Source organism: Archocentrus centrarchus, chromosome 10 (genome assembly GCF_007364275.1).
Source record: "Archocentrus centrarchus isolate MPI-CPG fArcCen1 chromosome 10, fArcCen1, whole genome shotgun sequence".
Taxonomy (NCBI): Eukaryota; Metazoa; Chordata; class Actinopteri; order Cichliformes; family Cichlidae; genus Archocentrus; species Archocentrus centrarchus.
Genome location: NC_044355.1, coordinates 5183673 through 5458430, shown reverse-complemented (window position 1 = coordinate 5458430; position 274758 = coordinate 5183673). Strand labels below are relative to the sequence as shown.

At 39.5% G+C, this 274758-nt stretch overlaps 9 protein-coding genes across 10 annotated transcripts; 2 read left to right on the top strand and 7 right to left on the bottom strand.

Moving 5' to 3' along the window:
- The first annotated feature begins 3503 nt into the window (after window positions 1-3503).
- On the top strand, window positions 3504-25409 carry elovl6 (ELOVL fatty acid elongase 6). The gene is made up of 4 exons (XM_030740184.1): window positions 3504-3647; window positions 21508-21639; window positions 22332-22483; window positions 24582-25409. The coding sequence occupies exons 1-4, from the start codon at window positions 3565-3567 to the stop codon at window positions 25022-25024; spliced, it is 810 nt and encodes a 269-aa protein (XP_030596044.1). The 5' UTR covers window positions 3504-3564; the 3' UTR covers window positions 25025-25409.
- A 7642-nt stretch (window positions 25410-33051) lies between these two features.
- On the bottom strand, window positions 33052-53789 carry egf (epidermal growth factor). Its single transcript, XM_030739676.1, is given in 22 exon segments — window positions 33052-34391; window positions 34485-34581; window positions 36634-36736; window positions 39586-39750; window positions 41260-41425; window positions 41625-41747; window positions 42295-42411; window positions 42509-42661; window positions 42743-42889; window positions 43075-43242; window positions 43627-43850; window positions 46319-46423; window positions 46609-46757; window positions 47069-47205; window positions 47387-47512; window positions 48362-48484; window positions 50312-50434; window positions 51034-51147; window positions 51257-51459; window positions 51617-51844; window positions 52351-52532; window positions 53577-53789. Coding segments are annotated over 22 exon segments (3474 nt in total). The 3' UTR covers window positions 33052-34083.
- Window positions 53790-61202: 7413 nt separating this feature from the next.
- On the bottom strand, window positions 61203-67550 carry lrit3a (info leucine-rich repeat, immunoglobulin-like and transmembrane domains 3a). Its single transcript, XM_030738767.1, has 4 exons — window positions 67236-67550; window positions 65209-65675; window positions 63405-63710; window positions 61203-63224 (listed from the first exon to the last, which is right to left on the bottom strand). Exons 1-4 carry the CDS (start codon window positions 67349-67351, stop codon window positions 62203-62205), a joined length of 1911 nt encoding a protein of 636 aa, XP_030594627.1. The 5' UTR covers window positions 67352-67550; the 3' UTR covers window positions 61203-62202.
- Window positions 67551-69788: 2238 nt separating this feature from the next.
- Window positions 69789-88771, bottom strand: gpm6aa (glycoprotein M6Aa). The gene is made up of 7 exons (XM_030738773.1): window positions 88448-88771; window positions 76160-76352; window positions 75672-75828; window positions 74110-74263; window positions 73434-73510; window positions 73118-73183; window positions 69789-71860 (listed from the first exon to the last, which is right to left on the bottom strand). Exons 1-7 carry the CDS (start codon window positions 88482-88484, stop codon window positions 71708-71710), a joined length of 837 nt encoding a protein of 278 aa, XP_030594633.1. The 5' UTR covers window positions 88485-88771; the 3' UTR covers window positions 69789-71707.
- A 6644-nt stretch (window positions 88772-95415) lies between these two features.
- Window positions 95416-99580, bottom strand: spata4 (spermatogenesis associated 4). Its single transcript, XM_030738774.1, is given in 7 exon segments — window positions 95416-96292; window positions 96643-96688; window positions 96690-96751; window positions 97028-97248; window positions 97491-97609; window positions 98058-98187; window positions 99335-99580. Coding segments are annotated over 7 exon segments (789 nt in total). The 5' UTR covers window positions 99451-99580; the 3' UTR covers window positions 95416-96197.
- Window positions 99581-100261: 681 nt separating this feature from the next.
- Window positions 100262-108044, bottom strand: asb5a (ankyrin repeat and SOCS box containing 5a). Its single transcript, XM_030738772.1, has 8 exons — window positions 107906-108044; window positions 106987-107196; window positions 105492-105571; window positions 102713-102820; window positions 102320-102470; window positions 101685-101819; window positions 100933-101124; window positions 100262-100844 (listed from the first exon to the last, which is right to left on the bottom strand). Exons 2-8 carry the CDS (start codon window positions 107189-107191, stop codon window positions 100717-100719), a joined length of 999 nt encoding a protein of 332 aa, XP_030594632.1. The 5' UTR covers window positions 107192-107196; window positions 107906-108044; the 3' UTR covers window positions 100262-100716.
- On the top strand, window positions 107789-117984 carry ctso (cathepsin O). Its single transcript, XM_030738771.1, has 8 exons — window positions 107789-108084; window positions 108989-109094; window positions 109273-109397; window positions 112074-112241; window positions 113519-113640; window positions 116480-116643; window positions 117529-117621; window positions 117745-117984. The coding sequence occupies exons 1-8, from the start codon at window positions 107881-107883 to the stop codon at window positions 117777-117779; spliced, it is 1017 nt and encodes a 338-aa protein (XP_030594631.1). The 5' UTR covers window positions 107789-107880; the 3' UTR covers window positions 117780-117984.
- Window positions 117968-124082, bottom strand: tdo2a (tryptophan 2,3-dioxygenase a). 2 transcript variants are annotated; one of them, XM_030738769.1, is made up of 12 exons: window positions 123996-124082; window positions 122976-123081; window positions 122800-122890; window positions 122308-122378; window positions 121697-121824; window positions 121397-121583; window positions 120947-121054; window positions 120730-120841; window positions 120503-120560; window positions 119883-119962; window positions 119513-119603; window positions 117968-119235 (listed from the first exon to the last, which is right to left on the bottom strand). In XM_030738769.1, the coding sequence occupies exons 1-12, from the start codon at window positions 123998-124000 to the stop codon at window positions 119082-119084; spliced, it is 1191 nt and encodes a 396-aa protein (XP_030594629.1). In that variant the 5' UTR covers window positions 124001-124082; the 3' UTR covers window positions 117968-119081. The 2 variants fall into 2 exon arrangements, with proteins under 2 accessions (XP_030594629.1, XP_030594628.1); XM_030738768.1 differs by lacking the exon at window positions 123996-124082 and adding an exon at window positions 123245-123778.
- Window positions 124083-134949: 10867 nt separating this feature from the next.
- si:dkey-237h12.3 (teneurin-3) lies at window positions 134950-257671 on the bottom strand. Its single transcript, XM_030738766.1, has 30 exons — window positions 257343-257671; window positions 255343-255618; window positions 210172-210397; window positions 201810-202048; window positions 193929-194054; window positions 191478-191692; window positions 186481-186688; window positions 185288-185389; window positions 184460-184654; window positions 183146-183346; window positions 176875-177060; window positions 174206-174226; window positions 173669-173692; window positions 172375-172521; window positions 171601-171817; window positions 166999-167118; window positions 164907-165168; window positions 163729-163996; window positions 162653-162796; window positions 155356-155605; window positions 153601-153621; window positions 150891-151123; window positions 149014-149168; window positions 143330-144207; window positions 142171-142346; window positions 141555-141790; window positions 140556-140852; window positions 137455-139066; window positions 136431-136561; window positions 134950-135873 (listed from the first exon to the last, which is right to left on the bottom strand). Exons 1-30 carry the CDS (start codon window positions 257611-257613, stop codon window positions 135121-135123), a joined length of 8190 nt encoding a protein of 2729 aa, XP_030594626.1. The 5' UTR covers window positions 257614-257671; the 3' UTR covers window positions 134950-135120.
- Between the last annotated feature and the right edge of the window lie 17087 nt (window positions 257672-274758).

The window sequence follows — 274758 nt, the reverse complement described above, 5'->3', positions numbered from 1 at the left end:
AAGGAAACTCAGCTGCAGTCCAATGCAGTTTGGCACAAAAAAGATGATGAATTGTCTTTCCATTATTTTGTCCACCAGAGCAGGACATAGATTAATAGTTAGCACTTAGTAATATATAAGCGGTAAGCAGGAACATTATCAACCTAATAGCTTAGTGACACACAAAAACAGCCGCAGCGGACCTCACTGGAGTCAGGTGACACCAGATGAAACAGCTGACAGACATGAAGAACACCTTGCCACATGGCCACAAGGTGTACCTAACAGGTGAAGCTATGGCTCAGAGAACAGAGAAGGCCGTGGTTTGATTCCTCAGCTCCTCCAGTCTGTATGTGTAAGTATCCTTGCCGCGGTGCATCGGTGAGAGAGTGTGTGTGTATGATAGGTTAAAAAGCATACAAAAAAAGTGTTTGTATGTGTAATATGTGTGTAAGAAACTGCTATATAAGTACCTTATCATTTATAACTTAGGCTGTTCTCCACATACATGAGTTCAAGGTTGGGCAGGGGTGACCATTATTTGGCAGACCCCAAACCAGCTGTTGCCTAGCTGTTTGGGCCCCTTAGTACCAAACAAAATGATCCAAGTTCTGACCCTATCACCTGAAAGTCACAGCAGTCTTATCAGAATAGGCAATGTTTTTCCAGTCTCCTGTTGTCCACTTTTTTTTGATGAGCCTGTGTGAATTGTAGTGTCAGGTTCCTGTTTTAGCTGAGAATAGTGGCACCTACTCGGCATTTAAGCGCAGTCTTCTGTTGCTGTAGCCCATCTGCTTCAAGGTTAAATGTGTTGTGTGTTCAGAGATGCTCTTCTGCATACCTTGGTTGCAACAATATTTTTTTCATCTATCTGGTTCATGTTTTAGTGTGTCTATAGAGACTTTAGTTATCTTTAAGTTAGCATGTGAGCCCACATGCCAAAGCTCCAACCTGCAGCAGTTTACAGATCAGTGCAGTGGTCGGGTCTTTGCCAGTTTAAATGGCTTTGCTGCAAAAAGGTGCTTTAATGACCTATAACCTGCATTGTATCAGCACGTCAGAAAATGGCCATCACTAGGATGGTTTGTTTAATTTAAAGGAAATGTGCTTTACATTCATCATTCCAGCAAATAATTAGCTAAATGTTGAAAAAGGAGGAACACAACCAACAAAACATACACAAACAAAACAAACAGGAAACTTTACAGAGTAGCTGCTGCAAAAGTGAGTCACTCATGTCGTGATTCAGGCACATTCAGTGTTTTGTCATGTTGTTTTCCTGATTGCTTTATTGTTTGTTGTGCAGCACTTTAGTCGACATCTGCTGTGCTTAAATGTGCAGACTTGTTGCTATACACGGGGTATGCTTTTGCAAGGATACAGACAATCTCTCTGACTCCCTACACTCTTTTTTAAAATGATTTGACAAAAAAAGAGACAAAACACATATAGATATAGAAAAAGATGAACTTGTGTCATTAAAAAACATTCTGTCCGTATTGCTGTAATATTATCATAAATCCTTATGGTACGATGATCTGGTGATAATTTGACATCAATTCCATATTCACTTACACAATGAACTTTTGCTGAAATGGCACAACCTTTCTCAACATGTTTGTGCAAGTGTCTGAAAAAGCTCCAACCACCTCCTAGATCAGGTTTTTTAGGTTTAATGGGGCAGCTTGTCTGCAAAAGTAGGACAATGACCTGTAGTTCGGTCTAAGCACTGCATACATTTATTTGAACACATACATTTGAAAAGTATAAGTCAGGCTTTTATATTAAGACTTTGATCAATTATATTTAAATAAACTTTTTATCACTATGTCTTTAAAAAATTACAGAAAGTAATTAAATGGCCATGTTCATCTTTACTACATGTGACTTAAATGGCAGCATACATATTTTACTAACAGGCCATACTCTTTGCCTTTCCCTGCTGTTATATCACCATATACAAACAACATGTTGCTAAGCTGCCGCATTATATATGTGTCAGTCTTTCCACCACTCCGACTGATTTTCTCTTTTAGCAGTCAGCACTAAGAGCAGGCACCTGTGAAGCACCTTTAGATCCATCCATTTTCTTCCACTTACCCTTTTCAGGGCTGGAGCCGATCCCAGCTGTCACAGGGCAAGAGGCAGGGTACACCCTGTACAGGTCACCAGCCTGGCACAGGGCTAACAGAGAGAGAGAGACAGACAACCATTCCCATCTATGGGCAATTTAGAATCACCAATTAGCCTAACCCCATTAACTGCATGTCTTTGGACTGTGGGAGAAAATCAGAAAAAAAACACACACACAAACACAGGGAGAACATGCAAACTCCACACAGAAAGGCCCAGGTGGGTTTGAACACAGACCTTCTCCTTTCTTTCTGTGAGGCAACAGTGCTAACCCCTGGGCCACCTGCACCTTTAGAGTAAAAGGTGAGGTGATACTTTGCTTTTAGAAGTTAATGAATCACACTGAAAATGACTCACAGAGTTGTCTGCAGAAAACCTTTAGTGCTATTATTCTTCCATCCTCACCAAATTTATAAATTCAGCAATTCCTTTATAATTGTCTGTGGTTATAAAGGAACAAATGGCAAACTGTTCTTATGAACTTTCAACCAGATGATCAGAGTGAATGATCCTGTGTTTGAAAGATGAGCTTTTCAATAGTTCATTGGTTAAATGCCATAACTTTTTAAAATGTTTCATCAGTACTGGGGAGTTTTCCAGCTTCTGTATGAGACCATTGGTGAAGGTGCTGAAAGTCCAAACTGCCATATCATCAGCCCACAATCCAAAGTCTGTGAAAGACCTCCGTCTGTATGAAATGGCACTTGGATGTGAAAGTATCAGCTTTGTTGTTTCTATGTGAGAGTTCAGCCACTTAGATAATAGCTCGCCTCGCCTATTTGCTTTTTGCCAGATATAGAAATTGCTCCTACCTAAGCTGATAAGGCCTTTCAAAATATTGGGAAACAGCCAGAGGTGTAGTGACCACAGAATAAAGTGACATGCCATTTAAGCCTTAAGTAATACAAAACTGATTGAATATGAAATAATGTTTATGTGTTGTTCATTTCTGAAAGAAAATGTAACAGACAAAATATGACAAAAAAAGAAGCATGAAACATAAAATGTCCTATCAACCCTAGTGAAAATTAATTTGAGCAACCGTCTTTAGTTCCTGCTTGAAACTAAAACAGACTTCCAAACCACTGGGCAACAATATTACCAATATTAACTATTTTTTTTTCTTTTTATTTAAATTAAGGAGAAAACTTACTGTAGTAAAAACTAGAACAGCATCCAATGATGAATATATCAAATTGAACATTCAAAGAGGCAAACTGACGGCTTTAGGACCCTGACGTCACTCTCCTTCAGGAAGAGGGCGTCGGCCGGCGGAGGAGGAAGGTGCTGAGCCTGGTGAGCCGCTCGCGCAGTGACGCGTACAACCGCGAGGTCCAGACATCGGCGCGAGCGATGCGAGTCAAGGGTTGCGAGGAAACAGACTAGACAGAAACGCTTCTGCCGGGTATCGTCTTGTTTCAGCGGTGTGAAGAGAAACACGGTGCAGTGAGCATGTCGGTGCTGGCTCTGCAAGAGTATGAATTCGAGAGACAGTTCAACGAGGACGAAGCTATCCGATGGATGCAGGAGAACTGGTGAGGCTACACTGTAACGTTAGCGCCCTGTTTTTAATCCCATACAGCGGTGAACGGTTTGTCTACTGCACATTCAATGCGCGGCGCTCGTGCTAAATGTGAATATAGCTTATAACATACATCCGCCTCGTTTACCGGGATTAAACCTGACCGTATCCTCTTACATCAGGCTCCGTGTCATCATCCGCAAATTACTGATGGTACTTCGTAAAATGAACAAATTCACGCAGGCCTTCAGCCGCGTGCGAATACGCTGCTCTGCCACATTTCAGTCTGTCTGCTATCGTTGGATACTACAAGCTGCATCTTTCATGAGCAGGATTTGTCCTTGAATTCCTGTGATTTATTCTCCCGGCATTACTGCCGCGATAGTGTTGTAAAGGTCATCCATTCCTCCAGCTGCCATTCCGCTATTCACTCAGTGGGCCAGTATTTTTTTTATTCAGTGATTGATTAGGTTTTTTTTTTTTTTTTTTTTTTTTTTTTGGCCACGGCTGGACACCAGTTATGATTTAATTTTGTCCTTTTGAAATAAATTGCCAGTTCAGTAAAGTAGACTACTGCACATTGTTGTAAGGGCATCTGGTCTGTTAAAAATAAATAAATAAATAAATAAATAAGTAAATATATATATATATATATATATATATATATATATATATATATATATATATATAATGTCCATCACAAGCCTCCAACGTGACAAATGACTTACTTTGTCCAATAAATTTCCTATGTAAACAAAAACAAGGCTTTGCTTTAAATAAAATGCTTGAACTATTAATCGCCTATCAAAATTGTTGATGTTTCATTTTCGATTTATTGCGTGATTGTATAATAACCCAATTCTGTCAGCTCTAAACAGCAAGTTTTGGCAAAGGAAAGAAGATACAATCCTGATTGACCAAAAACATAGCCACTACGTAAGAGCTAAGAGAGCAATTGTAGCAAAAGCCTTTTTATACAAACCTAATTGCAATGACTGATAAAGAATCAGAAAAAGGGACAGTTTCCCTATAAATCAAATGTGTTTTCTGCCTCTGGCTGTACCTCTACAGATATTTTACTTTCCAAGCACCTTGTGAGGGTAAAAAATGAGCAGTGTAACCAGCTGCTCTCTAGTGAGTCTCTCCTCCTCCAACATTAACTTTGGTTCCTCTTGGACAGTCCTTGCTCTGCTTTGTGAGCTTGGCTTTGCATCACAGGACACAGTTCCCCACTTGTTGCAAGTACTGTTAGAGTGACCCTCCAGCTTGCAGCTGATCTGCAGAGCAGAATGACTGTTGTAGCCAACAGCAGGACGAGCTCCTCTCTGGGGAAGCAGCTGAATACTTTTTTAAGGTTGCTACATCAGCAGCCTGACCACCAAATCTAGAGGATAGGGAAAACATGAGGCAGGAAGCAGTGACTGAATTTTCAAAATAAGAGTGAGGAGGTTTGTCCTTAAACTACCCTGTACTGGTAGAGGATGCTGCAAATTATGGGTACATAACTTGAAATCACCCTCTGGCATTGTTGGACATTGGTAAGAAGCATCAATATTTAAAATGTGTCATGGTTTACCCAGGGTGGTGTCTGCCAGGCTTTGCACAAACTGCAACATTATTCTAGACTGAAATTTCTCTGTTGCTGCTAACGGATGAGTAAATATTGCTTTGTGGCTGTGTGCACTCATGTATTTCATTTGTAGGCCATGTGCAGGTCCACCCACCCATCTTTTGCATGAGTTCATTGAGGGTCATTATTGTTCAGGACCACGCCAGGTTGAGCAAGAAATGGTTCCAAGCAAAACAAAATGACTCATGCGTAAAGTTACTATGAGCTTGATTCAATGGCACTGGGTTTTTAGAAAGCAGCGCACAGTTTCCATCTGTTTGAACCGCCTGTAGAAAGGCCACATTTAGCAAATTACTTTTCAAGCAAATTTTCCCTGAGTTGTTGGAATGAGTCTTAGAACAGTTTCATTCTTATTCAGTGAAATTAAACCACCGTTTGTGCATGTGTATGTGTGTGTGAGAGAGTGAGAGACAGCATGGGAGCAGTGTGTAGGAGCTGTCCATACCCTGGTACTGACAACGGACCAATAACATTCATCTTCTGATGTCTGCTGACAGAGCATTAGCCAATCACATTGCAGCTGATCTGTGATGACCCCTCTCTGCTATTCCTGTAGTGGAAGATGTCAAACAGGGCCAGTGCACACGGCTAAGGGAGAAATAGGGACTTTATAAGTTGTTTATAGCATTTATAGCATCAACTGATAAAGGGTGATGTGTTTTTATGGCTTAAGGGTGAGATAGAAGAAACTCTTTTGAAAGCATGTGACTTGGGAAAAATGTTTATGTTTAATGGTTAACTTAGTGCAACACTTGAAGGGAAATATTTTCTGTCACACAATGACTTTACTCTAATTTGCAGTGTTTGCTTTTGTGTATTTATTCTGTCAAATGTGCAAATGTAAACTAAAATCAGTCTGGGGTACATAATAATCAAAATCATGGGTCACTTAGCATTAAGGTTAGATATTAACATGTAGTTTTATAAATGTAGAAAGAAAAGGTAAATATACTGAAGGCTATTGCATGTCACTTTTTAGCAGATAGTAAGATGCTAAATAGTCTTGTAATATGTGGTGGCATCATGTTAGATGTTGATATGATTGTGGGGGCATTACAATCACCACAAACAAAACAAAACAAAAACGAACAAACATCCATCCGTCTGAGGGCTGGAGCCTATCGCATGATGCAGGGTACAACATGGACAGGGCCACAATAGGGTCAACACTGAAAATCAGACACATTCACACCTATGGCTAATTTAGAATCACTAATTAATCTAAGATGCATGCCTTTGGACTATGAGAGGAAGCCAGACTTTAAAAAAATATATCTTTTTAAAAAACTAACTGCTAATAGTCTTTGTTTGTTTTGAACCAAAATTTTAGCACTTGTTCATATCTGTCAAGTGCTGTAGACAGCGTTTGATGTATGCTACCTAAAAACGGCACTTGAGCAGTGTATCCTCAGCCAAGGCCAATGCTTTAGTTAGCAATTTGTAAGTCAGTTATTCAGATTCACAGTGAAGCTGAATGGGTCCTTTCTTTGCTCCATCTCTCTGTACCAAGCTTCAACAAATACAGCTTGGTAGTTTTTAGTTCATCTTGTTGACAGACAAGCAAATGGCAAGAATCACATATGAATTCTTGCTTGGCTCTCATCAGTCGTGTTTGACTACAAGACAAGGAGGATCCCTATTGATGGATGTGAATTGGGAATTCAGACACTAAAGGTAAGGCAAATGTACCATATATTTAAAATTGGAAATCACAATAAATGTTAATTCTGCATAGAATTCAATAGGCTAAAGAGTAGACACATGTGTTTTATAAATGCATGTGTGCATGACAGAGGACTCATTAATAAAGCATGTAATTGGCCTTGAAGTTGATAACATCCTTAGGGTGTGACTGTTGCACATAGTTATGTCATAGTGTTGATGATAAGATGTAAAAACTAGGGGTGGGACTCGATTAAAAAAATTAATCGAATTAATTAGAAGCTTTGTAATTAATTAATCAAAATTAATTGCATTTTAATCACATTTCAGTATTTAACATGACAAATATTAATTTAAGTTTGGTTGATGAATGAATCAATACACATAAGCTTAAACTTCAAAATCTTGTTTATTTTCCCACCGGTCTACTACACAGACCAGCGAAGGGCGGAAGTGCTCCTGCGATAAGCAAACTCCTGAAATTAAAGTTAAGCATCATACCCGAATAGACCCTGAATTTGGACATTGTGCGTCGATATAATCTGTATGCCTGGAATTCGTGCACTGAGAAACGTTCCACAGTGCAAAATTGCTCCGTAATTAATTAATCCAAATTAACGCGTTAAAGTCCCACCCCTAGTAAAAACATGTCTAAAACAATTTTGGTGTAAGACAGAACCAAAGATATCTTAGAACAGAATTCATTATACATAATATACACCGCTAAAAAAAAATTAAAGGAACACTTTGAAAACACATCAGAACTAAATGTGGAAAAAAATCATGCTGGATATCTACACCAGTATGGACTAGGTAATATGTTAGGAATGAAAGGATGCCACATCACCTGATGGAAATGAAAATGATCAACCTACAGTCAATAGTATCAATTCCTTCATCCTCCAGGAACTGCCTGCATACTCTCAATGCATATTGATATTGTTCCACCCAGGACCCACTGCACCAGCACAGGGTTGGACAATGGGTCCAAGAATTTCATTCCAGTTCCTGGTGGTCAGGATGCTGTTGCCTAGTCTGCAGAGGTCTGTGCCCCTCCATGGATATCCCTCACCAGATCATCACTTACCCACCACCAAACCAATCATGTCAAATGATGTTACACATCAAATGGCTTCTCCAGACCATTTCAGGTCTCCTCTTTGAAAAGCACAGGGCACCAGTGGTGGACCTGCCAATTCTGTTATTCTATAGCAAATGCCAGCTGGGCTCCACTGTGCCAGGTAGTGAGCACAGGGCCCACTACTATCGCCTCATACTACCAGTAGTGACACTGACCCTAGCCAAATGCAAAACTAGTTAAAAAACAGTCAGAAAAGATCAGAAGGGAAAATGTGAGTGGCCTCCACTTGTAAACCCATTCCTGTTTTGGAGGTTGTCTCATTGTTTTCCCTTCAGTGTACCTGGTGTTAATTTCATTAACACAAAGCACCTGAAACTGATTAACAACCGCCTCTGCTAGTTAACTGAACAGATCAATATCCCAGACGTTTAACTGATTTTTATGCTATAGTCTGATGAAAAGGTGTTCCTTTAATTTTTTTGAGGAGTGTAAGTTACACTGTATTGTTTCCTAATATTTCCCTATACTGTATTCTCACTGTCAAATGTGGAAAATCATCAGGTCTTGACAGTCAGTATGTTTTAAGCAGAATGTATGCTAACTTAATCATGAATCACATTCTTTGGCTATTTTATATTATTATGTCGATGAAGTAACTTAACATATTATTTTTAATGTAGCCACTGTAGCCTCTTTTAATTTGTATAATTGAATGTGTGACACATGAAAAAAAAATTTTTTTTTGTTTCATGTCTAGCCAAGTCCGAGCTAAAGTAACCCCTCTGTTTAAAACATCAAGACATAAGCGTACGTTGTTATATACTGTGTGTGCGCGTCATTGTTTTGCAGGGATGAGTGGAGACTGGTGCACTGATCTGATGTCTTCGCTGGACACTCAGGAGACAGCTCAGCATTGTAAAAGCATTGTAAATAAGGAAGTGGGTTCTAGAACTAGGAAGAGGAGGAAGAACTGAACACAGACCTAAGTACTGTGTGGTAACATCAGCATCATTTCTTTTCTAGGCCAAAATGTATTCAGTACCATATAAACTTAAATATCACAGGGGCAGGGTGTGTTCATTCTGCTTTTTAACAGATGGCAACGTTTGTCTGATTTGACTGTGTTGATGAAATTATGGCGCACAACCCAAATTTATCAGTGATCAAATAACACTAGGCTCTCTACAAAATTGGAAGACTGGGAAATAAACTCCTTTCTTTACTTCAGATAATGACTCCCACTTTTTTCAGGAGTGTCAGCATCATGTTGCATCTGGGATCTGGAGTCAGATACATTCCTCAGCTTGATCATATTAATACAAGCAAATCTTCTCTTCCTCTCAGTTCCTTGCCCCCTAACACTCAAGTTCAACACACCTCACTTAACATAGAGAGAGCCTCGTGCGGTGCCTGACTTTATATGCAGTGCTTTTATTAACATGACTTTGCAAACTGCATTTTCTTTGACATACAATTGTTTAACATGTCCACCATCACATTGTTTTTAATAAAGGCTTTTTTAAAAACACATGCATGTTTTTCTGTATTTGTTGTTTCAGCTAGTGCTCTAGTTTTGATAGATGACAGTGCATCCAGTCTAATAATGTGGTAATATTTGGACTGCAGTCTTGGGCTATTGTACCTGGAGTGTTGCTGCACAGAACTGCTAGGTTATCACTTCAGATGAACACACGCTCTTCCAACGTATATTAAAATCCCAGTTGTGATCCAGTGTGACGGATAAAATCTGCTGCATCTCAAAATTGCCTGATTATATGTTAAGATTGCTTACTATCCAAAAACGGCATGTTGTTATTATTAGTCAGTGTTATACACACACCTTCAACCTGCTGACTCACTCTGCACTCTCACAAACGTCATCATTCTTCATTACCATGCAGGTTGTTTGGAACATTATGCTCTGTTTTTGAAAAGTCTCTTGTGTAGATAGCAATCTCATGAGTTTCTGCACTTTTGAAGGATCTCTGCTGGTTTTGCTCTGAACTGATAACATGGATTGCATGATCCTAAAAAACTGCAGGGAGAATGAATAATGAGATCTTTGTTTGTGGTCTGACTGTTAATGTTTCTTCCCAGTATTTATATGATTCATTTGCTGTTGCATTGTAAATATATTTCTATAGTAAAATAATAATTTTTAGCCTTTGCCTTTATGAAGCGTTCATGAACTTTTCTTTGTTCTATCAGTAGCATTGTCTTTTCTTTTTAGCTAACCATTTGGTCAGTGAGCTGTCTTAGCTCACTGACTAATCTTGAATATCACGTTTCTGGAACTTGATAAGTTTGGGGAGATAACTGTCTTCCCTCTTAAGTTTCATGTTACCTATTTAGTCCAAGTGCAGCCCTGCCCATTGTTTCACAGTTCTCAAGCCCTATTATGGTATGGATGAGACTAGTAGACTTAAAAATGACATGACATTGTGCTTACAGGACTGTGCAAAGGTCTCGAGCCACCCCTCATGATTTTGTATCGTAAATGGAAAATTACTGAAGCCACTAGCCTAAGTAAAATCTGTGCTTGTTTCTATTTTTTTCTTGAAATAATATATGCATTTGTGTATATTCAGTTAGGCAACTTCAAAAAGATTGATTATTCAAGGCAATGCAGAAGATGTGAATATGGTTATGGCAGAGCATCTTATTTTTGTTTTAGATTATTTCCTGCTGTAAGTAAATGCATGCTGCTGCCTTTATAACAAGAGCAGCACATGGTGATGCTGATCATTCCTGACCATGTTAACCCAGAATCTGCCCCAGGCTTGATGTTTGCTAGGCCTATTTTCTTCTCACCACTGGTGAGGCGAGGTGGAGATATGGGCTGACTCCTCAGAAACTGATGTCTGCCTGGGGTGTTGCTGCGCTCTTGTTTCACTTTCAGTTTTCATTAGGCTGACAATGAAAAGCTTAAATGCAAGCAAAAAGAGCAATTCATTTTACAGCCATTTTATATACACTGAGTTACTCTGCAAGCCACTGAAAATAAATTACAAATTACTGTGTGATGTAAAGACTGAACATTGGCATAGGTGAAACACACCCAGTTGGCTGTCTTGTCATTTTGTTAGCAGACCCTCAGATGGACATTAGTCAATAGTTGGTGTTTGGTATCTTCTCTGGTGCATTGCAGCTTTTCTTGAGTGGTTACCTCAAATGTGAATATAGGCTGATTGGACTGATCTTCTCTCTCTCTGCAGTTAAAGGAATATGCGTCTTGTCACCTTGTACTTGGTGGCGTCTGTGTGTTCCAATGGAAACAGATTTAGGACCCCTTGAGAACATGGCCAAACTGGTGATGCAATCCACAAACTAACGTTTGGATGCCATCTTGTCCTTAAAAAAAAAAAAAAACTCCTACAACTGTTTTGTCTGTTATGTAATAAGCATCATAGCTTCAGCATAATTGTTGTGTGATAATGTGACTGTTAATTCTTGTAGTTAAAAACAAAAATACTTGAAAATGTCATAATTACTCAAATATCAGCCAATGTTGATACTGGCCTGTTGGCACTAATTTTGCATTTATCAATGGGAGTGGCTGATGTTTCTCTGTTTTTTGCTCTGGCTAGTCCTCAATGATATTGGAAAGTTGAAAGACAGATATAGTTAGCGCTGCTGCTTCACAGCAAGAAGGTCCTGGGTTCGAATCCATCATCTCCCCGTGTCTGCGTGGGTTCTCTCCAGGTACTCCAGCTTCCCACAGGCCAAAGACATGCAGTTAGTGGGGTTAGGTTTGGTTAATTAGTGAGTCTAAGTTACCCCTAAGTGTGAATGTGAGTGTGAATGGTTGTGTGTTTCTCTGTGTTAGCCCTGAAACAGGGTGTACCCTGCCTCTCGCCCTGTGGCGGCTGGGATGGGCTCCAGCCCTTCTGCGACCCTGAAAAGGATACGTGGAAAAAATTGGATGGATGGATGCAAACAAAAGAACAAAAAAAAGAAACTGTTGGCCAGATTTTAAATATTGCTATCATATCAGCCCAGAATTTCACAGTTGTTGCATCTCCATTCAAAATTAAAGCCAAAGCTTCCCATAACAAAGATGCTGTATTTCACTTCAGAAAATACTTCAGACTGTAATTCTTAAAACCCATTTTATGACTGGGACATCCATTTGAGGATAAAAATATGTTGCTAATCAGAGAGAATAGAGGAGTAAAAATCACCCCTCAGGACCAGGTTTCAAGTGAGGTTATTAGTCCTCAGAATGCAGCATGAGAGTCAACTTCATATTGATTTATTTTACAACCCTTCATCCTGCATCTTGTTCCCAGGTTGAGAGCAGTGGGTCTACAGTATAGGGACATGATCATACACATTGATATGCCAGTTAGTGCAGTGCTGTACTATGCAAAACTTCCCTGAAACAATTTGTTTTGCCTCTTAGATTGGGCATGACTAATTATGTTCTTCAGCACTGAAAATAATTTCCACAGACTGGCTTTAAACTGATACATTTTCTGGAGATCCAAAATAGCAGTTTTACAAAAATGATAAAAACTCCATGAAGTAACTGTGACTGTTGGACATGCTGCTAACTGAACTGTACATGCATGTGGGTGATTTCTGGATGATGACAGGTTATTATATAATAGCTAGGTTGTATTTACAGCACCTCATGGTCTTGTTTATTCGTCTTTCTGCTCATGTGCTCTTTGGCACAGTTACTCTTATTGCCTTTCCTATAAGATACAGAAAGTGCTGCCAAGGAGTAGAGTTAACTGTCCTAAACTGAAATGAAAGATTGGAAGTGTGTGCACGCATACACACTTTTGCTGCATATGTAGCTGCATATTGTCTTTGTGACATAGTGCACACACAGTTAGACACCAGCTCACTGTCACAGGCATGCAGACTCATCCTCAGACTGCAAACACAGGATTACATAAGAGGTGAAATCTCTTGGACCAGCTAATACAGATCCAAGTTTCACAGCAGGTTATCCAGCAGCTTTATACAACACTGTCCGTGGGGGAGGGGATGGCCAATGGGATCAACATTCTTGTTATAATGTGTGCTGTACTAAAGAAGCTAGTACACAGGTCACCAAAAACTACATAGATAAGGTTCACCCCCCACTTGTTGCAGTATGCTGTCATACTTCAAGTTGATGTCTAGACCTAGTAGTTGACTATAAAACTTTGTGTTGGGTTGGATGGCTTTTCTGTCTTTCCTGTTAGTCTCGTTTGAAGTTAGGCTATTCAACTTTTACAGGATAATGAACAACATTTTTATTTGAACATAGTGCCAGTGGACACCTCCAGAGTTTTGGTTTGTTGGATGTTGGATCTTGAGTATTCTATCAGAAATAGGTTTAAACTAATGTATTCGGCATTTGGCAGCAATTAGAGAGCCAACACCCAGCATCTGACTCTAATAACAGTTACCAGAGGAAGAGATGCAGCGATGCCTTATTGACCTAAAGGAGCAGCTCTTGCAGACTGAATATACACGTCTTTTAAGTCGCTGGATTTCTTGTATATTAATATACTACTATAGGTACATGTAGTAGGGGCTCTGCAGTCATAGATTTCAGTTAATTTCAATGTTTTTTACCACTAAGCTAGTGCTTCTTACTCTCATTTAGATGAAAGCCAACCTTGGAGCAAGAAAGAAATCGCTGCTGATTCTGTTACTGCTCTGTGCTGATCCTTCGCAAAAGAGCTCTGACTTTGTACTTTTTCATTTGTGCTGCCTCGGCCCACTTTGACAAACGGCAGAGTCAGGCCTATTGCCACATCCTCTAAATATATCGTCCTGTGTACACAGTCAAAGTGAAAAATGGTAATTCTAATCTTTTTTAAATTATCATTTGTATTTTATAGGGCTTCCCCAGACCAGAGATTTCTCTTGCAAACAAGTGGTTGTTATTTTGTACAGTTTACTATCTTAATTCATTTATTAAATTATAATTTGGAGGTGGTAATAGAACATGCCTCCAGAACTGAGGAAAAATACAAAACTGCAATAATGAGTCTTTGACATATAAACTTTAAACGCACACACACAAAATGAGCCAGCTCTTAAAGACACTGGCAAAAGCAGCAACAAATCACCAAAGACACTTTCTTATGCGAGTAGCTGTGCTACGTTGCTAACATTAGGCTACTTGGATGTTTTAATTTTTTTGTCTTCCTGCAACCGACTAAGTAATCAGTTTTGGGCAACTTAAGATTTTTCTTATTCAACTTGCAAGATGACAGTGTTCACCCCCACAGAGCAGGGCTTATCAGAGACTACCTCCAGAATTTGGGAGTGGAGAGGATGGAATGACCTGCCTGCAGTCCTGACCTCAAACCCATTGAACACTTGTGGAATCAGCTTGTGCATGTTATCCGTGCCAGAGTGACTGACACAACCACATTGGCTAACTTGTGACAAATGCTGGTTGAAGAATGGGATGCCATCCCACAGCTGTGTGTGACTTTATATTTAAAAAAAATTATATAAAAGGTAAAACTCTTTTGCTGATAGTGACAGAATTTGTTGATGCTGTTGATCAAGTATAGTGAGTCATTTTAGTTCTTAAAAATAGTAATAGTTGGTCCTTTTAGCTCTGAAATTATTTGAAATTATAACACTTGTATGTTGGCTTTAATTTATTGATACAAAGTTTACCTTGTTTCATGTAAGTCACACTTGGAAATTTGAATTATTTAGTATTTAAATCCACACATTTAGGTGGAACATACATAACACTGCGAGCTTTGCCAAGCCTGCCTCATGTCTTCATTCAAAAATGGCAGCACATTTACGGAAAAAGCTGCATGCTAGTGCAATATTTGTCACCTGCTGGTTGTGAGAGAGCTCAGAACAGAAAGTGCAGCTTTGATTAGAATGATGCAAACCTTTCTGTCTAACACTTCCTTCTCACCCATTTCAAAATATTATTTATTTTTACATGTCACGGTTCATTTAATGATATTGGACTGAAAAATCTGCCCCTTGTTTGTGAAATTTGTGTGCACAGTGAATTACAAGATGTCCAGTTTAATATTGGTTTGCTTGTATGATGTTTGTAAAGGATTTTTCAGTGTTCATTTATTTAGCCACACAGTTGACGTGAATCATCATCGAGTTCATGGAGAGGAGAGACTTTTGGTTAAATGATGCACTGCAAGGATGTGGTGAAAATGATCTCTTTGGTGCTTAAAAATAATATAATAAACTGATTTTATACCTAAGAGTTGAGATTTGGGATATTACATTTTAATGTGTTTTTCTGTTCTCCTTTCACTACTGCAGCATTCAGACTTTTTCCTGAGCTGATATAGTATGATTGCTTTTATGGCTTCTATGGAAATGCAACAAGGGTGCAGACATAAGACTGTCAGATTAATGTAAAGAGTTAAATGTCTGAGAGAGGCTACAGATTTTGTGAGTGCAGACAGCAGCTGGTGCTTAGGGCCTTTTCAAAGACAACAGCAGGATTTCCGCCTCTTCTCACCATCTCAACCAACTTGTCAGCTTCTACCATGCCCTTAGGACTCTTTCCCTTTAATTTTTTTATGACAGCAATGCTCTTCCAAATATATCACAATATGCTATACACATCTTAAACTTTGACTTAGTGTTCTTGGGGGGTGGGGGGTGAAGCCGATGCAGGAGTGCCTTAAACCTGCATTCTTTCAAATGGCCAGCAGGGGATGGCTCCACTGGTTGTGAACATACATGTGATATGTGCACATCTGCATGTGCCCTAAAAGGAGGAGCACAAGCTTTCTTAAGTGAATTATCAAAATAATTATGGAGCATCTCCTCCCTCTGCAGTGAGTCTTTCAGTCTGTGGACGAACTTCAGCTTCAGTGTCTCGGACTGTAGCTGGTACTCCTTGTTCTGCTCTGCAGCCTCTGGGAGCTCAGTGCAGCAGCATATGAAGCAATGGTCCACCTGCTGCAGTTTATGGTTAGAATACACTTCAGCTTAGAGTAGCTATTGAGAGCATAAAGAGGTCTACTGCTGCAGTCCGAGATGATGATAGTGAAGTCTGACCAGGGGACGGAAATGACGACCTGTCAACCAATCCTGCCAGTAGGGCTGGTGCTAGCTGGTTATCAGCAACGAAGCTTTCCAAATAAGAGAGAGGGGTTTTTCTGTTAGTAAACTAAACATTGATGGCATTGAAAATATGAAAAAATAAATAAATAAAAATGCCCAAATCAGACACCAGATTTACCTGGCATTTAAGTGTGTGGCAGCAGTGTGGGAAACACTTCGTTGCAAGTGTCCCCTGTTCACACAACAAATCAGTCAATTATTAGTTGGGTTAATACAAATAAAATGCCACATGATGACAAGTGCTTGGTGCTTTAATGCTTTTAAATTATTATTATTTTAATTTCATTTTTGCTTAATAGATTTCATAAAAGACTATTTAAAATCAAGCCTCTGTAACTTACCAAACTGTGACCACTGGTGACAGACATGGCAATTACAGAAAAAGGGCTGGGGAACAGGTCCTGATTGTTGTTTGTGCTCATGCAATCCAGCCTTCTTTGAGTCGCTGGGTGAGGTGCTTGGGATGCTCCATCTGGTGACTCCATCGTCCTACTGGGTGACTTTAACACTCATGTGGGCAACAACAGTGAAGGGGCATGACCGGCTGTTCTGAATTCAAGTGGTGTTCTGTTATTTGACTTCTGTGTAAACAGCAATGGCAAAACGACACAGTTTTCACTAAAAACGCTCTTGGGGCCTAAGTCTGAGGCCATGGTCCTTAGCTGGAAAAGGGTGGAGTGCTCTCTCCAGGTCAGGGACGAGTTGCTGCCCCAAGTAGAAGAGTTTAAATATCTTGGGGTCACTGGTGAGGGGAGTGGGAGATTGACAGATGGATCGGGGCTGCGGCTGGAGTGATGTGGACAGTTTGTCATGGTAAAGAGAGGGCTGAGTGTAAAAGTGAAGTTGTCAATTTACTGATCAATCTACGTTCCCGCAATCACCTATAGTCACAAGCTTTGGATAGTGACTGAAAGAACGAGATGATAGATACAAGCAGCGGAAATGAGCTTCCTCAGACGGGTGGGTGACCTCGCCCTTAGAGATATGGTGAAGAGTGCAGTCATTTGAGATGGGCTCGAAGAGTAGGGCCACTACTCCTCCACATCGAAAGGAGCCAGTTGAGGTAGTTAGGGCGTCTGACTAGGATTCCTCCTGGGTTCATCTTGGTTGAGGTGTTCCGGGCATGTCCTACTCAGAGGTGGCCTCGGGTCAGACTCAGGACATGCTGGAGAGATTATATCTCTCGGCTGGCTTGTGAATGCCTCGGTGTTCCCCCAGAGAAGGGGAGAGGGAGGTCTGCATTTCTCTGCTCCGGCCCCGGAGAAGTGGAAATGGATGCATGGATGGATGGATTAATGGGTCAGGGCCAAGGACTGAAAATGAGTGGAAAAACCTGTCAGTGTCCAAGAAAAAAAACTTCAGGAAGCCTGGAGAGCTGTCGCTCAAGATCTTTTTAAAAAAATTACAAGAAAATCTGACTCCTTGGAAGCAAAATATATCGAAATGAGGGGTGGCTCAGTACTTTTACACATTAATGTAACACAGTAATATAATTTAAAACGTGAAATATAGTTTGACAACATTAACCTTGATGGACTAATGGCCATATACTAGAACAAGCAAGGCTGTGGTAGCAAAACCCCTGAATGTATTAAAGTTAAGTGTGTTTGATGGCTTTAAGCATTCATTTCTTTGACCTTTAACCTTTAACCTTGGATGGCAGTACACTGAAGGGGAATGCTGAGATTGTTTCTCCTCTGCAATCCCCTCCAGCCACTCCACAGTATGTAGGCCACTGTATTGTGTGTTGCTCTGTTTCCCCCACCTTCCTGTGTAGTTGAGAAACAGTGATGTCATTCTGCAGTCCAACCCTGTTGTCATTCTCTGAATGCAGCTGAATTTGACTTTGACATGTTCATCCTTTGTGGTCTCAATCATTTTCTGGGTTTTCTGGAAGAACAGTTTGGCAACATACTTTATTGCTGAACCCCAACAATCATTGATGTCCGCGTCCTTTTGTTTTTATCTTTACCATCTTGCCTTTTTTTTTTTCTTATTTTTTTTTATACAATTATGATGGGAAAACTTAATTGTTAATGGAAAACGGAATTCCACACACCAGAACGCTCCTTGAAAAATATTTAATCTAAACAGACCTTACAAAGAAGTGCCGTTTCGGGCCAACATGCCCTTCTTCAGAATTAATGAGTCAGTGCAAAGCACATGTTTGTATATCCGCCCACTCTTAAGGTGGTAATACAATTGTGATTGCTCAATGACCTAATATGGAAAAAGAAGGGGGAGGGAATCACACAAACAATCATAGTTAGTTGCGGTGAATTAATAAAGCTAAAAACTTTAACTGTTCATATACAATCCTAACATGTGCTATACAAACTGGAAAGGTCTTGAAAGATTAATAAATATTAAGGGCTAATCACAAGGACATAAGGATACATATATAACAATAGATAAATAAGAGTCAAAAAATTGAAAGACAGTGTACATCAAAAATGGAATTAAGGCACAAATATTCTATGATATGACAATGAACAAATGAAACGACAATGAACAAATGAAACGATGATGCAACACCATAAACTGAAATACTAAAATACTAAAATAGGAGTGGCAAAGAATGATGACCAAACATGAAAATTTACAGAAAGGGTCTCAAATCGAATTCTTCATATAGACCATAAGGAGATAAAGTGTTAAGGGTATATATCCAATATGCTTCTTTCTTAAGTAAGAGAGAATTAGTATTGCCGCCACGTTGCAATGGTTTTATGGCTTCTATGCCACACTAATGTAAAGAGGATACATTGTGTGAGGCCTGAGTAAAATGAATTGCAACCGAGCTTTTATTATCATGATTACGGATATTAGAGCGATATTCTGATATTCTAGTTTTCAACTGTCGTGCGGTCTTACCAATATAGGCCAAACCACACGGGCATTTAAGCATGTATATGACGTTAGTGGTTTGACATGTAATGATGCCCTTAATTCTATAGGGTTTGCCTGATCGTGGGTGATGAAAAATACTGGTTTTGTGAGTAAAGTTACATTGAGTACAGATGGTATATCACTGAGGAAATGACTGGGTTTTTGGAGGCAGGATCTAACTAAAACGTTTCTCAGATTAGGGGGTCTCTTATAAACAAAACTGGGTGGTGCATGTAAAGATTGGGTGGGCGGATATATAATCATGTGCTTTGCATTGACTCATTAAGTCTGAAGAAGGGCGTGTTGGCCCGAAACGTTGTAAGGTCTGTTTAGATTAAGTATTTTTCCAGGAGAATTCTGGTGTGCGGAATTCTGTTTTCCATTGGTTCTTCGTTTTTTCCTGCACCCTTTACTTTGGATGTGCGTGTTCTATTAAAACTTAATTGTTGCATTTTTTTTTCCAGTGTGGAGAGATGGAGAATAAAGAGTTGATACACTGTGTGATAGTTAAAGTATTTATTTGAAATAGAATTGATTAAATTTGAAAAGAAAATGATAATCTGCAACATTGGGGTCACTGATCTCACAAGTTTTTAATAATTTAGCATTGGTTGAGACATAACCGCTAACCTACATGCACCTAACCTGACTGACTCTCTTACACAGTTCTGCTGTAACAACATTACAAAGTAGGACCCTGAAATTAGCAGCAAGTTAATTCACTATTTTTTGTGACACAGATGTGACAGAATCAAAGCCCTATAAATATTATCTACTCAGTGTCACAGTTATATAGTGACTAAGGATGCTTTTTCCTGTTTGTCTAGCTGCGCTCCTGATCAGCAAAATTAAGTGTTGTTGTCATTGTGTTCAGCTGAGGCAGAAGAACAGGTTTGTTAACATGCCATGGTTCTGTGAGAGATGTTTGACAGTGTCAGCACTATAAGTTAAACCAAATATTTGACTATCCTGCTGCTTGTTATACCATATATCACAATTTAATTGGTGGTCCTGTTTAGAGGCTTAATTTGACTTTTATATAATAAAGCACTGAACACCTGGGGCTTTAAAAAAGTCAGCATTATGTTGTTGTCTTTGTATAACCTCTAAATAAAAGCACAAACATCACTGAACTGAAATATCAATCCTTGGGCTACTTTTGCTCAGCTAATTAATCCCAGACCTATTGGTCAAACTCCAAGAGTGCTTATTTCCTGGTCAGTGTGCACCGTCCTCTGACAGCAAACCCGATGCTTTTATTTTTTTTAATGTTTCCAAGGTTGGTCATATTTCTTTTTTCCAGCATCATCCTGCAGTTACATGCACGTCTCTACTTCTGGGCATTTAGTATCCTACTCTCAGTGAAATGCCTGACTCATTGAAAATTGCTATCTTACCATCATAAGGTTTATTTTCCCCAAGGTTTCCATAAGGGTTGTTTTAGTGGCTATGCTGTTCCAAACGGTAACTCTGCTGTCTGTCCAATAGAGCAGATAGTTTTTCGACAAAGCTGGTTTAGTCTTTTCTTTTTTTCTTTTTCGGCAGCATGACTCAGTCTTCTTTTGGCCCTATTCAGCATCTGTCAAGTCAGACTGCCTGCACCTTGTAACTGTGCTGAGTGCTGAGAAATGCTTTTCTTTAGATTCAGTTGAGCCAGGTGGTGTTTCAGCATGCCCCCCACCTCATGTTTCACAACAGTGATCACTGACAAGTCAATTAATGCAAACAGCGATTGCAGTTGGAACTGGACTCAGATCATTAAATCATGAGCCACTGCATGTGAAGTCAGTGTGTTCATGTGTTAAATGGCATACTTTAGCCTTTTTTTCCCTTTCATGAGAATACCTTCTTGACAGCCACTCTTCCAATGAGACCATTTCTGATGAGTCATCAGCAAATAGTAGATGGATCAACTGAAAGGCCAGATGCTCGCAGGTCCTGTGTCAGGTCTTTGCTGGTGCTTTCCCTTTTTTTGTAAGGACATGACTTTCAGATACTATTCATCTTCTGAGGATACTTCTTTAGGCTGGCCACTTCTTTTGTCCTCCAGTTGTCCAGTTTCCTCAAATCTTTTAAGGATACACTGTGCACCATGCAGAGATATGCCAAGTTTTTGGCTAGGAGCTCTTTGGGAATCACCTTGTTGGCGCAAGGTCAAACTGTATTATCTTTGTAATTTTTTTGTCACTTCAACTAAAGAAATGGGAAAAAATGAAGTGTTTTGATAGTAATAAAGTGCCAATAATAAAGATGCAATTTTAAATTGCTTCTTGCCAAGACAAAAAAATGCCCCAAAACAGCCAGTGTCCAAAGAAAAACTTTGAAATGTCTTCAGAAAGCAGATTAGTCTGGCTCCCTGGGAGCAAAACATAAAGAATTGGGGAGACTTTCGCACAGTACTGTATTTTCCCACTATTTTGGTCACATTTGTGGTACTTTATCCCCTTCATTCCTTCCCTATTTGTTGTATTGAACAGTAGCAGAGTCTGTGTAAAGTCACTAAACAGGTCATGTTTTCTCTCTTTTTTGTGCTCACAGGAAGAAGTCCTTTCTCTTCTCTGCGCTCTATGCTGCCTGTATTCTTGGGGGCCGCCATGTCATGAAACAAAGGGAGAAATTTGAGTTGAGGAAACCATTGGTGCTGTGGTCACTCACCCTTGCTGTATTCAGGTAAGAGGGTTAATAAATAATCTTTTTTTAAATAATTTGATATAAATTGACTTTTGTTTGTTCACTCAATAATCCAGTTGATGGCATTATGTGATTCCACATACAAACATTTATCTTGCTTTATTTTCCAAGTGGTTCAGTAGATAGACAGCTGAAACCGTACCATACCGCGCTCGTAGCGGCAGTTACACCCGTTTGCTCCCTTCAGACTTTAGTTCTGTGTTTGTCTTACTTTAAACATGTGGTCAGGGCACAGAATAATTTAGACCTTACTGCTCATTTCTGTTTGTTTTCATTTCTGTAGAGTATGCAGATTTCTCACAGCAGGTGATGTGTTTTTTATGGATCAGTGGAATTCCTTTTCACATTAATGTTGAATGTTGAATTTAATGTTACACAATGTGTAAATGTTGAATTTAAATTCAATATTTGAGAGCTTATAGTCTATTTTAAACCAAATAAGAATGCAGGTTAGCAGCATTATGTTTGGGGGAAGAAAAAGTCTTGATTTCTATATTTAATCATTAAAGCTACAATTGCTACAACTAGTATGGAACTTTGTATGGACGTTGTACTTTAAATACTAATGTATGTAAACATATGGAACCCTGATGCAATGAATGATGCAAGGAGTACCTCCACACTTTACACACTCCAATGATTCCTTATATCTGTGTGTTCTGTCCATGTAGTATATTTGGTGCCATCCGTACTGGGAGTTACATGATGTACATCCTCATGACAAAAGGGCTAAAACAATCCGTTTGTGACCAGAGTTTCTACAACGGGCCTGTCAGCAAGTTCTGGGCATATGCTTTTGTACTCAGTAAAGCGCCAGAACTGGGTAAGTCAAGAACTTTTGATTGCATATCTGATTTTTGTCTACAGTACTGCAGGTACTGCAATACTGTAGTAGTTGCAGACAGCAAATACCTCATATTGCTAGATATGCAAAAGCACATTGGATTGGGATTGCAAAATTAATTCATTAAATCCTGTTGTCAGTTGTAGGATGTGTTCACAGGCTTTGCATTGCTGATTTTAGTGCCTCAGAAAATATCAGGGATCAGCTGGTTTTCCTTTGTAAAATCTTGACAGCTCAACGATAATATTTTATTTCACTGGCTATCCTGTTTGAATATCACTGAACAGCCCAATATTTGTTCATCTTCACTGTTAAAATGTACGCTAAAGCAGCCCCACTTTTTTTTTTTTTCACCATTCTTTTTACAAAGGTTGTATAAATATTTTTATTTTTGCTCATCTTTGTCTTCTTGGTGGCAGAACTCCAGGCCTAAACCTAGAGCAGTTGTTGCTCTCAGCAGGAATGAAGAGTGGCAGACGCTCATTGCCCCCGTTTTCTCTATCTGGCTGATGTCCAAACTAGCATGTTGTGAAAGCTGGAAACTGGAGACTTTAATGACTTTCTCTGTACCTACAATGTACAGAGAGTCATTGTAGAGATTTATAGCCATTTTAACTAAATACCTACATTTAAAGCCAGATTTACTAAGCTAGGGAAATTGGCATGAGTTTGCAATCGCAAAAATGTGCCAGTGAGAGTGGAGAGCCCTGTGGGTGATTTACTATTACACAAAGACACAGCCAGTGCATTTTAGTAATGACTAACACAATCAGCCAAGGACATTGCAAATTAGCTATTTAAAAATGAGCAGACCTGATAAGGTAGCAAGTAATCTACTAACCAATAAATAACTCTTAAGCTTAAGTTTTATGCATGTCTCTCTGAAAAAACAGCAATTTAGATTAATGAGAGGCAGATGAAGGAGACGTAAGCTCTCTGGATAAATCTGACAGCTTAGGTGGACAATGTGAAATGTAACAACGTGGAACACTACAAACCCACTAATACAATATGCATATTAGCAAAGTTCAGTGAACTTCTGCTCTTGTTTCATCAAAATACCACTATTACTGAGGACCAGAAATAAGTGTGGTCCGGCTTTAAAGATTCAGTGTGAGAACTCAGCCAAAGTTTTGCGGCCAGCCATCCACATTCGCCAGTGTGCACTCATTTGGACATCGTCTTCCCCTGTGATTCCAGATAAATTAACACTTACAACTGCAACTATCACAATAAATCGGGTAGAAAATAAGACTTTTTTTTTATAGCATTAATTTCTAAACAACTTGCAGTAAATTGTCTGCTGCAAACCCTCATAAATCATTTTTGCATGATTCATTTGACTGCTCCAAAAGTTTGCATTCTAATAGAGAAATTCTCACAAATGCAATATCGCCAGTTGCCTTTGTCAGTTGCACAATTGACAGTGTCCCACTTTAGTAAATCCCAGCAGTAGCTTTTTAACACTAAAAGAGGGTTTTGACCTGGCACTGACTGTTTGGAAATCTGGCCATTTGGTTTTTTCCTGCTCAGACTGGAGTGTTTGGGGGGGGGGGGGGGGGTTATATGACAGTGAGTATGATTGATCCAGTTAAAGGCAATGACTCAGCATGACCTTGATAAATATGTGACCAGTGTGGCCTTAGTAAATCTCTGATATTGATATTATAGCATGCTGTATTTGTAGCAACTAAGAAGAAAAGTACTTTTAAATAATGATTCTAAAGTCAAATGTTAGGTAAGTCTACTTTGTTCTAATATGACATCTGTTTTTCAGCTTGTTTATTGTAGAGTACTTATCAGCCTTAGCTTTGTTGTGGGTGATAAGTGGTGTAATAAATATTCCTTTTTCTGCCACTTTTGTTTCTGTTTATCATTTTATTGCACGCTAAGTTGTCAAACATAGCAGTGCTTTTCTTTGTGTTCCTACAGCTTTGTGTTTTTACACAGCTCTGCATATTTGAGAGTGATTTGTTTCACAGCCAGTTACTTTTTGTTGGACAAATAACCATGTTCCCTTTTCTACATGCTCTGGTCCTATCTTATCAACTCCCAACTTCCACTATCCTATCTGCAGGTGACACTCTGTTTATCGTCTTGAGGAAACAGAAGCTCATCTTTCTCCATTGGTACCATCACATTACCGTGCTGCTCTACTCCTGGTATTCCTATAAGGACATGGTGGCTGGCGGCGGGTGGTTCATGACTATGAACTACTTGGTCCACGCTGTCATGTACTCTTATTACGCGCTGCGGGCAGCTGGTTTCAAGCTGTCACGCAAGTTTGCCATGTTCATCACACTGACCCAAATCACACAGATGCTGATGGGCTGTGTGGTCAACTACCTGGTGTACTCGTGGATGCAGCAGGGCCAGGAGTGTCCATCCCACATGCAGAACATTGTTTGGTCCTCCCTCATGTACCTCAGCTACTTTGTGCTCTTTGTCCAGTTCTTCTTTGAAGCCTACATCGGCAAGTCCAAATCATCGGCTATGGCTGTCACCAAGAAAAGCGAGTAAAAGATAAATGCCATAAGTACGGGAAGAAGGGAGATAATGAAAAAAGGGAGTTTGAAATTGAGAGTGGGGACCAGTGTCTTGAGAGATGGATGGGCTTAAGTGAGAGAGAGGTGGCATGTAGCCCAGGGATGTGAGAGTCTAGTCGGGGTGGGAGGGTCATGAAATGGTTGGTGTTTGTGTTTGAGCATTACTACTAATGTGCAGGTCTTTAAAAAAAAAAAATAAAGGTCATGTTTCCCCTGAGGGATGCTTAGGAAGCAGCGCCACCATGATCAAAAGCCATCACGAGTTGTGCACATGAAGTTTAAAATCCCCCTTTTTGAATTGATATGTAAAAATTTTTAAAGTCTAAAAGATAACAAAAAGGATAAAATGAACCAAATTTTAAAAAAAATAACATCTGCTACAAGCATAAGTTTACACTATATATATATATATATATATATATATATATATATATATATATATATATATATATATATATATATATATATATAAAATGATCGGTACATATGAAGATGGAGTTAACATGAACATTGGCCATCTGAGTATGTTTTTGTTTGTCTGTCTATCGTCAGTATTGTCTTGGTTGGATCGGTCAAAGCAAAAGTGCGGCGCGCTGGCGAGTGTGTGGAGCGGAAGTGTTGGTGGTTGATGTGAACAGATGGGGTGAACGGCACTGTGTCGTCTGTCTTACATTGCAAAATGCGATATTTTTCTCAGGTCTTAGGTTATCTTTTTCTTAATATAATATGCATATCAAGACAAAGTAGACGTGTTTAACATCTGCACCACTTCAGTATGGCTGAATTTCATCTAGAGTGTCTGCATAATTGAAAAAAAAATGTATGAATGGAGCTGATTGGACTGACTGTTGATCACACTGCTCCTGGCCATGATGGGAAACAGATGCTGACAGTGCCCTGCTTCACCACTTGTTATGACCTTGCAGAAGTTGTCGACCACACTTGGAAAATTACTTGCCATTGACTTCCAAGCACTTTGCCGTATTAAAGGATCTCGACCAGTGATGAAACCAGTCTGATGGACAATGAATGCTTAAATGGAGGAAGCGTATATTTCTGTTAAGCAAAAGAAGAAAAAAAAATCATGCAAATTGTCAAAATCTGCTGTATTGAAAAAAATTAGTATGTATCCTTAACAATGTCTGTTGTGCTATTGTGCATTTGCACTGTATCAATGTAAAAAAAAAAAACAAAAAAAACTGTTGCTGAAAAACTTACTGTATGAACAAAGTACAAAAATGTGACATGCTTGTGGTGTTTGTTTTTCTCTGCATTTCACACCATTCTTACTATTTTTAGTGCTGGACCTGAAACGCCATCCAGTATCTGTATTTAAATGAGCTGAAAGACAAAGTTTAGCAGTAGGTGTGTCTGACCTCTCCACGTGAGGGATTCCACTTTCGGTTTCAACTGAGTCACTCAAGTCAGTGTGTATTATTGGTGGATGCTCTTGGCTGGTGGCATGTATAAATAACATACATGACTTGAGTAATTAAGCTAAGCGGCTTCAAAGATTAAAAAAAGATCCTCTATTACTGTTGGCCTAGTATTGAAAAGTGTGCTGACCTCCCCCTAGAGGTTCCGTTGTGCAGTGTTAAATCTAACCACATTTATGCAAATAATAATAAAAAAAGACATGCTCACACACATTACAGGTCATTTGAGGTTCTGTGATGTCGATTGACTAAATATAGTTCGAGTGAGGCATAAGCACATCATAAATCAAAATTAGTTTTTCTTTTACTAAATTATAACTTACTAAATTAACATTGAATTTACTTGCTAAAGTTCCTTATATAATACACCTAAATTATTAATCATTTGTTGCATGTAGGAAAGACCTGGAAATGTTATTCAACAGAGAAATCCTGTGTTTCAGTGTTTGCATTTATTATGCAAAATAATAAAATTAAATGGTAAAATTATGTTCTATAGGAAAAAGCCACATAATATTTTTATTTTTAAATAATTTAAAAAGACAGCAGGAAGTGACCTTCTATCTTTTGTTACTTCCGGCTGCCATCTTTCTTTGGTACCTAAAAGGTCAGCGAACAATGGTGCGGCTGAATAAAAAGAAAAAGAAAGTTTTTGGAGAAACTGTAGAGAGCTTCGAAATGGTGGTAAGTTGCCAAACAGCTGCCAGATACACAAAACCGCCTGAGTGGTTCATGCGCGCTTTTATAAACTATATCTTTAGGTACTTTATTACTAGCAGCAGCCTGGCTGTCAAGAAGACTTCACTTTTCCATTTTAGATCTGCCTTTCCTTTAAGTTGACCCCAAAATGTGTTGTATCTTTAAAGAAAGTATTGCCAAGAGAAAGAATGAGCTGCCTAGTTAGTTAGAAATATACTGTAGTATAATATTATATAATAAGCTCAAGTTATTCGTGTCTAGTTATTTAAAAATTAATACTCTTCATCGATTACCTACTCCTACATAATGTTTGTGCAATCACAGTAAACATTTGTCATGCTACCCTTGCTATCTGATTTTCACTGCACTACAAACTGCTTAAGTTAAAGTGTATTTAAAAATACAATTCCGTAAAAGTAAATACCGCCTGCTGCTTTGAGCCGCTTTGGTGGAACTTCATGCGCTCGTAGTGCTTCATGTTTAATATTTATTTTTCTGTCGACCTTCAGTACATATGCAGCTTCACCAAGGTGTTCGTTACTTTGTGGTCTTTACCGGAATTGAACGCAGGTTTAAATTGACTGATCAAATATAGCTATTTTTATTAGTCAGAGATCACAGCAGCACTTTATTTATTTTTTCGAGAGCTAAGTGTTTAAATTTAGTATTTACTCGGTATGAAAATGAATAACATAAGAGTTGCTGAATAACCAATTATTTTTTGATTGAGCAGCTGGATCCTTATAGTAGTTTCTCAAAAGGTGACCCCAAATCATGATTTATTTATTTATTTTTTTTTTTGTAACGCTGCTGCCATCTAGTGGACAAAAGAAAGCCAGCCTGTCTGCATGTCTTTCCTTGAATATTGATGTCTAGGCCATTAATGATAGTACTGTTGATCAAAGATCAAACATTTGTCATGATGTTGCTGTATTGTTATTTAGTTGTGACACAGATTTATCCTGATACATCATCACTTTATGAAAGTTAGGTAATGGAACAGTCATCAATTTAAATTAAGTCGGGATCTACTGACACTTAAGGGAATGCAGCTATGTGCTTTGATTTATTGTACTCGGTCCTGTTACTCACTTTCCCCCTGGAGACAAAATTACCAGGACAGCTTGCCAGATTTGGGACTTCCCCTCCTGCCTATGGCGCAACCATATATTCTGGTTTATGTATCTGTTTCCAACACGTGCATTAGACCTTCCCTCCCCTTTTGATTTTAAGTCTGCACAAATCCTCAAAAACTAGTGCTGCTCTGTCCTGCTCAAGAGCTGAAGGGACCAAATACTGACCTGAAGGATCAGAGCAAAGCCTTTGAGTGGGTAGCTAATTCCCTTTTTAGCTCTCATCAGCTGTCCTCTGGGCAGGGATGGGGCTGTGAGCGATAAGACAAAGCTAGACCCATCTGCCAGAAAATATAACCCCAGTTCCAAAAAGTTATGATGCTATGTAAAATCTAAAATCTGAGACACAAAAATTTAATATTGAAAAAATAAATAAATAAAAAGCACATTTTGTAATATAGCAACATTGCTGTGTATTATCACTATGTAAGTAGACTTCCTACAGACCCAACCTGTTATCAGTTTTAAAAATTTGACATACTATCGAATAAAAAATTTGACAAAGAGGCCTTAAACTGAGCAGCTGGAATCCCACATCAAGCAAGAACAGGAAAACATTTACAAAGCTGATGATTTGGTATCTTTGGTATCTTGGTATGCTTTCAGGGATTTGTTAAAAGAAGAGATGAGGTAACACAGTGGAAAAAGTGCCCCTGTACTGCTATGATCTCTGTTTTAATTAATGAATGGGGTTTTAAATAACAGACAGATCCTTGTTTTTTTTTTAACTATATTTAAGACTGCATTTTTTTTAATGAGGTAGTAAGTATTTGTACTTTTGTAATTTTTTTTCTCATATCTTTTAAAAGTAAAAATCTGATATATATATATATATATATATATATATATATATATATATATATATATATATATATATATATATATATATATATAACAGGTAAAACCCTGCTTCTCTGAAGGCACATGTAACTTTTGGAGAGGGGTGTCTATTTTCGTACTTGTACAGATTGGTGATATAACATCAGCAGGGCTGTGTCACTATTACCAGTCTAAATTAAGGAGCTGATCCTGCTTGGATGAATGAAGACACTCACTTGAGGTGCAGGTCGGCATGACATTGTGGTTGAAATTTGGAAATTTCACATATTGGCTCCTTCTTGAGCCTTGAGGCCCTTCTCTGCATAGGTCTCTGCACCATTATTGTGTTTTTAGGGATACATAATTTTGGTCTTATTTTGTGTTAAGTTACTTTGTTTCATGTTGTTGAAGTTAAGACATAAGGTTTATTCCTTCATACTGTACAATGATTGTGGTCAGTAGAAAGTTTGTAGTGCAACTGTTTTGTTAGATTTTTTTTTACTGAATAAATGGCTACAGAGATTATTTTCCTGGCTTCCTTAAGCAATGTTAACCATAATCAGTAAAATGCAAAGGTTTTATACTCAGTATAAAAGCATGGATGTAGCTTCCGGGTCTGGAAAGTAAAGTCAGCAATGTGTCCACCGGGGGCCGACCCATGTGGTTGGAAAAAGACTTCTGCTGCTGTAGAGGTCGATGGGAAAATGGCCCTCGGCTCCAATCCTCTTTGACCTCAGTAAACACTTTCCTGATGAGTTTATTGACAGTTGCTAGTTTTGGGGTGTATGAATAGAACGTTAAGTCCATTTTTAAAATCCTTCTCAGTCTCATAGTCTCAGGGGATTTATATTTATGTGTTAAATCTATGACATATGTACGCATGTGTTAGAAATGTAACTACACATCGCTGTAGATGCAGCCCGCACGATTATAAATGCTGGCCATGGCATTGGCCACTTGTTTAGGTTGCGTTGTAGGCTCTACAAAGCATGCATGCCGTTCCCTTTATGAGGTGGTGTAAGGCAGATGTGGTGTAGCCTGAGTCCATGGAGGTAGTTACTATTGATCCAGAACAGTCCCTGTCACATTGTGGCCTTCTTTTTCGTAGTTAGAGAAAACTAAGCTACTCTTACCTTGAAGTACAAACCTGTGGAACATACTCCAAGTAACTCACAATCCTTTATTTTCAGACAGGAAAATACAGAGCTGTGAAGAAAAATCACTAATTCATTTAAATATTTAAAACACTTTATTCCAACAGTGATACAAAACTCAGGCCCTTGAGGCTGCTGTTACTTACAGTGCCAGTGACTCGATTGCCCCCAGTTGCCCCAATTCAGAGGTAATACAAGATAAATTGACACTCGGCCCAATTTCATCTTTACTTGAAGACTGATCTGCTGCTGTTTAGAGTGGTGCCCTAACCTATCTGTCAGCCCTAATGGAGCCCAATATATAGATAAGTGTGTCTTGCCACGAAAATCAATATCGATGTGGCCCCTGATGGTTTTTGAGTTAAAGTGCTTTGTTTTCTGCCATTGCCTCGAAACAAAGAGGCTGTGGGTCCTTCTATTAACAATTCCCAGTCAACCTTGAGACATTCTTGCAGGCTGATATAGAAGTAGAAATAGAAATAGACAGATGGAGTGGTGGTGGAGGGTGGCAGCATTCGTACCGATATCACTAGAGCGTTAGATTTGGTGGAGGATAAAAAAGCATCATCAATGGAGCACAGAAGACCTTCAAAGAAGAGTGTGATGGGGTGTAACAAGACAGAATGGCCAAAATAATCTTTCAGTTGAAAGAAAATTATGTCACATGTGTTTTCAGGGCTAAAGGAAGTTATTAACACAGCAAATTTATTTTTTATTTTTTTGTAAATATACCTTTATTGATCAAATAAAAGTAAGTTTCATCTTACATATTTCTAATTCCAGTTATAGCCCATATCTGCTGATAACAATATGTAATCTAAGGTACAGTTTTAATGAAAATGCTGAATGTTGCTTGTTCTCTTAAGATAGATTGCTGCTGTTTTGTAGTTTGTTTTTTTTGTTTTTTAGATTTAAGTCTTATTAGAATATAAAAAAGATGAACACCAAACTACAGTCTATATCAGTCATTGCTCAGTTTTTAGTTACACACACTCCTACTGCAAAGAAACTAAGACATCGTCTCTTTACAGACCGCACTCCACTCCAATTTATAAACCATTCAGCCCAATGCAGTTCAGTTTTTGTCATCTTATTTCTCAGAACATAAATTTAAATATAATTTAGGTGAAAATAAACAAAGGTCAATGTAAAAAAAAAAAAAAAAAAAAAAAAAAAAAAAAAATATATATATATATATATATATATATATATATATATATATATATATATATATATATATATATATATATATATAACTTTTAAAATGATAACAGTTGATGAAATGTTTAGTGATGCAGTGACACAGCAGTTGTTAGATTTTTGTTAAATCTTTCTGTGCTATATGCTGTTTTTTTTTTCTTTCTGTCACACATCAGTTATATTCAGTTGATTAGCTTTTTATTCATCTCATAACGGAAACTTAATGTTAGTTTTTTGCTTAAATCCTAAAATTATGTGATCACCAAGCCTGGCAGACTGAACCTGAGAAAGCTGGATGTCAAAGTACAACACACGGAAGGGAAAAAGATCCTAACACTTTATAAAATATATATTTTTTTTAAAATGGAAGGTGATTTTCAGCAAGCAGTTACTATTCATTTCTCCTACGACGACCTTAAGCCAAGGAAATTGTTGTGTTCAGATATTTGATAAAACTGCAATAGTAACCTAAACCTACTCCTACATGAAACACTTAATATTTTGATGAAAAGGGTACACAAATGCATCTTCACCAGTTGATATGGAAGATAAAATACATGGAAACATTACAGGGGAAAACCCAGCTTTTCTATGTAGCAGCGATTACATGAACAAAGCTAATTATAAACATTAAAAAAAACACAAAAATATAGAAGTAAAAATGTATAAAAGTTACTTAATAAAGCTAACACAATAATATAAATGTAGTCTAGAAGTTTGTGGGAGTGCAATAGAATTTGACTGATTTTGGTCAGCTCACACTGGTTAGTTGATGCTGGCCTATCAGATATTGGCCTATATACTGTATATACATACATATCCAAAAAGCAACAGTGTTTTTTTTTTATATATATATATATTTTAGTTTGAAGGTAATGCAGAAAAGCTGTTTGGGGTGATTTAAACATATTGCCATCACATAGTTTCTCCAGCAGACTGGCTCCTGATCCCATTGGTTACGTTACTCTCAGCAGTTCACAGATTCTTTCCAAACTAGTTTGTGAAGTTTATTGCTAAAAAGGTTAATAAAAAATAAATCTATGCTCTCTTTGTACTGTACATATGAATATTGCATAGACACCAGTGTGTTGTTGTTTGATCTGTTTACTGATTAGCAGTGATGCAACCCTTTGTGTTTTTGTGTGCAATCAGAACACGCACACATTGCTGTCTGTTAGCTGTAGCGTGCTAGCTGGTGTAGCCTTACGAATTGAGCAAACACTGTGTGGATTTCATTTAATGTTTATGATGTGTAGCCCACACGTTCGATCGGACCTCCCTGCACTGCCTGAAGTTACACAATCCCAGCTCACACTGCACACGACAATCGGCATATAACACAGCCATTTTCTGATATTCACTCAATATGGCTGTCATCAGTGGTGATGACTCCCCCAGTTCTAAACCTGAAGTACTGCTTTATTACTTCACATATTTTATATCAGAAATGGCTCAATGAATTGTCATTTTAGTACTTGATAGAAAGATGAAGTCTTTTTCACTGCTGCAGCCTTCTCTGTTGTTACACCATCATGCCACTTCCAAAATATCATCATCTTTAAACAGATAGTTAACAAATTAAAGGAAAAATATGATGAAATAAATACAGCAAAGGCACTGCATGGTATAATTATGCAATTAATATCCCACTGTGCTCTGTGGAATGCATAAAAATGCTAAGCAGACCCAGTTGAATGTGATTTTGTATCAAGATGGCTGTTGGAAAAGAGGTAACTTTGAAAGAGTCATTAAGACTCCTAAACTGGCTTCTGTTTGAACAGGACCAGGAACCAAAGTGACAACTACATTTAGATCCATGGGAAAGGCGTCTGTACAGAGGGTCTGAAATAGTGATCCACAGTTACAGATTTGATGACCTTGATGCTCGTGCGTTGGTGCAATATTTAAGGAAAAGCAGAAGAGCAATTGTGAAATTTATGTCAGTGCATGATACGATAAGACTGTGAGCATCAACAGTCTATCAGCATTTACGTAAGGTTTTTTAGTACGGTTATAGCTACATTGCAAAGATGAATGCAAGTTGCAGACTTCAGTGGGGCAACAAAAGAGAAACTAGGTGCTGGTCTTGCGGTCAGACCACAGACCGTGGCATACATCACGAGAAGGGCACAGGGCTGAACGTTTTACCCTTACAGTGAGAGGATCCAGTGGCTCGTGTTTTACTGTGGAATATATTTTAACAGCTTGGTTTGGGTCAGCTTATCCCTTTAGAGGAAAGAATCACAGGCTGATGTGAGTGGGCTTTTTTTTTTCCAGGATTAAAATGCCCTTATCCATGGGGCATAAGAGGTCACTGAATAGCTTGATGACTGTAAAAAATTATGTGCTTTGGCTTTTATAGACATTAGGTCCAGTTGTTAGACAGCACTCACTAACGACACCATCACGTTTGGAATAATATCCCTACAGTAGAGTTTCAGAGACTCGATGCCACGGCACATTGAAGCTCTACACTGTTTTTTCTATTAATGTTAAACTACCTCCATCATACTCATCTGGGGAGGGATACTTGGTTTGATGAGCTGTCATTTTTTATGTTTTTACACAATGCACTTAATAATTTTTGTCTTTTCAACTAAATATAAAACTTTCCAAAAGTTTTTGGGTTTTTTTGTATGTTGTATTTTTGGTATGTAATTTCCAAACAGCTGACTGTATGCTGTTTCCAGTGAGCTAGGAAGGAGTTGACTCTGGGCTGGAGGTCCGTGGTAACGTCACTGGTTTAAACGATGCACAGCCATATGAGCTTGACAGTGATGGACGTGAGAGATCCACAGTGGGTTGCATTGTCTCAGTGGCAACAGCTGACACCATGAAACACTCGTATCCTCTGCTGTGCTGGGACAGGTTTCCAGACTCATCAGTTTCAGGGTTGGTACCTGGAAAAAATGCATCATTTAGCAAATTGAAAGTTAGTTAGAAATTTCCTAAAGTGTGCATATAATAAGAATAATAAGGTAAGTCTCAGGCACCTGTTTCTGAAGAGCAGGATGCACACACAGCTGTTCTTGGACAGCCCATGGCAGGAAGAACTTTTCCTTCAACACCATTTTCCACCATCATGTAGAACTGGAGATTCATACATTAATACATTTGAGTTTTCATAAACATAAAGTTTTACACATTTTTACTTAAATCTTATCATGGCGTCTACAAACAAACAGATTCTGAGTCTGCATACTGGAGGATTTTTCTGTTTCAGGTGTTTAGGAGTTGTTTTATGAGTCTAGCTATATTTAACTTAATCAGAATTTGTATTTCTTAAAGTTATACTTTATCTAGTATGTTACAGCTATTCTGTATCCTGCGAGGGCCAGCCTACCTGCTTCTAGAGGCAGAGACAAATTTCTCTTATAAGGAGAAGTATATTACATTTATGCATTTCAAATTCAAATATGGGATTCCTCTATCATGACTGATTAAGTTTGATTCCAGATTAAGTTTGATGGCATTCGAAACACTGGGTTACTGTTTCTCCCAGCACAGGCTCAAGCACATGGAGGCAGTTACTCTAGGAGACCTGGACAGGGCTGTAGAAGGTCCTTAACCTATCAGCAGGACTGGTATATGTTCCATTGTGAAAGGAGGAATAGGATGAGCACTGCCGGAGCCTCTAGTGGGCCCTGTGGCCACTGCTCAACACTGGCAGTACACGACTGGCATCCTGTGCTTTTCACAGATGAGAGCAGGTTGGCCACATGACAGATGTGAAAGGGTCTGGAGGAGCCGTGGAGACTGATATGCTGCCTATAACATTGTTCAGCATGACCAGTTTGGTGGTGGGTCAGTGATGATCTGGTGAGGGATATCCATAGAGGTCTGCAGAGACCTCTGCAGGCTAGACAACAGCACCCTGACTGCCGTTAGGTGTCGGGATGAAATCCTTGGACTCATTGTGAGATCCTACACTGGTGCAGTAGGTCCTGGGTTCCTCCTGGTGCACAACAATGCCCGGCCTCATGTGGTGAGAGTATGGAGGCAGGTTCCTGGAGAATGAAGGACTTGATACCATTGACTGGTCCCCACGCTTGCCAACCTAACGCCTCCGGGACATTGTTTTGTTCCATCCAACGTCTCTAGGTTGTACCTCAGACTGTCCAGGAGCTCAGTGATGCCCTGGTCCAGATTTGGGAGGAGATCCCCCAGGATGCCATCCGTCGTCTCATTAGGAGCATGCCCCAACATTGTCAGGCATGCATACAAGCACGTGGGGGCCATACAAACTACTGAGTACCATTTTAAGTAGCTGCAATGAAATTTCTGCAAAATGCACTAGCCTGCTGCATCATTTTTTCACTTTGATTTTTGGGGTGTGTTTGAATTCAGCCCTCTGCTGGTTGATAATTGTTATTTCCATCAAACAGTTTGGCCCCCTTTCATTCCTGACGCATTACCCAGTATAGAGCATATCTTCATAGATATCCAGCATGTTCCTTTAATTTTTGAGCAGTGTATTCTGTATATGGTTTCTGTGTACAATAACTTTGTAATTTTGTAAACTTATTTATTACATTTCATTCACTTTTCAAAGTTAACAAGCATATTATGACTGCTAGACACTGCAGCCAGCTTCAAAACTATGAGTATATAGAAGTAATTCAGAGCAATTTGTGTGGTTCACTGGATAACTCCCTTTTTAAAATGTGTTTTAATTATATCACAATGTTAATTATTACGCATTACGTTTCCTTATGGTAATCATTACATAATTATTCCCTGTTAAATGCCATTTGTTATACTACTCATTACATTATTTTTGCATTAGTCTGAGATAAATTGTCACATAATTACCATTATAACAGTATAAACCTTAGACTAAGTCCCATACACTGATAGAAATCCCTACCCTAATGAGGACACACACACACACACACACACACACACACACACACACACACACACACACACACACACACACACACACACACAGTCTTTCTTTTAGTGTTTCAGTATGAACACAGCAAGAAAAATGGGGGATGCATTCAGTTATTTTCTTTCTGTCGGCCCATCTGGCAGATAACAGACTAACTGTCCTGAATTTATTACAGTAATGCATTACATTACCCCATCACATAAAAATCTGTGTGTGTTAATGACCAAGCTTGGTAATAATGGTCCTACCCGAGGAACAGTGGTAGTGGTCGTCTCTGACATGCTCTCATCCGTCACGCTGGTCTCACTCACATTATCCACTGATGGCTGTTTGTGGAAGCGTTTTCTAGTTCTGCAAAGTAAATATAAACCACATAGGTTTATATATATATATATATATATATATATATATATATATATATATATATATATATATATATAATAATATGGAGAGTTTCTTTCATAGAAATCTATATTTAGAAGGTCAGTTACCCACAGGATTTATATAGGGTATAAGAGAAGTTCTGTATTCAAAGTCATGGTAAGCAGTGATGAAATGTGTCTGTGCTGTGTGCTGCCGTTCACAGTGACATTTATCACTCCACTATAAATGAATGATTTAATATATGTATTAGTTTAATGCATATCTGTCCCCCTTTAACCTGAATGTTGACCAAAGATAATACAGTATCTGAGTATTGTGTTAGACCAGTCCCGAGGCTGTATGTGCACTAGGGTTTAATCCCGGGATCCGGGATTCCCGGGAAATGCGATCAGAACCATTTCCCGTTTCCCGGGAAACGTTAGACGGGAAACCGGGAAAAAAGTCGCGCGCGTCGATTTGACTTTCAGAAAGAAAAGAAAGCTTCAGAATGTTAAATTTAAGGAAATATTGAGAGAAGGGTTCGTTTAATGCGAAAAGCATTACTCTTCATTTCAGGCACGTTCAGCCTCCGTTTAAGGCTTCAGCCTTCATCTCAAGCGTTTTAATAGAGGTATTACACAGTTGTGGTTTTTTCCTCTTTAATTTGTTGAAATCGTAGGCAATGTGTTTACCCTAAGGTATTTTGTATTATATAATTTTATATTATTATATATTGTTATATTGCATTATATAGCCTATAAAATACGCCTGCCCTGAACAATAAAGAAATATCTGTTTAACTTCGAGTGTTTCTTTTCCTCGTTTGCAGCCGCTTACTAACAATCATGAATTAGGATGTGGGCCTAATGTGTGAAGAAATTATCATGAAATAGATTGCTTTAACATATTTCGCTTTTAAAATGGAGTTGAGTAAAATGTATATTTTTTAGGCTATAAGGATTGGCCAGTTTTTCAAAAGACGATTCACAGCGAACCTACTTTAACCCTCAGACACGGTGTTATAAATTTGCTGTTGCCAGAATGGCAATGACCAAGTCGTAGTGCATTACTCAAGGCCCTGTGTTATGCCATATTATAGTGTAGTACGGTAGTTAACTTTTCAATGACTATTACAGCGTTCCACTGGTGGAGATATAGTGCAACAGATGTCGCCACGACAGCGTGGCTGAGCCATTATCAATGCTGTGGAGATGAACCGTATTGTTTTGCACCAGCAGTTGTAAAATAGCTTGGTATAATTCCATGTACAATGGAGGAATATTCGAATTATATTTGTTAAGGGAGTGTTGAGGAACGACACAACACCGCATAGCTCGAGCACTCGAATCTCGAGATGTAGGTTTTATTGCGTTAATCAAGCCAACGTTGCCCCCTACTGGGCATAACAGGACATAGCTGGAAAGCTACCTCTACAATATCACAATAGGTTAAGGCCGACACAGGCTACAGAAGGCCTAATTAAAATAAAAAAATAAATAAACTTTTTCCCGGGATTCCCGGGAAATGGCTCGTCATTTCCCGGGATTTGATTCATGTCATTTTCGGGAAAAATATTAAACCCTAATGTGCACGCGTACATTTAGTTAATGTGCTCATATGTTTGTGTTGCTTCTTTAGATACCATCTCTGTCTACAGTGTGATTCTTTACTCGGTGTGTATTTGTTGCGAGGGAAACTAAACTACCAAACTCAGAAACTGCAGAAGTACACTTGCAGTCAAGTGCAGAAGGCAATTTGAAGCAGAGCTATTGGCAGCCATGTAGCGTTTCCTCTGGGGTCATACCTCACCAGCTCCATTTTGTAGCTGAGAAATGACCTATTTTTATGTGTAATTGCTGTAGAACAAGCTAAACGAACCATGTAATTGAAAGCGTGCCACTTCCACAGGGGAACCAAGAGTGCAAACATTAGGATGTAGCAGGTAGTGGGCTAAGGGGAGGGGTGTGCTTTGTGTGTCAGAAGAGTGTAGAATGCCAAACAGCCTTGTCCATAAGCCAGCGAAACAACCATAAAACAAATCAGCTACTTAGCACTACCTCAGGTGGAAATAAAAGGGGGAGGGGCCACAGTGTGTAGTTTATGTATGCTCTTCACTCAGCTGACCACTGTTGCATGCTGTTATTTGTTCCACATGTGATTCGCTCTCCGACCCCCCTGCTGTCATACTGAGAAACCGGCATTACACGGCTCATGCCACCGTGGGTTTGATAGACATCTCTGAATGCTGTCAGCTCATTCATTACAGCAGCAGGCCGTCCCTGGTTTCCAGAGGGCTAAACACAATACTGTTGTGTATCATTGCTGTTCCACATACATCAGCACGCACAGTTTAATATGTAGTTATACAGCTCTGCCCTCAGATTTATTTTTTGACCATTAGTTTGGAAAAGCATATGATACCTCCTTAAGACAAAAACACAATTCTCACTTTCACCAATTTAATAAACTCCATCCAAGTTGAATTTATTTTTGTGTTATTTTTGTTATTATTTTCTCAGTATATTCAGTGGAAAAATAGTTGGAATGATCAGGAAGTTTTTTTTTTTTTATCTTTAAGTCTTGGTGAAGAGATTTCGTACTTGATCCTTTCACAACAAATAGCACATCTTGATCATTTTGATTTCCCTACTTTCTTCCTTCTTCCCTATTATACTTGTTTTTTGTTTTTTTTTGGGTCAATTTTTCTTCCTTCCAGCTCTTTTCTCCCCTTTTTACCTTTTGCTTCTTCTCTCATTCCCCAGTTTTCTCCTATTTTTTTCCCTCTGATTTTATTTATCTGTTTACCACTCTTTCTCTTCCTCCTCTCCCTCTCTTACCCATAGCAGTAGGTGACACAGGCAGTGATTGAGAGCAAGGAAACGAGGACCGCCATGCAGGCTGCAATGACCACATTCCTCTTCTTTTCCTTTTCAGCCCGCTGAAGCTCCAACCATTCCAGGTCACTGAACTGACATCTCTCGCCCATGTAGCCCGATACACAACTGCAACACAAAACATCAAAAAAAAAAAAAACATGTCCAGGATTTATTTTTGGTTTGCTGCCAACTCTTAATATTTAAAGATAAACTTGTGTTTTGTGTGTAAAGGTTTGGGCTCCCTGGACAAATTAAAGTTAGTGGAAATGGAAACATTTCATAGAAAAGACACTCAAGTTTCCCATCAGCAGCTGTGTAAGTTCTGGATTAATGACAAAAGGTCAGTGGGGAAAAAATGGAACTGACAAGAGGCTGGTTTCAGTAACAGTTCAGTTACTTTTTTTTTTTTTCTTTTCCAAATGACTCCCACAGTCCTGAACATCACTGGAAAACACTGGACAAAAACCAAAAAAAAAAGAGCTGCTGCCATGGGTGCTTCCTGGGAACTCCAGAGCATTGAAAAGGTCAGCCATGCTGGTCCTAAAATGTGCAGAGCCGTCAGCATCTTGGGGCAAATTTTATCCATACCTAGTGCCAGGTTGACGTGTTTGCCCACAGTCTCAGACTTCGACCAGATGCCACTTGATGCTTTTTTCAACTCTTCAACCTGTGTTGGTTGGTTGGTTGGTTGAGTTCAGTCATTTGGAGGCAGCACTTCTCTTTTGCTGCTAAATATAATTTTTATTTGCCATAAAAATAAACAAAATGCATTATTTTCCCAGAAGTGCCAGAATTAGAATATGTTAAGTATATAGCCTCAAAAAGTAAAATCAAAAAGTCTGAAACACTGTATGTGGTGTTGTTGTATGCATTGTGTGGAACTATATATCCTCAAATTATGAATCAGTTTAATTTTACAGCATGCATTAAAACTCATCATTCACATTTTTGTTAATCTGATATGAAGTCCATATTATTGGGACAAAAATGGATTCCCCCCCTGCTGTAGACACTTCCATGAGGTATAGACTTTAATCGTGGAACAATAGTGACACCTCCTGCTCGTCAGCTGTCAGAGATCCCAGGAGGGACTTAGTTGGATGTCATTCCACAGTTTTGTGTGATGGTGTTTGAAAATCAAATGTATTTTTGGAGCTCACCTAAGTGTTCTTGTCTCAATAAGCAGTCAGACTGCATATTGCTTTATATTTTAGACTATATAAACTAGGGGTGGATGATACAAACTCAAACTTATTTCATGATATTTCAAGAAAATTTGCCACAACATTTCTGAATATATAAGAAAAAATACTCTGTTGCTGTTTTATGGATGCTTGCTGGCAGCCACATTTATAAGTGTAAGTAAATGAATGAGATGCTGTCACTGATGACACATTACCTAATTTGAAGTGTGAATCTAGTAAAACAAGGTGCCAGCAGCAGCAGTGCAATAGTATTGACACAGCAAAAGTCAAATGTAATTACAAAAATAACCTAGGTAGTGTTTTCCTTGGAAATTATACCATGACTTAACCTTAACGTGCAACTCTTCAGGAGCTGCGCAATATTGTCACATAATAAAAGTGGAAAATATGTGCTCCTATGGGTCAAGTGGAAGGACGAGGGTTTATTTACTTGCAGGCATACGAGTCCAATTCACGAAAGTAGAAGCAAACACCGTGGTACAGACAGTAGGTCTCATGGCTGGCAGGACAACTCTCTACTGCATTAATGCTGTGGTGCTTGGTGGTAGCGTCAGCAGAGCTACTAGGTGTCACCCATGGGGATGTGGGCTCCAACTCTTGAGAGAATTAGACATAAGTTCATTAAATTAGACTCATTGTCTGCTGCTTGAAAGCCTAAAAGCTTCTTTGAGAAAACACAAATAAACACTGTATTCCACAGATGATAAAATTCATTATCTGACATCATAGATAAGATAATGTACTGAGGATGTGTTGATATGGGCCAGGATAGCTTTAAAAAAAGGAAATCATCACCTTGACATGTCTGCCCATTGCCGTAGTATCCAGGTTGGCACTTGCAGTAATATTTCCCTACAGTGTTTTGACATTCGGCATTTTTGTCACAGTTGTATATTCCCAGTTTACACTCATCAATATCTAGGACAAAAAAAACAAGTTGGTTATAAACTACGTTTACAAAAAAAAAAAAGAAAGAAACAAGATAATCATAGGTTAAGAAGTAACATTAATGCTTTATTTAGCTGCTCAATAAAATAGATTTGCTGTCTTTTATAATTTCTCTAAAACCTGGCCTGGTACAGTGAAAAAATTATGCCTTTATGAATCCAATAAAGTTGCCACCTATGACCTTCTGACGCTTCCTACTGTGCTAGCAAACTCAGCTGACAAACTGAAAACAGTTAAACTGGTCTGCAAGGAAATGACAGCAGGAATTGTTGGTTGATTTTTAGACTTTTTTTAAACATTTCGACATTTTTTCATTAATGCTTATCTTTACTTTCATGGCAAGCCTGCCTCTGAATTTTATTTCAAAAATCCAAAACTCACTTCTGCTAAACTGTAGGTGAGAATAAATAAACAAATACAGCTCGGCTGTATCAAATGTAATCCTATAAGCTTATTTCAGGGTGCGTTACCTCAAGTCTCTAATGTACATTCCTTGTATAGATGAAGGTATACTCACCCACACATAGCCGTCCATCACCTGTGAAGCCCTCTTGACAGAAACAATTTGGGTGGCCAGCATTTAGCAGGCACTGTGCATTCATATCACAGCGGAGTGAGCAGCACTCATTCTGGTCTGACAGAGAGGGGGCGTACGCAAACATAACATTTAGGCTGGCTAAGACACTGAGTGGTTAGAACTTTGTCATTTGCTTGTCAATGTGCACTGTTACCTGAAATCATTTTGTCTGTGAAGAACGTTGGCTCACTGCTGACATCCGAGTGGAAATCAGGCTCCCCTTTATCAGCTGTCAGTGGTGAGCACTCATCATTAAAGGTTTTGTTTTTCAGAAGTGTTAAATCAGTGGATTCACTGTCTCCATGTTCTATATAATCAAAATATAAAGAAAACATTATAATTTAGCATCGCATTACATTATGTTAAAACATAACACAGGATACATCACCTGCTGTTCCATTCGAAGCATCAGACAGGCAGGTTTTTCCATCAGCTGATAGGATATGGTGTGAGAAACAAGAGCAGTGGACAAAAGCCCCCTTGCTTTCACACACCTGGGAGCAACCTCCATTCAGGTGAAGGCACATATCTGCCCCTGAAGAAAAGGGTGCAAAAGTATAAGCCCAGCAATTCTTTAGAACCGATGGCTACTGTTTGCCACTTGGTTTTGTTACTGGCCCACATATACAGCAATCTGCATGTCTTTTTAGAAATTCTTCTAAAAACCTTCCCCAAACTATACTCATCTATGAGAATATAATCATTGTTGCTCCTCTGTACCTGGCTTAGCAAGGGGATGAACTACCACGATGGATGCTGGTTGCACCATTCTTCCGTGGATCCATTGCAGTTTTTTCCCAGTCCGCTTGTGCACACTGCTCAGCCGCTGGTGCGCCTGATCAGAGATCCAGAGCCCATCTTCAAACACTGCAAGATCAAAAGGTCGGCCTGGAACAAATTAGGGAAGATAACAAGATCAGCTCAGTGGTTCCAGGTGAGAGGTGCTTGTGTTCAGCTGTAAAGGCAGTGATACTGGTTAAATTGGATTTGCTTGAATTTTAAGTCTGGTTGATTCGACGAATGACAAAGTTAACTTAAAAAGCCACTCCAGTGTCTATTTTTGACATTTACCAACATGTGCTTTTTTCTTCTTGGGTCAAGATCACTGAGACAGTTGAACTTTATCAGTTTCATCTATACTTAGTATTAATTATCTTTCATCTATGCTAAGATAAAGTAAGATATTAAGTATTACAACAGTGGAATTCTATTTTTTTTTTCTAGTGCATTCAACTCTCCTTTTTTGGATTGTAAATTTCCCACAAACCTCACCTACTTGGTTCTCTGACACGACCCTTCGGTCTGAACCATCCAGGGCTGCAGTCTCTATTGTGCCCTTCCTCTGATCGCACCAGAACACGCGGTCCTCTGTGAAGTCAATGGTCAGGCCAGTGGGCGACACAAGGTTGGTGCTAGCAATGACTGCACGGTCTCTCCCTTCCAGGGAGGCACGTTCCACCACAGGGTGGGCCCCTATGTCAGTCCAGAATAACTTCCTCAAAAAGTTAAAAGAAAAAAATATATATAGTGGTAAACACATTTATTAGACCACCTGTCATAAAAACAAGGAAACACATATTTTAGAAATCTGTCAACAGCTTGTTTGAAAAATGACTGAATTCACTGAACTGAATTCGTGTTTATAGCCAAATATGAGTCAGCACAGAAGTCAGAAATTAATCACGCATAATAATAATGCAAGTAAATAACTGTAATTTGGCATCTGAATAAAAATAATAATTTTTTTTCTGCTTTTTTTGTTAAACATTAAGAGAAAAAAAACCTTGATAACAATAATTATAGTTTGACATTATATATATAATTTGGAGCTTGCACATACTGGTGATTTTGATCATCAATACTGTTAATTTAGGGCAGCTATGACATAAACCTTACATTGGGTGGTGGTCTAATAAATTTGTTAGGCACTGTATATACATATAAATCATCAATAGCTTCTTATTTGGCCTCAGTCACAGTTTATTTATTGTTACACAATATTTTGTTTAAAGTTTTATTGAAACATGATGTGGACATTGATCTTTTCAGTGAGAATATTCTCTCACTGTCCACTTTATTAGGTAGACCTCTTCAACAATTTTATTTTTCTTTTTTTGTTTAGAGCCTCAGAAAAATATTAAGTTACCCTGTTTATGTAGCTGGAGCTGTTTTTTTGGTGTGTGTTTGTGTGCGTGTGTGCCTATGTGCCTGTATCCATGCTGATATGAGGACATGCATGTAATCTTTCCCAAATCAAAAGTGGTGAATTGATTCATTATGAGAAAGGAAAATTTTTTTTTTTTTAGAAAAAGTCACCAGCAAAATGCACCTCAGTGAAAGACAACATCCAGACACCTAAACAAGGATAAAGAGACCAGCAGAAACCAAAATGTGGTGTGGTGATTTTGATGGCACCTCCACTCTCAACAAAGTCACCAGAGTCCAAACATCACCACACAGGATGGTGATGAGAACCAAAGTGGCTACAACCTACAAGGCCAAGAAGTAGTGGACACCTTTGTGCCAAGGCAGAAACATGCAGGAAGCTCTCCACCAGTGCCTGGGGCCCTCGCCAAGGCCCGACAGAGGCCAGAGAGCACAACCCGGTCCCACCCAGGCAGCACAGGCACCCAGAAAGAGGAGCCCACAGAACCGCACGAGCCGTGGGACAGCGAACAGACCCAGCCAGCACAACCAGGGTGTCCGGGCACAGCCCTAGCGGCACAGGATAACCAGACCCACAGGATGCCCACCTGAGCCCCCCCACACCCACTGCCCCCACCACCATCCCGACAGAGCAAAAGGTGCCCGTCCCGCCCCAGAGAGCCGGTGGCAGGGCACGGGGCCTGGTGAAGTTCAAACTGAGCATCAGAATGGGGAAGAAAGGTGATTTAAGTGACATCGTTGTTGCTGCCAGACTGGCTGATTTGAGTATTTACATCTACTGGGATTTTCCCACACAGCCATCTCCAGGGTTTATAGAGAATGGTCTGAAGAACAGAAAATATACAGGAAGTGTCAGTTATCTGGGCAAAAACACCTTGTTGATGCCAGTGGAGAATGGCCAGACTGCTTAAAGCTGATAGGAAGGCAACAGTAACTCAAATAACCACTGACTGCAACCAAGGCAGGCAGAAGAACATCTCTAAACAGACATGACGTTGAACTTTGAACCACACGGACTACAGAAAGCAGAAGACCACGCTGGGTGTTACTCCTGTTGGCCAATAACAAAGAGCGAAGGGGGCAGTTTGCTCACCAATAGATAACAAATGATTGGAAAAACGCTGCCTGGTCTGATGAGTCCCAATTTCCACTGCGACATTAAGATGATTGGTTAGAATTTGGTGTAAACAGCATAAAAGCTAAAATGAATCCTGCCTTGTATCAAAGTTGCAGGCTGGTAATGCTGTAATGGTGTGGGGGATATTTTTTTGGCACACTTTGGGCCCCTTAGTACCAACTGAGTATTGTATAAATACAGCAGTGTATTATTGCTGACCACATCCATCCCTTTATGACCGCAACATACCCATCTTCTTATGCCTCCATCTCAAACTGGTTTCCTGAACACAACAATGAGTTCACTGTACTCAAATGGCCTCCGTAGTCATTCCAAGACAGCACCTTTGGGATGTGGTGGGATGGGAGATTCTCATCGTGGATGTGCAGCTAATAAATCTGCAGCAGCTGTGTGATAGTTATTCATGTCAACCAAAATCCCTGAGGAGTGTTTCCAGCACCTTGTTGAATCTGTGCCACAAAGAATTCAGGCAGTTCTGAAGACGAAAGGGGGTCCAACCCAGTATTAGCAAGGTGTACCTAATAAAGTGGCTTGTGAGTGTAAGTTCAAGAATCAAAGTTGATCAAACTGCTTGGTAACTATGAATGTGCTGTGTGCTGTTTATTGATTAGTCTTTAGTAATTTGTAGAGGGGGAGGGGTATAGAAATGACCATACTCACTTTGCCAGAGGATGAACTGCGATCCCTCTTGGCTTTTCCAAACCTTTTCTCACGACAGTTTCCTTGTGAAGTCCATCTAAGGTGCTGCAGTCAACAGTTGACTGACTGAGGGTCAAAAATATTTGTATGTTGAAGTTTAATTTCCAAAATGTCAGCTATGTCCTGATGAATTTCATTCAAGTTAAAAGAGATTAACCAAACTGAATGTGACCAAAGTCTACAAACAGCAAACGTCTAGCACTTAATGAACTAACGATTTTCAGTTTTTAATTATTGCAAACGCCACACACCCTCTATCCGTCCAGTACATTTTGTGGTGAACCCAGTCAACTGCCAGCCCCTCTGGAGAGTCCAAACCATCAGAGATGAGAATATTTCTTGAGCCACCATTTAAATCAATTTGCTCAATTGTCTTCTGGCTTGTACTTGCAAAGTACACCTTCAAATGCAATATACATATAAATATTAATACTTGCATTTATAATATAAAATAAACGTGAAGTAAAACTTGCAGATCATTGTCTAAACAAGAAAAACCAGAAACTACCAACAATAACGTGATGATGTTACTGGTGAGTTAGGTCATCACATTATAGTGTTTGTCCACTAGGTGTCGCTGCACATCTGCAGCAAAACCTTTTCCTGTTCTAACTAAATTCTGTTACATTATGAGTCATTTGACCTTAGATTAGTGCAGTACATCACAGCATATGCTCGTGCTCTTACAAATGGAAAGGCTTTTCATCTTACATTGTTCTGGATGGGGTCATAGTCTAAAGCTAAGATTATTCCTCTGGGCTCTTCCACCACGATTTGATCCATAGTGCCATCAGGGTTAATTCTTCGGACATCTACTAGATTAGCAACTAGCAGATAGGGCGGAGGTCCTGAAGAAAGATATAATAAAATATAGTGTCCCATAATCAAATGCACTGCAGCTTGTGCCTTGTATTTTTTTTTAACTGTCTTATTGGAAGCAGAATAGGCAGTGAGATTTTGATAGGTAGGTGTTTCTGTCATTGCGGGCTCTTCTAGCTCAGCCGTCTGCTCTCCCGTTGAGTGACTCACCAGTTGCAGTGCAGTATTTGCCATCTTGGTGGAGCTGGTAGCCAGGCAGACAGCCACACTCCCAGCTACTGGGGGTGACAGGGCTGCAGAGCTGACTGCACCCTCCTCTGTCAGTGGATGAACAGCCTGGAACGGCAAAACACAGTGTGGGCGCAGCTAAGCTTTTGATGGTTGCAAATAGGCTTCATTTTTTACCGCAACTTTGCCCTAATGTGTTCCTATGATAGACTTATTAAATAATGTTTGATGAGAACAAACCCTTGACATAGACTTTTTTTTTAACTGAGTACTTTGTCTCCTCTAGTCTTCAATTCAAAGGCCCTTTTCTTATTTGCAGTATTTACGCGTAGCAACATGTCATTGACAGACATTGAGAGACGTCATTGGGTTCTGGCAGTTTATAATCCAATTTCTTCATCAGGAAAAAACCCAAAACAAAACCTCAATCATTTAAATATTGTACTCTAAATTGATGCAGGGTATAATGCAGACTGAAAGTATTACAACAGTTGCTGCACTGTTGCACGTCCAGCTCTTTGATCCGTCTGTCCTCAGTTTGACCACATCAGCTCAGCTCTTACTTATGAAATATTTATACAGCCTGTGCTACAAATCACAAAGTGGCTACTCGATCTGTTGCTCAGTTTGTTTGTTTTTTTAAATGAACATCAATTTTGTTCCAGTAAATCATGTTTTACTAGGCTGCCATTCAGTGCATGGAGTCATTCTGTTGTTTCTTTTTCTTTTACTATTACACTATAATTATAAAATGTTACTATTATAGGAAAATTATCCAGTATCATAAGGGTATGTATATGCTCTTTAAATTAGCCATATAAAAGTAAATATTAAAAGGTTAATGTTGTAAATGAGGATAATCTGAACTCACTATTCTTTTGCTCAGTGTGTTTATAACATTTTAATAGGTAGATTAGTTTCAGAACATTGGGCTAAGCACTGTAGTATTGACCGTACCAGTACATGCTTGTCCATCCTGCTGTAGTATAGATCCCTCGGGGCAAACACAGACAGCACCATTTCCTGTTGACAGGCACCCGTTGCCACACTTTGTCATGTTGCTTTCACACGGTATGATTTCTGTAACACACACACACACACACACACACACACACACACACACACACACACACACACACACACAGATCTACTGTATGTTTGAAAAGAAAAAAAAAAAAAGATTTTTGCATATATATATATATATATATATATATATATATATATATATATATATTACAATAATAGAAAAAAATCATATGAATTTAATCTATATGGATTAAAATCTTTAGGAAACATTAAAGATTACATGAACCGCAAAACAAGCTGATGTGAGTTAATGCATGCCACGCTTTACAGTTATTGATAGTGCTGAAAAAGCCAAGTGATGCTACATGTAAATAAAATAGACTTTGAGTCTATTTTGGGGCCCAGCAGACTGCGGATGAGCCGGATGGACAACAAGCTTCTTAGACCCTGTTCTGGTAAAATCCTTTGATGTAGTCAGCTCTAATCCCATCAAAATAGTGGAAAGTGTGATAAGAATGCAGTCAAAGCTCTCACACTAAGGGTGATGTAATGCCAGCCAACGGGCATGTGGGGTCTCCTGTACCAGTCTATCTGAACATATATGACAGTACTAAAAGTAGAGGTAGGCCATACGGGTTTAACCTTCTCATAATGGGTAAATTTATTTCAGATATCTTTTTTGCAGTCTTTTGTTAAACCTTTCCATTAGGCCAAAAATGCTGCTTGTGCAATATGGAACCAAGTAGCTGTGGTTTAAATGTTAACTGAAAAGTGCATCATGACTGAATCTGCAGAAAGAACTGTAAATTATAACACACCGTGGCAAAGAACAATATCCTGTTTTTTGTGGTAAAACTGCTGCTTTTTTTAAAATCCTTTTGTCTTTTACATACGCAAAGTCTTAAAATTGAACTGAAAATTCCTGAGTAGCTGCAGGTACTGCATCTTCTGTGTAACCATATAACCCCTATTGTAGTATCCATTGTCTAGCCTGCTGCTTGGCTGCATGTTTGTTTCATACTGGACCTTGGCAAAGGTTGTCTGCTAAGCCGCTTAGAAAGACAAAGCTGCTGACCAGATATGTTCCCTACTGCAAATGTCACCTCATCATCTAATCTCATTGTGAACCTTTCCTGTTGTCTTGGATGCATTGCTGTGAGATTAGAAGAGAAGAGATTGTGATCTACCTATATAGTTTTTAAATTATTATTATTCTTTAATTTAACCATGGCTACGCATTAATCGCGGTATAGACAGATGATGGCAAAAACAGCAACTATAAATGTTTTAAAACAAGTCACAAATCATCAAATCGAGACAAAATGTATCAGCTTTACAAGTGTATTTAACTGTACATGCACATATGACTGTATTTTTTATGTTTGTGCCAAAATATTCGATTTCATAGGTGTCTGTTCATTAAAAAAATGAGCATCTATTTTGCTCCCTGACAACAGAAAAATTAATGCCAAAAATTACTTGTACTTTATTGTGATATCGTTTTGTTCTACCTGACAGTCTCAGCACTCTTAGCTGTTTAGGAGAGGGACAAAGTGTCACTGTTTTGTTTGGACCCAAGTAACACACAACTGGCAGCTCACACATATTTAGTCTGTCTTGGGGCCCGTGACCCAGCCTCTTTATAGGCCTCTGGGGTCAAAGTAGTATCTGGTAGACAAAGGCCACCAATCACAGCAACACAAAGACGATATGCAACTTGAGCTTTGGTCGTGTTCACATTTTGAATATAACTTAAATTTTACTCAATATTTTCTATTTTCACTGTATAACCACGATGTGCAGCGAGGACCGGAATGTTTACACACTTGAAATTTAAAACAGCAAAGTTATATTGGTTTTATGTACATGGTTATATTGTACCTTGGCATGTCTTCCTGTCTGGTAAGAGGGCGTATCCTTTAGGACAGGTACAGAAATAAGAGCCGGGAATGTTCTCACAACCGAGGGAGCAGCCATGGTTCCAGTGGGCACATTCATTCACATCTATGGTACACACACACACACAAAGATGGTGAAATAGCCTTATTCTGTTTTTGTAAGTAGATGCTAATGTTTACATTTACGGTTCTGCTTTATTCATATGTTCTTACAGCTGTGGCTGTGCTCCAATGAGAGCACGCTCACCGGACTTCTATTAGGTATACCATGCTAGTACCAGGTTGGACCCCCTTTTTTGCCCAGAGATCGGCTGCTCACTAGATATTTTCTCTTTTTTGGACCTTTCTCTCTAAGCCTACAGATGGTTGTGTGGGCAAATCCTGTTAGAGCTCCTCTAGTTTCTGAAATACTCAGACCAGCCCGTATAGCACCAACAACCATGCTGCATTCAAATGCAAAGTCTACATGCCTAAATGCAATGTGATTGGCTAATATTTGTGTTAACGAGCATTTGAACAGGTATCTCTAACAAAGTGGTCGTTGACTGTATATTACATACAAGCTGTTTCCTTTCTTGTATGGTTTCTACTTCTAGAGAATTAATCAAATCTTTTTTTCCTGTAAGTTCCTAAATTCTGCCTAACTGAAGTAAAGATCATTTTTTGTGGTTATATTTTTATTTGCTTCTTGTTTTTGATACCGACCTTTACAGTAAGTGCCTTCCTTACTGAGAACAAAACCTTCACTGCACTGGCAAACCCCTTGCTCTGCCAGACTGGAACACACGTTCACACAATTTCCACCTTGGTCATCACAACCTGTTGGCAATGATTACCATTAGTGGTAGGCATATTGTTGTTTGATACATTATGTAAAATATAAGTACACGTAAACTGTCACAGCACTATATAGGACTTTAAATGTAACCTGGAAATGGTGATAGTGGGTCTGCTGTTGGCTGATTGAGGGGATGCACCACCTTGATATCAACAGGAGGTTTAGCCATTTGTTTTATGTTAACAACCCGTGGCTCTCCACCAGTGTACTTGTTTACTTGTTTTACAACCCGAGACTCAGCATCAGTGTAGTATATGTGCTCCAGAAAAACTGCTATTCCAACTGAATGAGACCTGACAAAAAAGATAGACACAGAAATAAAGACAGCGTGTCTATACTGGCATATTTGATACTTTACATCAACACTCTGAAATGCTGTTAAATCTGCAGTTTCTTCAGTAACAAAAATTAAAGGATGGGTAACAACTTGTGATACAAGAAAATGCTTACCGAAGTGGAAGATTCATGATGTGCAGGACGTTCCCGTTGTAATCACAAGAGGCAATGGCACTTTCTCCCTGTAGCCCAAACTGAACCCAGAACAGTCTGTTGTCTGCTCGGTCAATCGACAGTGCCCTCAGTTGTTCAGTTATCTTAATTAATGTAATTTTCATCTGTCCTGTGACATCAGACCTTTGGATACTTGGGGATATCCCCCCAGATACCCAAAACAAAAACCTGCAACAGACATGTTTTGAATTTGAATTAAAAAAAAAAAAAGTTTTTGCAATGAGCCTTTTTTTTTTCTGAAGTCAGCTTTGCATCTGTTATGAAATATGAAATATTTAACTTAATTGCTTCCAGTAGGGGCACTGCTTACTCATTTCCTCCTATGTACAGCTCACCAAATCAGGCGTCTCATAATTCTTTTGCCTCAAAGTCATATTTTGGTAGAGCTTAATAAACTGTAGCCCAATTGAATTAAAGCCTGAGAGAAGTGCACTATAATAAGTTATGTAAAAAGTAATTTAAATGTGCTTTTGGCCTTTTTTTAATCATGAAAAATGTTCTAAAATGAAATTATTCACTGTTGCTTATCCATCGGGCCAAACTGCAGGAAAGTAAATGACAGCTGCTGTCCTTGATCAGAGAAACTCTGGTATGTGAGAGTCAGTCAGTAATTTTTCATATCATTTGATCCATCCATGTAATATATTTGTAAAAAAAAAAAAAAAATAGATTACCTGTTCAAGGGGTCAACAGTTATAGAACTGGGCTGGGTCAAATGTCGTAAAACAGTCCTCTGTTTTTTCCCATTTATATCCATTCTCTTTATTTCCCCCTTTTCTCCACTTGTCCAGTATACACTGTTCCAAATCCAGTCCACTGCCAGGCCTGAGATGTTTTTGTCAAATGAATATAGTTTCTGTAATAGCAGCATTTATAATTAATCATTTTAAATCGGATGCTCTGAAAGTATCCAGAACAATTCATAACATCGTTCCAAAATGTAATTCTAGTAATCTTTAATCTTTGTAAAGCCTCCAAGTTAATTTTTTTACTGTACCTTTACTGCTATACTAATTAGGTTATGAAAACTTCTTAAATCATTAAAAGTTATCCTAAGCTTCTAAGTGCTATGTCTTATTAGCTGTGTATTCCATACTTTGAAATGGCACACTATAGACCACCCTGAGTGGGCAGGTTTACTTGTTGTATGAGGACAATCGATTCAGTAAAGCTCATATGCAGCAGATGCAGTTACCTCCATTATACTTGCAAGAATGAAGGAAAATAGGTCTGCTTTTCCTTGTTTTATTGATCTCAAGAAGGTGTTTGATGGGATTAAAAAAGGAGCTTAATTCTGGTGTGTTATGAAGTCCCCATAAAGTTCCTGGAGCTTATCTTTAGGTTTATGAATATAGAGCTGGATGAATTTACCAACAGTTTTCAGTTTATGTTGTTGTTTTGGCTGTTCAAATGAATTTTTAAAACTTGGATTAAATGTTAAATGTCAGATTGTTTATTATTATAAACAGATTGTAGTTTTATTTGCTGGACATAAAAAAGTGCATTTTTAACATTGTTTTGGAATCTTTCTGGAAATGAAGACTGGTCATAAATCAAAACAAAACATAAATATTACATTTAAACAAAAGTGATTGGAGATCATTTCTTTTTCTTTTTCTCTAGAACTGCTCAAAGCAGGAAATCCAATCCATGATCTGATTCCAAGTCGGTCAGATAGGAACTTTTTTCAGATTTGACTGATTTTATGCCAAAGGATGGCCAAAGATCGATAAAATAGCCTGTAATTGTGTAATGAAGTGATATGTAATAAAATGTTGCACACTTCTTTTTGTGTAGCATGGAAATCAGAGTCCTTCAATGATGAGCCCCACGCATGCACGCACAAGAACAAAAACATGCAAGTAACTGAAATCCACTTGCAGCTTTGCAGCATAATCACCTGTCTGCGTGCTCCTTTCGCAGCTGCTTTGTAGATGACCCCGGTGTGCTTGTCGGTCCAGTAAACTCTCTGCTCTTTGAAATGAAAGTCGAGCAGGATTGAGCTTCCCACCCCAGGCACAAGCCTTCTGTGGTTCTTGCCATTAAGGCCCATCCGATGAATGGCTTTACCGTGGCCGAATATCAGGAAAGGCTGCGAAGCTTGAAAAATCATTACACATATTGTTCAAGTTTCATCTTTTAAAATTTACAGTGAAGATCATTTGAAAGCCCTACACCTATAACAGCAATAACTTAGTGTTCACGCTCAATCTTATAATGACTCAACAATATTTAGATTTAGGGATTTAGTGAAGTTTATAAAATGTCAAACATCACACGACTTTTAATTCAACAATCGGAAATTGTCATAAAACATACCAGATTTTTAAAAATCTTGATATCTTTTGTAGTGAATGAGCATATGCAGTTTCGTATGCTCATTCGCTTAACTAAGTAAATCCGCAGGATATGGAGGTAACTATGGCAGCATTTGACATTTCAATAGGTCTCGCCTCCCTCTTTGTGTCACTGCTGTTGTCGTTCAATTTGGCACATTATTTGATTGAAAAAAAAACCTATTCTTCCCTGTAATGGGGTGAAGTTCAAGGCAGCCACAGGTGCCTCTGTATACAACCTCATCCCCTAGCAACAAATAGCTTTTGCTTTATCCTTTTGACTCTGACTATACTCTGAAGGGAAAGGCAGTTAGTGTCCTCTAAGTGGTTTCTGCTTCAGGTCACAGCATCACGCTGGGATTCTGCTGAACAGTTACATTACAACAGTATTTCTGCTTTTGTATGTTGGATGAGTGCTGTGTGTTTGCTGCGAGATAAATGTACTTGGTTGGGATCCCATTAAACTCGGCTTTGAGGTGGAAAACACTTGTCTTCACTCTCAGAGTTAACACTGACAGAAGGTAATGACACTGTCATATGCAACCATAGACACTGCTCTTAACTGTGTGGAATGGAGAAAGCAATGAGCAAAACCAGACAAACAGCATAATGAAATGTTTCCCACTGCTGCTGAGTTGCTAGGATGCATCCTGATGAATCACTGATGGACAAGTTCACAGAGGGGTCAGTATGATCCTTGACTCAGCTCAGTTACTTGGACTTTACTGTGAACCCTGACAGAAACTACTATAATTATTGAGTAGGCAGTCAATATGAACACTGTTAGTATTTTGCATTTAATTTAAAGTTGTATCAATCACATTTCAGTTGAGGAGCCAGTTTGCTCGGTTAGCCATTACAGACTAGTTACCTATTAAGAATGAAGAATGCTTGATACTTTCAAAAAAAGAATTATTAACTCTGGAATAAACAACACTACACAGGAAGTGAACGGATTGGGCAATATAAGAGTATACACTCTGACTTACTTTTTATGTCATGGAAATGCACATATGCATTTAAACCTTGTGATTATATATTGGTTATAGCTGAGGTGGTAATACTGGATATACAATCCTGAAAAATGATTAAATAGTCAATTAATTATATTAATTAAACAGTAGTGAATAAAATATTGGCTTTTACTATACAGAATAACTTAAAGTTACCATTTAGAAGATTTCAGCCATACCATCCACCTCTATTCCAAAGCACATGAAGAAAAGTGATGATATTTGAAGAAAATGTGGTGTAGCAGACCATAGCTGGTTTCTAATTTCATGCACAGTGTTTGGGCAACAAATGTATGTCGCTCAAGTGAAAATGTCCTGTTGAGATGTGGTTTACAATTTTGGACATCGCCATTTGTAATTTTGAAGTGACGTCTCTGTGGTACTCCACAAAAACTTGGGCTCAACCTGCGATACACCCACACAAACACAGTCTGGTTTGGTACAGTGCATTGTGTTGCCTTGCCAAGTTCACTTTGCTGCACTGTGTGCCGTAGTATGATTGATGTAAACAGTGTGTTTTGTTTTACTTAATTGCATTGTTTCGTTTTTAAACTGCACATGAGTCCAGCACTGAATAGCAGCTGTTGGAAAAATTGTTTATATCCATGTGGAGAAGAGGACAAATTGTGTGACTGAGTTTTCATAAACTGCCATACACTACTTAAGATGTGGGGATTACAGTGTTATACAGTGAACAACCACACTTTTTAATATTAAGTCAGGAATTATTTGTAAATCAAAACTAGTTTCTTTTCAATCTTGATACACGTATGTGTACCAGAGATTTTATGGACTTTCGTTTTAAAGTGAGAAGAACACACAGATTGCAGTATACTTGAACATCACTTCTTCCAGTACTGTTATTTGAGACTGTGGGTTAGGATTGGAGACGTTTCAGACTCACCCGTACAGCTGCTGTTGCTCCCTGCTTGCAATAGATGCTCACCCCAACATGCTGTATTGAGCGGCAAGGCTCCAGCGGTTTGCATCATCAAATAGGTCAGTATTATTGTGATCATTGCCGTCGGCATAATCCTGCACTTTGTGCCCACTGCTCTTCTTCACTCTTTCTCAGGCATTCCCACTATTAGCACTGGCACATAAGAATTCCCCAAAATTAAGCAGTGTTCGTTTGTGGAATCTTTGCATCCTTTGTTTGAGGCCTAAATGTAGCGAGCGGAGCTTAACACACTAAATGGAAAACCCTACTGAGGTCGAGGACTGTTAAATAAGGGATAATGTTGTCGGTCCAGGGTTGAACTCAGAGAAAAAAAAAAAAAAAAAGAAGAAGAAGAAATACTTGGATCCTGCTCAGTCCCGACTTTGGGCCCCTGGGCTGCCAGTCTGTTTTGGAAGCAAAGATTGAAATTCCTGACACCCCCGTGGTAAATTTTGCACATGCTAGTCCTGCAATGGTGCAAGATCTTCTAGAAGTTGCAGTTCAGTTCTCCAGCAGAATGTGGGATATGCAAGAAATGAGGCAGGGACAAAAAAAGGTCCCACATGATAACAACATATTAGCCTTACTCCCCACCCCCCTGACATATGTGCTTTGTGAATGTAGATAGATGTCTGTCTGAGCGAGACAAGGAGACAGACTTTGCATGGAAAGTTGTCAGACAGAATCCTACAACATTTATTTATTTTTATTCATTCAGGAACAAAATGAACCTTTGGTATTTTTGAGTCAGTTAAACCATTCATAAATGACCTATGTACAGTACAAGTGTAATTAACACATGCCACATACACAGTAGATCCCCTATTTTGTGTCCTGTGTGTGTGAATGAGAAGTCAGTGTGTTAGACTGTCTCCTGTTGAAGTTCTTCTGGCTCCCAGACGGAATGAGCAGAATGAGTAATTTATAGAGAACGATAGAGGAGCAGAGCAGATTATCCTTAAATTGTTTGTCCTCCTTTTGCCCAGCAGAACAATTAACAGAGGCCAGGAACTACAACCTCTATTCATACCCAGCATGAGTAGGACATTGTCAGGAACAACGTCCCCACTAAAGAGCAGTAGATAATTTATAATGCTGAGAAAGGTGCCTTGTCTCCAGACAAAGACTGAAGGGCACTGACCTTTTCCCACAGTGTCACCCTGGGAGATAAGAATAAAAGTCTAATGTCCATAATCACTCTTCAGGTGACAGTGTGTTGGATGACAGTGACACATGGCTGTGAATCATCAGGTAGAAACAGTATCTGGAACACGGTGAGAGTGTGAATAAGCTACCTCCTGCTTCTGTAAGATAAATGCTCCCAGTTCTGAGGATGAGAACAGTAAGATTTATAACCCCCACAGGGAGATTGTTTTGTAATTTGTAAAATTACAAGATAAAAAAACAAAAACCATGCAGTTATAGAAATTAAAAACAATATTCATAATGCAGTTAAACAGAAGGAGTGAATAAATAACTGCGTGGCCACAGTGAGGGCTGTGGCATTCAGTAGAGGGCTTAATCATTCTTAATCTCTGGCTAAACATGCTCATTGAGTAGCCAGAACACTGTGTAGATGGTGGGGGGGCATTGTTTGTGGTGGAGAGAAGATTTGCAACATCCTCTTCTGAGTCACAGCATGTAGATGACCCAGCACCACCCCCAGTGAGCTGCCCTGAATAACTTTATTTGTCTCACATACACTGACAGAGTGGAGCTTCCACAAGAAGAAAGATCCCGTCCTGTAGAGGGCTGCAGATATTTTGTCCCAGTCTAGTTTCCTTCTCTATTTGTACTCCTGTACATTGTTTATGATGGAGAGAAGATCTGCAACATTCTCTTCTGAGTATTTTCACTCCTGTAAATATAAGGAAGCAATTTCAGCATTTTCCTCCCGATGGAAAGAGGAGTCGCAGGAGTCCTGGATCTCAGAAACATTCCTTCACCATAATGGTGCCCCTGTGGTACCCTTATTGTTGCCTCTTTCCTTTCCACTGTCAATTATTCCTGTCCACCTGAGCCATCTGAAAAGCTCTTCAGGTCTCTGAGTGAAAACAAAGTGTGGACCATGAGGTGGTTGTTCATGCCCCACTTGGAAGCTTTGCTTTTGCAGCTTGTTTCTCTTTATTTTGACATTTTCTTCACTTTTGTTTCGCTTGCTGTTTGGCCAGAATGACTTAGTAAAGTTGTTGACATTTATTCCAGTTGCTGAAAATCTGGTTAAATACAGTATACTCAGTATACAGTATCCTTTTGATCTTGTAATTGCTGAAAAATACAGTACCAGCGAAAGGTTTGGACTCACTCACTCACTGTTGCTGTATACCAGGTATATTTGCAGTTTTAAAATTGTGGATGGTATTGACTAATATCTTATTTTTTCACTTTATATTATAAATTAAAATTATATGGAAAAACAAGGGCGGCACGGTGGCATGATGGTTAGCACTGCTAGAATAACATCTAGAAGGTCTGGGTTCGATTCCACCTTGGCCCGGACCTCTCACTGTGTGGAATTTGCATGTTCTCCCCGTGTCTGTGTGGGTTTCCTCCCACAGTTCAACATGGATGGAAAAAATGTGTAGTGTGCAATACATATACTATAATATTTGCTGTAATTATATTGGCTTCACTTCTTTAGAGATTAAAGTCAGCGCTACATTAATCTGACTAGACTTCATTTCATGTTATAAAACAGTCCAACAAGCACAGTCAAGAGGGTGAATTTTTTTTTCTGATCTCAATATTTTATGTACTGCCTGTATTTAAATGTGGCCAGTGCTCCTATAATGGCACCAGTCATGGTTGTCAGGGGATTTGTGATGCTGCGATAAAGCCTCTGTCATGTCCAGTTGCTCTGTCTCAGTTCTGTTGTTGTTTTAAGCACCTCAGACTAATAGCAGCTATATCAAAACTTAAGACCTCTCTATGATTTTTTTTATGGATCTGTGGAGTTCCTTCTGTGTGCTCCCAGCCCTCTTGACTTGCTCTGACAACTGTCATTAAAACCATAGCCTTGCCTAGTCTACCTTGCATTCACTTTTTGTGAAAAGTCCTAACTGCTTCAATGGCAGAGCTGGCATCAGAGATTATTCACGGTACATGCATAACAGCAGTGCTCCAGAAATAAGGTGGCACTATGTAAAAAATATAAATCGCCCCTTATTTAAACTAACTGTGATTGACACCCAGGCCTGATTACTGCCAAACTGTTGAATCAAGAAACCACTTAAATAGAAGCTGTCTGACAAAGTGAAGTAGGCTGAAAGATTTCAAAAAGCAACACATCATACCACAATCTAAAGAAACCAAAGAACAGATGAGAAACAAATTAACTGAAATGTACCAGTCTGGAAAGGGTTACACAGCCATTTCTTTTGAAGGCCTTGGGACTCCAGTGAGCCACAGTGAGAGCCATTATCTTGGAACAGTGGGGAACCTTCCCAGAATTGGCCAGCCAACCAAAATTACTCCAAGAGCGCATCAACAACTCATGCAGGAGGTCACAAAAGAACCCAGAACCACATCTAAAAAACTGCAGCCCACACTCAGTAAAGGTCCACTTTCATGATTCAACAATAAGAAAGACACTCGGCAAAAATTTTCCATGGCATTGTATGTATATTGCATCCAATAGTATCCACTTCATAAGGACAGTTTTATTACATAAGTAAAGAAAAGGTCATTTAAAAAAGTGCTCTTCCTGCCCGAAAAACAAGTGGAAGTGACTGAAAGTTTTATACCTGACAAAAAGTTACAAAAATACTGCAGGGAAGCCTCTTGGGGTACATGATTATGCTAGTATGGAGCCAAACTGAGCTTGTGTTTGGCTCCATAGTCGCATAATCATGTTAGTAATGTCAGAACTGGCAAACAAAAATCTCCTGTACCCAACAGAAGAAAAAAAAAAACAAAAAAAAGGATCACAGTCCTCGTGCTCTCTCTCTTGTCCTTACTGTAGAGAAAGATGAAATGTGATCATTGTCAGTGCTGAGAAAAACCTCAAAAATAAATAAATAAATAAAAACTCTAGAATTGGGTATTTGTTACCATTAAATTATTAGCCACATTTTATCAAAAGATATTGCTCCTTTGAGACCCCATTCTAACATTTAGAGCTAGTGGGAGAAGACAGTTTTTGTGTCTATAAAACAGTACAAATTACTGTGAGAACATCAGAGCCATGCTGCAAGAGTCTTTTAAATTATTCTAGAATTTAATCCTCTTTAAAGAAATGAGATTTTTTTATGTTGTCCTCCCACTTCACTCTACCCTCAGTCAAGACCCAGAGATACTTGAGCTCCTTGACTTGGCAGCAACTTCAAAATGACTGGGTACGCCAACCTTTTGCTCTTCATTGCTGCTTCATACTGAGCTGCAAACCACCCCAGCACAAGTTGGAGCTTACTGCTTGATGAATCCATCAGGACCGCGTCCGCTGCAACAAAGCAAAGAGGTGATCCTGAAGCCACGCACTGGAAACCCTCCACCATGCTTAGAAATCCTGTCCATAAAAATTATGAACAGAATCTATGGCAAATGGCCCAGAGTCCACTTCCCACTAGGAACAGTTTTGACTTATTGCTGGCAAAGCAAATCATTCTCTCAATATAGTTGTACAAGGACTGAGTAGCTAAATACCCCACCACAGGACTCCCCAGTCATTTTCCCTCTTCAAGTCCATGAAGCACATGTAGACTGGTTGGGCAAACTTCCATGCACCTTCACACATCCCTGAGAGGGTAAAGAAGTCCAGTGTTCAAGGACCAGGGTTGTTTCTCACATATCTGAAGTTCGACTAACAGATGGACTCTTCTTCAGTACGCTGGCATAAACCTTCCCAGTGAGGCTAAGATGTGTAAATCCGTTGAGGTTGGAGCATATCCTATGGTCCCCATTTTTGAGAAAGAGAAACCAATTGCTTTACCAGTCCAGAGACACTGTTCTTTCCATCCATCCATCCATCCATTCATCCATCCATCCTCAGCTTATCCTGTTCAGGGTCGCAGGGGGGCTGGAGCCTATCCCAGCTGTCTTAGGGCAAGAGACAGGGTACGGAATTCCAAATAATATTGAAGAGGTGTGTCAGAGAGTACAATAGGTGACAGCAGTACATCTACAATAAACAGAGACTACAGCGAAGACTTTTTTTAAGAAATCAGAAATTAAGCATACACATGAACAGCCATCAAAACTTTTTAGTATCTACTTAGATCATATAATGCAGTCACAACATATAATTCCACAGTTATGTTTATTAAAACAAATGTACAATCCATTTATAGACACAATGACACAATGACAGTACTTTTCTAGAAAGGCAACATTTGGCTTAATGCTTAAAGCCAACATGGTCATGTAAATGTGATGGAGAAATTCGTGGTTTTCTGTGACATTATCACAATATTCATACCTGACACTTTGCAACTTTGGCATCAAAAAAGACAGCTAATTTCTTGTCTCGTACCATTTATAATCATATATTGTACTGTAGTGAGAACCATTTGAATTATTAAATATAAGGCTTTAAAAGTATAAGGAAATGAATAAATATGTCATTTGGGGAAGTTTTTTCTTAAGCCTTTCAAAATAGATGTATAAATAGAACTGTTACAAAGGAGAGACAAACCACTTAAAGAATCCTGAATAGAAAAAAAATCAGTAATGGCAAAAAAAAAAAATAGGTATTTGGCACATTCCTGCCCAAAAAATCCAATCATCTGCTTTATAAGAGCTGAGCCGATTAACATCAAGCCAATTTGTGCAAGTGCACAATTGAGAGTCAGGAAAGTTTGCTTAAAGGTTAACCTTTGGAGAAAAAATGAATAAATGTGGTTATAGGGCAGTTACCAAAGTTTTTAATTGTTAAAAATTGACTGTATATATGCAATGATTCTATACATGCAATTTTTAAGTCCCACTGTCAGTGTCTTCACTGTCCCTTTGAAGTTGCTGTTATGGCCGTCTCCCCATCAGTTTAATTTGGGGGCTGGTCTTGTTTACAGAAAATAACTGCTGGGGGAGGTTACTTGGCTACCAAGTAGTAACACTTGCCTATATGGAATTACACCACACAGTGCGGTGGTTCAATTCTCTGGTCCTGAGCAAATGTAACAAAATGAATATATAATTATGAGTAGTTTCATAGTCATTTTTATCAGTGTCATGAAAGGCATATAAAGAGTATCTTATATAATGTGGTATATAGTGTTTGAATGTTAACAATGGCTTCCTGCTTTAGCAGAGATATTCAGACCGGGAACTGTCACTCTTATAAGTCATTTGGGAGTCTATACTGGACCTGGAACACAGGAGCATTCGCTCTGACTCGTTAGTTGGTCTCCTTGCCCAAAGCTCAGTTGGGTGAGAGTTCAGATTTCTTTGTTTCATTGAAATTGTCTCAAACTTGACATAGCTCTCCTTTTCAAGCTCCTCTTCCTCCAATCCAGTGTTGCGTCCCTTGCAGTAAAGAGCGAGAATCTTGTAGAGCAGCAGGATAATAAGAGGCAAAACTAAAGCGCAGGCAATGCAGCTTATGATGATGAAAAATTGGTTTTGGCCACCATCCTCTGCATTGTCCAGTGTGTAGAAGTCAATGCAAGGATCTTTTCCAGCAGCAGTACCTTTTGCTACAAGGCAAACTGAGTACCTCATCCCAGATGACAGTCCATCAAGGAGTATTTTTCCACTGCCAGCATTAGTCTCCACTGTCCTTTTAGTGTCATCCTCACCATAGGGTGAATATACAACTGTAAGCGGGGTATCATTCGGTAAACCATCTGCAGTCCAGAGCAACACCGCACTGTCAGCTGTTTCCTCAACAATCTTTAAATCCTTGACAGATTTGGATGCATCACTTTTCTTGCTTTTTTCATCTGCTGCGAGTTTTCTCCCAGTACCTCCTTGCTTATTTTTTGTTTGCTTAACTGTGTCTTTTTGTAGACTATTGCTAGGGGTCGTTTTTAGCTTTCTAGAGACAGCAGTTGTTGATGCTCTTGGGAGGACCGTCGACATTAGTGAGTCAGGAATACCCGTTGGTGGAATTATTGTTGTGCCCAAGCTGGTTGGTCCAGTGCCGATGCCAGGTCTTAGTGGGATGATCGTGGTGCCAATGGTACCAGCAATTGTGAGAGAAATAGTGGCTTCTGCACTGCCGGCAACATTCTTAGCTTTGCAACTGTAGTTGCCCGCATCTTTGTACAATATTCCATGCAAGCTCATGATGGACCACCTTATGCCATCTCCAGGTGACTCCTGGACTGTAGAGTGGAACAAAAACAGAATTTTCCATAACATTTTTAATATTTTAGTTCTGCCACTGCACTCTATAAAGCTTGGAATAGAAGTTCTCGAACAGGTATAAATACCTCAAACCTTAAAAAATCGGATTAATTATGCTTTCTTAGATGCTAGAACTGTATAAAGCTTTAATATTATACCTGTATTGTTGACTGGTGAGCCATCTGATTTAGCCCAGTAAAGTGTAGGTGTTGGAAGACCTGTAGCATCACATCGCAGGAGAACATTACTGCCCAAAGGAGATGTGATCTTGGTTGCAGATGTCATCACTGATGGTTTTACACAGTTTTCAAGTTCAGCATGCTGAAAAAGAACACCTGCGAGATTCTCTGGTCCAACGCAGCTCAAGAATAGATCCATCAAAACCACTGGTGTCTCAGCCATTTTGGAAATCTCAATCAGCTTGGAGATTTTACAGTCACAGAACCATGGATTATCCTGGAGGCCTTAAGATAACAAGAGAAAAGGAAAAAAAAAATGAAATAAAGATGATTTTTGTCAGTCATAATAGTTATACTGAGATGGCATTCTGGTAGTGAAAGGGCAAAACACAATGAAGTCACATTGATGAGAAGGCATCCACATTCAGCTCTCGCAGTACTTTGCTGGTTTTGAGAGCTGCGGTGAATATGATGGTATAGAGATATGTAAGGAAAAGGTTTAAGTAGGATGCACAGTAATATCTAAATCCAAATATATGACTAATGAAATCAGATCAACAAAATTGCCTAATGATATACTTTAAATTAAGCTAATCCCACTACAATTAGAGGCATTGACCCTATTCTTCAACCTATTCTGAGCTTATACTTTTCGTTCCCCTTTTTGGCTTTAAAATTGATAATTTAGGCATAATAATTTAGCTCAAGGGCTGCAGAAGGAAGTTTTTCATGAGTAAGTAATGAGGTTTACATTACAACTCACTGTAAACACCTGGTGCACACAAGTAAGCACATGTACCAGTGCATACTAAGCCAATTAAATGGATTAGTTTGTTTTAACAGTGACAAAGTACCTAAGCTGTGCCTGGCCTTCCTCCATTTTTTGGCAGCGCACTTTTTCCATTCGCTGTGCGCTTGTGCGTTAGCACAAATATCAAGCGATCGCTAAAAGCACTGTTTATAAGTCAGGTTTAAAGGAATTGTAACAAACGTTTGTGTGAGTTTTTGCAAATTTAGCGCAAACTGAAAATCAAGTTGTCGATTAAAAATTTGTTATTAGCCCACTGAAATTCTGAAAGTCTGCATTAGTTGGCATTTAATTCAAAATAATAAAGTGCTGTTCTACACTGAACTTTGTATTCAGCATGAACCTTAAACTTCAGTTAAGCCTTGTCTGAACTGTGTCTTAACCTGAACATCCACATTAAAGCTAAGGCTCAGTCTCGGGGGGGGGGGGGGTTCAAGAGGACACATGGTTGTGTCTTAATCACAGTTAAAACAAGGGCACAGCAGTGGGGTGTACTTATGACTTATGACCCAGACAACACAGGTCTAAACTCGTTCCTGAATAGTGAGCTGCAGCTCTGCTAATGGCAGGGAAATAGCCCATAAACACATTAAGTGGTTTGGCTTTGGTCCATCGTTAACAATGTGAAATCGCAGTATCACAGGTTATACCACAAGTAAGGCTGTTTTTTTTTCCCCCATATATACCATTATAGGTATAGTTTTCTTTCGTTTTTCTTTCTTCCTTTCTTTCTTGACACATTTATTTGTATTATGTTAACTATTCTCTAGTTATTCAGGGCAATAAATGATGCATATTAAGTGTAAGCTCTGCCACTGCTTAGAATAAGCTCATTTGACTTTTTCCTGGCAGACACTACTAGTCAGTAAGAACAAAACTAGCTAGATTAACAGGTGATAGAATGAAGGTCCTGGGGTAAACACAAATGACCCCAAAAGTGTCCTTTAAGATCAAAACAGAACAGTTTATCCTTACCTAATACTACTTTCTGGGAGGCATCAGAAGATACAGGAAGACCATTAAAGGGTGGCCATATATCCATGAGTTCAGAGGGCAGGGTAGTTAATTTGTTGCTAGATAGATCCAAGTAGCTAATGTTGCGCAGATAGGGGATCGCATCAGCGGGAACATTATTAATTCTGTTGTTGTGAAGATCCAGTGTCTTCAGCATTGGCATCTCTTTGAGGGATTCCCACGGAAACATGGAGATCATATTCCCATCCAGTCTCAGCTCATGGAGCACTTTTAGGTTGTAGAAACTTCCAGTATCCACTGAGGTTATGGAATTATAGGTAATCCAGAGGTACCGTAGATCCACCAAGTAGTAAAAAGCTTCTGTCGGGACTTTACGTACTGCAGTTTTCTCAATACGAAGTTTAATCGTGTCCACAGGGACATTGACAGGAATATCAGACATGTCTGGGTCATTGCAGAGCACAGATCTGAAAATCAAACATAAAGTCATCGTGAACTTATTGTTTTTCCTGCTAATACCTGTTTAACCAAGATTAATACAGTTACCCAGTTTAATTGAGAAAGCAGATATTTTCATCAGCATTTTAAGGAAATACTGATCAAATAGTAACATTGGTATCCATCCCTTCATTTGTTCATCCACACATCAGTTCCACCAATCCACACTCATAATCATAATGTATGATGCTTTTTCAGACATAACTGTATTCTACCTAAAGAAGACTTCACAAATCACTACGTCAAATCTAATCATCGTCATAAGTAGTGAGAGGAAATCTTGAAGTCAATTACAGTCGTGGATGAACAGACTGTGACATATTAAAGGAAAAACCTTAACTCTTGATCTCTACAGTGAAGGGATCGTGTGGCTGTGCTGTCTTGCGCAAGTCATTTTGCTTGCATGGGTTGGGGCCACTTGTCCCCTTAGAGGGAAGGGTCATGGCAAATCAGTACATGGTTGTCTCTGAGTACAGCCTTCATCCTACGATCTGTCCTATGAGCTTGTCCTCTCTGTTAGATGACAATGCTCCCGTCTGTAACACTTGGGGAAAAAAACGTGTGAATCGTACACCGTTTGGCCTTTCCACTCATCAATTCTTGACCCAACTGAACAAATTGTCAACACGTACATGAGAAAATGTCTTCTACAGGAGTTTGCAGGACTTATATAATCAGTGGCAAGGTGCGTTTAAATTGTGTGGGCAGTATGTGGAGGCCTAACATCAAGTTTTTCCTTTAATTTCTCTCTTCAGTTTGTCAGTCATCTGTATACACAAGAAGATTGTTTCATAATTAGCAATGAAATTATCAAAAGGAAAAAAAAGTATAGCATTACTAAAGCACTACTGTTACATGGTCATTTTTTTTAAAACTAACAACTATTATCACACATTCAAGCTCTCTCTGCTGGTTGTAGCTGCATCCTTGAAAATGGGTTCAGTACTAATGGGACTAATTATCCTGGGAGTAATTAGGTCTTTCTCAGGTAGCCCTTTAAATAGCTTGGTACTGTGCCAGGTAACATACATTATACAATTACCTGCACATATTGCACTGTGGTGAAGTTAGATCATCTATATACTGCAGTTAAACAATAGGCAATTAAATGCTTGAAAAACAGTTGCTTTTCTTAAATTCCTATATTTACCATGCTCCGGCTCTGTGTTTTAATTGCTACACATCTAATTAGGGTTGTTTTCTTTGGTTTTCACATACACCATAGATAAGCATGTAGATGATCTCCCATAAATTAATAACTTTCTGTTAATAAGGCTGTTTGAATGCTACTCATTTACACATTCAAATTGATCATGATTATTTCTGATTGTTTTTTTTTTTTTTTATTGTTTTTTTTCTTTGCACTGAGGTGCACGGAGGCCTGCACACGGCTGAATGAAGTTTTTACAAGTAAAAAGTACTATCCATTCATGTGATGACCTAATTAGGCACGCTCATAGCCTACATAACTCTATAAATTGAAAAATTGTGCCGAGTACAGTTTGCATGATCACAATAATACAGCTTACCTGGTTCCTGTTCCATCGGTGCGTCCATGAAAGACACAGGTACACTGGGATGGACAGAAGGGATGAGCCATAGTGATGCAGCACAGGAATGCATGCAGACACAGAAGTCGTCGCATGATGTCACTGAATGCACCCAAAATGCTCACATCGAGGAGATATCAGGAAAAAAGACATTCGGATGCCTTGAGAGACAGAAGAATTATTCTTCCCGGTCCACAAAAACAAACAGAGACAAATTAAAAGAGCTTTAAAAGTTCATAAGAGGCAGCAGTGCATAAGCTGAGGATCCAATACAGGTGACCTGTCAGATTGACTGGGGGGATGGGAAGGGAGGTGAAGGATTAGTGAAGGATTTCTTAGGCTTCACAGGGTCACGCAAACTAACCAGTTCTGGAAAGGTGTCTCCTCACGTGAATCAGCCTCCCTTTGTTAATCTATTTATTTAGTTTTTTTTTTCTTCTTTCTGTCTCTCATTTTCTTGTTGTTAATAACACTGTGTATATAGCTTTGAGCAGATCCGCTGAGTCATATTCTCACCTTAGGCAGTTTGGTTTGGCCCTTTAATGTCAGCCTGCATCTAAGATAAGACTGTGGATATGTTTATAAAAGCTGATGCAAACCCATCTTACTGAGGAGATTCCTCAAATATTAATGTATCGTTTAGCTTGAGGCCATATTTTAGAGTGAGGGAATTCTGTCTGGCACCAGGGTGTAAAATGTAATCTTGGATATGATTTATTACCTGACTGGGAGGATCAGTGGCTTTAGGTAGGGGCCAAATTCAACCTGTCTGCTGATGATGGGTCCAAAGTAGTGCCAACCTTCATATTTTCTGACAGTATTTCCTAGTTGTCTGTTATCCAAGGGTTGCTTTTAATGTTAATGCATGTCCTTGTAATAGATGCAGTTTTCTGCCAGTCATTATGCTGATACAGTACTGTGCATTTCTTTATATTTTACTAAGAAAATGGGAAATATTTAGCAGTTTATTGAAATGTGCAAACATACATGGAAATGCAGTATATAAGGCAAAAACTGAGTTTGCAAAGTTCTAATAAGCTTGAAAGTCAATATTTGGAATGACTACTTTTATTCTTGAGCACAGTCTGGACTCTCTGAGGCAGCTTTCCTGTAATTTCTTTAAGCAGGCTTCAGGAATAGTTCTCCTGGCTTCTTGAAGGACATCCAAAGCTCTACTTTGGATGTTGCCTGACTTTTGTTCATTTCTCTGGCACGATGATCCCACACTGCTTCGGTAAAGCTGGAGAGACCAATCCAGTGGCTGATAGGATTCCACTGTGTGTGTCTGTGTGTGTTGTTTGTGTCCAAGTATGCTTTTACTCCATTGGCAGTGGGTTTGGGATGATTGTCACACTGATAAATGAAAGCCTCGTCAATCAGACACTTTCCACGTGGTATTGCACGGTGGGTTAAAATCTGACAGTATTTTTCTGCATTCATAATTCCATAAATTTTTACTATTCTACCTCTCTCCTAATCTCCGTACATACTGACAATGATTCAAGTTTTGATTCATCACTTCATAAGAGCTATCTCTTATTGATTTTCAGTCCAGTTCTTGTGTAATTTGGCATACCCTGGCCTTTTCTCCCTGTTTCCCTTCATTTAAAATAGCTTCTTGACAGCCACTATTCCACTGAGAGCTTTTCTCGTGAGGCTTCAGTGAATAGTAGCTGGATCGACTGAAGAGCCAGATATGTCTCTCAGATCTTGTGTCAGGTCTCTGCTGGATTTCTTCCAGTTTCTTAAGGACATGACTTTCACATGCTGTTCATCTTCTGTAGTTTTTTTTGTCACATTTTCCCAGATTTCTTTTTTTTTTTTTTAAGGACACGCTGCACACCATGCAACGATGTGCCAAGTTTTTGGCTAAAAGCTGTTCAGGAATCACTTTGATGGTTCAAAAATAATTTCAAACTCTGACAATGGTCAGGTACAAGGTCTGGGCTAAAAATGTTGCTCCTTGGTAGCAAAATATAAAGAAATGAGGGGTGACTCAAGGCACTTGCACAGTACTGTATAGATAACAGGGTGCAGTTTCCCGCAGGTGTAACACTTTAAATCTAAAACGGCCTTTAAATGACAAGAGATTCTGTGAATGTGAACTTCCTCAGGTTTTGAACAGTCCACAATCTTGATGTCATAACCTAAGACAGTCCCTCAGTTATGTGACAGATGCAAAAGAAAGTAGTAATAATGATTAAAATAAATAGGTTTTATTATTATTGTCATCTTAATAGTTAATCTAAGTTGTCCTTCAGTTTTTATTTGGGTTGATGAAGAAAAGGCGACATCTAGTGGTATGATCTGGTCGTTGAGCTTATTTTTTTCTTGCCTTCGTTATTTTCCTTTCCTCTTTGATAATATTAGTCCATCTTTTTATAATATAATCCTCCCGGCCATATTTTCAGACACACTGAAAAGTTAATAGAGTTAAAATTTTTAGCTCATATTGTAATTCTTTCAAATCCCGCACTACTACCAGCAGGACTGTTCACATTAAAACAAACTGCACACAAGAAACGGCCGGTATTTATTAACAAGTACACAAGTGAATTTTAATTATGCAAGCAAATTTGATCATACAGGTCAAATAAGCCACTTCAAGCTGTTGGCACATGAATGTACAAAACAGAGTAGTTTTAAAGCCTGCTACTAAGCATCCGTAGTGAAAGTACAAAAGACTACTACGAGGAGAAAGCTGAAAGCATTTTTTTTTTTTTTTCAGATCATTACAGAGTATGCAATGTTGGTACAAGTATTAGCTTTAAGACATGGTTTTAAACCTCATCACAAACTAAATAGACACAACTCAAAGACTACAGTCTCTAATATCAGGAGCATAACGCAGTAAGCGTGGGAGGTTTAGTACTGCACATGTAAACAAAAGGTTTATCCAGCAAGACAGTCATTAGTGTAAAAAATAAAGAGGTGAAATAAAGTAACGTATGAGTCAATAAGACTATACTGATGCATTGTCCATGCCACGAAAAACATCTAAATTCACAGTCTTTACTAACAGTACAGTTATCCAACTTTGAGTTGAACATCAATGCGCTTACATCTAGAGAGAGAGCACAGAAATGGTCAAAGAAGTGCATGAAACTAGCTTTGAGAAATACTGACAGAAAACAAAAAAAAAAAATCGCCAGGCAATGAACTGACAGGCCACCTCTGTAGTCGTATGGCATCGGGATGTATAGGCAACACAGCTACTGTCATGAACAAAATTACTGTGACACACACTTTTCTCACATCTGATAATTCCACCGAGGAGTGCCGCTACACAGACAACTTTTTGGCCTTCTTTTCAGTTTGGAGCTGATAGATGCAGATAGGACTGATTTCTTCTTACTCTCACAGGACATGTCTTTAAATGTCAGTGCTTAACATATAGGTATACTTTGATATATCAGTATATACAGTGCAGAGTACTGCGAAACAGGAGATTAGTATTTATAAAGTTCAACTTTAGAAATTAAAAAAGGGAATATGAAAACATGTTTGCGTGTGCATTTGTGCGAGTCCGAAAATATATCTAAATGGCAAATATTATCATAAAATAACCCACAATTTATCTTCAATTCACTAATCCTATCTATCAAAGTCAGCGTTTCCTGTTTAACAGGCTTGGCACATCTAGCGAATATTGTTTTACTCTGATTTGGTATTTTATTTTTGCGTTGTCGTGCTATATTTTTTTTTTTTTAAAACTATGCTTCACATAGAAAAACAGATTAAATTGCTTTCATGTGAAAGTGGATTTAATCCCTGGGAATACTGGTGTGGCAAAGGCTTACGATGCTTCATAGTTGTATTGTGAGATTTAAAATATTTTTCAAAACTAACCACCCACTCACATACAGTACATAGTTCTGAACATGAAATCTCCAGACACACACGACATGAGAAATGTGCTTGAAAACCTTTTTTGAAGCCCCCGTTGACCACCCTCAGGAAATCAGCATAAAATAAATTATCCATGAGAGCAAAATGACACTTTGTATCAAATAAAGTTTAAGACAAATAAAGCACTTATACGCTACTTAATTAAAAATAAGAGAAACTTAAAAAAAAAAAAAGCAGAAATACTACTGCTACTTCTGATTCTAGATACTACACTAAAAACTACTGTCAGCACTAAACAACTCGTATTCAACTTTTTCAATAATATAACTGCCATAATGATAACACCATCCATGAGAGAGGTAAAGGGGCTTTTTTTTTTTTTTCATCTGAAATGCTGTGTGACTGGGGAGTTTTGTGTGACGTTCCCTCCCCCCCCAGACCACATTTGTCATATGACGCACCAGTGACATCAGCAGTGCCAAGGGCCCTAGGCGCCATCCGCCCCCCCTCGGGAGGGGATGGTAGAGAGAGACAGATAGAAAGCAAGAAGAGAGAGAGAGTGAGAGAGGCCGGAGTGGCAGGGCCAGGCCTCATGCTGGTTTTTATGTGTAAGCGTTTAGGCGCTCCTTGGAGCGAGTGGAGTGGATGTCGTGAAGCTCCTGCTCCTCCTTTGACTTGATGTCCTCATACTTCTGCATCCGGCAGGCATCCTTCACGTAGGCCCAGTTGGCAGACAGCACCATCAAGTAGTGGATCTGTAAGGAAATGTGAAACCGCTGCCATTTAATGAGTGCAGCACGCTGCGAGTCGCACAAGGTTATTTCATAATGTAGTCCTTATTATTGATTCCTTAGCTTTATTCATTTTTAATGCTGTGTAGCTGGGATACGCTCCACACCCCCTGCGGCCCTGCATCGGCCAAGCAAACCTTTAAATTAAGGACTACATTTGTCCAGCAGGTGGCAGCATAATTCTAACTGTAGTATTGGACTAGTGTCACCATAGCAGCAGTGGTTATAATGACTGTATTGTGCTTCAGTGACTGAGGTTATAACACAGCTATTCTTTTCACAGGGACTGGCAATTTCATCGCTGCATCTGCTCTGCAGATATGCAGGATGACTTTGATTCAAATACATAAATTATTATTATTAATTATTATAGGTCTCGCCCTATAATAAGCGGAAGAAAATGGATGGATGGATTGTTATTGTTATTTATTATTATAGGTCTCGTGCTTTGACAGCTGGGATAGGCTCAAGCCCACCTGTGACCCTGACAAGGATAAGTGGAAGAGAATGATGTATGTATTATTATTATTATAATTATTATTACTGCTGTTATTCTGTTTCTTTCTTCGGCTCACTCGTTAAGTCCGTATAGTTTTTTTTAGATTAATTGTTTGCTTCAATATCAGGAAGCTCCTGCGCTTCTGTTCTGTGATTAATCTCTCCACCGTCAGCTGGGAAAAAAACATCAATTGTGATGCGAGGAAAACGAGTCATGCCACAATTTGCACCATCATCTCAACTCGCAAACACTTTCTGTTTCTCAGAAAATGGCTCCTTGCAAATTGCTGATTACTGAGTGATGTTTGCAACAATCTCCGAGCCTTTCTTCCCCCTGTTTCCATGACAACGGCATGACATGCCTGGCGCCTCTGAAAGAGGGAGGGAGACAAACACTGTCTTTTTTTTTTTTTTTTTTTTTTTTTTTACTGCGCCAAAATGCCTTCTCTCCTATCTACAGCTATTCTCTCACAGGCAAGTATAACCGAACTACAGCATTCCTCCATTATCCAGAACGTGCCACTGCAGAGTGTTTGCTGTAACAGCAAAGCTTGACCTGATCTTCATGAATAAAATTACATGCTGCAAATAAATTATTAAATAAAACTTGAACCAGTATATATATATCATTGGGGGTGTCAGCATCTAAAGTGCTTAAATTTAAATTTAAAGGTTTTTTTGGTGTCTTTTCAGCATGTTTTTGTTGGCTTATTGGTGGCTCACCATGGCAATAACAGCAGCTCCTGCTCCAGCAAGGGCACAGATGAACAGGTGGAACGTCATGTCCAGCTGTATGAAAAACAAACCACAGCACACATTAATCTGCAGGGGTTACTTGACAGCTCTGGCAATCAATCTACTCTTTCCTGTGTCCATAAATTCACAGAGAATTCTTCTGTATCTTCATGCTCTGTGACACATTTAAATGGCTATTAATTAATGATTTGTCTCATGTTTCAAACCCATTTGCCAATTCATTTTAAGGCCTTACAAAATGAAACATCATTAGACATTGTTTGATACTCAAAAGTTACGTTACCTCGTTAGATTCGCACATCCTGTTGAATTTGTCAGTGCCAACGCAGATAGTTTTGGCCTCAGCAATTGGCACAATACCTGAAATTAGTCGGTATATTTATATTTATAAATGACAGTGCTCTGGAACAATCAGCAGACAGAGGCAATCACAGTGTGGCTGTTCTCTGACTTCTCACATCAACGAGGTATTTTCACCCAGAAAACTGATGCTCACTGGATAATTTCTTTTTTTTTTTTTTTTTTTTTTGGACCATTTTCTGAAATTGTTGTACAGGAAAATCCCAGCATAGCAGCAGTTTCTGAAATACTTATACCAGCCTCATTTTGATGCTCAGTTTGAACTTCATCAGGTCATCTTCACCATATCTACATGCCTAAATGCACTGAGCTGCTGCCATGTGATTGGCTGATTAGATATTTGCATCAGCTAGCTTAATGTCATAGTGATGGCACATGTCTGAATCAGTGGCTGTCAGTGGCTAATGGACTGAAAGAGGTTATTAAAAAATAATGCACCAAGCATACATGAAGGACCTTCATCTTAGCTTAACATAAGATTTGAGTTGCAAATAAAGGCGTTCTTTTTATTCTATTTTATTCTACATACAACTCAGTCATGTGAGGTCTTGTCAGGACACTAACACAGGAGTGAAGAGCTGGGGAACATCCATCCTTACCATACTGGCGTGGGTCAAGGCATAGGCTGGCTCCCGGCAGGACAGTAGAATTTAGGCAAATATTCCAGATGTTGAAATATATGAAGACTGGGATGGAGGTAAATGCAGTCACTCCGAGCCAAGCCAGCATGAAGATGTATGTCAGCATGATGAACTGACAGAAGGAAACAGTACAGAGGGAAGTGGATTATTTTAATGGAGCCATATTTATCTGATACAGTTTTACTAGTAGGTTCACAGCTTTGGTCCAGACATTTTGATGACAACAAGATGAATAAATCCAATTTCCTTCATCTCCATCTAAATTTAGATTAGATTTTGCTATTATAATTAATATTTTTTTATTGCCCAAATTATTTTTATAGGATTGCTGCGTGCTCTGTTATACAGTGTATCACAAAAGTGAGTACACCCCTCACATGTCTGCAGATATTTAAGTATACCTTTTAATGGGACAGCACTGACAAAATGACATGTTGACACAATGTAAAGTAGTCTGTGTGCAGCTTATATAACAGTCTTCATGTAGAGCAACAATTCATCTTTTAAGATCCTCAGAAAGTTCTTTGCCACGAGTGTGAGAGCTGTACTACAAAATTGAACACACCTGTTCCCTATGCACACCTGAGACCTTGTAACACTAACGAGTCACATGACATTTTCGAGGGGAAATGACAAGCAGTGCTCAATTTGGACATTTACGGGTGTAGTCTCTTAGGGGTGTACTCACTTTTGTTGCTGCTGGTTTAGACATTAATAACTGTATATTGAGTTATTTTGAGGGAAGAATAAATTTACACTGTTATATAAGCTGCACACAGTCTAATTTTCATTGTGTCAAAGTGTCATTTTGTCAGTGTTGTTCCATAAAAAGATATACTTAAATATCTGCAGAAATGTGAGGGTTGTACTCACTTTTGTGATACACTGTATGTTCTGGATGAGTGCTCATATTTTCCTTTTTTTTGTTGTTGTTATAGTATTATGATAGGAATACCTAAATACACCCAATACTGAATACAAAGAAACTTTACAGTGTGCTTTGCTTGATGATGACGATGGGATCAGAATTCCTCTATGCAGACAGGTTTGTTTAGGAGCGGTGCATGAGGAATCTAAAATTTTGATGTATTTATTATGGAAATACTAGATATGAAACAGAAGAGATGAGCACACATGTGAGCAGCACCAAAAAAATCCAGCGCAGTTTATAAGAGCTTTTGTAGAGGGAAAAATAAGCACACCAATAGCAGACAGTCAGGTCATCAAACTTCTAAAGGCTCCACTGAAGCTGACCTTTTTCAGGCCTTTGAAAATAGTGAAACCTCATGAAATAGAGGGGGCAGCTCAAAATAAATCTATTACATGAGCTGGTAAGAGCGTGAGTAGTGTCACATTGACCACAAAGAAAAAAATGTGAGCTACTGAAACCTACTCAGCCTTCAAGGGAAACTCCCTGGGACCTTGCATTTACCAGGTGATTCTTGAAGAGAGTGGAGGCTTATATAGAGTAGAAGATACGGTCTATTTTAAAGTTATTGTGAATAAAATAGCGGCCCTACCCAAGCGCTGACACAGCGTCCGCAGGTGGTGATCTTGAAGTCCCCGTACAGGTCTTTAATAGCACCACTCGTGAAGAATCCCTCCACCATTAGCAGGATGCCATAGACGAAGAAAGCTGACGCAATGCCGTAAATCACATACTTAATAATGTCAATCCTGGAGAAGGAACAGAGAAGCACAGAAAAACAATCCATAACAACCAGAAGTTGCCCTTTGTTCTTAAGATGTTGTCAATTGTTAAGGGAACATATTCATACAAAAATACCCACACAGGAAGATGATACTTCATTACTTTTGCCTCATTAACATAAGTAATAAATATGACACAGTGTCTTAAATCAGCTATGTTTGGGGAGCTTGTGCGTGGATCTTTGGGATGTGTCAAAGTGCATATATTGAGTTTGTGTATTTTAAACCGTGGAACTATGCAAATTATTTTTTCTTGCTAATCAACAGTTAGAGCCAGTTGGAACCTTTTGTTACCCACATTGTAAAGACATCCAGTGCATCCATGGGGCTCCTCACCACCTCAAAGTAGTCCTGGAGGATGGTGACAGTGCCAGTCAGGGCTTCGTGCCCACAGCCACAGAACAGGGCCACACCAGCATACAGCAAGATGGTGGCTATGAGGGATGGGTATGGAATCCCGCCCAGGCATTTGATGCAGCATTCGAGACATCCTAAACACAGAAAGAGATCCGCCAACAAAGACCATTAAACTTCTCAGAGAAAGGGGAAAAAAAAAAAAAACCAGTAGGTAGTCTTTTAGCACCCAGTGACACACAGTAACAGAGAAATCTGCTGCATTTGCTGAATTAAAAAAAAAATTATTCATAAAAACATTACCGCTGTGCAAATGCATGTGCGTAGTACACTGTACTTCCATTTACTTCTTTGAGATTTTCCAGCATTCAAATGAGCTGGGAGGCAGTTATGGATGTAATACCACAAGCTAAGCTGGACTGCAGTACTCTTCTCCCTTATGTATGAGCAGCATAAAAAACAAACAAACAAAAAAAAAAACACACACTTTATTCGTTCTGTCAGTTCTTCAACCCTACGGATGATGCTGACATTTTATTCAGCAGTAAAAACTCAGCCAGAGTTTCACATAGTGAGCGTGACCTTTAACCCCCCCAATTTCTCAGCTTCCTGTCCCGGGGGGCTCTTCAGGTGACGAATCGCTGCTCAGCTCCATCTTCAGTCTCCCATCATACAAATTCCACAAAAGGAAGCAGAGTCTGTAAATACTCATGTGCGTTAGATTGTCTCTATGAATTGCTTTGATTTATGAGTCTCCATCTTCTGTTTGTATGTGTGTGTACGTGTGTGTGTGTGTGTGTGTGTGTGTGTGTGTGTGTGTGTGTGTGTGTGTGTGTGTGTGTTGGGCTACTGAGTCAGTCACTTCCAAGTAACTACAACAGAGGCGCAGAGGTATTTCCTGTGCAAGCAAAAAACGAATCCAGTGTTACAGCGTTTTGCCAGATGTTAACCACACAGATGCATTTTTCACAAAGCCAGATCCTTCAGAAACAGCTGGACACGTATTAAAATTGGAGAGCTGCATCCTAAAAATCCAGAATGCTTGAAGTCCAAGTCGGCATACGTGTGTGATAGGTAAATGTAACACCGTATTCATAAAACACAACATTACACTTCATCAGATGCGAGATGATCGTGGCCCATAATTAAATTCATCTGCACTGGCTTTGCTGTGATTGGTCAGAGAAGATGCTGTGACTCTACAGTCAGTTTTTATTGTCAGGTGCAGAGATGACAACATTTCAGGATGCTTCAGCACCTCAGCACAAAGGATGTCTAGTCATCTTCACTTTTGTTTCATAGCAGGAGTCAGAGCAATATTCCTCCTCCTCAGCTCTCTTCTTCTGACTCTGATCCAGACATGAGTGGAATACCAAGTAGCTGGTCCGCCCGCTGGGCTGTACCGAGCACTCAAATGCTTGGTGCAGTTACAGCCTTCACCCAGGCTCGCTTAGATTATCTACATCCTTACTGATGTAATCCACTGCTAGACTGTAGAATGTCTATTCTGCTTCTGTGCTATATTTATAACATTTTTATTTCTAGAGAAAGATTTATAAAGGATGAATGCTGTATCCTAAAAAAAAAAAAAAAAAAAACCTGTGCAGCTTTTTATATTTCCAATACAAACAACTCAGCTATGCCTGTTAATTGGCTTCTGATTATAGTCTCTTTATAAGTAGACAGTTTGAAATATGCACAAAGTACGCTCAGATCAAAGGTTTAAAGATGAGGTGCGCATATACATTTCCTTCTAAAGCCTACCTTTGTCTTAGAGAAAAAGATTATAGTATGTATTATATGTCAAACTGGAGATCCCCCCCATTGAATAGAGTTGGGTGACTGCAGTATTATTTGTCTGCACCATGGCTCTATCATCACTGCTTTGGTATTTCTCCAACATTCCCACTGACAAACCCGGGAAGAGACATCTGATTCAGGGAACAATTCACCTTTAGTGCCGTTTGGTAAATATCAAGTACTTACAGTGCCACCTGACATCCACTCCTAGGTGGTTTCACTCTAATTCGCACCTTAGTTCATGTGACTCTGAGAACCTGCAGTAGGTTTAAACGGCCTTGACTGCCTGTCCAGCAGTAAAACAGATGCTGCTGAAATTCTGCACAGATTAGGCCATTTATAGGAAGCTTTGGGGGCTGCTCCCATAGATGAGGCATCAGTTTAGTTAATTTCTATAAATCACTTCCAAGTGTGAACATGGATCAAGTGTAGAGAGTAGTTTTTAGCCAAAATGCAGTATCTGTTGAAGTCTGCATCCTAATGCAGTTATGACAAACAGAAAGTTTTCACAGGATTTTATGCAGTCCTGTAAAAAAAAACTATGTAACACCCCACGATTCAGTAGCTTGTAGAACCACCTATTGTCTATTCTCAGCTCTTGAGGTCCCACCACAACATTTCTATCAGGTTAAGATCTGGACTTTGATTGGGTTGATGATGCAGCACTTTGATTTATTTATTTTTTTTTCTTTTTCAACCATTCTGTTGTATATTTGCTGGTGTGCATCAGATCACTGTCCTGTTGCATGATCCAGTTTTTACTCATGGCCTTGCATCTGACTAGAATGCTTTGGTATACAGAGGAGCTCATGATCAACTCAGTAACTCCAAGATCTTCAGGTCCTGTGGCTGCAAAACAAGCCCAAATCATCGTTCCTCCAAGGTGTTTGTGCTGTTTGTTTTTTGCCAAATGTGACATTGTGCATTATGGCCAAACATCTCCACTTTGTTCAGTACATTCAGTACTGATGGGATACAAATTATTGCAGTGTTCTCCCTTCCAAACAAGCCATGTTTGCTCAGTAGCGAGTGGCAGCACCTGACTCCTACTTTCCCTCTTGATTCCTATGGAAGCAGTAATGGTGTGTTTAGTTTTTCACAGGACTGCATAGAGTCATGTGAAAACTTTTGTTTTGAACATGAGTGGCTGCTGAGACTACGATCGTCATCCTGGGTCTAGGACCCATCATTTTCTGTTCTGGACTTTGAAGTTCTCTTTTTTTATATATATATATTATTATTATTCCTAGAGTTTTGGTCCTTTAGTTTTGCTCCCAGGTTCTGTTTATATTATCCTCTCTGAGTGTTCCTGCCTCCCTTGTGTTTCTGTCTCCATGTCACCCGTGTCGATCTTCTCTCTCTGTCCTGTTCCCGGCCTGTTTGGTTCTTCCGATAATTATTCCCGTTTCTGTTCCCATTCAGTCCTGGTCTCATCTCTGTGCTTAGTTCTTGGTGCCTCCACGTTTAGCCTGTCTCTTCTCTGTGTTGTTTATCTTCTTCTATGTCAAGTTCTCACGTCTTAGTCCTGGTCTCTGTGTTTGCTGTTTCCTGTTTTACTTTGGCAGCCCTTTATTTGCATCGTGTGTTTTGGTATTCAGTTTTGCTTCCCCGTGTCTCGTTAGTGTCATTCAGTTCATCTGATCTCCCCGACTGTTTCCACTCTTGCCTCGTTACCGCCTGCGTGTGTATTATCTGTGTTTCCTTCATATCTTTGTCGTGTCGTCGTCAGTGGTTTCCCCTCTCTGTGTCTCCTAGCTCTGTATTTTCCCACATGGTTTCCTTGTTACAGTGTTTCTGGCACCTGTCCAACCCAGTGTAGCTGCAGTATATTATTTCTTGTGTGATTCTGCAATAAAGCAACGTCTAAGTTCCAGTCCTGCAGAGCAGTGCCAGGGCTCTGAGATTAAAATGCAGTCTTCACAGCAAAACAGTTGAGGTGGGCTCAGCTGTTGCTGATACATTCAGACAGCAGACAAGGTGCTTCACTGAACCACCAAATACATGCAAGCACACAGTCCAAATAACTCTGCAGTGTGATGTCTGGAAGGCCTTAAAATCATGGATCTGCGAGCTAAACTGGACTTCCTAGATGGCTTCAGATTCACTCATTCACATCCCAAGGTCCTTAAACAAAATGCCCTCACCAATGTAGCGAGTTTTGTTCTTTGCTTGAATACCCTCTACAAATCTTTCTGTCACCACTTCTTACCCAAGACTCATTATCTTGAGTTGCCTTATCACTTCAGGAAGCAGGCACTGACAGGATGTATTGATGCAGCTATAATTACTGACAAGAGGAGAGTGAGAGGGAGAGAGGCCAGAAGCATTTACCCTCTACGCTCTTGGTCATCATTTATGAGCCAGGGTAAGAATCAGCTGTTGAGTCAACTGAAGTACTCGCCACAAATACATGGATTTACAGTGTTCTCAGTTAAAGTCCCCTGAAATAAAATTTTTTCTCTTGCATTGTGAGCAAACTGTTAAACTCATGCAGCCACCTCTGGTGCTGTAACTGTGTAGGAGAGAGAGGGACAAGCGGTAACATCAGTGACTTAAGTCCAAATCATGTGACGGGTGGCGATTTATTGCTCATCTGTTGAGCAACAAACAGAATTGGCTGTCGGTGCATGTTGTTACATTTTATTGTAAATGTAACTGCAGAGTGCAACATGCTAATAATCATTGTCTATATGTGACTTGACTTAAAGGGAGAGTTGTTTCCATGGAAACAGTTAAAGATGACGTTAGAAGGCTGGATGGCAGCATTAGTGAGTGGATGTAACACCAATGTTTTATTGATTGTCTGCTCTTAATTTTGTGGATCGGAAAACTCGTCACAGCCAGTAAACAGAGGTGTGTTAGTAAAGGACCAGATTCAGTGGCAAAGCTAAATGTAGGTTAAAATGTCTACAGTCTAATAAGGCTTCCATCCCAGTCTGAGGGGAAAAATAATTGTCCTTGTGAGTATTAGCTTAGCTGCATTTTTTTTTTTTAAGACTAGTAATAAACAATTAGTTGGAATTTGTTTCCATCATTAAACAAAACTTCATCTTGATACCAGCGTGCTGTCATTTGCTCTCTGTAGACTCTCATTGATCCTAAATGAATTTGAGACTGAGTGCGTGAAAAATGGCAAACGGTGGTGCATTCGTTTCTAAGAGTTAGCGGATGCTTGATCAATAATTTAGAAGTGGCACAGTGCAGCAGCGCACAAGCCTCCCACATTCATTTTTCATGCTTTCTGCTTAGCCCCTCATCACCTGTGATAAAAATAAAAGGCGCCCTGATTTAGGGGTCATGAGTGCTTGAATGCCTGCGTCAATTTGACAGGGACTGTCAAGTTGGGAAGTGTGGTGCAAGCAGGCAGATTTAAAACAGACTAGAGCTGCAGTGACAAAGACCGTCTGTGTGCTGCTCCGTGATTGAATAAGTGACATGTTTTTGTTTTACTGTTTTATGATATGGAAGATACCCCCAACATTATAGGTAAGCTTAAAAAGTCTTCAGAATATCTTTCACTCAGAATAACCTATTTTCATGTTTATGACCAGCGTATTTTCCAATCAGTGAAAAGCATTTAAGGGTTTTCTTCCCACTGAGTGATGATTAAATACATTTCACTGGCACAAATGGAAGCTCTGGAGACACCAGGATTAATGCTATTCAGTTTTGAACAAAGAGGTAGATTTTAGAAGATGGTAGGGTTTTAAATATTTTATTTTCCACAGAACAAAGCCTCATTTAAAAAAAAAAAAAAAAGGGAGGGGGAGAAAGTGAACCCCATGAGAGCCCAAACACTGTGGTCCAATCAACAGAAGGCGTCTCCCTAATACAAAGAGAAAGGATGACCCCCCTCCTGAGGCCTCTCCCACCTCCCACTTCTCCTCCATCTGTCAGTGCCATAGCTGACAAGCAAAAGGGACACACACACACCCACACACACACACCCACACCCACACACAGATTCTCTCTGACCCAGTCAACTTTCACATGAGGGATGAGATGAGGTTATCCTTAAATAGCGCTCAGAGCAAAATGACATCAGTGCGGGGTTAAGTTATGGAGTATTTTTAGGGTGATGATGAATTGGATATTGGTTTTATTTTATATAGTTTTATTATTCAGCCATTTCCACGTTACTAAAGTTGTTTGGTTTGTCCATAGCTTTCTGTTACACTCCTATTACACTGGAAGCATAGGCATAAGCATAATTTCTCAGACTTACATTAATGGAAAAATATGGTTGTCCGCTAGTCTGCTGAAGCCGCACTGACTGATACCTAATCATGTATTTATGGCATAATAATCAATAGCAATTAGATTTCCACAATCATATTCTTCTAATATTAGTGCTTTCTGATATTAAAGCCAATGCAGTTTTATGGACTGCTCCTTGTTTAGTGCTTTTCTAGTTTGAGGACACAATTTTTAATTTAATTTATTTTTTAGTGATCCTTCCATAATGGTTCTCTCTTTAAGGGGACTTCCTATTATTTAACTTTTTTCCCCCCCTTTTGTAACAAATATTTCTCAATCAAAACAGTTCCATAGCCAGCAAAATATCAGTCATGGACGATTGGACAGCTTCCAAATACATGCTTTCAAAGATGATTTTGGCTGGTTTATGTTGGTTCATTCCTAATTAAAATGGATTTCTTCCTTTTTGAAGTCATACAGGGACATTAGGCTTTGCTTTTGATGGAGTTTTAGCCTCTGAGAAAATAAATAGCGTGCAGCATTAGAGTATTAAATTAACAGAATTCATTAAAGGCGATGGCAGAAACGAGAAAGATAATCTAATTTTATGTCTGCGCGTTCATTTCCGACACAAGATATTCAATAAGAGAGATCCTTTTTTTGCGCATGCAGTTAGCGCTTATTAGGAGTTTTGTGTGAGGATGGGATGGTAGCGAGCCTGGACACACAGAGAGAGAGAGGAGAGAGATCTCAGTGGGGGGATGGTGCGTCTGTGTCAGCCTGAGTGTAATGGGCGTGCATGCGTCTCGTTGCTTTCGTTGTTCCTTTACTGCACCCCACCCCACCCCACCCCCCCATAGTGAGCAGGTTTTTTTTTTTTTTTTTTCGGCTCCTGCGTGCCCCATCTCCTCTGCGCATGTTTAATCAACCAGCATGGTTGCCACGACAACCACAGAGCAAAATCTGAGAATAGACCGGGTACTTGAGAGCCGTGACCCACTTACTGTATGTCAACAAATTCAGTGGGACAATAGTGAATGAGACACAATACACATATAACCCCCCTCAGGGCTAAAAGGTTGTTGCACACCAGGCCTGAAAGCTCAGCCACTGATTTCCTCTCTTCCTTTTTCACAGAGAGATGGAAGGCTCTAAACATGACTGCGTGACTGTGGAGCAGAGGACACGTCTTTTGCCTGTACCGAGTTCGCTCCGGGAACTGGGGGCAAAAGTCAAAAAAACTCAGCAAAAGAAACACGGGGTGTTTCTTTTGCTGAGTTACCTGCATGCATTTTAACCATGCGGGTCATTTGATTTCACAGGATGAAATGAGGTTAAATCTCTTGATTGCCAACATTATAAGCAGGGAATGTGCCTTTTGTCTGTGCCAGGTTCACTCCAGGAGCTGAGGGTAAATGTCAAAAACTCAAGAAAAGCAACAAGGGATGTTTGACTTTCAGTTTATGCGTTTTAACCGTGCAGGTAATTCCATTTCACAGGGTGAATTGAGTTTACATCTCTTGATTGCCAACATTATGAGCAGCCAAAGCCAAAGAATGTGGGGATTAGAAGCACAGCGTCCAAATAATAGACCATAATAAGAGCCTGTCTTCATAACAGTCTACATAGTTGCATTTCATGTTTTACTTCATAACAGTTTCCAGACTCACACTTCTCTGAATAACCTACAGATTTATTGAGCTACATTTAAATTGCGTAACCTGTCTTTGTGACCTGTGACCCGCACTCAAAACACAAAGTATATAATGTGCAAACTTAATGTTAGAGCACAGCCTACAAGCCACAATCATGCTGAGTGACGACAGCATATTATTATTTTAAGATATCATCACTGCAGTAAGCTAGTGTTTATCATCAATCTCAATGCATGTAATTTTAAGCACCTGTTAACCTGCACTTAAATATCTATACCATTGAGTCATTCCTCAAAGAACAAGACAAGACACCTTATAATAAGAGTTCTTCAGCAAACCCTGCAACTATCAGAAGAACAATTGGTGGAACTCTCTTGACTGCTTCTGGGCCGGGGCAGGTCTCAAAACAATGAGGGGCAGTATATGGGAGCTCTTAGACAAGCTGCTATTTATAAATGAAGGCATATAGTCATGAAAGCACTACAAGTAAATAATATCTTCTAAATAATTAATTGTATATCCTATTTAATAAAAACAAATGTGGTTCTATGTATTGGAAACCACCAGTCTGACCGCAGCAGCTGTATTCAAAGCAGCGTGCCTTTAACCTAATGCAGATTTGACATTTATTATGTGAGCCGTAAACTCAAAGTGCATGAAACCTGGTGAACCGTTAAGAAAATACGACACGATTCCAAAGCGAAAGTCTTACCATTGTGTACTGCAGTCGCACCATGTTGTTTGATAGAAACTCATGAGACTGTAGACTGACAAAAATCAATGACATGCTCAGCATGGAACCATGTGCTGATCAAACAGAAGGACAAGCGCCGCCTTGCAGAGCAGATTCTTGGCTCAGGAAACGCTAACAGGTGTGCCTTTGTCGGTTTTTCCATTCAGCAACAGTTACTGTAGCACTTTAAGTGTAAATTACCTGCAGAACGATGTTTGGTTTATTTATCAACAGTATTACCCACCATATGCTCGTTTGCAGAACTTTTAGCATACTTAGCCATATGGTTGTATTAGCTGAAACCTGCTTTTTCAGCAGAAGGGCGTTGGACTGCTCCCTGTTGCTGATGGCCACTTTGGTACATAGAGTGCACTCGTACATTTGGCTAGCAGCTGAAGTGAACAGTGCCCACCTGGTGCATCTGACTCATAATCTGAGATTTGCAAGCTCAGAAGAGGAAGACAGAAGGGCATTAGGATGCTGCGAGTGCACGCAGTGACACCTGCACTCCTTCAACCTGGAAGTACCAATTTATTATCCTGTTTTTTTGTCTGTGTGAGATTGTGAGTTTCTGCTTTGATCCTTAGCCTAAAAATGAGCCTTTTCTTACAGATGATAACAGATTTTTCCAGAAAGATAGGCATGAAATCAAAGTGATGCAGAAGAAAAGTTAACCGCCTGGCTTTAATGTTTATCTCACATCGTCAGAGCAGTCGTTGCAATCATCTCTTGTCTTCAACAACTATAGAGCAGCTGTCAAGTCAGTCATTTGATATAAGACACAGTACATTAGGTGAGCAGGTTTGCTAACTCTGCAAATGACACAGTTTCATACTTGAGCAACTAATAAATCTCCAGAAACATTATGTTAGAAAGTGAAGATAAACTTGACTTCATGTTGTGACTGCACAGATTTTCCATTCAAAGGGAACATGTATGTTATAACCTTCCAAACACAATCTTATAGTACCAGAGTGTCTTTTCTTGTGGCATTTGTTTTGATGTATAACAATAGCCTATGATTTCAGAAAAGGGGTGTGTGTTTCAAAATAGTGCCACTCAAGATCCCAGGCGGTGCTGGATTTGTTTCAGTGCATAAATTTCTATAATTTTGACTGCACAGGGACTTCAGAGCAGTGGCTCAAATTTACCATTGCAAGGCTGCAACATAGAAATCATTCCAACAACCAAACTGTCTGACAGTCGGCTGGAGAAGCTGCACAATTTTACTGGATCTGGGGGCCGGTTCCCCCAGTTCTCAGTGTTGCCTCATGGTGGTGGCCGGGGCAGAGGAAATCTTCAGTAGGGTGCGAGGACTACAAACAAATGTTAGCCATTTGGCTCTTCTGTTAATTCTGCTATCTAATGGTCACTTTCCAAGAGCTTCAGCCATCAATTTACTGTATAAAATAAAAATTCAATCTCTAAGACACACTTTTTCCCTTCTTGCTCTCTTGCTGGTCGTGACAAATGCATGCCCCTCCCTGAGCCTGGTTCTGACAGAGGTTTCTTCCTGTTAAAAGGGACTTTTTCCTTCCTACTGTCGCCAACTTCTTGCTCATAGGGGGGTCATCTGATTAACGGGGTGGCTGTAGCTCAGGAGGTAGAGCAGGTCACCTTTTGATCAGAAGGTCAGCGGTTCGATTCCTGGCTGCTCCGGGTTGCATGCAAAAGTGTCCTTGGGTAAGGTACTGAACCCCAAGTTGCTCTCTGATCCAAGCGTTGGAGTATGAATGTGTGTGTGTGAATGTTAGACAATAAAAGCACTTAGCTTAGTTACTCATGGAAGTGCTTGTGTGAATGGGGTAAATGTAAACGTGTTGTGTAAGCGCTTAGAGTGCTCAGACAGAGCAGAAAAGCGTTATATAAGAACTAGTCCATTTACCATTCTCTATTATTGTAGGGTATACAATATAAAGTGCCCAGAGGTGACTATTGTTGGGATTTGGTGCCATATATATAAAACTGAGTTTAACAGCAGACAATGATTTGACTGACTACTTGCTTTGTATGTCAACTTCAAACAATATCTCTGCAACACAGTATGCAGACATCAGCATAACATCACAGTTATTTCCTCACATCCATCCATTTTCTTAAGGACTTGTGTTTCTTTGGGTGACAGGTGGGCTGGAGGTGCCATAGGGGTGAGGTTGGGTGCACCCAGAAGAGGCCACTGGGTCATTTGGATCATCATTTCAGTTTTTCCAAATAGTTTTTAAACTAAGTTTTGCATGTTGTAGTTTTAGGAGTTGTTAAAAGTATACTTACTGCACTGTAGCTTTTAGCTGGCCTCAATCCACCTTTATTTCCCACATGTTTTTAATAGAATAGAATAGAATACCTTTATTGTCATTATACAGAATGCACAATGAGACTGTATCTATTGCATTAAGTACAGATTTGAAATCTCATTTGTGATGATCAGGCACAAAAGCTGTGACATGATGTTGCACAAAAATAACATCAAAAGCATATAAGACGTCACTGTGAGAAATCATATTTCTGCTCGTGTTGACACATGGGCGGTGATTCATAAAAGCACCCCAGTGGCAAAAGAAAGTGTGAGTAGCAGGTTACACATGTCAAAACGGAGGATCTGCTTGTGTGCAAACCTCTGCTCTAAACATGTTGGGAACAGTCACTCTGGTTTTGATAAGTTTTTATTCCAAAAAAAAAAAGAACCAGTGATTCAAATCTTTGTCTTGCAGAGCTTGCTTTATATAAGTAAATGCTAAATAATTACATCAGCATTCTGCCCAAATTATTGGACATGGCAGCCACAACTTACATGACTGCATCATTGAGCTGTCATACAAAAAAGACCAAAATCTATAGGTTTTCCAGCACTACTACACTGCTTAGTCAAGCAGTTTGATTAAGCTTACTATACTCTCCACAGCCTCTCGTTTTCCTTTTTCACTCTCTGCTGCAGTCATTTCTTATGCTTCATTTCTGACTCTCCCTGTGTACCTCTTCTTCTCTCTCTTCCTCCCACATTCTTAGACACAGCAAACTATTCCTGTGCTTCTGAAATGTCATCAACAGGAGTGGGTGAAGAGGGAGTAGATAATGACTTTGCCAGCACCATGGCAACTGTTTCAGCCTGGAAGTGGTGCTAGGTTGCAGGGAAGAGCGACAGGAGGGAACACAAACATACGCCGGGCACATGAAGTAAATCTGAGATGGAGGGAGGCAGAAACAAAAGGGGTTTTCTACATCACAGCCCCTTCCACTTTCCCTTTAGTATTGTGTCATTCTTTAATAAAAATAGCTTTATTCAATGCACTGATAAGAACATAAACTTCCTTACTTTATACTCTCCCAACCATGTACTGAATATTCATGCAGACTAAAAAGAGGTGGGTGTGTGAAGTATAAATAGCAGTTCAGCTCTGCACAAAGCAAACACTGCCCCTCCTAAATGAATGAAACACTAAAAACTGCTCCTGCACATTGAATATCGCAAAGCACTGCTACAACATACAGCATCAAGGGCAGAACCTGAAAGCTGCTGCTTTAAACACTGTAGCAGTTCAGTTTGGTTCCCTGCTTTTTGTGTTTCTCTCTCTGTCATCACGACGAACATGAAAGCTACATCAAACAAACAAAGGCAGTCCAGCCCTTGCTGTTGCAGTTCACACCCCTGTGACTGCCCACACGGCACACACAGACGTGCACTTTTCAGCAGAGTGCTGATACTCGGTGGACAAAGGAATTACCACAAACAGATGCTCTTTTATTCAGAGAGGGTACTGCAGTTGTGTCTGCAAAGACACCGCTCACACTAACAAAAAACATACATGTCAACTGAATCAGTCTGAACATGCAAGAAATACTTTCTTACCTTTCTGGGTCTGCCCTTCATCCATGTCTTCTTCCATTGTGCTGATTCTTCTTTTTAGAGTAAGAGATTTTAGAGATTGGTAAATAAAATGTCCTGTGCAGGTTTAAAATCTTATTTATTTAAGGAGTAATCCACGCATCAATTCCTTTTTCTTTCTCTCTTCTCACTTTTTCTCTCTTTCTCTGAAAGCTTAAACTGGCTGTCAGGTGTGGTTTCTGTCAAGTGACTGGGCAATGCAAAGGATCACTTAGTCTTTGTGGTACTGTCCATTGCGAACTGCTGTGGCAAGTGCAGAAAGCCTCCTTGGTCCCTGGTGGAGGAGGAGGAGGAGGAGGAGGAGGAGGAGGAGAGGAGTAGCGGGGCTGGCTTGAGCTGAGGGTGGTCTCTGTGGTTTGAAGGAAAGCGCATGTGTGACAAAGAAACATGCATTTCAAAAAGGGAGGTGTGTGGAAAATGTTGAATTAAAATACTAAAAAGCAGCAACGGGGAAGAAACTAAGCCGGAATCAAGACCTTTTCACTGTGTCATGTAAACAGCTGTGTTCATGAGTGTTGGTCACCGTTACTTGCCTTAGCCCTCTCTAAACAGCACCCCCTCTCAGACAGAATGGTTAAGCCCATTACCCACCGACCCCCCCTCCCAAGCGAGGCTGTGGCTGTTCCACATTAACACAACCTCTCATTAAATAAGGGAGGGGGTACATCTGATTTCGAAATGGGATTGTCCTAATCTTATTAGTCCTACAGATTAAATTATACAATCACTGAGGCGTTGTCATGGGATTCTTAAAATCTAAATGCACACTGCATGTCTAGACGCTGCAGTCACCTTTGGTAGTTTCAAGATGTAAATAGAAATGTGCCAATTTCGCAGCTCAAGGTATTATAAAATGCTAGTAAGCCAGTGGATTTCTTCTGTACATATACCAGAAATTACATTTTGGGACAGCCTGACAAGTAAGGATGGAACACTGTGTCTAAAATGCATTAGTTTCAATTTGCAGAAAGGAGCTATGAACATACAGGAGTGTTAATGGTGCACACGCCGATGAAGACGGCTAAATAACCATGCAAATATATACCTAGATCGAGGGATGGATGGATGCATGGATGGGCAGGAGGAAAGGAGCTGTAATTGGGAAAGGTATTTTAAACAGCTGTGGAGTGAAATGTGCTGTATAAATAAAACCTGACTTGACAAGGTATGGACAGATGGGTGGATGGATGGATGCTCAGACAGGTGGATTAGATGAAACTTTAATGATCCCTGTGGGGAAACCAAGCTTCTGCTGCAGCCGGGACCTGAGAGGCAATAGACAAGAAGCCAAGTGAAGGCTTCTCAGAGTGATTCGAGTAAACACGCTGACTTAAATCGATTGAGAATTATTCATGTATGGAAGTTTAGCAAATAACCTGCTTGTGATTTCAGTTAAACTTGTTAATTTTTTTTTTTTTACTCATCTTTCACCTTATTCTTGTCCTTTCAGAATAAAAGCAAGATAATAGTTTTTATGGTAATTATGGTAATGTCTCAAAATTACGTGATCATTTATTAATGTTGCTATGTAATGCTTTATTAATGTTTAATTGCTTAATGTAAAAATTATTGAATAATTCAATTAGCCTACATTGGCTTATCATCCAACCAAATGGTCTATTCTCCTGTCCACTGAATACCTTTTTTAAATTAAATTTATCATTAACTGAACCATGTCTAGCATCATGGTTCAGTGGATGCTGCTGTTTTTAGTCAGAGTCCACCCTCAGTCCAGACCCTAATACCTCAACTACTATCAGATGAATTATTTTGAAATTTTGTACAGAAATTTACAGTGTGATGTAACCAGAAAATCCAGACAGCAGATAACAAATATCTGGCTCAAGGATTCCTGTTCTGTCTGTCACTGTTTATGCATGTGGATAAATATTTAAAGCAGTTTTTTCAGTTTTAGGCAGCACTACTGGACTGGAAGCAGACCACAAAAGGAAAACAGAAAGCTTCCAGTACCATCAAACTTGTGCCTTGCTCAGCTATTCTGTAAATATATATTCCCATATCTGTTTGCAGAGGTTGCTTTGTTTATTAACTTCCTCCTCTTTGTTAACACGTCAACATTGTCATTGTGAGCCCGCTGGCATATAGTTCAAAGCTCTGCTGTGGGTATGTAGACTCTTGATGTTTGCTTTCTGATGAGATCAAGATCCAGTTGTTCTTCAAGAGTGTAGATGCCTTTTTTCCTGCTCTTTAGGGGCTGCTCCATTTTCTCTTTGTGACACGCTATAATGGAATTGCAGAAGGTATGCAAACAAAAATGTAAGAATCCAAAAGTTATTGACCTACCTATTGACAGAATCTCAGCCTGTATTTCTAGTCAGCCTATAGGAAGGGAAAAATCATACAGTCTGCCTGCTTAAACTATATAAAAATATACAGTTTTGAATAATAATTTTTATCTGGCATGGAGCATCCATCCATCCATTCATCATCTTCCAACCATGGGAAGGGGCTGGAGCCCATCCAAGATGTCGTAGGCCAAGAACCGGGGCACACCCTGACCAGGTTTTTGGACTGTTGGGGCTAACACAGAGAGACAGACAAAAATGAACACATATGGACAATTTGGAATCACCAGTTAACCTAACATGCCTCTGTTTGGGAGGAAGCTGGAGTACGTGGAGAGAATATTTTAAAACTTAAGTGCTATTGTTTGCAAATTGCACATAAAATATGCTCATTTTGCACCTAAGTTTTGTCTCCTGTGTTTGTGAAACTTCGGTGACTAATACATAAATAAATTGAAAATATATAAAAGCAAATAAATAGCAGTAGTATGAACAATGAACACATACAGCTAACACTGAAAGTAATAGCAAATACTCAGCTTATTAGTTATGTATTTGTTTATTTTAACACATTTGCTTCCATGTCAGCATGCAGACACACAAAGTGCCCCACCCTTGGCCTGGATACCATAGCTGCATGCTAACTTACTGTGGCTATCTATGGTTGGGAGAATTGCTGTGGGGGAGGGTTTTTTTTTTTTTTTTTTTTTCTGGGGAAATCCTTAGCTTAAAAAGCTCCACTCGTTAGTGGAGCCCCCCCCCCCCCGGCTAGTTGCATTTCTGTCTGTGCTTCCAACACGGCGCTGACCTCCCCCCTTCTGCTGCATCCCTTCGCCACAACAGATTCCTTCACAGAGTGCCGTAAAGCTGATAGGAAAAATCAGCAGATGGTGAAACACTTTCTAAGGGCATTTTAAGCAGCGGCGGTTTATAAGATAATTTATCTGGTATCTTCGAAGCAAAGATGCAGCGCATTTTCTATGTGAATTCAAGTGTACGCCATCATAAATTAATGGTCTTCCATATTTTATGCATGCACATGAGTCTTGAAATCCTAACGCCACTGCATGTACTCCTGACCAAAGAAGGAGGAAACAAATCTCACTGTAAGCTTATTAATGTGTCCTGGTTGTTCTCCAGAATGGGCTTGCTAGTTGCCATAGCAACCAGGCCTTAGATATTGAGTAGGAGAAGCATGCTGATGCAGAATAAACATATAAACACTACCCTGTAACCCCGGCTGGTGCTTTTTTTAATATAAAGCAGCCTCGTCATTATCAGTGTTCATTTATTTAGCATTATAAAAAGAAATACTAGTACTTAAAGTACAGTAATTTGTTTTGCATTAGATGAACTCATTAGTTGTGTCTAGTATTCTGGATCTTTTTAGTATTAAAAAAAAAAAGCATCTGAATGTGAAGCGCAAGACTCAAAATCCAAATTCCAGTGTTTGCCTGCAGGAATCAACAGGCTCCATCTTAAGTGCTGATTTGTGTTCACGCCTAGTCAAGCTGAGGAAAATCAAAAGACACTGAAAAATTAAGGAGGTCAGGCTTTCAGCTCCACTGAGTGAGGCAGGAATGGAGGCTTTACCAACCATTGGCAATTATGGAAAGAGGATGGGCAATCCCAGACCATGATATACAGTATTATGAGCAGGGGAGTTGCTCAAATGTCAGATTTTGGCATTTTCACTCATCCATCCATGCATTTATTTTCTTCTAAGTTGTGAAAGTCTAAGCAGACCTGCACAGACCTTCCACTCCCAGTCCACCTCTTCAAGCTCTTCCAAAGGGTCCATGAAGTGGTTCCAAGCCACTTTTGAATAAGATTCCAAGAGCTCCTTGAGGCAAAAACTTGTCTCCCAATCCCCGACTGAACCTACAGATTGTGTCCATAAAAGTTGAGGTCAGAATCAGTCGCACGGTCCACTGTGCATACCTACCTGGTCCTTGCAGAGTTAAACACCCACCAGAAACTGGTCTGGCTTGTTGTGGGTAATGCAAACCAAGCTCTCTCATTTTTGCATGGTCCAAGTAGCCTAAAGATGGACTAAATGGCTGGTCCAGGGTTCCACAACCTCTAGTTGAAAGTATCTTTATCCTCCTCAAATCTGAGGTTTGAGTAAGACAGACAAGGTGGAGACATATATTCAGTTTTGTTTAGGAAAGTTCCTAATTGGTGAAGTGACCTGGAAGTATCTCCATGGCAGCCATAAGAAGAGCTATTTGAATTCTGTAAATACTAAGAAAAGGTGCTTCACTGCTTCCGTTATTACCTCCTTTTGCATAGGACACCGGACCGTCCTTTATGAAAAGAAAAGAAATAATTACATCCCACAAGTTTATAGCCCTGCATCATGAGACTGGCAAACATCATTTCATGCCATTACTTACAGATATGTTATGAATTTTCAATAATAAACAAGCCAAACATGCGAACTATGAACATTACACTGCTGTAATAAAATCCACTTCATATTGAGGTCTTGTTTCCTTGTGTGATGAGCACAGATTTAAATCGTCTGCTGTCATACCAACCCTCTGCATATCCTCCTCCTCTAAATGAAGATCATGTGCTGTATCAATTATATCACTATAGTTCAGTTTTTATTTATGTCCATTGTTGAACTGCCTGCCTTTTAGGATTATTAAATTTTTACTTCAAGTCAGCTGGGATGTACTTCAGTGGCCCCTCCTCAGTCTGAATTGGATAGATGGACAGAATTTTACTTCAGACACAGGAAATGAGGAGGAGCGGAGTTACACTATATATATTTTCCTCTTCTTCTTTTGCATGTTTAATAGTCCATCTTCAGGACATTTTACTTGAAGCACAACAGACGACCACAATCACATTTGTGTGGAGGTGCAGGCAGATTCTCTGAGCACCAAGCTTCTCTTTTCCTTATGAAGTCTTTATGAATTCTCACACCTTCATGACATTTTCTATCAAGATCAAGGAAAAGGAAGTAGGAGGTAATTTTTTTTATGTTTGGGGTAGTTTACTGTACCCAGACTGTCTTCCACAATAGCCTGACACAGAGCTTCCTTGGGGAAGTGTGGTCCCCTGAAATTGGACTACACCTTGTTAAAAAGGGGGACATTTGCCATAGACAATCCATAAAAAAAAAGAAGAAGAGCTCAACAACCAAACTTTAAAAAAAAACTCACCCACCAGAATGCTCCTAAAGAGTTTGTTAATACATAGTTTTTTTTGGAATAGCTATTTTATTTGATTGATTTTTGCACTTGACCTAAGTTGCTCAGCAATCTGAGTTAAAACTGTTGCCGTGCCAGAAATAAATCTCATGGTCATCTGCAGCTGATGGTCTGTTGAGGCTATGGTGATCATATCAGTACACCATTGTCCTATCTCTCTATTAAAAGCCTAGGCTCTTGGACCACATGAGAAGCTAGGCAGTCAGCCAGAAACACTTATCATCCTGTCATCTATTTTTCACTAGCTTTACAGCTCAACTGCAAGCAACCATGAGAGCTTGGTGATTTGGGACCATCAAAGCGATCTTAATCTCTGTGAATCTGAAGAGGTTTGGCACCAGGAAAAAAACAAAAAAAAAACAAATGTTGTGTCCCAATTGCTAAACAAAAATAAACACAAAAACAAGACATTAATTTGTTTTGCCATGGTTCATATGTCTTTGTTGAGCAACAGCCATGTCATGGATGTATAGGATGGTTACTCTTTAGGACTAGTGTGGCAAGATGCGGCAGTTAATGCATGATGATCTCTGTAGTAAATACTGCACACTGGCTAATGCATTATTTTGCATATACAGTGCTTAACTAATTTATTAGTCTAAGGTTTATGCCACAAGTGCCCTAAATTAGCATTATTGGTAACAACCTAAATTTTTTTTATGTTTCTGTGATGGTTAATCCACCAGTATGCTTTAATCAAAATTATACCTTTAATGCTAAAATATAATTATTGTTGTTATCCATGAATTTTCAAATTTACTGTTTGAAAGCAGAGCAGAAAAAAACAGTAAAGCACATTTTTTGATTAAGATGCCAAATTGCAGTTATTTACTTGCATGAACAGAGATTAATTTTAGGAGCTGGCTGTTATGCTTCATTAATTTCTGACATCTCAGAAAAGTCCAGAGTTCCAGCTCAAAGTTGAGTATAAAAATGGGAATTAAGTTTGCTATTAGCCTAGTAAATAACAATATCATTTTTAGTTTTGAACAAGTTTTTGACCACTTAAGTAAAGAATGAACAAGCAGTCGTTGGGTAGTGAATGAACACAAATAAGTAGAAGTAGGTAAGTATAGAATAAAATTATTATTAATAGAACAGCAAATTTTCTTTTTTAGGGTTGGAAGAACATTTCCCATCATATTATTTTACATCAATATCCATTGCATTAAATGAATGAACTTTACATAGATTATATGAAGCTGTCAGCACATCCCTGAACAAAATGTTAATTTACACTCCTGCAACTGACTCACTAAATGACTAAAAACATAAGAATGTGTCGGTCACCGTAGAAATATCATGTGTATCCCGTTCTTTTAGACAAGTTCTTAAATACCTCTTTTGCAGGGAATATTGGTATGGAGCTACACAATCATTAAATTGAACATATGGTGTTTATTCCTACCCACAATCATGACTGTTCAGCTTGTTTTGTTGCAGTTCTAAACGAAGATGTGTCAGCACATTTAACTTGTGTTGCTATGGGCACAGTTTTATTGACATATTGACAAAGAAACAGCAGGGCATCCTCAGTCATTGGTTAACAGCATTAAAAAAGAAAATCAAAACCAGTGATTCATCCCTTGGTGTTTCTAAAACACAACCAAGAGCAAAAATGTTGGACAGTTAATAATATTTTAAGAGAAAAAGACAGAGAAAAACATTCGTGTCTGCATTTCACATTGACTTGCAAACCAATCAGGGAATCTGTGAATGTATTAATGGAGCATATTTTATCAGCATTTTTCAGGTTTCTAATGATGATTCCCCAGAAAGCAGATTGAGGCTCTGTGATGTTTGTGGTGCCAGGATGAAAATACCCTTTTAAAAACACACAGGTGAACAATAAGGCAGCTCAGTATATGCACTGCATACACTGATATATTGTAAATGATACACCTATAGCTGCTCTGCACAGACCCACTGAGAAATAATCATATGATGTAATGCTACCGCCTACTGGCAGAAACGGACATAGGCCATATATCATGGTGGAGGCATTTTAACATTATATAAGCCATAACAAGAAATGACATCATGCATCATCCAAATTATATCAAATTACAGTCAGGTAAATACTTGAGGCATAATGGTTTGAAAAGGACTTTGTTTTGAATAACTGTGGAAATATATTCATCACTTCACACATAAATTGGTGACAGAGCAGTTATTCATTTGGTTACTTTAATAATTAACCAATGGAAGTCCGGCTGCCTGAAGCACCTTTATCTCCTTAAAGGAAACAGAAGCTCTGCTGCATGTTGGTGAAAACCACAGCTCTAGAAACACATTTGTAGATCAGATATGGTCTGTGCATTAGTTTATCCAGCACCACAGAAAGAAATATTCAAAAACATTCACTTTAATAACTACTTGGACATAATCAGTGTTTGGTTTGATTGTTTTTTTTTTAAAGCAGCTGTTGTGCAGCAGCTGGATCTAATGTTTTTTTCTGGTATACAGTTCCATTGTAAGCAGAGCTAGCTGTTCCACCACTGGAGGACAGGTGTCAATATTTACCTCAAAATTTGCTGCAGCCAACTGGTGCATTTCACACTTTCACAAAGTCTGTATTCTCTGCGGCTTACTTTTGCAAAATAAACAAAAAAAAAAGTGAGTTTGTGCATACTTGATGTATTGCCTCCAGGTGAACAGGTGTTGGAGCGCTTATCCAATCTGGCTCGGTGGCACATTTTTGGGAGCTGGCTGGTTTCGCTTAGGCTTCACTTTAAAACGTCCTGTACTCAAAACAAAGGATATTGTCAAAATGAGCCTATTTCTGCAAAAATAAATGTGATTTATTCACTTTGTCTTAACACAAATAAACTTATGATTGCAAACTCTAAACTGGTCTTGCTGCAAATTACACAGTTATTACATATACTAACATTTTCCTAATGCAGTATGCCCATATGTAAGCTCTATTTACAGCTATTGACACTGACATAATGAAGTAAAATTCATTATTGAAACTTAATCTGAAATACAGTTTAACGTACTCACAGATGACCTACCGGGGTTGAGCGTCCTCTCCGCAGCTTTGCGCTCGAGGTGCCTGCGGAGGATGTTTTCTGCCTTCTTCTGATTTGTGCTTATATCAGGCACAGCCTTGATTTCTGTTACTGTCAGGTTGTTCTTGATGGCTTTTGAAGCCGTGGAGCGAGCCAGGCTGGGAAGTAGCTTCTGGTATTCTTCATCTGTGAAGTCTGACTCCGGGCCCTTTACGTCACTGATTCTGAAAAGGGAAACATTACATGTGTTACAATAACTTTGTGACTTCACTCGGACTGCTAAGCAAATATTTGTGAGAGTTGTAAGAGTATTGTTCTGGATCTTTTCAGCATCATCAACAATAGATGAAACTATAACAATGTATAAAATTTATGGCAGTGTGAAATAACACTTATATTGTTACATGTATAGTTACAAATACAGTACAAAAAATAATCAATGTTACATATAAAGCAGCAAACTCACCTCCGGTTTGTTAAGATAGTATAAATCTCCTGCACCAACAGCTCAGCTGCTCGTGGTTTACAATGGATCGTTCCATCAACAGCCTCCTCCTCCAGGTACAGATTTTGCTTCTCTAAAGCCTGGAGCATTAAACACTGTACATTACATTTAAACACTTTGGGAAGGAAACGACTTCATGATTCAGGCGCATGCAGGTACTGAAAATGTCACATTCAAGTGGGACTTTGGTATATATCTATATATATATCTATATATATATCTATATATATATATATATATATATCTATATATATATCTATATATATATATATATATATATATATATATATAGATAGATATATATATCGATCGATGCTCAGAAAGTGTCCTTGACCCTGGCGTATTGCAGGTTAAGCAAAACATTTAGTTATGCTATTTCAATAGCCTGCAATGTGTAAGAGAAACTTGAGCGTTATTCAAATATCACACTGTACCCTGAAAATGCATTTTGGCCTCATGCCAGTTGCAGTGAATAAAACAGCATTTCTCCGTGGCTCATTATATTTTTGAATATTTTCCTCTGCTCACCCGCTCTATCTGGCTCCAGTTCCTCTGCTTGGCAGAAAGCGAGGTTCCTCTGTCATATGAATGCAGTGAAAAGTCCCGGGGGTAATAATGAGAAAATATCTGTGCCACAAGGTAACCGCTGGAAAAATCTCTGGAAATGAAATATAGAGATAACAACATGCATTTACTGATTCTAGCAGTGGAATTTGTCTTAGTGCTTCGTTCATCCTCATAGCAGATTTATTGGTATCTTTGCTTCCTCCTTTTTTAATCAACCTCACATGATCCTCTGCTCCTTTTATGTTCGTTATTCTCTTCACATTTCATGTATTTTATTATGTCTTTAAATGGGAAAATAGGGGAAAATGGGGCACATGGTAGTCTGAAATTTTTATGTACTGTATATAAATTAGGAAATTAATACAAATGAAAAATATATGTTGCAGTTACAGTGTGCTAGAAAGGTGTATAGATACAGCATCACCAGAACTGCAGCCAACTTTGACAATGAGACATTTGGCTCAAGCCATTTTTCCATTAAAATAAATAAATAGAATCACACTCACAGAGAAATGTAGCCACAGTTATAAAAGTGCAAAAATAGGTCTGAGATTGCAGAGGCAAAGCAGGAGACAACAAGCAGAAGACTGTTAACACATTTCCATCTGTTTTGTAATGTGTTTCAAACTCCAAAGCTAATGAATGACCTCTTTTGAGTTTCAAAGAGACATGAGGGGGACTTCCCAAAGTCTGATATGCATCCACTCAGTGTCCTCCTCAGTCATGCTGGGTACCACAATTGTTGCAACAGCACTAAACTACTGTTACTGTATCTGAGTAATTAAATTGAGCTTCCATAGGAGCAACTTATCAGGGCTATGGGTGCTTAAGGGTTTCATTACCAAACTGTATGAATTAATGTAACTTATAACTGAAATGTATCAGTAGAATTCAGCTGAGGGGGGCACAGTAATGCGCTATATATATGTAATATCCCCACATCATATCGGTATAAATGGAAACAAAAGTTTGTTTTATAGTGTAATAATCTGTGAATATTCATGCGTTCCCCTTTTCTACTGCATTAACTAACAGTTCAGCTGCTGTTCTGATCTTTGGGTTTCAGCAGTCATCCACAGATCTGAACATCTGAACAGAACATCTTAATACGTAAAAATGTGCAGGTTCACATTTTGTTACCCTGCAGTTTTAAAAAAAAAATCAATACACATATCCTCCTTCAAAGGTTCTTCCTCTGTTTTGTTATTCGTAATTGATTCACAAAACCGGTTATGTACCTGCGCACGTTTCTGGGATGAAAAGACAAGTCCAGAGTTTGCAGCCATTGGACTACTTCTCTTGGCAGTCCCGTTTTCTTGGGAGGGACTGCGTAACACATGCTGCTCTGAGCCATGAAATCCACACAGCAGTGATGTTTCTATCGCTGTGGTACAACTCAGGTCACCTCCAGAAATCGTGCCGCGTTCTCTTGTTTCTTTTAAGATGGCCTAATGAACAAGCTTGTAGTTAGTAGCACCGGCCTGTTTTGTTTACATTTCTATGACAACAGCACTTTGTGGTCCTGATCCTACGACGATAGTGGTGTGCTGCCCTCTAGAGGATGGATGGTTTTATATATATATATATATATATATATATATATATATATATATATATATATATATATATATATATATATGACTGTTTGTATGAAGTTTATAAATAATATTGCTACCAAATATATATTATTAGAGCATACACAGGTAATGTAACCATGAAACTGAAATGATTCTTTATAAATAAGCAAACTTAACAGATTTAAAAAATATATTGTATCAACCTGCTGCTACATTATTATAAGCACACATGATTATCTTGTTAATGATCTGTATGTTCTCCCCGTGTCTGCGTGGGTTTTCTCCGGGTACTCCGGCTTCCTAGGCGTAAATGTGAATTGTGAAGATGGATGATCGGTTAAGGCATGATTTAAAAGCTCTGTGCAGCTGCACACATTTTCCATGTGAAGCTGTTCATGAAGGTTAGCCTGTGCAGTTGTCAGCAGTCAGTAATCCAAGCTTAAACTTGTCAACTGTTTGAATAAGCGATTCCACCCCAGCACTGAGACAAACATCAGTAACACAGCCACCATGTGACTGCTAGAAAAACAAGACAAATTTGAATGCAACAGGTTTCAAAACAAATTTTAATAATCTAGTAGTGTGCAATATTAAACAATGAAAATTCATTCACATACAGTGTATAGTGTACATTTACATGACATTCTTATCTTTTATGAAATTTGTTTTTGAAAGTGCATCACTCACTGGCGACTATGAAGGTATCTTCTAAACACTGCAGAACAGAAAATAAAATATTTATCATTAATGTTATTTAAACATAATTAACCCCAGGGAAAACTACGCCTGGAAGTTTGTTTTAGCAGCATTCTGCTATACATTCATCCAGGTCCACACATCCTCACATGGGAATCAGGCCAGCTCAGCAGCAGCTGGTACAGTCAGCGACTCGGCTGTGTGGCTAATTCAAATTAATTGCTTTTACTGGATTGACTGGAAGCTAAAATTAAAGTTAGGAGCAGTGTGTGGAATTGATGTAATTTTTTTGATGTCCAAGGCTTCTTCCTGTAAGTCCCATTTAGGCAGACAGTTTGGTCGTCCTGTTATTGGTACTGCAGGAAGCTCTTGAGCCTGTTAGGCAGGGGAAGATGGGAAAGAAGGTGGAGTCTGTCGCGGCCAACGCAGTTTCTGATGCACTGACGACACAACTGGCTAAGCAGCCGTGGCGTAGCTACGAAAAGGAACCCGAAACAGATGAAAGCTAGGTCAGAAAGAGGTCGCTGACTGCACACAAAACTAAGCAAAAAGTAAACATATACCTTCATAAAGCAGTAGAAAGCCCTCTGTAAGACTGCTGGGTGGAGCCACATCCACAGGCCTCTGAAACTCTGTGTTCCTGGCATTAATGTCTGCACCAAAGTCCAGCAGCAACTTTACTACAGCTGTGCAGTCTTTTTCTGCAGCTGCGTGTAAGGGTGAATCCAGGGATTTGCCTTTCTGTACATTTGCACCTATATGGAGGAGAACTTGATTATCCACAGTCCAATCAGAAAATCAGAAACCTGTACTGTTAAATATAATTAGTGTTGGTTAATGTGTGACTTATGTTTAATTGACCTTTTCTTTACCTGCCTAAATTATTCCCTGCAGTGATTACGGGCACACGAATAGCTTGCATATGTTATCGGTCGCTTGCTGGGTATTAATGTGGTCCTGCTTCTTATTGAAATTGAAATGTGTGTTCTGCTTGTATTAAGGGCTTGTTTACTAGGGCTGCTGCCTATAAAGCAATTAGTTTGTCTGTTTCTTATGTGATAGAGTTCTCATTAACTGTTTTACACCTTTTGCACTTCACCACTTGCAGTCTCACTGTTTGTCATACTCCTTGTAAAGAATTTAACATATTGTGGTCTAAATTTTTTTTTCCCCCTCCCAGAGGCTTCTAAAATCCTGCGAGCATGCATATGTTTATTATATATCAATTTGTTTTTGTGTTTATAATCTTTGTGCTCAAGTCCATATGTTCACAAAGGACTTTTCTGTAAACATCGACACAGTTCTGTGAGCTGACCTTCCCTCAGGAGTTTCCTGGCACATTCAAGCTCTTGGCAGATGCAGGCTGTGTATAGTGCTGTGCCCAGATGAGGAATGTCCATGTCCACATCTGCCCCCCAAGTCACCAGAGCCTCTACACAACCATAATGACCTGGAAGTAATGAAGCGTGAAGACAGTAATCCGTAAGTGACAATGCAAAATAATTCTCCAAGCTGTCTACTCAGGCCCTGTTGGATTTATAGCTAAAGCTGCTTTTCACAGTACAGGTAAGAAAGTGCTTTAAAGCACAGCAGAGGACACAAAAACGGGTCAAAAGACAAGATCGAGCATAATCTGCAATGAGGAGAGTTGCAGTGATGCTGGTTTATTGTCAGTGATTGTATTGTTAGTCAAAAATAATGACTAGCATCAGCAAAAACAGGCTCTCACAAACTTAAGTCTCTTAAGTCCTCTAACACTGGCTCACTTTGGAGTCATGGTCCGCGTAAAACAATGACTTTTTTTTCCCAAGCGAACATTTTGCCATTTTGTTTCAAATAGACCCGTGTAACATGCATACTCGCACAACACTCCTTTTAATCACAAAAAAAATGCTTAAAATGAACTGATCTCAGCTTCTGTATTTGGTGACATCTTTGATCATGACATACCTTTGCTGGTTGCTTCATGTATTGGAGAAGGTTGGTACACAAGACTCTGGGGTTTTGCTCCATTTTCCAGAAGAATTTCCGTGCATGCCACGCTGCCCACTGTACAGGCATTGAACAGGGGGGTGACTCCATCAATCGTAGAAGCATTGACCTGTGAACACATTTTCTTTTTATTCTTATTTTTAGGTGTTATTTAATCATGCAAGTTGACTAATAGCAACAGCCTGAGGGTACAGTTGAAAGGGAACAACAACAACTTAATTGCTCTGCAGTGACTGAAGCAGGGCATTGCTCATTTGTTACCCTCACCCAGATTTTCCCAGCCATGGAAATTTCATTTGGCCTGTGTAACATAGCAACATTAAAGAGTCACCAGGCCAGTATGGGACTTACATTTGCTCCTGCATCAATGAGTGCTCTGGCACACGCAACGTGGTCTCCAAGACAGGCCTCGTGAAGGGGTGTTACATGGTCTATAGTCAGAACATTCACATTGTGACCCTGGAAACAGAATCAGACAGCCACAGATATTTAGTAGGCATTGATATTTATGGGATATTAACTTGTAAATGACATTAACTCATAAATGAACAAGCAAGAACATTAATAAAGCTTATCTCCTCTTACAAAACAGTACTAAACAGACCCATTCTCCTCAGTTAGGGTTGTCAGCAATTTTCAAACTGCATTGCAAAGTCGCATTTCAACAATAGAGATTAACAAGCTTACTAATTAAAGTGTAGATACAACTGAAAGCCAGTAAAGAGCTGCTAAATCACCATGTGAAATCCTGTAATAATATCCCCATTTTGTCATGAGTTTGTCTGAATAGGCTGTCTTGTAGCACTCTGTGATATGATTTGATATGGCATAAAAAATACTAATTAATATTATTAAAATGTGAGGGTATTGTAACTCATGGTACAATAAGCCATTTTGAGTATTTACATTTTGTGCTGTTAACATTGAGCAGGCCTGAGTCTGTTGTAATTTACGAATTGTTGTTGAGTGTGTCGAGGTTTAAATTGTCAGACAGGATAGTAAAAAGAAAGTCCACCTTCTTCCAATTTGAAGGTTTTAGATTTAAATCAGGACATAATAAAACTTTATCAGGTCTTAAAATTAGGTAACTACAACCTCAGAACTACAGTACAAAACATATTATACCATGTCTTCATTTATTTATCAAAAACTAGGACTAAAATACAGAAGCACTGTGTGAAAAATTAACATCCAGTGATTCAATAGCTTATAGAACCATCTTTAACTTGAAGTCATTGTATTCTGTATAATTTTATTAATCTCTCACATTGTTGTGAAGGAATTTTGGACCCCTCTTCTTTACAACGTTGCTTGGTTTCATTGCAGTTTGCAGGCATTTATGCACAGCCAAGTTGAGGTCTGGACTTTGACTAGCCCGTTGCAACGCCTTGATTTTCTTTTTCAGCCATTCTGTTGTATATTTGCTGCTGTGCTTGTCCTGTTTTGTGGCGTGGTGCCCTGCTGCGTGACTGAATTTCAGCCGAGCTTTAGCTGTCAGACTGACAGCCTCACGTTTAGCTCTAGAATGGTATACAGAGATGTTCATGCTTGGCTCAGTGACTGCAAGGTGCCCAAGACCTGCGGCTGCAAAACAAACCCAAATCATCACCCTTCCACCACCGTGCTTGACAGTGAGTAGGAAGTGATAGTGCTGATATGTCGCGCTGTGAATGATGGCCAAACATCTCCACTTTGGTATCATCTGTCCAAAGGACATTGTTCCAGAAGTCTTGTGGTTTGTCAGTTGCAGCTGTGCTGCCATGTTTGTTTTAGAGAGAGGAGGCTTTCTCCTGGTGAGCCTTCCAAATAAACCATACTAGTTCAGTCTTTTTCTAATTATGCTATCATGAGATGCTGCTCTTGAGTTTTTGCCAGTTTCTCTGAGCATTGCTCTGACATTGGGATGAATTTGGTGACTGTGTTGAATGTTTTCCACTTGTGAATAATCTTTCTCACTGTAGAAAGATGGACTTCAAATTATTTAGTCTTACAACCCTTCGCAGACAGACTGGCAACAACAATTGTTTCTTTAAGATGACTGCTGATGTTTTTCCTCCTTCCTTGGCAATGTGTTAAATGTTAACACACCTGCATGCTCCAGATATAGCAGCGGTCACACTTGCTGATGATTAGTGCTTTTGATTAGCAGTCCCTGACGGCTACTTACCCTCTTTATTTATATATATATATATATATATATATATATATATATATATATATAAAAGCAGTAAGGGGGTTGTGGGGCAGCTGGAGCTTATTCCAGCAGTCATAGGGCAAAAGGCGTGGTACATCCGTAAATACTCCCACTCACATTCACACCTTTACCAATTTAGAATTGCCAGTTAACCTAACATACATGTCTTTGGACTGTGGGAGGAAGCCGGAGCACCTGGAGAGAACTGCAGGCACGGAGATAACATGCAAATTCCACACGGAAAAGTCCCAGCCAGCCGGTGGGGTCGGATCTTCTTGCTGTAAGGCAGCAGTGCTAACTATTGCCCCACGGTGCTGCCTCGTAAGGACCGGATGACTTTTATATTATTTTTATTTGATCCTGATATGTCAAACCTCATTATTGACAGATACTGTGAAACAGTTGCTTCCATGTTGGATCATAAGCATTATTAGTATTTTTTATTATTAGTAGTGGAAGTTTAGCGCTATCAGTTAATTTTATATACTTGAAGAACTATTACAAGGGCAACACTGGGACCTGAGGACAGAATTTTATTCCACTGCATGGAAATGTGATGCGAATGGCAATAAAGAATCCTTGAATCCTTTATACTGTTTGGAAAGGTGGAACTAGGTAGTGTGATATTGAAATAGTTATCAATAATTTATCTGGTAGGTGTATACTGTGTTATTCTGATTAAAGGATATTGCTGCTACAGATATGCTATACTGTAGTCGTGACCCAGGTAATAATTTTTTCCAAATCTTACAAACAGAAAACTTTATTGCAGTCTGCTTTGTTTTATCCACACCTTGAACTCTTTATTTGACTGAACATTCTACAAAGTTACTGAAGAAAATTGACTTGTGTGAGAGACGGTTACAGACTTCATGTTTGCAGATGATGGGTTGCACATTACCCGCCTGTCTCCAAGGGAATTGTGTTTGTCTTCACCTGTAAAATGAGGGTCCTCAGGGCCAGGAGGCGGCCCTGACTGGCAGCATCGTGGAGGGGTGAGCGGTCCGCCCAGGATCCTGTGACAGGAATAAGAATTCAGTACTTAATCAGACTTAAATTTGTTATTATTTACTAAATTCTCTAGCACAAAATCCTTTAAAAAAAATAAACAGCGCAGAGAAAGCTTCAAATATGAATTCTCCCGCCATAAATCTAAACATAGCAACTAATAAGTGCTTTAACCTCTCAAGTCACGTTTTACCCTTCATCTTCCAAGAGTTAATGCATCCGGCAGCATATGGTTATGTGACTAACAGTGCTTGAAAATTCCTGATGCATTAAACTCTGCACTATCACACTCCATTCACATGATAAATGAAAGTAAACCTGCCAAACTGGCTGTGGCAATTCAATTAAAAAAAATATATAAAAATTTTCTTTAGGCGCACCTGAATCAATGTCCAGAATAACAGCTGATGCATTCCACACATTCTCATCATCGTTATCATCATCATCATCATCTTCATCCTTCCATTTATCCATATTGTTATAATATCATAAATTATACAATAATCCACCTAATGTTTTCTATTAAACCCATGCTATTTTATTCATGCAGCCTATTTTTCCCTGACTGACATTAAAATCTGAAATACAGACAGGACCAGCTAGAGACATCAAACAGATTTCTCAGAACAAGAAAGACCATATCTACAGGACCGTGACAAATTCCCTGAGCTTGGCTAATTAGTATTCCATGGAGTGGGTACACTTTAGATTAAACATCCCTTTGGATGATAGCTACAGATTATGTTGTTGTCGTGTCTGTCTTCCCTTCGAACCGCCTGTCCCTGAGAATGTGGAGTGTTGTTTTGGTGGCTGTGTGAAAGTGTGCACTGCATAGCTGGGAATGGAAACTAGGGCAGGATGCGGGTGGGGGAGGGAGGACGAGATATCATGACTGTGTTCTATTAATACATTAGAGAGAAAGAGCTGGCGGGCCAACAGTGTCTTCATTTAATATTGAATGTACAGTTCAGGATTTATAAGAAGCTATTAAGCTAATGAAAGAAAAGTGGGCTATCAATGATACTTCTAGTATGTATTAATGTGAACACAATTAATGGCTTTTATACTCAGGATTAGTGATGCAGTATTTATAGCTCATTTGTAAACACTGAAATAGTGTGCGTGTGTGTGTGTGTGCGCGCGCGCGTGTGTGTGTGTGTGTGTGTGTGTGTGTGTACGGATCGTAGGATTCTAAAGAAAACATTTACATTTTACCTCTGACCTTATAGAGCTGAGGTCAAACATGTTGCTCAGTGTGTGTATCCACAATGCAGTTGTATTGTGGGTTACATTTACATTGTGTTTGCCATCATTGTACATATATGCACGCCGTAAACAGCAAAGCTTTATTAAACAAAGAAAGCAAATCAATGAAAAATCAAGCATTAGTGCTTTTTAAAATGTCCTGTCTCAGAGTACTCACTGTGTTGTTGACCATAATCATAGAACTCTGCTGATATCCTGGCAGCCTCTTTGCGATTCCCACGGACAATGTAGAAGTATGTCAGCAAGTTAAGAGAGATCTTAACAAAGAGCTTAAAGCAGAACAGTGCCAAGATGCTGAGGTAAACATTTGACAACTGAGTTGCGAAGGGCTTGTTGGTGAATTCCTCTGTATGGTCTGGCATTTCCTCTGGCACACAGAAGAACTTTGGTTATGATGAAGGCAGGATCAGATGCCACTACATAAAAGCATAAGAGTAGCCTGCTTTTTCCTCCCAGTGCACTGGCTAGTTGGCTGGTCCTGACAAAGCACAGGCTGGAAAAAATTCTCTGCAGCTGCTACTGTGCCTGATTGCAACTACTGAAATGTTAGTGTATACTATGTTTGGTTGTGGGTGGGTTCAAGTTATATAAACAAACCTGTTTTAATCATACAGGTGATGTAAACTTCCCCAAAATGTAACTTGTGGCAGTATTTCATTGTGTTTTTCATCAAAATGTCTTTTTTGCACAGATCTGAACTAATAATAGTATTAAATTCTGGATTAGTTCGATTGAAAATAATTTTTTTAAATGTCTTGCAGTCAGTTGAATAAATGCTCATTTGATTTTGCATAAAACTGATGTAAACTAATGATTTTTTGTATCAATTTCAGCATATATAATACTTTATTTTAGCTTTTAAGTAATTTGAAAATGCTTTAATAACACGCACTCCTTAATAGCAAACTTTTACTTTGTTTTTAAGGGAACGCCTCTTGATCAGTGCGCATGCGCAACAAATGTTCACCCTTTTCCGCGACAATCAAAAAACACTTGCGCTTCCCGGTCCGGTTAACCCCTGCATGCTTCTCATCCGACATTTTTTCTCCAAATGAGGGGTTGTCAGGTGTTCGTACCTGCTGTGGTCACTCTCGGAATACTCGTCTCTTCTGTGTGTTGTCAAAATGTGAACTCGAGTGAGATTCGGACTGAGTTAAACGGCTCTGCCGCTGATTTCGGAGCTTTCAGAAAGCAGTTTCACCGCTTGTATGAAGTCAGCAGCGAGGAATTTAACCGTCGTCATCTCAGTTTTCAGGTATGTAGAGAGCGTAGAAGAATTCTTCAGTGTCACTGAGGGAACGCTAACTACTGAAACAAACTGCTGGGGTCTACGTCAGTGTAGACCACGCCCACTCATGTAGAAGGAAATGCAGAAAATAAATGTTTACAAATTGTTCATTAATGTTACATTGGCAGGCAATAGAGATTTATAGATACTGGCATAAGCTGAGATTAAATAAAAAATGGTAAAACACTGCAGTAGTGGTAAATAGTAAAGTATGCTTTGTGCTTAAAGTAATATGAGGAAAGCGTTTGGAAATAACAATGGGGAAATTGAAGATTAATAGCTGAAATGATAAGAAATACAAACAACTGTGCAGTCAACAGTATTTAAGATTTTTTTTTTTTACATTTGGCTGTTCCCTTATTCCCTAAGGCGTCTCCGCAGTTTGTTTATTACTGGATTTGCTCATTTTAATGTGACCAGTATCTTATAGTTAATGAGCTGCCTTATATGTTTTTGTATCTGTCCTCATGATATGGTTGTAGTTTTTTTTATTAACCCCTTTTCAGATTTCTTCATTTGCATATATATTATGTTACTGCATAATTATGGGACCATAAACATCTAAGTAGTATATTGATGTTGCATCTGACGCCGCTCTACTTTTGATTAGTGTTACTAAGTACTGCAGTTACTGTTTTTACAGTTTATTCTAACATAAGTGTGTATTTTCTTTGTCAAAGTTAGATCAGAAAAGTATTTAGTGGATAAATTATACATCTGAGATATATAAATGTAGTTGTTTCTTTCCATCAAAGGTAATAAACATCTGCATAAACAGCTTATTATGAAGACCAGAGTTGCCAGTTATGTTTTGTTTGTTTTTTTCTTTTCCATTTAACATCAATTCACTGTTTCATTTGTGTAATTGCAGAGAGCTGGAAAACGGCACACATACCTGAACTCGTTTTCCACAGAACCGCAGTCGGCCAAGTACGGCGTCAACCAGTTCTCTGACCTTTCACAGCAGGAATTCAGAGGTGGGTTGATATTCTGACATGCATGTATGTTTAGTGAATCCACTGGACATTTATTCCTTTATGTTTCTGAATTGTTCAGCAACTAAGCATCTTTCCTCTTGGCAAAGTCTGCAGAATCATAGTTTACATGCATTTTTGTATGAAAAGAATAACTGTGAACTCCATCTTTTATCCACAGAGCTCTACCTGGGAGCGGTCTATGAGAGAGCGCCTCTCTTCTCTGGACTGAGTATAAAGGAGCTCCCAGACAAATTTGACTGGAGGGACAAAGGAGTTGTGGCACCGGTCCAGGACCAACAAGCGGTAAGGTTTACACAGATAAATGGTAGATGTATATGTGGGATTTTTCAGACATCACTGGGCAGATTAAAACATGTTTTTGTTTTTAATCATTTATTAATAAAGCAGTGAGATGATGGGTATCAAAAAACAGGCACAGAATACCAAACTCTGCATACAGGCACCTATAATGGATCCAAGTCTTCACCAATAGCACGGTCAAAATTTGATGTAGATGCTTGATAGGTGTTTGTTTATGTTTCACATTTTATGATGTCTGATGTGAGAGATTTTAGTGCTTCTGCTGTATGGATAAATATACATTTAACATTTGTAAAATTGATATTATTGATGAGAATCTTTTAAGAGTTTAAATAAAAGCAATTTCGAATCATTTCAATTAATCTAAACCACATTTAATTGACAGTAATACAGAGACAGCACATCAAATGTTGAAACTAAGAATGTGTTGGTGAGCTACCGCCCACACATTCTTAGATTCAACATTTTCAACACGACAGATTTAGGGATTTCATCATATACATGCAGGGGAGAAGTGATTTTAGTGAAAATCACTGCACAGGCTCAGAAAGGACTCTACATAGAGTCCATAGATTTAAGAGAAAATTCTTTCGTCCAAAGAAAAAGCATAGATAACCAAGACCCAGAACCTCTTCTCCCTTCTCTGGGCACCAGACACTTTCCTGTGATCTCAGCAATCAAACCGTAAAATTCTTTTTAGAAATTGTGGATGCCTAATTATCCAGGCTGAAGCGAGTTTGCAGCACTGAGTTTAAAAAGCAGCATCTGTGATATTATGGGCGTGCATTAATGTACATGCTGTTTGCAACTGAAGTGAATGCAACATTCAGTAATACAGAGCGGCATATACATGCTGCCAATTCAGATGACCACTTTCTCAGGGAAGGCCTTCTTTATTTCATGTTTGTAGTTAGAAATTAAAAAAAAAAGACATTTACTCCTCTCTCATAGAACTTTTCAGAATTTATGCAAATGTTTTTCATTTGAAGAAGTCTAACCAGTAGACACGAGGCGGCTCCTGGATTACTGAAAAGTCGATTCTAGTCGCGTGTCCACTGGCGGCTTCGTGTTTTTACAAATCACATAACAACATAAGTTGTGTTATGGAGCGTGGTTATTCTCCGTACCGTCCTCGTTGTTGCATGTCTCAAACTGAGAATGAGGTGAGTGCAAAGAGACTTTTCTTTTCAGGTGAATAATTTGGGAACGCTTGTCAAATGTGAAGCATTTAAATGGAAGTATCAGTGAATAAAATGCGTTTTTGACTCAGAGGCGGCTTCTGTAATGGAAGAGCAAAGGAGCAATGACAAACTAAACCTCTGGAGCTGATGCTCAGGGAGCAGAATGGACCCCGGGGGTGCAAACGGGAGAGGGTTAGAGAGACTGAGTTGTTGCTTGTCCCTGCTGAAGATACACTTTTTGCTCTTTTTGTCCTTTATCTCTTTAGTCAGTCAATTTGCCATTGGGGGGGGGGGGGGGGGGTGGCATTGCTGTAAAACTGTTGTCCTAAGGGAGAGACATAACCTGTTCAGCTGAACACCATCATGATAATATATTTTACTTTCTTCTATTCAGGTAAAATTTAGCGCTCCAGGGAGGGACTCTAAATGACCACACTCACCTACCGCTCTCCTCTGCTGCAGTTTTTCTGCACAGATATTTTTAATTTGTTTTATTTTTTTATTTTTTTTGTCTGGCTCTGCCCGTGGACCTGCCGAGTTTCTATAATAGATTGATGGTGGGACGGAATACAAAATGCTGCAGCATGCACAAAGACCCAATATATCAAACCACTCACATCTTGTTATTGCCTCTTGATCCATTTTTTCCCCCCCTTTCTTGATTCCATGTTTGTGTCTTGAGTACATTTGATCATTTTAAAAGCAGGTAGCTCTAATATTTTGTATACTCAGCACATACTTATGTTGAGACCAGGCAATATTGGCTGATTTTGCTTTCAGTATTGATTTTAAGCTGTGAAACCATATTGAGCAGCAAAAATTGGATTTTAAGAGAGCTCAGTTTTTCATTACATTCATGGGAATGCATTTTGCCAAGTAAATGAACTGAGCATGCAGTATTAGGATGATGTTTGGAGAATAAGATTTGCTTTTGCAAATATTAAACAGGAAAAAAATCTCACATAATGAAATACTGTATTTTCCCTCTCAAAAAAGAGATACTTTCAGAAAGTCATTTTTATCTATATCAGATATAAAATATAAGAGATTATTTAGCAATCCAAATAGAATAAATGAGCCATAGACATAATACCTTAAATTAAGACTTTTATTAACTGAGGCAGAAATTCAAATCTTTCTCAAGTGTGTGTATACTTGAGGTTTTTCTGTCAGTAGATGGCAGCAGAAAACAATTGGTCACAGTGACATTATCTCACAGCATTCAGAAACTGAAGATACTTGATTAAAGGGTCTAAAATCTTTTGTCAGTCTAATAACACTGGTAGAGTGATATTTTAAGCTGAATTTGCAGATTGATTTTTATCTTAGGGTTGCATAGATAGATGTGGATAGGTAGTTCATTTCCAGACTGAAAGGTGAAATAGCTTTTTCCCTAGCCCTCCTCAGCATGGTGAGATGCAATTTTTTCTTTTTTAATTCTCTGTTTTGTCTCATTTTTATAATTTTACCTTTGCAGTGTGGGAGCTGTTGGGCTTTTAGTGTGGTTGGTGCCATACAGTCTGTCCATGCCACAGGAGGCTCACAGCTGGAGCAGCTCAGCGTGCAGCAGGTTGTTGACTGTTCCTATGAAAATGGAGGCTGCAATGGAGGCTCCACAATCCGGACTCTGAACTGGTTAAAACAGGTGTGCTGATAATCCTACATAAAGTTAACAGACTCTCAGTGGCTGGAGCTCACAGGATGTGTGTTTTTTGTGTTGTGGCTACACATAAGACAGCTTAGCAAGGAGTCTGTTTTAAATTGTAGCTTTAGACACTGTTGCAAGCAGCTTGTTGCAAAAACACAATTTATTCCCATTTCTTTAGTTGAATCTATGAAATAGAAATATTAGCTGAAAATCTGACACATCTCGGTATGCCGTTCAGTGCCTCCTTAAAAAATGTGAGTAAACTGGATAAGTGGCAGCCTTAAAAAAAAAAAAAGTTCACATATATATATATATATATATATATATATATATATATATATATATATATATATATATATATATAACTGAAAGTCATGTCCAAGAAATGGGTAAAAATCCGGCAAAGACCTTACAGATGCCGCTGCCCCTACAGCCTCATCAAAAATGGTCTCAGTGGAAGGGTGGCTGTCAAGAAGCCATTCTTAAGGAAGGAAAATGGTGAGAAAATGCTGAAGGATGTCAGCTTACTCAAGGATTAGACTGAAAATCAGTGGCAACAGATAGAGCGATGAATCAAAATGTGACATTTTTGGTTTGGAGGAGGTCAGGAGAGAGGTACAACAGTGAGTGTCAGCCGTTCGTAAAACATGGTGGAGGCTTTGTTATGGTTTGGGGCTGCATTTTAGCCAGTGGTGTTGGGGATCTTGTCAGAAGTGAATTATGAACGCAGAAAGGTACCATCAGATTTTGATCCACCATGTAGGATCATCTGGAAAGCATCTTGACTGGCAACGTTTGTTTTTTAGCATGACAGTGATCCCAAACACACTGCCAATGCGGTAAAAGTATATCTGCATAGAAAAAACATAATGAATACACTCAGTCATGGACTGGCCTACCCAGAGCTCGGACCTCAACATTATTAAAGCAGTGTGGGATCATCTTGACAGAGATTTCAGGTTGTGTTGAAGAATAAAGGTGGTCATACCTAATATTGACGTTCAAGCTCATTAGAATTGTATAAACTCTGTTTTTTTGCCTTATATGCTGTATGTTTGCATGTTTCAGTAGTTTACGCCACCTATTTCCCATTTTCCTGGCAAAATAGAAAGAAGTGAGGGGGTGGCTGAAAATATTTGTGCAGTATTGTACACCCAGACCGTTTAAAACTTTAGCTTTCCTGAAGATTGGGTAACATTGCCTAGACAGACACAGTAGGAAAAATGAAATAAAGCAAACATGTTGTGTACTGATCTTCATTATTTGCTTTATAGACCAGAATGAAGTTGGTAACTCAGTCAGAGTATCCCTACAAGGCCAAAACCGAAATCTGCCATTTTTTCTCCCAGTCACACGACGGGGTCGCCATAAAGAACTTTACGACACACAGCTTCAGGTAAAAGACTTTTTTTTTTTAAAAAGTTTTGTACAAGTAATAAAAGCTAAATATTAACTTTATACATCTGAGTAAAACAACATGCAAATTTAATGTGGGTTTCATAAAATACCAAGGACAGAGAAACGGGCATGGGATTGGTCCTTTGCAATCACAGTGTTTACTCTGTCAACACAGGCACAGATAGCTCAGTAGCACAAAGGTTCTTAACTCTGGGTCAGTTGTTTTGGCCCAAAGGTGAATCTGATTGTCTTTGCTTAAAATTGAACAGAGCATGGACTCACCTTCGTGCATATGAAATGCCTTTTGTTGTTGTTGTTGTTATTTTACTGTCTCAGCATTGTTTAATATTTTCATAGCTAGGCTCAGAATCCTTTGTCAGAGCAGGTTTAACTGAGCATCCAGGTAACCTAAGATGATCTTTGCTTGTCTCTGCTTTTTTTAAAAGTGTTTGGTGTGCTATACTTTTCACAATTGCAGTGTAATTTCTTTTTTTTTTTTTTTTTTAATGTTTACATTATTCTGCTAAGATTTTTTTTTTTTTTTTTTTTTTTTGGCTAAAATTTAGTGGCAGCAACTCCTGAAAACGTATGCCTAAATTTAAGTTGTTAAAGACACAGAGGGCTGCCATGTTTCCTATAATACCTTTATTACTTCAGAGTATCAGTATGCAACCATGAACTTGAATGTTAGAATCCTCATTTATTGTGGACTCAACATATTGGAAAAGAGAGTGCTAACACAAAACAAATTATCACTACCAAGGCTAATAAGAAACAGGAGTGTTGTCTGCCTTGCAATCATTCTGCAAGTACTAATGTCTGCAACTCTCTTGGTGCAAAGGAAAAGAAGTACAAATCACTTTGCAGGGAAATGGAGGGACGAGTGCACTGAGATTTGCAATGCCACCAACTGGCCTTCATTACCATCCAGGCAGAGTGCCTCATCAACTTGTGCTTTGTAGGACACAGCCATGGGAAGCTGCAGGAAGGAGAGTTAAACTCGAGAATAGATTTGTACTGCTTCTGCAGGACCCTGCGTCTTTGTGAGATGGCCCAGATAACCTCTCATCTTCACACAGCAGTTTAAGGACTTAAAGTAGTAATGGAAGTAAAAGACTAGAGGGAGAAGTAGCGACCAGACCTCAGACTCTTAATACGGCTGATTTTGCTTCTGTAACTCAAGAGCAACTTATAAATGTACTGCTTTTCCAGAGGAAATCATCAGGGTTTCACCCAACAGTGAAAATGTACACAGGGACCAAATACATTTAGGAACAAAATATAACCTTTTTTAATGGGATTTTATCAACATATTGAACATTATCTACTTTAACATGGTGACATAAGTGAAGTTAATAGATTCAACAGATTATTTTAACTACATGCACACGCCATAAAGAGCTTTTTTGACAGTGTAATCTTTTTCACATTCATCTTTTTTAGTGTAGATGAAATTTGTGTTAACAAGTCAAAAGTAAAATAGTCAGCCTCCACAGCTGCTACCTGACAAAAATTAAACACATGACAGATACCACAGCCAAGCGAGTCCTCGCTCCTTATACTGACTACCACAAATTACAGATCTCGTGTTCAGAAAAGATTTAGAAAAACTCATTGATGCTTCATTTCTGTGTTATAAATATTTCTTGTCTTGTCTGAAGCCTCAGACAACCTCAGTCCTTTCAGAAACGTTGCCGCCAGAATTGTAAGAGGTTACAATTTAAGGTGATGTTCCTAAATCAGACATTTTCAAGTTCTGTTGCTGGCTTATGAATCACTTAGAATCAAATTGGGTTAGGCCGCCTTCTGCTGCTATGCTGCATACAGATGGAAACAACTTCCTGATGATATATCATGCAACCCAAATGTAGCCACTTTCAGATTTAACCCTGAAATTCAGTTGTTCTCCCACATCTGTGATTGATTGGTTTCTGCATTCTACATTTATTACAATCATGTCAACTTCTAATGGCATAACTGAAATGTAAATTTGTATGTGGACTATAATATTCATATTTTCTTTTCTTTGTATGTTCTTAGATGTAGAGTGTATTGCAGTTTGCTGTTTTTAAATGGCATTTTGATGCTTCCCCTTTAAATTCCCTCTGTGTTTGAAGTGTGCCATATAGATAAAGCCACTTTACCCTCTTAAACAGCACTTGAAAGTAAAGCACTGATATTGAGAGTTAGTACATATCAACACAATGTTAGTACTTAAATTCCTGACGTACTCTTATCCACAATCAAGTGATCCGGTCTAAACATTTTCCTTTAGACCTGTCTGTGTCTTCTGAGGGGTCTCGGTGTTAGGTCACTGAGTTTATCAAGCTGCTGGAATTGGCTGTTTCTGCAGGGTGGAGACTTGGGGAGGGGGGGGTCACAGAGAAGGCTAATCTCCTGGTTAAACCAGATTTTTACTGCTGTGTAGAAACTGAAAAACGCAATAAAGTTTCAACTACACAGGACACCACCTCACCATAAATGGGAACCCAAATTACTTTATTCTGACTTTCTGCGGTATAGATTTGGCATAAACATGGGCTCCATGCACCATATGTAATAGGGCTGGCAGAGTACAACGTGATATAACCCCAGCGGGAATCATCTGGTGGAAGGACAGAAGGGGTAACTGAAGGGGAGACACGAGAAAACGTGCCACATTTAGTCAAAAACGGACGTACTGATAAATTCAGATGCGCTGATGTTGGTGAAATGTTGAACTCCTTGCTTGCTTGCAGAGTGTATTCTTATATAATGCTCATCTCCCTGACTTTACAGTATAGTATAAATGATATAGTAGTGATATAATTATAAGAACAGGTCGTTTTTTTCCCCAGTGGTCAAGAGGAGGCAATGAAAGATCAGCTAGTACATTATGGTCCTTTGGTTGCTATTGTGGATGCTGTCAGCTGGCAAGATTACCAGGGAGGCATCATCCAACACCACTGCTCCAGCCAGTGGTCCAACCATGCCATTCTGATTGTTGGCTATGACACTACTGGTAAATGCTGCCATAAGTCTCACATTTGATTAAGAAAGGGTAGTTTAAATAATTTAAAAAGTAGGATTTTGTCATTTGTGTGAACTGACAAAAGTTTTGTAATGCACTGTGAAAGTAGTTTAAAGCTGTATTTGATCAAAGCATTTAGTTTATTTCAGATCCTTAAAATAACATTTTTATATCAAGTAAAATATTTGCTAGCAGGATGAAAATGTTTTACACGCCAGCTCTGAAGAAAGTGAAAATTAAAATCTCTTAATTTTTCAATGTTCTGTAAATAACTGTAAAGTTCCTTATTTCATCTCAACACTCACAATTCTTTGCGTCTGTAGTTGCCAGTAAATCAAGAATTGAATGCAGAATATTAATAAAAAAATTAGCTTTATTTACAGTGTATCTTTAAGTATTTTGTGATTTCACCTTGTACTTTAATTCGCTGTTCTCTTAGCTTACAGTGATCAGAGATTAGCTGGAATTGTAATCATTAATGGTTTGTGTACACATGTTGACGTAATGTACCAGACTTTCTGTTTATTTAGATGTTTACCTACATTTTTTGGGATTATAGACTCCAAAGGAAAATATTGTGTGTAACAATGTTTTAGTTTGTGGACAATTATGAAGATTAGAGGCTAAATACTAGTTTGGTTACTAATATGTGGTAGCAGCTATCTCATTGTTTATTTATGAGGATAGTTTAGACAAAAGCATTTTATATTTATTAACATCAATTATTTCAAACATGTCTAGTTTCTAGGTATTACGCAAGGATATGTGTTATTATGTAACAGTCTAATGTGGGCGCAGCACACACACACTCAGCACAGCTAGTGCTTCTTTACCTTGTAAATAATTCAATCTTAAAATTCATGCTGTCTGTTTCAGGGGATATTCCGTACTGGATTGTGCAGAACTCCTGGGGAACGAGATGGGGAAACGAGGGCTATGTTTATATAAAAATAGGTGGTAACATCTGTGGTGAGTTTGATCTTTGATCTTAACATTTTATGTTTATGCAATCTTTTTGCTTAAGATAGGTGCACTGAAGTGTCCAGAATCTCCCCAGGGAATAATAATGTTTCTCTGTTTTTCTATTTCTAGGTATTGCAGATTCAGTGGCAGCTGTTTTTCTTTGACAACAATGCCTGTATGAGTCAGTGTGTGTGTGTGTGTGTGTGTGTGTGTGTGTGTGTTTTTGTGAGTAAATATCTGTGTGATCACCAGTGCCAAAATTCAAATCATTCATCTGTTTGCCTTCAAGTACCACTTTAAATGTTTTTATTGAGATGTAAGCACCACTAAAACCAAATAAATGACTTCATACTGCTGGCAAGTGTTGAATTTTAATAGAACAATAAAACACATCACTGCAAAAGTACAATAATCTGAATTGTTCCACTGTATAAAACATATCTTTATTAAATACGTACGTATATGACAGGGGTTACATGACTCATAAATTTAGCTATAAAGATATGACATTAATCCGTGCATAAATACATGACAAAATTAATTTAAAAACTTTACCAAAACAACATAACATTATGTACAATTTTCTGGTTCATATTTTATGCTGTGCAAATGGTTCTGTTTGACTCTGACGTCGCTGTGGTTGCGGTTCATTATCATTTGCCGTACACCTTTATGCACCCAAGACACATCTGAGTAGTCTGAAATGACTCCCTCTATGACACCATCCCTGTGCTGAGATGAAAGATGATCCATTTTTGTAAAAACCCATCATCGCCACCAGCGTTGTCCTTGCACTCACAGTTTGATCACTGCTCTCACTGATCTGTTTGCTTTCAGGTCAATCTCAGTCAATTTACATAATTTTATTGAGGAAACATCTGAGCAGCTTTTTATCAAGGAGCCATCTGCGGTACTGTGTGGCTCACAGTCAAGATTAAAGTAAAATAGTCTTAATTTGTCTATTTAAATATTTGATTTATTATCTGTCAGATATGACATTATAAGCCTGCAGCATAATTTATTTAGCGTTTGCTTTTGTCTTGCTTGTTAACATTAAAATGTACAAACGTATTGTGCATTTACGCGTCATGCCATGTAAATAAATGCAAAGCCATCAGCAATATTCAGTGTTTTACACTTCAGACTAACCCCTCTATTATTCTTCAGTCCAACATCCAACTGATTTAAAATGCCACATCCTCCCAAAAATTTCATCTAGATTTGAAATTCTGCTTAATCCTATGTTATTGTTGACTATATTTTGAACTGCCTCCATTCAGGAAAACACATACACTCTATTCCAGTGTGTGGGTTCTTGAAAGATACACCGACGAGACGTCATAGATTATAGTTCACAGACATCAACAAAATGTGTTTCTTTGACCTGCTGTTCACCTCTAATTGAAATGTGTAAATAATCCACCGCTGGGAGATCTGTTTAAGTGGGCAGACGAGCCAGATGCACTCTAATCTGAGTCGTCACTGCTGCAGTAGGAGCTGTCGCAGCACTCAGCCGTGTAGAGAAAAGTATGAACGTTGGGATTCAGCTTGGGTACCCAGTGGCGAGGCACCAGGAATGTTGCCAGGTTGAAAAGATCCACAAAAACTTTGTAGCGGTCACTAATGAGAAAGAAGATCAAATGCATAATGATTTAGTTCGTACACTATGTGCATCTGTCACAAATTGTGCTTTCTGAGAAGCGAAAGATGAATTGCTGGTCACATTTTCAGCTTGTGCCTTTTCTTTGAACTATAAATATATTGTCGGTGTGTATTACAGAATGTTGCATGAAGTTAATTAAGATAAGCAGAGGAGTCTGTCTCTATCTAAATTAACTCTCAAGTGTTTAGGATACTTGCTTTGTAAAAAAAAAAAAAAAAATACATCATACAATACCTGACAGTTGATCTAAGGTAGTGATAGCCAGATGAACCCCCTGTGCCAGCTTTGCTGCCAATCATCCGATGTACCATGCACACATGATTGTCTACAAAAAAAAGCAGAACCCCCCCAGGAATATCCATTGTTATTTTGTCCATTGGCTATAGTTTGTATTGATCAGCAGGCGTGGAGGATGTTATAAAATTCTTCTGCCTCTCGGGTTCAAATCTAACTTTAAAGTTTAGTAACTTTGTAGACTTCTTCGTTAGTCCAGCTCTGCCCTCTAGGCAAAAAATAAAAATGACATACTGTAGGAAACATCTGCCCCCCCAACTTTATTACACTGCGTACATGCAGAAACCAATGGAGATGCCTCAGTACTTACATCTCCATTTTGTCATGAGGGTGTCGATATCCATGAGGGATGTGAGCAGCTGGAAGGGAACCTGGAACCTTGGCTCCTCCCTTAAAGGTAAGAAAAGAGTTCATGTTTCACAGATTATAATGTAAAGGAAGAAATAAACTATTTGCGCTTCATATCAGCTATGATATGAAGAGCTATGATGTGACATGAGAGCAGCTGTTCACCACCAGTAAGATAACATCTTCAATTTTGCATCTGTTATTGTTATCACCTTCCACTAACTTCAGAGTCCTCTGTTGACTTTTGCATAGCCAATGAGTCTCAAGTGACAATGTGTCCTTACCACGCAGATACAGGGAAAAAAAAGGTTACCACACCTTGTAATAAAGCTTGCATTTTCAGGCAGGTTTCAGAAAGGGGCTTGTGATATGGAAATTTTATGTGGGAAGAACAAATGAGTACCCTTGCCTCAGGGACTAGCACTGAGGCGTTCTTGTGCAAGACTTTCCACTGAAGCTGTTTGCAGCCTCCAGGTGTTAACAATGTAAAACTATGAATAAGAAGCAAATATAACGTACAGTGTCAGCACTAGACCATTAAAGGTGAAGAAACCTTCTTTAAAAAAAATAAAATAAACACACCTGTAGAAGTAGATCATCAGAGCACCTTGTAGAGCCTTGTAAGAGAGTCTCCTCTCACCTTGTTAGCAAAAGGGAGAAGAAATGTTGGTATTTACACTTTGTAAACTAGAGTTTAAATATTAAAGTTCACAAATTAATACATACTATGGGCCACCCTCCTTTGTGTCAAATATGGGCTGTAAACATATTAAAGCCTCAGTGATTATGACATCTGATTACAAACTTACCCTTGCTGACAAGGTGATCGTGGCGCTTTTCATCAAACAGAGATGTGAAAAGCTCTCTCTGTTTGACCAGCTCTGCCATCAGTTCCTCTTTCTCCTCAGAATCGGGCATTTTCTGTGAAAAATACCAGGAAAAAAATGTGGTCTCTGTCAGTCATCAGTGTACTCCAGGGAGAGTGCAAAAAAAAAAAAAGTTCTGAAAGCTGGAGTCATCTCTTACCTCAATTTTCTCCTTCTCCTGATTTAACCCATCAAATATATTGATTTCCAGCCTTTGCCAGAAATTGAAGCCATCCACCTCCAAGCCAGGAGTTCTCTCCAGCCACTCCTGAAAGAACAGCCCAAGGTATTTTTTTTTTTTTTTTTATCATCACATTTATACTCTAGCACAGAGGTGGGCAATTAATTTTGCCAAGGGGCCACATGAGAAATTGGGACTGTTGTAGAGGGTTTCACCAATAAGCTTATAGAGAGATTAAATTAATGCTGCGCAGAACTGAGTTGATCTCATTGGTGTGGCCCTCCACAACAGTCCCCGTTTCTCATGCGAACCCTTGGCAAAATTAATTGCCCATCCCTCCTCCAGCAAGGCAAAGTACGACAAATTCATTACTTACTGACTAAATCAAAAATGGTAGCCCTTACACGTGTAAGTGGCTGTAAGACATACCTCGACTAATTTTAAAAGTGTTGGCTCCTGTTCAGTGGTGAGCAGCATTTCACTGTCATGACCTTTAAAGTTGTCTCTGTAATGGCGTCTGTTGTACGGAACCCGCAGGTTGTCTGGGACCCCAATTTTGTTCTCCAAGAGCCGAAACTGGAGGCTCTGGAAGCCAGAGGCTGGAGACAGGTATTCCCTGCACACGCACATAAGCATACACGCACACAATTCAGCCAGAGTGCAACATCATGGAGGAGTGCATGTTATATTGATTTTCGGAGCTGAAGTAAAAGTTCTGTGTGAGTTTACCTAAAGTCAAAAAAGTCCAAGGCTGTCATTGTTTCCAAAACTGCAAACTGGTCAACCAACAGTCTGAAGATCATCACAATCCTGTGGATGCGCGTGTTGACTTTGAGCATATTACGTTCATCCCGGACCTTTGGAGGAATAACATGCTAGGGAAATTATTGCTGATCATATTTAAGCTTGTCAGTGCATCCTAACAGGGAAAAGTCTAATTCAATAATTAGTTATTTTTTATTTCCAACATTATTTTTACAACCCTAACATATTTTTCTACCAAAGAAAGAAAAGCTATAAATTACAACTTTTGTTCTACTAGTAGTCTGGAATCGGCCGGGCTGAACGCCAAAGATAGTATGACTAGTGAATATAACTTTATTTTTAACAGACGCACTGAGTGATTGTGACAGTGAGTGTTCTCCACTAATGCTTAAATGCTTAAATCCTTAAGCTTAGTGACTTATTTTCTTTTTTTAATCAGCGTTCAGACTTTAGCACTGACTTTGGCATTTAAAAGTAGTAGTAGTACAAAATGTTATTTTCCTGAATTTGAATTGTGAATTTATCCTCAACAAGGCACTCGCGTGAGCTTCTGATACCACAGAAATATGACTTACATGTCCACTGATGAAGATCTCTCGCACAGAATCCAGTTCATACAAAATCTGTTTGAACCACAGTTCATAGGCTAAAATTTTTTAAAAAGAAAGAAATATTTAAGCATCATTAATATGAATGATTATCTTATACTCAGAACAAAAGTCAATAAGCAGTCAAAGCTTTTAGATTTTTAAAATCTATCTCTACCTTTCTATTGACAGGTGACAAAACGAATGAAAGAAGAATTTGTATTTTTTTGCAGCGGCTCTTCTCTCTAAGGGGACAAGTGGATACAAACTATGCTCACAGAGTGCCCCCTAAAGCATGACTTCCATCTCCTCTCACTGCACTGATTAAAGATTCAGATTTACCCTTTAATCTGTCACCTGACTCTAGCTGTCTGTAAACAAGCTGAATGATTTAAAATCAAATCAACATTTAAGTAAAATTTATGACTGGATCCAGTTTTTATTTCTTAAGACGTGGAGAATGAAGTGATGCTAACTTACCTTGATGAGTGACAATGAAGAGGTGCTCATCGTGGATCTTATTGGCCTTTAGTTCACTTTGCAGAACCTGAGCTGAGAGTATTTTTTTGAGCTGAGGGTTGGAAAGAAATCAGTTGACACAAAAACTATAAAAACTTTTAACAAGTGCAAATTTCAGTACAAAGATAAATTTGTACCTGTAGGTAGTCTCCATAGACAATCCCTCCTTTAGTGGCTTTGTTGACCCCTGCCTGAGAGGCGTCGTCATCCTCTTCAGTTTTAGGAGGTTTGTTTTTGAATAACCTGCAGTGCAATGAGAAAGCCTTTGGTTACTCGATGTTTTCCCATCAACAGGATTAGAAATGCATAGTAACAGGCATGTGAAAAATAATAATAAAAAAAGGGGGGGATAAAAATCCCAAAGTGTCCTGTTTTAAATGTGATTAAAAAAAACAAAAAAACGTACAAATGCTTCTTCTCAAAGTATGGACATCCGCTCATGACTTTTTCAAATCAGTGGCAGCAAAGATGTGTCTTTGTTCATCGGCTAATATTTACTAAAAGGCTTTTCAACACAATCCAAGTTTAAAAGACTTATCTTGTCCAATCAGTCACAAGTATACAGTTACCATCCGGCCCGCCTCTATTTGTCCCTTGGAGCTGCTGTTTATCTTTACTCAGGACTAACTTCTGGACTTTGTTTGACCTGCTAAAAGAAGGTTCACACAGACCTTTTTGGATATTAGGAAAAAAAGAAATAAGGACTTATTACTTTTCTGTATGTGCAATTAATTGCTTGAGGGCTTTGTAGAAATAGAACAAAGATTGCAATCTAGAAGTTTCGATTTAGATCTTGCTGTCTTAGTCATGGTCTTCAATGTGTGCACTCAGGAATTTGATGTTTATACTTATTGTGGTGTTCTCGTGCAGTGTGCTGGAACACCCACTAAACACCTAGTTAAACCAGGTCCAATGACGATGCAGAGTTGCAATAAGATTGACCATTTCCTGAAACTTAATATATTCTTCACAGCCATTCTGGGGAAAACTGCAAATACACAATACAGAAACCATCAGCATGTGCACTCTTAGCTCACAAATGAACCATAGCTGCCAGCACTGTCCGTAACTTGTTCACGGTCATAAATTAAGTTCTCAATGAAATACTTATTTCTGTGGGATTTCTAAAGTACATGTTGTAAAATCAACTAACTTACGCCATTGCTTCTATGTTGTTTCAACACTGATGGAAGCAGATTGTGCTCAGCACAGTGTCAACATGGCTGCCGTGCTCGTTCTCAGAACAAAATACAACAACATGTCTGGACAGGAAGTGACATATTAACATTTTTACAGATATACAAATAAAGTCGCTTCTGCTATAACTGAAATATAAATAATAAATTTCTTCTTTTAAATAGAATATTGCCTTTAAATACCACAGTTATCAAATTCAATTCAATTCTATTTATATATAGCACCAAATCACAACAGTTACCTCAGGGTGCTTTTTTTTTTAAAGGTATATTCCAAATAATTACAGAGGAAACCCAACAATCAAAATGACCTCTTATGAGCAGCACTTGGTGACAGTGGGAAGGAAAGGTCTCCTTTTTAACAGGAAGAAACCTCCAGCACAACCAGGCTCAGGGAGGGGCAGACATCTGAGGGGAGAGAGACAGGACTAAAGACATGCTGTGAAAAAGAGATAGATATTAATAACTAAAGATTAAATGCAGAGTGGGGGTATAAACAGAGTAAAAAGAGGTGAATGAAAAGACATACTCAGTGCATCATGGGAACCCCCCAGCAGCCTAGGCCTATAGCAGTAAAACTAAGGGAAGGTTCTGGGTCACTTGCCTCCATCCACCATCCAGCTGCACTGATTGTACCTTGTGTCAGGTGACGCCCCTGATGTTTCATCTGCTCATGGTGATGGCCTGTGAGCAGTGGGGAGATATGGCTGCTTTTGGCAAAATTATAGGGTGCTTTTCAGCTGCTGTCAGATCAGAGTACTTTAATCTCCCACCAACACAAATGAAGCTATTAGCCAAGATGGGGTTGAGTTAAATATTATTATTATTATTAATACATTTTATTTGTAAGCGCCTTTCATGACACTCAAGGACACTTTATGGGGTTAAACCAAAACAAAAGCACAAACAAGAAACTAAATGACCAAAGGAAATAAAGCGAGTATGCAATCTTGAACAGGTAAGTTTTAAGTCATGATTCGAAGACAGGAAGAGAGTCAATGTTGGAAATGTCTGGTGGGAGAAAGTGCCATAGCTGGGGAGCAGAGCTGGAGAAAGCTCTTTTCCCCATGGTACTGAGGTGGGCAGAGGGCACAGTAAGGTGGATAGAAGAGGAAACCCAGAGGGTGCGGGAGGAGGAGGTGATGTGAAGAAGTTCAGCTGGATAAGGCGAGGCTGTGGACGGCCTTGAATGCATACAGGAGGATTTTGAAATGAATCGAGGTGGTATGCAGGGAGAGGGACGGGCAGGGGCGATTTATGTTTCTTAGGCCTAGACAGGCAATATTGATATGGGAGTGAAAGGGTACAGAGTGCTGTCAAGGATGACACCCAGACTCTTAACCTGAGGGGAGGGGGAAACTGAGGAGCTGTCAATTGTGCGGGAGAAACTTCCGACGATAAGGTGGATTTTTTTAGACAAGTAGGAACTCTGTTTTGTCACTGTTTAATTTAAGAACATTTGAGGTGAACCAGGATTTGATTTCAGATAAGCAAGTGGTGAGGGAGGAGGGTGGGAGGGAAGAGTTAGATTTAGTGTATAAGTAGAGCAGGGTGTCATCCGCGAAACAATGGAAATGGATGCTGAATTTATGGAAGATATTGCCAAGGGGTTACTGTCTTTGTAATCGTTTGGAGCCAAAATCGAAATCAAATTTTCGATTAATTGCACAGCTCTACCCCGAATGTTAGCAGGAACCAGCATTCCTCATCCTCTCTCAGGGGTGGTGCTACTTCAGCATGTCCGTTAGCAAGGAGCTTCTGCATGAACAAACAATACTGTTCCTGCATCTCAGGTTTTTTCTTCCAAGTTGTTTGCTGGGATCTGAAGCAGTTTCATACTTGTTCTTTATTGTCAGGCAAATGCTAGCGTGATTCCTTGAATGGCAATGGTGCAACCCAGTGGTTGGTGTTATCCCTGTGAACGCTTGCATTCATTATCTTCCACTGACGGAGCAGGTTTTTGTCAAGGTCAGCGCAGTTGAACACCATCCACCATCCATAGGGTCCTCTCAGCTGGTTTGATGGGCCTGTTAAAGCCTTACTGTGTCTCCTCAATGTGCATGAAGCTTGTGCAGGGCTGAAAAATTGAATGGCGACTCTTTTCCAGTACATGAGTTCGAAATACTGTTGGTTTGTGTACATTCCCCAAGCACACCTCTCATCATGCATTGTGGTCCATTGATCTGCTGCCTAACCTTGTGTGTCCTAAGGATATCCCTGCCAAGGTTATAATAGTTTGGGATTTTACATTATAGTTTAGTTGTATTTCGTATTAACTTTTTTCTCTAATTCAGTTAGTTTTAATTCGTTTTTAAGAACGGTTTTGCTCATTTCTATTTTTTGTTTAAAGCTTAGTTTTAGTTTAGTTTTTGTTAGTTTTAGTATTAGTTTTTCATAATTTGTCAGGTCCAAGATTCAAGGTGCAACAAATGTATCCGTGCATCCTCCTGCTTCCTGTATTTTATTTATTTATTTTTTTGGGGGGAATGGTTATGGTTGTCACCTTTCTGCAATGCTGGTTCTCTGTTGGAGCTGCTCAGACGCTAGCTTGGTTAGATACTGACTAATTAGACTTCTGCACTGTTTTTGCAGGGCCTATGTACACAACCTACCAGCATTTATGCTTGTGTGAGCTGCAGTATGTGTGGTAATTACCTTGTGGCCGTGTGCTGGTGTTTAATATGCGGTGCCAGCTGACAGAAACAAAAAATGCTGGGACTTTTTCCCCTCCTTGGTCCTCACTCTTTGTGGTCAGTTTTTCCCACTTTGTTCATTTCCTCACGTCTATTCCGAATTTGATGATCTTTGTGAGTCCTTATATTGATGCTTTGATTATTATTCTCTGATAAATTCAAAAACTGTGCCAAAAAGTCCCTGGAAATGCACAAGAGGCCCCAACTGTGCCGAACAGGCCAATCACAATTGTTCTAGGCTGCGTGCACCCAATGTGTAGTTACCTTTCTCGTCCAGAGAAACCCCGCAGGTCCAGAGGGGTTTCCGTAGCCACCTTATGCGCTCTCCTCAGGTGGACTTTGAGGTTGGTGGGTTTTTCCCCTTGAGAAGTGTAACGCACATTTTGCCATCATCCACAACAAGACAATTGCTTCTCTATGCCTCGCTACCGTACTCAAAGCAATCCTATATGGGGCTCTGCCGCTTTGTCCCAACTTTTGCTGTTGCCATGATTTTGAGGACTGGTGCAATGAGCCGACACACACACAGTGAGGTACCGAATGGCACATAAAAAAAGTGCTGTACAATAAAACCATAAAATACATAAAACAACTCAATAAAATGCATTAAAATACCTAAGAAATGCATATGAAATATATGCAAAGGACACAAAATATTCAGACTCAACATTTCACTTAGTGTTAAAAGCCAAAGAAAAAAGGTGAGTTTTTAAAAGTGATTTAAAGCACACGAGTGATGAGGCCTGTCTAATATGCAATGTCAGATCATTCCAGAGATTTGGTGCTGCCACAGCAAAAGCCCAGTCCCCTCTGAGTGAAGTTAGTTTTAGGCACCGTCAGAAGAGGCTGGTCTGCCGACCTGAGTGACAGGTGGGAGTGTAACAGTGTAGCAGCTCAGAGAGATAAGGTGGGGCAAGACCATTTAGAGATTTAAAAGCAAATAAAACAATTTTAAAATGGATCCTAAAACGAACAGGCAGCCAGTGAAGTGACGCTAAAACAGGTGAAATGTGCTCATGTTTGCAGGCACCAGTTAAAAGGCGCCCAGCAGCATTCTGCACCAGTTGAAGGCAAGCAATAGAGGATCCGATAAGGCCCCATATTGCATATCAGTCCACAAGGCTTTTAAATAAACTGACAAACAAGAAAACAAAGGGGATTTTTAATCTATAATTTCAGTTAGTTTTAGTTTTTAAGCACACAATTCAGTTTCAGTTGGTTATCATTTTTTCCTTTTATCATTTTTATTTCAGTTAACGAAAATGTTTTTTCAATTTCAGTTTTTATTTCGTTCGTTTTTGTTAACGACAATAACCTTGATCCTTGCCCAGTAATGGCTTTGTTGGCACTCTTCACGGTGAATCTATCTCCACTGTGGTGGAACTGCCTTGATGCACAAAACTTGGATTGTTTCGCTTCTTTGATTCGTAACACACAAAGTTGCAAAAATACTTAAAAGGAGGGAAGCAACCACAACTCACTTCTTTATACTATGACTCCAGAGACATCCACTTCTCCTGAAACCATATGAAAGCTTATCAACAATAAGTCCAATACCATGTACGGTGTCCAGGTAGGACAGGTCAGTGAGATAACAGTCTTTTTTAGCCCCTTATCTCCATCTGCAAATCCCCTAGTTCACGTAATTTAGAGTTGTCCTAAGCAGTTTCCAACTTACTTTGGACTTCTCTTTTTATCCTTGCTCTTACAGCCTTCTCCAATTTTAGTTTAGCTTCTTTACTAGCAAAGGATGCTCTCACTTTAGTAGCTTCTGCTTTAGCTCAGTTGCGGGCCAAGCTTGCCGATGATGCCGATGCTTTGTTGCTTCCAGCACTGGATGCCGCTGACTTATTTGTTGCCATCTTGGCCACTTTGAAGCATCAAGTATTGCCTTTTTGCTGTAGTGTTCTCATGCAGTGTGTTGGAACACAGACTAAACACCTAGTTAAACCAGGTCCAATGATGACGCAGACCATTTGCTGAAACTTAATATATTCTTCATGATGATTCTTGCTGAAAGCTGCAAATAAACAATACAGAAACAATCAGCATATGCACTCTTAACTCACAAATTAACCATAGCTGTTCACAGTCATCAATTAACCTCTCAGTGAAATACTTATTTCTGTGTGATTTCTAAAGTATCTATTGTAAAATGAACTAACTTACGCCATAGTGCCTTTAAATATCACAGTTATCAAATCTTTTAAACAGGAAAACCATTGACTCAAAATGAATGCCCGTAGGGCAGCACACTATGCTCTATGAACAAATTGAACTTATAAGCATTTTGCTAAGATGAGTGGACAACACCTGACCCTGTTGCCAACACTGATCTTTATCTCCCCCACCCACCCTTCTTCTTAAATGTTGCAGGGAGTCTTTAAATAGAGCCCAAAGTGGGAAGAGGAAAAACTGCTTTCAGTACTTGGTGGTCTTGTGACAGGTTAAACCACGAATCGAAAACCTGGAAGTGTTTTTTGCTTCGAATTTAAAATGTGAAGTCTCATCTCAACAAGGTCCTTAAGACATTTTCTCCATCTTAGAAATATTAAAGTCACTCTCTCTTTTTGACACACAGATGCCAAAGTGCCATTTCCAGCTTTCAGCAGTAGTTGATTGCACTTTTTATTGGACTATCTAAAAAGGCTGTAACAAAAATGCAGGTAGTTCAGAAGTTGCTTTGCCTCACTGGTTAAAACGCTGCAATGAGGGTACCTTGAACTTGAAGATGTTTTGCTCATTTCACGAGCTATAAATATCCGTGCTCATTTCTGCATCAGAGATTTCAAGCCTGATATCTGAGATCTGCTACTGTTTTTCTCTTTAATGTATCCTGTATGTCCCAAAAGAATACTGGTGATACCATATTTTGTTTTGATGCCCCTAAACTGTGGAGAAAAATTTTTTTTTCTACCCATTTAAGATTATATTTATCTAGCTAGACTTTTATTGTAGCTTTATTTTTTTTAGATTGTGTCTTACATATTTTCTGCATTTATGATTTTTCTTTTTGTTATTGCATTTCAATAATTCATTTATAATGGTGTTGTAGCAAGTGTTTCTGCATCTAATTTTTCAGGACTGACTGTATTAGTGTGTTTTCTGGAAATCACTGATGACAATCTGTAGGTCACTGAACTCATCTGTAAATATTTGCAATTTGGTTAATATTCTATTTACGTCAGCGAACATTAGTGGAAATTTGTGGTTTTAGAGTTACTGAGTATCTATGGACTGCACTTGATGTATTCTTAATGAAACTGCTTTTTTTCTTTATTATAAATAGGGGTAAGTGATATACATACCGTGTAGAGACAGAGTGCGTTTTTGTCCACCGCTTGTTGGAAACTGAAAATGTCATTCATGTCAGACTACAATAGCTGCCATGCACATGGGAAATATTTGTTTGTTGCTGTCACAATTCACATGGTCTGTTAAAAATAGTTCTGTTGCTCCCTACTGCCCCAGCCACACCACAACACACTGTCAGTCACAAGTCTTTTTTGAACAACAGTGAACCCTGTTTCATCTGCGTAAAACTAAGAATCCACAGTCCACTCACTCCAAATCTTCCCCCCAGATCATTAACTCCCTTGTTTTTCCACCAGCACTCTTTGCAAACTTACCAAGTACCCCCATCAGTGTGTGCAACAGTTCTCAGAAGATCAGAGGGATGATAACAAGCAGCTATTTCTGAATTGGGACATGGTACAAGCCTAGAATTATAAGGCTTCACGCTGAACAAGAAGAGCAGAAAGAAATGCTTTGTTCTTGTTCTCATTTAGTTGGGATGAACAGGGTGCTGGTGGAGAAAAGGCTACAGTGGATGAGGTGTTTGTGAAGACATGAGACCTATTACAGTCGATTTTCAAGTCTCACAAATAGGAAATGTATAATTATGGCTTGTGTCCAATGTCTGAGTCACTGATTATAAAAAAGCAAGGATAGAGCTTTTTCTGGTTCTTATTGCCACGTGGAGTGAAAATTAATCATCCCCATCCATCCCTCCCCTCTCCCTGCCCTCTCACAGATATAACGTCCTGGAATAAGTGTGTTTTTATCCAATGTCATCCTTGATGTTAGCTGCAGCTGTGCCTTCATATACGTCAGTTTAGTATTTACCCTCACAAACAGCCTGAACACAATCATTTCAATTCTATATAATTTATAATTTAAATGTAAAAATAAATAAATAAATAAAAAATTGATAAAATCCGTTAATACCTGTTCTTTTTGCCCTGGGCACACTGTAAATAACAAATGTCACAAAGAAAATGTTTACATATCCTAATATTTTGCCTTCTGCTTTTGTTGTTAGTGCAAATATTTTCCATTTTTTGCAGAAATTTTTGTTTTTTTACCAGTTTGATCCTTTTAAGTCAGTAGTATTTAAGTTCAGTTACATTTTCTTGTGTGCATTCAGAAACAGTGTTACACACATCAGTGTACTTTTCTCTCTGCAGGTCCTGCTGATTTTGTGTCAAAGGGAAGCTCAACAAGTTGTCAGCTGAAGGTGAGTAAAAACAACAATGAAACTGCACTCACACTGCGCACTTGTTTGTTGGCACAAGGCAAGAAAAACGGATCTGGTATGAGTCACAGAGGAATATCAAAATAAACACAGAGTACATATTTAAATTTCTGCCATAAGTGAACTCCCCCCGGCACATTTAAGATTTAAAATCTGTGTTGTCCTTGATGAAGTGATTGCTAGATACGCCTTATTTTATTTACTAAAACATGATTAGAGGGCTCAGGCTTTTGATTATTAACATCTTCATAATTATCTAATAAGCTTGGTTGATGCACGATTGCACATATCTAACATCGCATCGCTGTTTTGGCACTTTGCTGCTGTAAATTCACCTTCACTTTAAATTATTGCAGCTTTCTTTAGTCTCAGCTTTTTGTCGGGTGGTATTATTTGAGTCTGAGGAGAGTAGGTTTTTGTCGAGGCTTGCTTCAATTCCCTACATCTCTCGACTTGAATCCAAATTTATACTCGCAGATATTTCTTCAGTACTATAACAGCTATTTTGACATAAAGTCCCCGAGCCACTTGAAAGTCAAAATCAACCACCTATATAAATCAAGCCAGCTGACGTCAAACCGAAGTGTCATACGATCTTTGGTTTCATCTTCAGGTATCCAAGAGGGGACATGTAGAGTGTGAAATCATTTCATGTTTGATAGTGTGATCCCATATTGCTACCTTCATCTGGAAAAAAGAATTATGAAACATGCTTGTTTTTTTTTTTTTTTTTCTCTCTCTATTGCTCTGATGTGGTTATTGCACAATGCTTTTGGTTCTTTGATGTTCTTGCAAAGTTCTGCCATCTCTTTTATGTAAGCCTTTGAAGTAGAGCTAGTTGCGCTGCATAGTGATATGCCGCACTGTTGCTTTTGCAGTGTGGTCACAGTGTGATACTGCAGGAGTGCTGGCATTCATTTTAATAATACTAGTTTAACTATTCCATTTGATGTTTCTTTAAATTAACCTGGAGTTGTTTTTTTCCTCCCAACATCTGGCTCACTAATCACTGGAATTTTTTTTTTTTTTTTTTGCCAAATTCTTTGAATTTGAACCTTCAAGCAACAATATTTTCTGACCCTCCTGAAAGAACAGTGATGATTGCTGCTGTGTGATATGTAGATAAAATAGGTCAGCTGGATGACTTTCTGAACTATGTGCTTTATACCACTAGGGAGCATCAGAGGACTTTTAAGAGAATGAAAGATTTGAATGTTTCATATTTGGCATAGCTGAGTTTGTATTAGAATTTATTTTTATTTATTATTTTTTTTCCAGCAGGGGTTTCAAATGCTTTGTATGGATATATCAAAAACAAATGGGGGTTTGTACAAGTTCACTGTAATTTCAATGTGGAAAAACAACAGACAGTGGCTCACAGGGGAACTTTAATAAAACATTTCATTATAAGTTGGCAGTGAAGGGGGGGGGGGGGGGGGGGGGGGGGGGGGGGGGGGGGGCTGATGAAAACTTTGAAGGCATGTATTTCAGATTTTGTGCTGAGAAACATTAAAAGAGATGCACCTTTGTTGAACTGTATATGTCACAAAATATTTTAAATGGAGAAAAAAAAAATAACATAGAAAGAAACTGGGGGACATGGAGAAGCTGAGAGGAGGACCAAAACAACAGTGCAGAAACTTTTGAGCAAAGAATATTCTGCTCCCATTTGGTTTGAAATGCTGTTTGAAGTTTACCATGAAAAAGAAATCACTTTCATATGAAGGGGTTATTTTCAGACTTATACATTCCAACATCCAAACTCTTCTGTGCTTTGATGAAAAACACCGGAAAAAGGTGATGACGGCCTAAATGTAATTTTAAGAAAATAAGCTTTTTTATGTTCACACATGAATTTGTCCTTTGTGATTATGATGCTGACTGACTACACTTTTAGTCAACTGTCTACATTTCAGCTTAATTACACTTAAAATTTCTTCAGCAATTTACATACTTCAGTTCAGAGTGGCTTCGAGCAGCTGACTTCAAAGTAATTCTGCATTTGTCTTCTGGGGGCTTTGTAGCTCAGAAGATTTATTTTAAATCATTAATCTAATTTGAGAATTTGATGGGTTTTTGGCATTGCTTTTATTTTATATTTATTTTATTTTAATATTAGTGCTTTTCACATGTCACCATTTGGAAATGCTTCTGACGATTTCCAAATCAGATTGAGTGTTAAGTAATCGAGCTAGTAGTAGTCTTATTACATGTTGCAGTAGCTCAGTGGTAGTTCATCTTTATTCTTATCTGCACAGTGAGTTGTGTAGTTAAGTATTAAAACTAAAAACATTTTTGAACCATTAAAAAGAAAGAATGAACTCCCCGTGATTTCTGTTATGGTCAAATTTGACAAATTACTTTCTCTATGCAGCTTTCCTTAACCAAACTAGATCCCCTCCCAAAAAAGGTAATTTTACTATATTTAAAATTCTTTGTCTTAAATTGTTTTTAACTACCAGCTCAAGCACCCTAATGCTGCTGATGAACATCCTTAATATCAAAGATTCTCACTCAGAAAATCTAAAAAACAACACACCCCAAAGAACCCAATATCATTTTAATTAGTGCATTTAACATAAAAAATAATGATACCTACCGAGAACATGGATGTGATCTATATTTGGATCCACTGTAACCTTGTTTATGTCAGATGGGTTCATGAAATATTTGTGTTGATGAATTATTCATTGGACAGGAAAGCCAAGTCAAAAGGCATTATGCCCAATAAACATTAAATTTAGTGTAAGTAATAGTTGACTGCATGTTATAGATACATCACCACTTGTAAATACTTGTCACCACATGCACAGGTTTCTGTTAATTACTTAAACAGAGCATTGTGAAGAAGCCCCACATTAGCTGCATTTGAAAGAATGACCAAAAAAAAAGAATTTAATCTGTCTCACATAAAACTAAAAGAACGAAATAAAAATCAGCTGGACTTTATTTATGTATAAACACAACATAAATTACTGTTAAGATGACTAGTACAGACATTTATTCAGTTTCTTTAAAAAAATGCCATAAAACTCTTGCATAATTTACAAAATGTGGTGTCCCTGTGCTATCTAAGACAAAGCTGTACTTTGTCCCACCGGACAAAATTCTTCATGCCTTTACTGTCCTTTTTTTTTTTCTTTCCTCCACAATGAATATCAGGTACCGCATTTAAACACTTTTTTTTTTTTTCTGTTTAAAATTATCTCAACAAGAATAAGACATTTTGATGTTTACAGTGCTAAATCTGGTATACATAGTGGTTGTTTGGTGAGAATATTTCTAACATCAGAAGTTCATCCATCCATTTTCTTCAGTTTCTGATTTAAAAGCAAAACAAAAAATTCTCAAGGACACTGTTTGCTCTAGGGCCACACCCATGAGCCTGGTACTTCTATAGAAGTGCAGATATGCATAATGTAAACATTTCCTCTGCTCTTACAATACTTTGTTGATCCGACTTTCCTTGATGAAAACAAACAAACAAAAAAAACCCACCTAAATTAGCTGACTGATTCCTTGAAGACACCACTCTTCCTCTGTTTCAGAGTCCAGAAGGCTTGTGCTACAGAGGAACTGACCTGTAACTGCCACGTTAAGGCGTAGTTGAACATTTTCTCTGTAGTGTCCTGGTCACAATGCACAGCATTGTTTTTGACCACTTCTGTTTGTCCCCCCTTTTGTTTGTCTTTTTTTGCCTTTGTTCCTTTTTTTCAATTTTTTTTTTTTATACAAAAACACAATAAACACTCACCAGTTACTCACCAGCAACTATTAATAAAAGTTGCTTTTCATTTTTGTCCACTAGTATGTCTCCACCAAAAGTAAGTTTCTTTGGCAGAAAGTACACCTGGTATTGTTACCTCTTCCCAATTTCACTTTGCCGAAGAAAGTGGATGTTATTAGTGCTGTCTGCTAGTTCTGGGTACTGCTCGATGGAAAGCACATAGTACCCATCATATCCCAAAACTTTACCACTACTTAGAAGCTGCCTCTTCTCCCCTTCTGTCCAGGGGCGAACCCCTTCCTCACCATCTCGCACGCGCTGCTGCTCTTTGGCCCATGCACCTGCCAGGGCGCGCTGACGTGCAAGCTCAATAACTCGCGCTTTCTCCTCATCCACCGTGGATCCATAGCGGATATGAAAAGCCAGAGCACCAGCACGAATCTCCACATCTGCAAAACGCCGAGTCCGACTGTCCATGACTGTGGTGGACTGGGAAACTGTCACATTGATGCCATTCTCCAGAGTCTTGTGTCCACTGGTGAGGTGCAACGCAGCAAGGTCGGCATCTGGAAGGCCTGGCTTGACAAAGTAGTGTGTGTCTCGCCCTTCTATAGTAAAGTGGAGGTCTTCCAGATAGAAAGCATTGTTAAGGATTGATGCAACCTTGATACAGTCCTCACTGGCCACGTTGAGTGTGTGAGTATGGACACTGCCCTTGTAGATGGCAAACATAACAGCCCTTCCGATGGGAGACATTGCAGCTGAGAACCACAGCCAAGACTTTTCACCTCTCCGACCTCTATTGAGATGGACCTCTGGCAGCCGCTCGAATGACAAGAGAGAGTGTGCTTGTCTGGTTACTTCCTGCTGGACCCCAGAGATAGACTGTAGGAAAAGTGCAGTGAAACGTTAATGCCTGAACATGGCAGAACCTGACTCTCCAGGCCATTTAGAACCAGCTACTGCTCTGCTTCAGAGAGTTTTTCATCCCCATCCAAGATAATGGTGTTTTCTAGCTGTGTTCTCAAGCCAAAAGTAGATAAATCCCCCATGACAATTTTACTGCAACACTTTTCGTGTTAAGGTCTTAGACCAAAGAAGTCAAGCATCAAAAAATAGTTTTAACAATAGCGACACCAAAATATTGTTTAGAAAATTAGACAGCATTAAAATATGTTCAGCTAGTAACTTTTTGCATATTTTCTGTTCACTGTTATGCAAATATGCCCCAATTAAAATTGATCTTATATGAAATGCAATGCAGTCCAATTAGGAAATGGCAGCTTCAAAATACTGAGGTAAAAGGAAAACAAATGGGGAAAAAAAAACCACACCTTTCTTTTAGCCTGCCTGGTCTTCTGCAGTAGCAAATATTTTTGTCTCATTTGCTCTTAAATTGATTTTGTGCCCAGTTCTGTATGGGAGACATTAATTTTACCCACCGGCAGATCATCCCACAGCTGACTCTTCTGCAGTTCATAGGATGGCATGCTCAAGTCAAACTTTGGGACTGGAAAACCAGGAATGGTGTTGTGGAGATGAAAGCCAAAGGTTACTAGCCAGGTGTTCACATCTGGAAAACAAAAAAACAAAAAGAATGAAAATGAATTAAGGTAAAAATCTAAATTACAACTATAGTTCAAAGTTTATAGAATATATTTACCAGCTGCAAGATTATAGCTGGTGTAGTTTAAAGCTTCTCAGACTGTTTGTGTGTCATGATGTCAAAATGTGGTCCTGGAGATAAATGGTCTAGAAAGAACTACCACATGGTAGTTTTAAGAACTTTTGCAGGCATTTACATGCCTGTGGACCATTTTCGCCAGCACAATAGTGGCACAACTGTGCGAGATACACTTACAGTACTTTACAAATTTGTAGCTGGGATCAAAATGAAGGCTACATTTGACAATGGGCATGGTTCAGCAGGTGGGAGCTTCCAAATTTATGCTCACACAGTCTTTTGCATATTTTACATATTTGTAACTCCCCATGAAACTTGTCTTTATCTGGTGTAGAAACATGATATCTTCCACAATGAATATGGTGAGACAACATACTGACGTCATGGCTGCTGTGATCCTGTCTCAGATCGATCTTTAGTGAGAGTGAATTTCTTGAGCACTCATTAAAGTACATTTTTAAAGCTTGTTAATCTGATGCTTTAAAAATGGCACAGTAAATAAATGCAGACTAAATGAATATACATGCAAAATGTATTGAGTTTAGATACTAATAACCCTAAAGTGGATCATAAGATCAATGACAATCATCACTGCTGTTTAGTAGATTATGGATTAGACATAAAATTAACTGGCAATTCAACATTTTTCAAGCAAAATTGCCAAATATTTGCTTATTCCTGCTGCTTCCTGATTATAGGAAAAAATGCTTGGCAGAAAAATCAATCATTAAAATAACAGCAATTGTTGCAATAGTACAAACAGCTTCAGTTTCACATCTTACCTGCAACATATTCTTTAACTTCATGGACTTTGCTGATGGGGTTGTTATTTCTGAACATGTATAGATTAAAAGGGACTGGTTCTTTGCCAATATTTTTCCAAGCAGAGACATCTGGAATAGTCCACCTTCCAGACATTATATCATAATCCCGCTCCCCGAAGTGCAACAGTTTAGTTAGAGGATCATAGAGTCCTCCGTGAAACCCAAGCACAAGCTGGAAGTCTGGGTTAGAGTCCAAGTAGACCTCACCATATGCCGTGTACTGGAGCTGTTTGACCAAGAGGCCGTTGCTTGTGAAAACAGCCAGAGGCGTTCCAGTGTTATCGCAAGCAATATAAAACTCCTCTCCACTGCTGATCTCCATAGCAAACACGTGGCCTTGGAGATCATAGTAAAGTGAGGTGATCTCTGAACTTGAGTGATTGTATACGTGTGTTATTCTAGCGGGATAGCTCAGATCTGCATAAAAGTACTGCAAGTGCTGGCCCAGGCTGCTCTTGGTGGATACTCTTCGGCCAAGTCCATCATAACGATACTGAATTGTCCAGCCGCTGCTCTTGCTATAAACTCGTACCAAGAGGCCTTTAGAGTTGTACTCAAAGATTTCTGCTCCCCTCTGACGAAGAAAACCGTCTTCATCCATTCTATACTGGATGTCTCCAAGGCGGGTGATTCGGTCTCTCAAGTCATAACGCAGCGGCAGAAGTCTGGCACTGTTTCCTGCATTCAGCAGGTGCAGATTTCCATTGAGGTCATATGTATAGCGCCACATCACTTTGTCATTTAAGTATACAGTCTGGAGCTGGCCATCCACATCATACTCATAGCCATACTTCGTAGTATTAGCAAAAGGGCCAATCTTGATCTCTCGCTTGGTGACTCTGCCCACATCGTCATATTGGAAGGTAATCCAGTACATGAGTGAACGAAATATCTCATACTGGATTTCCTTGATGCGTCCATGTGCATCAAAGTGTTTGGTATATGTCATGACTGCAGTGGATATGATTTGATTTATATCATAGTAGATTACCCCAAACTTTCCAAACTGCTCAACCTTTCCTGAGATGTCGTCAAACTGATATAAGTCGATGGGGAGCGGTGTTTCGTTGATGACGCCTTGAACGCTGGTGACACGCAGGCTGCTGTCATAAGTATAATCAAAGCGTGCATTGACCATGCCATCCTCACTGAAGCGGAAAATCTGCCGGTCGACCAGGGGACCCACTTGCCGGTAGCGAATTGAGCAGATGAAACCTTCATTTTGCAGGTTGACAGTCTTCAGCACACCTGCCGTCTCATCATAGGTGAAGCTGACCCTTGTGCTGTCGTACAGGATCTCTGACAGTTTATTCTGTCGGCGGTACCTGTACAGGACTCTCCGGCCTGTGCCAAAGTGAGCTACTCTCAGCAGGAGGCCATCTTCACTGTAGTCCACTGCTACTGATGCATTGCTCTCTGGCGGGTGATAAAGGTTCCTGTAGTAACCCACTGAACGAATGGTCTGCATGGTGTAGCGGGCCACACTTGGCATGGTGACAGCAGAAAGCCGGTCCAAAGAGTCGAAATCGAATATATACTGGCGCTGGCTGTGAAGCAGGAGAACCATGGACTAAAAGGAAAAGAGCAAAATGGAGAGTCTTTTCTTAAGTTGGATAATATTTCTGAAATGCAAGACAGAGTGAATGCACACAGGGTGTACTTAGGTATCAGAAATATATACTGGGTAGTGTTAACACTTCCTATTGTGAGAGAGCTACTACTTGTGCTGCCCACTGCCTAACCAATTCATTCAAAAGGTAATAATAATAATAAAAAAAAAAAACTGCACAGACTTTTGATGACATTGTGAAAAAATTAGCTGTCTATTCTTTAAACATGTTGTGATGACAATGATTCAATATCTTGATTAGAAGTAACAATTACTTTTAACTTCTATTAGCCAGAGTGTCTTATTTTACTTAATTTACAGTATATGCAGTTTGGAGTTTGGACTGTCTGCCAAGGATTTACCACTCTTTTCTGTTAAATTGTCATGCCCAGTCATCCGTTGCTACACTGAGGTTTCCTGTGCTCCCTGAGCCTCCCGTGTTACTTGTGTCAGAGTGTTGACATGGCCGCTCCAGGTCACGCAACACAAGGATGCAGCCAGGAGTTGCTAAGAAAATCTCTGCATGTGTTTTTAGCAGAGCATCCCTCTGCAATCTTAAACACACTCTGCAAAACAACTAAAGAATACTTATGTAGAAGAAAAGGAGAGAGTGATAAAGCACAGAGCTGCTCTTTTTTTGTTTGACATGTAACAGTGGAAAGCACAGAGTTCGGATTTTAAAAGATTCCTACATTACATTTTTCATAGTATACATGTGCAATATTAAACTCCCAACTATGGAATTTGGCCATAATGTATTAGTATCGATCGAGGAAGTACATTCTTATATTTTAAACACTAAAGCAAATCCGAGGACTACCTGAGTCTTTAGGTTTGCTTTAGACTGAACACATTAATAAAACATTAGAAAGCAGCCTGTACAGTATTTAACAACTCAATAGATGCTGTCATTAAATATGTGATAAATGTATTCTTACAGGAATTCAGCACATTTCATAATGTTAGTGGGTGTAAATAGTGAGGTGTCCAATTTTAGGACGTTTCAGCTATTATAGATATGTCATCATTGCTGCCTATGTTTTTGGCAAGATCACACAAATTCTATTGAGCTGAATTCCATAAAAGTAATTGGGCAAAGGTAGAATCAAATAATTTCTAGATAACCTCTTTAATACTGCAAAATTGAGTATTGGCCTCGGAATAGAGTACATATTTTGTTGCTGCTACTCTAGAGACCCTGGACAAGGATATACTATTTTATTGCATATTGACTGCATCGAATATACAGTATCACTAAGTCATTGCTTAGTCTTCTACAATAAGCTGCGGTACTTGGAAAATTGTAGCTGATGATTCTTGCAAAATAAGCCTATTCAGGCTTATGCTGCAGTACATGCTAAGGGCTTGACTCACCCTGTAGTGATGTATGCAGATGAGCCTGCTGTAAAATGCATCTTACATTACACCTCTGGTCATGTTATTTTCTTACCTGCTCTAGGTAGGTGTAACTCCATATCTTCCCATCAGCAAACACCCTGGAAATCAGGCGGCCCTGGCTATCATACTCAAGCCTCTCAGTGGTGGGACCTCTCTGCAGGGCACTGATCTGCCCACTGCTTGTGCGACTAACATTAACTGGCAGCAGCTTACTGCTGGGAACCCAGAGAACTGGATGTCCTGCGGTGTCATAAATAATCTTCAGGAGGAACTTCCTGTGGTCATCGTAAATCTTTTCTGTCCTCAAAGTGCGATCATAATCAACGGAGAGAATGTTACGTCCGTTCACCTGTGGTGGAAAAAAAAAAAAAAAAAAAAAGAGTTAAAATTGGTTTAAAGATAACTAAATAAATAAAAACATACAGACATAAATAGCAAAAGAAACAATTACTCCTACTAGTAGTGATAATACTGTATTGATGCTTGAAAATAATAAATGAGGAAAGATACACAATAGTAGAATTTTTAGAACAAATACTTGATTTTGATATCACGGGTCTTTGTCAGGATGGCTCTTTAAACTGTATTCATAGATTTTTTTACTACAGTTGTCACAGAGATTAACACCTCCTTCACGAGGCTCATTAAACTGAGAGACACTTTGGCGATCATTCAGGTACACTTAAATCACAACCTCCTAAATTCAGTGGAGACAAAAATTACTGTGAGCCAAAGTAACCACCCAAGTTAAGTTCATGAAGTGCCTTAAATCATAAGCCTGTGTCAGATTCTAGGAAGGAGGAATAAGAGGAGGAGTTATGTACAGTACTAGAATATTGATAACCCTCTATAGCAGGATAAATGTTGTGACTGATAAATCTCGACTGAAGGAAAAGAGTGCAGAAATGTTTTCCAAGGTTATAATAAGGACAGAGATACAGCCACCGATATGAATTTAGACGGTTTGATCTGGATTTTGCATAAGTAAGTTGGCTGGATTATTTGAATGTGCCACAAGGGGAAAAAAAGTAAAAGTAAAGGATTACCATACCCTCAGCTTGCGTCCAAACACGATAACTTTCCCTCTGGCTTGTTCTTTGCGGAAGCGCCACTCTACCAAGTTTTGCCCACTCTCCCCTGGCAAGCTCATGTTGCGTCTGGCCACAGTCGGGTTGGCAGCGCCTGCCAGGATGTGGGGCTCTGTCTGGTAGTGGGTGTCCATCCCGTTGGCATAGGTAATCCTGAGCGAATTGTCATACCCCACTTGGTAGCTACTTCTACACTGGTCTGTTGACAGTAAACAAAAAGTGAAACTTTTAACGCACTCTGGGGCGATTAATGGTTGTCAGCAACAATGCTACAAGTTCTTAGCATTTCAGATTAGTAAATTTTCACATGAAGAACGATTGTGGATGACGTACTAAAATAACTGGGCCATCTGGCTCAGGCGGATAGTAGAAACCACTTAGTTACAAGGTTGATACATCTCCCTGACACCCAAACCCACACACTGATAGAGTAATCATTTACGCTGTCGTCTGTCAGGCTTTCGTAATGATACACGACTTCAGCTTACTCAACATAGCCCCACCGACCCCTGGAACAATGACAAATAACAACTTACAAAATAGCCAACTGAGCCAGGATGATATGAGTCGAGGCCTTACCCTGAGCCAGAGTGTAGAAGGCACGCACGGTCGAGGTATTTGTTGTGATGCTGATTTCCTCCTCTGTCATGGAGCTTTCAATATCCACCGTCAAAGCACTGTATATGTCTGTGTACAAGTTATTCACCATTCCAGTGGGAAACGTCACGTTCATTAGGCGTCCTTCACTGTCATAGCTATTGGACAAAAAGAACATCGAATGACAAAGCATTGATATGTATGAGGGCTCTCATAGTGCCACGGCACATTCAATTATCAGCTCTTTTATGCTCGTTGAGTAAAACCATTGACTTTCTCGTAATTAAAATGTCACATGTTCAATTTCCTGAGCATAAGTGAAGGGGTGTCTGTATAAACCCTAGGCAAAATCCAAATATTTAATATGGAAGAGTGACACATCTCATCAGCTATCACGTTCATGTAAAAAAAAAAAAAAAAAAAAAAATTACACAGACTTGTAATGAATTCAATTATTTGGATGATTGATGCGCCATTATAATCTCAACTGAATTCTGCTTTTTTTTAGTTGTAGTGAGGACATCATTCATGGCATAATGTGACATGACAGCAAATTAGACAAAGGAGGGGGAGACAAAAAAGATCAATCTCGGGTAGCCCATGCTCCCAAAACAAAGCCCAGTCATTACAGAATGATAAATAATTAAATATAGTTTGTCATTTTGTTAATTTTAAAGTGTGTGTGTTAACCCAACATACTAATGTAACCATCAGGACTGTCATCTACAACATTAAACAGTTTTAAACATGATCCACATGGTTTAGTTAAAGAATAAAATAGATGACGGGCAGTGAGTTGCTGAAGTCAAACTAGGCTATTTTGCTATCTGAGGCACATTTTATAATTAGATTTCAATTAAATGTGCACCCTAAAGCAGTTTGCAGGTAAGTGTGGTTACCAATTATAGAGTAAACTTGTACTAAGCTGTGACACTAGAGAGAAAATGCGCATGCAAGAACATATGTAGCAAACATACTTGTCTTTGTACCTCATGACGTACCACAAAACTAGGTTTGAGCATAACTACAGGCTGTTTCTATATTCTGAAGGCTTAAATAAAAGCAACCCAACTCAATATAACTCTGGCAAGTGATAGAAAGATTTCCACAGAATGTTTTTGCCAAACGCTTTCATACGTACTCATAGAAAGTTGTCCAGCCAATCTCTGATGTCTTTGTAGCCAGCAGCCCATTATTACCATGGTAAGTTAGAAGTACCAGCTCCTGACCCTGCGCTGTGAGTGTCTTCAGTCCACCGTTGGTGCTCATGGTCATCCAGATCACCTGGTTATCAGGCGCGACGATACGCACAGGCATGCGATTGGGATCCCTGCGAATTCTCAGGGTGTTGCCACTGCTGTCAGTAACAGCAGTGATGTCATTCTCTGTGCTGTAGCTGAAAGTATATTTCAAGTCACCAGTCAGCAAGCTTGCAGTGTGTTGGTGGGTACCATTACTGTCAAACACATACAGCTCCTGGGCATCAGGAGAAGCCACTTCATATGTATTGGCACTGGAAGTTGGCCCGTTTCTAGAGATGGCCCGGATGCGGATGTTGCCCAGGTCTGCCATGTAGAGTGTTCCATCTGGAGCTGCCACTAAAGAAGATGGAGCATTGAGCCTTGCATCTTTGGCATAGCCATCCCCTGTCTGGTAACAGTCGCAGTTGGCATCGTTCTTGCAATCGCAGTCGGAGGGAGCCCCGGCCAAATGCGTTATCTCACCATCCACAGAAACCTTCCGGATCCTGCTCATCTTCCTCTCATCTGTCTCTGCTATGTAGATGGCACCATGGTAAGATATGGCAATGGAAACAGCAGATTCTAGAGGGGTTAACTGTGCCTTCTGACCACCGCCCACTCCTCGCTCCGGTCCAGCCAATGGGCAGTGAGTAGGACGACCAGCTGCAATGCTCACTTGACCGTTTTCTGTAATGCGCAGCACTATATTGTTGTCCAGGACAAACAGCGAGTTGTCCATGGGGCTAACTGCTAGGTCTGTGGGCCACTCCAAAATTACCTGAAACACAGGACATCATCACATTAGTCCATCTAATGACTAAAATGCCATCATGGAGAGGGTATGGATAAAGTACGGTTCCAATATGGCTCCATTAGTGCACATTTTTAGACACTCTCTCCCGATTGACATTTATAGTGCTACATTCTTGCTCTTACCATTGTAATTATATTTGTTTTTTTTTCATACAAGAATGCACTTTATGGTGTGTTTTTCACAGTGTGTTAGGAGCAGCTTGAAGCCACAAAGAATCCTTGGTATGCCAATACACACATCAAAGAAACAACTTCTTGAGTCTCTGTTCTAATTAAAAGGAGGAGAAGTTGTTGTGTCAAGAATGAAGAAGTAGATAAAAAGAAGCAGAAGCCCTGACCTCTTTCTGACCTCCAAATAGTTAGTTATGAGTGGTAGATTTTCAGAAAGTTACACAGACACAGCAGCCCATAAAATCGATGCTGGGAACATGTGGGAGAAGGGCATGTCGTGAAAATATTTGACCATGTGTCAAGCAAACCTGACGAGCCTCTAAAACTGAGTTACGAGGCCACATTAAGCGTTTTCCAGTTAAATTGATTTTAATTTTACATGGTTGGTATTGTTCAAGATCAACAAGTAAAAAAAGGATAATGTACTAGAAGAAAATGAACTTTGCAATTCTGTGTTGTACTTATATGACACCTGTTTGCATTCAGCACACAGTCTGAATATATAGATAGATAGATGGATATAGATAGATAGATAGATATAGATATAGATAGATAGATATAGATATAGATAGATAGATAGAGATAGATAGATAGATATAGATAGATATAGATAGATATAGAGATAGATGTATAGAGATAGATGTATATATATATATATATATATATATATATAGATAGATAGATCGATAGATAGATAGAGATATATCTATCTATCTATCTATCACCTTATTTTATTTATATAAAAAAAACAAAAAAAAAAAAAAACTGTTGCCACAGTAACAAAAGAGCACCACATATCTGTGGCCTGAGGGGAGCAACCTGAAGTGGCCATGAAGAGAGTGGCTGGAATCAGCCAGGACAGAGCGGGCGTTTCTTAGGGTCCTGACCTTGTAAACACCCCCCCCCACCCCAGGTTGTTCAGGCAATCTTGCTGCATAGTTTAACGATTCCCTGGAGTTGATTTCTATTCCTCAAATTTAAAAGCACATACCAACACATAAAAGACAAAAATCTATAAAACAAAGATTAAACATGCTATGGTCAACATTAAAAATTTGGAGCTTGCAATACAAAAATAGTCTGACGTGCTTTCCTGCACACTGCATCAACCTGTGGCTCAATCGTGAGTTTATCATCAATCAGGGTGCTAAGGTGCTTGTACTGATTAACCACCTCAACTAATTGGTTGTTAATGGTTACAGGAGAAATGATGACAGGCTTTTTACCAAAATTTACAATCATCTCCTTAATATCAAGGAAGGAAGACTTGCACTACAGTAGAACATCATCAACCACTGGGCCATGGTCAGAATCTCCATGGCTCACTAAAGACAGGACAACAGAGTCATCTGCAAATTTCACTGTGCGATGCCCCGAGTGCTGGCCACAACAACCATTTGTATATAAAACACATAAAAGAGGTGATAAAACACAGTCGACCCTCACAAAAGTCCAGCAACCAACATATTAGTCTGGGACTGGTGTTATGGGTCTTCAGCCTTTGTGCTAAAATATGAGGCTGGATACAATTAAAAGCAGATGAGAAGTCAATAAATAGCACCAAGATCTTAGCCCCCTCCAGATGTGACAGGGTCATATTTAGCAAGGTGCTCACGAGGCTCATCAGGTGCACCTGAGGTAGTAGATGGTGTTTAAATTTAAAAAAAAAAAAAAAAAACATATTTCAGCTGTTTAATCAGGTTTTTGGTGATGATTTTAAGATATATTAGTGATGCGGGAAGGATTAGTTCTCATTCTATTCTTTTTTTCTAAACTTGGAATAAATTATATGATTTTAATGGGCCAGAAGAATGAATAGCTAAGAGATACAACATTAGCTCAGCGCTTCAACCTGAGACAAAAAAAAAAACTGCGTAATGAATTTAATATCCCAGATTAACTACAAATAAAATTTTTTTAAAATTCATACATTAAAAGTGACATCATTATTAACCATGTCTTGGATAATAATAGGTATACATAATGATCCAAAAACTACTGTTAAACCACAGCCAGCCATTACAGTCTCCTTGTCAGAAATGTGTCATTGAATAAAAAGCTTATTTATAACAGCACAAATGACTGGTCTGGCCTTCAAATACATAACTGTGTCATTAAAACTGTCAAAACACTCCTGAATTGTGCTTTTCCACAGGGTGATTAATAATAAAACACGATGCCTTTGAGGCTGCCTCAAGTAAAACTGCACTGAGCCAGTTCTCTAGCTTGGATGCCTGAAGATCACACAGTCTCGCCAAAACCATGTTTTTACTGGCTTATACCAAATGACTTGGTTAATTAGCAAAAAGTGACAAGCATAATCCTTTGTCCCCATGTTCTCTTATGTTCACCCCCTTCATATTTGCCACCCACATACATACACAAACACTGATTGCTTTCTCTTCTGTTTATGTTCAAAATGTTCTTAAGTTGCCTTAAACACCATTTTATTTTCTCCCAAGCTCCCAAATGTGTTTCTCTTATTATCTAACCTCTTAATAGGACAAGTTGTGATATTTGTTCTTGGAGTTATTTTGGTTATGAATGCAGATAATTCTATGCCTATTGCCATGTTTGGTTTGCAGCCTTGTACTCTTAAATTCCAAGGACTCGATTATGGACAATCTCACGGACACATACAGTTGTTTCCTGAACCATCACCTTTTGCCAATCTGCTGCTTACTGGTATTCTCTAAAAATTCTTCTGCTCACACCTCTTGCTGCTTATGCATGCTCCTCTTGTTTTGTAGTCGTCCTGACTGATGTTTTTGTCTGCTAGCTATCTGCTGGATGTTTCTAAGTTAGACAGCATCCCATTCATATGTACTGTTTGTTGCCACACTGGTCTTTATAACTTAGATGTCTAAATAAAGTTTTAAAAAAAATATTAAGGAATAAAAGGTGCATGCACCAAAGAGATTTTAGCGTCTAATCTCGCTGCAATTTCATTCTGAACAGCTACTTCATCTTAGAATTCACCTTCCGCAGAAGCAGGGTGTAGAAGATGTGAATGCATGCATTTTCACACGATAAAAGGCCTTTTTTTGATTTTGATTTTTCCTTCATTATTTATTTTAAGTCTGGTGTGAAACACTCAGAGAGCCCGATGAGAAAAGATATCAATGTTTAAGAAGGAATCTGCACTTCTGCTTCAGAAGAGGTGTCACGGTATTGTAATTCTTTAACCTACAGTGTAGGGACAGGGTGCCGCTTTTATGTCACCCCAGGTAGGCAGTAAATTTTGTCGGACAAAGCCGGCCCTCCTCAGGTACTGCCAAAGAAAAGGTTTTATGTGCAGCGAGCCTGCTACCGAGTGCTTGCTTCATTATCATGTGCAGTGTAAGTGTCCTCAATACTGAGAATTTCTAGTGGAACACTAAATACTAATTCAGCTCCAGCCACATCAAAACAAGCCCCCCAAACTGAGTAATTATTCTTCCCTCCATATCTTCTGCCGTGACCTGAAAACTCATCTCTTCAATAAACACTTCATGTTTCCACTTCCTGCAAAATCCCATCCTCCTCCTAGCACACATTTTTCTCCTGTACTTTCAGAGAAAATACTCTGCTCTTGTTGGGTTGAGAGAGGGGAAAAAAATTGCATTTTCTTCTTCTCTGTTCTTTTTTCAGGAAGCACCTCACAATGTTAGTGTTCTAGGAATGAAAATGTATTCCACTGATATTACTGTTTTTATTGTATGAAAATCTGTTGAATCACCATTTTTTATACATCTGTAAAAATTGGAATTCTGTATATATTTATAAAGCATCCTTTTGTCCGAGTCTCCTGACCAAGATGGACAGTAATTAAAATGTTACAGAGCAGCAACACAAACAGGTGACACAAAATAACTCTGAACTGCACAATAACACCAAAACCGAATTAAGTTCCCAGTAAGAATAATTTTAAAGATTACATCTGTGAAAAATAGAGACAGCCTAAATGGCAATCTAAAACCACCAACACAAATAAGACTGATTTAATGCTATCATATAATACATGAATTATGCTAAAACATCCAGATTCTAATATACTACCAAATATTAGCAGCCAGAAGAGAGCATATAGTTTTTGCAGTAATGATTTCCATTCCCTGAAAGAGAGCAGTTTTTGCAATTTCAAATTTAATTGCAAAAGGTTCCAGGAAGAGCGAGCTGCATGCAAAAAAAGCTATTTTACCTAAGAGTTTGAGGGACGCTCGATAATAATATAGATGCTGAGGTTAAAAAAAAAAAAAAAAAAAAAAAAGAAGGACACTGCCAAGGCTAATGTCCTATTTTCCCCACAAAAACTAAATGTGTCCTTTTCTCATTCTCCAGCTCGACAACAAATTTCATGAAATATGTCTTCATAATTTTTGCTTAGTCCTGTTGACTGACACACACAAAGAAATGGCCTTGGCCAAGGAAACATGTCTCTGTATTGCACTCTCACTTGGTAGTCATAGTGCATGTACATATTATATAGAGCAGTCATATAATGCTGCATATTAGTAATCAGTGATCGAACTGGTGGGAGCACAAGGTGGCACTATGAAACATGCTGCAAGAACATACTGGTACTGCTAACAGCTGTCTGGCACGTCTGTGTTTAAGTCACCTGATTGACGTCCATGCTGCTGTCACAGGTCAGAGGGCGAGCCGACGTCAGGTCATTGGAACCGAGGAAAGTGGAGATGATGCCGTTTTGGTCCACTTTTCTGATTGTGGTACCATCAACAAAATAAATCAGCCCATTCTTGTCCACGGCAATGCCTGTTGAAACCAGGTGAGAGAGGGGGGGAGAGAGTGGAGAATAGAAGTGCAAAGGAAAAAGCTTGTGATAACAGGCAAAAACCATGGTAGATATGCTGCATCTATGCTTGCATGACTCAGTGGACAGAACACGATGGATACATGTGTCAAGCTTGGCTTCCCATTATTCAGGTCACTGCAAAAAGCAAAGCCATCAATAATTCACAGTCTGCTTTTCTGGTATTAAATAATTTCACAGGCAGAAGTGGGAAAGGCTGTATTCATACGCTATATATGCACTTTGCCTTGTCTTGTAACCCTCCTGCCCAAAAGAGACCTTGGGAGGTAGGGATGTCAATGAGTGGTGCTCAGTGGAGATTTTTTTTTTTTTTTTTTTTTCTGACATCAGCAATCATCAACAATCTGCACACCATTTGAGAAATAAATAAGCAGGGGAATGAAAATGACAGCTTTAGACAGTTTTAGATGAAAGAGGTGAAAGACAGGCAGTTGCCTCGGTGACAACTGTGGACTAAATTGTCTCAGTGATTGAGTGTCAGCTCGGAGTTGTAAGCTGGAGCCAAGCCAGTGTGGAGTTGCAATAACCATTTGTCCCAAACTGGGAAAATACATTAACAGACTATGCAAGGCTCCACATCACTTTCTATGCCACTGTGCTGTTTTAATAAAGCACCTATGAGACCGGTCATTCCTCACATTCAGGGATTTAAACATTCTCTGATTTTTTTTTTGCTTCTTGTTGTTTTTGTTTAATTTCTGAGAGCTGCAGATCTCAGGAACTTGCAGTGATCATGAGCTTTATTTTTCTGAAGTACTTATACTGGTTTGAACATACTACAACTTCACTTCTACCTCTAGAGTATTATTTCTTCTTCAATGAAGTCTTTAAAAGCTTCTATAGAAGGTGAGTGATTTGGTTTGACCTGTGGCTAGGTCTGCACAAGATTGCTTTCTGCTAAAACATTGATGAGCTGAGGGAGCCCACGGTGAATCCTCGGGAGCTGGCTATTTGACAGTCTGAGATTCTTAGACAGATGAAAAGTGTCACATTTGAGCAGAGTTCAGCACATGTCTGAGAGGAGAAAAAAAGGAGCCATCTGCTGTTTCTTCTATGGTCTCGGCTTCCACCCACTCCATCATTAGAGTCGCTCCCTCAGATTGCCTCCGCTCAAGCCTTTATCACCCAGCTGAAGCTGAGCTATTGCAGTTGGCATTCAGAGTGGGCAACAACTAGTGCACAACAATTCATCCTTGCCTTTTCTTCCAGAGGAATTTATGGAAAAGTGAGCATTCACGCCACTAATGGCCATGTGGTATTTGAATGCGGACAACAGGTTGTGTAGAGTGGGTTTCTGACAGCGGGAGGTTTTTGTGGGAGAAAAGAAAAAACTCTTTAAGAAACAAAGTAATAATTCTAAGGCTTTTGAAAGGAATACACAAATATCCAAAATCAGTTTTGCAACAGCTTTTTGATTGGGAGCAGCAGTGCGGAGCCTTAATTTACAAAGAATCTCTGTTTTTCTTAGTTGTATAAAAGTAATCTGAATTGATAACACATGAATCACAACCAAATTTCATTCATTAAAATCAGTGAGCCAGTTCTTGGCACGGAGCCCAAAGCGCAAGTTTAAATCTAGCAGATGCCAGTCCTGAATGAGAAACTCATCACTGTGTTCAGCCCCTCCATTTGACTACAACATCTTCATTAGTTTGAAACGATACCTTTGGGTCCAGTGAGAGAGGCCTCTGGAGCTTTGCCTCCATCGCCACAGTGGTCCTCATCAAACGGCAGACAGTGCTCGCCGGTTCCTGCTACGACCTCTGCGTTCGACGGCAGGTCCTTGCTTCCGGTCAGAGTTTTCGGTCGGTAGATCCTCCGGGAGTTTGTGTCCGACACGTACAGCTGGCCACTTACTGGATCAGTTGCCAGGTAGTACCGGTGTGCTGGGTTGTTACTGCATTCAAGATGATAACTCAGTTATATATTGTAATTGGAGACAGGGGTTTTTTTTTTCTTTAAAAGCCCTTTGGTAACAGTCCAGCCAGATTACACTTTAATGACACCAATTTGCTCCTAAAATGTGATCGATGTGTTAATATCTGCGAAATACCTCAATCTACCTCTAACCCCCAACTAAACCTGATGAAATTAAGCCTGATTTTCTCTTTAAAAAAAAAAAAAAGCAGTAAGAGTAAAGACTAATATGAAAAGTGGTTTCATCTGTATGCGTAGGTGTATATGCAGTATGGGTGGAAAATACTCTCAGAACATACAAGGGGCATGTTTTAATTGTATTGGCATTAATACACTTGTAATAACCAGCTTTCAGTGATACAGTCTTCATTTCCTAATTACGTGTAACTTTGTTCTGTCCAGCTGTTGCATAAAATATAAACATAAAGACCATCATAAGATTGGTAGCAAAAAAATCCTCACGCGTGCGTAAAGTAAATGGCAGCGCGGAACAATGTTTGTTCTGAATGTTGTATTAAAAAAAAAAAAAAAACTGGGAAATTTCCATAACAATGAAAGAAGAGCAGAGACTTTGAGGATGAAAAAAGTGGAAAAACAGAGACAAGGTGGAATAGATGGAAGTCAAACAAAATTCAACAGGATTCCACGGCAGCGAGGGCTCCGTTTACAAAGCAGAAATGACAATTTGTGTATCACATCATTTCATTTCCCATCACTCCCCTGTGGGAAGAAGCCTTTGGAAGTACAGAAATGACTGGCTTATGTTAACAACATGCAACTACTAATGAATTCTTGTTTCTATTTGCATTCAATTGTCACATAATGGGAATGAGAATCAAATGAATTTACAACACATGAGTGACTGGCACTTATACTTTTAAAAAGAAGCCACTGAAACTGTAATTCATTGTGGCAGTCGCATTTTGAAGAACCTGAAATATTTAAGAACTACTGCATTAAGGCAGAACAGATACAAACAACAGAGGCTGTTAACATGAAAAACAGCGTGCTTTACGGTGCAGTCGTAAACATGGCTTCCCTGCTTGTACTCCGGCTTAATGGTACCTTTCTCAATGCTGGCCGGCTATGGGAGTGGATAATGTGAAGGCAAAATAAATGTGGCAATGAAACATCTTTGTGAAATGATGAAGATGGAGTCATAAAACTTGACAGCTATTATGAGTCAAAGTAAATGCCCTAAATAGGTGGCTGCTATCAAAGTTCTATAAAGAATTCAGCAAGTCAAACATTAGTAACCCTTTCTTTTACAGTCAATCTTCTGGGGGGTGGGCATGCAGTAATAACCGAGAGACCAGTATGGTGTTATACAGTCCAATGAAACAGCCATACAACAAATATTACCGTTGTGAAGCTCATTTAAAGTTAAGAAAAATGTACCTAAGCTATAAAGGAAACTTTAAAGCTTTAGCATGTGTTTGTCATATATAATTTTATCATTTTATCATAAGAGCTACTTAAAAACTATGGTCACGGCTATCAAAAGTTAAACAACTGCCGCCTGACTCAACCAGTGACTGTGCCTTTTCTCATTTCTCCATCTTCCCCTGCCTCTCAAAATTTTTACCGTACCTGTCCCAGGTGCAAGCGCAGGTGCTAGTCATCTTCTGATGAGGCTATCACAAACTCTAGGTAGCTGGCATTGTTCTGCAGGCAATCCGATTTGTCTGACTGATCCAGAATTCAGCAGCTCTTGTGGTGCCAAGACTTCACGTCACTCTGCCTCTATGCTCCCTTCACTGCCTTTTTTGTTTTACCTTATTTATAACCGAGTCTCGCCTCTCTTTGTTGCACGAATCAATGTCTTATCGCCTGAATGTTGGGTTTTATCTGTAAATGCCATTCCACATATTCTTTTTCTTTCTGCCGCGTGTTTAAAATGAGAACTACAGCAAATGTGAATGCAAGAAAAATGCAAAAAAAAAAAAATGAAAAGACCATCAAGTGAGGCAAGCAAATTCATCTTAAATTCATATAAAAAGTCACACATGCATATGCCATAATCTTGCTTTTACACTAGTGGAATGCCTTGACATGCATATTTTCACTTGATACAATGCTGCTGTCTTAATCAGGAATACAAAGCAGTTGTGTAAGCCCCTCTAGACGAGAACATCTGTCAGATGGAAATGTAATCATAAGCTTCACAATGATACTGTTTATTGCAGCGCTCCGAGTTGGACCGCATTGCATGTAGTGATTACTTGTATGAAAGTTGAATGTTTTACATTATGTCAATAATCACTTATTCTGACAGTCAGCGCACTCTTTCTCTTGCTGAGATGTAATCAAGCTATAATTGTTCTGTTACAATTATACATGGTAATCACTGCTGCTAAAGACGACTGTAAAAGGGAAGGTTATTCATGTATTTAGAAGGATAATTACATGCAGGAGGAATACAATACTGTACAACATGCACTAAGACAGTACACCTACCTGTGTCTAAAGTCTTTATTTCTACGACAGGGAGCAAAGGAAGCAGGAAAAGAGGGAAAAAGGCAATGAAACTGGTACATCTTGAAGGGATAGTTCAATTTATTTACCCAATCAGACATTTATTTGGTCCTAGGAATTAATTAGGCTCGAATGTCTTACTGCTCATTGAAAGCAAAGCTTGCACTAAAATGAGCTTAAAAATAGCCTAATTTTTCTTTACAGAGTCTATTAAAGGAAGGGGAAAAAAACACAAACAAACAGCTGAAACGCAGAAAGTGTGAAGTAGTCCCCTTGAAGTCAACACAGCCACTAGAGAAAGTCTCAGGCAATGACAGTTTGGCAGGAAGCAGACGGCTGAGACAACAGCACAACCCACAGAGAGGAAAGCGAGCACTCTTGTGATCGTCCTACATTACCGCTGGTTTTCTCAGTTTTAACCTCACATATTGAAATATTGATTCCGGCCCTTTGCTGCACCGGCCACTGAAGCCAGAATCTAAATACAGACGTTGTACTTTACACGAACAGGTTGAGGGAATCCCATTTGTACCATTAACCAGGAAACTTGCACAACACGCAGCAGAAATTGTCCCCACTTTGGTTTTTGAATGTTTGAAAGAGTCCCTGAATATTTGAACGAGACCATCAAATTCAAAACGAGCAAACTCAGCAACTTCTGTTTCTGCATGCTCTGAATGATACCGTATATTACGCAAAGAATCATCCACTTTTTCTGCTCTGCTGGTTTATGTGGTTTATGTATTGCAACTGCCATCTATTGTGAACAGAGATACTGCTTTTTCCTTATGTCAGACTAAATTTAATAAGGCCAACACGAGTCTTCAGTGTAGTGTTTTATACTCCTCTTCCTGTAAACAGAGTAAAATAGTTGCTTAGAGTCATAAACCATTTCTTAAACTATTATTTATCTAGTGATGGGCTGCTGGGCATGCATGCGTGTTTACAGCAGTACACTTTTCCCCAGGTGTGCTGTCTTAACCAATCCCTGTGCAGGTATATTACCTCATTTTCGATGCAAATCTGAATTACTTTATTATTTATATTTTTGCTCATCTTGAAAAGAATCGTTCACCCTTGTAACCTTAATATTAACTCAAATCAGTATATGAGCAGCTACCTGCCAGCAGTGTGGTGACCTTGGTCCTTTTAAGGCAGTTTTCATATGTTTGTCATGTATGTGTCTCATGGAGGGTGATGGTCCAATGTACATTTAATCAACATCTGCTACTCTGAAATAAGCCAACTGGCCGAATCAGATTCATTGCTGTGAAAAGCCAACTTGGCATGAGGGTGTAAATCATCCCAATTACATGCTGAAGACAGGATGTCTTTCCTAATTATGGAGATGGATTGGTAAAAGATTTCAAATTTCTACGGCCAGGGGAAAGATTTGTGTGACTGGAAATCGGTCCACCGTGCCCCTTCAGCCTCCCGCTCCATGCTCAACAAATGTGGGATTCATGTTCTGGTTCATGTTTTTTAGGGCCATGTACAGTATGTGGCATCTTCTTATAAAAATGCAGGAGCTACATATCCGGGTGTTTGAAACTAACAAAATGATTAAATGAAGAATTAAGTTTTGTTTTGTCATCTCAAGTTAATATTCACTATATACAGTTTAACAAATTCAAAGGTTAATAGTTAAACCTGGAATTTCATATCCCACAAATTGCATAATACATGACAGACTTTTTAAAAATGGTGTAACCCAAAAAATAAATAAATAAGCCTCACCTCAGCTCCATGATACTTGTGACATTGCCAGATGGGTAGATACGGCGGATATAGTTGAAATCTCCCACATACAGGCTTCCATCAATGCCCCATGCCAGAGCCACCGGTGCCAAGAGCTTGTTGCCTTGGGCCTGCCCGTTACAGCTGGGGCACGAGATGCTTCGACGCCGACCGTTCCCCATAACAGTGGAAATCACAGGGGGCTGCAGAGAGATAAACTGGTTCTCCCCGCTCCCTTTGTAAAGTATGCCTGCGGGGGGAAAAAGGCCCCCCCAGAAACAAACAAACCCCAGATATTTACAGCAATGAAAGCATAGCCAAGACAGTCCCAGATAAAACAGAAATATAAAATAGCTCAAATCAAAATACGCATATTTAAAGGCATGGTTCACCATTTTAGGTCACATGCCTCGTGTTAACTACAGAACCAGCACTAAGAGGTAATTAGCTTGACATAAAATCTCAGCTTACTTTAAATTAATTTTTAATATTATGCCTAAATAATGAAGACAGAGAACTACTGTGTGTTTTTGTTCCCTTAGCTTCCACTATCTTTGCTAGGCTAACTAGACCTAACACACAGACAAAAGTGTACATTTCATAACTGCACTGTATAAACATAAAGAGAATATTCAAAGATATTTTTCAATTTCTTGCTCTCAATAATAATCTAACGTATTCAGCATGAGCCAGTAGAAAGTTATATCTCAGGGCAAATTTTTTAATGAAAAGTAACAAATTACAGTAGAAATGATTCTGGTTTATGTTTTCCTGCATAAAACTCCAGTGTGTCTTAAACAGTGCAGGAAGTCAAGGCAGCAACACAGGCAACCAACCAGCCTTGATCACTGTTTTAACTGATATAACCAATACTTCAATGCAGTGAAATGTTCCCGAGCTGCTTTAGTGGGTTCCTTGAATCTCTCCACATAGCGCAAGTATTCATTATGTAAAATAATTTTCTTTTAACTTAACGGGGATCCTGCTTTCCTCTAGTCACAGAGAGGCGGCAGACATAAATACAGTGCAGTGTACCACCCCCTAATAATAGTGCATTTCACTGAGGACTCACCACATTTGGTGAGTCACTACAGATTAATATTTTAACAAGAGGCAGATATAACTGGCTTTTTAGAGGTTGCTGATATAGTGGGACCCTCTTCAAAGGGGGAGAAAAAAAAAACACATCAAAGGGAAGAAGTGCATGCTGGAAGCACTTAATTATTCACATCCAGCAACTTGTGTGAATTCACACTGCCTCTGTCCTAATTAGCGGATCTATGACACCTCTGAATGGTCGCATGATATCGTTCTCCCACAGCGCTGTACCACGAGCCGTCGTAACCCTCGATGTATGTGGAATCAAGTATGCAGCCACGCTGCTTGTCCCTTCTCTGATTAGTTCCTTTCATTGATTTAATTGATTGAAGGACAAATTCAAATGAAGGCACAGGCTGGCGAGACTCTGACAGGACGATCTGACCAATCCGTCTTTTGTATCCGAGAGCATTATACATGAGCCTCTAACAAAGACAAATAGGTCCGTGGGAAGGCTTTATGTGTGACGCCATCAAACGTGCGACCTTGGGACTTTAATTGAACTGTGATCCATGCGTCTGCTCACTGAATGAAACGCGGAGTGTGATGAAAACACTCAGTGAACTGAAAGGTTGCGGCTGCACCCCGAATCACAGCCACAAATAATAAATAAGCTATGTAATCTGACTGGAATTTTAATGTCCGTTTGTGTAATAACTTCCAAACATTCTCGGAAAAGACAAAGACACAGCTAGGATGTAATGCAGTGCGTAGGACATAGATCAGCTGCGGGACCACAGCAATCGAGCCAGAAGAAGAAGAAGAAGAATGCCGAGGTCGTTTTGGCAAGCCTCTCTTATTTACACTTCCATCACAGATTACTGTATACATAAGTCTTACCATAGGCTATAAGTCAGCGTAATGGAATGGATTAAATACACTTATCAATCATCCACTACCCCCCACTATCACTTCATACACATTATTCACACTATACTCTTTTACTGTGATTTTCTCACACACACAAAGTTAGCCTCTAACTTAAGATCAAGTGAGCAGATTAAGGCTCAGCTTTCTACCCTCAAGGGTACTTGGTCATGACACATTACTGCTGATGATTGTTACAAGGATCAAGCTTGTGATGTCTCAGCTGGAGAGCTGCACTGATGGGAATTTGGCTTCTCACTGTCTAGTGCTCCAGGCCAAAGAAGGGGACTCCCACAGTGTCCGAACTAAAGTGGCTTCAGAGTTCATATGTCTATAAATAATGATAGGGAGCAAAGGAAGCAGGGAAAGAGGAAAATAAAAATAATATTTTTACTCCACTGTGCTCTGAGTTTGGAAGAAAAATACTAAACTGTAAATAAAACTTTCTCAGAAATAAGCTCCTGCTACAGTGAGACAGGGAAAGTGTAGAGTTTGTGCAGAAATAAAACTTTGCCGAAGTGTAAAGACTGAAAGTGCTCCCTCAACAGATTTTGCAGAGGAGACTCAAAATATAAGTATGGCAGCAGAACGGCTCAGCCGTTAGGGTTGTGTCTGCTCACTGATTAGTAAATGAATATGTGGAGGCGGGTTTCAAATTTTGGATAGAAGCTGGTGAAAGAGAAATCACTGTTTCACTTGGCATAATGGGGGGGGAAAAAAAGCCTTTTTTTTTTTTTTTTATAAAGTCTGAGAGTCTGTTATCTTTCTTGCTCCAAGATCACTCCAACACTCTTCCGTCCAACAAGCAAATAACCATAATGTAATGTAACCGCATGTCACGCAGCATTTACCACATTACAAAACAGTCCGGCACCGTTAGACTCCTGGACTAACACGGAATTTCCCAAATAATAGTGGAAAGAAACAAAACAATCAAAACTATAAATTTGTGTAACGAGAAATTATAGTGAACGAGAAGTGGAGAAACCATGAAAGCCTAGAAGAAGAGGCATCATTACAGGAATATTTGAGCAAGGACCAGAATGTCATCTTTACAAACTTTGCCTTCTGCTTGTGTATAGAAATTATAATTTTCTCTCTACATGCAACGCTGTTCCACCTCCCACTCTCACAAACTGAATTCTTTCTTTGGACTAATTGCAGAGGCTAATAATTTGTTTGATAAAAGGCTCATTTGAGTCATGTAGTGGTAAAAAAAAAAAAAAAAAATTCTTTAATGTCAACATCACAGCTTCTGAGATGATTAATGGTACAAAGGTGCGGCCGAGCCTCTGTACCTGGGGAAGGGGAAGAAAAAAAAGTGGAGCGCCCTGAGCAATGTCACCTTGGTGACACAGACAGAGTACAGAAATTCGTAGGGGAAGAGTGGGAGTGCGTCTTAATTGCACCCTGTCCTTTTCTGCTCTCCTTTGCACAGTGTCATTCTCAGAGATAGCACCCAGGCTCCCACTGATCCTGATTGAGGCTAAAAGTGGGCAGGAAGCATCTCAGTGCTTCAAATGCAGCATGTGCGTGAGCTGTACAGTAAGTATACTCAGATACTGAATTGCTGAACCCTGGCTGTGTCCAATAAGAATCAGCCATGTTACCCTAGATAGAGACAAGCTGCAGATTGAGGGGAAGGCCTATCCACTTGTAACGAAGAAAGGAGGGGCAGGAGGACATGACTAAAGCACAGACACCAGCAATTTGCCTTATCTAGTTTGACAGGCACTGGAGTGGAGGCAGAGACGGAGAGGGCTTTTTGCTTGCGTCTTTTGACACAAACGATGAGATAAAAAGTGCTCAGATGTTAGAAGTAGTGCAAAAATGAAGCAAGAGTCACAACAAAGAGCGATAGCAAATGTCTGGAGCTAAACCGCTGTGCGGCTGTAGAGGACCACCGCTTGCTAACATGTTGGGTGAGGACATTAGTCAAGGTTTACAGCATTAAAGAATCAATACCGGAGCAGCAACGGAGGCAAACAGTGATATTTGGATTCATCTTCATGCCGACCGAGGATATCGAACTGCACTCCTTGCCCAAAAAAACCCACGTGGGCTATAAATCTCAAATGTCAAAAAGTGGCTGAATGTGAGACTGAATAATTCAGATTGGACTGAGAAAAATTTAAGGGGAATTCAACTAGGTGCCAACTCGCTACCTCTGTAAAAACAATTAACACAGATATGATTACACATTGGTTTATGACACTTTGATGTGAACCCTGCATAAACTAGCATGCCAGAGTCCCTAACAAAAACATTTCACAGCCTTACCAAGCACACTGTCTTTGGGTTGAGCTAATAGGATTGCAGCATGAAACCCTTTCGGCAAATTGATTAAGCTCCCATCAGACAGGAATCAATGAGACAGAACAACACAAGTTTGCTCAACTATTTTTGAATCTTTTAAATTTAGTCAGTTTTTTGCCGTGTATTTTCAGGGCGGTGTTGTAAAAGGACGAGCGAAAAAGTGTGAAGAAGCCTCGGGGAGGCTGCAGCATTTACTGCACAAGAAAACACTCGACACCATCTGGTTCTTGTTTTATTTCTGTCATCACTGTTTCCATGTACAAAAACAAGCCTGCACATGATGATTTTCCATGCGCAGTAACGTTTGATTTTCTGATAAAGCCAGACACACGGTACAGCTCAATCTAATAAAGGATGCCGCATGCATTAGCATATCACACATGCTGCACTTATCTGTTATCACAAATGCATCTCACAACAACTCCAACTGTGATGCTGCCACAGTGAAGGCTTTGGAGATGGGCGTGCTATACTTTGAGACAGGTGGGATGAAACACAATGCACCGGCAGCAGTCAAGCTAGAGGCAGATTTCAGTGTTCTTCTGCATACTTTACAAACTTCAGGTTCTGGGTGGCTTGACAGATTGGGTTTCTATGTCTGTTCTTTAATGTTCAACAAAGAAGCAGGACAAAGTACCATCAAGGACCGAAAAAAGAAGCCGCTTCTCTGACATGTTTTCCATAAATATTTCTGACAAAAAAAAAAACTGTTTTGCAATCTCTTCCTTCTGAGAAGAATGTTATATATGTGATGAATACATGGATGATTTTACTGTGCAAACCCACTGAGTGGCTGTGGGATGACTAGCTTTGCACCTGCCAGTTGTGGAGGCAGAAAGGAGTTCGCAAACATTTCACCTTCCAGAAAGCCCTCTTCTGGTAGCCAAAATATCTGGTCACAAAAATAATCTCAGAGGTTCACTTAAAGTTTGATGGATCAGGATAAAAAGGCACAAGAAAGAAACCAGATTTATACTTTTGTGCTGGGTGTTTGCAGAGGTTTTATAAGGGCACTCCAGAGCTCATGTAAACCCCCTTACACAACACATTAAAGCTGTGGAGATGCAGAGACCTTAAGAAATGTGACTGCTCGGCATATGCTGTATTTTTACGGTTTCAAATTACCACTAACATCACAGATACATATAAAAGCAGCTGTTTATTTTAGTGCCCAAATAGCCACAGAGCTCTTTTAACTGTGTGCTGTTAAATCAGTGAACATCATTAACAGATTCAACTGAACTGGAGTTATCGTTGGTGTCTTATCAACGTTTTCTTTTTTCATACTGACAGATACATATTTTTAAATAGAGGCTGTGGCACTTAGGATCCAAGATTTTGCAGGACACAGAACATAAAGCATCGCACGTGATGCACGATAATACATTTTCATTATAAAAGCAGTCATTACTCTAGTGCTCATAATCTAAGTGTACAAGTGACACAGTCATTACTGGCCTGCTTTCAACCTGAAACAGCTTTATGATAAACTATATCGAAGTGCTGATAGCTGATGAAGGCCAACCATAAAAAGCCAAATTTTTACGTTTTTCTACTATGAGTTGTTGAGTTTTGTTCAGCTCGAGCAAAGCTCTGTAAAGAACAATTAATCATAAAAGCTCGATACTTCAAAAATGATCTGTTAGTGCAGTTTGACCTCTGAGTGGGTGATGTTTGCAGAGTGGCAGCTACGTGCTACCACAATAACACAGTACATGCTAAATGATGTTTTGAAGGGATTAATACTGATTAGTTTCACCCACCTACCTGATGAGCACATAAAAACACACACACACACATACACAAAACATCGTGAATTTTCATACTGCACTAAAAGAAGGTACATTCTTATTGAAAAACTGCAAATTAAAAGTTAATTTTCTCAAACTGATGAAGTTTGGGTTATCTGTTTTCTTTTAAACCCGCTGATAGAAAAAGTCTTACCACACATATAGATTTGTTTCTGAGATGCACTTGTTGCTCACAGCATTGCACAGACTGCAAATGGGAAAAAAAAAAAATCACATCTCATCGTATATTAATTTGAGGTTTTTATCTGTCAAATAGATATCCAGTTTTTAAGGGATTTTAAAAATGCTCGATTTTACTCACAAATGAGCAAAGACGAGCTGGAAAAGCCAAAAAAACAAACAAAAAGACAAAACCTATTCAAATAAAAAGAAAAAAAAAAAAAAGATATCTATTCACCCGCTCCACTCTGACAATGTGAGACTAAGGACTGACCTCGACTATTTTCGAGATGAAAAGGACACAAATTGTGTTGGACAACTGGAACAACGGTTGTGAGCCGGAGTGGGTTTAATGTCAAAACAGCAGTCTGGCAAACTGACAATGCACTCACTAGCCCGAGGCCCTGAGGCATACTTCCTATAATTGCAGTCATATTACTGCCTCCACAGTAGTAACACACCGAACCCCCTTAATAGTGTGCTGGCTGAAATCTCCAGATTATAGAGTGTGACCTCCTGGTACTGTAACCCAGTGGTGACTTTGCTGTATGTATATTTGATAGTTTCATTATATATGTTTCCCCTTTCTCATATCTGCAGCAGCTCGACAAAGACAAACGCATGTCCATTTATTGTACTTGCCAATTAAAGAGAATCTGATTGATGACAGAGCAAGAAATTAATTAAATTTATTGAATTAATGCAAGAATTAAACATGACGCCTGTTCATCAAAAGTGTAAGCCTTCATGAGCCGCGAAAGGCCGTCTCCCTCCTAAAATAGCTGAGTGGTGTAGAATCGTTGCAAGCCTTGCACCCTGGTGGCTCACTCGCTGATTTATTCAGTCATTACCGTGAATGATCGGCCCTTCAAAACTCTCCTCTATTATCTGCAGATGGGATGACGAACCATCTTTCATTTTGATTCAAGTATTTATTGCAGTGATTCAGGGTAAAGACCACCTGCCTGTAACCCAAAGAGGCTACCTATCTCTGCCCCACAGCCACACACACATCCAAACATACTGCATACACTGTTATTTCTTACCATTCTGAATGTCCAATATGTGGTGTTTGTCTAACATCCACCCTCCCATGTTAGAGGCATCCAGTTCGTAGCCTTGTAACGCCGCTGTCCTCTTTTCCCAGAGCACCACATCGAGACAGGACTCGTATTCATAACCCACTGACACTGAAAGTAATGACAGCAGATGCCTATGGTGAGCAAGGTTACAACCTCCTTATAAGACACTTATAGCAGCAATGAGGCTTGTAGCGTTTAAGACATTCAGTACATGTCATCGCTGCTTCCTGTATTTGTTGCTTCTGCCTTCTCTTTGGCTATGTAATTTTCTCCAGCTGGGATGAGTTTAGAAGACCCATGGGGTTTCTGTGTCTCACCTGCACTGTTTGGATTTTATGTATCGTCCTCTCATTTGTCTGCTTTATCTTGCATAAATGCAAATAAACCACAATTCCAAATAGCATATAATATAGGATATAGGATATAATATAGCATATAATGAAATGTGGTTACACACCTAAACTGTTGAAAGTCAGTATTTGGGGGTGGGGGTGGGGGGGGGATTCCTTTTTAATAAAAACCTTCAGATAAAAACTTTATCAGCAAACTAGATGTAATTCTCTAAAACAATTTAAAAGTATTTCTATAAATAAGTATGATGCTTAAGATGATCAGTTATACTATAAAACAAATATTCGGTTCATTTAAATATATAAAAAGACTATTTTTCAGTATTTGTGCCTATTGACCCCTTGCTGATTTTTTCTTTTTTTCCCCTAGGCCTCTGCCTTGGAGGCAATATTTCAGTGACTGCACAGCTGCTGAAATATCATACATGCAAAACAAAGAAGTCAGCAAAAGAGCAATGGCCTTCAAAAATGCAGCACAGGGGGATTTCAGGATTTCACACCACCTGCTAAATCTTTATTGCACATGATAACAAACGCAGTCCCCAGCTAAATAACCCTCAATTTAAAAAAAGTAAAATCAATCTTTCAAAGTTCAACCAAGGTTCACTGCCTGAAGGTAGCGCGAGTATCTGACGGTGAACTTGTGCTTACACAACATCTTCAGTAGGCAGCTTCACAGCGGGAACTCACCCACAGCCTCTGCCAGGCCAAAGACCTTCTGATTGTAGGCGTCTGTTTTATCCCAGATGAAGGTGTAAGAAAGGTCAGGGAAGGCAGGGAAAGACTTCTGGAACTGACGGCCCATGACGGCCACCATCAGGTGGACTTTCATCAGGCCAAAGGGGAGACGGTCCTGGGTCAGGAGCACCTTGAGGATGGGCTTGTAGCCAGCTGCCCTGGAGCTCAGGTAGACCAGGTTGAGGTCACTGCCTGGTATGGCCACTTGCTCATGAAGGACCTAGGATTTTAATTAGCAGTCAGACTGGTGCCAAAAACACAGCATGAAGTAGACTTAAGTAACACAATTAACAGAAGCAACAAACGTGTCTACTTAATGGGAAAACTCCAAATGTTCAATATAATACAGTTATCAGAGATAGTTATCATCCAGGTCACAACATCATGTCAGAGAAACCTTATTTGTTGCTAAACATACAAGCAGTCTTTTTTTTTTTTATTCTAAGAAGTCAAACATGTTTCTTTTTTTTTTTTTGGAAGCCAAAATATTTAAAGAGGAGTTTTTACTTATGCCACACCACAGACTGCAATATTCTATATGCAGATTGAGCTCCACATGCAGCAAATGAATTCTTCATTATTAAAAGTCTCCAAAAAAAAAAAAATAAATACTTGAACATCACAACTCTAATAAGTGACAAGAATCACTATTTTTTTCCCCGACCTGGTTGCCCCTCACGCTGCCGCCGTACTTATGCTGAAGCACGTCCAAATGATTTTGATTTCTTCCCTCAGATGTAACACAGATATATTTTGTTCCAGCCAGTAAAAACAGCAAAAGCTGCAGAGTCACATTCTACATTTAGGGATTTTTCAGCACAGATTTTTGGCCAAATGGAAACAAACCAAATCCTGAGGCATGTAACCTCCATGCAATGCGCCCTTAGAATTTATCAGTGTTGCTATGAGACAATTTATGGCTTAGTAGAGATGCCTCGGTTCAATCAAAGCCCAAAGGCAAACTGAAAGGCAAATCTGACAGTTTCAAAAAGGGAAGAAAGCCATGGTGAAAGGAGGATAACGCAATTATCGTTACTTTGTGTCTGTGTGTTTTGCTGTCGTTAACACTGAACTCTAACATGGGCCATTCCAAACAATAAGTTATAACCCCTCTATGACACGCATCTCACCTGGGTCTCTGGGATGATTGGACTGTCCTCTGTGGAGGTCTTGTAAAGAGTGGAAAGGGGTGTGGCCAGGATGACGGGGTTGGGCCTGACAAGGCCAGTCAGGTAACAGCTGGGGATGTCGTTCTCTTCCCGCTTCATTACCACTGTGTCCATCACATGAAAGACGTTCCAGGGTAACCACACCGTGCGGTGCAGCGTGGGGAACGGAGCACGTTCATAACTCAGCGTCAAAGACGCTCCACCATTGGCCAAGAGGTCAAACCTTTAATGTTAAAAAGGAAATACAAACAGGAATTGTTAACAGTTAAATACTGAATAAACTGTCCTTATGGTGTAAAAATAAAGGTTCAGTAGGATCTGCAGAGGTTTCTTTTACAGCTTAGACCTTATTTTCATAGTTTTGGCTCTTACCTCTATTTTTTTATGATTGGACTATATACAATATACATCTTAGATAATAAGGTGAACACAGCATCCAAAGGCCTTTATTTTTTTTTAACATAAAACCAAAATAATATTTGCAATTATCTGTCTTCTTCCTAAAGGAATTCACAGTAAGCAGCAGTAAAGGAAAAGCCCTTTCATTAGCAATGTTAACACATTTCCAGATCTGCTCACCATCACTGGCTTGGATATGTTTTTATTACTGATTAATGATGGCCAAAACACAGACCGATATAATTTTGGAGTTTCTCTTCAAGTACAAAGTAGCACAGTAAATATTTATGTCAAGGCTGATAATCCTTTTTTCAAAGGCAGTTTTCCTTATCAAAAGTGATCCTACTGTTCAGCCTCCATATATTATTATCATTCACTGAATCTAATTTATGACTTTTGTTCACCCAGCGTGCTGTTAGAAGACACTTTATGGCTGAATTTGGTTCAGAGTCCTGAGAGTTTTCACTGGCGAACTGGTTTAATTAGTACGACATTACTCAGGGAAAAGTTACTGGTTTGGAAATGAAGGGTGAGTCTTTGAAGTGCTGCTCTATATATTCTGCGAGCTCCACTACCCAGGGGGTAAAGCATCTGCGCAGTGACATTGTATGCATCCACATCCACAAAGACACACGCACAGATTTGAATACTTGCACATCTCGTGTACGCACCCGGACCCACGCACACACGCGCCAACAGCCAAGCTGTGCAGCTGACCTAAAACAGCTTCCTTCTCAAGCTTTTTCCACTTTGGGCAGTGGGGAGCTCACAGCTGCAAGAGGCCAGGCTTTGATGCTGCCACCCCCCCCCCCCCCCCCCCACCCCCCTTCTTAACACACTGAGCGGATCTGTTGGCTAACCAAGTGTGATTATCCCTGACCATTTATCACGCTCCTTGTCAGAAGAGTTACAGGGCGGAATATCTGAAGAAATCAGCTAATCCGCGGCTATCTGGGGACCCAAGGATTGTGATTCATAACAACAGCTGTACAATTCTCTGCCACTCAATAAGCCCTTTATTTCACATTGGCAACACATAAACATGGTTTCTATCTGTTGCATTTCAAAGGAGGCTCGGTTCATAATCTCTGACGACCACGTGCAGAATGAAGCTCCCACCTGAGGTGAACCCTCCCTGTAAAAATGTGTGACGTACGTTTGTCTTGTATGTATTTGCGCTCCCATTATTAATGACCCGTCTGTGGTAATAGCACGAGAAGGTCAGACAGTAATCCCATGTTTTACTACACCGCAGGCAGATTGATTCTACCCTTGCTGATTCAATGCATTTTAAGCAGCCTGGTTCAAAATGGCCTCCAACACTGTGACATTTGCATGAGGAATTGTTCTAGGGCACAATATGCTGCTGTTTCGATTTGTTTTGAGCGCATTTTGGATAACTGCCAGGACAATTCCTCCTCTGCTGGACAGCTTTTTTTTCCTGGATTTTTCCACACGGGTCTGGGGACAGCAGGACATGCCACAAATAGATTGCCGCTAGGGCAAAGGTTAAAACCTAAGGACTGAGCTGACTGGGAGTCTGCTTGTGTATATTTTGGATGTGTAAAATCAGAGCTGATTGTTGTGGAAGGATGGCTGTGTATTCCCGGATGCTGCCCCTGTTGACGCATGTGTACACGGGAAAGTAACTTACATGCCATCTTGTCGTGTGATGGTATAGCCATACTCCGGGTAGTGCAGAAAAGACACGTTGACTCCAATCAGCGGCGTCCCGTCTCCCGTTAGGACCTGACCCCGGATGACTGATGCCAGGCTGTGGGGGCAAACAAACGCAGAAAGAGCTGAGCAAACAAACAATGCCAGCCGGTGTCAACGAGCAGCCACCACATCAGCACTGCTAACAACTGTCATCCCCTTGCCAGTGGCATGAGTTGAGAGGTATGACTTACTGATTGTTAAGAACACACACACACACCAGTGGTCGTTACTCATGAAAACACAACCTTACAGAGCCCCGCTCTATGTCTGTTTACAGCTTTTAAGAACCCATAAATCAGTGGGATGAGGGCTTCTGTTAAGGTTTTGCAGCATCTTGCACTCGTATTGCAGCATATAGACATAGATATGGATGCATTTTTTCCATTCATGTAATACTTAAAATAAAAACAGGTGTTATTAAGAAAAAATGCACCACACTACGCTACATATAGCTCTATGGGCATTTCAGTTTGTGAGGCCATTACGGAAAACTGGGAATAAACGCTAAGAGTGTAAACACACAGCAGCCAGCTACATTCACAGTTAAATTATCAGTCTCCTGAGTAAAGTCAGCTCGGTAAATGAAGTGCACAATGCACCCAGCAGTGAGGCTATCAAATGAGATTCATGAGTGAAATATTCACACTTTTGTTATCTGAGCTTGCTGAATTTGGAATTTCCCCTAAATTGTATTTGAAGAGGGTGTGATCCAAGTGTGATTATTCCGACAAGTGCTGTTGCTTCTAAAAAAGAGCCTTTTGTCAGTGTCATGCTGAAGTCTTGCGCTCGCTAGCATGATAAATGTCTGTGGTAATACTTGTGATGAAAGATAATATATCAACAAGAATTGTGTTGGAATGAGCTCTTCAGCTCAGTTACAGACATCCTCTTGATGTGAGAAGTTGCAAAGCCAGGCAACCGACGTGTCAAGAGGCACTTTATAGGAATTCAGAACAACAAAATTCAATGCTCGAGGCAAACTGTCACAAATGGAAAAAAAATGAAGGGTTTATGAAAAAGAAAAAGCAGTGCTACAACACAACGGAATCGCCACAGCATATTTTTTTTTTTTTTTTTTCTTTTAAAGGTGAAGTCATGAGTGTTACAGATGTTAAAGGAAAATGCAGTTTGAATACAGAACACATACAATGTGTAAAGTCAAAAAGTTGAAGGCTTTTGCTGGTTTAAAGTCTACGGGCAACAATGTGTTTGGTTCAAAAAAAAAAAAAAAAAAAGAGGAGAGGAGAATTTTTCATCACAGACTTCAGTTTCCAACAGAATAAATTGGAAAGCTTAAAAAAAAAAAAAAGTCCGTGTTCACATCTGGTGGCTGCCTTATGCAATCCACCCTGCTCCTACTGGTCAAACTAATGCCACTGGAGCAGATGGGAGTAGTGGTGGTGGGGGTGGGGGTGGGGGGTTAAATGCATCACTTCAGGGCACCTCTGTGGTAGTTAGTCTAGCATGGGGGAGCATTACTCATTCACTTTCCCAACTCAGATTTTCCCTGCTGGTAAATGGATTTGCTTCTGGTCAATAGGTTTTCCACCTCTAACAGTCCCTGCCCCACCCCCCACCCCCACCCCCAACACCCCACACCCTCGCAAAAAAAAGGGGGGGGGGGGGGGTTTCTTGTGCATCTTTGCTTTGTAAATCACAAACACTGAAGATTCATACAAGATTAAAGCCTCAGATATCCTCTGCCATTATTCATTACGGCAGCCGGGCCTACAGGTAGAACTCGGCTAACACTAATCCTTATTTTTATATTCCTAAGTGTGAAGTCATTTGTTAAGGTAGCCCTCTGTGTGAAGGTACAGTAAAATAGGAAAAGACAAAACTATATTTCTCCATCAACATTTAGCTGTTCCAATTTCTCAACCGTGGAGCAGAATTTTAAGTGTTCCCTCTGCATTTTTCACCGGTGGGCAAAAAATGTTCTATTTTGTCACTTTATCTCCGGGTCATTACGTATATGAGAGAGAGAGAGAGAGATGATCAACAGCTTTAGCCTCTCTCTCATTTCCCTCTCGCTTCATGTCTGGTACAACCATCTCCCATCGTTTATTTACTGGCTCAAAGAACAAGGCCACTTAAGAGCCCCGGCGAAGGTTCCCTCTTCCTTCCCTGTGACTCTATTAATCTTTTGAGAGGCAGACGGATGATACAAGAACTGAACCACCAAACAAACGCAAAGTCGCACCACCTGCTGAAACCCCAGAAATGAATCATATAATTCATGCATTCTTATCTGTCATTGTGCCAGACTGGCGGTAGAAAAACACCGTCTGAAAACCCAGTGGGAGACTTGTGTGGGGACATGTGATATGGCTGAGGAACTATTGTGTGGGGGAGAGGGATGGAGGGGAGAGTGGGGGGGAGCACTACACCACAACACATGTTTTATTCTCTGTGCTATATGAGGGACAACTTTACTGCTGAGTTCTGAAACCTGACCACACACTGAAATCTGCTGCCTTTCTCTAGGCAAACACAATGGCTTCTTAAAAATAGAAGGACATGAATGACCTCTAGCTGTTTCTCATTTCTGTACCTTTAAACATCAGATACTCTACGGCTCGGCGTAACAGTCACTACCGTTGTTGAAAGTCTTCTCTTCTGGCATTGTTCCAGTGCTTCAGAGACTTTTTTATAATGTATACTCTGCAAAGGCAGTGGATAAATTATTCACTCTATAACCTCAATTGAATTTTTTAAAAAATGGGTCTCCAAACAAACCTTGTCACTACTAAATTCTACTTCATTATACGACTCTTTCAAAATGTATTTCATGTATGCAGTATTTGCCATGCTGTGATAAGATTTTAAAAAAAAAAAGGTAATTAATTTGGCCAAATTTCGGACTATGCATGTTTGCAGAGCTCCTAAAACGCTGTTTTTGACTATAAAACTAACTTCTACGAGGAGATAAAAAGGCAAATGAATATTTTGAGCAAGAGAGCTAATGCCACTGCCAGACATGAAATCGACATTAAGCTGAAGACAATGAGGATGAGGATTACTGAGAACCCGGCTGTGGGGAATTGCCTCATTCTATATTTTCAGTAAAGCATGCTATTTACATAAGGATTACTTTAAACTATTGGAGGAAATATTCCCAAAGCCTTCTGCACACAGTTGGCAATCATTTTCCTCTCCATCAGTCACAAAACAAACTCTTCTTGTGATTCTGAACAGATGTGGGAATGCACTGAGGTTTACATGGAAAATATAACTCTCTTTTCAATTTGCACGTCGATATAGCGCAGCAGTCTAATCATTAAGTAAGGTCTTCACATCTAAACTCGTCAATGTCTTTACCTACAATAAACACTAAAAATCAAATACGTGCAACAAGCTGGAGAAAAACATGTGGGCACACTGCAAGGTGTCACACTTAATAAAGGAGTCATAAAAACACAAAAAGTCACAGCTTTTATGCCCATCAGTGTCAAAATGTCTGTGAAGCACAATAAATCTCTGTGGGCAGACCGTGTGGTGAACGTATCTAGCGGTGCATGTCAAAGGATCTAAACTTCTTGAGGAATGTGAACACTTTTTTTGTTTTATGGAACTCTTTTGTCCCATAAAATAAAAGAGTCTGCAGCCGTGGAGCGGCTACACGAAACACGGCAACATCCTGATGTTTGCCAGGTTAATATGCACCATGTTGCTAAGAGAAGAAATGGATGGATGGATGGAGGAAGCATCCAGGTAAGCGTGACGCCGTTTTTGAGGTCTAGCATCAAAGTGATTACCGTTTTACATCGTCCAGGTTAAAATGGCTGTCCGCACAGAATTTCATGGTAGTGCATCCAATGGTTGTTTTCAATGAGCAACCAACTAACTGTCAAACCATGCCTTTCATCCTGCTGTACAATAGTGTGGCTAATAATAATCATAATAACAGGGAACACGCTGCAGTCCTCTACCTTCTTCTAAAACAGAAATGTCACCTTTATGAGTTACGAACTAAAGAAGTGACTTGAAATTGTCATCAAAGTGGTCATCACGCACCACATAACAGCAACAATAGGTATAATCTGAATAGATTTTTCACTCAGTAATAACTTGACAAAATTATGCATGTTTGATGTTCTTTGTTGGAAGAATAGCTGAAAATGAGAAAGCTTTCTGGCCAATATCAAAGGTGTGTTACACAAACACACTGTGCGACGGGCAGCTCACTGATGCAAAAGTGAAATGATGCCGTACTCACACGGTCCTGTTGTCTTGGTTTAAGCAGTCTAATCCTTATGTTTTTATAGTTATAAGGGCTGATTTTAACAAGGAACAGGCTCATTCCCGAACCACTTAATCCCAACTTGTAAAAGAAATAAATAAAAGCTCGTGGCAGCCGAGCGACTGTAAACGCGCCTGCCACTTTGACTGCAGAGACAAAGATGTGAGATCCTTCAACGTTTTCGAGGGGCTGCGCAAACACAGGTGCGCCTCCTCTCTACTGGTAATGAGACAGCAAACACCTGACGTGATCCAAATAATTAAGAAGCTGTCAGTAATTCATTAAGCCGCTTACCTGCTGTTGAAAGGGTTATCCCTGGGTATCACGTGACTGCCACTGGGGCCAATCAAAAAGCTGACGCGGTCAAAAAAGCTCTTAGAAGAGTGCTGGGCAACTGAACTCTGGCTCTGGCTCGCGATGGCAGCTGGGTCAGGTGAGCCGCGACAGTAGGTCTGACCCTGGCAGGCAATCTGAGTGCAGCAGTCCGGATCCATGCAGTCGACGAGCCCGTCTGGAAAACAGGAGGGACAGTCGAGACAGGGAGGAAAAGCTCGGATGACCTGGATATGTTAGGGTTTGACGAAGGGAAAACACGAGCATCTCTATTACTGCGTTCAGCTCTCCTACACAAAGATGACTTCTTACATGAACTTGTGTTCATTAAAGCACCAGCAAAGATCCTACGCTGACACAAAGTATGAAACGTTTCAAAGTATGTCGCCTCACGCAAAACCTCAAAAGTTCTGGGGTTGTTGATTAGGCCAAGGAGAAGTTCATTAGAAATCCAGCTTGTGGAGTTTTAATATATAGCATCAACAAGTCTTTATAATTGATCTACTGTATATTTTAAAGCATGCTGTTTAACAATCTGCTGTGCCTCTACATTAGCATATTCTTTCCAGTGATGTTTTATGTATGATTGATTTGTTTTGTTTGTTTGCACTGTCACTGAGGAGCCACATCAAAGCCAGTTTTCTGTCTGGTGCAATAAGAGATACACACAAGTTTTTTTTTTTTTTTTTCTGAGGCTAAAAAGACAATTTGTACGAAGCTTTTACTACTTCCTACCTCCCTCGTTATCCTTGCCATCTGAACAGAGCGTTTCGGTCGCTACATCGCATCCCAGCCCTCTCCATCCCGACTGGCAGATGCAGTGCCAAACGTTTTGATCCAGGACGCACCTCCCATTGTTGTTGCACAGGCCGGGACAGCCGTCTGTTAACACATCACGTATATGTCAAACAGCCAAACACGTCAGGGCAAGGAAATCAGGATGAGAAGGCGAGGAAGGGGTGAGAAGACAAGAGCGAAAGGGGCGTTCAGAGTGGATGGGGGAAGAGGAGGAATAAAAATGATAAAAATTAAAAAAAAAAAGACAGTAATAAGTGAATGTACAGTACAATACACCTCCAACAGGACTGGGGATGGGAGGGGGGAGTTGTGAGGAGTTACGGTCGTTTCACATGAGTTTTACGAGAAGTTGCAACCACAGAGTAAAGTGAAATGTATGGGATAAAAAAGGAGGGCGAACCATCCGAGTTGTTTACTTACTGTTGAAAGACCAGTGGGAGATACTGCAAATGCATGTTGCGTCAAATCCTCACAGCAGTGATTTTGTGTTTAAATCAAAGTCTGAATAGCCCTTTTTGAAGTAACTTCTTTTAAGGTTACACGACTCCTCATGCTGCGACGTTTTTTTTTTTTAAATGAATTGCTGTCTTCATGTCAATTCCCCAGCAAGTTTTTTTTTTTTATTTGTATATGAATCAGAATTTCAAGGATTTCATTTTTTTGAGTTAAAAGTTGCACAAATCCCATCTAAGAGGCTGAAAACACAGTCTTGGAAGTTCATTGCCTTTTTCTTCTTTTTTTTTTTGTGGCCTGAATATAATTAAAGAAGGAATAGCCTATTGCAGATGTTAGAAGCACTCATGTGAAGTAACAGCAACATCAAAGGGAGGAGGAAGTATATGTAAATAGGGGAGGGAGAGTGGTAAGAGGAGGCAGGGTCTAGAGTCTCCACATTTACAGAAAACAGTGCACTTGCTGCCAGATCGCATTCCGTTTAGTGGAGGGTGAAGACAGGGAGCCGAAACATGACTAAACCACACCAGTTCAGGGCGTTTAATCTGGCAGACACAGGGAATTAAGACAGGGAGGAGAAGGGACCGTGGAGTCTGGTGTGAGACTGGTAAGGACGGACAGGAGATGAGGGGACATATCGAGGGAGCAGGATCACAGCAGAAACATTATGATTGACTTGGACATAAAACAGGTGTATATACGCCGTGCTAGGAAAGACAAAGAGCAGGGAGGGATTGTTCGTGACAATCTCCCTTGGGGGGGTAGTGGTTCAATTTACCTTTATATCCTATCTTGACTGCTCCTATTACACAACCGAGGAAAGGGAAACATTTGGAAAAGAAAATTACTTATCGCTGTGGTGGCAGAGAGCTAAGACTGACAAACACATTTACTTATTGTAACTTACAGGGAGTACAAAAAGTGGAAACCGTGGCTGGCATAAAGCTGATGTACCTGCCAACTTGGTTTAAATATTTGGAAAAGAAGCTTTGCAGGTAGTTTTCCCGAAGATTATCGCTGTCTTCCCCACGTGTTAGCTTCTGCTCTAATTTCAATCTCTCTCCTCTGTATGTATCACAGTGGTTATGGTGATTGAGCTCAATAGCTAATATTAAGCATGAGTGACAGGATTTGACTGATATTACTGAAAGAGAGGGAAGCTGTGAGCTCACCCATTGCTAACAGAGTTCACATTCTTTGAGCAAAATAAAGGTTTTCAGCTGGATCAGAAAAAAAAAAAAAAAAAAATCTAGCGTGAAGTGTATAATTCTCAAGCAAAGTGAAAAGTGGGGTTTTTTTGTTTGGTGTTTTTTACCTGATACTCTGGAATCCAGGGCTAATACATGTAAGCCAAGAAGGAGTTGGAAAGACACAGACAGGCAGGCATACAGACATAAAATAGAAAAGAGAATAGACATAAGTAGGAATTAGTTAAAGATATGCAAATGGGCAAAAAGGGACAAGCAGAACATTTATTTAAAAGAGGGAGAAGAAAGAGAAGCAGCACACTTAAGAGATCCACAGTTTTGCTACATCGGGAGGAAACATCTAACATTTAAAAACATCCTTTTGCTAAAAACTCAGAGTCAGTGCAGATGTTAATTAAAGCACAGAATTAGTTTAAACAGAATTATAGATGGTGATAGAGATTTGTATTCTGTCTATAGGATGCAGCATGAAAGAATTCAGCAATATATGCTCAGTGAAATATTCATTTTAAAACCCTCCCGCTGCTTTACTTTGCCACAGAAAGACGGTCTAACATAAAGAAGAGCACACTGTTTCTCTTTGCATCTGTGTGTGTTGCAACACACTTTGTTGTCAGAGTGCATGAGCCAGTTTCATCTGGGTCCGCTTCAAAACATTTTACTATCTGCTTGTCAGGAGTATAGGCTCGGCCTCATTCCAATATGAATGCATCATGAAGCAGAATGCTATACTTCCTTATTCCCCCCCATCATCTCTCCTTCAGCGCTTTTAACAGCAGCATGTCAATGAACTAGCAGTACACAAAGACAAATCAAAAACACCTTAGCGGAAAACTGCAGTGCTGAGAAAGCAGCGACAATGGGTTAAGTCTTGCATATGAAACAGGATCTAGATGCGTGTGACAATAGAGTGGCCGAGGAAGTCCTCTATTCAAGCTCTGACCATGTAATGTGATTAAAAGGTGCTTTGTGCAAATGGAAGTTATTCAGGGTTTGAAAGACAAAATAGGCTCCCGGTTGTCCAAGAAAAGGTAACGCGCTGCCTATTCATCGCCCCTGCATCCGAAAGCAAGGAGTTACTTTCCAGTCGGGAGCCTTAAACAGAAGGGGAGGAAAAAAAGGGAAAATGGATGCTGCACAGTCAGCCCCGAGGAGGGAAAGATTAATAAGATCAGGAATGTGACCCTTCCAACAACTCCCTCACTGCAATCTCGTCGCCCCTCGGAGATGGATTTGTGCTATGGACAGGGGGATTGCTGATGAGAGAGCTTGTAAATACATAATTGTGGTTCAAGAGTTTGGAGTGCTAGATCTTTGCTTCAGAGAGAATGTGTTATCATTGAGAGGTTGGAAATTACACTTGGGGGAATGCTGCTTGAAACACTGGGTCAAGGTTTAACTACAGGACCTTTGACAAAGGGTAAGGTGTGAAGGAAGCTTGAGTTAAAGGTCAATAGGAAGTGACATCTCAGAACTCATTATCCTCATTAATGCCAGGTGAAGCACTGCCATTTCAGAAAAATGATATTCCAAAGAGGCCTATCCGTGGCTTTTTGGCTCCCTAAATACCTGCCCTCGACTCACTGAAAGAGGCGTCACTTCAGCAGTCGAAAGGTTGAATATCTAAACCAGTTAATTGTAATATGGCATTGCATTTTTAAAGAGAAGAGACATCTTCCGCTTTTTTTTTTTTTAAACATGGAAAATGTTTTGTTACATCCTGATTTAAAGACAAAATTGGCAACATCATGAGAGAAATTCATTTTCAAGTTTCTCTCTATTGCCAGCATTTATTTCTAGTTTCAATCCAGCTAGTTTCCAAAAAAAGGGCAACAGCCAACCTAAAAAAATAAAAAAAAAACTGAATGAATATATACAAGAAAAATATACCGATGTTATTACATTCAGTATAGTCACCATGGCTAGTGGGTGAAGAAGCACTCAAAGCTTTTACTAAAAAAAACAAAAAAAAACAGCAACACCGTGTAAAAAACAGTCACTCAGAAGGAAAATGCTGGCATTAAAATGCTAGGTAATGAATGTGCATTAAAAGTGTTTATACCATAAAATTTGCATTATTATATTTTCCAGCACCTAATTATTTTCATGTAAAGTGCTTTGTTATTGCCTCTGGTTAATTATTGAGGCAAAAAAAAAAAAAAGGGGGGGGGGGGGTTACATCGTTTAGAAAATGCAACAAGTTTCGTAAACTAATCAGTCTCCGATTTAACCAGCAGCTAATCATCATCATGAAGGAAACAGTCAAACAGCTGCCTCAGAAAATCTGCAGAGCAGGAACCGAGGAAAGAAAAATAATAAACATGTATCTGAGTAAATCTTTTTCAGTTACCCTCCAACACCGACTGTGTCTGACAGACATTTAGAAGAAATGTTAGAAGATAAAAAAATGTTTAGAAGCCAAAAAAAAAAAAAAACATTAAAAAGGGAAGATAAGGATGAAGATCCTGGATAGAGTGTTTGGTTCAGTGATCTCTGAAAATTGGATTGCAAGACGCAGTTGTTTACCTCTAAGCCCTGCGAATATCATCAAAAACTACTCATCACTTGCCATGCAAAGGTAGTTGTTCGGAAAAGGTAAGCAGCGACAGCAGTACCACAATCTGTGCCTGATGCTTGAAACTGCACTGAAAATCCTGACATTCACACTCCAGAGCTGCCCTTTTAAATCTGCCCATAAATGAATTTCCTCTGCAGTTTGTGCCCTTCTGTCAAGGGTGTGTAGGTGTACGGTACTGTATGTGTCACCATGGCTCACCGATGGTGCAGTGTTCACCCGTCCAGCCTTGGTGGCAGTCACACTTGCCCTCTCGGCAGACTCCGTGGTCGATGCAGCGTGGGTGACAGTCCCTCTGCTCACATTCTGGTCCTGTCCAGCCTTCCTCGCAGTGACACACACCACTTATGCAGGAACCGTGGGGGCCGCAGTCCACCACACACACCTCTGTCGCAAAACAAAGAGCCATGGAGACATGTAGTTTCCTCTCCTTGAGAAGCAGCCCCCCACCCACCCCTCTCCACCCGTTCTAGACTCGTGTAGTTTTGTATTCCGAGTACATGCATCTGCCAGCACAGAAAAATGCTCTGATGTCTGCTAAGTGTAAGCTTCCTCTGTTAAAGTGGGACAATAAGTTTAACTGTAAACAAAACATGAAAACTGTGCAAGAAAAATCTGACACTGTACGGCAATGACTTCAGCGTCTGACACCATTTCATCTAAAGAGAGTGAAAATTACAGTTAAAGGAATGCTTAAGATGCATCGTTTTACATGGGAAATGTCAGGGCTTTGTGCTTTCTTGTGCGATATGGATCTCAGTGGACTCGTGCAAACAATTTTTTCCTAAAAGAGTGCAGAGTGGAATGCACAACAGACATTAAAAACAATCTAATTTTCATAGAAGAAATGTCCTTTCAAATTTTATCCTGCTGCTACTTCACCAAAATGCACAGGGGGTAGTAAGAGTGAGGAAAAAGCAAAAAAAAAAAACAGCCTAATTCTTGATGATCAGTCCCTTAAATTGACAGCATTTGACATGTAAACTGTAACTGCTTTCCACAACTTAACATGGTTACAGTGTGTTGAAATGGAGCTCAGATGCACACTGAAGAGAGAAAACGTTAAAGGTTTTAACATTGTATGTTGCATTAGAGCGCTCACATCCCTCAGGGAAAAAAACCCAAAAACAAATGGGCCGGCTGGCCACACCTCCCACACTCCTTTTGCCTCTCAGCAAGGTGTGTAGAAGAACAAAGAAGCAAAGAAAAAGAAAAAGGACCCCTCTGCACGATTTTGATTCCCTGAGTTTGGTATTTGGGAAGCTGCCATGTTGTATTCTGGAGCCAGAAAAAGCCATATTTTCAAGAAAGGGTGGAGTGCCAAGTTATAAGCTGAGGCTAGCAGGGTGCATTCATAGACTGCGTAGAATCATCACACAGATAAGAAAGAAAGAAGAAAACTTCATGGTGTACTACTGTACACGGTGTCCGAGACACTAAACGTTTAAATGCTTCTGAAGAATCGTGGCAGTACCACACAGAAAGCGGCGTGCACTGCGATGACCGCTAGGTTGAACAAAGGGCCCAAATTAGGGCTGCACTGGACGCTGCACTCACTGTATATGAAGGACCCATCACGCTCAGCCTGGCTAAGATCAGAACTTTTCCACAGGAAGTAATCCAATCCACACAGCAACATATTAATAACTATATTAATAACTACGTGGATGTGATCGTCTCAGATGTTCTGAAGTTTGATTCGTTTTGAGCATCTTCTTCCTGCCATACGATGCTGTTTGTCTCTGTCCATCGGGGACCCTCAACAAAAACTTTTAATGAGGAAAAAAAATGTGACTTTAATCTGTGCTAATGTAACCCAACAATAGCTCTGTAGCTAGCCACCACGTAGCTCATGTGTGTCAGGCAGTCCAACTTCACTAACTGTTCAAATGTTGCTGCTTTTTAGTTTTCTATTTCTATTTTTTTCTATTTTTTCTATCTACAGCAAAGCTCTATGTTTCAGTTTTTTTTTAAGAAATGCATGTTCTATAATCTTTAGGTGGAAACTAGAGAACTACTTGCTTACGTGTAACTGCACTAAACTTTGTAAATTCTCTTTTTCATGACGTCATCTGGGAGAAGAGCCGCACTGATGGTTTTATTGCAACTGAAAGAATTTGGACAGTTTTTAACTCTCAGTGTTTGATTTTTAGGAACCTCAGGAGCCTGAAAATGGCTAATGACGCCAAACTTAACAAGCGGCTAACACATAACTTCAGAGTTATATAAACATTAACCCCATAAAATAAACCTTTTTTTTTTCTTTTTTGGGAACAGGCTGTAAACATGCTTTTTTCCTTCTCTTTAAGTTTTTAACATAGAAGTCTTTAAGGATTTACTTGTTTTCGGAGCCCAACTCGAGTCGCCAGCGGAACAAATGTAGTTTTTGGGCACTTTGCTTTTTGCTAAAGACATCATTATTCCACTATATCTTTATATAGCAAAGCATGTGAAATGATCACTTTATTAAAGTTCAGGATCTTGTCTATAGAGGCCTTTTAATCAGTATATAAAAATAAGCACTTGCTGTTCTTGTTAAGATGTGTGACTCATTTTACATCTAGTTGATTGGAAATTTACTTAGTAAAAAATTCAGGACTTTAATTAACACATTTTTTCCATTTGCAATAAAACAAATGCTCATGACACACACACACACACACACACACACAAAAAAAAGGTTTCCATGAATAATTACTCCAGGATCATAAAAAAAAAGACATTTCTATCAAGCACACGTACAATCACCACAGTTAGTAATTTTTCTGTTGCTATAGCTACAGTAACTTTTTATTAGAATGATTTCCTAAACTGTTTTTTTTATGAGTGCAGTTACCCTCAAATGAAACAAAACCTGTCATCACTCAAAAAGCATTGAACAATAGAGCACTGCAATTACTGTGCATCTAAAAAAAAACTTCCAAAACAACCACTTTTAAGGTTTTACATATTACAAAGGCTCATTTACATGGCGTCTTGGCAGACTGGGGCGAGGGTTATGGATTTAAGGGGGTTGTTATAACATGTTAGATCAACATGTTGTCTTCAAGTATGAAGTAGTTAAAAAAAAGAAGCCGAGCAGCTGTTATGAATCTGTGTTATCCTTACAAAATTCCAATGACAGAATCCATGGGTGGTAAGTAAATCAGTCTGTACCAGGCTAAAGCTAATGCTCAACAATCTGTGGCTGCTCTTGTCTGGGAATAAGAAATGTTGATTTCCTGGAACCAAGAGCTTCTATCAAAGCTTTTGAACAGAAGAGCCGTGAAGCTTTCTGCTGTGACAATAGCCGTCAGTGTGCGAGACGAAAGAAGCTCAAGTATGTCCTCAAATTTCAAGTGACTATAGACGCTCCAGAAAATTTAGAGCCGCATGATGGAAAAGTTTGGTACTTTTTTTTTTTATAAAACTTAGTACAGCTGTCGCTGAAAGCAAATTAGCCAACATAATTCTGCTTCCCAAAATTGAACAAGTCTTAGATGCTCATATATTTTTATTATTTTCTTTAAACCAATCCACCCCTGCTGCTTTGCCTATGCTCATCCGCTTTACTGAGGCTCTTTTAACTCTCTGTTCCAGCTCTCTGAATAGAGTTTTTCTTCGATTGAAGGACCTTGGATGGTTCTGATTAAGCTGAGCCGACACTGTAGAATATTAAGCGCGCCTCTGGAGAGGAGTCATTCAATTCCAAAGGAATACCTCCTTCCCATAGAATCTATGCAATCAATTTTTCATTAGTCCAAAAGTGTTTATCTACCTTTAACATGCCCCCGACTGAGGGGTTGTGGGCGGTCGATCCGTGCTATGCGCTTGTTAATTAAAGTTTATTTAATTGAAGAAGAACTGCAGCATTAATTACGAAGGAATTCTCCACCCACCCAGGTGGGTAAACTCCCCAAGTTGTGGACTGCACTAAGGCCAGTCTCCTCAGTTCTGCTATTGACAAGCGAGAGTGAGATATCTTGCTGAGTGAGAGGATTGTGTTTGAAATATCAAAAGGTTTAATAGAATAACAAATTACTTCTCTTTAAAAAAAAAAAAAAAAGAAAAAAGGAAAATAAAGTGAGACACAAAAGAAAAGGAAAAATCTTTTCACCAAACAAAATTCTGCTTTCTTGTTGGGCACCAACCAACCTGGCTTCATGCTGCTTCAAAAGGCCCGCACAGGCATCTCAAACGCACCATCCAGCCTCCTTATGCTTTAATTTCTGCTTGAAGTTCAGCCAAAAGTAATAAATTCAACAGCCTTTTATACTGACGGAAACAAACTTCAACTTTCCGGTTTTAATTGTTCGACTCAGCATGTGTTTCTCTCTGGGTTTAACACACTCGGAAAAAGTCTATTCTGAGAGGGGAAACAAATAAATCAACTGAATCTCACGCGCAGATAACAGATGGGAGGGGCCAGCCTTTGAACTATCATGTCACCTACCTGTGTCGAGAGACAAACCACCTGAATACAAACCTGGTAACAAGTGGAAATGGTGTGCTGTGAGCATCTGGGAATACTAATTGCTCTTATCTCCTATTTAAAAAAAAAAAAAAGCTGCAGCAAAATTGCATTTTATTTTTGATGTTAAAAAAAAAATACATCTGTGTTGCTCTTCAAGAAGAACAACATATGCCAGGTCACACAAAAGTAATGTGGAGCCGAAGCTTTGTTGTTAGCATATGCTGCGTTTGTAATCCACACATGCTACAAGTGTTGACTGCCCAACTTTGATGGTGTGATCACACCCACAGTTTGATTTATTCAGCCCGAGACAAAAATGAGGCAAATTTCATTTCGATTCAAACTGTAAGCAAATCAAAAACCTGCAACATGTCTCAGATGCTAATAATCAGCAGCAGGTCTTGTAATTCTGTTCTGGCAAAGTCAGAAAACTTTTCTGGAAACCTCAAGAAAGAAAAAAAAAAAAAAAAGACATTAACTTAGTATAACTAGGACAGATTTCAGTATGTTACCCTTAGCCTGTATGCGTATGTCCAACCATGAATGACTCCTGTTGACAGATACCATTATCTGTCTCCTTATACTCAAGAAAGCCTTTGTATCCAGTTTGTTTCCTGTAGTCAGGTGAAATTACTTTCTTACTTCTACTTGGTAAACAGCTGAGATTTTTTACTTGTTTTTTTTTTTTTTTAGGTATTTCGGGGTGTTTGTGTCGTGTAAACAGACATTTGGTATTGTTCCCATTTGGGTAGATGTGAACACATCCTCAGCTGAAAATGTTGCATTGTGAAAATAAATAAGCAACGGGGTGGTGATGTGACCAACAGCAGCGCTCATAAAACAGCAAGTAACTCGTGTGCTTAGATGAGATGAGAAACCTCAGTCCGTCAGGCTCCCATTCATCATCGTCTCCGGTGCGGTCCCAGACTATGAACCAGTGGAAGTTCACAAATTACTAATTTTGTTTCCCTTTATGCTTCATGTGTCAGAAAGCTGTGAAATACCGATTCAAGACTGGTTTAAATAGTTCATCGCAAATTGTGGCATATCCATTTAGGAAAATAAATTGTTCTTCGATGTTCTTTTAATGATATTTCAAAAACATTAATGATGAATGACCTCAAAATTGTATCTGTTTTGGGTAAATTATTAAAGATCAAATCATATATCACACAAATTTCTCTCCTAATTCTATTTATTTCTATTCCAAATTTAAATAAGTTAGGTTGAATAAAATAACCATTTGTAGATGCGCTGCACTGTGTGTGACAGAGCTTTAATTTCAACTTAAAACCGGTAATAAAGGCTTATACATCTGCTGTTTTGGATACCCAGTGTCTGTGCACAGCAAGAGGGGGAGTTATTTGGAATACATGCAGAGAAATGCGGTACCAATTACTTGTTAGAGAAACTTCTACAAAAACAGTGGAGAAAAAAAAAACACTATAGATCTGGCTGTGCTGTCTCCATTGACTTGTTTGTGCAAAAACCTTGCACTAATCAGCAATGTGACAGACAAATACAATAAAAGACTGCAGATTTACTTTGTTTAATTCTATTATGGCAAATGCGTAGAATTTGAAAATGTGCCTCCAGTGTAAAAAAGATTTAAAAAAAAAAAAAAAAGTGGAGCTGCTACATATTTTTTTGTATGTTACTAAAAATCAAGTGACGGCTGAAGCTCGACCTTTCTTGATCAGTTACAAAAAAAGCAAAGCAACTAAACTGAAAATGAATAAACAGTGTGTCACCTTTCAAGGTAAATGTTCAAAGACTGCACAGTTGCTGATCTTTGTTAGTTGTGCTTTTTAATTTCATATATAGCTGCAATTTGTAGATGTCTCCTTGACCTTAAGATAAGTGTGTTTCACTATTTCCTGAAACTGCATTGAAAAAAACTATTAATTGGAGAATTATATTATTTAATGACTGTGAAAATAATTATATGTTTTAACCTTAAATCATACAAAAACTTCTCTCACATACGAGGTTTAGGTGAGGGAAAGAAAGTGATCTGACCTATAGAGCAGTCGGCACCTGTCCAGTTGGCCTCGCAGATGCAGGTTCCCGAGTCTGTGTTGAAGGTGCCGTGACTGGAGCACTGCTCTGGACAAGTGCTCTTCAGGATCTCACAACTGATCCCTCCCCAGCCTGGGTTACAGTGGCACTCACCATGATGACAGGCTCCGTGACCAGAGCACGTCGGGTCCACACAGTCCACTGAGGACACACAGCAAGGGTGACAGCGATGTCAGTTTACCACTTCTAGATTGGATACAACACTACTTATTTACCCTGGCCACTTTGAGTCTGCCACCAGCCAAAAATCATTTTAGAGTGGAAATGCTCGAGTGCCAGATGATGGCTGGTGAGATGCAGCTGAATTTCTTTTTTTTTTTTTTTTTTTTTTGCAGGGTTTGGTGGTGGCCAGTAGTAATTTTCCACCCTATGTTCAACCAGCTCCTCTACGGTATATTATAGGGTGCTTCCAACATACTGGCAGCATAATTATGCTCCATTACAGGCACTAGGAAAAGCAGCACAATTAGTGTCTAGACAGATACAATCAATTACTATTAACAATTTGCCGACCAACTTGCTGATCTAGGTTAATAATTGGCAATTATGACCAACATAATCAACCCATTACTAACAAGGGATAATTTCCAACAACGTTTTTCTGCTTCTTCCAGTGCTGATTGCTCTGTGCATTTCTATATCTACTCAGACGCTGATAATGATTATTTGCCAATTTGTCAAACTGGAGCCCTAACATGCAAGCATGGAGCTACAAATGCAGCTTCTTCCCATGTTCTTTCACTTCAAAGAAAACCGCAGTATATTCATTAAATGAACTCAATAGCATTTTACATGTAAGGTCAAAAGCTCCCACATGTAAATCTCAGCTTATAATTGCTTTTTGTCTATATGAAGATCAATAAAGTTAAATGCGATGACGTGAAGGGGGGGGGGTCAAAGAGCTTGACAAGAGAGAAGAAGCAGCCCTTCCTTAGTAAATGGAGGAACAGATGCCATTGACTGATTGATTTTAACAAGTGTCTTCATCTGTGGCGCCTTCCAATAGGTGACTGCATCAATGGGCACTGCACAATCTGTTCCAGCTTGTACCCTGATGTGCTCTAAACACTAAGAGGGAGTTAATTCATACAACCCGTATCAATAACGACATCCAAAGCATTATCTGCTTGGTGGAGTCGAAAACACCAATTGTTTCACCAATGGACTGTGTCGATTCCCCCTGAGCTTCACACAGGAATATGTTGCATCTTGCTGCTTTGAATCCAGAGGGAAGAATTCTTATTTTCAGGTTACCTTGTTCACAGTTGGTTCCTTTGTGTCCTGTGTTGCACACACAGTTTCCAGCAACACACAGCCCGTGTCCCCCGCACTGAGGATCAATACACTGGGAGGCAGGAACGTCACACTCTGTGCCCTTCCAACCACTGTAGCACTGACAGCGCCCCCTGGTGTATTGGCCGTTACCGCTGCACAACACCGGGCAGGCGGCTGAAGAGAAACATCAGGTAAATCTTTAGAATGTAAATGTATCTAATCAGGCAGATTGTGTTCTTAGATGGAGAACAGATGAGAAAACTGAACCCACTTTTGTGTCTGTATTTTAAATGTAAGGCAAGCAGCCTGTTGGCTTAGCTTTGCAGAAGAACTAGCTCGTTCGCAAATGATGCAATATGTAGAAATGCAGACAGATCTGGTTCCAAATGGAAGGTCATGTAGATGATTGAGTTAGTAGACAATGAGCAGAAGTTAAGTGCAAGTGCAGTCATAGTTCTGGGAAGCAGGTCACAGACAGGTATACTGATCTACACACAGAAACAGCCTGTATAATACATGTGCAAATATGTGCTGTAGTGGATATTCTACCTGTTCTCTCTAGCGGACAGGACAATGCATATGGATATACTGCAAATTCTGCATTTCTAGTTTCTGGATACCTACCAGCTGACAAACATACTATAATAAGCTATTTCCCTTTTTCTTTTGTGCACTGTGAACAAAAGTATATTTACTTTAGGGATATTGTTGTGACACCCAAAATTTCTAAAACACAGACATAGCTGGCTTTGTAATTTCTTTGGTTGAACTGACACTTTGAGACGAGCACGGCTGCTGAGTAATTACCTCTGGAACAATATGGTCCTATGAATCCTGGGAAACAGTGACACGATCCCGCCACACACTCCCCGTTCCCGTAGCAGTTGTGTGTGCACTCTGTCACAGATTCTGTGGATACAGCAGCATGTAATTTACACAATTAATAACTCATCCGATTGTCATATTACAGCAAATCTAAATTTCCTCTTTAATGTAACATTTGACAACTGTAAAAATTTATGAAATACTGCGAGACAGCCAAGCCAGCAATTTTTCTTTTTTCCCCTGCATTAATTTAGAATTTCTAAGCATCTCTTATCTGCAGTGCTCGTATCAGTCATGGCATACATTTACAGCTATTTGTCCATGTCCCACTAAGGTCTAAGCCTCCATAACACTGTTCTGCACCCCAATTGTTCCCCATATAAGCCATGTTAAGTAAAAGCCACAAAGGCATTTTAAATTACAATAAATGTATTTCCTTGACACAATTTCCTTTTTTTTTCTCCCCCTATTTCCTCTAACGCTCCACCACCACCTCAAACCTTTGAATGACTGATCATGCCCACACAAGCAATACAATCTCCTGAGCGTTCACAACTCAAATCCTCTCTGAGTTGAAGTTAATCTGACATATCCTACAGACAGATCTTGTGTTCATTCAACAGACCATCGCTCATAAAAGGCACCCCCAAAAGACTGGGACCCTCATTTTGATCTGCGTTAAGGGGGCAAATTTTTTTGTTATTACTCTAGCTTGTATTGGATGTTCATTGAGCCAGCGTCGGACCCAGGCAATTTTGACCTCACACGTCAATACCTTTATATTTCTAGGGCCGGATCAATGTAACTCCCGAAGGAAATAGAAAAAGAAAAAAACGTTAACTCAACCTCAGTGTTTTTCCTACCACAAAACCCACAAGGAAATTTCACAGACTTCAGAACACTGAAGAGGTTGTTAGGAGGGAAGGATCAATGCTGTGTATGGTCTTGCATTATAGTGTTGAGCACAATAATCCACTACCCTCCAATAGAAGCTTGGATCTGCCTCCTTGTTTTCTCAAAGTTTGAAAAGCTCAACTTGTTTGTGTGGCAGCCAGATTTTCCAAATATCTAAGTGTTTGTTCATGCAGGCGCAGCTAAATTAAAGTCTTCCAAACATGTTATTACACACCATTCCTACAGCACTCATTCTCCTAGCAGATGTGTTGTCCTCATACCTTGGACGATGGTGTTATAGGAGACTGTCTCCACGCTTCGGCCATCATTATAAAATGCAAAGTGCCACACCCCTGAGTCCAGGTACTGGATGAATCCTGCTTGATGGACAGCAACTGGGTCTAAGCGGGACCTTGTGTCCGGTTCGCTCAGAGTCCGGTGCTCTTTGGCGATAAGCCGACTGCCGTCCAGTAACTCAACAAAGTCATACTGCAAAACAAAACCCAGAACAGATTCCAGCAGTTGCAAAAAGATGGTAATTTAACGTCAGCCTAATTAAATCAGGCAGTAAAGAAGAGAGAGGGTTCAAAAAGTTTATATATTTTTAAATATTGGCTGCTTTGCGTGCACAGTCTGACAAGGACTCAAAGTGAAGTTGTAAAGCAACACACAGCCATAACAGGTTTGTGTACACAGCAAATATTCCGAGTATAATAAATGTTGATTTTTCAGTGAAAGCTATTTGGAGTTGATAGATGTGGTTTGGAGAGGTGTTTGTATACTGATAGAGCTGATATGGCTCCAGGGCAAATGCTTAAAAATGTTCCAAAAATATACTGTTGTGTCTGCTGGGAGTGAATTTACAGACAGGCTGGCAATGTGTTTATTACAATCTGCAAAATTAACATTGATAATGTAATAATGCTGATGCTTAAAATTCTGATTTATTCACTTCAGGTGTGCCTGTCCAGAATATAAATAAATACAAAGTTTTTGAATGAGATCTGCAGTACCAGTCAAAAGTTTGGACACATTCTCATTCAATGTTTTTATTTTTTTCCTACATTGTAAATTAATACTGACGTCATCGAGACTGTGAAGGAACACATGAGGAATCATGTAGTAAACCTGAAAATGTTAAACAAACAAAATATGTTTTAGATTCCTAGATGCGAAACAGCTTTGCACACTCTTGGCATTCTCTCAATCATCTCCATGAATAATCACCTGAAAACGTTTTCCAGCAGTCTTGCAGGAGTTCCCAGAGGTGCTGAGCACTTGTTGGCTGCTTTGCCTTCACTCTGTGGTCCAACTCATGCCAAACCGTCTCAGCTGGGTTTAGATCAGGTCATTTAGATCAGGTCATAGTCTAGGTCGGATCATTTTTGACGACCTCATAAAGCTGACTGAGAAAATGCCAAGATGTGCAAAGCTGTCATCTAAGCCAGAAGTGCCTATTTTGAAGAATCTAAAAAAAAAAAAAAAACACGTTCTGGTTTGTTTAACACTTTTTTGTTTCCTAAATAATTCCTCATGTATTTCTTCATAGTTTGGATGACTTAAGTATTAATCTAAAACAATTTTTTTAAATAATGAAAAACCCCTGAATAGAAGGTGGTACTGAATATACAGTTTCTTCAAATTAAAGTCAGTACACTTGATTGACAGGCTATGAAAACTGTCACTGATGACGATGATGATGTGATAGATACGTTTTAACTGCCAAAGAATTAACCATATGGATATATCAACTGTACATTACAGACAGTATAATGTAGATGCTTAACATAATAAAAAAAAAATCTCTCTAATCAATGACTCACTTTGTGATGTCGTCTGAAGTAATCTGAATGAGTGGTTCTCATATTTTGATTAAAGGATTTCTGTTCCACCTCACTGTGAGACGTCTAAAGAACCTTGGAAAATTCAAACTGCAACACTCACCATGACAAGTACATGCTCACCCTCTGCGGGGGGGGAGGCGCTCTATAAATGAACTATAAAATGAACTATAAAAAGAACATTCATCACCACATATAATTTGATTCGTGGTGGTTGTGTCAAAGCAAGTAGTTATCTCAAGGTGAGTCTGCTTGATTATTTAGCAACTGCCTTCATTGGTATTAATGTTGTGTTCTGTTTATTAACTTTAAACCATCAGCGGTAATTACATCCCAACAGCTCTCCTGTTTTTGTTAACAGTAACAGCGTAAGTGTATCTGTTGGCTTTCTCAACAGCGGACTGCCTGAATAGGCATTTAGGAGAAATCTATCATTTTTAGGGACAAAATATGCCCTGGGCTCTTTGTGAACAGGCACTGGGCTTGTACATAAGAACCAATGCAACTTAAAGACATAGTGACCTCAGGCATTTTCTGTTTTATTGTTATATGTGGGGGAATTCAGTATAACAGTATATCAATACATTATCTCCAAACAAACATTGATTTTTAGGGGTAAACAAGGAGTAATGAGTTATTCCTGCCAATGAGTAAATTGGTACATCTGGTCTCAGTACACCTGCTCGACACCTGAGTCTCATTTTGACTAAAGCTGTAGGGTACAGAGAGCACTGCAGCAGAAAACAGTGTAACACGAAAATCCCCAAACATGCTACAGACTGCAGAGGAGTACATCCGATGAAGACAGCAGATCCCCTGGCTAACACAGTTGTTAGCTACACAGATGCACTCAGCCTATAGTGAAGGCTCAGGCTGGAACAGTCTGTGGATTTCTCAGCAGTGGGATGCATACAGATTGGCACAGTACCTGTTTTTAAAAGAGCTTCAATTTAAATCCAGTGATGAGGCTGTTTGCAGAGGGCTTTGATGAACTGTTAAGCCATTGATTTCTGACTGACATACAGCTGAAGCACTTTTAAACTGAAAATTCAGACATAAATTTATAGCATTCAACCACATAAATGTTTCTATTAAAACATTCAATTCCATTCAGCTGGAAGTCAACAGCTCATGATATGCTTTCAGTAATAAAAACTGACATAAATATGAATGCACAACCAATTCCTTTTAACATTATTCTGTAATCTACAATAATTGCTACCTTGTGGTGAAAATGTGATAAAAAAATAAAATAAAAAAACAGAGAAACGTCACCAGGATGCAATAGTCAGTCTCGTGGAAACACAATGGATGTGCAAATGATGTAAAAATAGGGACAAAAAGAGAATTAAAACAGGATTTAGTGCTGAGGAATGTGACAAACACAGACCCAGGCAACCTTTTAGTTGACTTGCAAACGACTGAGAACAGAGCATTAAGTGAGGGGCAGGAGGAGTCAACACTGTGATTTAAACTGCTCTGAGCAGAGCGGGGGGGCAGGGTAGGGATATTAACCTGGCGGAAGTTGACTTCTTTGTGTTGTTGACTTGAGGGAGAAGTAATAAAACAGTTCATCCCCGAAGCCCTAAACCCCCTGGCCAAGTGCATACATCTCGATTAGCTTGTGTGAAAGCCCCCTCCCCAACTCATCTCAATCCAACAATGCTGGTGAGTAACAGTCAAGAGACCAAGCGTGCAGAGACTGCTGGATGCCCCATGGACAGAAAAGAAATGCTCAGAGCCTGTGAATGCCTTTAGATTGAGTGAACAAGCAGCACTGGTACAACAGAGTACAAATTGCTAAGGAAAAAAAAAAAAAAGGAAAAAGAAAAGTTTGTTCCTACTAACTTCTGGTTTGTATCAGCACAGAGAGACACTCAATAGCAGATGGAGGAAGTCTATATTTGAGAAAGGTGGAAAGGCTGTTGCACTTAAATGCAGTCGTGTCTTCCAAGCTGTGAATACGACGAACAGTCAATATCTCTCATTGGGGTCTTTCATGCTCAGTTAAGTAAATGCATTGATTTGTGCCCCCAGTACTTGAATAGAATGTAATTTGGAAGTGGCCACAATGGACACAGTGCCCACCATTGACAAGCTTGAGTGTCAGTACAACAATTGCTTGAGACATAAAAGTGGTGTCTTGTTAATTAGTACCCTTTGGTCTTTGATTTTGTTGGGCTACCTTTTTTCACCTTGAGAGTGCAATCCAGCTCACCTATTGTCACTTGCATTGGACTTCCTTCCATGAAAGAGTGGCCCCTAACTGTCTTCACTTGAGTGAAGCCCATCTTTACTGAGAGAGAATGTCGAGAAGGTGAAGCTAAGAGCTTTCGCTGTCAAGTGTGGTGGAAAATAGCCATTGTCTGAGTGCTTCCATCACATCACTAGACGCTGGACATTCAGATACCCAGAAATGCCATTCAAGTGACACATCAGACATTTTGGAAACACTTCAATTTGCAAATGGCAGCCATTTAGTGGAAGTGAAAGCTATGCATGCCCACACACACGGGCAAATCAAAACTGAGATGAGAAAACTGAACTACACCGAGTTCTAATTTGCAGAAGCCCCCCATATTCACACAAAAGTAAAGCTAAATTATCCTATAATGTAATATGAATTTACATTGACAGTTTTCACCACATCCTTCTTTAAGGCACAGTGAAATGGACTCTTTACATAACTAAATAAAAAAAGTAATCAGTTTTCTATTTCCCCAGCTCACAACACAGCTCTGTTTGGTATAAAAAAAGACTCATTTGTAGTGATGAAAACACAGATAATTAACACAATTATTCCTAAAAGAAATTGTTTATTGTAAAGATTCTTAGCTTGTAAAACTTTACGGTTTCTGGTTCAATCTCACCTTTTTTCCAGACACAGCAGGCAGCCATTAGTGAAAAGCATCTAATAACCAATGCACACAACCTGATAATGGAGCACTGAGCAGCTAAAGAGACTTTATAAGGTGATTAATATGTCAGTGCTGTGTTGTGCCCTAAAGGTGCAAATAAATAAATGACGGAAGCTGAAGAAAATAACACATTTACAGCCATAACTGGATGTACAGTAATTCTTTCTGATGCAAGACATCATCAAAACAGGTTATTTTTAGGTGCAAACAGATGAAGATAAAGCTCTTTGATTGGATAGGAGGTGCAAAGGGCAGGATTTCCAAAAATACTCTGGATGTCTTAACTGTGTAGATTTTATGCTCATATCCTCTGCTGCAGGATGCTTAACGGTGTTGAATCTGTTCAATTAATTTAAGAGAGAGACAGGAAACCAGATACTGAAGTCCTAATGCTAGTAGCAAATGTGTCCTGTTTTCTTTCAAAAGGCTCGTTAAAGAATAGCAGACTCAATCTCTAATTTTAGAGAAATTGTTCAGCTTAAAAAATTAAAAAATAAAAAACATCACCAAAGCCTTTACCTGAGTGTGAGATGGTGCAAGACCCTTTCGTCCATAGACTCCAATCAGTGCATTCTTCTGTACCGAAATGTTGAACTTGAGGAAGCGCGGTTCCTCCATGTTGATTTGAGAGCGCCAGAACACACCTGGAGGAATGCTCTGACCCACTCGCTTCCCTATGTCCACCTGCCCGGTATCAACGGAGTTGTTTTCCGGATGAAGCACCCCGTTCCTTCCTGGAAGAGAGAAACACACCCCAGCCCATATTATGTAAGGTGTTCGGTGTAGCCACAGCAGAGTTAATGCTACCGCTCAAAAGTTTTCGAACAACCCAATAAAATAGTATAAATACACAAATCAAAAAAGCAATAATTACAATGAAAGTTTAAGTCACTGAAAAGTAAAACATAATTTCAAAAATGAGTTTAATAAGAGTCATCTGAGTTTAACAAAAGCAGACATATTAAGGGATAAAGAAAAGGATTAACTAACGGCTTCCTCACAACAATGGAAATAAGTCTTGAAAGTTAATGCAAACAGCTCCTATAGGTACCTCAACTTTTAATGATTACTTGCACAACCTCTGGGTCTGTACAAAGCCAGTTTCAGAACAGACTTTGTTACTACACCTTCTGATTATTAGGACCATCATGTACCGCAGGAACTCATACAACATACCGCTATCAATATGGTGTGTGAAAAAATAAAAAAAATAAAAAGGCCCGCAACAAAGGAAGACTAACTGGTTGGTCAGAGCTTCGTTCTACAGCAGGATAATGACCCAAAATATCCGAGGAGGAAAAGTGGACGATGATGGAAAGGGGCAGCACAGTCCCCAGATTTAAACCCTATCGAGCTGGTTTGGATTAACTGGACACACTGAGATGTTAAACTTTGCGAGTTCCAGTAACAACTGGAAAAACTGAGTTTTTTTGTTTTTTTTTTTAACCATTCGACCAGCAGTGTAAATGAGTCATCGCAGAGTCTTCAGATATCTTTTCATTTTTCATTTATCTTGCTTTCCGGTATGGAATCATTGTTTTATTCAAGCACAGAGACATAACAGTCATATCTTTTCCAAATGAATTGGGACTGAGCAAGGCAACATTAAAAGTAATGGTTCCCCGTAGTCCATGATGCACTGCTCACCAACAAAATGACCAGATATAATTGCCCTTTTATAAGACTCTAACAGGCAGAGTCTTCCATTTTTACTTTGGTCCCGGTGACTCATAGAGTAAGCCTTCATATCAGATAAGGTCTAAATGGAATCTGTCACATATACTGAGCACTACCTAGCCAGACCAATAACAGCAAATCAAAACAATTTGGCGAATGATGTCTTTAAACTGTGCCCTCAGAGTGGCAAAGATGGAGAAATGGTAGGTTTAAATATGACTCATACTCAGATGAAAAACTGTAGCTTGCGAGGTGCTATTATAATAATACATTTTATTGTTAAGAAGAAAAAGCTGTGAAGCATTTTTAAGCCCTTACCATCTAAGGCTCTGCAGAGGGAGGAATGCGGCCGGATGATACAGTTGCATACCTTCACCCCTTCTTCTGTTCACACGCATTATAGAACGTGGACATAGACATACTGTAGCTGTGACCATATCTGTTTGTGGCAGACCTCAGTTATTTGCATGCTTCAGTATTGTGCGTGTAATGAGGCCATTGCCTGTCACTTTAGCTTCAGTCAAAGTGAAGACTGGAAGCCAAGTTTACCTCTGGGGAGAATAATAGCTGACTATTGATTCCCTTTAAACAGTCCAAAACCTGTCTCATGCTATCTTAATTAGCAGTGCTTATGAGGATTTAAATCTAGTTGAGTTTAAACAACTGAGCTTTTGCTTGGCCTACTCAACTCAATTATTGTTTTCATGGTCATGCATTCTAAATACTGTGTGTGCTTAGAGATTAATTTAGTGGCTTTTGCTGTAAAGGTGAGCTGCAATGGCCCGCCTGCTTGTTGATGAATACACAATGGTCCAAGATTATGATTAGGGAGTACAAAAGCTGTCTGGAATCAGTTAATTAATATTCAGAAGGTGAAAGATCTCAATAAATTTTAAATTCTGGGCATTGAGCTGAATGTAAAAGCCAAATGTTTTGCCGCTGCAATTTGTCTTTATTGCCATTTGGACCTTTCCTTGATTTAATTTGTTTGTGTTTTGTTAAAGATCATTCTGTTTTTGTTTTTTTCCCAAAGTTGACATTAAATTTCAAAAGCATCAACTATGGACAGCTTTAACCTCAGATAAACTGAGATCATTTAATTCACTGGCCAACTAATCAACACCCAGCTTTTGCCTTGCTTTCAATTTGTATGTTTATTTTCAAAGGGGGGGGTGGGTGGGTGGTGGGACCCAGAGTATACTTTATATATAAACCAAACTAAAATTCAGTGAGGCCAACAAAAGAATAAACAGTATTAATATTGTGCATTAGATTTCATTCTTATTTCCTCACCATCAGCAGCCAGAGCTGTCCCTACGCTCGACTGAGTGGGCCCTGTTTTCCCAACTCCTCCGTTTTCAAAAGCCGGCTGGTTGTCCAACTCTTGAAGCTGCCAATTGAGGCCGAAAAGGTGCATTGCTGTGAAATACACAAAAAAATAACTGCGTGGGCTTGTAGAAATAGATAAACAAATAAGCAAATAGTGGCACAGAAACAATCAAGCCACTTAAGCACAAAAGACCAGTGGGAGTGCACAATGGTTGAATCCAGTGCGGGCTGAAAACAACAACAGTTTAACTTCCAATATTTTAGTTTAAATTTTGTTTTCAGTGGCTACTCTGCCATGGGTGGCTTTTATGTAAACACAGCACCGATACAGGCCAGACAGAGTCATTTCAATCAATAGTTAGCAACCCTGTTGCTGTGGCATGTTTCCTTGGGGAGCACTGTTCATTAATGCTCCAAAGTGCCTGCACACAAACAGTTACTGTATTTAAGAGAGCAGCAGGCAGAATTTCTATTTTGGCAAAAAGCTTCCACTTCAGACAAGCAAACAAGATACACTGGAAAAGTCTTAACTTCTCCGACTCTAATACAAAGCAGGAAGGACACAGATGCAGCTCTATGTGTTAAAAGACGAAGATGGAGGAACAGGCAAGACACTGAGAGGGACTGATGAAAGTGTAAGACCATGCATTGAGACAGACACTCACAGCAGGAGAGGGAAGTGAGAGGGTAAGATGCTGCAACACTCCTCTAGTTCTCTTACATAACTAAACTGTGACTGGCTTTCATTCAGACAACCTGCTTTATTGTCGCAGTATTGGGTGCAATCAAACTGTTCTTCTTGTTGTTTTGGGAAACTGAGGTACTTCTGTGAGCACAGCGAGAGGGCTAATCTCCTTCAAAGTCACCAGCCAGGAAACATGCTGAGGAAGCATCTTGATTTCCGACCATTTGATCTGCGGGAGGAACTTTTCTCCAACACCCATCGCTCGCTGGGAAGATGGATATCGACTGCAGCAAATAACTTGAGAGGTGGCTGTGGGGCCAGAGAGACTATCAAATGTAAAGGAGACCAAAAGGGAGACGGAAAACTGTATGGACAATATATTAATAGATACTTTGTTAAGAAATCAGGTGCGTGTTTTTTTAAAAGGCTGCTGTTGAAAATACTTGGTATCAGTCGAGCCTGCAGGCACGCAGCACTCGTCCTTGTTCGATCGTATGAACAGGTGCACCGGTGACTTGAATTTCAGTCACATAATGCTGATAACTTTGAGCGATAATGTTTGGGAACCCAGCATATTCAGGCAACACCATGCTGAGAGGCAGAATCTTTTATTGTTGCAGGTGCCGGGGAAACAAATTAGTAGCATCACCTGTAGAAATCGTTTCTGACCGGTTCATCAATAATTTTGACAAGTCTGACTTTTCACAGGGAGCACCTCCTGATGTGAAATCCTGTACGATCTCAGCACACCTGTTCTTCCTCTCCTCCTTTGTTTCTCATGTGCCTATTGCCACACATAATAGTTCCACCTTTTCTGAATATTTTACAATGTAATAATCCCAGTAAGCCTCAGTTCAAATATCACAGGCAGACAAGATCTATTTGATGTCATTTTAATTCCCTAAAACATCCTCATTTATCCCCAACACTAAATGCACAGTCTTCTGTGGTCATATTTTCAGTTTTTAGACCAACGTATTGGCGGCTTTTGCTGAGGAGAGAATCCAAAAGAAACACGGTCTGTTAAGCTGGGCCCCAAATTGCAAGGCTCAGCTGGGGACACGGTGCATTAACCTAAAATGAAACACCCTCTGCCCAGAAAAAAAAGGGGAAAAAAAAGATATTGGTGGACATAATCTTTGAAAAATGATTAAGTGCATAAAAAAGCAGATAAAATAAAAGTTAGCATAACTTTTTTTTTCCCCCATGAGTATTAATTTGTCTTTCCATTAAGTATTTGGGAAAATGAAATTTAAAAAAATCTCACTCACTGGTAGGAGATAGCGTGCTTTATTGAAGGAGACGCTGAATCTCATGCATCCATATTGATCAGCACCTTAACATCCAGAAAGCTTCACAGTCCTGATTAAACTAACAGTTACTTTATTGTGGGGGCAAAAAGCGATTACAGTTTATAAACCCTGATTATCTGCTGGCATTATGGACTGAAATGTTAGAAATGGATGATTTGCTCATAAAAAAAGGATCAACATAATGAAACATTAACACAATGATAGAGTCCAATTAACAGCCATAGAATTCAAAGTCCCCCCCCCCAGGGATCCTGATTCTCTGCAGCAAATATTACTGTATGTGATTCACTCAGAACCACAAATGCAAACATTTCGATGCAGGAAGACTAAAAGCTCTTCATCCTGTGAGGATGATTCATGTCTTTCTGTCAAATTTCAAGACAAACGATTTGGTAGTTGGAGCAAAGCGGTGCCACTTTTGACCAACTGACAAGCTATGGGTCACATGCTGCTAGCATGGCAAAAAAAACCCAAAACTTATTCCCACTTATCAAAAAATAATAAATGAATCTTTATACAAATCTTGACTCAGTTGGCTCCTGGCTGTAGGATATATTTATCACGATAGACGCAGAACCTCTGGGCGCTGCAATCCTGTGCCCAGCATCACCAACCCTCCACCAGAAAGGAAACTGTGTGTGGTGGTGTGCTCCTGTGTGTCAGAGGCACCACAGAATCACCAAGAGCCCTTCCCTCTTTTCTGCTCTCAGCACACTGGGGCCCGAATCCCTACTTACCTCATCAACAAATTGCTTTGAGGTGAATAGCCCTCAATTTATAAATTTGCATAAGTTATTCCTGCAGCCTAGGTCCATTCAATTAATATTTATGGAAGCATGAGAAATTCTCTTCCTGAGAAAGAAGCTGGAAAAGCTAGCTTCTAATCGCTGATGTCAAAATTTGCCCCGTGGAACATCTACATGGACGATGAATAAGAGGCTGAATTTGTAAGTTTGCAACACGCTTGTTTGAGCTCTGACATCCACATCCAATATTCCCCCGGCTACTCTCAGAGCAGATTCCCACACCTTATGATTCCTGCTAGTGTTGTTACCAGACAAATACTGTATTTATAATGTATTACATGCTTCTCTTGTGTATAGGTAAAAAATAAAATAATAAAATTAATTCAAGCAAATTATAGCACTATAATATTCTAACATAAAGCAGTAGAAAACATCTTAAATACTTGTTAAAATATGCAGGTGAAACTATTCTAATGGCTAACATCACCAAAAATAATGAGTCACCTTACCAGAGAGAAAGGGGGGCTAATCTGGAGTCACAGCACGCCAGCAACAACTTGGAGCTCAACAGCCTCAAAATTATTAAATTACAGCTGTTTGATGGTCGAACCTGCCCATACCATCTTTCACAAATGTCCCCAGGGGACTCCTTGAAATAAGCTCTGCAGCTCAGAGTACACCTAAGATGTTCCAGCTCTCTAGGATAGTGTCTCCATCAACCTCAAATGGCTTAGCAATATCTATACCACAACACCAGCCAACACAAGGTTTGTTTTTTGGGTCCTGTGGCAATTTAAGAAAGCTTAGTGTCTCAGGAGCTTCTCCACCACAGGACTCGGCTTTTCTTTTGGGTGGAGGAACCTGCGCAATCCAGTTTTCTCTGGTAGATCTTATAGCTTCGTTAAAACCAAAACTTCCTGCTTTGTTGTGTATATTTTTGTGAAAGCCATCACCTTAAATCAACCAACCTTTGAGGGAATTATATGAATAGCTCAAAATTGATTTTCTCTTTTTGTGACACGAGGTTTCAGTGAATGACTTTCACTCTAAATGAGAAATCTATAAGATACACTTTCACAAAGCAAAAGGTGCACAAAGTAGCTCATGCTTCCTTTTAAAAGATTATTAATATATTTTCAACAGTGTTCTGACATTGAAACACAAATGTAAGCTAAAGGAAGTCTATCATCCACACTTATTTTAAACAGTATAATCAGACATGCTTTGTTTATGGAGTTCAGTTTAAACTCCATTTCTAAAAATCCGCACGCTCTCTCCGCATTCAATCAGAGCATTAAACCTGGGCTTGGTACTGATTGGCCTCCCTATATCTGAACAATCGCTCAAATCCTTCCAATCAGGCCAGTTTGCAGAGCTAGAACACGAAAGCTTCATCTCAGCAGGTTTGCCTCATTTGAATTGCAGGAGCTGCTGTTGTCGGTCAGCCAGGGTCCGATTTCCGTGACTGTTCTGCTGGTGAGGATTTAAGTTTTCAAATGTATTCAGTTAAAAAAAAAAAACCAAACATTTTATCCAAACTGCAGTTGTTTCTGAAAAATCACTGCAAAGGAAATCTTAACCTTAGTTACAGAACAAAACAGAAATTGAATAATATGGTGCAAGAAACACAGTCTATTTTAACATGCTGCAGATGAAGGTGTGCCTGTATTTGTCTTTGAGCTTGCCTTTGTACCAATGGGACTGTGCGAGCTGACAGCAGAAAAGTATTAAAGTATGAGTGCACATTGTCGCTATTTGAGTCATTGCACCTGGCAGGTAAATTGGCGGTGGATGAAAGAGAGAGGAAGTGGTGGAAACACTCTCAGACACCTGAGGCAAGTGGCAGAGGGCTGCATCTGTTTAACTCACGCTCTCCCACATGCGTGCGTGCGCGCGCGCGCGCACACACACACACCGGCACACACATTTCCGCACCAAGCGAGATGAGGCACGCGCTCTGGAGTCAGGCCAAAAATACAATTCCCAAGCATTCGACAGGTCTACAATTAAACGAGTTCCTGATTGTTGGGATGAAAATGTTGTAAATGAATCCAATCTGCTTGAACTGTTAGCAACAACAGCTGAGCAAATGACTGTTTCTGCACATTCTTCCAGTGCAAACTCTGCAGATCTGTTATGAGCAGAAGCTTATAAGAGACAAACAAAAATAGCAACTGATTCCTCTCCACAGAGGCGCAAAGGTAAAATATTTATGTAGACATTCATTTTAATTTTATGATATGAGATCACGAACTACAACCAAGTAACTAAACAGGTAAGTCAATAAAGAGATTATGAATATTGATATTGATATAGCACATTTATGACCTCTCCTCCTAGAGCACTTCCCTCTCTATTTAGCAATAAAACACTGGTTATAGGATCTTCCCAACATCGCCATATTTCTCCTTATACAACTGTGTCACATTTCCCCTGCCTCCAAGCTGGATGAATACTTATATATCCGCTCTGGGAGAAAGGCACAGTGTAAAGATTAAGGGCTTGGATGACAAGGGAGGGCAGGAGGAGAGATGAATCTGTAACAGCTTTATTGCTGTGGTCAAGATTATAAAGGTTAGCAAGAAGTCAGCTCTGACACACGCTGTAAAAAATAAAAAAAAAAAGACAACAACAACAGAGCATTCCAAAGCCTTCTTGGAGGAAATAATGCCCAAAGGAGGGTTAAAAGATGAGCATTAGTTTATCTTCCTGACCGAGATAAAAGCATTTCCTGTTTGACAGAATAAACAAGTTTTAGCTGCAGTACAACAAAGGCTTTGTGGACCAAGGTTAAATTTCAAGAGTTTAAAACGGCTTCCTTTGTTATAGGAGTTTAGCTCCCAAACTTGTTTCATTCTGACGTTGCCATCTGTCCCATTTGAACCTCCCTACATGCCTGCGTTTTAACAGAAACCCCCAAAGATATGAAAGGGCTGTCGGTCTGTGAGATGGGGATCAGAAGTGTGAGGATGATGCACACCCCCCCCTGTCAAGGGGAAACAAGTAGGAATGTCTTGCTGGAAACTGTACTGATGGCATGTCTGCATATCTGACTGAGAGCTTAGTCAGATATTGAATCATATCATGTCGTCTGCAACTGCTGCAAAAAGGAGAAGGCAGTAAAACAGAAACACTGCTGGCGGAGATCAAACTTCATTGAGATTAAGAGGCACGCCATCTCCATTCACACTAGGCAGCATGCGTCTCATTTGTTCCATTTGACCGAATGGCTTGTCCAAAGGTTGTCAAATGTCAACGCAGATGACAGAGTCATGTTTTCTCTCCTTACAGTAGAAAGACATGCATTGCTTTTGGCACAAAAACTATTGGTTTTCATGTAATCGGGTGACAAGTAATGTCAGGCAATAACAGAAAGTATGCAGTGGCAAAGCTGGGAGGGGGGGGTGTGTAATTTAGTCTAGCTAGATGGATGGTTAATTTCAAATTTACAAATATGGGAACAGTTGGCATCTAACAGTGTAAATGTGTGCATGATAAACATTGTATGGTTCCAAAAAATATTGTCAGTCAAGACTGAATTTTCTCTTAATTGCTATTTCAGAGAATCAGGGGGGAAATCTTGCTTTTAGACCTCACTGAAGATATTCAACCCTGAGTAACGCTGTAATATGAGCAGTTTAAAGATTAAAGTTTCACCTGCTGAGCTTCTTCCAAACAGGATCAACAGCAAAACCTTGTGCGTACACGAGTGTGAGGAGGATAAGCTTGGAAGACAATTGTATTTAAAAAGCTAATATAGTGTGAGCGGCAGCACGGTGGCACGGTGGTTAGCAGTGTTGCCTCACAGCAAGAAGGTCCTGGGGTTGAATCTGCCATCTAGCTGAGACCTTTCTGTGTTGGGTTTCCATGTGTTCACGTGGGTTTTCTACAGGTACTCCGGTTTCCTCCCACAGTCCAAAGACATGCAGTTATTCGGGTTAGATTAATGGTGATTCTAAATTGGCCGTAGGTGTGTTAGCCCTGTGACAGGCTGGCGATCTGTTTAGGGTGTACCCTGCCTCTCACCCTATGGCAGCAAGGATAGGCTTCAATCCCCCCACGACCCTGAAAAAGATGACTGGAAGAAAATTGATGGATGAAATATAGTCCGAGTGCACCCTTGAAACGATGAGACTTGCACATTTTATAGAGAAAATGCATGGTAAAAAAGAGAAAAGAGGTATGTCTCTATCTATCTGGATACTTGAGCTTCTATATTTCAGTTCATGAATACATTAAAATGAATGCTTTAAAAAGAAGGGGTGTAACACAACTGAAAGTGAGACCAAATCTGTGACACAAATGTCCACTGTCTCATGCCGTGGTTCCATCTTCCCGTTTTCTTCTTCTCACCTGACCCAACCGCTTGCTACCACTGTTATGGCTGTCTGTATGGAGCTATCATTACATTAATAATTGAGACATAACAGGACACTGAAAAGATGCTGTCAAAAAATGTGGCAGCTAAGGTAATGTTTATAAACAGAGAGACAGAAACAGGATTAGGCTAAGTGACAGACACATCGGGAGGATTAAGTGACAGCAGAGTAATAGAAGTATTACATCAGTACTTAAGCTACTCGTTGCTGTTATGTTAGCCAAGTTTTTTGGTGAAATACACACTTCAAGGTATATTCTGTTTAACTACATATATTTCAAGGACACATTTTGTGCTAAAAACACATTTAAATTGTGAAATAGCTTTGGTGTGTAAAGATACCTTAGCAAAGCTTTAATTAGCCATGTATTCATGAAGCATTTGCTAGTTAGTGTGGAACTGTTTGAAGATCTCTTAGTTTGTTTTTTTCAGTTTATATTTGGTTCATGACCAAATCACCATGTCTGTCATTAAAAAGTTTATTTTCCTGCATTTATAAAATTCTCCTTCTACTTTATTTTCAACCTAAAAACACCAAGAAATAACCTTTGTTCCCAAAAACTATATATTCTTTAACACACACACACACACACACACACAAAAAATGCAAACTGAGTTATAAACAGAGCTGTACATTTGGAGAATTGTTACACCAGAATGTAATTGTGCATTTTTAAACAACCTTTCTGATTTAAGAATGCAGTGTACTAATCTTAGCCTTACCTATGCAGTAGCAGAGAATGATGGACAGCACCACAGCTATGCCTACAGCGATCAGGGCGGTGCACTTCCAGGAGCAATGTTTGGGGGACTTCTTAAACTTGAAAGCCCCTCTGGACAGGCTGTTTCTGGGCAAAGGGCGCGCAGGTGTGGAGTAAACAGTCCCCGTTGCCATGGTGTACCCAGGGGCTGCTGCGCCAAAGAAAGGTGTCGTTCCTGTGCCCGTTTTAAAAAGAAAGTGCCTGTAAAAAAAGAAAAAAAAAATAAAGAAAAATAAAACAGCATTAAAGTCAGTCAGTGGTCCTAACTCTTCCTCAGCTACTATGTGTCCAACTTTGTCAAAATGTTCTTTTACTGAGTAACAGATCCCAGTTCGCTACTGGTTTTGTGTCTAATGGGTCCCCAGCAGTCATATGCAATTCCAAATTAAACTTAAATAGTTAAATACCTAAAGAATCACCAGAATTCAATATGCCCAGCAATACTACAACTCCCACGTGGATCACACAACAGGAGGAACTGGGTTATAATCTACTATCCTGTATAATCCTGACATTGGAAAAGGTGAACAAGAAGTGCCTCATAAAAACAATCATCTCCCACTTGCCCTTTTACAACTGGGCCTTTGCTAATAGCCCATTATACCTGGGGTAATTAAGAGGGTTTAATCAAATGCACTACGGAGTGATCGTCCTATTAACTTTTAAACCCCACGTGAAAAGCTCTTAAGTAAATGAATTAAGCCTTGTTGCCACTCTTGCCACTACTTAGAGATTAATACCTAAATGCCTTCAGGCTTATGTGGACAGCCAGGGAAATTGGACAGATTGACCATGCATTGAAAATGTTCTTCCAATCCTCAACTGTATAATCTTATTGAAATGTCAATTTTTTTGTTAAAATAAAGAAGAAAAAAATAGAGTTAAAATAAATATAAGGAATATGATTACATGTCTTCTTACACCAGCATTGTAAACTCCAAATGGAAGGCACCCTGTGTAGTTTAGTAGTTCAGAAACTGCTGAGCTGAATAGCACGATTTTTCTCTTTATGAACACTTTATGTGTACTCATGCATGAAGGACACACACACACACACACACACCTGTATCAAACCAAATTACACCTGAAGATATCTGTGCAGTACTACCACCTAATATCAACTGGAACTAGAACATCTTGTGCTTAAAGTGCAATAAAATTGCAAGAAAAAAAATTGCATAAAAGAGGACAAGACAAAAACAATACTAAAACACTAAAACAATAAAAAACAAACATCTAAACTAATATAGCAATAAAATGCAGGCTCACAAACAAACAATTACTTACATAAGACAAAAAAAATATTGTTATTTAAATGCCACTTCTAGCAAATGTGCTAAATTAGTCAAATTTCACAGACCAAGGGCAAGAGAATGCACAGATTTGCTTTCTTACTCTCACATTCTGCTAAAAGTCCTACACAATGTTTTCCACAAGTCGTGTTTTTTAATGTGTTATGTAGATTCTCCTGGAGGAGGGGGTTGCCGTGGTAACCGCTAATTTAAACACACCAATAAACCGATAAACCAGTGTTTGCTCATCAATTATTTGTGCAGCATCTGTGAAGTCTCAAATGTAAGTTTTGTAAAGGCTGTTTTAATCCTGACTGTGATTCCGTACTAAAGAGCTTGAGAACGGCTAATTGAGCGAAAAATCTGAAGTCAAGCAGTTAAGACTGAAAATCCATGTCGTAACACTTACTAATAATAATCAGACTTTCACTGATTATATAATATGAGCACTGGGCTGCATGGTTCAGGGAAGCTCTGAATGCACCTAAAATTATTCTTTCACCACTGGCTTTATTATTTTGTTCAAACTGAATATTACTCTCTATGTAAAGTTAATTAGCGGCGTACAGTTTTTTACAGATGCGACAGGAAGACGCATCATAAACCGTCACCATAATACAGTGCTTCTATTTCAGCACTGCCACTTAGATTTCAGGTTTCTTGCATCTCCTGCGAGCATATCTCTAAGGTAAAACATCCACTGATCAATTCTCGACTGAAAGAACAAATGTCAGATTTGTTTCGTCTGGCTCCTCGATGCCTCAATTGACACGTGCCATTACGATCAGACAGGGATTCCATTTAAAGGTTATGGGGTTTCACCAATGGAATGACAATGCAACGGGCATCGGCAACCATGTTCAGACTGCTCAGTCTGGAACAATCTGTACTGTAGCTGCGGCAGAGTCTATAATATGCAGTTGGGTATGAATTGAGGTCAAAAATTGCACAACGTCAGAGGCGGCAGACGTGTAGTCAGACACACAGGCAAACAGACACGGCTATCGGGGGAGTTAAGTGTAAGTGGATGCAATCTGATGAGGTAGACAGAAAGAGACATGGACTTGTGGCTTTGTGTATGTGTATGTGTATGTGTATGTATATGTGTGTGCTGAAAGGGTAGACGGTAGATGAAAGGTACATGATATGGAGACAGTTTTGCCTCTAAATAAATCCTATGAAATCTGTGGGGTCCTTTATTCGTGCAATGCTATGAGCGCATTATATTCCCATTCTCAACAAAGAGACATCAGTTATACGGCAGCACTACAGTTGACACTAAAAACAAACACAAAAAGTAACATTTTGCAACTATTAAAAGCAAAAAAAATGGTACTGCTATTTAAAATGTTTATTTGAATAACTGACTGAACAATGCAAATCTACATAAACACATCTGCCACGCCATTAAAACCACCTGCTTAGTAGTGTGCAAGTCTGCGTGGTGGTGCTGCCAAAAACAGCTCTGATCCATCAAAGCGTTGACACCACAAGACATCTTAAGAGGTCTTGCGAAAACTGGAACCAAGACCTTAGCAGCAGATCCTTTAAGTCCTGTAAGTCGCAAGATGGGGCTTCCGTAGATCTGACTTGTTTTTCCAACAAAATCCACAGATGCTCAATCGGATTGAGATCTTGTGAATTTGGAGGTCGGGTCAACCCCCCTTCAAAATCTCTGTCACGTTCCTCAAACTGTTTCTGAGCAAATTTTACTGTGTTGCAGGGAACATTATCCTGCTGATAATGGTCACTGCTGTCAGTAAATACTGCTGCCAGTGGACACCAGCACTGCCTGCACTGGCCTGTCTTCTTCTCAAAGTACAAACCTTGCAGCCATCTCTCCTCTAGGCAAAAAACTGGCATGCACACTCCATGGTGCCAACTGAAGGTACTTTGAAAAAGAGAGACACACTGTGTGTTTTGACAACTTTCTATCATAGCCATCATTACAGTTTTCTGTAGTTTGTGCTACAACTGCTTTTTGTGTGTGTGTGTGTGTGTGTAAATCACTGCAGGCTTCCTGGAGCAGTTTCACCATGTGTGCCTCCATAGACAACCTTTGGTAGTTACTAACCACTACATGCCAGAAATCCTAACAAGACTTGCTGTTTTTGAGATGCTCTGACTCAGTTTTCTTGGCATCACAAATTAGCCCTTGTCAAAATTCAGAGATCTTCAGACTTGCCCATTTTTGCCTCCTTCCAACATATCAGCTTGAAGAACTGTTCGTTCGCTGCCCAATATATCCAGCCCCTGACAGATGTCATTGTAAGGAGATAATCAGTGTTATTCACTTCACCTGTCAGTGGTTTTAGTGTTGAGGCTAATCAGTGTATAATTACCAGGAACATATGGCACATCCATTAGCGGTTTAAAACTAGAAAACCAGGTATATTCCCATCAATTAAATCCCTTTTTTGCTTTGTACTTGAGAATGTAGGGTCAATCTGAAAGCTGTTACAACGAGTGTGCACGACCCTTACCAAAACTAATTCTTATATCGGACATTTATTGAATTTGGCGTTTTCAGTAATTCTAGTGCTGATGGTTTTCATGTTTGCCCCCACTTTTCTCTAAAGAGCAGACTGAAGGGGTCTAAAGATGAAATGCTGTTGGACATGATTAACAAACAGCGGACCAGTGTAAATGTCTGCGGCTATAGACACTGGATGACCGGCTGTAATTGATTACAGCCAGTGTGATGCAACAAGGCACATTACTATGCTAATCCAGCCAGCCCCAGTGATAGCAATGTGGTGTGTTGTGAGTGAGCAAGAGGGAAAAGAGACAATCAAGAGAGTGTGAGACTGAAAGGGATAGAGAGCGGGTGAATGGCTGTGTGTCAGTGTGATCGCAATGTGTTTGTGTGCACGCCTGTCTGTCCCATTGAGATGCCTGAAAACACAAAAGCAGCAGCCAGCCTGGTCTCCTCTGCTCTCACAACATTGCTTGTCATCATGATGGCATTTGAAAAAATCCTCATAGAGGACAAAAGACTAAACAGCGAGTGGGTGGATTTGTCTACGGCTAACCTCCAGCTGTCGGGGTGAGAGAGCACACTAGAAACAATGTAAATCGAAGCCCTCAGAATATGTAATCTGCCCATTAGCCGCTTTCGGTGTTAGCATTAGCATTTCAAGGTGAGAGCTGGAATAATCAGGCTGCTTTCAATACGGCCAAAAAAACAAGACTACAGATGCAGGTTGGCATTGCATTGACTTGTTTTCACACTTGCTGCCATTATGGCCTCTCCTCCGGATTAGCACCTGCCCTCTCAACACTGAGTGTGCAGGCAAGTGCTAATCTGTTAAAGCTAGCTCTGCACTGTGAATGTACTTTTGCGTCACCAATGTGATCAGCGTGGTTCCACCTTGAGTTACTCTCAACAGACAGTACATGGATTTTATCATATTTAGTGAGTCTGAATAGGTTTGATAGCTCAGCTTTTACATATATAATAATATGGTTTTCAGAGTCTAACTCTAGGTCTGAGACAGTTTGCATGTTTCCCAATTCTGACACACAGGTTAAATTTATAACATATTCTTTAGATGTGTCTAGTTTTCTGTAGTGTAACACTGTTCATGTTTTACAAAAAAAATAAAAAATCTGGAAAAGATGCACTACATGTTGCCAGCAGCAGCACCAGGAGCACCAGCAGCAGTTGTTTATAGACTAGTCTAAAATGAAGGCTAGAGGGAAATAATGCAGAACCCTGTAACCACCACAGAAATGTGCTTGGCACTAACGATGTTGGCAAAATAAATAAAAAAGCAAAACATGCAGAAAAAGTAAAAAAAAAAAATAAATATCTTGAGGATTACTACTTTGTCTACACCAGCATCCACTTTGGCAGGTAACCAGCCAGCGCTGCAAGCTCCTTTCTCTTCCAAAGGGCTAGTTGGCTGGTGTCTTACACATGACTAATCAGTCCTGGTGCAATCATGACACAGCAGCTATTGTACAAGGGGAAAAAAAAAGTTCCCTTTCTCCTTTGTTATCTGAAGCATGACTGTCTGAGTCATGATTTACATGTGCGTCCCACACAAACAACTCTGCATGCACACTCATAAACCAAATCCTTCTTGAATTACTTCTGCAGTTCTTTTTAACCCCCTCGAGAACAATTCTAGCCCAATTTTCATCAGGAAAATGTAGTATCCGAGGGACACTGTAGCACATGATGATTTTAGAGCTGAGACATAATTTGATTTCACCAAAGGACTCCCATGACACATGAATCCAATGAGGATTGACAGTACATTTATAACTGCAACGTGTGGCTAGGCTGGCCTTCAAAGGAATCATTCTGAAATGTCATAACGACTTTTCTACTTGAATCTCGTTGAAACGAGGTGCAAAAAAAAAAGGAAAGAAAATGCTGAAACGTGCTCTAAAGGACATATGGGACAGCAGACACCTTCCTGTATTTTATTCAGTGGAACACGTATAGAGCTTATAGCTTACACCATGAAGGCATCTAAATTACTGATACTTTATCACCCAAATGATTAAGCACTGCTCAAGAATAATTACTCCAGATGTGCGCTGGTCTCTTAAGAGACATGACAGTTCATTTTACAATGAAATTCAATTGAATATTACTAATTGAAAATGTCACACAAAAAAGTGAAGCCAAGTAATGAGTAAGGGAAACCTGGGGGGAGGGGGGGTTATTAAAGGTACTCCACACTTTTTAGATCTCAGTTTCTCCTCAGCTCTTCAGAACAGCAACGAACAGCAATCTGAGCATGCTCTTGCCAGCTAATTGAGCCCTATAAATTGAATGGTCTTAATTGCCACGAAGCAGAACAAAAGCTCATCTAGAATGATGTTTATGATGTATATCATAAACATGTTTTTCCTCACAAATTATAGCTGGGCCCAAGTTGCAAAACAGATTGATGACAGTTTCATTTGACTTTTTCTTCATCTGTTTAATGCTCATGTTTGATATGTTTAAACTGCCGGAGTAAATGAGCCAAACTTAAACTCTGATTTTTAACACAGCTTTGGCAGTATAATCGCAGCGGGATCAGCGCTATTCGCTCACCATATAATAATGAGCAGGAGTTACAGCAGTAGTTACTGAGTGCAGCACTTCACTCATTTTAAAGAACACTGAAAGCTATTCATTGTGAAAGCTAGTTGGTATTGAGTCAAATTAGTGCACTCGTGCTTTGAAGCCCAACACTTTTATGGGAGGTTACACACACGAAATTCATTACGGCTAATTGCTGTAAAAGTAGCTAATGCTGTCAAATGAGTGCTTTATTTTCAAGGAGGTCTTGATGTCACAGGAAATATATTAAACAAGATCATAACATTGTGATTTATACTTGACACTTTTTTAATCAACTGCCTTGTACAGAATTATTTATTGTCTGCACATATGGCCACGTCTACTATGCGCCATAAGAAATAAAATTCAAGTCACTGTTGAGGAATCAAAAGAGATTCATATCCCTGTGGTACTCTAGGCCACCTTCTTATGTGCTGTGCCAGGACTTTGCTGCCCCCAAACCCCCTGAAGGCTGCCTAATGAATACTTTCTTGAGCTTCTGTTTACATTTCCCAACCTGGTGGTTTTCTTGACATCTGTAATTATGTGCTGAACGGGGTCTTCCCTTTTGGCCCAGTTGGTTCGCAACAACCCCCTGTTCCCACCCACTGACAAGCACTTGATTTAGAGTCCACTGTGGTGATAGTGATTTATGCCTCAGCTGATGATAGGTGTGCACATATTGTTTTGTCGATACAGCTAAGACAGCTCAAGGTCATTGTGCGGTTAGTATTCAATCACCGCATCTTCCCGAGAAAGTGAAACTGTCACCACGTATCCCGATTGATTCAGTCAGATCATAGGAGGTTGTTACTCCATGCTGCCACACGCAAAACTCAAAGTTTACATTCATCTAAGCCTCTGAAAGGGGACACTGTGCCACTGAAGTATCAGGCTAGAATGCAATCATCTACTCTAGGCCATTTCTGAGTCACAGCGCAATGTACCACACTTCATTAGCCAGGATATTTTGAGCTCACTGATTAAGAAAGATGTAACTAATGTTTCAGGGGGGGAAACTTGGCAGTAGCTCTTATGACAAAATAGTGTCTTGCGCAGCACATTTTGATATAACACACACGCTACTTACCAAGTTTCTTGCTAAGTTATACCCTCTCTGATTATAGCTGTCAAGTTCTGTGATATTCACATACTTCATTCTAATCATGCATTTTCCTTCTCATTGTGTGTCTTTCCAACTTAGTAATCAGCTCTGTAAATGTAGACTCATGCAAAATGTTGAAAACCGACAAAAGTGGTATATAGATAACTATATTACGCCATAAATATTCAGCATTGTAATATAACCTTAATAAAAGGTGCACTCAAAATGACCCATCCTTAAATTCTGGAGTGCATCATCACTTTATTACCCTCTCATGTTTGTAGGAACGGCACCAAAACATTAATAAAAATCAGCAGCTATTAAAAATTTGTGTCATGAAATTCTCCACAGCCCCAGCTGTTGGAATCCCCACTGTTGTCTTGGGGAAGAGGCAGGCTACCATTAAGACTATCATCTACTAAGACTGCCATATACCCAGCGCCTTCTTCCAACACTGATCTTGTATATAGGCCAGTGCAGACCATTAAAATGATCACAAAGATGTGCAGAAGGGATAAAAGCATGGGCACAAATATAAAGCTCATTTTTGGCAACAAAAAAAAACCAAACTGCTGGTTCAGTAATGACAGAGTGAGTCACTGCTAACTCTGATATGGGCTGATGTCTTAAAAGCACATCAAACTGGCCAGAGGATTAATGAGACAGGTCACCAGATTTAGGGCACACAAAACAAGTGACCAAAAAGCATTAAAATTAAATCAGCAAAGCGCACACACACACGCCTGCGTCCACTACCTCGGTTTTCAAATGAAAAATGCAGTATATAAAGTGGTGAAAATACATCAAGTATAACATCTGGACCTGAATTTTCCACTTCTGTTGTAGGTCATCATGGTTCACTCACCTGCTCTCCAGGGCCACATTGCTGCCCAGGACCCAGCTGTCCTGCAGCTGGACGCATTCCGCCGTACTCTGCAAGTCAGCCGCCAGGCCGGCTGTGGGTGGTGGGCTCGGGCTCCTTTGATTGGCCAGTGAGCTGCGGTTCAGGGAAGTGATGGAGGGATGCTGCCTGTGCGGGGGTGGAGCTGGTGGCAGAGGAGGTGGAGCTTGCTGACTTGACAGATGGTCACCTGGCGAGGAGGGGAGAGAGAAAAGCAGGCATCAGGATATCAATTCAAGTCTCTCTAATAGTGGGAAAAGTCTAAAAAAATACAGAATTTATTTTGCCGATTAAAATTACACCCAGACTGAAGAAACAGGACTGTTAAGAGAGAGCAGATGGGTAAGATTATGCATTTGCCTTATATGCAGGCTATGACAGTGCGGAGCCACTTAACAGACCCAGAAAAGTAAATACAACCAAGAGCAAGCCATTAAAATGAGATGCAACCTCTGCAAAAAAACAGGAAATAAGAACTGTTTTTATGGCGATACACATAATAATTGTCACAAAACGCCACATGGCTGACAGTTGGGTTCTCTTAAACAGAAGGTCACTTAGAGAGGCAGCTGTTCTTTTATGGGCGCTTAACGCAATGTTTCATGTTTGATTACAGCCAGAGAAGACTCTCAAATAACTAATGACCAGAACATCCATTAGAGCTCTGAGAGAACAGGTTTTCCAATTTCACACAAAGCTGTGTAATTGGCCCCCAGAATGGCATGTGGTGATTATCTATCCATCTTCCCTGTTTAAAAGGTAAAAACCCACAGTGCTGACAATTCTGATTTGCTCCAATGAGCCCCAAATGGGTATCGTCTTTCTTGCCTTACAGAGGGCCTGAAGAATATTGAGAAAGTCGGGAGTTGTGTGTGTGTGTGAGTTTTTGTTTTTTTGTTTGGTTGTTTTTTGGGGGGGAGCTTCTGTTGTTTTTGCACTGACAGCATGATTTTTTTATGAAGCCTAGAAGACTAGGAGTTTACATTTACAGCACAGGAACCCTGAATTTCAAAGTATGATTTAACCTTTGCTTACTCAACAATGCATACAAGGACCAAAATCTGCTCTGTTGGCTGCAAGGAAAAACTTCATTAAAAGGACTCAAGTCATCGTTTTGAAAAGATCCTTTAATTTGCAATCTGCATCCTTGTCTACGCGCTTTCACTTTCCAGTGTGCAACCCTATGCATAAAACAACCTATTCAATTCTGGCAAATGAGCCATTTACTGTAGTTCCATATAGCTCAGAGGAAACATGAAAGCCATTCAGAGCTGGGAAAAATTTTGAGGTAAAAAAAAAAAAAAAGAAAAAACTTTGCTGCTGCATAAGAAAAAGCTTAAAGTGCACCTACATACACACAGCTTTTTAACATTTCTAGAAAATCACTTTCATCTGTAGACAGATGAATGAGGAGATACGCCTGAAGACAGACAGCTAGACAGAAAGTTACACAAACGGACGCAACAAAGCAGTAGTGACAAGAGGCCACAATGCTGGTGCAGGAGCACAATCAAAAATTAATTCCCGACCGCAATTACATATCATCAGCATGTGGCCGTAAAGTCCATAAAAGCAAATCATCAGAAGCAGATAAAGGTTGTTTTTTTTTTTCCTCTTCTTTCTGTGGCCCATGATTAGAGTTTTATCAGATCCAATCAGACACAAGCCTCTCATCACCTGAAACCACCAAATTCAAAGTCAGTTCTGAATCCTAACACATTAATTGCCTGAGATCAGCTACAGTGCCAGTCTTTGAAAAATATATGGTTGACATGACTTAGTAATAATGAAACACAAGACAGCCCACTCATCTCCCAGGCTAGACTATGAGCTCTATTAGAAAAGTGCTAAGTAGGCTAATAGAAATGTGGATTATCTACCAACACTGGCTGGTTTTACTTCACCTTTGGGTCTAATTCCACTGTATGAGCCTGCAGCACCCATGAGCTCCACTTTTCAACAGAAGCACTTTCATGTAATCAGCATGCACTTGTGTACCAGTGAAATGTCAATGAGCAGGAAAGGAGAACGAAGCTGAGGGGACAATCAGACTAGTAAGGAACACAGAAAAGCATTTAACATGGAAGTAAGTGAAAAAAAATGTTTTAAAATAGTATAAAAATGACTTTTTAGTAACTACAAAAAGATTTTAAATAAGCTCTGCGACCAATCGAAAATAAATATTTCATTTAAATCAGTTCCTGGAAACAATATGTCCTCTTGTTATGCATTATAATATACAAATAACACACATGAGAAATCTGCACAAATCTTTATTTTAATATCTCAGTTGCTCTTGTTTATTTTGCTACTTGCCCTGAGAATGTAGCTTCCTTCAAACCCATAAAAATACAGCGTATGCAGTGCAGATGGATTATGGTTTTTGGGAATAGTGCCGCCACAGCAAGCGAAAAAAGATGAGCCTCAAGTCTGAACACTTCCCCTATCATCAGTTTATGATTACTGCTGAATCAATTTCTGATGATTCAATATGTTAAAGGCATGCCTGAACTATAGCATTAAAGAAAAGAAAAAAACAAAATCTCAGACCACATGCCAAGCAAAACGTTCTGTAAACACAAACTACCCAAAACCTTCAAAGGAGTGGGATTTGTCATGCAGCATATTTGAATGCATAATCCCACAATGAACTAAGAGAACATAAAACCCCACGAACTGCATTATGCTGGCTCATATGCAGTGCTTTACACACTGCAACAAGACTCCTATGCCACAATTCACTGAGGTGTCTGTTACAAAGACAGATGCAGCAGCCACTGGAAAACAGCATTTCTTTCTATTCTATTCTTGTTTTACATAAATAGAAAGTAAAAAAAAAATAATAAATTTGCACCAAAATTTGGTGCAGCCTCAGGAACCCATATAAAAGTCAGGAGACGAGTGCTCAAGGCTGTGAGAGCATTTTATCTTGTGTTTTGATGAAGCAAATATTCTCACACAAACATATACAACTGCACTCTATTAGCACATGCACAGCTTAAATCTGAGGTGTAACCCCACTGACCACCTCACCCTTTGAAGAATTACACTGAGATATATCACAGAGTTATGCTCTTTTAAGTGTTTATATCTGAAACCCAACTCTGCGTGGACTTTAATTATGCAAACATATGTCATCCCCTTAATCTTTGTCTGGTCAAGATCAAATGGTGAACTTCCAAAGGAGACTTCACTGCATTTCATTATTAGAATCAACATTTTAGTAGCATGCCACATTTCATATACTACTCACCCTTTCAAGTCAGATCATTATGAAAGCCTAGGACGTATGTATGGGTCACAATGGGGCAGATTTCTTTCAATTTCCCTGCACACAGTAGGTGTTCTTATACCAGAGTAGTGTGAGGTGCAATGGTTTCTGGTCTCTAATTTGAGATGTGAGTTTGAATCCAATTTCACTCAGGACATGGTCTAAGGCTCCCTCTCTCCTTGTCATTCCATGTAGTAGCAGAGTAGCAGCCCACTGCACATACTCTGTGAACTTCACTGTCAGAGTTGAAGGCTTGAAAAGCAAACCATGCCAAATTATGGGCTTTTGGCACCATAGCAATTTCATTTACATTATCCATGGCCCAGCAGATGTTGGACTGTGTTTAAAAAAAGAAAAAACTTAAACAATGAACTTTTAAGAAACCTGGCATTGTCTTCCATCAAGACACGGAGGGAATTAAGCTGCCCTTTAATGTGCAGACTTAGTGACTAGAAAGGCAGATGAAACAGCTGTGTGGTTTATGGGGCTTTGCTTTGAAATCAGATCAAGACGGATGCCTCCTTTGCATAATTCCTCAACTTCAGCTTGTCATCATCTCCATCAGCAACATAGTTTAAAAGGACCTTTGTGATTAATACTGCATGCAAGTGCTGAAATGACAGACTCATTCTCATCTTAATGACGCTTGCAGTATCAAATGTAGATTTATGAAGCCCCTGTAAATTTGCATAAACACCAACGAGGGTGGATCTTTGTTTTTAATTTCTTTTAATAGTATGTTTTTAGAAGTTTGTGATCTGAAGAGTTTCTTACTGCAGTGTGTTTACAAGAGAAAACCGCACTGGGTTGTATTGGTGAACCAGAAATGTCTATCAAAAAGGACCGTGCCCCACAGTGCGCCGTTTTTTTTATAGAAAGCATTTTTTTGCCCTGTAAAGTCTAGAATGGCTCAGGCTCATCCATTCACAGATTTAGTCCATTTCGAATAACGGTGACAGAGGCTATCGGTGTCTGCAAGCTGAATTAGGCTATCACTACATTTTCTAGAACCTTTTTTCATACAACTTCTTGATACTCGGATGTTTGGGCCAATTAGGTTTGTGTGATGTTCACTCCTTTGAAAATATTTTTTTTGATTAAAGCATTGACGAGCCTAGAATACAGCGCATAATGTTCCAACACTGAGTTAGGACACAATTAAAAGCCGTTTTGCACCCACTAAGCTTGGCAGGCTTAGTGAAAGCCTTTTCATATTCATTGTATAAGTACTGCAAAAGGTCTTGTGCCATTTTACTCTCCATTAAGAGACTGATGCAACTGCTAATGGAACTGAAAGGGCATTTGCTTTGACTGGCCTGCCCTTCACCAATAGGAAAATTGCAGTATGTGTACATCACAAGAATTCCATCAAAACAGATAACTTATGAAGGCCATAGCATTTCTATTACAGCTTAAAGTATTTGTTTACATTTTTATTTATACACAGACAATTGACAAAAATAAATAAATAAATAAAGCACGCAGGTCTTTCGCTCCCCTTGACTGAATTTCAGCAAACAGTGTTAAAAAAATGAGAGACCTCTTACAAAATTCCTGTTTGACTTTTATGTGAAATGAATAATAGATGGACTCTATGATAAAACAAGCCATTTGGACCAGGTAGGATGTTCAAATCAATAAATTCTCTCTCATCAATGACTACATTTCTTTTCACCTCAGCTGTCTGTCGAAGGCAGCAATATTCTTCAGTAGTAAAAAAGACAGCAGCTTCTCACTGAGAAGCCCTGAAGGCGGAGTGCGGGTGGTGTTTCATAATGGGGAGGGGCTGGGGGGGGGGGGGGGGGGGGGGGGGGGGGGTTAAGGCTGTACCCAGTGGAATTTGGAACCATTAGAACAACCTTGCCCTAGGTGAGTTTTGGGGATTTACTCTGCAAAGAGAGTTGGCAATTTTCAGGGACTTGGGGTTTTGAGGGGAGAGAAAAAAGAAGAAGAAGAAGAAGAAGAAGCAGCAGCAGCAGCAGCAGCTGTGTGAATTCCATCATATTTCCTGCCAAAGTACCTTCAGTGCTCTTGCAGGCTTGCCCACTCTTCCTCTGACTTTCTGTCTGATCAAAGACAGAAATTTCTTTTTAGCCATTTCTTAGAAGGGGAATCGGGATGTAACCAATATTTCAGGGATTACATAATCATTGCATTATAGAAACAGACACTCCATTTACCCACACATAATGTGCTCCGACACTGTCATACAGGCATTCATCAGTTCACGTTGGACTCAAACTCTCTGCCATTTATTTATAACATATGATTTGTAAATACACTTAAAAAGTTGAACCCATCGGAAAGCAGTGAACGCGAGCAGCTCCACAATACTGTTTTTCCATCTCTCCTCTTCTCTCTCTCCCTCTCTCTCTCTCCTCCAGACATTGCTACAGATGGCAGATCATCATACAGATGATGACTGCTTAGCAGTTCTTTCTGACAGCTCTCCGATTACATAGTAATTACACTCCTTCTCAAAAGCTGCTTTGACAATTAGCCTGCTGACAAAACACTTGGTTGTATTTATTCATGTGTGGACAGCTTTGGCTTCCTTGTTTGTCCAAAGAGATCGTGTTCACACCTAGAGAAAACGCTACAGTTCCTAACTTCGGTGCAGGCAGCACAGTTTTAAGCACTGATGTTGGATGTACCACCGTGTTTTCTTAAACGCGCAGAAAGCACTCGCAGTCTACAGGGAAGTGTGCCAATTCTCACTTTTCTAAAATTCATACTTGATTGAAAACAAATGATAGAGATTTAAATGAGGAAAAAGAAATATATAATTATCAAGAAAAGTGGATCAGCGCAATTTGGTAACTAGCTGAAAAATGCCACAAGGGATTATATGTAAAGCAACAATTACATGATCAGCGTTGCTATGATTCAAATCGTTGTAGCATCACAGCAAAATAAATCAGCAAGTCCTCAGCTGAGCTGATGGAAGTCTACATGGCCATTTTTAGACGGATGAATACTTTTATGTTTGAAGCATACTAGTTGATAATTCTCTCTGGATTAATCACAACATGCAACTACTTTCACATCGTCAACATCTAACTTACTAATGTAAAGCTATTGATTAGCTTTAAGAGTACACCACATCAATTTCACAGTCTGCTGTCAATCAGTCAGATTTCTGTAAACATTGAGACATTAATGAGCCCATTTCCCCCCCGTCTCAAGTACACCGCATACATCTGCCATCCCACTTTGGGGCTGCTACAATAGCTACAAATTCTTGGCCTGCCAGTTTGTTTACATAGTTAATATGCTATTGACAATAACTGCAGCAGCCCGTCACTTCCTATCACTGCATCTTCCTGTTTGATTCCGATGCAAGAGTGGTAGCAGATTTAACCACAATGTAAGAAACTGTGCAATATAAACAAATCACCAGCAAGACATGGGGACACTGGGGAGGCATGTTTTCCTCAAAATGTGTCTAAGTCCAATGCTTTTGCTGGGAATCTATTTTTTAAAGGTTCTTGTGGCATTATTTTGAAAATAAGTTGCCAGTTTCTGTCTTTTTCCTTTGCATGTTTGGCCTTGAGAGTAGTGATTCACTCTATCTAAATTGCTGTGGCGGGTTGAATGGCTTGAGCCTTCAGTAAGAGCCAGCAATGACTGCCTGATGGAGCCAACGTGAAACTTTAGCTGGGGTGGTCCAAGGCACCGCAGAGAAGCTTTTAAACATTCAGAGGATTGCTGGGGAATATTAAGCAATATATTTTTTAACTGCACCAAGCCTCTCAGTATTAGAAATAACAACAAAACAATGCTATCCCTTTCTGCAGAAATGGGGCTCACTTCCCTGACTGAAGCAATATAGATGTGAATGAGTAATTACAGGAAAAAAAAAGTTGTCTGCATGATCTTAGGGGTCATAAAATATGACGTGTATTCTGAGAACTATTCATGTGCCTCCTCATTCATTTACAGCTCGCTTCCCCAATCACTTGAGAAAATGGTTGCAGGAAAAAAAACAAACCACTCTTGGTTGTAGTGGCACAGTCATTTCCAATGGTTGCTATAATTGCATTTCCTGTGCAAATCGCTCAGTTTGTGGGGAAATAAGACAAAGGACGCAGTATTCATCTAAAAATGAGAAAGCCTATCTTTTCCTGATTAATTGTTGGCATATTGTTCTCAATTGGATGCACTCCACTAGCAAGAGATGACAAATTTTCACCTTCATTGTGAGGAAATTTTAGAAGGAGATTTATAATGTGTATCTTTCACAGCACAATGAATAAACAAATAGGATGATCTTTTCTAGATGATATTTTTTACAGTGAGCAAAAAAATAAATAAATAAATAAATAAAGAAGGTTTCTATAATATTTAACCATTTTATACCAACACTGTACCATTAAGACAGTAACTATGTGTATTCAAGTGAGACACAGACAGGAATGAAATGTTATATGTGACAAAGCAACGCTGAAATACAATGAAATATAAACAAGCCAAGATAAAATAAAGATGAAATTGTAGCTTCTGGTTTGGAATAAAGCAAACTGAACGATTGATCCAACCAAGTCTCTTTATCAAATGTACTACAATGAACAAACAGTACATGTTTGCCTTTATATCTCCCCCTTACCTATCTCCTTCCAACTATCCCACATATAATTCACTATGCCAACATTTCTCGCAGTGTCTGGCTCGAGAGCTGGAGCTACAGCAGACAGTCTGAAAATCCCTCTGCTTTCCAAAGAGCTTTCCTGAGGCCAAGGCTATGAATTGATACCCCACTGTTGCATTACTCTTGGCCACAGAGCAGAGCACGGGACAAGAATAATAATAGGGCAAATCATTGGTTTATTCTTATACTATTCACTTGTGCCTTCTAGTGGTGGGGAGGGTCGTGTTACAGATGTCAATATCCTCCATGGGCATAGGTGATAAACTTTATGTGTGCAAGCATGTGTTAGGCTATACAGTGTACACACAAGCACGTGTGCGCGCGCACACACACACACACACACACTTTCAAGCCCACTGAGAAAAGCCTTCTAGCACTACTGATGTTTTGGAATTTTACTTCAGAGCACCCTCTGCTTCTCCCTGCAAGAGGAACTAAGATGTAACCCGCTTACCCTCTGAGGCTTGGTGCTTGCTCAATCAGCAACATGATATGGCCCACGGCTCTGCGCTGAGGTCACTGCTGGAGTTGAGAAGACTGATCATGCATAAGGTAGCAACACTGTTTCTTCACTAATGTGCCAGGCTAGCCATGCGGCTTCTACAGCTTCAATTCAGCTGCATAGTCTGAGCTCCACCCTGAGGAAACTGGGATCTTCCTAAAACTCTTTGTGCTGAGCACTGACATGGAAAGTGTAAGTTTTTTTTTTTTATTTTGGTTAGACAAAAAAATATATGCCATTCAGCTGTGAAATATTGTGACTTATCACACAATTTTGGTCATGCTATGAAGTAGAACACTGCTCCGATCCGAGGCCTAATCCACTCTAATCAAGATGACTACTTTGGTGCAACCCCAGTTGGAGGCAGGGTCTCTTGAGTGGCCCGGCATCACAATTCATTAGTGAAACTGGCCTTTAAAGTTTAATCTGGCATGCGGTCGCTCTTAATTTTCAACCTCATCCCCCTTCCATTTCACAGTGGCTCTCACACATGTCCACATCCTGTTAATCAATAATAAAAGTAATCAGGGAAGTCAGATGTACTGTCCTTCAAAATCTCTGTAATGCTGCTTTGCTTGACATCAGCAGACAGCGCTGTCTGCGTTCCAGTCTTCATTCACCTTAGAAAATACCACCCTAAGCCTCATCTGTCATGTATTGGCTGCAGCCTAACATTTCACTTTGTTTGGCAGACATTGATTTTTACCTCCAAGGTGTTGTCAAGGAGGCATCCAACTCATACATACCTCCTCTGCTGCCTCTCCAGAGGCTGCTTTAGAAGGAATTGCATGAACACACACACACAAACACACACACACACACACACAAAGAAAAGCTTCACGGAAATGACTACAAGGTAGCCTAAAATATTGCCAAATTTCTTGAATAAGGACACTAGAAAGGATGAAATGTGTGGGTGATAAGCCGAGGCTTATCAAAGCAGCATTTCTCAGAGCCTATTTTTGTTGTTCGTGTACTGTAATAGGGTTGGCAGCAAGTAATCCAGACTGAAATATATATTACAAATACACAGAGAGATCCAAAATGATTGTTGATGTGTATCAAAGCATATCAGATGTACAAGTGCAGCCCCATTGTGGTTTTATAGGTGTTCTCCATGCCAACTCTTTCAGCCAAAAAAAGACACTATAAAACAGCACAAGTCAAAACATTTGGTCACTAAAATGCCTTGAACCTACTTCAGTTGATTTAACCAATCCCCCCAGTCAGGTTAATATTGTTTTCCAAGATAGCAACAATTTATCAACTGCCATCTCCCCACAGCCTCCATCCCACTTTCTATATGCACACACAAATACACATGGTTGCAGCCTAGTTGAGCAATACTTTATATTCATTAAGTGTCAAAATGTTATAACAAATAGCTGCCTTAAAAGAGCAACGGTATATTTTGTTTAAGAATCATTTGGCACAAATAAGAAATGATCTATGAGGCAAGCTTAAAGGTAACATCCTTCCGCAGTTTATTAATTATATAAACAGGAAAAGTAATTAAGATACCCTAGATTTACTGAGGATTTTACCTAAGTTTACGGCAACTTTTAATCATCATCCCCACCTCACAAAACGCAGAGAAAATATTACACAGACTAAAACCTACATGTTGTCAGCTCAGAAAAATTCACCCACTCACTTACAAGGTTGACCACTTTTTCAGCTCCAGCATGTCTCATTAAACACTTGTTTGCTTGTAGGCATATAAGTTTACTCACAGTTAGTTTCTAGCCAATCCTCTTAAGAGCGAGAGCATCTCTGGTTCTCACTGGCTATGGTTGACAAGAAAGCTGCTCCTAAGATGCGTGTCTGACAGGGCATACTAAAAAAAAAAATACAAATGTGAGGGTTCCTGCAAGGGACATGTTTGCCACAAATAAAATGTTTGCAAATGTCAACTCTAATGAGCTGCACTAAAGTATTTAGTTTGAGCGCTGGGTTCATTTCAGCATGTTAACACAATGATAATATATTAGTATTTTAGGTTTAGTGTTTAAAAAAAATTGTAGAATTCACACACACACACACACACACACACACACGCACACACACACACGCACACAGTCTTGCTTATTTGATTCTGTTTACAGAAATCGGCGAGCTTCCATCAGACTGAAAGTCTCATTTCAACCACAGGTAACTGCCCCCCTGGTGGCCATTAAAAGGATTGCATTGGGTTCATCTTTCACACCCAGAAGCATCCATCATTTATACTGTTCAGCGCTTTCTACTTAAATAGTTATTTGATTGGAGGTTATGCATTTTGGCAATTTTAAGATGTACCACAATTACAGGTTCATAGTTTAGGCTAGCTCATTAGCATACAAATATATAAATGGCGTGTGTTTTATATTTGGTAGCAAAAAATAAAATAATAACTATAAGGCAAATTAAATTATAACGTGACATGTTTGTGTGCACAGAACAATCCATCTAATAGTTGCAGGTTTTGGCTGAATCCCAAACCTACAAATGCAAAAACCCTTGTGGCACTCACTGAGTGTGGCTGGTGCTGTATACATAACAAAGAATATGTTTATAAAAAAAAAAAAAAAGACAACTATTATCTGCAAAAAACAATGCTTTCTTTTATGTCTGCACTAAAATAACTAAAAACTAAGAGATAAAACTGATTTAATCATCTCAAACTATTATTCTTTTCTGTCCGTGTTCAGTCAGTCATGTACATTTTGATATGCAGTTAAATCACCACCCCCCCCCCCCCCCCCCCCCCCCCCCCCCCAATCATGTCTCAGTGTACGAATGTCTTATTCTAAAAGGGCACAAGTAAGGTTTGGCTGTGAATCTCAGCCTGCTTAAATCTCTGTAAGAGCATGCATCATAAAGCTGCTCTGTTTTTAAAAGCATGCAATAAATATCCTGAATATTTATGAAAATGAAAGGGACCAGGAAGAACAACTTCTTCATTCAGATGCACAGCAGACTGATAAATGTTTCTTACAGCTGACTGGTTTATATACCAGAAACCCTCTCCACAAAAGGTCAGAAGTTCAGTTTCTGTAGCAGCGAAATCTTTTCACTTTACAAGTCGCTGAATTGTTACGTGCCTTCTTTTTGTGACTCACTTTGGAAGAACATCAACTAAATGCTTGATATGAAAAATGCACACTTTACTGCAGCTCACATCATAAGTAGAAAACACATCATTTAGACTAATGGTGGCAAATGCAATCATTGCCCTTTAATGGATTTGATGAGTGCATGCATAGAATAAACCTAATGATGAAACTTTTGTCTTCAAAAACAGAAATGCATCTGCAGCTTAAGAATCTTTCCCTAAACGATAATCACTGCGACATATTTAGACAAGTTTAAGCAGACGCATATGTGCGATCTGTGTTTGTGAGTGTGACAATGTTTGTGAGTGGGCAAACGATGTTAACATGGTGAGAGCAACAGAACACCGCTGAGCAGGTAGCAGTGGTGTGTCAACAGCATCCATTATGCTTCTCTGTGCACATTCTCTATTTAGCCCCTTCATAACGACTCCACGGGGCTGTGCATGTCTTCAGTTTGGTTGCTGTACTTGTAAACTATGCAATTTGCGTTTCATGCCACAGCAGGCATCAATTAGCACTTCTCTCACGCCTCTCCATCTGAACTGCATCAAATTTGGTTGTGTGCTGCTTGGAACATGATGTGAATTTGTCATGACTCAACTGAAAGGGAGGAAATGTTCAACACTGGGGAGCTCGCTTATTGCTCACCTTGGGCTTTTAAATCAAGGCTGAATAGCAGATATTGTGCTTCATGATTGCACACTGAAAAGGTATTCATCACTATTGCTGGATTATATGAAAGAAAGAAAAAAAAAGAAATTGAATGATTGTAAGGAAATAAAATGCATTTTGTCTGGGATGCACCTGGATTTCTTTTAAATCATGCAGCAGCAGAGTAAAACAAACCTTTCTTGGACAGTTGCCACAGCACTGAAATTAAATAATTAGCCCTGAATTGTTGCTGTTGTTAAGAGTCTTTGGAAAAAGAAAACAAAAAATTTGCTGAAATCAGATGCCTTCAAAGACTTCAAAAGACCAAAGCTCTTGATTCAGCAGAGGAAGCTGAGCAATAGGTTTATCAAATTTTACCACAGAGGATCTTTTAGTAACTAGTAACCTTTAACCACCTACGTTGTCAAACGTGGGAAGTGAGAAGAAGATCTGAGTTGATATTTGGATGTATAAGGTGGTAGCACTCAGCACCAAAGTTTAAGTTCCATCTTCAAGGAACCTTTTTTTTTTTCTTTATCTTATTACAGAGCAGCTTTAGTGGTCTAATGTTAGCAAGACCCCTTTCAAAGTGCCCGACTATCTGAAAACAGATGTGATGATGTAAAATGTATGCCAAACAATCTATGCAGCCGCTTGGCTAAAAGACAATTTTGGAATTGGTGTTGATGACAAAAAATATAAACTCTTTGCGGCCCCTCGTTTCTGTTGTAACAGCAGCCTCATGTCATTAGACTGTGCCGGCCTGCCTCGCAGCAGCTCATGCAGCAGAACGTGCATGACTGTGAAACGTCTCTGTGGTGGAAGACACAGATCGTCCTTCAGATTAGGCTTAATCATGTTTGCTTTGCCTCAATTAGATAAGGGAGGTGCACCGTCAACACATGAGCTTTCTCATGCCTCCTCCGACGGTCCCTGTGCTTTTTCCTCCCGCTCACCAAATGGCAGCAGTAGGAGGCAAAGGATGGTCTGCATTCACACCCGGCTGAGTCATTTCACACTGGAATACATCCATCAGAATAAAGATCATAAAAGCCAAGACGAGACTGACAATGGAAACTGAGAAGTAAAATATGAGAGAAAAGGCGGTAGCAGCAGCATATGCTTTAGTATAACCATAAGTTGTCAATTTATTAAAAATGCAGCAGCTGGTTAAGTTTCCTGGCAAGAAATAATATTGCATAATAGGGTATTTTCTTTACTCTTGAAGATCAAGCTGCATTGTGGTGGTGGTGGTGATACAGTGGAAAAACCGTAGTTTACACCACAGTCTGGAGTCACATTTGTTTTACATATCATGTTTCAGCCATAATCCACAACGGACTGTATGCTATTTGCATACATCTTCCCAGCATTTCCTTCCCATTTCACTTTGATCTCTGCAGCACAATATGATGCTATATCATAACAGAATAATCCATTCTAATTAAAAAAATGAAAATCTTTCAAAAATAATACGAGGAAGCATACTGCAGTTTGAAAGGGCTTAACAACAGAGATGATAACTCAACATGCAATACTCATAGTCCAGAGATACACTTCACTGCCAATCCGTAAAGCTGGACATCATCTGATAACACAGTTAATCCCACATGAGTATCCTTTCTCACTGTCAGCGCAAAAATCATGTCAAGCTGGGATGTTTAACATCAAATTATAATAATATATCACACAAAGTAAATTTTCAATGCAAGATAGGAGAGAGGAAAAAAAAAAAGATATATCAGATCTGATCTCTGCTTCATTTAAAACCTTAACATGTTCCGGATATGCACAAATAATGGCAGACAATGAATTTTTGACCTCATCCTGATGTTTATTCTAGGCACTGTCAATAATGTAATCCCTATGATTTAGTTAGAAATCAAATCTGCCACATTCAGGTGAAGGCCACCTCCCTCCTACATATTCATAGCAACAATATTGACTAAATGTCTTCTCTGGCTAAATATACAATGGGAAGTGCAATACTAGAGGATCAGTTTGTGTGAACATAAGCAGAAGAGAAATGCATACAGAAGTTTTTGGGATTACCTCTGAAAGCTAGTATGCTACACCAATCTATTCAGTCAGGTCTGGACATGGAGGACTGCTGTAGCAGATGTTTAGGCAGACAAGATAACAGCAGTGCACAAACTACTGTTACTGCATGAATTAGAAAGACTTTGAAGTCCTAGCAGTGCCTAGCGGTCAAAAACAACAGCCTGTGTGCTCTCAAAAACTTCATGCTGTAACTCATACTTGTAGCGAGGCAACCTGCGGCTACAGTAGCCCTCAGAGGTCAATAACTATGGCAAGGCGCATTTACCGCGAGTCTTTGTGTTCCTGGAGTGACAATAGAATCTCATTGTCAGGTGTTTAGTCAGATAAGGTCGCACACCCGCAGGGATTAGCGTCTGCTTTTCATCAATGTAATGCTTTAAAAACAGGTTTAGCAAACGTGCGGTGGATCAACCAATTTAAATGCTAAACCTCTTTCTCTCTCAGAAGATTGGGGCCAGGGGCTAAACACATACAGATAAACAAATCAACTTAGCTATAAAGACTTACAGCATGGGAAACAAATGAATGACCCTCACACCTTTATTTGTAGACAGACTACTGGGGAAATGGTGATATAGCCCACAAAGTGTTGTGGTGAGAGTCTGATTCTCTGTTAGTGTGATAATACTTCCAGTGTCAGGTTCCTCAGTTGGATAGAGCCATCCCGAGGCACTGTACTCAGTGCTAAACATGCAAACAGTGCTTCAGGACTTTGCGATAACGGCAGCAGGAGGTAATTCTTAAATGTCACTGCTTCTGGTTTAACATAACTCAGTTGTTGCCACGTATATGTACAGTAAATATATGCAGCACCACTGCTCATATGCTACCCACAGCAGTAGTTGAATTAGAAGCTGGCTGGATCATGCTGGGAAGTGACATTACTCTTTGAGAGCAGCATAATGATCACTATCAATCTCTTTATTGTCTAGTCACATTAGCGAAATATCAGGGAGGAGTACTGGACAGGGGAAGGAGGCCGCCGAGAGACATCCTGTACCATGGCGGCATGGCAGTGCATTAATCACAGCAGCGGGACCCTCTCTGTGTCCAAGCTGAAAACTGTCAGGGTAAACACTTGAGCCAATGGAGATGCTACTGTAACTCTGGGAGAATTGTCCTTGCTTGTGTCCCAACACATTGGCAGAGAATGCCATCTTTTGCTTTGTAACACATAACTGTCACAGCTTTCTCATTTCAGATTCACATTTTTCTCTTAGGCCATCTCAAAATGTCCCTTCTGCTATCTCCACTCATCTTTTTTTGAAGAAATACAGCGCCAGGCAGGGAGACAAAACTGTCATTATTTCATAATCAGCCAGGCTCAACAATGATTTCCTGCTGTAGATATTCAGCTCACTCATACTGGATGTAATAACAAGCAGGAAAGATGCTGTATTTTAAAACTATAATACCACATCTGACATGCACCATGAAACAGCTGGATGAGCGCTTCATGACTTTCAAAGCCTATATGGAGAGCAACCCCGGAGAACTCGTAACGATTTCATCCATTAACTCCATCAATCTGAGTTTGCTCCATCAATTTCAGTTAGTGTCGACTGTCTCAGCAGTCTCAGGCAGAGAGCTGCCACAAGTGCCCTGGCTAAAAGAAAAAATAAAGAGGTGAAACTTTTTATTTTTTTATTTTTTTAAGTCTTTGTGTCTAGTATAGCAGCACACATGTCATAGTCAAGTGGTTTATAAAACCACCCTTCCCCAACTCCACTACTGCCATCTAAATAATGAATACTCTGCCACTTGCAGTAATCCTCCAGCAGCCATTCCCAGAAATAGAACAAAGTCAGACAGAGCACTCGTTCTCTCCCTTTCACTTTTCAAAACAAATAATGCTGATTCCTGAAAACCCCTTCAAGATGCTACCACTCAAAACATACTGCATGTTAATGACGTGCAGCACATTCACAAACAAAAAAAATAAATAAATAAAAATAAAAAAATGCTGCGAACTTTTGTTGCAGCGATTCGACATTCTTGGCCACATCTAGGTCGTGACTTCAAAGTTCTGCTTAGTATCCATTTGAAGGCAACATCAAAGCGTGGGTAAGCCAATGATTTCAAAAGGCATCAAGAGCTAACCAAAAAGGTACAGTAACTGCGAAGGGCACCTTTGGGCTTCCTATGATGGATGATAAGAAAGAGAAAAGACAGAGAAGGGAAGAGAGATGCGGGGCGAAGAGAGGTAGGAGAAATGGGTGAAAAGAGAAATTACTGGGGAGAGAGGTGAGCTTATATGAAAGGTATCCTTAATTAGATGTAATGTTTGCCCTCTTCCACAAATTCCTTCATGTGGTGCCAGAAAAAAAAGAAAAGAAAAGACAGACCAAAGCTGATGAGTCTGGGGAGAAATATCTGCCTAAGTGGCCTTTTATTAAGGGATAAAAAGCTACTCTTTGCTTCTGTTCCCATCCACTGTCCCTGATTAGGAACGAAGTGAAGGCGGATGAAAGGAGGGGCTGGGGATTTCTGACATGTCCTGTTGTATCCAGATGTGACAACAGGCTGGCATTTGGCAGGTGAAACCACCTAACCTTCACCTGTCATCTTCACTTTAAAAAGGAGGCGATTCTGTTGTAGATATTCTAGAAAATATCACCGTTTGTGTATAACATCATATCTAGCCTGAGGAATCCTCACAAATCAATATTAAACACAACAACCACTTGGTGTAATCAATATTTTGGCTACTTGTTTTCACTCTCATTGGAAGCACATGTTAGCACAGATATCAGCAGAAATTTGGTCCATGTGATGAAACACGCTGGCGTTCAAAATATCCCACGGCGATGTCAAATGTATAGCATCGTTATGAACATTAACACTTAAATTAGTTACGAGATGAAGCAGCAAATAATGATGATCTAAATAGGTATTACGGTTATGTTCTTTTTAATCTAAAAATGTGTCTGACTTTGGCACTTGCAGCAGCCTTGATTGATCAAGTGGCATGCTAATTAAAGCTCTGAGACTGAGGGAGATTAGATGGCTGCCAAGTTTTGACCCTGGATGTAAAACATCATGGGCCAGGGATGCTCTCCTAAGGCTGCTAAATGGCTTATTTCACCTCCAGCTCTGGTAGCCACCCACTGGCATCGCCGTGTAGATAATGATACCCGTAAATGTCCACAATAAACAGCTGAAGAAGAGGGGCTCCAGCCTTTTCCCCATCACCATTACATGAGGTAAGGATGATCATTAGCTTATAAATTCTGGCCAGTACAGCAAGACAACCACAAATGCGGTTATAGGTTTTAAGAACAACTCATTAGCACAGACTAGATGGTGGTAAAATTCAATAACAGCGTAACATGTTGCACTTTTATTATCCTGGAAAGTTGGCTGCATCCTGCCAACCATATAAGACTGGGGCAAACTCTGACTACACAGAATTTTAAAAGGTCAGATATGAAGATAAAGAATACCAAACACAAACAACACTTTTACAGGCAGTCAGAACCCTGTAGTCCTCGCCCACCTGTCAGTTTGACTCCACAATTTACACACCGGGGAGAAGTACCTGCCTTTTTTTCTTGCCGCCATGACATATTTTCTAGACACTGAAGAGTTTACACTGCCCAAATTTAAGGTACTTTCTTACTTTACCAGAGTCTGCATATTATACCGTTTTCACTGTACTTTTCACTCTGCTACATTTATGTCTCTAAAGCTACTCTTTAGTATGAATCAAGACCAGAAAATATTACTTAATAATAATGTTAAAACCTAATTTGTACTTAGTAAAAAACAGCCACCTCAAAAAATTTAATATAGTTCTATAGTTGAATTACATAGTTTCTGCATAACAATGTTCTGTATAACAAACATCAATTTTTATTTAATATTACACATTAAAATACTGCTACTTTCTTTGCTCTAATGCTGACAATGAAATTTCAAGTGACGATGGCATTTAAACACCTACGGCATGCTAATTTTCCAATCTGTGTAATCCATGTATGCAATTCTATCTGCCAGATCATTTATTTTTACTTCATATTTCAGTCATCCAATGTGTCTTGACTGTGAGCAGCTGCACACTGTACATTTCCAACCTTGGCCTTTTAAAGTGACCCTGCAGCCTGAGTTCAGCCCGACACAGCGAAGTTAATCCACTTTTTCAGCGGTATATTTCAATGCTGTTGTAACATGACAATACTGAATACTTATCAGAAGCAGTAGTGACTCTTTATTTTCTTATTATTGTAAATGCTATATTAAATTTACCATTTAAGTTACTGCAATTAAATTAAAAATTTAATTAAATTTTCCCAATAGACGGTGGCTAAAGCTTTCAGGTGTGCTGATTCCTCATCCACATTATTTGACTGAGTTTTAATTAAAAACAAGGGTTCACTCTCTCCCACATGACACCACTCGGAACAATTTCACACTCACATGCTTTCCAAAAACCTTATTAAGACCATTTTAGATGTGGAAATAAAGATAATATACTGGGGGCGAAAAAAGAAAAGAAAGCTTCGTCTCTTGAGGATTTGGGTGCAGGTACTTTTCAACTTTTTAACTGATTAACCTACCCCATAATCTGATCAACGTATGCACAATATGTGTAATTGTATACAACATATATCAGTGTTTCTAAATACATAAATTAGGTTTGCTTGTTTTTTTTTTTGTTTTGGTTAAAAAAAAAAAAAAAAAAAAAAAAAAAACAGGCAACTTGAACTTAGTTAAATTTAGGTCAACATTTAAGACTAGTGAAGCTGGTTTCAGGTGACCCAGACATAAATTCAGAGGTCTGAATGGGGAATTTGAGCGCTGACCAAGAACAAACTCCTCATTCAGATATTACATAAATTAAACAACAGTTCCTCCTTACATTGCATAAATTATAGAGCAGTTCATCTAAAAACCACGCCATAATGTACAACAGCCTTTGTTGGCTAAGGCTCTCACTGGCCCTGAGCGTCCTGATGTGCGTTTGCCAGTAAGACTGAGAGGAGAATGAGACTGGCAGAGCTGGCTGGTGAAACATGAGATAAGAAAATTAAAACAAAATTGCTCAGACCTCACTGTTGATGCAAGTGCCGAGCAGCTGTCGTCCACTGAGAACAACCATGAATCAAAAGCAAGTCTGCGGGAAGTATTGATAGTCCATCCGTGCTCTATTATTTGATACTGAAGTTATCGCTCCTATTCTGAAAGCACATGTGATGCACGCCGCCATTAAAACTTTACCCCTCCTTTAGCATTTACCACTCAGCACGTACGGAAGTACATTCGCCTTCTTCTCCGGGGACGCGAGCCCACTTTTTCAATGTAATTACCACTGACATATATTAAGACAGCTGTATCACAATATACCAACCTCCTCAGCACCATGTCCACCCCCTCAATTACTCCAACACACCGCTGCACAGGCAAATGGGACCAAAATCCAGCCACAGCAAAAACATCATCACCAAGAGACTGCAGCTTCGAAATTACAAAACTGATGGATATTAAGATGAGCCGCCAAAAAAAAAAAAAAAAGAGATGCAGGTAATTATTTCTCACTCAAAAAAATAGATATATATATTCACCTTCCTCCAGCACTTACCTCATGGCCCAGAGACTAATTCATAGTGATACCTCATAAGATTCATTGCCCGCAGAGGAAGGGCTCATTGCATTTACCTGCTCACATTTCCCTGTCACCTGTAAATGTATGTGGGACTGCCACTATGTGACCCTTTGCAGTACTCAGACTTATTCCTCCGTTGATGCATCTGCTCTGCTTACATTGGCTACCACTCGCTACACACCAATTACTCTTTGTCTTTGTAGCTATTGGTCTGCTAAGCACTTCAATCCATCTCTGTCTCCAAGGCCATGACGTCAACCCAAAATGATTAATCAAAGGCAAGTCAACACCCAAACAGCAACACCTAGGTCCGCTGGTTGCGTGTATTACCCATAATACTTCATGGGTGTCATGTGAATACTGAATGTTACAAGACCAGCAGTTTCTTGTAAAGCACGAGCCAAGAAATACAAGTATAATATCTAATTGCTCTGACACTGTTTATAAAGCTCAAGGCAATATTTTCTCATATTGCCTTTCATACAACATTAAGATACCATTTTCCCGCATTTCTTCCACATAATGAAGTGTCAGTACTGATGACTTGAGAGAAACAATAATCCCTTTACTATGTGTGCTTATGTAAAAGAGCAATGCACCACAAAACCCCTGAAAAATGCTTCCAGGTTACCAAGAAGCAACCTGAACCTGCTGAATGTGCCTTATCTTATTCCATAGTGTAAATATTCCTGAGCCTGTGGACATGATTTTTTAGGAGAGTGCTGTTATCAATTTACACGTGCTAGGCTGCAGTACCATTTTAAACACACTCCACCCCCTCATGAAAGAGATCCATAAGGGGATTGGGAAAAAAAATTCAATAGACTGTAGATTCCTACAGTAACAATAAGGCCCATCCAAAGAAAAATCTGCTTCTGCACAGCCCTTGTAATGCATTAAACATTATTTTGCCACATTCAAGTTGTTGACAGATGGAATTCATGTTCAACTCTAGATTTGTCAGCACAGATGTCCAGGAACAAACAGCAATAATGAAATACAGTTAAAAAAAAAAAAAAAAAACATTCAAATGCAAGTCAGATTAAATTTCAGACAATTTGCATGTGTTTATTACAAAAAAATATATATTTCAAAGAACTTGCTGTGTTACCTTGAAGAATCTCTGTAGCAATGTCCCACTGAGGCTTTACTGTATCAAGGTCCACTTCTCAGGATGCGATGCTGCTTGTATTGGATTTACAAACGCTCTGGATCTCCTCCTCTTCCCACTGCTGCTAAGCGAGCCACACACTGCACGAGAACACTATCACACTGACACATGGATGGCACTCAAGCGATGTCAAAAGGGTTAAAACCTAGTGGACCGGAAAGTCACACCAGCATCGTTCTAGTTGCCAGCCACCGCTGCCGCACTCTCCACCGGCTCTTCACTACCTCCCCCTTCTCTCTCTTTTTTTTTTTTTTTTTTTTTTTAAAAACTCAACCTATCTCATGGGCTTCTCCCCCCTCCTTATGCGAGATGGTAGACGAGAGCGCTGGGCGATTTGCACCACTCTATCATGGATCGTGTTACGCTGTCTGGCTGTAGCGGCGGTCACAGATGATAGGCTGAGGAGCTTTGCGTGTGTGTTTACCCCTCAGAAGAAACAGCGGCATAAGAGAAAAGGGAGGGAGAGATGGGCTACCACCCTAAAACAAAAAAAAAAAAAAATGGAACGGTAACCAAAAAAAGATTATCGAGCTAAGTGACAGGCTTTGACAGAAAACCTGGATGGGAATTCATGAGGGAGCGCGCCGCTGAGGCACAGCGTGCAGACCTTAAAGTGCCACTTTTAAATAGCTCTCGTTCTCTCGGACATCATCTGGTTATCCCATTTTAACACGAGCTATGATTCATCTTTGCTTTGCTGACCTACATAATGAATAGCCTTTGTCTGTCATATTAATTTATTCTATTATGATAGCTTAAGCTTAATTATAGCACATATAGTGGTGTAAATTACGTGATCCTCCCAGCTGCAGACAGGGGCCGTGTAAAAGCAACAGTCACACTCAACATCAGAAATGTTCATATTACATGCTCTGAAATTATGATCATGAATTTGCAGAACAATGACAACCAAAGATAATTCATTAATACCACAGGTTTGAATGATGAGAAGCCATCCCAGTCCTGTTCTGACCTATTCTTGTTCATTATGTTGCCAGTGTTTGTTTGTTTACTTTTGGCAGCCTTTTTAAAAAGAAATGTACGTGTTCTTTCATAAACTGCAGATCCTCATCAAAAGAAAACCGTTTATTCCCATAGTCCTCCGCTAGCTGGAATTAGCTTTGTTCTAATTAGCAGTTTAAGGTGTTTTTCTTTAAATACAACCTAGACAAAGAGAGATATAAACAAGTAAACAAATCACTATGTCCCTTTAATATATGTTGCATTATTTGTGGCTGATATGTTATGCTATACTTCTAATTCTATGCTGTGATTATAATTTTTATTTTTAGAAGATACTATTGGACTGGGGTTTTGATTTGATTTCCTTATCTGCTCCTAATTACACAAATGTATATAATGATTTATATAATAACCATCCAATTGCTCAAAAGAGAGAGATGACTCTTCTTCTTCTCTTCTTGAATGAGGTAGTTTCCAGCTGTGCAGATTTTTGCCAAACTCTGCACCTATAAGGAATTTAGGAAACTGTCTAGACTTCGTTCATCTAAAGCCAGTCAGCAAATAAATGAGGATTTATGTTTCCCAGTTTTGTGTTTTGCTTAAAGTTGCAGCTAAGTTTTGTTTTCAAATTAATTCTAATGTTGGCTTTATTTGACTGAGCTTCCTCATGATAGCAACACTTAGCCAGGTACTCCAGCAATTCAGTGTTGGACTTCATAGCTGTTGAGGCAACAAGAGGAAGACAAGCTGGAAAAAAAAGGAAGAATGGCAGCGTCTGCAAAGGCCAAGATAATATCAGTCGGAGTCAACTGTAAGTCTCAAGCTCTAAAAACCTCCATTTCCCACAATGGAAAATGTCTTTCTTTAGACCCTTGTTAGCTTCACACACGTCACACCTCCAGCTCATAACAGGGTGTGTGTTTGCTCTGAAGCCCACAGTAAAACAGCCTGCCTGCCATCATTAGGGTTATTTCTTAAAATGCTGGAAAGCTCTTTGAGAGCTAAAGATAAAAATCAGTGAGAGCCCATGTAATTACACTGTATTTAGATCAATAAATGGTTTAATACAGCATCTAGGCTGATTGGCTTAGCAGATACGCTTAACACAATCTGCAACTCTCTTTTTTTCCCCCATTTGAAATGGCTATTGGTCACTATTGTTTCAACTAAAATAAAAGGCCAATAAATTACCAGATCCATTACTATGTGTTTAAATGCTGTAAAAATGTGTTTATTTTGTCATTTCTATCTCCAGGGCTGAACAAAAAAAAACCCAGCATATTTAACTCATGTTTTAATTTTTGTTGGGCTTAAAGTTATGCATTATCAGGTGTGGTGTTACTGATGGGTGCAGTAGCATCTTATTCAGTGTATGGTTGCATTAAAGGACAGTGGAATCAGCTGTTCACTGTTTGGGAAATTATATGTTAGATTGCTTTTCACTAGACAGTATTAGCATCTACTTTAATATATAGGCATTAGCCCACTAACCAATGGCTGAACCAGTGGATATAGTCCTTGTTTCTATAAATAGGTTCATTTCTTATCACTGGAAAAATACACAGAGTTACGCAAGAGATTATATTAGATAAAAAACCGTGAGATTATTTTTCACCTTTTCCCTGCTGACTCCATCCACCTACAGGCTTCTATCATAGACTGTGTATGAGATGGATGTAGCCAGAGGCTTATGACGTTCCATCAACTGAGCTTTTGGATGTCACCAACTTAGTTTTGTGTATCACAAACAACAATTGGATGTAACAGAAGACACAGCAGACACAACTCGTGCAGCTGCCAGTTGCCAGTCATGAGTTAGGCTCACCCAGAATCACTCTTCCATTTCTCTGTACATGGGAACACGAATTGCAAAATGAACGTCACGTTGCATTAAATAAGAACTGAAACTAGTAATTAAAAACATAAACTCATCAGGAAAGTGTTTACTGTGTTTGTGGATAAAGTAAGCGCTGGGTTGTTTTTTTGCATAGACTTCATACCAAACAGACTTATTTTTGTAAGCAGATAAGTCGCCCCCTGTTGGACACTGGGCAGAATGCATGTTCAAGGCATTCAGAGCCAAAAGCTGCATTTACTTTTTATTTAAAAAATCTATGGCTTTTGTAATTCTACTTGCCCACCTCCCTGTATATGTATTTATTTTTAACATCAAAACCACTGTTTTAAATCTTTACAAGACATACCTGTTTAACTAAACACCTGATGCATTTGTTAAAAACTGCTGTTGACTTTTCCACTTAGCAAACTACTTCTTCTGATAGGAGTCTAATAGGTCACACGGTGCTGAAGTACATCATATCTTATTGCAAAATCAATTTGGCATTTCATTTTTAAAAATTATCATGTGGGCACAGGCGTCTGTAATAATCCACTTTAATGATCAACAACTAAAACAGCAAAGAACTGATAAGACTCCTTTGAAGGTGGACATCAAAAGTGATGCCTCTGGGGTTGAGAACAAGGGAGAGCTTATTTGACATTTTCCCAGTGCAACCACACATTGACTCAAAGAATTTGGTCACGCCTGTGGGCTCAAGTAGGGAAATCTGTTTGGAGTTTGGTCTCCGGCTCTAGTAATCAACGAGTGCCCCAGTTCAGTACGGCTTGAGTGAAATTCATATTGAGTGGCCCATATTATATTCATCCTTCATCCTGAAGAAAAGGTATTTGAGACCTAGTGTAGGACAGGCTATTTTAAGACAGAAGCATTTTTACATTAGTCACTTTAGAGTACCTTGGATGTGATGTCAATTTCCATTCTTTGGGGAATAACAAACCTCATTATAATTCCTACAGGGTATGTCTTAGGCAGGTGGTAGAATTAAAACTAGACAGTCACGTGGGGGGGTTAAAGCCTTATTCACAATATCCTATCGCAAAAGTCTATTTTTAAAGACAACCCACAACAGAACCGACACACCATGTAGTATTTGTATGTGTACTGTCATGTTGCTTGTAATGGGCAAAAGAGCACAGGCCTTAGGTTGGTCAAGAAATAAAAATCAGTCTGTTGGAATACCTACCCTTTTTTGACAATCGCCCGTCAACATTTATCCTCCTGCTGTCAAAGCAAGTTGACCCTAAAAGCCCCCCTTGATACTAAACCAACTACAGCCAAGCAGCTCATTTTCACTCCAGCACCATGTGCAAACAAAAGGGGGCAAGAGAAGGAGGGGGAAAAAAAAGAAGGCATCCACACTGGCAAAGATGGTGCAATAAATTTTACCCGAGTAAACAATATGGGAAACGGGCCAGGATTTTCTTCACATAATATGCTTAATTCTGCAGCTTAAGGGGGAAAACGGACTTTTATTTCTACTAAAGAGCTGGTGCTAAATGGCGGCTATTCAGCCGAGTTTCAATTTTGACATGCCAAAGCTGTCTGAGGTACTCAGTTACTGGGGAGTGGGATGTGGGCGGGGGTGGTAGATCTCTTTGCTCTCCTAGAGCACTATGGTTTCAGTCCAGCTGGCCTTTAGAATATGGATTATGTGGTGCCGTGGCCTGGCTCTCACTCCATGGGGGGCTGGACTGGGTGCCCAGCTTCAGCGGACTTCCCACAGAGACCCCTGGGTGAGAGGACGCTGAGAGCCCTCTCGGTTCTCAAAGCTGGATCGTTGAGAATGTGGCGGTTGCTTCCCACACCAGCGCCATACGTCAGTGTGTGAAAGAAAACTAGCAAAAAAGAGAGAAAAAAAAGCAAAAAAAAAAAAAAAAAGACAGTGAAAAGAAAGATAGTGGGTAGGTTGACGGGGGAGGGGGACCGGAGTGAAAAACATCCGAGGAAGAAGCAGAAGCAACAACTGTTATTGTGGCAGAACTGCGACACTGCATCACCGCCAATCCCAACGCCTGCTCTGTCAGGGGAAAAAAAGGAGGCGGTAAAAAAAAATAGAAAAAAAAAATCTTGGGAGTGCAGCAGTGCAGTAGATTTACCTTTCAAAAAAGTCTGGGGCAATAATAAGTATCCAAATGACAGCTCTGTGCCACCACATCCCCAACTAAAGTTAACCAGAGGTTCTAATGTCGAGTGCCAGCAGCAGACACAAAGGTCTGAACAGTGGGGCGCCAAGGCAGCTAGCGCAGCATGGCTAAATGGGGCAGGTGATTTCCCATCTCCTCCAGTGCCCTCAAGGCACAGCCAATCACTGCTGGGGAAAAGTGCCGCACCAGCCTGCAAGCTAGGGAGCCAGTGAGTGGAAGGGCTAGAGTGGGAGCTGGAGTCTATCTGGGACCATGCATTATTCACATGCATTGCTACGGCACTAAGACCTCCACAAAGGAAAGGCCTCAGGTTCCATCAGTGCCGACTTGTTTCCAATCTATTATTGATGGCAACACTACACCATATACTTTTCCCTGATTTACTGGATTCTATCATTGTTTCTATAATAAAGGCTATTTCCAGTAAAGTCAGAACAAATGAGCACAATATTTCCAAGCACGGTGCCAGTGGGTGCTTCTAGTCACTGGGACCTTTCAGAATTGGCTTTAATTACACAAATCATGCCCGGTATTATACCATTACTAAAATGAAAGATCTTTTGCATTGAAAGAGGGAATGAACTCACCCTAATATACACAGCAAAACCTGAAAAATTTGTGTGAATCATCAATCATGTCAAGGTAGGTTACCATGCAAAATTAATTTCAGCACGGAGACCTCCAGTTAGACCTAAGTGAAATAAATGAGGTATCCAATTACCACATTATGATCACATGCAGCTGCTGTTAAAAAAAAAAAAAAAAGAAATTCACTGACAAAAGTTAAACACTAGCAGCTCACCAGCATCGAGTGGAGACTTCATGCTCCGAAACTTTTTGGTTTATAAATTGTTTATTACTTCAAGTCGGTGACTGTTTCTGAGCTTACTTACACCGTGCCGTCAGCTATTTTTGCATTGTTAGAGAGCAAGGGACACAGATTGAAACAGCACAGTGCAAACAATGTTATCATTATTATTGCTATTAAGTAACAGCAATATACATAAAAAAAATAGCACTTATCATAATGTAAAATGGGTCACAAACTTTTGATATAGAGATATTCTAGTAAGCAGAGATGAAATGGCACACTATCAGTTTGTACATTTTATTCTTGCATTGTATCAAAAAGCTAAATTATCCTTTATATTAAGATTTTATCAGAGTATGTTAAAAGGCTTCATCCCTTTAAGTGAGAGGCCATCCGCATTATTACCATGCACACATCAAAGATTTCCCCTAAATCTCTGCTGGAAACACAATCAATCTGCTCAGTATGCGAGGCTGGGACAGCAGGCCATCTCTCCCTTTGAGGATGTCGACGCATTTGACCGATGTGCAGTCGATCCTCCAGATTGTGGCTAATCATCATTACCGACTGCTGAAACAATGACTTTCCTTCAGCCCACTCAGCTTCAAGAAGGACACAAGGGATATGCCAGTTTTTCTTATGGTGGCTTAACACTTGAGTTGGGATTTGAGGAATTAGGGCAGACTTGGACACAACAAAATGTGCACTCTGATCATCCAACCAAGTCATCAACTATGGCCTGCCTCCCACTGTAAAATGTGTCTCATGAATTACACAAAATTCAACAGATACCATATTTTGAAAGCGTGACAGCACAGCAGATTCAGTTGAGGGAGTTTTATTTTGAACATTCACAGCTTGAAAACAAATGATGACTGCTGCATATTCTTTAAAGGGAAAAAGAAGTATAAGACAATGGGAGCAAAATGAGGACAGATGCATAGAAGGCAGTAGTAGGGGAATTCTCTAAAATGGACAGTGGATTATGAAAAATGACTTCTTCCTTAGAATGCTTAAAGGTTAGGTCTCTATTACACAGAGAGCAAAATGTCAGCAGTATCCCCTGAAAGACTGGACTGTGATATTAATGCAGAGTCCAGGGAATGGGCTTCCCCTGACTGAGTTTCCCCTCTACCAGACACATTATTCATGTAGTTGTCAGCCCGCACCTGGTGCATATAACACTAACATCTACAAACTAAATGATGGAAAGAATATAGCCCACCCTGGTAGGCAGCCAGTGGTGAAATGAATGTTGTTCATGAAGTATAATGGAGAATAAAAGTACTGCTACTAGATAATCTAAGAGCTCTTCACCCGCACAACTGAAGTTGTCGCCCAGGACATATTAGCATAATGTTCAATTTTGTAGCTAATACAGTACTTTCATTTGGTACTTAGCTACCTCTGAGACTTGCAAGGATGGGCAAAATTAAGCACAGCGTATGTGGCGAAGCAGCCCTCAAGAACTGTAGGCTGATAACCTACCACCACTTTATGATGTATATACACTTCATTCTTACAATGAAGACTGCACTTTACTTCCAGCGAACGCTGCAACAGTGTTGGAACTGAGTCACCGCCCAAAATAAACTGCTGTATGAAATATTAAAGGAGGAAACTAGTTATCGCTTGTTTCAATTGGCCTACGTACGGTTTTATCTTTAGTCCTGACCACAGAAGCCCTCATCAAATTCCTCAAAGCAATTATCAAAGCATTTTTCCGTGTAATCTAACCACATAACATTACTTAGGACATAAATGATAAAAAACGGTTGCATTCTGTGGAAATGTGATAGACCCGGACAGAATGACATGATGATTTAATGTGTTACACAGCGAGTCATCAGTCACACAGCCACCACTTTATCTAAGATGCAAAATGGCTTCTGCATGAGGCAGACTGTGGCACTGGATTATTTGTGAGTAATATTATTTTGCCATGGTAAATATATTGTGTCATGCAGCAGAGGGTGGAAGAAAAATTCTCTCTCAAGCTGTTTTAATGAAGTCCCAAATGTCATCCTCATACTTCTTTCAAGAGCAAACTCCAAGAAACTCCTCTTGAAGCCTGACTGTCCCTCAGTGCATCTTCAATTGATTTGAAAACAAGTCACTATTGTGAAATGCAGTCTAAAAAGAACAAAAAAAAAACCCACTATTCAACAGAAAAGGGTAAGAGCTGGGCAGTAAACTGGTGGTTTGAACTATTACAATCTTTATGACTGAAGACATTGGATGAATTGTTGAGGAGGCAGTGTGCTATGATTAGGGATGTCCAGAAATCTCTTTCATCCTACAAAACTAGTTAAATGATAGAACCGTTTTGCCAATCCTATGCCAAAAATTACTTTAATAATCACCATTTTATGATTCATTTGAAATTACCCATTACTGCTACATCGTCACAAAAAAAAAAAAGACTACAAGAACAAGGGATTTCAGCGCAACACCGGAGAGAAAAATGTCAGCGTAATTTAGTGATTTTTGGTAAGTGGAAGGGAAGAGCGTCAGAAGCTGAGTTTGAATTAGAACCAACACATTTTTCTCTCAACAATGCTGAGGAGAAGGGGAGGGTGGACATCCAATTACTGGAGTACTGTGTGTGTCATCTTGACACCACGCTTGGGTTTCTTCGCCAATGTATTAAATGTACCAGACATAAAAGCTACACTGCAGTAATGATTGAAAGACTGAACACTGTCGCACAAACAAACTAATACAGTGTCACTGTTTATTTTGACAACTTATGCCATTCTACATTTAGCCACTGTTTGTAGTGTGCAGTTTAAAATTAAGCAGAAACAACACACTAATGTGAAAGGATGCTTCATCTCTGTTAAAATCGGATTCCTCTCGACTAAGCATTTTTAAATATTTCTACTAGTATTCTGCATTTCTTCAGTATTTCAAGGTGCATTCTTTTATGTGTTGGAAAAAAGTAGACAAGAACCCCCACCCAAAAACAAATGGCACCATCTTAAATGCCAATTAAACGTGCGTTTAATCTGCAGTGGGCAACTTTGCATGTTGGCAGCTCCAAATGGCAATTACTGCAAACTGGACACAAAAATCATGTAAATGAATTGTAAACAGTAAGCTGAAGTTTGCCAATTTGGCCTGTCTACCAAAAGGGTGGGCAATGTGACAGTTTCAGATCATGGGTAATCTTGATTTGGCATGCAATTGCCTTTTCAGAAAAACAAACAAAAAAAAAAAAACATACATTTTGTATCATTAAAAAATGCTATACAGTATTTAGATAATTCAAAATTTTTTGATCCTAATGTCATTCAGCTGTCTCTCCAATAAGTCTCTCAGGCCATGGAGAAACTTCAAACCCAGTGTTTTAGACTGCAGGTGGTCACAGTGGCTCCTGATCTGGTGCTATCTTGTATGCTAGGACCACCATGGTCAGCTGCAGTCAAAGACAGAGTTGGAATCTACTGATGGGACAAGAGACAGGCGGTACTTTGATACCGCTAACCTGCAAGTAGGGAAACACAAGAGGGGCAGTAGCACTTACAAAATGCTTATATATAGCACTTTGTAAACTAAACAACTTCATAAAATATACACAGTAGCTCTATTCAAATGTTCTTGCAACACATGAATTACACAAAACCTGATTTCTGGAGACACATTTGAGACAGAATAACAGAGTAGACCAACACTTGGAAAGAAGCATCAAAGTGGAAGAGGTGCAAAACATCACATTCATTCAGTATTGTGTTCTGTTATGATAACAGAAATTTAGAAGTTGGTTGTGTAGATGATTCCTATAGCGTTAGTTCCCTTATGTTAGTTTCAGTATTCATATAAAGTTACCCACTGCAGATATTCATAGGTAACATAGTTGATTTCACCACACGAATGCCAGCTGTCTCAAACAAAATAGTAACTTACACTTTGAATGTTGTTAGTGTGATGTGAAATTCACTCATCTTAAATTCTTTGAACAGATCTGGAAGCCAATCATTTAGGTGCTTTGCTAAATTGAACATTTCGTCGCTTGGTCTAGAAAGCACGAGAGCATCATTTGCAGATTAATAGTCACCCCTTGGTCACCTCGAACGCAAACTACTTCCATGCCCAACTCTTAATGCCTTCCTTATCAACAAGGCAAAGCAGAATTATCACAGTAGCTGCACTAGTGAACATCCTTCTTTACCATGCAAGGATAGACTAGAACACTAGTAGGCGTATGCTACCCCTGTCAATTCCAGAAGAATTGCAGGCTCAGTACATATGCTGCCTATGATACCTACAGCACTAACAAAAAAAGAAAATAAATACTGTCCCACTTGCAGAATTTTGGTATTGGAAGGTTCGTACATTTCCCTCTGAAAGTATTGGAACAGTGAAGACAATCCCTTTATTTTTGCTGGAGACTGAAAACATTTGGATTCCACATCAACAAAAATCCATATGAAACAAAAGATCAACATCTCAGCTTTTATTTCCAGGTATTTACATCTGGATCTGATACACGGTTCAGTTTTATGATGCTGTTCCAGGCTTTCACCACAGCCCTCTTTCAGTTGTTGTTTGTTTTTGGGGGGGGTTACTCCCTTCAGTCTCCTCATTTAGCAGGTAAAATGCTCTGTAGGGTTTCAGTGTGGAGATTGACTAGGCCAGTATAAAACCTTCCACTTCCTGCCCTGATGAACTCCTTTGTAGTTTTGGTGTGTTTTGGGTCATTATCTTGCTGCATGATGAAGGATCTCCCAGTTAGTTTGGTTGCATCATTGAGTTCGTTGTACTGCTGCCATCTGACGTCATCAATGAAGATTAATGAGCCAATCCCAGAAGAAGCCACGCAAGCCCAGGACATCACCTCCACTGTGTTTCACAGAGGAACTCATTTGTTTGGGATCATGAGCAGATCATTTCTTTCTGCAAACTTTAGCCTTTCCGTCACACTGATAAAGGTTAACCTTTGTCTTATCAGTTCATAAAACTCCGGCAAATTCCAGCCTGGCCTTCCTGTTCTTCTTACTAATTAGTGGTTTGCATCTTCTGGTGAAGCTTCTGCACTTCTGTTCATGAAGTCTTCTGTGAACAGTAGATTGTGATACCTTCCCTCCTGCCCTCTGGAGGTTGTAGCTGATGTCACTAACAGTTGTTTTAGGCGCTTTCTTCACAGCACTCACAATGTTTCTGTCATCAACTGTTGCTGTTTTTCTTGGTCTACCTGTTTCACATCTGTTACTTAGCACACCAGTGACGACTTGCTTCTTCGGGATATTCCAAATGGTTGTACTGATTATAGCCAATGTTTGTGCAATGGCTCTGATTGATTTTCCATCTTCTCTCAGCTTCATAATTGCTTGTTTTTTCAACCATAGACAGCTCTCTGGTTTTCATGTTGGATACTCCTCTAACTATAAATGCACAGTCTGCACAGGCAAAACCCAAATCTGAAACTCAGCATAGACATTCAGCGCTATTTATTGTTTGAATAATCAATGTAACAGGACACACTTGGGCAACAAAACATGTTCCAATACTTGTGCTTTTGCTCAATAAATAAATAAATAAATAAAAGAGTGGCTTCACACAAACGTTGCTATCTTCTGAACTGTGTATCAGATCCAGATGTAAATACCTGGGAAAAAAGCCGAGATGTTGATCTTTTGTCTCAAATTCATCTTGTTTGCAGTCTCCAGCAAAAATAAAAGGGACTGGCCTCACTGTTCCAATACTTTTGGAGGAGAATGTAATTAGTAGTTCTGGTGACATCTATAATTCAGATCTTTGAAAATGAAATTAGAATGAAAACAGAAATCATGTTTTAGAGTGTACCGGGTCTGGGTTTTAGCCATGAGTCACATGCACATGTAATTAGATTCAAAAGTTATCATGTAATCACAAGTTTAGCTAAACCAGCAGGTAGAACAATGATTCAAGTGATCCAACCTTAAAAGATAGCGACAGACTTTTGGCCAGATCATCCACACCTTGCATGGTCAAGCCTGCTCTGGATATAAACTCAATTTGTGCTGAAAATGTATTAGCGGCTACTCTAAATCCTACTTTGTGGCAAAACAAATCCAGCTGTATTTTCTAAATTGGGATATAGTCTGTCAAAATGTTCTGACAACACTTCTCCCAAATGATTCAAGAAAATGATCAGCAGATTCATCCTTGCTGAAAAGAACTGTTAGTCGGAGGGATCAAAATTTGTTAATAGATATTTTTGACAATATCACTGCCTTCGGGTATAGATTAGTCTTGCAAAATATTGATGGGAGATGACAGTGTGCCTTCACTGATGTGGGTTGTTTGTGTGGTGATTTAGCATTTTGTTTCAAGAACTGTTACAATATTTTTTAGGTTTTTATCATGTCTGCATTTAAAAAAAAAAAAAAGTAAGAAAAGTACAGTAAACTATAAAAACTAAAAAGTACAAACACACCAACATTAAGCCTAACATGGGTTGATGAACTTAAAAAAAATAATCAGGATCGATAAATGTTGAAATATTGTTTATCTATATTTCCTTTGTAAAATATAAAAGAAAAGAAAAAAAAAATCATTTTTTAAATAATAACCCTGACTGCTCCCATCTTCAGCGATTCTCCTTCAGAGCTGCCATGCAAAACTCTGCAGACAGCTCCTTCAGGTAATGTAGAAAAAGACAATAGGTTCAGAAAATGCTCTAACCTATTTGCCAAATGGTCTGTCATCTAATGCCCTGGTGCTGTTCTATTGTCTAATCCTACTGCTGAGGCCTCTAAAAGGATACATCGGTCTAATAAGATGAATGGGCTTTGACCCTGGAGCTGCTAAAAGCCAACCTGGCCAATTTATCTGACTGACCTCTACTCTTGGCAGAGACAGGCCTCACCTCTTTTGGAAGCCTTTAGGCAGGATCAATAGCACAGAGCAAAACAATCCAAAACAATGAACATCTGGAATTTGGAACTCAACAGCTCATTGCCTTTTTATGACCCTGGATTATGTACTTAAGATCAAAGACAGGTGTTTGATCATTTCTCTGCATTATGAGTCTTTTTACATTGCCGTGTCTTTCTTCTGGAGATAAGACCAACAACAAATCTGTACTCCAATATCTGAAGAATCTTTGAAACAATGTGAATAATGCAATTTGTGATGGAGTTTTATTTTACCTAAAAAAAAAAGCCCTAATTCAATCACATATTCTCAAATCACAAATGGCTAATGTAAAACAAGATGCAACACACAAAAAAAATGCTAGCTTCATAGTGAATCATGAGTAATTCAATTACACAAATAACAATCACACCTATTTCAGGGCCAGGATCGCTCCATTGTGAAGTTCATTTTGAGGGGAAATAAGATTTCATCGGCTAAATTAAGGATTCTGTTTCATGTTCTGTTTGTTGGTGTTGGGTTGTGTTTAACCAAGATAAAAGGCCCAGCTTGGATGTTCGAGGCAGGATTTGAAGAAGAGAGCCTTTTACATGAGAATATGTTTTCTTTCTTTGAGCACGAATCAGTTTACATGGTATACAATATCAATCGTTGGCCTCAAATCTATATCTGCAAAGTGCTTAGGTTTGCATTGGTGATTAGATGAATTGAACCGAGAACAGTCTGTTACTTGAGCATCCTTCATAGCCCGGATACCTAATGCCTTTTCCCTGCCTCTGAAGTGACCACAGTTTCAGGATGGCTTTGCTCTGGGCGCTTGGCCAGAAAGCTTTATGTATTCTGATACCATTCATTTTTAATCAGGACCAGAATATCCTTCCAAACCTCTGCGAGCTGCCTTTGGCTGTACGACTTCAATTCTGTTATATTTTAATTGATTTGGCAGCCCTCCTTATTGTTGATAGTGCAAGTTGACTGTTACTATTGCTAATATTCCAAGTGAGAACTATCGCACTACTCATTTAAATGTTTCCCTTTTTTTTTTCTTTTTTTTTTTTCTTGTTACAAAATTATACTTTCTCCCACTATAGCATGGTGTGAAAGTATTGTCTGTTCAGCATATTTCACTTGGCTTTCCAAGTCGACATACCTATCGTCATCTCTGCGTGCAGTGGAAGGGTTTCTGAGAGCCGGGGTGGGGGAATCTTCTTCTGTGGTATAATGAGTTTGACAATGAAAGTGACACTGCGTCCTCCCTGGACCTTGCCGTGTGATCAATCATAACAATGGCTCACCATTTCCTCCTCTGGATACTGACCTTTCTACCTTAAGGAAAGTAAGTGTGTAAATGCGTTACAATGTGCGTGTGTGTTCGTCTCGATTTCATTGTGCCATCACCTTCTTTCCAATCAGCCCTTTAAGTCCTTCTATACAGCCATTAGTATGTCCTTTAGCAAAAAGTCCTTTTTGCCACAAAAAGCAAAAATGCCCTGAAAGAAAAAAAAAATAATTTTTTTTGCCCTACTGAGAGAAAGCTGATCTTTTTAATGCTGTCATCTGAACTATTTTGGGCATGGATGCAACACTCGGAAATTTTAAGTGAGTGACATCAGGCTTATATATTAAAAATCCCACCACCTGAACAGCTTACAAGGTGATTGATGCTGTTACTCCACTAAGCATAACTGCCAACATTTCATGCAAATATGAGCGACTGAGATTATTTTAGGCCGATTCTCTAATGGCTCAGTGCTCCAACAAGTGACAGAAAAGGGAATGATGTGTGGAGAGTGCGGGGAACATGGAGAGATGGGTGACCCCTGCCTTCTGCCCTCGTCTCCCAGATTAGCCATCAGGACATTTCACTGGTGGTCTACTTTCTATATATGCTGCAGTTTTGTGTCTAATTCTGTATGTGCTGCAAATCCACTTATATAAATCACCAATATTAAATAAAAAAAATTATAACTATCAAACTCATCTCATTATGCCTTAGCTACAAATGTCCCTTGTCAGCAATAAGGGGTCTAGACAAGATTTTATAGCCACTTTTATGCCACTTTTAATTGTCGTTTTATCTGCGCCGCAGATGTACACACTGTCTTTAATGTCTTTAAGACAGCATAAAAAAAGCTGATCAATACGCAGCTTCACTTGGCAAAATGTTGTACAGTAACTCATGTGAGCAACCCTTCAAGAAAAGGTTTTAGTTATAGATAGTAGCAGTGTTCAAATGTCACGAATATTTTTATCAGGAATTATTCTTCTCATTTATGTACAGGGTTATTAATTTAACTGTAAATAAGCAATTAAGAAAAATAAAAAATAACCAAAATTGACAGACATGTGCATTCTTATACGGTATATTTTTGTTATACTGGGTCCCATAAAAATTAAGGCTTTGTACAACAGCGACTGGTAACAAATACTTTCAGTGCAGAAAGTTTTATAATATAAAAGTTTCGCCTGAACAAGTTTTTATTTGTTTTTTTGTATCTTTTTTTTTTTCCTGAGTAGTATGTGCAGGTCTTCCTCTGTGGGTACACAGGGCTTGTATATAGCCTAAGTGGCAAAACCCAGGGCATAAAATATTTGTGAACGCACAGCAATAATTTAAGGCAACTCACACAAGCATATCAACATTTTTATCAGCTCATTTCTTTAAAAAAAATAAAATAAAATGTGGTTGGACCACAAGAGGACAGCGTGCAAAGCAATTTTAGTAACACGACAGACCAAGAATAATAAGGTTGGTAACGTTTGCCCCCCTCCGCCTGGACACCCTTAATATTTATATATTTAAAATTCTTCTGTGAACAAGAAATAGCACACAGCAGCAGGCTACAGTCTGTGTACAAGACTCCATCAAGAAAAATTCAGATTATTAACTCAGGCAAATATTACAGACTGTTTGATATAGCAAAGGTAAATTGAGATTGAAACCCTTTGATTTGTGGCATTGTTTGAGCTAGATGAAACGCTCACATGATGAAAACTCCCTGAAATCTGGACTAAAGTCAAAACCTTTTAATAAAACATTTATTCATGTGTATAAAAGACTCAAACACATTTCCACAACCAATGAAAAGAGCCAGCAGTATAATTTGAAGTAAAAAAAAAAAAAAATGTGCTTTTAATTGCATGTGTCAAAAATAAAAATTAGAGCAGCCCCACACAATTAACACAAAACATTTTTGCACATATTTTTGTTACTTGGTCACTTAATTGGACTAGATAAGTGTGGTTTCCCTTTTCATTTCACTACACTCCTGAGATTATTAACAGCACTGCAGCCTTTAGCCTAAAGAAATGCTCAATAACAGCAGGTTATGTGCTTTGAGGATATGTTAGAAGCAATTAAAAAAAACAAAAAACACAACTTTAGTGTGAAACCTGCAAAGCAGAGACATTTTTATATTCCAGTAAAACTACTACAGCAGGAGAATTATACAGACTTTCAGCTTTTTGATTGTGCTCCTCAGTATTGGATGACAAAGGACATAAAACCACTGCACCATGACAATAAATATAACAAATATTCCTGTGTCCCAAGATAGGGGAGAAAAAGGAGATCATAAAATAAGGAAGACATGAGACCAAATAAATTGGCAGGTTGATCTAGCCAGGGGACAACTTTTGAACACCCTGTGTTGATCCAGGAGGAGGAAGAAAATCCATTTTAGCCCATATGAAGGAAAAAAATACCCAGAGACCTGAATGTCCTCAAGGTTTGCTTTTGAAGTTTCAGCCTTTTCTATTTTTCCTTTATATTGTGGTGGCTTTAATTTGCCAACAATAAGTGGGAAAAATAGCCTTCTTCTTGATTACGTACTTTACAAGCAATCAGTGACAAGTGTTTACCTATAGGTCCATTTTCTTCACATCTTAATAGAGCAAAGATGGATCGATGGATTCAGACAAAAAAAAAAAAAAATAGAAAAAAATTGATGGTCCCCCATTGCAAGGGAGATACCAGACATACATGTAGCTACAAAACAAGACAAATGGATCAACACACTAATCCCCATCTCTTACATTGATATTCACACAGTATAAATTGGCTTCCTGGCTATTTCCGTGTTACATTGTAATACAATCACTCAATTAGGTTGTGTGATGAAATGAAATGAGCCATTTTCTCTTGAGGACAGTAAATAGTGGCCCTCGTAATTGACAACTGCAGAGTAATTCCTAATCTTAATAATATGTCCTGTAGTCTAACACATGCAAGTAATTAGACCGAGCTGAGCACAGGCTAAAACAGTGTCGTCTCTGATGCTCTGCGAAACTGAAGAGACTGAAGTCAAAGAGGGAGTGCTGTGATACAGAGAGTGGGTGACAGAAAATAGATGTGGGACCAAGTGAAGCTTTTTAAGCTTTTTAAGTTACAAATACATCTTCACAGCCTGGGTAACACTATAGTGCGATCAAAGATGAACCCAAATATTGAATGTCTGCCTAACAAAAGCGCCGCTCTAAAATTTGGACTTTTTAATGGTAAACTGTAATAAAAAAAAAAAAAACTGTAATATAATAATAATTATATATAAATAATATAGTAACTTCTACACTAACAATGAGAATAAAAGCAAAAAATTTAAGTGCTTATAGAAAAAAAATGCTACAATGGAATAAGCGATTTTTAATGCAAGTAAGTAAAATATAGTGAGTTCCAGCTCCTAAATTTGAGTTTGTTTTATGTTTTATATATATATATATATATACACACACACACACACACACACACACACACACACACACACACACACACACTTCAAAACATCATATTAAGTTACTCATTATCATCTTTTTTTTTTTTTAATGTGAACAATGGCTTGACATAAGGGATGTCAACGTTATGAAATGCATTTTCAGTCTCTCTCTTTGGAAAGTACAAAATTATGATTTAATAATTTATGTTTAGGCAGCCTAATGGGAAAGAGCTGTTTGATGTTTTGTTTTTTCTAAATATATTTAAAGAAAGGTTATGATAAGTAAGAACAATGATACACTTGTCTTCATATAGATGATGTTAGTGGAAAATAACTTTGAAGTATTGAAAGGAGAGAGTGGTCTCAAGAAAATCTGCTTTTCCTTATTAATATGTAAATTTATACAACAAGACACTCCAAAGTCTAATCAGATCATCTTCTCTGTGGGGGGACGTTGGGGTGTGAATACAAGTTTTTTTTCTCCACCATGTGTTGCTGTTGTGTTGATGTGTTCACAAGAAAGTGTCCTCACACACAAATACACTGACATGACAAAAGGACAGTCGCACACACAGTGCATCATGGCGTTGAGGCATGGGACCAATTTCTGTCTCCGCACTCACGGACACACTCAGACACACTCCCGCCAACCAGAGGAGAGCTCGGGGTTGTCCCCCCTGTCAAACCTTCACATGCATAAGGGCTTTTGTGCTGGCTTTTTGATGGCATTTGCCCTTTTTGCAAGTCTACATTTGAACCCCACTGAGATATCAGTGATGTTTACCTATCACGAATATTTAGGTGTCACAATATCTGTGATAGGTTGAAATATGCTGGGAAGTTTATCTGTGACAGCAGCTGGTGACTTCTTCTGGTTATTTAATGCATGATTTGTAGAGCTCTTTGTAGTTTTAGGCAAACATAGTCAAAAGGTATACACTAGAGTTCATGGCTTTTGTTGATAGATTTCTAAAATGTATTAAAACCCCATAATGTCACAAACAGGGGAAAATCAATAGGCATAAATTTAAGAAAGTCAGCAGCGACAGTCAAATACACGTTGGCGGTGAGGCTTTAAGTCACAAAGTTATGACGTCAATTAAGTCTTTGAGGGTTTAGCGATTAGGCCTTAGGGTAGAGGTTGAGATTGAGCCATGGTGTTGAAGAATAAATCGAAATTATTTACAGATTGTCGTTCGCTCTCGCGAAGGTTCAGATGTCGGTGACCTTTGCTCCACAGCAGTGACCTCCCCGAGACTTTCCAATCTCCTCCAAAATAGAATCCAGAATCCTTTCACAATGATGAGCACAACCCCAACTATGACACCTTGGCATGTCATCACTGAATCCCACTTCCCCTGTCACCCCGAGCACTAACAATGCAAGCACTTAACCGGTGACAGCGCCACCGAGCACGGAAGTGATGACAATAAATGATGGCAATCAAAGCGGGTCTCCTCTTTTGACGAGGCACGAGATAAAGCTCAGACACCTTCCCAGCCCCATTAACAAATGATGAAACTGTTTTCTCTGCCAGCTTTGGAGTGTTTTTCAAAAATATCACAGATGGCCAGCCCTTTTGACCAAGAAAAAAAAAAAAACAACAACAAAAAAAAAGAAAAACAACAACAAAAAAAACCCTCTGATGTTATTTATTCTTTTTGTATTCGGCTTGTGCCACACTGAATTATGAAAGTGGTGACGGAGGTTTTCTTCATGCTACGATCAATAGGCTGATTCCGCTGTCACAATACAAGGCGTGTATCTGAGACAGGAGTTTGACAGATGGCGTGTCACCTTCGTCAGCGTGACGCCCTGCGTGCATGCAGGCTTGTGTGTGTGTGTGTGTGTGTTTGCGTGTGTGTGTGTGTTTGCGTTTGCGTGTGTGCACAAATGTCTGCACTTTTGCTCGATTCTTCTAATCTTAGAGATAAAGTGCGAGAAACAAAGTGAGATATGCAATTGTGCGTGTGTGCACGTGCGCGTGCACGAGAAAGGAGAGGAAGAGGCGCAGAGTGAGAGAACATGAACACATTCACACGGGGAAGCATGTTAGAGGATGTCTGATACACTTTCATACTCCCACCCAAAAAGCCTTTGGTGCTTGCTGTGCTACAGCACACTTTGCAGTGACTCCTCTACTGATTTAATTAACCTTTTACTGGCACTGTTCACACAATAAATTTGTGAGCTATATTCAACTGTAAAATGTGTACGACTGCAGTGTAGACCTGTGACTTGGACAAATTGAAATTCTTTTCTGCGGCATCCACTAGTAAACAGTCCTTGATAAGAGATGTTTGAAAAGACATACAGGGGAAGGATCCATCCACAGTGTCCATCCTCCATGAAAGCATCAAGGCAAAACACTTTCCACAAAAACTACTTTGGACAGAAGGCTAAGGTCAGAGCAAAAGATGCTCCTTTAACCAATGATGACAGGCATCACAGTGGAAAGCACTTTTTCCTAAGCAGGGGTCAGCAGACATTAAGCCCCTCCTACTTAACAATAAACCCTACGTGCAATGGTTTATACAGCCGGGAGAGCTGTCATGAGGTACTGTGGTTCTGTAGCTGCAGTACCTAACAAGTAAGTGTGAGCTTTTTCACACCCTATTAGGAATACAACTCAACTGGGCCATGCCATTTCTGTTTCATGCAGTCATTCATGTTTTATGAGGGGTATAATATTGATTCTGAAGCCAGTACTTCAACATTAAGGTGAGGGGGGAAAAAAGTCTCCATGGTTGTTTTCATTTTTTACTCAGCAGCTATGTATTGATGTTATGGCTCTAAATAAATTTAAGTATTTAGATCATAACAACAGTTAAAGTATACTATAACAATTTCATATTAAAACATTAAAAATACATTACAATAAAGAACTAGTACACGCTCTGAGAAGAACAGAAACTTCAGCTCTGTTTGATGCTTTGTTTACAGAGTAATTTGTTCGTTTATTGAAATATTTGATATTTTATAACATATGCTGTTCTGAGTGGAGCAGCAGAGCATTGCTCAAGATGAGCAAACGTTCACTTATTAGGTATGAAATCTTAAATTTAAATAATTTCTACTTGTAATGACTTTACAAAAATGAAATGCATTTTTTATTCTGTAAAGAAGACCTGACATTAACAGAAGAAAAACGCAGTTGGTTTGATTATCTATTTTAATTTCTTAAAGATATTTAAATAAATTCCACCCACTTCAGTGAAAATGCATGCCTGAATAGGACTGAAAAACCCAAGGATATGGACTAACCCACATTCTAGGCAATGGAAGCAGAGTTTTTATATACTTTAAATTAATAAATGCCAGTAAAGATGGTCCTTTAGGATATACAGACGGCACCAAATAAAGCAGTTTTTGTCATTTTTATTTTTTGTATGCATTTAGAATTTGAAAAGATGTTTAGAAAATACAGGGTCATTTTGTGTCTCTTATTTATGAATTTGAGTTACAATTATATAAATATTACCAAAACTATTTAACTCTTTAACCCTTTTTTTTCTGGCTTTGAAAGGATTTGACATTACACTGGGAAATTAATTATATTTAATTTCTATACAATATTGTTACTGTGGAAATTTGTGGTCACTTTTTTTTTTTTTAAACTCCTAATTGCAAAAATTTTGACAAAAAAAAAAAAAAGAGGAGTTTAGATTTTAAAGCTCAGTTTTCTCTCAGTTCAACTGCTCAGTGTAACCATTTATTTTAATATCTACATGCCACTCTGAGCGGTTAGATGTGACAGCAGTGATGAAACACGAGACTAAGTGAGCATAAATGTGTGTTTGCATGTTTTTATGTGCATGCAAACACACGTTGCATGTTTGTCCATAGCACACTTATCACTGTCATGTATGGGGAACGATATCAAATAATTTCTACACGATGAGAGATGGCATATATAGTGAGAGGCATGCAAGTATTTAAAAAGCAAAAAGCTTAGTATAGCTTTTTTTAATTACATTTTCCTCCAATGCCACGTTATGTGTGAAAAACCCACTATGGTACATTCATACAGAGTGCTAATCAGAATGGTGCCATCCATAAGGAAATGCAAGGACAGCTCATTATCACACAGCTATTCATACAACTACAAGACCAATAAGATAAACACTTTAATCAATCAGTTTTGTTTTCCAAGGATTCTTTCAGTAGCTCTGGATTATCTTAAGTGTAAAATCAATGCAAGCTGCTTAACAGTTGTTTCTCCTCTTTCTACCCACTTTTCAATAAAATGTCACCAGTGAACAGTTATAATTTAATTAGGAGCTTTGATTATAAATGTAACTAAAAAAAAAAAAAAAAAACTTAAAAGCTCTGTGCTGATCTTATTAAAAATAGATGATTATTAAAAAGTATAATCATGAGCATAATGCCAACTGACTTGAACTCAGATGATTCACAGTCTCAGTCCTCTCTTTTGAAAAATAAAGTTCAGTAAAGGTCATTTGTATTTGCAAAAAATGCAAATGCATCACTTCACAAAACAACTGCTCGTATTCAGTCTGCGGTCGCCGGTTGGGCACTGAAAGCTACATGCTGACCACTTATGGCCACTTTTGGTGCATCTTTAAAAGGTGGACCTCTTTCTCGCTGAGGTTAACATCTGCAGATCCCGCTCTCTGTGAATGTGCTGAGGGCTCGGTACTTGTCTGTGTCGAACACTCTATAGAACAGAGCGAATTAGAATGAAATATTGAGTTCATTTATGAATAAGTGGGGCTGAACGGCCCCTTGTCGGAGCTTCAGCATGCATATTCAGTTGATGGAAACCTTTGGATGGGTCATTTCTCTTAGCTGCTTCATTAAATAGTGAAAGTCAAAAGTGCAACGCTCCTGACAAAAAAAAGGACTCAGATCTATAGAGATGGAACACTGGCCAGGTTTTCCTTTGCTTTGGTTCAAAAATGTAGATGATGAAAAAAGGAAAAAAAAACAAAGTAAATAAATAAATTTTAAAAATCACTAAATTAGCTCATTTAAATAAACAGGGGGTAGATTTCTAAATAATCCCATTAAATTATCTTCTTAGGTGATTTTTCATTTTTGTAACATAAAAAACTGCAAGTGTTTATTTTCCCTGTGAAACTAATTGAGACAATAGTGAGTTTGTTTAAGTCACAGTGGGGTGTTTTGCTGCAGCCAATCAGCAGCAACATCTTGAGGAGTTTCGAAAAGAACCTCCAGAGGAGGTATGCCAAAGGGGCGTACCGCAGCGTATTTATGAGTGTGTGTGTGTGTGTGTGTGCGCTCACACAGTTAAACTGGTGGAGGCCAGGTGCAATCAAAGCTAGACAGAGAGCAGATTGAAGCGAGACTCTGTTGTCTTGCGGAATACGGCGATGTTAAAATGGCTTCACTCCTGGCATATTCACCATCAAATGTGACTGGAGGTGAGCGCTAAGGAGGTGAAGGCCATGTTTACAGGCACCTCTGTGGTTAGAGCAGAGCTTTTAGTGACTCATAAATGCATGCAGTGTGTTGGGCCAAAGTAAAGGCCAGATTCAGGAACAAACACACAGACTTGAATTCTGATGGTATTTTGAAAAGGTAAAATACTTACTCAGCCCCCCCCGGAGACAGGCTTACTATGATGAATACTGCCATTAAGAAAATGACTTGTCTCAAATGTCAGAGTGTACCCAATGTTTTTAGATAAAAATTGATAGCACATGAACACAAGACATTTTCCTTTTTACCCTCTCTTTAATGTTCTTGCCAGTAAAGTGTAATCAACCCTAATTATTTAAACTGCCTGCCACTCTTTGAGACCACTGGTTTCTTAAAATAATTAGAGTTTTACGTCGCATGTGTTGTAATGGTGATGGCTCGCACTTTAATGATGATGAATGATGTGCAATGTCATGAGCACTTTGAGTCATCAACTTCAAAAAGAGGAAATTTTGAAGCTCTACACCAAAACATACGCTGCTGAGATGATACAATTAATGACAGCCTGACTTTGAGCACAGACTGAAGAGCCACAATGCATTTCAGTAAAAGAAAATGATGGAAGAAAAACTGGTGGAAACAGCACTTGATGTCATTTTGAAACAGATTTGATCAAAATTATTTTCCAAAATGCAAACTAACCTTTCAGGAAGCAACAATAAAAAACAAAACAAACCAAAAAAAAAAAACGACCATAACAACAATAAAATGTGAAAGGAGTGAAACATCATGGATGAGTTTAACAACAACACAGCAATATAGCCATCTTACATGCATTGCCTCCATTTGACGCAACAAAGATTTGCCCTCTTCAAACACAGAACCTCAATCCTCCATCTCAGGTTTCCAGCATGATCAAATTTGCACTTCAAACCATTGTGCCCATTTAATCAGCCATTATGTATGCCCAGTCAACCACTGCAGAATTTCTAAGCAAAATCTCAGACTGAGGCACACAAAGCTATCTTTGATTTAACGCTAGCCCATGGGGAAACTTTATCAAACTCCTCCGCTTCCTGTGGAGCAGGACCAGGTGACTAGCAACTACTCAATCTGAAGGCCAAATTCTTTTCCACATGCGGCAAGGAATCACGCCTTTGATCCAAACAAAGACAGCTGCAAATGCCTCTCCAGATACCAGCCCCACCAATCGCGTTTCCACACCCTTCCACCAATCAGGACCTTGTCTCCAGCACCAACCATAATCCAACCTACTGCTGCTCTTTATGCACTGAGTTATCGCCTTTGAAAAGCAATGAGAGCACGGGCTACAAACAAATAAGCGTTTTAAGGTAAAATAATGAGAAGCGTGGCTTACTCACCCATCTCATTGTCCGATTTATTGTCCATTTCTGTGTCAGTGAGTGTGAGCGCTGAGTTAGAGCGACTGGAAAGGCATGAATTCTGCCCAGATTTTGCCCCTGTCCCCCAAAGAGTAATGGTACGTTCTGGTGATACAGGTTCATGGTTTTCGGTGGCGACAGGTCCTCTGGAGTAGCTGCTGAGCGGGTGGGAGAGGCCAGTCTCGGGGCAGAGAGCCAAGCCTCTGCGAGCCGATGGCTCACAAATCCCAAGTTGTCTTAGCGAAAACGTCTGCCCTGTCAATGACAGAAGTAGTAAAGTTAACAAACAACACCGTAGTTAATAGTGAACAGGGCTGTTTAAAAAAGACAGAAAAAACAGTTAATCTAAGAGCATGGTGACAAGGCAGGGGGTAATTGCTAAATTAAAGCCTTAACAAGTTCCTCTAAAGCTACTTAACACTCATCGACTTATCAAGATCTACAACTGCCTTTCTTTGACTCAAATCACATAAACAGACTCATTAAAATTACAATAATTGTTATTTTTTTAAGATTACCAAGTTCCATTAGACAAATGATCTGAAATCAATATCCCTGGATGAAATTACAGATAAAAAAAAAAGAACTAAAATGCTAATCACCTAATTATTATGGAAGTTTTTTTTTTTTTTTTAGAAACCGTTTAACAATGAATCACAGCAATACTCTAAATTTGCTTAGTTTCCATTTCACATTGCTTAAGGGTTTGCTATTTACTGAAAATAAAACTAACCTGCAATGCCTTTAAAAGACTCTGCAGCAATTATTAATATTTAATAGAGTAATCAGCATTCCTACAATGTATTTCATCTCCAGTGTATGTTATCATTTCAAAATAAGACACTTCTCTCAGACCTCGGATGTATTTAAAATGTTAAGTGAAACTGACACAGGGTTATTTGTTATTTTTATTTTTTTGCAATATGAATCATTTTATAATGATCACTACATGTACCAAGATTTCTATGCTATCCTACACACACACACACACACACCACAAAGACCAAATAAAGTAACTAATTAACACAGAACACGCTCTTTTTCCATCGTCAACATTAACTCTGACTTTTACTGTGATGATGTAAGAAACACTCGTTAAAACTAAACGCCTGCATTTTAAAAAGAAATAAAAGAAACTACCCTTCTTCCCACGACTTCATCATACATCCATTTACTCTAAAATGGACACCAATTAGCACCACAAAAACGTAGAGCTGTAATGGATAGTTTTTTCTGATTGCAATCTTACGAGCCAAAGGAGTCCAATAAAATGGAATAAACTGCTCAAAGTTTTTAATTACAAAAATTACAGCAGTTTCTAACAGCCAATTAAAGAAGAGGGTTACTTATTGTACATTTTACCTTATTATTTTAACGTAGTCCTGCAGGGCATGAACACTTTATGAGGTCAGAGTAGCCCCACTATATCACACCCAATATGAGCTCTGTGTAAAAGTTTGGGAATATAAAGCTAAATTATATCTTTGTTTGACATCCTTTAATTGTGTTTACTGCTGTCTAGCATACTGGTGCCGTATTGTTATTTCTTGTCAAGCTTGCAGAGATAAAGTGGGAGATAAAACTGTGGGATAAAATTTATTAAACAAACAAACAACAAAATCCTTGCATCCACATTCATTTACTAATGAGGTTTCACACTGTTAAACATCAGCAAATGAACATGGATACAAGGATTTGGTTCTGTGTGGCATTTACTAAAGTCTAACAAACTGAAATCCAAGATTTATCATCACAGTTTCTTCTTCAATTTAGAAAAATACGACTAGAAGATATAAGATTTTTGGTACCTGGTGTGATTAAAATGATATACTCTGATACACACCATAAAGGAAAAAAAATAATAAAATAACCATCTTCTTCTCATCCACATCAGACTCGACACCCATCCCCCTTAGCTTTAGACTCATCTGAAATATGTTGAAAAATCCCACAGAAGGACAACATTTGTTCTTGCTAACCTGGCCTCGTGTACTCTGCGCTCTCCTTATGGACCATCTCCTTGACTCTGCCTCCAAAGAGCATTCGTGAAGGGTCATGGTCGAAGGCCTGGAGCGTCTCACTGGAGCTGTAGGATTTCTGAGTGGGTACACGGCAGGCTCCCTCGTCCCGATCTGATGAGGAGGCGGTGTAACGGCGCTCTCGATCCTTGTCTCTCTCGCAGTCTCTCTCTCGGTCTCTCTGGCTCTTGGACAGCGAGCAGAAAGGCCGCTGCTCCCTCACCCTTTCCATGCTGCCTGCATGCTGGGCATCCAACTCCACTCCCCTTCACCACTGGCACTCTCCTGAGACACTCACCACTGGATTATTTCACTCCCCCCCACCCCACCCCCTTCCTCCTGTGGCTTTGATTCTCCTCCTGTAACCAATTCCCCCCCCCCAAAAAAACCCTCCTCCCCACTTCTGAACCTCTGTCGCCCACTTCTTCAGTCCATTCAGCCTTCCAGCCACTCTACCTGGAAAAGAGAGATGAGGAAAGGAAGCAAGGAGCTCAGATAACACTAATCCATCTGCTTCATCTTCTAAAGCACACACTTATCCCCTTCTCGCGGCCCCACCCCCGACTCTACCCCCACACCCCTGAAACCTCACCCATGAACTGTTATATACCTTATAAAGTTGACTTCCCCTTTAAAAAGATCACTGCCGCATTGCATCTTCAATCGAGTTTATCTTCAGTGTGCTAAATCTGAATATTGTACCTCAGACACACACGTTTCAGTAATTTCAGTAAGAACTCTTTAAAAAAAAAAAAAAGTTTTTTCTTGTTTTTAAGTGAAAAGTTTGAAACTTTTCACTGATGAGGCTCCAAAATTAACATCTCCAACTGCAAAGTTCTAGTTAAGCGAAGGATAAATCGACAGGTTACACTGGCCATGACCACAAATGCTTTTATTTTCAGATTTAAATTTAACTTACATAAAATTAGAATGTTAAGCCATTATATGCATGTTCACTTACTTGCACAGGGATGGCATATTTCTATTAAAGATTAACAACTGTATCGATATCCTTAATCTACCAGACTGTGACAGCTGAGGGGAGAAAAAAAAAGTGTGCTTTTCCTTAATTATGAAATTTTATACTCCTAGTAGTGTGTTTATACATATACAAAGATAACTTCAATTTACCTGCGCCTAAACTATCTCCCCATAATTTCTGCACCCACAGCAATAAAGTGGAGGTAAACGTAACTTCATTTGAGGTACTGAAAAGTCATAACAGAAATCTTATTTTCCCAGAATGGCGCCTTTGCTACATCGAATAGTCCACAAGTGGGCGAGCAGCAACTTTCACGAGAACCATTTAATCAGTTTAAATTAGCAGCAATGAAAACTGTTCCCAAACACAGCAAAGTTTTTTTTTTTGTTTGGTTTTTGATCTCAAATCTTTGAAAAAATAATCCAGTCGCTGCAAGGTGATCACATCTTTATATTAACAGAGCATACAGAGCACATTTCTGCATTTACCAGCTTACAAGACTTTAATATCATATAATGACTTTGATCCAGCTCTGCAACCCAAACTCTAATTGCAGGAACTGATGAGCACATACGTTGCACTAGCCATACATGCAGTTTGTCTCAGGGCACAGAAACATGAGATAAATTAGTGTTAAAAACCTTAACTTGTTAGAAATTCAGAGAAGACACTCACTCTGCTCTAAATGTGGACAAGGGGGATGAGAATGTGACTAATCCACAAAAAACCCTTGAGTGGAATGTGGATGGGAGCCGTGGTGTGTCAGAAGTGTTTATTACCAGCCATTTTCCACTGCTTCCTGAGACACACACACACACACACACACACGCACGCACGCACAGAGTCACACATGCCACACACCACAATTTCATTTCTCTCTTGGCTGAGCTGTAAGACTTGAGTATCAGACTCCTTCTTTCCCCAAATGAGATCTACTTCGTTTCACATCAAGCATCAAAACCTTCCAATGAAGCCAGGATAGCGTACTGTCGCACGGCAAGATAGCACCAGCCCCAGAGAGACGTTCCAAAAACTGAAGCAGTTGCGGGTGGAGTACAGGATGCAGGGATAATGAAAACTGTGAGCTGTTCTAGGCCCTCTTAAACTTATTTTTCCCCCCTTCTCCCTGAGTTGCTTCATATCGCTCTGTTCCCCCAATGGGCTGAGATGCAATCAGTGACACACTCTCTTGTAAGGCTGACACTCAACTCAACACTACCCCCCACACACTTGTTTTACGATGCCACAGGCCATCTCAATCACATCTCATCACTTTCAGGAAATTGTACACACCCGTCCAGATTGGCAGATTAATGTGCAGAACGCGTGCAAGCAGACACGCCCAGAAGCCTTCTTGATTGCGAACTCCCTCTTCTTTATGGACTTGTAAGGAGATTCACTATCTGAAAAACAGCTAATGCTACAAGTCTTACCCGCTGAGCCGCAAGCCACCACTATAGGAGGAATTAGATTTGTGTCCTAATCAGCCTACAAGCCCTTAAGTGACCAGGCATGTCCCCATAAACATTCCTCTATTACTCTGAGGACTCAAAGATGCCATCTTCTTCACAGCTCATCCTAGTGTCCTGGGTTGCTTTGTGTCCTCACTGCACATGGGGACACTAACAGTTCATTCATTACAGTTTAAAATATGTACAAAAGGTCACAGAGGCTCTTATGAGAATTCTATTTTTTTTTTTTTTTTTTTACAGGCTTGAAGTTTGAACAGTTTTAAGTATAGTGCAATATAAACTTGACTATGTTCAGTACAGAAAATGAAAGCCAGGCTTCTTGCTTTTATTATGTAAAATCTGCCTCTAGTTACCCTACTGAGAGTCCATAGTAGTGAACACCACTCTTTTAATAAAAAAAAAAAAAACAGACGGAAAAATAAAAGACTCGTTTGATTAAGTGAAGAGAAGCTTTTGGGTTCATCGCGAATCAAGAAGTCTCAGTATATCCCCCCCTTTAAACTTTTTTGTATCATTCACTTCTACATTCCCTTTTACCTTTGATCATGCAGTTGAATCAGGACAGTTAGTCACCCGTGACCACTCAGTGGAACAGTCGACACTGCAAAATTAGTGTCACACAGAGGTCCTCTCGTGAGCCAGTGAGGCAGGGAAAAATATAGTTCATGATCTACACAGCTCAGCTCCACACACGTCTGAACGACTCCCATGCCAGTTGAGTACGGTCCCCCCGACGCCTAGTACTGTCCTACACCTCTGCACTTCTTTGAAGCATAAACCATAAACCATCTGTATAATAAGGTGTGAAAAAATGTGCCCAAGTCAACTGGTTCTTCAGGGCAATTGGAGAGGTTTCCAGGATCTAATTGAGATTTACTTGTTTCATGTCTGTCGTTTCCTACTTTATTCATCAAAGATGACAGAGGGGATGTTTTATGTTACCAACTCGGGATTCAGAAGAGATGACCAAAGGGGAGCGAAACCTTTTAAGGTTTCTTGGAATCGTTAAATTGGTTTATACTAAATGTATTAAATAAGCAAATGTTATCAGTACGTTATTCATCAAAAACATAAAAAGATACTTTTTGATGCTAAAATGGAGAGCAGCTTTCTAGACAGCGCTAAATCACTGATCTCAAATATTGCATAACTAATTACTGAAATGACAAAAAATAAGTAGTAGGGTTTTTTTAAATAAATTTCTAAGTCAGTCTTCAAAAGCAGATTTGATTTCCTCTTTAATCAGACAGAATACAGAAACATCCTCGTTTTAACCTGCATCTATGACACGTCAACGGGTTGTAATAAAAATGTTGCTCTATTCTGATTGGTGTACGGAAAGTGCCAAGTAAGCCCTGCCCACCTCAAGCCAAAGGAAAAAAAGAGAAGAAAAACCTGAAATCTCTCAGGTGAAATAACTAAAGCTGTTCCAACTTTAGCAGGAATGGATAGAAATATTAAAAAGAAGAAAGTGTGCTTTTTTTTCCCCAAGATGTCTGGGAACTGATAAGCATGCAAAATTAGATTAATGAACAATTGCACCAGCTTAAATTGAGCTGGCGGACACTGGTTACAAAGCAAAACAAGAGTAGCCACCGCTGACCAGAGTGCTGAAGTGGCAAGTATTCACTAAGCCTTTGTCCGGTAATTATATTTCCACAGAGCGGCTGAATGTATCAGCTCAGATCTCCCTGTTGGTGACCTCTGTAAATAATGATAATAAAGAGCGTACTTGTCGTCGCCCTCCAAGACAATTCACCTGTCACCAAGTGGCCTGGCTGGCCCATCTTACCCCTTACCCCCCCCCCCACCCACAACCATCTTGTTGTTGGCCGTTTGCCGGAGCACAGATCAGACGGCGCTCAGCCATGGGGAGTGGTGAGAGTGGTAGATGGAGCTTGTGGAGATCAGGGCTGCCTCTCTTCAACACAGCCAGCACCTCCAACAATAGCTGCCTCTGACAGCTTTGCATAATTCATCTTGTCGAGTCTCTCTCTCTCGCTCTCTCACTCTCTTTCCTCTTTGACGCTCTTCTCTCCCTCTCCTCTTTCAGTTTCTCTTCAGTTCTTCTGCTTTCTTTTTTTTGTGCCTCCCAGCGCTTGGAGAAGGGGTGAGGGAGAACCAGGGCAGTGTTCCATCAGATGCTGCCTGTTTCCCCCTGACACTAGTGATTTTGGAGACACAGAAGTGTTTGTCTGCAGCATGATGCCCAAACTCTGAATTCTGGATGCAATCTGAACCAGATTGTGTTCGTTCTTTATCGAGGCTCAATGCCTAAATCCCTCACTGCAACAAGAATTGTAGAACTATTACCTAAAAACACACAGATCAGAATCAAAATTATCTTTTTTTTCCCCTTAAACTGCTGACGTGAATCTCATGGAATCTGACCAAACAGTGCCGATATTCCACGACAGTGCAACAGTTAGAATGAATTATATTACCCAACATATAACTTAGAGAGTTAAAATGTATAAATCATATACCACACAATGGTGTCAAAGAGAGAGAGAGAAAGGCAGTTAAAAAGTGGAGGAAAGAGAGCAAACAAAATCATGACAGCATTTACCAGCAATTAAATTTTAGCAGCAGCTATATCCTTAGTATACATGGTGACGGATGAGCTTACTGCACTCGGTGAGACTCTTAGGAAAGATGATGAAATCCTACTCCATGCTAGGTCTCTTGTCTCAGTGTATGATGCATATTCACAAGTAGAGTAAAGTGATGCAAATCTCTGGTACAGTCACTTCACATTATTCTAGGCGCATGGAGCTTTAAGCTTCATCCCTCGTGGTTGCGGCACATTTAAAAGACAAACAAAGCTACTGTGACTATGAAAAATAAATCAAAAAAGCTGAACTGAACTCAAAGTGGTTTTTTTTCTTATTTTTTTTCCTGCCTGTCTCTAAATCATAGCGGTCAACGTCTAATCTTAACCATTTTATTGTTTGCCTTTTGTGTGTGTGTGTGAATTAAATTAAAAAAAAAAAAAAAAAAACAACATGTGCCAGTCCCAGGATACAACACAATAAGCTGAGCGTGGATGTTTACAAATCCCTCAAATAATCCTTCACCTGTGACTCATATGAGTTATATATTCATTGAATCTTTAGTGGGGAAATCGCAAGCACAGCCAGATTCATTTTTTGAAAATGTAATTGCTAGGTGTGGACAATTGGAATATAAAAACGCAGCGATTTATAATGTGTGTGTGTGTGTGTGTTGTTTTTATTTTTTATTTTTGCAGTATCCCCCTGTATCTCGAATGGTAATAACGGGCTATTCAGTGAATTCACACACGCAGGCTACAGCATTTATCTGTATCCAAGGCTACAATTATTGAAGCCAGTTCTTATCAAAATAGGTGCTCCCTTCCATATCACACACCCAATTACACAAGACAGTCTTAATTCAATGAGCCACAGTTTGCTTTTTCTCTCAAATTGGTATCACTGTAGTGTTATTTCAAACGGCGGATCTAAAGAAGTAATGATGTCCACGGTCATTCACTTAATTGAGAATCTTGCAAGACACCGTCAACAATTATCATCCAATACTTGCATGCAATGAATTGACTCCATTGCTGACAGACCTCCATAAACCTGCGGCAATTTAAAGACAAATCCACGATCGACTTGCTGTTACAGATTTAAAATTAAAATTGCAGCAATGCAGTTGCAGTGCAATGATGCAACAAAGAAATCAAAGTACCGTACGGGGGGGGGGGGGGGGGGGGGCTGAAACAAACCACATCTGTCCACAACAGTAAACTTGTAAACAAAGCATAATGGGTAGCACCATAAATGATGTTGAGAAGAAAAGCATTATTGTAGGCATCTTATTCATTTAGACTGCGGTGCCTTGTTTAATTACAGAACCTCAATCCAATATCAGTCTTGCTTGACAGTCTAATCTGGACAGAACTACTGTAGCCAATCAACAAGGCACTTGGAGAGTGGATGAAAATCATTACTCAAACTACATTTGAAATTCTGCAAGCATACAAACCTGGCAACCAGATAAAAATTCAAATGCACAGATATTCTAAAGTGCTGACATTGGGTGTCATTCAAATGCATCTCACATGATTGTACCACAAACTAAACCTCTGTCTTTTAGGATATGCAGGAGGAGACGGAATATGGCGAGTACGAGGGGAAAGCTTCAATGGTGAATACTGCAATGGGAACGCAATACTCAAGAGCTGCTGCAACTGCTGGAAAACATCAAATCTGACCAAACAGAGACTCAGAACTGCCGTACTGCAGTATCAGTTAGTCTTCATAAGCGATACAAAAAGAATCAATGTGCCTATGTCAATATGTCAATAATTTTAAAGCAAACAATGAAAACTATTTGCAGAGAATAATACATTGAGAGTGTTTATTATTTCTTAGACAGATTGTGCCACATAAACCCTACAATACATAAAGAAATTGCAGGGTTTTATTCTCTTGTTGTCAGCTTTTTAAGGGGTATGTAGGTCATGATGGCACACGATCAGACTACTGAGAGACTGCGGGCCTTATAAAAGAAACATCCATCTGAAAATTCACCACATCACACTGGGTTTTCTTCATCCAGGGCTGAAACTTGTAGAATCTGGCCTGTAATGATCGGCCAAGGCTGACTTGTGGATGCACACTGCTCTCCGCTGGAAGTCAAAGACTGCTGACCTGTATACCATTACACCAAATCAGCGGCACCAGTTTTACACTCTCCAATGGTCCGATATTCAATATTTTCTCCTTCACCCTGCTGACAATAAAAAGACAGAATGTGTTACTGACTGGCTTCCCACATGAACTAGCACCTTTGCCTCATCTCCATCATCGCTCTCCATCACCCACCAGACCTGAGGTTTTCAGCATCAGAGAGGTCACGTCAGCTGAATTATTGAGGCCATCAAGCGGCTCCATCGACAAGCATAGCTGACGCCCAGCTTCCCACTGGGCTGTCCAGGGGCTGCGAAAGACCAGGCCTAAGGCCCTTGGCAGGCTGAAGCTATTCTGGGAAACTTCCTCCGGGGCCAGTATTTCTTTGTGCAAGTATAGCAAAACAGCAAAAGTTATTTTTCTTTAGAATTTTGGCAACTTCGACCACTGCGAGGGGAAGATAAAAATTCTTTCACTTTAAATAATGAATCAGTTTCATCAATATTTCAATGCGAGCTGGACAATACACAAGTATGACTCTAATAAGCTATAACATCCTTTAAAAATGTAACAATTCCTGACATCATATTCAGATCCTTTGAATATAATGTCTGTATTTCATGAAAGCTGAACCTAGACACCGCAGAGGTATTCACTCAGAGCAATTTTCACAAGCAGAGAGCACAATGCATTTCTATTTTATTCTCCCTGTGACACAACTATGCACATTTCTGTTCGGCTCTCCCCACCAGCCTCAGCCTAGAGCATGCAGGGAGAGCTGCACTGTTACAAAGTCAAGCCCACTCCTCAATCTTGCCACTTGGTCTTGACCCAGAAAGTCCAACGGAGCATGCTGAGCCATAAATGTTAATCTGTAGGTTACAACAGTGTGAAGTGGTGCTGCCCCCAGAGCTGGGCCAGCAGGACAGCATCCTGTGGCTAATCGCAGGTGGCTTTCATCTCAGCCTGTTTCGGCCAAAGAGCTCAAAACAAAACCAAAAGCTGTCATGCTTGAATAGTCCCTTTTCTTGATTTTAAGTAATCCATACAAAGCTAAGCGAGCAGCTTCCACTTCATCACAAGCAATTACCAGCTTGGCTGCTTTGTCTGACCGCCTACGCACAACATCGCCACCAATGTATTTGCATGTATGCGTGCAATGAGATCCAGAAATCGGTTTGTGTTACGCACAACGCATTAGGTCATGCAGTCAGCCTACAATAGCCATGAGCTGGGTAAAATAACTGTTCCTTTGAGAACACTCATTCCTCCTTTCCAATCAGAATGCAATGGCAGGATTCACATTATACTGAGCAGATATTCAAGATGGAAAATACTAATTAAATCCATCTTTAGCGTTGATATAAAATGCCATTTATATTCTTGACTGTTTCAAGCTCCTTCTGATATCCATATTTTAATTTAATAAACCTCAATTATGAATTGTAGAATAAAACTGTGTTGCGCAAAAGGAACTTTGCATAAAATAGAAATCGTATACCCCTGAAACAGCTTACATTCATGCCATGCACCCCCCCCCCTTCCCCCTTCCTCTCTCATGCAGCATACAATGTAGTTAAGGACCACAGTGGTAATGCATCAAGTGCTGTCACTAAATATCCCTACTCTAAGCACATTTCAAGAGCATGCAATCTCTTCCCTCCCAAATGCTAGGGTGACTTTCAGCAATAATTTGGCAACTTGCGCAGACCACAAACAACTTTTCTCTAAATGGTAAACTTGGCTGCAGGTGTCACTTCACTGACAGTAATCCTCTGAGGTCATTAAAGCACATATGCAAATCGGTCCGTCAATGGAGGTTTCGCCACCGCGACACTTGGTTTCTTTAACTTTCTAAAGGCCTGAAGAATGCACCGTGGCATGCTTTACTTTCACGCCAACTATTCATCATGATGTCTGGCTATTCTCATGGGAGGAAGAGGAAAATGTACTCAGAGAGAAAACAGGTGAACGAGAGTACAGCAGACAATAGCCAGACAGGCTCTGTGTTAATAGTAACAGATTAGAGGGCAGCAATTATGTAAAGTAAATATGACATGGAACCGATCCGTTGAGCTCAGGGAACTGTGGGTAGTTTGTCAGGCTGCATTAACCTTCACGTGTTTGCTCTGATGTGTTGAAACAGGCGACTCGGCCATGCTGTTTGCCCTATCAAATGTTATAATTCCTAAGGTCATCTTCTGAGCCACCGTCGGCATCTACAAGTAATATGATGGAATATTATAAGTGCGGGCCTTTGCATCGACTCTCCCTCCATATCACTCAAATCTTAGAGGAGTAATTTTTACAGATGGAGAGGAGTCATCTCGATTGCCCCTTAACAATCTATAAAACTGTTTAGGGGCAGTATTCAAGCAGAATTATCCCTAAAGGAGGCAGTTCTCATCACACAGAATATTAAATTCTCCACAGGAATAATGAAAGGGGAAATTACTTAAGGATAGGAGCACAGAGTGGCAGTGTTGTGTACACAGTTCTTCTAATATTTCCGAATTAATTAGATTATTTCCAGCTTCAAGCGCGGAAAAGAAAAAAATAAATAAAATCTGAATTTCCAGCACTCTGCCGCATCAGAAATTGTAGTCACCTGCTTTGATTACTGGGCTTGAAGCAGCAATGAAGTTTAAATCTGAGGTACTTGGCTAAAGCCTCAATTGGGGGGGAGGGGTCAACGGCAGAAAAGACTAAATAGCTCAGTGCACGATGTGTAATCACCTGCCACATTATGGCAAAGCATGTACTAGACAACTACAGTGGGTTATTGCTTTTCTCTGCAGAGCTGTGTGAAATATGTCGACAGCCTAATATTCACCAGGTCTGTTCCGACTCCAGGTGTGTTTCTGAAGACTGTAAACACAACACACTTCATTTATCAGGATGCTGCTGCAGACACCAGAACATTAGTCATATAGATTGTTATGTCTTATTCAGAAAAGTCAATTTCAATTATTATCAGTGTCTTGAAAAAAAAAAAGATAATACAAGCTGTACTCATGTTCTGGTGCCCTGCTACAAAAACACATGTTCAATATCACCCAATAAGTGTCACTGTAATGCATTTACAGGCTTGCACAAGAAACACAGACTGTGTCTCTGCTGTTTGAAGCCATTCTTTGTTGCTATGTGACCCAATGCAAAGCCAAAAGCTAAAGATTATGAGCATTTTGATCACTTATAGGGTTAACTTTTTTTTTTTTTTTAAATTGCACCTGTGCCTACACGTCTAATAATGCGTTAATTCTATTATTTTAATTTTGATAGAAGTATGTCTTAAGGGTTTCAGTGGGAATAGTTCAACACTCAGGCCTGAAGTGGTGAAGATCTGCCCTGCTTTACTATTCCAGTCCTTGTCAGACATGGAATATGAAACAGAAAATGGCCTCAACTGCTGCAGTTCCTCAATACCACTCAGGACAATATCCATAAATCAGTTTAGCTGGACAGATATTCTTGTCCTTCTGGGCTATCATATGGACCCAGATGCATGTTTTTGCAGATTGCGTTTAGTCTGATCCCTGCCAGAGTGAAATCAGATCAACGTCTCTCTCTGGCTCATGCTAAGTGCTAAGACAAGTCATACTGCCACATTGCTGAGCCACATGGAAAGTGGAAATTAAACCAGCTGATGTCTAAACTGTTATGTTTAATTAAGAGAACTTCTTGCTGGTCCTGGAATTGTGCTAATCCTAAAAACCAAAATCAATTTGCAAATTGCATGTTCCCTATCACATTTTTGCCAGGCAACAGCCCCTTCCTCCTAACACCAAAAACACATCCAGAAGGTTGTGGTTTCTGCTGGCATTTATCTGAACCAAGAGGCTTGGAGCTCTTAAACGGCATCATAAAATCTGACCTTTTGCTCCATTTAAAGTAAACAAAAGGTTCTTCTGATGAACTTTCTCCATCTTCTGCTCCTGAAGCTTAAACCACAAATGTGGTACAGTTCAGTGTATTTCAAAACCTGATTTATTACTAGATTAAGCAGACCATTTCTTTAGGTGGCATACACCTCAGACTTTTTTCATGGCAATATATTTTTGGATAAATTCATTTTTTGGATCCAAACCATCCCTCAAGACCGACGATGGAGAGTAAGGTTAGATGTGTCAGATAATTATGTTATTGTTATCATTACTGAATAAACAGTTTAACAGTGTCAAAAGAATTAAAATAATTTTATAATTTTTTTTGAAAGATTCTCAAACGATCAAAGACCAGCAAAATGCTTAAAAATATATAAATAAATAAAAAATAAACAACATGATACATAATACCATCTAAAGGACATCAGGTGAGTTTTGCAAACTCATCTTTTTGACGTTTAAATTTAGGATACAATCATGCCCCCCCCACAAAAAAAAAAAATAACGTACTATTAAGAATAGAGCTTGCACTTGTAGCCTACCCATCAGAGCAGTACATCTGCTAAACATATAGCCTATAACCCATAATCAAAATACTACCCAACTCATTTGTTTGAAGGTAGTGATGGGGAAGAGAGGCTGGGCGCCAGGTAGGTTTCGGTTCCACATCTTGTCAAAGGACTCGGTACAACATGCAGTCCAAATTAAGACACCATTACTGAGCAAGGGCCACCGATCCTGTCGCTTTTTTTTTTCTTTTAACATTACGCGGATGAAGTCTATCTAGAGTCAAAGAAAACGGGGAAATCTAACTGCACACTGACCTGCACGAAGCTTCTTCGAGCCTGTCCGAAGCAGCGGCACATAAACTTCCAACGGTGCGCTTTAGTCCAAACTTGCAGGAAGCGGAGGGCTGAGTGCGTAGTGGAGCTTCTCTTACAGCAACCGCGTTTGTAATTTGGTACAGTGTTAATTCTTCGGAGACACCTCTTTCACTAGTCCACAGAAATCTCTCGGCTTGATTAGAGGATGAAACCGACTTGTGCGTGGACGCAGTGCTGCTGCTGCTGCTGCGTGGTGGTGGTGGTGGAGCTTCAGCTGGCAGCGCCGCGCGAGAAACGTGTTTCTGCCCACAAATCTTCCCAGTAGTCCCGGTGGCTCAGCGCAGGCAATACTTCCGACACTGCAGTTGTCCCCTTTCAGAAGGTGGCGCGGTTATATATACATATATATATATTTTTTTTTTCTGTCGCCAAGCACTTGCGCTGTACGTTTTAAAGCGGAAAACTCACTCGGTGAGGATGCGGAGTCTCGCCAACCGCTCTGCTGCTCCGTTGTCCGATTTGCACTTGTCAGCTGATAAACTGCGCATCCCGTCGCTTCCCTCAGCCTCGCCTCTGGTCTGCCTATCAGGAGCGGTTAAGGCCGTAGGGGTCAACTACACGGGTGAGCAGCAACAAGCACGCAGCAGCACCTGTGAAGAAAAATTGTCCCGTTATTAGAAGAATAGAGCATTAATCTCAAATGATATTGTAATCACCAAAAACTACCTTTGATACACTGCCTAGCGTTTATTGCTGCCACTCAAATAAGTTCCAGTTTATATGCAAGCTAGAAATATGTATTCCTGTTTGATTCTGAAACAGCAGAGGCGTATTTACTCAGAGCCGCAGCTTCCACTCAGCCCACCTGCCTGTTTTCCTTCAGCCTGCTCTCTCCTCTTCTCTTTGTATTGAGAAGCTGTTCATTAAGCTTACCTATGGCCGCGCGCGCGCTGCCACATAATTGGCTAACTCACAAATCTCAATTTCTCACCTTCAGTGTGACTGACAAAGGGAAAGGCAGAGTGATGTAAATAAATGCGAAATTTTCTCACAGAAGACTAGCAGCTAAGGGTTATTCAAGCTGTTAAACTGTTGGGTAAACAAGAAGGCCACAACCGCGACGCTTGGTGTTCAAATTAAAATGTTGCTGTTAGTCTGGCTGTCGAATAAAGATTGATTCATATTGTTTTGCTCCATCCACCATCTGTGGTGGGATTGATCAACTGCGGCAGAGATATGCAGTAAATTTGCACAATTTGAGTTCAGTCAACCTAAACCACCACCAAGAAAGGTTATTCTAATGAATTTAGCCTCCCCATCTTTCAAATGAACCTTCAGTAAAGTATGAGCATGCTTTGTGTTTTAGTTGCTGATTGTATGGACACAATTGAAGTCCTTCACCGCTTTGTAAGTGTGAAAACTTCATCTTGATGAGCTCCAATTACAGAGATAAGTACACTTGCCTCCTAGCCATTCTCCATCCTGCTAAAACCAAAACCACATTTACTTTGAATTAGCTTTGTGATGTATGAAAACATATAAGGCACTATCTGATGGGCTTCAAATGGTAACATTTAGAGGATATACCACGGAAAGCAGAGTTTCATTAATTACAAAAGCAATGCCCACTAATCCCACTAGAAAGGCATTTTGAGGCTGAGTCGTTTTGGTTCTGAGGCAGAGAGAAGAGAGAAAGACAAACAATACCAATGGTAGATCACAGACCTTCAAACTATGGTCTGCAGGCCCCACAGCTCAATAGGGGGCCCACTACTGCAGCTCTGACTGGGCATTTTTTTTTAATCCCCTTCCTGAATTTACCCCACGTCTGACCACATGCAGCGATGAAGTTATCACTGAGGACAGCTTTTCTCCAAGCAAAATCAGCCCTAGCCTTCGATGCTTGATTCTTCTATTATACCCGGGAGCACATCAAAAACTTGCCTCCATCAAATGGCATTATCTGCATGAAAGGCAACTGCCCAACAATCTATCTCCAACTCTGCCATTCTATCTTCAGTCAAGGGCATGCAGAAAAAAAAAGAGGAAAGAAAGGACACAAAAAAAAGGGAAAGGAATTCTTGTAAGGGTTGTTGAAGCCAATACCCCTCCTTCTTTTTCCCTGCTTCAAGTCAAACTACTTTTTTCCCGCTTCTGTAATATTCTTGGGGGCTTTTCAGAGAGACTGTACGTGGAAGTTAGTTACTAAGCAACATATTCACACATTTCAACCACATGAAGGTTCTTTTAAGTTCAGTACACCAGAGGGTTAATGATAGAATAAAAGTCCTTCACTTTCTTGAACCAAAGAAAATAGCTCGTTCAGTTTCACAAAAATGTCCTTTTACTACGACTTGAATTAACTTTACATCCTTAACAGAGATTTCCCATACCTTAGACAAGGCTTTATTTTCTCCTAGTCACACACAGTGCGTGTCAGTGCAGTCAACTGTGCCCTCTATTGGAGGCCAGCCACTTTCAACATCCAAATTCAAAATCAAATGCACCGAGTGTTTTATATGATGAAAAGAGCATTAAACAGTCTGAAATTACACTTGAATAGGGATAAAGACTCAATCAAAGAAAGTGCTTCGTACCAAATACATGATCCACACACATGATCCACATTATAGATCAGTAGCTTCTAAATAGGATGCATTTTATCAGTACGATCATGAGTGCTTGATTCTTGTGGTGTCTTTTTTTAGACTCGTAGATTAAAGTCAGCACTGGTCCCTGAAATTACAGATATGTGGTAGATGCATACAAGCTTATTATTTACTGCATTTGCTTCCAAGGCTATGTAAGGATTGCAGGTTGTGTGCCAGAATGTACAAAACATGAACCAGAAACTTCACCACTGAAGCCCAAGAGCACAGCATATATTAAAGAATAAAATACCATATCTCTCTTCAGCCCTGTATGTTTTACATATGTACAGAATCAGCAGAGAAAACAGATGGGCCACACCGTGGGGACAGAGAGACCTGTGGACATAATAAAAAGCAACATTGACAAATTATGCATACACTCTCTTACCCATCCTATGTATGCAGGAATTTGTCCCCAAGGGGTTAGACAGTGAGTCTGATGTGTTCCAGACTGTGTCTTGTCTTGTCCGATGTGTTTTAAAAAGCAAAAGTAACAATGGATGTACTCTCTATATGTGCACAGTACATTATATTCACACCGTAAAGGCTATTGCCTTTTGTTAGTCCAGTATTGTGTTCCACAAACTAAACGGACATGTATAAAGGGATTGGACAGAACTTCTCTTTTCATGTGGAAATGAATCCCTTCCAAAGGGACAAAACAGCTTTCACCCTTGGTTATACCGTGAGGACTTTAGGGAAGCACATTTTTTATATCTGAGGAAAAAGAAAATGAGGGGGAAAAAGTAAATATTTTAATGCACAAATACAAATTATTTCACACAATATTAATGTTTGTTTTTTAATGTAGTGTTAGAATAAAAGGGAAGTGTTGGATTGTGCACATGAACCTCATATTTATTCAGAGGTGTAACATTTTTCAGTCACCTGGAGTACAGGAGGACAGTGATGGAACCCTCTCTCTGCCAAGCTTTCAAATCTCAGAGGACAGTTTGAAACAAGGTGGGAGGGCTTTGGTGTTCTTCTGAGGCTATTCTCTGAATACGTCTATTGATTACGGTGGGTCCCTTCAGCGCCAGCAAGTCGAATTAGGAAAATGCCAGAAAACCACACAATCAGAAAGCAAGTTATATGCATTTTTTTGTATATGGAATCTTGAATAATCTTAAAATAAGCAGCTCTAACCAAATAACAACAACAAAAAAAAATAACCAAATTTTTTGTATCAAAATTTTCCCAAGAAAAAGAAAAATAATATCTACTTTTAAATTTTTATTTATTTTGAATTAAATCCACCACTTGTCACATTTTGAATAAAGGTCGAGTTTAGTTTAAAATGGGCTTACAGGGAAATGGAACATCTTTTGAAATGTGAGACTCAATGTCATTCTGAATTTTTTAGGTGGCTGAATAACCTCAGGGGCAAAAGACCTGTGGCAACTCGAAGCTGCTGGTGGAAAACCTTCATTTCATTTAAAAAGATTAACTGGTAAGCAAGGAGGGCAGCCTCGAGAGATAAAAGACACCTCTTTGTTGTGGGTATGAGGCAGATGACTGAAGAATAGGCATGGGGCTGTTTATTTTCTGAGAGTATTATATTAATACATATCTGTGGAACTATGAAAGAAGACAGGCTGAAAACACACTGGTTATTCATCAGCAAGCAGCAGTGGACTTCATATCCATCACATTTTCATAAATTTTTTTTTTTTTTTGGTTTTATTTTTTAGGCCAACAATTGGCAGATGGTCTACAGATTAATATTGAGACTTATAAGTGAATAAAATGCAGTCTAACTCTTGAATAAAATGTCCAAACTATGCTTTGATTGACTTGAAAATTGTATTTTCTTATCTTCAGTACAGTCCTGTCAAGATTAACTAAAGATCAGCTAAATGCAGAACTCCTTTCCACAATAGTAACTCACTGATGGAAAAAAAAAGGCAACAAATGCACCTCTTGTGCTCTGAAATAACATTCGCTGATAAAGAATTGATCACTTTTGTGTGAATGAAAAGCTAAAATTATTTTGTTTAAAACAGCCCAACAGTTATGTAACAGAAGTCTGAACATGATTTTTTGAAGAGCTGTGTTCCAATGTCTCCCCTCAGTCTTTCCTGCACTAGAAGTGAAACAGACTGTAGGGAAGGTTGCTGTGGAAAAATAAGAAGGGTAGATGCTTAAAGAAAGTTTGCCCTGTAGAATGTCAAAACAATGGGCATATGAAAAATACAAAGAGACACTCATAAAATGGAGAAGGATAATGTTTAAGGACTAAGAACACATATCCCCCAGCTGTCAGTTTGTAAAGTACAGACATTACACAGATGCTGTTGTCGGGCACGGCCATTGCTGGTCCACTCGTCAGTCTATCATCACTATTCCAGTCTTTTTCTCTTTCTGTTCAGACAGAGCGGCGTTTCCTAATGATGCAAAACAGCAAAAGATATGTATCTATTTTTTTTAATCTATTCAAAATGGTTTTCTGTTGATGGAAAAAGGAGAAAAAATTATTATAAATTGCAGAAGTTGAGTTGCGGTTGAATCAGTTAAAAATTATAAGATTAATTTTCAGACTATTAGTCATCTGAAAAAAAAACTCAGACTGGATTATTAAGTTCATTTATTTGGGAAGAAATTAAAGTAGCTGCTTCACTTATTACATTTTTGGAAAAAAGCACTACAGGGTATTTTTTTTTAGTGCTGCATCCTGATATTAAAGCTCAACCCAAACATTTGCGGTTGGCTGTTTTCTTCCATTTCTATCCAGTATGTTTTTCTAACTAATGGTCAAATGAATCATTTTAACTACTTTGAGATTTGCTTTTCAAAGTATCCCCAGTGATGCACCAACATGCAAGCCAGTCTCCCGCAGAAAGGTATTTTCCCCATAACTCTCCCAGCCATAACAGCGTGAAGCTCACTACTTATGTAACACTGCTGTT

Bases quoted from the DNA above. Each gene is read 5' to 3' on its own strand.
- si:dkey-237h12.3 (XM_030738766.1), bottom strand. From the start codon at position 257,613: ATGGAAAGGGTGAGGGAGCAGCGGCCTTTCTGCTCGCTGTCCAAGAGC. The intron at 202,049-210,171 runs GTGAGTGAACCA...CTTTTTTTACAG, and splicing joins AATGTGGCCCTGGAGAGCAG to GCACTTTCTTTTTAAAACGG. The intron at 173,693-174,205 runs GTAAAAAACACC...GTTGTGTAATAG, and splicing joins CCTGGATTCCAGAGTATCAG to GAGCAGTCAAGATAGGATAT.
- ctso (XM_030738771.1), top strand. From the start codon at position 107,881: ATGAGGGGTTGTCAGGTGTTCGTACCTGCTGTGGTCACTCTCGGAATA. The intron at 109,398-112,073 runs GTAAGGTTTACA...TTACCTTTGCAG, and splicing joins CGGTCCAGGACCAACAAGCG to TGTGGGAGCTGTTGGGCTTT. The intron at 113,641-116,479 runs GTAAAAGACTTT...TTTTTTCCCCAG, and splicing joins TTTACGACACACAGCTTCAG to TGGTCAAGAGGAGGCAATGA.
- lrit3a (XM_030738767.1), bottom strand. From the start codon at position 67,351: ATGCGACGACTTCTGTGTCTGCATGCATTCCTGTGCTGCATCACTATG. The intron at 63,711-65,208 runs GTAAGGATAAAC...TGTTATCTTAAG, and splicing joins CTCCCAGAAAGTAGTATTAG to GCCTCCAGGATAATCCATGG. The intron at 63,225-63,404 runs GTATAATATTAA...TCCACTCTACAG, and splicing joins CTCACCAGTCAACAATACAG to TCCAGGAGTCACCTGGAGAT.
- tdo2a (XM_030738768.1), bottom strand. From the start codon at position 123,279: ATGAGCGGATGTCCATACTTTGAGAAGAAGCATTT. The intron at 122,891-122,975 runs GTACAAATTTAT...TCCAACCCTCAG, and splicing joins TCTATGGAGACTACCTACAG to CTCAAAAAAATACTCTCAGC. The intron at 121,055-121,396 runs GTATGTCTTACA...CTGTTCTTTCAG, and splicing joins CACTTTTAAAATTAGTCGAG to GAGTGGCTGGAGAGAACTCC.
- gpm6aa (XM_030738773.1), bottom strand. From the start codon at position 88,484: ATGGAAGAAGACATGGATGAAGGGCAGACCCAGAAAG. The intron at 74,264-75,671 runs GTAGGGCCGCTA...TCCTTCTGTCAG, and splicing joins GACGCTGTGTCAGCGCTTGG to TTCATCATGCTGACATACAT. The intron at 71,861-73,117 runs GTGAGCCACCAA...ATTTCCTTACAG, and splicing joins GAGCTGCTGTTATTGCCATG to ATCCACTACTTGATGGTGCT.
- asb5a (XM_030738772.1), bottom strand. From the start codon at position 107,191: ATGCCAGACCATACAGAGGAATTCACCAACAAGCCCTTCGCAACTCAG. The intron at 105,572-106,986 runs GTGAGTACTCTG...TTCCTGTCACAG, and splicing joins TGATTATGGTCAACAACACA to GATCCTGGGCGGACCGCTCA. The intron at 101,125-101,684 runs GTCAGCTCACAG...TCCTCCATATAG, and splicing joins CAGGAAACTCCTGAGGGAAG to GTGCAAATGTACAGAAAGGC.
- elovl6 (XM_030740184.1), top strand. From the start codon at position 3,565: ATGTCGGTGCTGGCTCTGCAAGAGTATGAATTCGAGAGACAGTTCAAC. The intron at 21,640-22,331 runs GTAAGAGGGTTA...CTGTCCATGTAG, and splicing joins CTCACCCTTGCTGTATTCAG to TATATTTGGTGCCATCCGTA. The intron at 22,484-24,581 runs GTAAGTCAAGAA...TCCTATCTGCAG, and splicing joins CAGTAAAGCGCCAGAACTGG to GTGACACTCTGTTTATCGTC.